The sequence below is a fragment of the Nycticebus coucang genome, chromosome 1 (assembly GCF_027406575.1).
Source record: "Nycticebus coucang isolate mNycCou1 chromosome 1, mNycCou1.pri, whole genome shotgun sequence".
NCBI lineage: Eukaryota > Metazoa > Chordata > Mammalia > Primates > Lorisidae > Nycticebus > Nycticebus coucang.
In genome coordinates, this window is record NC_069780.1 from 141,631,105 (window position 1) to 141,843,565 (window position 212,461).

The window sequence follows — 212,461 nt, forward strand, 5'->3', positions numbered from 1 at the left end:
TACTCTGATGAAACTGTGCATTCTACAAGAGCTGCCCAGTGAAAGGACACCTGAAAACAGGAAAATCCTTTTCTGTTGTAATGATTCTTTCGTGCCCTCTACTGACAGAGTTTAACATTGTGCCATGTGGCAAAGGAAAATACACAAATGGCCCAGATTCATTTTCACAGAACTGACAATCCAGGGTGAAATTTGGAGCCAAAGGGCAATAAACCAATACCTGAATCTATCTCCTTTGTGGTATGTGGCCATAAGGTCCCTGCTAAGTTTTTAAAAAGTTCTTTCTTTTATGTTTTAACTTGCTTCCTAGGTGTTGTTCTTCTGTCTACATAACCTGGTAATCAGCTACTGATTGGTCTGAGACTGTGCCAAAACCATCTCAAGCCAATAGGGTTTTCACACCTTGGTAATAGATTTTTATGTGGATTTTTTGAGTACACTTAAAAGGGAGGCAATTTTCAAGTCTATCCCAGGTTTTACTTCTTACCAGGGCCTCTGGGATCTCCCTGGCACATGTATGCAAACTGCCGGTCAGCCAGAGATGAGTGGACAGCTTGTCCAGCCTCCTTACTGTTCTCTTACTGTTGGATATATAAGTGAGTCTGGCACTTCCAACCAGAACCAGAATCTAAGATTAGCAGAATTGTGGACGTTCCCCACTCGTTTCCTATTTTCATTTTGGTTTTTTGTTTGGGTGTTTTTTTGCAGTTTTTGGCCAGGGCTGTGTTTGAACCTGCCATCTCCAGCATATGGGGCCAGCACCTTACTCCTTTGAGCCACAGGCACTGGCCTGTTTGTTTGTTTTTTGAGAGAGAATCTCACTCTGTCACTCTGGGTAGAGTGCAGTGGCATCATAGCTCACACAAACCTCAAACACTGGGGCTCAAGTAATTCTCCTGTCTTAGCCTCCTGAGTGGCTGGGACTACAGGTGCCCACCACCATGCCTGGCTAATTTTTCTATTTTTAGTAGAGATAGGGTCTCACTCTTGGTCAGGCTTGTCTTTAACTCCTGAGCTCAGGTGATCCACATTCCCTCAGCTTCCCAGAATGCTAGGATTACAGTTGTGAGCCACTGCACCCAGCCAAATTTGCTACTTTTATTGACCACATTCCTGGTTGTTATTTTCTGTCCTTTGCTCTAGATCAAGTCAACCCCTTTTGACAGTGAAGCTGCTAGTCTCCACAACCAGCCCTACCCTGGTAAAACCTCCATGCCATTGGGAATCCTGGGGAGAAATGAGAATGGGAGCTCCTACCTGAGGTTTAGCTGTTTTTCATAAATAAGCACTTCTCACTTTGTCTGCCTTTAGTCAATTTTCCAGAGCCCTTAAAGGGCTGGTTCTGACAATTTGTCCAGGTATTTGTGGGGATAGCATTTGTCAACTTCATTATTCTACCAGAAGTAGAATAAGTGGCCAAAAGTTCCTGCCAATAAACTTTTTTTTCTTTTTTCTTTTTTTTTGAGACAGAGTCTCACTCTGTCACCTTGGGTAAAGTGCTTTAGCATTATAGCTTACAGCAACCTCAAACTTTTGGGCTCAAGCCCCCCCTCTTGTGTCAGCCTCCTAAGTAGCTGTGACTATAGGCACCTGCCACCATGCCCAGCTAATTTTTCTATTTTTGGTAGAGATGAGGTCTCGCTCTTGCAGGCAGGTTTCAGACTCCTGACTCAACCAATCTACCCACCTCAACCTCCCAGAGTGTTAGGAATACAGGTGTAAGCCACCTCACCCAGCCCTGCAAGGAGGCTTTAAAAGGGACATTTATTCACCTCTGGAAATGGTTTCATGATACATACATACCATTTACATGAAACTCCTAAGGAGGCCCCAGCCATATGACCAAACCTGAATTGTGGATTTAAATAACACAAATTTCTCTCATTGCATATCAAATTTTCCATGACTTACAAATGAAGAAACTAAAACACAGGGAGGTCTACTCAATAAACGTGTTAAGCACTGACTATGTGTCAGGCACTATTCTAGGTCCTAGGCACACAATAGTGAGCAAAATAATTTCTGGTTTCATGGTAACATTCCAGAGTATTGGATTTCCAGAGCTAAGGTACTTGTCCAAGATCACATAACCAGTGAGTGATGACTCCAGTCTGATTCCCAAGCTCTTTTCACTTCTCCACATTGACCCTCAACAGCAACTTAGATGTGAAAGATGCTTTTCGAATAAAGTGAACTTTCAACAATTTTACCTTGTTTAATCCTCATAAGAAACACATGAAGTAGAAATTTTAAGATTTCAAAATGTATGGTTTAGGGGTAGTGCCTGGGTTTCAAAATTTATGTTTAAGGGGCAGCACCTATAGCTCAGCAGGTAGGGCACTGGCCACATATACCAAGGCTGGCAGGTTCAAACTCAACACAGGCCAGAAAAAGACAACTGCAAAAAAAAAAAAAAAAAAAATCGCCAGGCATTGTAGCAGGCACCAGTGTTTGGGAGGCTGAGGCAAGAGACTCACTTAAGCCCAAGAGTTTAAGGTTGCTGTGAGCTGTGATGCCACAGCACTCTACCCAGGGCAACAGCTTGAGACTCTATCTCAAAAAAAAAAAAAAAGGCTCTGTGCCCATAGCACAGTGGTTACGGTGCCAACCACTTACACCAAGGCTGGCAGGTTCAAACCTGGCCCGGGCCAGCTAAACAACAATGACAACTGCAACCAAAAAATAGCCAGGTGTTGTGGCGGGCACCTGTAGTTCCAGCTACTTGGGAGGCTGAGGCAAGAGAATCGCTTAAGCCCAGGAGTTGGAGGTTTCTGTGAGCTAAGATGCCATGGCACTCTACCCAGGGTGACAGCTTGAGGCTCTGTCTCAAAAAAAAAAAAAAAAAGAATTTGCAAAATAAATTTCATGTGGACTTTTCCCTTTATGCCCTAAGGGGAGGTAAACTATGTCATAAATCAGACTTAAATACCTCTACCTCTAGAGGAAAGAATGTATTTGTTTGAAGCAAAGAAAACCAAGTTAATCACTCTGGAAACAGAAATTGTGAGATTTTTAGTCCTGAATTTAATTAAGGCGTAATTATTTTAGCACTGAATTATCTAAGAGGTTTTTTTTTTTTTTTTTAGAGATGGTGTCTCACTTTGTCACCCTGGGTTTGAGTGCTATAGCATCATAGCTCACAGCAACCTCAGACTCAGACTGTGGCGCTCAAGCAGTCCGCCTGCCTCAGCCTCCCGAGTAGCTGGGTCTACAGACACCTGCCACAACACCAGGCTCATCTAAGAGTTTTTTGTTTTGTTTTGAGACATAGCCTCATTTTGTCAGCCTTGGTAGAGTGCTGTGGCGTCATAGCTCATAGCAACCTCAAACTCTTGGGCTTAAGTGATTCTCTTGTCTCAGCCTCCCAAGTAGCTGGGACTACAGATGCCCGCCACAACACTCAGCTACTTTTAGAGAAGAGGTCTTGCTCTGGCTCAGGCAGGTCTTGAACCAGTGAGCTCAGGCAATCCACCTACCTTGGACTCCCAGAGTGCTAGGATTATAGGCGTGAGCCACCACGCCCAGCCCTAAGAATTTTTATATAAGGCATTGAGATGACAAAGAGGGAAAAAGCAACAATATTTCTTCTCTAGAAGTAATATTTATAAAACAACTACAAAAATAATGTCTTTTAAGATTTGAAAATATACAGAAGCATAAAATAATCCACCTAATACCTTACTATTCAGAAGACTTAATATTTTGGTGTATGTAGTCCCTTTTTTTTTATTCAAAAATGACACTGTGCCAGTCCCTTGGATTGGGCTCCATCTTTACTAAATCTTCTGTCATCATTCTTGGCTCTCTCTCATTTTGCTGGATTATATCCCTAAATGGCTTCCTAAAACAACTTGTGTCACTAAAGTTCTTGAATCATCATATATCCAAAAATGATGTCTTTTATCGACAGCTTAGTACTTGATTGATTACCCAGGTGGGCATAGAAAATTATTAACAATGATTTTAGAATTATTGCCCCTTTATCTTCTAGTATATTGCTAAGTATTTGTCTGTTATCAGATACTTGCAGTGTTGTAGGTGACTAGTATTTTCTCTCAACAAGCTTTTAGAATTCACTAGAAAAGCTATCTGAAGCATTGTTTTCTTTTGGTGGGGGAAAGGGGTGGGAAGCCTTATAGTTACGGATTATTTTATGGTTTCGTAGTTATAGAAGTATCCTGGGTGGGTGCCGTGGCTCATGCCTGTAATCCTAGCACTGTAGGAGGCTGCAGTGAAAGGATTGCTTGAAGCCAGGGGTCTGAGAACATCCTGAGCGAGAGATAGACCCTCAACTCTACAAAAAAATAGAAAACATTAACCAGGCATAGCAGCATGTGCCTGTAGTCCGGCTACTAGGGAGACTGAGGCAAGGGGATCGCGTGCACCTTAAAAAAAAGTATCTAAGTTTTCCATTTCTTCTTGGGTCAGTATTGTTAAGTTTGTGTGTGTGTGTGTGTGTGTGTGTCTGTTTGTGTCTTAGGAATCAAACATTTATGAAGCTTTGCAAATTTTTTGGCATAAAGTTGTTCATAATATTCCTTTATGATCCTCTTAATATTTAAGAAATCTGCAATGGTAAGTTCAGGCATGGTGGCATATGCCTGTAATCCTAGCACTCTGGGAGGCCAAGGCAGGTGGATTGCCTAAGCTCACGGGTTCAAGACCTGCCTGAGCCAGAGCGAGACTCTGGTCTCTAAAAATAGTCAGGCATTGTGGGGCACACCTGTAGTCCCAGCTACTTGGAAGGCTGCAGCAAAAGAATCACTTGAGCCCAAGAGTTTGAGGTTGCTGTGAGCTATGATGCTACAGCACTCTACTGTGGCTGACAAAGCGAGACTGTCTCAAAAAAAAATCTGTAATGGTATCCCCCTTTCATTTTTATTAGTCTCACAAAGAATGTTATCAATTTTATTTTTCAAAATGTATTTGTTTTCTACTTATGCTTCTCTTATTTATTTATTTTTTTTTTGAGACAGAGCCTCAAGCTGTCACCCTGGGTAGAGTGCCGTAGCATCACAGCTCACAGCAACCTCCAACTCCTGGGCTTAAGCAATTCTCTTGCCTCAGCATCCCAAGTAGCTGGGACCACAGGTGCCTGCCACAATGCCCAGCTATTTTTGGTCATAGTTGTCGTTGTTGTTTGGTGGGCCAGGCTGGATTCAAACCCACCAGCTCTGTATGTGGCTGGCACCTTAGCTGCTTGAGCTACAGGCACCGAGCTAGCTTCTCTTACCTTAATTTCTTTTTTCTGTAGGTTTAATTTGCCATCCTTTTTCTAATTTCTTTACATGAATGTTTAAATTGATTTTTATCTCCTTTTCTTTTTAAAAATTGTTTTTATTTTACTTTTTTAGGAAGCAGGGTCTTGCTATGTTGCTCAGGTTGGTCTTGAACTCCTGGCCTTAAGCAATCCTTTCATGTTGCTGGGATTGCAGGAGTGAGCTACCACGCCCATCTTCTTTTTCTTATCAATTATGTAAATTCTTGTAACAATCTTTCAGAATAAAATATAAAATATGGATGGCCATAAAGTTCATGTGCAATTTAAAATAGTATGCAATTAAAAATTGCCCATGGGGCGGCACCTGTGGCTCAGTTGGTAAGGCGCCGGCCCCATATACCGAGGGTGGCGGGTTCAAACCCGCCCCGGCCAAACTGCAACCAAAAAATAGCCAGGTGTTGTAGCGGGCGCCTGTAGTCCCAGCTACTTGGGAGGCTGAGGCAAGAGAATCGCTTAAGCCCAGGAGTTGGAGGTTGCTGTGAGCTGTGTGAGGCCACGGCACTCTACAGAGGGCCATAAAGTGAAACTCTGTCTCTACAAAAAAAAAAAAAATTCGTTGGTTAAGGTTAAAACCATTAAATATCACATCTCTACAAAAAAAAAAAAAAACTGCCCATGAACTTTACGGTCACTCTGTATATTCAGCATCCTAAAAGGCTACCTCAAGTTAACAGATTCTTCTGTTAACTCCCCAGGGGTAACCATCATTTTAACCTTTTTCACCATAGATTAGTTTTTTCTGTTCTAGATAGTCACATAAATGAAGTCATACTCTTTTATGTACTGCTTCTTATGCCTCATATTATGCTTTTGACATATATGTATTTTGTTATGTGCCTTATATGACTGATATATATTTAGCTTTGGAAGAAACTACTGAAAAATTTCCCAATAGGTTGTACCATGTAACACTAACCAGTAATACTTGAGAACAATGTGTGGAAATGTTTTTATTTTCCTTGGATAAATGCCTATGGGTAGAATTTCTAGGTCATATGGTTAATTCTTTAATTTTATATGAAAGTTTCAGATTTGGAAATTGGACATGAGGATGAGTCCATGTTTCTTTATCTCTCTGCTGTTTCTGTTGACAAGCATGGTTATAGAGTTATAGGGTTCTTTGCTTTTGCAGCTGCATAAAAAGTCCTAGAACCAAGGGTTCTGAGACAAAGGACATAGGGCACTTATTTTTATCAGCACAGGCAGTCTCTGGGTTACAAATAAGATAGGTTCTATATGTTTGTTCTTAAGTTGAATGTGTACATAAGTTGGAACAGGTACATTTACCTATTACCTATATTACCTAAGTGCAAGCTGAACCTCAGTCAGATGTTTCTAACTCTGGTACTACCTGTATAGGCAAAGCAGGTATGGCATGGCTCCACAAAAGTTCTAGCCATAGATTGCTAGTCCCTGGAATTATGTAGTTTGTTCTGGATGTAATGGTTTTTGTGGCAGCTCCAATGACTGGATCACAGATTAAGCGGTGTATTTCTAGAGCCACGAGCTACAGGGACAGCGTCCAGATCCAATAGCTTATTACTTATTGCGGCAAAGGTATCACCTCCCCAAGTAATCTTGTAATATTTCTCTGAAAGTCATTCCAGGAGATACAGCTTAGAGCCCTGACAAAGATTTTATAAGTACTGTCGTAGGGGTTGTAGAGTTTTATAAGTACTGCAGAGATTTTATAAGAACTGCTGTAGTTATTGCCAGCAGAAAGGATTCAGGACAGGGATCTTATAAAATTTGTTACAGGGATCTTATAAAATCCCTGTCCTGAATCCTTTCTGCTGGCAATAACTACAGCAGTTCCTGGTATCTATTAGACACAGTAACTATGTACCGAATATAAAATAAAGTGATGCTGAATGTCTACAATGTCTCACTAAAGAAAAGATCATGATCTTTATATTGGTTCAGGTGGAATTCAGAGCAAGAAGCAGTAACTATGAAATAGAAGTATTGTATATTCCAAATATATAAAATCAGCCTTGTTCACAATTATACCTGAAATTACAAGCCACCAGTTTCCTTGGCACCTAATGATAATTCTTTTAGTGGAGAAGTTGTTGGCCTACATACCTTTGAAAATCTGAAGCACAGGATTTGCCTTCAAGCTATGAATAGAAGACAAAAGGTTAATTTAAAAAATATATATTTCATTCTAATTTTTGTAAATTTTAAGTTAAACCTATCTATAGTCTGTATTTGGCATCTTCATGTTGAGTCTCTAAATGATTTTATGAAAAAAAGTATGTGTACTAAGAGCTTTCCTATAATATTTGGAGGGTTGTGACAATAAGTATTTTCTAAAGACTAACTATAGTTGTTAGCATATTTGGTTAGCAAATGATCTTGTTCAATACAGTTCTAAGTTTATATAGCATAAAGTTGTTCATAATGTATCTTCATGATGTCTTTCATATTTGTAGTGTCTGTAATTATGTTCCATTTTTTAATTTATACTATTATGCTATCTCTCTTTTTCCTAGAATCAGACTCATCATACTCCAAGAATTTTTTTTAAAAACAAGCTCAATAAAAGAAAATCACTTTTTTGCACTAGGAATAAATTGAAATTTTCAACTTAAAAAAAAAAAAAGAAAATCACACTTAGTTACAGTGTAGTCAAATTACTGAAAAGGAATGATAAGGAGCAAAATAAAAACAGAAACAAAATACATCTCATATACAGAAGAACAGTAATTAAGAATAATGGCTGATTTCTCATCAGAATTAGTGCAAATCAGAGAGAATAAGGGAAAAATTATAATACTGAAAAAACAAATGACAACCTAGAATTATGTATCCTATGAAATACAACTGACTTACAGAGGCAGAGCCATTAGGATGACAGCAGACTTTTCAAATGAAACTTTTGAAGCCAAAAGAGCATGGTCATCTCCCTTCAACATTCTTAAACAAAACAATTTTAAGCCCAGAATTCTGTATCCTGCTAAACTAAGCTTCAAAACTGATGGAGAAATCAAATCTTTTGTGGATATACAAGCACTGAGGAAATTTGCCACAACAAGACCAGCTCTATAGGAAATACTTAAGTCTATTCTCAACATTGATGACCACAATGGACCACCAGCAAAGTAAACACCCAGAAGCTAAAGGTCAAAACATAGCTTCCACAGTGGCCCAAAGGATAAAACTATACAATGTACTTTCACAAAATAAGATGACTAGAACTCTATCACACTTATCAATTCTCTCAATAAATGTCAATGGACGGAACTCACCACTGAAGAGGCATAGGTTGGCTGATTGGAGAAAAAAGCACAAGCAATCCATATGCTGTCTCCAAGAGAATCACCTTGTCTTGAAGGACAAATCAAGACTCAGGGCTAAGGGATGGAAAAAAGTATTTCAAGCAAATGGAAATCAAAGAAAGTAGGGGTTGCAATTTTATTTTCAGTTGATTTAAAGCAACTAAAGAAACACAAAGATGGATACTTTATATCAGTCAAAGGAACAATTCAACAAGAAGACATTTCAATTTTAAATATTTATGCACCCAGCTTAAATGCTCCCAGATTTATGAATCAGACCTTGATGGGTCTCAGAAATATGATATCCCATAACACCATAAAGGTCGGGGACTTTAATACCCCTCTGACAGAAAAGTATAGATCCTCTAAACAGAAACTAAACAAAGATGCAAAGGACATAAATGTTACCCCAGAATAAATGGGATTACTAGACATACAGAACACACCATCCCAAAGTTAAGGAATATACATTTTTCTCATTAGCCCATGGTACATACTCCAAAATTGGCCACATCCTAGGATATAAATCAAACTTCAGCAAAATTAAAAGAATAGAAATTATACTTTGTATCATTTCAGACCACAAGGCAATAAAGGTGGAATTCAACTCCAACAAAAACGTTCATCCCCATACAAAGACTTGGAAATTAAACAATCTTATGTTGAATGATAGCTGTGTTCAGGAAGAGATAAAAGAGGAAATCATTAAATTCCTCAAACATAACAACAATGAAGACTTAAGTTATCAAAACCTGTGGGGTATAGCAAAAGCAGTCTTAAGGGGGAAATTTATCACATTAGATATCTACATTCACAAAACAGAAAGAGAGGGCATCACAAACTCATAAACCATCTCCTGACATTGGAAAAAGGAAAACAATCTAATACCAAACACAGCAGAAGAAAAATAATAACCAAATTAAATCAGAGATTAATGAAATTAAAAACAAAAGAATCATTCAGAAAATTAACAAAACAAAAAGTTGGGTTTTTTGATACATAAATAAAATCAATAAATCTTTGGCCAGATTAACTACGAACAGAAAAGGGAAATCTCTAATAACCTCAATCAGAAACGATAAAGGGGAAATAACAACAGATGCTACAGAGATACAGTAGATTATCTCTGATACTACAAGAGACAGTATGCCTAGAAATTTGACCATGTGGAGGAAATGGATCAATACCTGGAATCGCACCCTCTCCCTAGACTTAATCAAGAAGAAATAAAGCCCAAGATGGCAGCCACCATGAAGAAGGCGGCTGCAAAAGATGTCAACGTTACTTTCGAAGATCAACAAAAGATAAACAAATTTGCATGGAATACGAGTAGAATCACGGAGCTGAAGGAAGAAATAGAAGTAAAAGAGAAACAGCTCCAAAATTTAGAAGATGCTTGTGATGACATCATACTTGCAGATGAGGACTGTTTAATGATACCTTATCAAATTGGCGATGTTTTCATTAGCTCTTCTCAAGAAGAAACACAAGAAATGTTAGAAGAAGCAAAGAAAATTTTGCAAGAAGAAATTGATGCCTTCGAATCCAGAGTGGAATCAATTCAGCGGGTGTTAGCAGATTTGAAAGTTCAGTTATATGCAAAGTTTGGGAGCAATATAAATCTTGAAGCTGATGAAAGTTAAACATTTTATGATACTTTTTTCTAATTTGTTAATTTGTTTAATAAACTTGAATATTGTTTAAAGTGATAATTTCCCTTCTTCAAATGACATGGAAAGGAAAACTTTCTTTTTTTAAAACTTTTCATTTATTTAATGGAAACTTGCCTATTTTCACATGTCTTGCTTATTTATTTTATATTTTTAAAAGAAGACAGTATTCATCTGTGTATTTTGCATAATGATTATGTCAAGTCTAGGGGCTTTATGTCAGGTTATTAAGATCGGTTGAGCAATCTTTTATGTTTCTATATTATTTAGAATACTTGCTGCAATTTTCATATATCAGAAGATGTCACAGTTGTGTCACGTTTCCATGCCTGGAATTAAAGGCCATCCAGTGATGGGAAAGCCCTACAGAAAGGCAGGCAGTCCTGCCTCTGTCTATTTCACAACTAAAACTTTGTTACAGACTGAAAAAAAAAAGAATTACATCTCTTGAATAGACCGATTTCAAGAACTGAGATCGAAGAAACAATAAAAAGGTCTCCCAACAAAGAAAGGCCTTAGTCCAAATGTGTCACACCAGAATTCTAGCAAACCTTTAAAGAAAAGCTTACTTTTAAAGAAAAGCATACTGCAGAAATTATTCCAGAAAATTGGAAAGGAAGGAATCTTCCCCCAACATATTATATGAAGCAAACATCACCCTGACACCAAAACCAGGAAAAGACCCAACTAAAAAGGAGAATTTCAGACCAATTTAACAAATGAATATAGATACAAAAATTCTCAATAAAATTCAAGCCAATAGATTATAGCTACACATTAAAAAAATCATTCATCACGATTAAGGTTTCATCCCAGGGATGCAAGGCTGGTTTAACATAAGCAAGTTCATAAACATAATTCACCATATCAATAGAAGCAAAAACAAAGACCATATGATCCTCTCAATAGATGCAGAAAAAGCATTTGATAAAAGCATCTTTTCTAATTAGAACTCTGAAGAAAATAGGCATAGGGGGCCAGGCATGGTGGCTCATGCCTGTAATCTTAGCACTCTGGGAGGCTGAGGTGGGTGGATTGCCTGAGCTCACACATTTGAGACCAGCCTGAGCCACAGTGGCTCATCTCTAAAAATAGCTGGGCATTGTGGTTTTGATTAGCTGAGTTTTGATGCCATGACACTCTACCAAATAAGCCTCTGTTGCAAAAAAAAAAAAAAAAAAAAAAAAAGAAAAGAAAGAAAGGAAGAAAATAGGCATAGGTGGCACATTTCTTAAATGGATTGAAGCCATCTACAACAAACCCACAGCTAATATTATACTGAATTGAGTAAAACTAAAAGCTTTTTACTGAGAACTGGAACCAGACAAAGCTGTTCTCTATCACCTCTACTATTCTACATAGTGCTGGAAGTTCTAGTTAATACAATCAGGCAAGAGAAGGAAATAAAGGGCAATGCCAATGATATGATCTTATACTTGGAGAACCCCAAAGACTCAACCCCAAGGTTCCTAGAAGTGATCAAAAAATACAGTAATGTCTCAGGATGTGAAATCAATGTCCACAAATCAGTAGCCTTTGTATATGCCAATAACAACCAAAAAGAGAAGCTAATCAAGGACACAATTTCCTTCACAGTAGCTTCAAATAAAATGGAATATCTAAGAATATACTTAACAAAAGAGATAAAAGACTTCTATAAAGAAAAATTATGAAACTCTAGGAAAAGAAATAGCAAAAGATATTAACAAATGGAAGAACATATGCTCATGGTTGGGAAGAATCAACATTGTTAAAATGTCTATACTTCCCAAAGCAATCTACAGATTCAGTGCAATTGCCATTAAAATACCAACATCATGCTTTCAAGATTTGGAAAAAATAATTCTTCATTTTGTATGGAACCAGAAAAAATCCTGTATAGCCAAAGCAATTGTATACCATGGAATACTATACAGCCATAAAAAGTTGAAGACTTTACATCTTTTGTATTAACCTGGATGGAGTTGTAATACATTCTTCTTAATAAAGCGTCGCAAGAATGAAGAAGGAAGAATCCAATATACTCAATTTTGATATGAGGATGATTGATGACCTAGTACATGGTTGGGGGTGCAGGAAGGGGAGATCAGAGAGAGAAAAGGAGGGAAGGTGACACACCTATTGGGGGCATTATACAATTATAAGAGGGACTTTACCTAACAAATGCAATCAGTGTAACCTGGTTATTGTACTCTCAATGAATCTTCAAAAAAAAAACCTTTTTTCAAAAAAAAAAATTAATTAATTAAAAATAAATAAATAAACGTTTTTTCTTTTTTTTTTAGTCCTCTAAAGTGAATCATTGAACTTCAAATTTTTTTTTTTTAATTGTTGGGGGTTCATTGAGGGTACAAGAAACCAGGTTACACTGATAGCATTTGTTAGGCAAAGTCCCTCTTGCGAACTTCAAATATTTTTAAACTGTAACTTATAATTTTTTTTTTGCAACTTAGAATTCTTAAAGTTCACTTATTTTCCTTTTATTGATTTTTTTTTTTAATCTTGCTCTTTTCTTTCAAAGTGGTGGCATGTATCTTGTGATTCTTTGTTGTCAATTTATATGTATGAATGAAGGACTAGTGAGTAGTGTGGTTTTCTTCATGTGTCGTTCCTTCATGGGTCCTCCCCAGCTTAGAAAGTCAAATTAGAGTTCTTTGTGCGCAGAAAACATCACCCTGTAAGTTTCACCAGTGTGAAAAAGCATTAAGCCAACAATAAAAATGAACGCCAGAATGAAAAAACCTTTATGCCTAAAATAAAGCTACTGGCATTTGTGGCCCAGGAAGGCAATGGGGGTGAGACCAATTATTCATGCATAGACCTTGAGTTAATTTAGACCACCATGATGATCTGATAATGTGTTGTTGCCATGGTAACCCTGCTCAGGACTGCAAACTCAAACATTTGGTGTGTATGCATGGCTGAGGAGCCAATGGAGTGAAACTGCCATCTGGGAGATCATGATTCAGTGCCTCCAAGTCAGAATCCTGCCCAGGTAGTACAATAGTTTTTCCACAGACCAGACAAGGCAAGGAGTTGAGTCCCAAGGGAATCTGACTTCTCGCCTTCACGAATAACCTGGCTGAAGCAGCAGGGCATGACCTATTACAGAGACTGTGTTAGATGGGAAGTTTGACTAGGGTACTACCCCCATAAAACAAGGCAAGCTGGAGAGGGAAGACTGAAGCTTCCCTTGTTTCTACCAAAGAGGGTTGGATTTTTGTCAAATGTTCTTTTCTGGATCAATTGAGATAATCATATGGATTTTTCCTTTATTCTATTAATATTGTATACACAATTGATTACTTATTGTTGAACCACCCTTGCACTCCTGGGGTAAATTTCACTTTGTCATGGTGTAGCAACCTTTTACAATGCTGCTAGATTCAATTTGCTAGTGTTTTGTTGAGGATTTTTGCATATAATTTACAATATTGTTCTATATTTTTTTTAATGATGTCTTTGGCTTATGTTATCAGAGTAATATTGGCCTTATAGAATGAAATATGAAATATTCTCTATTTTTGGAAGAGACTGAGAAGTGATAGTATTAATTCTTCTTCAATCATTTGGTAGAATTCACTAGTGAAGCTATGTGGTTCTAGGCTGTTCTTTCTTGGAGTAACTTCAAACTCCTAGGTTCAAGTGATCTTTCTAATAGTCTCCCAAATAGCTGAGACTACAAAAGGGTGACACCACACCTGGCAATTTTCTATTTTTAGTAGAAAAATAGGGTCTCACTGCATTGTCAGGCTGGTTCCAAACCCCTAGCCTCACAAAGCCTGAGATTATAGGTGTTAAGCCACCATGCCCAACCTTGAAAATTTTTTGATTACTGATGCAAGCAATCTTTACTTCTTATAGGTCTCTTCAGATTTTCTAGTGACTCTGGTAACTTTCTATCACTATGAAAACTTGCTTTGATCACTTTTTAGTATCAAGAGGGTTTTTTTTTATATTTTTTATTTTCTACATAGACAATTGTGTAATGTACAAAGTTTTATTTCTTCCTTTCCAATCTATGTGCCTTTTATTTTTCTTACATGATTACGTTAGACATTGCAGTATGATGTTCAACAGCAATGGTGAGAGGGAACATCTTGCCTTCTTCCTGACAGTAGGAAAGCATTTAATTTTTCAATATTAAATATGATGTTACCTGTAGGTCTTTTGTAAATGTTCTTTTGAAAAAACATTTTATTGAGCAGCGCCTGTGACTCAAAGGGGTGGGGTGCTGGCCTCATATGCCGGAGGTAGTGGGTTCAAGCCCAGCCCCGGCCAAAAACTGCAAAAAAAAGAAAAAACATTTTATTGTGCAAAACTTCAGACATATACAAAGTAAACACAAAGTATATTTATCCTCCATTACTTCCTCTCAACCACCACCAATTATCTATATGCTGCCATTCTTGTTTCTCTTGTATGTCCACTCATGCCCCAGCCAACACTCAACTCAGGACTTTTCTAAAATTGTAGTTTATTATTTGTATTTTATTTATTTGTTTGTTTGTTTTTTGAGACAGAGTCTCACTATGTTGCCCTTGGTAGAATGCCGTGGCGTCACAGCTCACAGCAATCTCAAACTCTTGGGCTTAAGTGATTCTCTTCCCTCAGCCTCTTGAGCAGCTGGGAAAACAGGTGCCTGCCACAATGCCTGGCTATTTTTTGGTTGCAGTTGTCATTATTGTCCAGCAGGCCCAGGTGGGGCTCAAACCCGCCAGACTCAGTGTATGTGGCCAGTGGCCCACTAACTGAGCTACAGATGCTGAGCCCATTTTTTCACAAGTTTGTTGGCCATTAGTATATGTTCATTTGAGAAGTTTCTGTTCACATCTTTTGCCCACTTTTTTTTTTTTTTTTTTTTTTTTTTGACAAGAATCTCACTCTGTCACCCTGGGTAGAATGTCATGGCATCATCATAGCTCAAACTCAAACTCTTGGGTTCAAGTGATCCTTTGCCTCGGCTTCTAATGTAGTAGGGACCACAGGCATGTACCACCAGGCCTGGCAAGGTTTTCTTTTTTTTTTTTTTTGTTAATTGTTGGGGATTCATTGAGGGTACAAGAAACCAGGTTACACTGATTGCATTGTTAGGTAAAGTCCCTCTTACAATTGTGTCTTGCCCCCAAAAGGTGTGTCTCACACCGAGACCCCAGCCCCATGCCTTTTTCCCTCTCTCTGCTCTTCCCTTCCCCCACCTCCCACATGTACTAGGTCATAATTGTCCTCATATCAAAATTGAATACATAGAATTCGTGCTTCTCCATTCTCGTGATGCTTTACTAAGAATAATGTGTCCCAATTCCATCCAGGTTAATACAAAGGATATAAAGTATCCATTTTTTAATGGCTGAATAGTATTCCATGGTATACATATACCACAGCTTGTTAATCCATTCGTGGGTTGGTGGGTATTTAGGCTATTTCCACATTTTGGCGATTGTAATTGAGCTTCAATAAACAGTCTAGTGCAAGTGTTTCTATGATTAAAGGATTTTTTTTCTTCTGGGTAGATGCCCAGTAATGGGATTGCAGGATCAAATGGGAGGTCTAGCTTGAGTGCTTTGAGGATTCTCCATACTTCCTTCCAGAAAGGTTGTATTAGTTTGCGGTCCCACCAGCAGTGTAAAAGTGTTCCTTTCTCACCACATCTACACCAGCATCTGCAATTTTGAGACTTTGTGATGTGGGCCATACTCGCTGGGGTTAGATGATATCTCAGGGTGGTTTTGATTTGCATTTTTCTAATAATTAGGGATGATGAGCATTTTTTCATATGTTTGTTAGCCATTCTTCTGTCTTCTTTAGAGAAGGTTCTATTCATCTCTCTTGCCCATTGATATATGGGGTTGTTGGCTTTTTTCATATGGATTAATTTGAGTTCTCTATAGATCTTAGTTATCAAGCTTTTGTTTGATTCAAAATATGTAAATATTCTTTCCCATTGTGTAGGTTGTCTATTTGCTTTGGTTGTTGTGTCCTTAGCTATACAGAAGCTTCTCAATTTAATTAAGTTCCATTTGTTTATTTTTGTTGTTGTTTCAATTGCCACGAAAGTCTTCTTCATAAAGTCTTTTCCCAGGCCGATATATTCTAGTGTTTTTCCCATGCTTTCTTTGAGGATTTTTATCTTATGTCTTAAATTTAAGTCCTTTAGCCATCTTGAATCAATGTTTGTGAGGGGAGAAAGGCGCAGGTCCAGTTTCAGTCTGATATCCAGTTCTCCCAGCATTATTTATTGAATAGGGAGTCTTTCCCCCAGTGTATTTTCTTGTTTGGTTTATCAAAGATTAGGTGCTTGTAAGTTGTTGGTTTCATTTCCTGGTTTTCTATTCCATTCCAAATGTCTATGTCTCTATCTTTGTGCCAGTACCATTCTGTCTAGACCACTATGGCCTTGTAGTACACCCTAAAATCTGGTTTGCTGATGCCCCCCGCCCACCTCCCCTCCCTTTCCCCCTTCCAGCTTTGTTTTTATTACTAAGAACTGCCTTAGCTATACGGGTTTTTTCCTGGTTCCACACAAAATGAAGAATTGTTTTTTCCAAGTCTTGAGGGTAGAATGTTGGTATTTTAATGGGATGGCATTGAATCTGTAGATTGCTTTGGGAAGTATAGACATTTTAACAATGTTGATTCTTCCCAGCCATGAGCATGGTTATGTGCTTCCATTTGTTAATATCTTCTGCTATTTCTTTTCATAAGGTTTCATATTTTTATAGAGGTCATTCACCTCTTTTATTAGGTATATTCCTAGGTATTTCATTTTCCTTGAAGCTATGGTGAAGGGAGTTGTGTCCTTAATTAGATTCTCACCTGGGCTGTTATTGGCATATACAAAGGCTACTGACTTGTGAACATGATTTTCTATCCTGAGACATTACTGTATTTTTTGATGACGTCCAGGAGTCTTGTGGTTAAGTCTTTGGGGTTCTCTAATTATAAGATCATATCATCAGGCTCGGTGCCTTGTAGCTCAAGCATCTAAGGCGCCATCCATGTACTCCTGAGCTGGCGGGTTCAAATCCAGCCCGGGCCCACCAAACAACAACGATGGCTGCAAACAAAAAATAGCTGGGTGTTGTGGCAGGCACCTGTAATCCCAGCTACTTGGGAGGCGGAGGCAGGAGAATCACTTGAGCCCAGGAGTTGGAGGTTGCTGTGAGCTGTGATGCAACGGCACTCTACCCAGGGTGACAACTTGAGGCTCTGTCTCAAAAAAAAAAAATCATATCATCAACAAAGAGGGAGACTTTGACCTCCTCTGCTCCCAATTGGATGCCCTTTACTTCCTTGTCTTGCCTAATTGTATTGGCTAGAACTTCCAGCACTGCGTTGAATAGTAATGGCGACAGAGGACAACCTTGTCTGGTTCTAGTTCTAAGTGGAAAAGCTTTCAGTTTTACTCCAATCAGTAAAATATTAGCTGTGGGTTTGTCACAGATAGCTTCAATCAGTTTAAGAAATGTGCCACCTATGCCTATATTCTTTAGTGTTCTAATTACAAAAGGATGCTGGATTTTATCGAATGCTTTTTCTGCATCTATTGAGAGGATCATATGGTCTTTGTTTTTGCTTCTGTTGATACAGTGAATAAAGTTTATGTACTTGTGTATGTTAAACCAGCTTTGCATCCCTGGGATGAAACCTACCTGATCATGATGTATGACTGTTTTGATAAGCTGTAATCTATGGGTTTGAACCTGCCTCCTCCAGTATATGGAGCTGGCACCCTACTCCTTTGAGCCACAGGCACTGCCCACGTTGGGAGATTTTTTTATTGTTTCTTTGATCTCTGTGCTTGAAATGGGTCTGTTCAGGAGATCTATTTTTTCTGGCTAAGTCTAGGGAGAGGATGTGGTTCCAAATGTTGACCCATTTCCTTCACATTGTCAATTTCTGGGCAGAGTTTCTGGTAGTATTCAGAGATAATCTCTTATATCTCTGAGGCATCAGTTGTTATTACCCCTTTATCATTTCTGATTGAGGTTACTAGAGATTTTACTTTTCTATTTCTAGTCTAGCCAAAGTTTTATCTATTTTATTTTTTCAAAAAACCAATTCCTTTTTTTTTTTTTTGAGACAGAGTTTCACTTTATCACCCTCGGTAGAGTGCCATGGCATCACAGCTCACAGCAACCTCCAACTCCTGGGTTTTAGGTGATTCTCTTGCCTCAGCCTCCCAAGTAGCTGGGACTACAGGTGCCTGCCACAACGCCCGGCTATTTTTTTGTTGCAATTTGGCTGGGGCTGGGTTTGAACCCACCACCCTTGGTATATGGGGCCGGCACCCTACTCACTGAGCCACAGGTGCCGCCCAAAAAACCAATTCCTTGTTTCATTAATTTTCTGAATGATTCTTTTGTTTTCAATTTCATTATCTCTAATTTAATTTTGGATATTTCTTTTCTTCTGCTGGGTTAAAACTTAGATTGTTCTTCTTTTTCCAATTCCATAAGATGGCTTTTGAGTTTGTTGATGCATTCTCTTTCTGCTTTTCAAATGTAGGCATCTAAAGTGATAAATTTTCCTCTCAAAACTGCTTTTGCTGTATCCCATATGTTTTGGTACCTTGTGTCTTCATTGTTGTTATGCTCAAGGGAGTTAATGATTTCCTCTTTTATTTCTTCCTGTACCCAACTGTCATTCAGCATAAGGTTGTTTAATTTCCATGCCTTTGTGTGGGGTTGAATGTTTTTGCTGGAATTAAGTTCCACCTTTAGTGCCTTGTGGTGTGAGAAGATACAAGGTAAAATTTCAATTCTTTTGATACTGTTGAGGTTTGTTTTGTGTCCTAGGATATGATCCATTTTGGAGAATGTTCCATGGACCTGGGTAGCTTTTCTATTTTTAGTAGAGATGGGGTCTTGCTCTTGCCAGGCTGGTCTCAAACTCCTGAGCTCACGCAATCCACCTCCTTCAGCCTCTTAGAGTGCTAGGATTACAAGCAAGAGACACTGGGCCTGGCTTTTGCCGCCTTTTGGGGGGTGTTTGGTTGTTTCTTGCTAATTTCCTTGAGCTCTTTGTAGATTCTGGTTACCAGTCCTTTATGAGATATATAACTTGCAAACATTTTTTCATGTTCTGAGAATTGTCTGTTTGCTCTTTGTGTCCTTTACTGTGTAGAACCTTTTTTTTAAATTTTGAGTCAGAGCCTCAAGCTGTTGTTCTAGGTAGAGTGCCATGGCATCACAGCTCACAGCAACCTCCAACTCCTGGGCTTAAGCAATTCTCTTGCCTCAGCCTCCCAAATAGCTGGGACTACAGGCACCCACCACAACGCCCAGCTATTTTTTGGTTGTAGCTGTCATTGTTGTTTGGCAGGCCTGGGCTGGATTCAAATCTGTCAGCTCTGGTTTATGTGGCTGGCCCCTTAACCGCTTGAGCTACAGGCGCTGAGCCTGTGTAGAAGCTTTTTAATTTGATCAGCTGCCTTTTTTTGTTGTTGTTGTTACTTGATTGCTTTTGGGGTCTTCATGAATTCTTTGCCAGCTGATACCAATAAGAGGGCTTTGTTTGTTTTGTTTTGTTTCCTAATTCAGTTTTTAAAGTCTTTGCTTTCCCACTTTACATCTGTCATGCTTGTGTATACCTAAGGGACAGGGCTTGAAACTTGCTCCTTCATAGAATTAGGTGATCCCTTTTTCCAGCTCTGTTCTATGGTTTCCCCCCACTCTCTTTAGCCCCAGAGCTCCACTTCCCTGGTCCTCTGGTTAGAAAAATGGGGTTTCACTGGAGTTTTAACTGCATACATTGCCATGCAGAGCTGAATGACTGGAGTCACCCTGAGAGTAAAGGTGAGAGTGAAAGTGAAAAAACAATGTTGAGTCTCAACACTTTTTGGATTTAAGATCCTGTTTCCCCAGGTTCCCAGTTTCTCTGGCCATAAGATGGGTTTCTCTTATAGTTTTAAACACCTGCATCGCTAGAGTGCAACCCTGTGACATAAGCCACCCTGGGCAAACCTGGGAGAAAAAAGTAGGAAAAAACAGATTTTCTCACACACTCTCCAGCTCACAGGGGCTCCATTTTCTTTCCTCTGAACAATAGGGCTTCCTCCAGAGTTCTTACATCATGTCTGCTCTCAGGTGAAAACTGAAGATATGGAGAAAAGAACCCTAGATGACACAGATTCATTCTCTTTTGGATCATTCTTCACATTTTGTGTACTCTCTTAACTTCCTCTCATTTCGTTCTCCTGGGGAAGGCTTGCAGTGCTATACATTTCCTTCTTAGGACTGCCTTTGCGGTATCTCATAAGTTCTGATAATTTGTGTCTTCATTATCATTTTGTTCCAAAAAATTGGCAATTTCTTTCTTAATCTTGTCTATGACCCAGCTATCGTTCAGCATAAGGTTATTTAGCCTTCATGTTTTTGTATGAGTATGCAGATTCCTGTTGTTACTGAGTTCAAATTTTATTCCATGATGGTCCGAGAAGATGCAAGGAATAATTTCTATTCTTTTAAATTTGCTGAGGTTAGACTTGTGACCTAAGATGTGATCAATTTTGGAGTATGTTCCGTGGGCCGATGAGAAGAATGTGTATTCAGTTTTGTTAGGATGAAATGTTCTGTAAATGTCTGTTAAATCTAAATGTTGAATGGTTAGGTTTAAGTCTAAAATTTCTTTGCTTAGCTTCTTATTGGAGAATCTATCCAACACTGCCAAAGGGGTATTAAAATCTCTGACTATTATGGCTGCTGGAAATCAAGTTGTTCATGTCTGTTAGAGTCTCTCTTATAAATTGAGGCGCGTTCTGGTTGGGTGCATAAATGTGAATAATTGAAATCTCATCATGTTGAGTGTTACCCTTAACAAATATGAAGTGACCATCCTTATCTTTCCTTACTTTTGTTGGTTTAAAGCCTATTGTATCTGTGAATAAAATTGCAACACCTGCTTTTTTCTGATTTCCATTTGCCTAAAATATAGATGACCATCCCTTCACCCTGAGTCTATATTTATCTTTTAAGGTAAGATGAGATTCTTGTATGCAGCAGATATCTGGCATGAGTTTTTGCATCCAGTCAGCCAATCTGTGCCTCTTTAGAGGACAATTTAAACCATTCACATTAATAGAGAATATTGATAAGCCTGGTAGAATTTGGGGTATCAAATTTTTTGAAAGTCCAGTGGACAGTTTTAATCCTTTTGCCACTGTGGAAGATGAAATTTGATCAAAAGTTTCTGACTGAGTTTACTTTTGTGGTGGAGGATTGTGCTGGTCATTATGGAGGATAGGTTTGAGAATATCCTGGACAGCTGGTTTCATTATGGCAAGTTTCTTCAACACATGAATGTCATTAAAGTATTTAATTTCTCCATCATAAATGAAACTCGGTTTAGCTGGATACAGAATCCTGGGTTGAAAGTTATTTTGTTTTAGGAGAATAAAAGTCAATGACCACTCTCTTCTATTTTTTTTTTTGTAGAGACAGAGTCTCACTTTATGGCCCTCAGTAGAGTGCCGTGGCCTCACACAGCTCACAGCAAATGATGACCACCCTCTTCTAGCTTGAAAGGTTTAAGCAGAGAGATCTGCAGTCATTCTAATATTCTTCACCTTGTAGGTTATGGTTTTCTTACATCTGGCTGCTTTCAGAATTTTCTCCTTTGTATTAACTTTAGTGAAGTTAATTATGATGTGCCTGGGGGGATATCTTATTTGGGTTGAGTTGTGCTGGGGTTCTGAAACTGCTATCTGAATTTCAGAATCTCTTGGCATGTCTAGAAAGTTCTCCTTGCCTCTGTGCCTTGCAAAGCAATTTTGTCACCTTCAGGGATTCCCACAAGGTGAACACTAGTTTTCTTTGAATTATCCCACAGCTCTTTGAGAGAATGATCTGGTTTTGCTCTCCATTTCTCTTCCTCTTTGAGAGTTTGGGAGTGTGCAAAAGCTTTGTATTCATGTCAGAAATCCTTTCTTCTGCTTGCTCCATTCTGTTAATGAGAAATTTCACTGAATTTCTTAGATCTTTGAGGGCTGCAAATTCTTGTCTCAATGTGTCTAAATCTTTGGTGATTTTGTCTTTGAATTCATTGAATTCTTGAGACAAATTTTGAATTGCTCCTTGAATTTCTAATTCCAACTTTACCACCATTCTATTAATCCTATTTGCAATCCAAATTCTGAATTTGATTTCTAACATCTCAGCCATTTGTTTATGAATGTGTCTTCCATATCGTTCCTTGGAGGAGTTGATCTACTCTGGTTATTCATGTTACTGAATAACCCCATGTTACTGCAGTTTTTCTGCTGATTCTTCCCCATGATTATTTTATACTCTTTGGCTAGATGAGCAGATAAGGTGAAGTTGGGCTGGGGGGCTCCTGGAGTAGTGATTAACCAACTCTTTGCCCAAGAGCTGGGACTGGTGTCTGTACCTTTCCCCCCAGAGCTTTGCAAAGGACCTGTACAGTGCTACGGCCTGAGACACTGGGGACTTACTTGGTGTGGTGGGGCTAAGTGGCTCTGTCTTGTTTTCAGCTGGTCTATGTCCTACCCTAGTGAATCAGTTACTCTGGGTTGACGTCTCAGCTGTGGAGAAATACCAGCAATTAAGTCACCCTGCCCCCAACAGGCAACAACTGGAAAAGGAAAATCAAACCTTCCCACAACCACACACCCAGGGTACCACTTTGAATAGTCCTCAGGTGATTGGTCCAGTCTGAGAGATCCAAATCAATTGTCCCAGTCAGCACCTGGTCTCAAGTGGGAGAGTTCAAAAGGTCTCTGGCAACTAGATAGCAGGGGTCTGCTGGCAGCTAGAGTATGACTTGTTCTGGTGCTCTGTGGAGTCAGAAGGACACCTTCCCCACCCCAACCCCAGCAAATGAATTAGTCTGGGAAGGTTGATGCCTCCTTCCCCACCTTGTACCTCTGTCACACTCAGTCACTGGTAACCTAGCAGGGCTATGACCCAGTTCCCTCCAATGAGTAGATGCTCCTCCAGGGGTTTGCGCCTGCCTGAGTCACAGGCAGATCTTTATCTCCTTGGCCAGGCCTGGCAACCTTGCGTGGTTAATAGTAGCTAGGGCAATTCACTCAGTTCCAGACCCCACCCCTGATTGATGTTGCTGACACTTATATTTTCACAGAATTTGTGATTCTGTCCTGGCTATATTCCACTGTGGACCCGGTGCTGTTTGAGTTCACAGAACTGTGACTCAGCCCTGGTCTGTGTCGCTGCCTGGAGCTGGTATTTCTGTCTCCACTGCAGTCTGTGTTGGGGCGAGTGTGGTTAGAGCTCACACTTGGCTCTGAGTTCCAGCCTCTGCCCACCTGCCTTTGTCTCAGCTATGATCCCCTGAGGGCTGGGTGCTTCTTAGGCTCACTAAAGTAGTCCAGGCTCAGCCCCACCCTGGGAGTATGTCATCTGTGCCCACACGTCTTTAATTCTCTGTCTTCAAATACCAATCACCATCTTGCCTCTGCCTTGCCTACTCTCTTGTTCTGCCTGCTATTGCTGACTTTCCACAGGGTTCACATAGATGCTTTCTGTATTTTGCCCTCAGTTTTGTTTTTAAGACGAGAGTTTCACTACATCACCCTCGGTAGAGGACCATAGCATCATAGCTCACAGCAACCTCCAACTCTTGGGCTTAAGCAATTCTCTTGCTTCCACCTCCCAAGTAGCTGGGATTACAGGTGCCCACCTAACACTCAGCTATTTTTTGTTCAATTGCTGTTTAGCCAGGTTCAGCCTCAGTGTATGCTGGGGTGTGGCATACATCTCTATGCTGGGGTGTGGTTCTAGCTCCCCCAACTTGAATGGATGAAACCACATCTCCTGCCTTGTGAGGGTGTTGGAATTCCCCTCCTGTCATACCCAGAAGCCTATCATTTATTCACTAACACGGGAAACCATGGTGTCTGGCTTACCTATACCAGATTCCCCTTTCTTGGCTGGGTGTGGTGGCTCATGCCTGTAATCTTAGCACTGAGAGGCTGAGGCACGTGGATTGCCATGAGCTCACAGATTCAAGACAGCCTGAGCCAGAGAGAGAGAGAGAGAGAGAGAGAGAGAGAGAGAGAGAGAAACCTCATCTCTAAAAATAGCCGGGTGTTGTGGTGGGCGCGTGTAGTTCCAGCTACTTGGGAGGCTGAGGCAAGAGAATTGCTTGAGACCAAGTCTGAGGTTGCTGTGAGCTATGATGCCATAGCCTCTACCAAGACCGACAATATGAAACTCTGTCTCAGAAAAAAAAAAAGAAAGACAAGAAAAGAAAAAGAAAAGTAAAGTAAAAACTAGCCAGTACAGGTATAGAGGTGGGCACCTGTAGTCCTAGCTACTTGGGAGGCTGAAGCAAGAGAACTGCTTGAGCTCAAGAGTTGGAGGTTGCTGTGAACTATGAAGCCACAGCACTTTACACCAAGGGTGACAAAGTGAGACTGTCTCAAAACAAAACAAAACAGATTCCCTTTGTCTTCTATCCTGGAGGATTTCTTTTCTTCTTTGGTGTGTTTTTCATTCCTTTCTCCAACTTTGACCATACATTTGGGATTGTTTTCCTTGTGTTTGAAAAAAATAATTTTTAGAAAAAAAATTTTTTTTTTTTGAGATGGAGTCTTACTTTGTCACCCTTGGTAGAGTGCCATGATGTCTTAGCTCACAGCAACGTCAAACTGTTGGACTCAAGCAATCTCCTTGCCTTAGTCTCCTGATTAGCTGTGACTACAGGTTCCCACCACACTGCCTGGCTATTTTTACAAATGGCATCCCACTCTTTTTTTTTTTTTTTAATTAAGTCATATATACATAGATCATGAATATATTTATGCCTTTGTGGGATTCAATGTGTTGACTGTTGATTATTTGTACAAATTGGAGTGCTTACATCCTACTAATTAACATAGCTTTCACCTCATTTAATTAATCACAGTGTTAAGACATTTGTGTTCAATACTTGATAGATTTGACTTGTACCCTTGCAATACGCTCCATAGGTGTGGTCTCACCATAACCCTCCCTCTATCGAACCACCCTCCTCCCTTCTTATCCCCTTCTCCTTCCCTCCTTCATCCTGGGCTGCAGTTGTGATTCATCTCTCATATGAAAGTGTGAGTGATTACAAATTGGTTTTATAGTAGTACTGAGTACCTTGGATATTTTTTTTTCCATTCCTGAGATTCTTTACCAAGAAGAATATTTTCTAGCTCCATCCATGTAAATATAAAAGAGACAAAGTCTCTTTTCTTTAATGCTGCATAATATTCCATGGTATACATATACCATAATTTATTAATCCAGTCATGGATCGATGGTCACTTGGGCTTCTTCCAAGACTTGGCAATTATGAAATGAGCTGCAACGAACAATCTGGTGCAAATATCTTTGTTGCCAAGTGATTTTTGGACTTTTGGATATACACCTAGTAGAGGAATTGCAGGATCAAACGGCAGGTGTACATTTAGATCCCTGAGTGTTTTCTAAACTTCTTTCCAAAAGGAATGTACTAGCTTGCATTCGCACCAGCAGTGCAGAATTGTTCCCTTTTCTCCACATCCACCTCAGTATCTATAGTTTTATGATTTTGTGATGTGGGCTACTCTTACTGGAGTTAGATGATATCTCAAAGTGGTTTTGGTTTGCATTTCTCTGATGATTAAAGAAGATGAGCATTTTTTCATGAGTCTTTAGACCATGCATCTGGCATCTCACTCTTGCTCAGGCTGGTCTCGAACTCCTAAGCCCAGGCAATCCAACCACCTCAGCTTCTCAGTGTGCTAGGATTACAGGCGTGAGCCACCATACCTGGCCAGTCTTAGCTTTTAAGAGTAGAAAAACTTCTATGAGGAAATTTTCATATTCAGGCTGATGCTTTACTTTTTTCCTGCTAAGATTTGCAGGTTAGGTAATCACAAAACAGAAGTCTAATAAATAAAACATTTGAAGAACCATCCAAAGACAGGTAAATGCAACCTTACTGCACTACATCTTATACTAGTTAATTTTTTCCTATTATTTTTCTACTAGTTATGCTATTGTGCTACAAAAAGAAAATATGAAAGTTCTTATGGTATTAGTTATGATTTTGACATCATCCATGTTCAATTTTTGGAGCACTAGGAAAGAGTCTTCCCTAATACTACCTTTTTCTCCTTTTTAAGTTGACATTTTACAAGTCTTAAGATGCCTCAAACTCTAAATTTACAAGAAATAACTGACCTGTTAGAGACAAATGATAGCACAGAAGTGAATGCTATAGTAATACAACCACCTGAAAATGCTATAGCACCTGTTTCTGATGAGGACTCAGATGAAGAAAGTGGAACAATAAATCTGCCAGGTTCTTTGTTGTGCAACTTGAGTATCTTATTCAAGATGGCTATGATGCCATATGTTCAGCTGCATGATATATTAATAAACAATACCTGAGAAAAGTAACCAGTTAAGTCCAAGTCGTTTTTAGACCATATCATAAAAAGGGTAATTAGAGACTTTTTTGCCTTTGTTCCTAAAGATAATGAACATGCCATTGAATTGTGAAGAAACTGAGGATAGAGAGCAGATGGGATTTTTGGCAAAGTAGGCAAGTCTGACTGCTGGCAGCAGGAATTGGCTAATGTTCTAGCATACGGTGCTGATAATACCTCCATCAATTAAAGAAGTGCAGGCCAGGATTTGCCAGTCAGAAGACATCTTAACTACTTCACACCAAGAGCCGCCTTTTATAACCTCTCACAGGGCCAAGCAGCCAAGTTAGGATTCACTTTTGACAGTCTGCTGATGTCAGTTTTTCAGTGAATGTATGTGTATGCCTAGGAATAACACTAATGTGAAATGCTGTTTTGTATGACAGTATGTCACAATCTGAACAGTATGTGCACAATTTATTTATTCATCCACAAATATTTATTGATCTCTAAGGTTGAGTGCATTAATACATACACATCTTTTGTGTTTAAGCTGACTATCTTACAAATCAGCATGGGAGTTCCTATGAATGCCCACAGCTTTTCTTCCATCACCTCTTTTCAGGGCATTTATTACTTTCTTTTTCTATGTGCTGTCACTCAAAAGTCAAAGTCAAAGTTCTCCTTAAAATGGCTTAAAAGGGGCGGCACCTGTGGCTCAAAGGAGTAGGGCGCCAGCTCCATATGCCAGAGGTGGCAGGTTCAAACCCAGCCCTGGCCAAAAACTGCAAACAAACAAAAAAAAAATGTTGGGTGGCGCCTGTGGGTCAGTGAGTAAGGCGCTGGCCCCATGTGCCGAGGGTGGCGAGTTCAAACCCAGCCCAGGCCAAACTGCAACAACAAAAAAAATTGCCGGGCGTTGTGGCAGGCGCCTGTAGTCCCAGCTGCTCTGGAGGCTGAGGCAAGAGAATCGCGTAAGCCCAAGAGTTAAGAGGTTGCTGTGAGCCGTGTGACGCCACGGCACTCTACCTGAGGGCAGTACAGTGAGACTCTGTCTCTACAAAAAAAAAAAAAAAGGCTTAAAAGACCCCACACAAAGTTTTCTTGTATGTCTAACATCATGACCTTCCCCCTCTCCCTATCTCCTGCTCCACTGTGTGTGGGTTGGTGGGTGAAACAAAAAATTCCATTGTAGGGGAACAAATGGCAATTTTCACATGGTCAAGTATGAATTACCTACCCAGGACTCTTCCATTATGAGTTTTTAATAGCTTCAGAAATGAAACTAATATGAGAATAAATAAGTTGGTACTAAATTATGTAGTACAAATTTTAAATTCCAAAGAATGGGAAGGAATGGCATTCGGAAAAGTCATGATGAGGACTATTTTCTTGTATCCAGTTATCATCATGTTAATAATAAACTGAAGCCCTCCAAATCTTTATCTCTATCACACTCCTTTCTCTCTAGTACAGGTGGGCTTTCTATATCTTCCAAACTAAGCAAGTACAGGTCGGAATTTATTACTCCTAATTTCAATTACTGACACCACCACCATCTCAATGCCAGCCAGAACCTTGGAAATCATCCCTAACTCCTCCTCAACACTGTATGCATCTTATTTGCCTAACACTTCCTATATCCCAGATCCCTCCTCTAAATTCTTATTACTATTATCTTTTGGGGGCCAATATGCTCTCCAAATTAGTTGTTACAAAGCCTTCTAACTACGTCACTAATTGTAAGCTTTGTACGTCAGCTTCTGCTACCCTCGTCCATCTTAACATACTGCAGTGATCGTCCTAAAGTACAAATCATTTTTGCCATTCACTGTTATTCTCAGAAATTCTCGCATTAGGCAAAAGGTTGTGTTTTGTTTGCTACATACTCTTTTGAGATGGCATCCTGGATGCTTTCTCCCAGTTACTAAATCTACCAGGTTCCATTGGGGTCCATGTTAATCAAGTTCTTATCCAAGGGAGTGAAGAGGTTCTGGAAAAGGGACTTTGTCCAGGCCAGGGTTTCAGGCTGTTAGACAGGCTTTGAACTAGCCCTATTGAGTACTGCTGGAGAAATCAAGGACAGCACAAGCAGAAAATGAACCTTTCTACAGAAAACTGAACATTTTCTTTTTAGTGACTATACATTTATCAGTGAACAGATGTTTTTATCTCAGAGTTTCTGTGGGTCAGGAGTCTAGTCTGTGGCCGGGACCTCTACTAAAGGTAGAGGTAGTCAAGATACTGGCTTGTTAGGCCTAGGGGGCCTAGGCTAAGACAGAAAGGTATCAGGCCTAGGCTATCTGCAAGCTTTCAAAAAAAAAAAAAAAAAGAAGAAAAATAAGTCTAGTTCACTCCCAAGATAGATAGGACAGTACTAATTAATTTCTTGCGTCTACTTCACCCCAAGTTTCTTGGCTTGGCTAACTCCCTGGGAAATAGACTGGGAGGCACCAATTGTTCCCGGGCTGACTTTTAAACAATACCAGGTGGAGGAAAGTACTTAAACTAAGATGTATAGGGGGAAAATATTAAAACAAAGATGTATGACATATGGCTGACTGCAAAATTCTGCTTCTGTACAATGCTTGCTTGCTACCCTACCCGAATGCACCAGGACTGCCTGCATGCCAACCAGGATGCAGATCAAGCCTTAAAAACCTGACCCACTGAGGGCAGCGCCTGTGGCTCAGTCGGTAAGGCGCTGGCCCCATATACCGAGGGTGGCGGGTTCAAACCCAACCCCGGCTGAACTGTAACCAAAAAAAAAAAACCTGACCCCTTTAGCACTTGGGGCTGCTCTCAGAAATCCCATGTTGGGATACTGAGGCAGTCGCCGGCTGGCTCTTCAATAAAAGGCAACTCTTTAAATTTAACTCGTTTAACAGTGTGGTCTTTGTGGAACTCCTGGGCACAACAGGCGGGGCCACAATCTCATCTGGAGTTTAGAGTCCTCTTCCAAGCTGATTAGGGTTGTTGGCAGAATTTGTTGCAGTTGTACAACAGAGGCCATCAGTTCCATGATGTCTCCAGGTTCATCAATGTTTTGTTTTACAGACAGCAACTTATTTTGTCACCCCCTCGGTAGAGTACCGTGGCATCACAGCAACCTCCAGCTCTTGGGCTTAGGCGATTCTCTTGCCTCAGCCTCCTGAGTGGCTAGGACTGCAGGTGCCCACCACAATGCCTGGCTATTTTTTGTTGTGGTTTGGCCAGGGCCAGGTTTGAACCCACCACCCTTGGTATATGGGGCCAGTGCCCTACTCACTGAACCACAGGCGCTACCCTGGGTTTATCAATGTTGTAATGTGTGCTAAGATATCCTTATGTTTTAAGGCTGAATAAATTTCATTGTATGTAAATACCACTATTTATTCATTCACCTGTCCATGGACATTTGAGTCATTTCTACCTCTTAGCTATTGTGAGTTACGCTGTGAAGAACCTGGGATGTGCAAATATTTCTTTGAAATCCTGCTTTGAGGCCGGGCACAGTGGCTTATGCCTGTAATCCTAGCACTCTGGGAGGCCGAGGCGGGTGGACTGCTTGAGCTCAGGAGTCCAACACCAGCCTAAGCAAGAGTGAGACTACCATTTCTACGAAAAATAGAAAAACTGAGGCAAGAGGATCGCTTGAGCCCAGGAGTTTGAGGTTGCTGTGAGCTATGATGCCATGGTACTCTGTCAAAGATGACAAAATAAGACTGTTTAAAAAAAAAAAAAAAAAAGAAAAAAACGAAAAGAAATCCTGTTTTGAATTTTTTGTATATATATTTCCAATAGGATTGCTGGATCATATGGTAGTTCTATTTTTAATTTTTTTTTTTTGAGGAGGCTCCGTACTGTCTTCTGCAACAGTTGTACGTTATATTCTCATATGTAGTACTCAGGGTTCCAACTTCTCTGCATCCTTTTGCATGGGCCATGCTAATTTTCTCTGTATTGTTCCTATTTTAGTATATGTGCTGCCGAAGCGAGCACCCCAAGGCTTGTTATTTTTTCTTTTGATAGTGGCCTTCTGGATGGGTGTGAGGGGTATCTCATTGTGAACTTTTTTTTTTTCGGTTATAGTTGTCAGTGTTGTTTTGGCAGGCCCGGGCTGGTTTCGAACCCACCGGCTGGGGTGTATGTGGCTGGCACCCTAGCCGCTGAGCTACAGGCATTGAGCCCATTGTGACCTTAATATGTGCATTTCTCTAGTGATTAACAATGTTGAGCATCTTTCTTTTTGTTTTTGAAAGAGTGTCTCACTTTGTTGCCCTTGGTAGAGTGCTGTAACATCACAGCTCATAGCAACCTCCATCTCTTGGGCTTAAGTGATTCTCTTGCCTCAGCCTCCTAAGTAGCTGGGACTACAGGCGCCTGCTACAATGCCTGGCTATTTTTTGTTGCAGTTGTCATTGTTGTTTTAGCTGGCCTGGGCCAGGTTTGAACCCGCCAACCTTAGTGTATGTGGCTGGCACCATAACCACTGTGCTATGGGCGCCAAACCAATGTTAAGCATCTTTTAATGTGTTTATTAGCCATTTGTATATATTCTTTGGAGAAATGTCTATTCAAGCCCTTTGCCCATCTTTAGTTAGGGTATTTGTTATTTTGTTGTTGAGTTACAGAAGTTCTTTATATATTCTAAATATTAACCCCTTATCAGATATAGTTTACAAATATTTTCTCACATTTCATAGGTTGTCCTCTCATTCTGTCAATTATTCCCTTTGACCTGAAGTTTTTAAATTTGGTATAATCTGTTTCTGATCTTGCTGCCTGAGCTTTTGGTGTTATATTTAAGAAATCATTGCCAAATCCAATGTTTTGAAGCTTTTCTCCTGTTTTTTCCCCCAGGAGTTTTAAGTCTTTAATGCATTTTGAATTAACCTTTTTTTCTCTTTTTAAAAATTTTTACATATACATGTATTTATTAGGTTTCCATTCTTTTGCCTTCACAAAATTAAAAAGGCTTAAAATTTAATAACAACAATAATGTTTAAGATAAGGACTAGAAACAAAAACCTCATAAAGAACAAACATAAATACATTCAGAAAAAGAATCAATCGCTACATCAAAATATTAAGCAATAATAATAATGCAAAGAAAATAACATTCACATTGTCAAATAAGAGTATGTCTATTATAGAATGCTTTGACTCTGAGATTCAGTATGGTGTCATCAGTTAACTTCTTATTTTTTTTAAGTATCAAAAATAGACAACTTTTATAAATAAAAGATAATTTTGAAAAAAAGATCATACCAAATAGATTTTCTAGACAAAAGAAAAAGAAGAAATACTTCAAAATCATACTACTTGATCTGGGTACACCTGACATTAAAATTGGAGCAAATATACCATTATAAAGGGGAAATTACAAACGTATGTCACTTATAAAGGAGAATGCAATATCCTAAACAACATATTAACAAGTTGAATTAAAAATTAATGTTTAGGTAAAATTACTTTTTTACTTTGGTCAAAATTAAATCCAATTTATATGAGAATTAGTCACTTTGTTTTCTTCTTTTCCTTTCTCTCACCCCTTCTCTCCTTCTCTGTGTGCTCTCCCCTTCCCCCATGCCCCACTGTGTCATTATCATTGTCTGCATGTCAAAATTGAATACATATGATTCATACTTCTCTATTCCTGTGATGCTTCACTAAGAATAATGTGTTCTACCTACATCCAAGTTAGTACAAATGCTGCAAAATCTCCAGTTTTTTAATGGCTGAATAATATTCCATGGTATACATATACCACAGCTTACCGATCCATTCCTGGGTTGAAGGACATTTAGGTTGTTTCCACAATTTGGCAATTGTAAATTGGGCTACGATAAACAACCTAGTTACAAGTGTCTTTTATAATAAAAGGGTTTTTTTCCCTTCTGGATAGATGCCCAGTAATGGTATTGCAGGATCAAATGGGAGGTCTAAGTTGAGTTCTGGGCTACTCAATACTCCTCTCCATACTTCCTTCCAAAAAGGTTGTATTAGGTTGCAGTCCCACCAGCAGTGTAAAAGTGTTCCTTTCTCTCCACCATCTGTGTCAGCATCTGCAGTTTTGAGATTTTATGATACAGGCCATTCTCGCTGGGGTTAGATGATTAACCTCTTTTTTATGGTGGGAGGAAATGGTCCATTTTGCATGTCAATATTCAGTTTTTCCAATACCATTTGTTGACGAGAATATCCTTTCACCATTGTGCAGAACTAGAATCCTTTTCAAAAATTATTTGGCAATATATGCAAAGGTTTGTGTCCAGGCTCTCTACTCTATGCCCTAGGTCTATGTATTTGTCTTTATACCAACAATACCATGTCTTATTTACTTTCCTATGTAGTTATGTTTTGAAATCAGGAAGTATGAAATAGATACATTTCTTAAAATGTATAAGATCTGTATACTAAAATCTACTAATATTATTGAGAAATTAAGAAAGACCTCAAGCCATATCATGCTCATAGACTGGAAAAATCAAATTAACTAAGAAGTCAATACTCCCCAAATTAAAGAGTCAATATAACTGCAACTAAAATCCAAGTAAGGTTTTTGTGTTAAAATTAACAAATTCATTCTAAAATTTATTTGGAAATACAAAGGACTAGGAATAGCCAAAGTAATTTTTGAAAAAGAAAAAAAGGAATAGGGTGGCTCAAAGGGGTCGGGTGCCATCCCCATATGCTGGCCGTAGAGGTGGCGGGTTCAAACCCAGCCCCAGCCAAAAACTGCAAAAAAAAAAAAAAAAAGGGACTAGTTACAAAAATTACTCAACCTAATTTTAAGACTTACTGTAAATCTCGGTAATGAGGACAATGTGGTTGGTACTGGCATAAAGATAGGCACAAAGATCCATGGAACAGCATAGAGAATGCAGATACGTGTCTGCACATATACAGTCAACTGACAAAGCACCCGGGCAATTCAATAGGGAAAGGATAGTATTTACAACAAATGGTACCACAACAAATGGCTATGCATTTACCAAAAAATGAACGTCAGCCCATATCTCACTCTATATACCAAAATAAAGTAAAAATGGATTCTAGACCCAAATACAAGAGCTGAAACTATAAAATTATTTAGAATAGTGGTTCTCAACCTGTGGGTCATGACCCACAGGAACTGTATTAAAGGGCTGCAGCATTAGGAAGGTTGAGAACCACTGATTGAGCATGAAACATAGGGGAAATTCACAATGGCTTGGGATAAGCACTGATTTATAAAAATGGGGCACAAAGTGCAAAAAAAAATGAATATATTGAAATTCCCCCAAATTGAAACTTGTTTTTGACACCACTCAAAAACATGCAAACTACAGATTTGTAATACGTACCTAACAAAAGTCTTAAATCTAGAACACATTAAAAAAAAATATTAACAAGAAGACAAACCATTCAATTAAAAAATGAGCAGTTTGACAAGTAAGTTTGTGAACTTGTCCTAGAAGAAGTGCTACATACCTCATTGTCAAATATCACTATGGTCACCTTCCAATTACTCCTCTTGGGAAGCTATGTACTGATGCCAGCGCCTAGTCCATGCTTCAAAGCAGTTTTAGAACTCTTCTTCTGGAATGACCATCAGAACTGTTGTCATATAGCACACAAAAAACCACAATAATGAATGCAGCTAAGCAAGACACCACCACATGTGGACATGAGCACAACTATGAGACACTGATATACCAAGGTTATGAAACAACCAAAGGCTGTTCATTAATGTTCTTGATGAATCACACGTTTTAATGTCTTTTTCCATAAGAACGTATTTACTAAGCATTAAAAGAATATATTAAAAGGAATGCAACAGAATGGACCAACTACAGTGGCTCACACCTGTAATCCTAATTCTCTGGGAGGATGAAGCAGGAGATCCCTTGAATTTAGGAATTTGAAACCAGACAAAGAGTGAGACCCTGTATCTATTGAAAAATAGAAAAATGACCTGGGTGTTGAGGTGGGTACCTATGGTTCCCAGCCCAAGAGTTTGAGATTGCTGTGAGCTGTAATTATACCCCAACACTCTACCCAGGGCAACAGAGTAAGACTGTCTCAAAAAAAGGAGGTGAGGGGAGAATGCAACAGAATGAATGAAAAAATTCCCTTCCCAAATAGATGTGGGATATTGCCAATCTCCATCTGAAAAACATTATGCATCTCAGTGGATTCCTTTAGAAGTTAAAAACAAAAACAGGTTGAGTGTGGTAACTTACACACCTTACCAAAAGCCTGAAGGACTTTTGATGGCCAAGGCGGGAGGATCATTTGAAGTTTGACACCAACCTGAGCAACATAGTGAAACCTTATCTCTAAAAAGTATAAAATAAAATTTGAGATAAATTCCACTTTTTCTGTCTTCCATGTCCAGAATAAAGGACTTCAATTTAATGCTTAAAAAAAGAAAAAAACGAAAAAGTTGTATTTCTTCTCTGAGAATTCCTCTAGCCCTGAAATTCATAGAATAAACCACACAACTTTAAGTGACATTACTTTATTATCTATCCTCCATGTGTTACTTCAAGCCATCTAGATATATACAAAAATTTGGAATGTTGAATAAATGCTGATTGAAAAAAATATTACATGGCTGCTACTGGGAGTTTAAGTACAGCAAATTAATAATTAAACGTTTAGTTCTGTTTATGGCAATGCTTGTGTTCAAGTATATGCACAACTTCAAGTCTAGTCCAAAGAGGCCAGAAAAATATTTACAAAATAAATATGTAAGAAATTTTACAATTTCAATGATTCAGATGAACTGAAGACTCCTTAATGAAACAGCATAAAACTTTAGACTGTATCAATAACTATAAATTTAATAAATTCCTTCAATCACATCATGTTTACCGGTATTTTTACTGGTTAGGGTAAGAAATTTTAAACATTTACTAAAAATAAGGTGTTCTAGGGTGGCGCCTGTGGCTCAAGGAGTAGGACGCCAGTCCCATATGCCGGAGGTGGCTGGTTCAAACCCAGCCCTGGCCAAAAAAAAATAAAAATAAAAATAAAAATAAGGTGTTCTAGTTTTAATGATTTGGTACGTAATACTCATTAAAATAAAATCAGCACGGGTATAGGCCTACTTGCTCAAAAGATTCTATTCAGATTTTGAAACTTTATTACTACCGTAATAAAAATTCTCATTGGAATTAAAACTTCGGCTATTAAAGTCCAAATTATTTTGCTTTTTTCCCCCCACAACATATAATATTCCTTTTGATAAAAAACTTTATTACTCAACTTTTTGTGTTGCAAGAATGTTACAAAATTTTAATTAGAGTAGAATAATATATTAGTACATATGATCTTTGTTGCACTTGTAGTATTTCAGTATAATATGTAATGAACTTAAAGTCTGATCACAGATGAAGTCATTGTTCTATGGGGTTTAATTCCTTTTCTAAAATTATAGCTCTGTATCTGGTTAAAGGTAAAATAGTGGAAAACTCTGCAAATATGCCTATTTTATGTATTCCTGATTAAAAATAGAATGCGACTGTAAAAATTTGAAATAAAGAGAATTGTGACTATCATACAACACCAAAAATTTTAAAATAAACTGAGAATAAAGGGAACACCAAGACTTGTCATAAAGAAGCTGTTTGTCATTCTTTTCTTTAGAAATTATAACACACATACAATAAATGAATTGTATCAAAATACAGCATATTTCTTCTACTATATCCATAAAAATCAATTCCTATGTAAATAGTACTGAAAATCAACTAAAATGAGTTAAAATTTACAAAGAGTTGTTAAAGGGTTTCAATCAAAATTATTAAAACTATACAGTACAATAACCAATTGACAACATTTTAAAAGAAGTGCAATATTTGACTTCATATATTTTTAAAAGTGCTGCCTATTTACTCTGACTAGCAAGAATGGAAAGTGAGTCTAATTCACTTTTGCAAAAAGCAACGTACGTTGGTGTTTTAGCCAGTCTTATGAGTCTTAATTAAATCAAGGTTGAAGAACAAAGCATAATAGATTTAAAATACCCCAATTACATTCTTTAGTAATTAAAAATGAATTGCAATAACTGAATATTGCTGTAATGAAAGGTTTCAGACAAGCCTCAACTAAAAACAATTAGTCTTCTATGACACTTTTTTCCTGGTCCAAATTAACAATGCATTAATTCCTACCATTGCATGTTACTCAAATTTTATTTGATTACATAGCACAAAAACAAATAAAATTAATGGTTTGGGTAAACAAAATCAATAAACCTCTGTAAAATATTTGTTACAGTAACTAGGAACAAAGGCAGTTGGTGGTAAAACACTATGACACTGATACACTTAGAAACCCTTTAAAGACTCTGAAGTGTTGAGTTCACATTTAATATTACGTGTAGGAACAGCCCTTTATTTGAACACCTTTACACACTGGTAGGCCTCAAGGACCCCTCCCTTTGCTCTGTAACGCTCCACAGCAATTCTCTATCACTGGGCCAGTTTCACAAACTTGCTTTGGTTTCTTAGCTCCATCCGCACTGTTTCCTTTTACTTTACCAAGGCAAGGCAAGGCCAAATAAACCAAGAGGCTTTCCTAAACTGTTACACTTTGTGTTACAGGTAACACAATCTTAAAACTGGCCATTTTAGTTCATTTGCTGCTTAAAATAAAAATTATAAATTAGATTAAAATGGAGCACTGATTATAAAAACAGATCGCAAGTACCACCATTTGCAAAAAATAAAAATAAAAAATCCTAGGGGATTTCCATAGCACAGAAAATGCATGGACATGCATCTACAATAGAGTTTAAAATGTCCTGTAACTAAAACATTAAAAACTGAATCACCAGTAGCAAATGTCCATGGATATGACAAGAGATTTCTGTAGAGCTCAAAAAATGCAATTATTGTCTTTTCTACTTCTTTAAAGACATTATATATTTTATTGCATGATTCTACTAATAAAAACAAATTACCACATAGCTTTTTTCCATTCTTTGCTTCCAGATTTTTATAGGAAATAACTGTTTTAATCTGGCCTTGGAAAGTGAACCCACCAGCACCACCCTCACCTACTCACTCTTCAATTCAATATACACATAGCAAAAGCCAACACTTCAAATCTCTTGCCCACATTAAAAAAAAAAAAAAAAAGTAGTTTCAGGAGAAAAACATTAATACCAGTTGAATAAAAATAAGGGCAAAAAAGCTATGAGACAGATAGCTCTGCCATCTGTCTCTGGTCTAAAATCAAGGCTAACTATTGCCTTGCACACAGTTCAGTTATGTGTATGAAATCCAAAAATAAACCTACAATCTATACAAAAACAAGATAGATTTGTTTTTGTCACCTTGATTGGTATATTTAAAAACCTAACAAGTTTTACATGGTATGAATTCAACAGTCTCCTTTATATTCTGTACAGTGGTTCTTTCCCTCTAACCACAAGTTTCATTACTTCACTAATGTACAAATCTGAACAAAACTTTGAGTTCTTTATATATAAAAATAGTCAAAATATTAATTTCCCCTGCAAGAATCTTCCAATAAATCTTGCTGTCTTTCCCCTTTTTATTGTCCACAGTGCTTATGAGGAAACTTCTCGTACAATGATGAGTTCTACTGTATTCGGGAAAGTTTTTAGCAAGGATACAGCTTGTCCATGTTCAATATTGATAAAACTGTAGCCATTAGCCTAAAAGAAAGAGGAAAAATGTTACAGTAATCTATGTGCATTTCCGCACTTAAATTTCTACCAGATAATTCATAAATTTGGAAGAAAGTAAGATCACCTTGATAATTTGAAACATACAGACTTCCTACTCCATGCCTCTAAAGTCTCTGAACATGGGGCCCAGGTATTTTGTCCAAGTCTTCAGACAATTCTTATGTAGTGGCCCAATGTTAGGAACCACTTGCTTAAGATATAATGTCAGACATGGTATTGTGTGTGTATATATGCTAATGTGTATCTGAAGTGACCAAACTCAGATGGAGGTTGGGGGCAAGGGTGAGTCTCCCTATGGCCTTAGAGAAGAGCCATCAGATCAAAACCACCTTCTCTTTTTTTTTTTTTTGAAGACAGAGTCTTACTTTGTTGCTCTTGGTAGAGTGCTGTGGTATTATAGCTCACAGTAACCTCAAACTCTTGGGCCCAAGCAATCCTCTTGCCGCAGCCTTCAGAGTAGCTGGGACTACAGGCTCTTACCACAATGGACAGTTATTTTTTTGTTTTTTTAGAGACAGGGTCTTGCTTTTGCTCAGACTGGTCTCGAATTCATGAGCTCAAGCAATCCACCAGCCTTGGCCTCCCGGAGTGCTAAGATTGTAGGTGTGAGCCACTGCAAAACTGCCTTCTTTAATTAAAGTCTTACTGTATACCACACATTGCTCTAAGTGTATCACATGAATTAAATCCCTGGATTCTCTTAACAACACTCGAAGAAGATTTTTTTCATCATCTTGTTTTAAAGGTGAGGAAACCCAGGCATGGAGAGGTAAAGTAACTTCCTCAGTCACAAAATTGAAACAATAGATTCCCAAATGATTCAGAAAAATAAATCTGTATTACTTTGTGAGTGTGAGTTTGTGTGTGGAGAAAGGAGGAGGCTGGAAGGGAAAACAAAGAGGAGAATGAATGTTAAAGAATATGGCAAAACAAGAGCAACTAGTGATCAAGTAAGTGTATATAAGATGTTTGTTGTACTATTTTTGCAGCTTTCTCTAACCTTGAAATTAATTTGTTTGTTTGTTTATTTATTTATTTATTTTTGGAGACAGAGTCTCATTTTGTCACCCTTGGTATAGTACCGTGGTGTCACAGTTCACAGCAATCTCAAACTCTCGGGCTCAAGCAATTCTCTTGCTTCAGCCTCCCAAATAGCTGGGACTATAGGCGCCTGCCACAACGCCCGGCTGTTTTTAGATGGGGAGTCTCACTCTGGCTCAGGCTGTTCTTTTTTTTTTTTTTTTTTTTTGTAGAGACAGAGTCTCACTTTTATGGCCCTCGGTAGACTGCTGTGGCCTCACACAGCTCACAGCAACCTCTAACTCTTGGGCTTTACGCGATTCTCTTGCCTCAGCCTCCCGAGTAGCTGGGACTACAGGCGCCCACCACAACGCCCGGCTATTTTTTGGTTGCAGTTTGGCCGGGGCCGGGTTTGAACCCGCCGCCCTCGGTATATGGGGCCAGCGCCTTATCGACTGAGCCACAGGCGCCGCCCCTGGCTCAGGCTGTTCTTAAACCTGTGAGCTCAGGCAATCCACCTGCTTTGGTCTCCCAGAGTGTTAGGATTATAGGTGTGAGCCACACTGCCCAGCTCTGAAATTATTTAAAAATCATAAAAAAGTTTTAAATTGTATCTTAGAAAAGTGTTAGAATCAGGATTCAAACTCAGGCAGTCTAGCTTCAGAGTTTGTACTTTTGCTACTAAATGCTAGTGTGTTTAGTTATGGTTTGAGAGGTTTTTTTTAATTTTAAAAATTAACTTCTTTTCAATGGTTGGCTGCTGTGATAAAAAAAGAGATTAATTTCTGAACTGACAACAGTGAAAGTAGTGATAGAGAATGAGAGCTGTACTTGTTATCTTAGGTAAGGCTTCCTAAGACGAAGCTACACTGTAAGTGTTTAGGTAAAAGTGTTTTACGTAGCTGAAGGAACAAAGTAAAGAAGGGGGCACAGGAAAGTAAGATTTTGAAATTTTCTCTATTTCTGACATAACTCCTACTTCCAAGAAATGGTACACTCTGATCTCCCAAATTAATGAAAATTAATTGTTCTGAACTTAAATAAAATCCTAGTGATATATCAAACAAATAGGCATGATTTTCTTTTTTTTCTTTTTTGGTTTTTGGCCGGGGCTAGGTTTGAACCCGTCACCTCCAGCATATGGGACTGGCACCCTCCTTGAGCCACAGGCGCCGCCCCCACAAATAGGCATGATTTTCAACTACAGAAGCCCAGAGAATGTTATAAATGAAAGAAGATGATAAAAGGATTTATTTTAATTACCTGAATAATTTTATCACCTGGCTGTAGTAACTTAGATGCTGGTCCTTCAGGCTGTACCCTTGTTACAAATATACCCTTTAAAAACAACAAAAAAGATAATTATTTAACCAAAGACAGTATGCATAAATTAATAGAGTACCAAGAAGCAATCTTTCTTTTTTTAAACTTTATTTATTTTTCCAAGAAGCAATCTTTCTTTCATATCAGGCAAACATTTGAATCATGGAATATGTCTTCTCCCTGATTTCTCTGAGTAACACTATGACAAACCAAAGTTAGACTTCTGATTTTAGTACAGTGCTTTCTGTTAATGAAACTATTTCTATACATGTATAGAAAAGCAATACGAAAATTAAAAATCACTAGATAATATCATAAACATTGGAATCTTTTGTTAAAAATTTTCCTTCAAACAATTAACTTTAACTGACCAAATTTCAAAATAAACAGCTAAATAATACAGAGGGGAATAAAAAGTGATGGCTGCCTACATTTACATAATTATCTATTAGATTTTCACTTAAATATAAGAGGTATTGAATTAGTAAATAAAACTTTTTGGTGTTTCAAGGATTATAAACAAAACTTACATCATCATCGGGTCTGAATGGGTTTCCTCTACCCCCGACACCACCTGATATGCTAAATCCAAGTTCTGGATCCTTTTCAACTCTCACACAAATCTGAGTTTATACGAAAATAAAGGGAATTATTACTATTATTTCAGAAAAAGTTACAACACAACAAAATCCATGTTTAAATATTGATGAATTAAGTTCAAATAAACATAAATATGCAAAGATTCATCAAAAATAAACATTTTAGTCAGATGAAGTGAAGATACAACATAGAATGTTATGTTAATGAGTTAGTGAGTTAAAGGCACAGCTGGGATTATAAAGCATAGCTCCTAGTTTTACTGCATGTCTTATGAGGCTAGGGAATCAATTAATGTTGACCTAAACTATTTTAGTTTACTTTTTAGACATGGATTTTAATTATGATGCATAAACACAAAACATGTATTATTATTATCAGTTTCCACTTAGGGAACATCTGAATTACAACAGTATCTCTGTCCATTTGCTCGTTTTATAAGATATCTAAAAGATCCACTGGTGGTTTTATTTTATTTGATTTTATTTTTCTTTCTTTTTTTTCCACTGGTGGTTTTAAATTAAATTTCTCAAATCTGTGAAGGAGTTGGGATTTTAATATATGACTAATTGATAGTATTTGTAACTAAGCAAAAAAGATGCAAGAATTAAAACTTTTGTTACAGACACTCTCCTTTCCACCAGAGACTCGACCAAAATGAATAAAACATTTGATGTCTACCTAAGTTTCTAATATTACTGATCATCTTATCAATAAACTATCAAGATACATGAATGTATGGCTGATTTGAGTACTTTTTAAAATTAAATACTCAAAGTAATTTGGAATCTACAGTCAAATTTCAAAATCTAAAAGAATTAAGTAAGATTTTAAGTGTTACAAAACAATAGGCCATTTTAGCTGAATGGTCTACTTACTATTTCTATTCCTAAGGAATGTATCAACCAGTTTTGGGATAGCAACTTTCTTAGAATTAAAAAATCATGTCAAAGATACTAAGTTCTATATCATATGATCATAAAGTCAAATTAAAACTACCAAGTTTACACCTTATACACTTAACATAAAACTGTAAACAGAATAGAAAAACTATGTTAAAGTTCTATATAAGTTTATTGGTGATAGTAACCTTTAAAAATATATAAGAAGCTTAGTCTCATATTTCAAATAATCTTGATTATTCTTACCTCTTGCTTTGCCAGTTCATGGCCTTGTCTAGGAGAACAATGGGGCTGTGTATATGGAGGCTGGTGGGCCACTTTCAGCATCAAGTAATCAATTAGTTGTTCTCTAGAGGGATGCCTTGCCACAGATGCCTGAGGGGGGTGATGTATTTGACTATAATTTGCCTGAGGCCTGAGAGGCTGGCCCATCTGTCCATTACCCAAAGGCATCTAAGAAAAACATGAAGTATCTTAAAATGACCAATAATAATGCCTTATTACAAATATTTGGATTTTTTCTTGGAGCATTACAAGAGTACTAGAGTTTTCACATTCTAATAAATCACACAATACCATGCTACCTACTATTTTTCTCTAATTTAAAACCTTACAAGGAAAAAAAATCTATTAATGTCTTAATTCTAAACTTGCCTGAGTGCTTTCCGATAGATTCACTCTTTTAAGCTTTCAAGTGAAAGCACATCTTATCTATAATTTTAATAATTGTGCTTTTTTGGCAGATACACCAATCTTTGTTAAGAAGTACCTATCTTTCTTACCTCATCCACATGAAATCATGGGAAAACTGTGAAGGAAACTGTTGAGTTCCAGTGGCAAACCAACTGTTAAAATGGCAAATGCAATAGAACCTCCATAAGGTGATCTAATTTTCATAGACTGGAGATGCTGACCAGTTTGTTACAGTCCCTTAGGTGGTCCACTTACAGAGGTTCTACTGTACTATGTCTAAAGTCCAAAATTTAAGCAAGCCTGTTGGACATCTATCTTTTCCCATACTATACCCAATCATATATACATAAGTTACATTTGTCAATTTTTTCTTCAGTAAAAATGTAATTTTGTAGTACAACTTTTTCCAAATTTGAATTTGCTTTTATACCATTATTCCTTCTTCCCCAGAATTAATAAGTAAATTCAGCCATCTATATAGCAGGAAACTGATTACTTCTGTGTGTACATGTATGCTAGTAATTTTTAAACTCTCTAAATATTAACACCATAGAATGTTAACCATAGAATTACTAACAAAATTAAATGTTGACATTCCACTTTATTCTTCATGACTTAAAAAAAAGAGATTATTAGCTTATTGTTAACTTTGTTTTAATGACTCTCATTTTAAGAGACTGAACCTGACTTAAAATCACTTTCATAGAAATGTGGCTAATAGCTTATTCTGTTAGTGTGAGGAATCTATCTTAAAATACAAATATTTGCATATAAAAAGATTTTTGTGAAGGAAAGATAAATATGTTTAATCTAGTTAAACACTTCAAACTTCCTTGTTAGTTATTGGCAAAAAAGTAACCTCATCCACAGGAAATCATGGGAAAACTATGAAGGAAAACTGTTAAGTTCCATTTCCCTAAAATTATTTAAAAGGAGAAAAGTATAAATGTATGCTTTTCTTATGTAAATCTTGCAGCAAGATAAAAGAAGTGTAGCTTTGGTGAAGATTTGTACTTTTAAAAAAAGGTACTCCTTTTCACTGTTACACTGTTATTTTTGAGAACTCAGTTCTGAAGTCTGGGAATACACAGATTTTCTGTGATAAGACACAAGGATGATGATATTACTCTATGACAATCCTTACATTCCTAGAGAAGAGAAAGGAGGCACTATTATTATCTGTATATTATTGAAGGAAAAAAACCCCATGTATTATGTGACTCACTATTGATTGAATGTAACTGATTTCCCTAGGAGTAATAAACCGGTGTATTCTTTACAATTTATGCACAATTCTGCAGATGGCCCCTGCTTTTCTCTATGCTTGTATCATTTATTGTTATGAGCAGATTCTGTATTTTTCTCCTGAGGAAAATCCAGATGACAATTAACTATTGACTATTTCTTAAGACTCCCCGACACATGGACATTGGTCTTGTCTACATCAATGTTAGAGATACACGTGGAATATATTAAGCAATGATAGCACATGGCCAAAAAGATTAAGAAGCATAAAACAAACTCAGTAACCTAAACCATAAAATGTATAATAAAAAGAAAAGGAAACTGGATGACAAGAGCTTAATTCAAAGAAAAAAAGGGTAAAATAGATATCTATGAACTTACACTTTAGATGGCCAGGTGCCTACTTTCAAGAGCAATGTAAAAGTGTTTTTATGTGTGTGTCATGACTTGAATGGCAAATGTGAACGTTTTATATAATAAATAACTATGCTTTATAATTGTATCTGATTATACTGCAGGTATGAAATTAGTCAAGAAAATGAGAAAGAATAGCTGAGGGAGAATAGTAAAGAATTATCAGTCTGGCACTGGCCATAGACAATCTATTTCTAAATTAGCATGTATTCGACCATATACAAAAGTTTTCAAGATGATCATAAATTTGAAGTATTTTGAAAATGATTTTAGTAAAAGATCCTAGAATAAAGAATTTAAAACAAATTCCTCTTCAACTCTCCAAAAAGGTTTGCTTCAGGAATGTGAAAAAGCCCTTGATTCAAATGATAAGTAAGTGGTACCACAGAAATCCAAATACAATAAAATGATTTTCCAACATGGAAAAATCACAGAATAAATTGAGAAACAGCAGACAAAGTCAAATTGTATTTTGTATTTCTGATTTTTTTTTTTTGTAGAGACAGAGTCTCACTTTATGGCCCTCAGTAGAGTGCCGTGGCCTCACACAGCTCACAGCAACCTCCAACTCCTGGGCTTAAGTGATTCTCTTGCCTCAGCCTCCCGAGTAGCTGGGACTACAGGTGCCGGCCACAACGCCCAGCTATTTTTTGGTTGCAGTTTGGCCGGGGCCGGGTTTGAACCCGCCACCCTCGGTATATGGAGCTGGCACCTTACCAACTGAGCCACAGGCGCCGCCCTGTATTTCCGATTTTTTTTTTTTTTTTTTTTTTTGTGGTTTTGGGCCGGGGCTGGGTTTGAACCCGCCACCTCTGGCATATGGGACCGGTGCCCTACTCCTTGAGCCACAGGCACCGCCCTGTATTTCTGATTTTTAAAAAATCCTTACTAATTAAGGGGAGAAGCCTTCAAGAAAGTATTTTCAGTTAAAGCACATATGATACTTCTAGTTCAAAAGCCACAAAACATAGTGAAGTCACAGATGCTACTTTATTTCCTGAGCACCTACTTTCATCAAGCTGTCTGGAAGAACATCTTTGTTACTAAGTGTAGCTGGCGAGTAGTTCTGCTGTCCTGAAATGAATATATCATCTTGACCAGGATCTCCTGGACTGGATGTCTGGGGATGCTTCAAACGAGGGGAAAATAAAAAGTAAACAAATAATGCTCTTTAAAATGTGAAACCAAAATGATGACAACACTTGAAGATTAGGAAAAAATATTACTAGATAGTGAAAAGATGAAGACCCAATCAATTAATAACTCTAATCTTCTAAAGGTACATAGTAAGATGTCTGTTCTTGTGTGAAAAGTTCAATGATATATACTGTTAATCTATTTCTTTACCATGCACGTATGTAGAAGACAAGTTGTTTTACATTTTTTTTTTTTTTTTTGTAGAGACAGAGTCTTACTTTACTGGCCTCGGTAGAGTGCCATGGCATCACACGGCTCACAGCAACCTCCAGCTCTTGGGCTTACGTGATTCTCTTGCCTCAGCCTCCCAAGCAGCTGGGACTACAGGCGCCCGCCACAACACCCGGCTATTTTTTGTTGCAGTTTGGCCGGGGCTGGGTTTGAACCCACCACCCTCGGTATATGGGGCCGACGCCCTACTCACTGAGCCACAGGCGCCGCCCTTTACATTATTTTTAAGACGAAGTCTCACTCTGCTACTCAGGCTCAAGTGCAGTGGTGTGCAGTACTATCATGATAGCTCAGTGCAACCTCAAATTCCTGGACTTGAATAATAATCCTCCTGCCTCAAGCCTTCGGAGTAGCTGAGACTGTAGGCACGTCACCACAACCAGCTAACTTTTCTTTTGAGACGCAGTCTCTCACCCTGTTGTCCAGTCCAAAGTGCCATGGTGTCAGCCTACCTTACATCAAACTCAGACTCCTGGATTCCAGTGATCCTCCTGTTTCATCCACCCAAGTAGTTGGGGATACATGTACCTGCCATGACACCCTGCTAATTTTTCTGTTCAGTAGAGACAGGGGTCTCACTCTTGCTCAGGCTGGCTAGTTTCAAACTCCTGAGCTCAACTGATCCTCCTGCCTTGATCTCCCAAAGTGCTTGGATTATAGGCATGAGCCACCCCACCTGGGTGATAAATTCTTTTTTCCTTTTATTTATAGAAATACCTTGCTTTTTAATACCTTTTATTAATCAAAGAGTCTCAAATTGTAGGACCAATTAAAATATAGGGTTTGGAAATAAAGTTACATTTAGCTATAATTTCCCATTTCCCCCATGTATTGTGACTTCAGGGGTGATTTTGGGGGCACCCTGCATACTTCCATTGAGCATTACAAAAAGATTTTTGGTAAAAAAAATTAACTGATGTTCTTTTAAATAGCATGATACCATGAATTTTTCCCCTCTAAATTTTAATGATGAGAAGTATCGGGCGGCGCCTGTGGCTCAGTTGATAAGGCGCCGGCCCCATATTACCGAGGGTGGCGGGTTCAAGCCCGGCCCCAGCTGAACTGCAACAAAAAAAATAGCCAGGCGTTGTGGTGGGCGCCTGTAGTCCCAGCTACTCGGGAGGCTGAGGCAAGAGAATCGCTTAAGCCCAGGAGTTGGAGGTTGCTATACCGAGGGCCATAAAGTGAGACTCTGTCTCTACAAAAAAAAAAAAGAGAAGTATCAGTAAACTTACAGTCTTATAAAAGTAATATAGAATCTACTTTGTTATGACATACTACCAGATAAACGTACAAACTTAAGGATTTACATTTTGTTGTTGTTTTTGTTGTAGCTGTCATTGTTGTTTGGCAGGCCTGGGCTGGGTTCAAACCCGCCAGCCCCAGTGTATGTGGCTAGCGCCCTAAGTTGCTGAGCTACAGGCGCTGAGCCAAGGATTTACCTTTTAATTTTAGAAACTATATCTGCAACAGGTCTATTGCATGCAGTTAGTTGTTAGTTCAGACCATGGCTTAGAATTCTTGGAAATGGTTTAACTTTGTGTACATATAAAATGAATACTCCCTTTTTGAGATGAGCTTTTAGAACACATAATAATCAATTTAACTCACAATTAAAAATTTAATTCAAGACTATGCTTATCTACTTTTTAAGATGACAAGAGTAAAAAAGTAAAATTCAATGAATTCAAAGGCTCTGAATCTAAGAAAAATAAGCATAAAATGTTACCATAAAACAATTTAAAAAGAATAATTACTTCAGATGACTATGAATGGCAAAGATTCCCCCTGGAGTTAATAAAAGACACTGGTCTTTACCCCTCGGATTCTATTTAAATGAGGTCTTGAAGACACCACCTTTTTCTCTCTTTCAAAATGAAAATTTTCAAAATGGCTGCTGCCACTGTAACATCATATAAACCATGTGGTGACAGATGACAGAGGACAGGGTAAGGACATGTCAGCTGTAACCAGAGCAAAGTGAATCCAGGAAAACTGCTCCTATTCTAGAACATAACAGAGCAAAGCTAGAGATGTACTGAAATGGTGGGAAGGACTGGCTGGGTGTGGTGGCTCACACCTATAATCCTAGTACTTTGAGAGGCCAAGGCAAGTGGATTACTTGAGTTGGGGCCTGAGTAAGAGCGCAACCTTGTCTCTACTAAAAATAGAAAAACTAGGTAGGTGTTGTGGTAGGCACCTATAATCCCAGCTTCTTGGGAGGCTTAGGCAAGAGGATCTCTTTAGTCCAAGAGTTTGAGGTTGCTGTGAACTATGATGCCATGGCACTCTACCCAGGGCAAAAGAGTGAGACTCTGTCTCGGGGGAGTGGGGGCGCAAGAAAAAGTTATATCTAAGAACAAAGCAAAGAACCCAGAAATATGTAAAGGGTTAATATGGAAACTCTGGGGAAGAAATAAAATAGGGTTATGAGGGGGAAACATCTTTATAAGTTAGAAGGGCTTGGAGCCTATAATTTTAGCACTTTGGGAGGCTAAGGAGAGTGGATTGCTTGAGTTCAAGACTAGCCTCAGACAAGCCTGAGCAAGAGCCAGACCCCATTTCTATTAAAAACAGAAAAACCAAAAAAAAAAAAAAAAAAAACAGAAAAACTAGGGCAGCGCCTGTGACTTAGTTGGTAAGGTGCCAGCCCCATATACCGAGGGTGGCAAGTTCAAACCTGGCCCCGGCCGAACTGCAACAAAAAAATAGCCGGGCGTTGTGGTGGGCGCCTGTAGTCCCAGCTACTCTGGAGGCTGAGGCAAGAGAATCGCTTAAGCCCAGGAGTTGGAGGTTGCTGTGAGCTGTGTGATGCCATGGCACTCTACTGAGGGCCATAAAGTGAGACTCTGTCTCTACAAAAAAAAAAGAAAAAGAAAAACTAGCCACATGTCATGGTTGGACGCTTGTAGTCCCAGTTACTCAGGAGATGGAGGCAAGAGAAGAATTGCTCTCTTGAGCCCAAGAGACTGAGGTTGCTGTGAGCTATCAGGACACTCTACTCAAGGCAACAGAGTGTGAGACTCTGTCTCAAAACAAACAAAAACAAAAACAAAAAGATAGGTTAGAAGGAGAGGGATTGACGAAAATATACACCAAGAGGCAATGCTACCACATCAAGGTGTTACAGAGAAAAATCTTGAAACAGAGCCAGGCCAGAGGTTTATTTCCTTTTTTTATGCCTTTTATCCCCTACACTTAACTTTCCTTAAAATAATAAACTTGTATTCTTTACCACTAATGACTATGGTAAAATGTGGTTAATGGGGTTGCGCCTGTGGTACAAAGGAGTAGGGTGCCGGCCCCATATACGGGTGGCGGGTTCAAACCTGACCCTGGCGGGGAAGGGGGCGGGGGGGGTGTAGGAATGTGATTAATAAAAGATTTGGTGTTTGCATTTTTTTTTTTTAAAGAGATAGGATTTCAGTGTTGCCCAGGCTAAAGTGCCGTGACATGATCGCAACTCCTAGGTTCAAGTAATCTTCCTATTCCATGTGGATGGGACTACAAGGGCATGTCAACATGCCTGGCTAATTTTTTTATTTTTGGTGGTAATGAAGGCTTACTAGCTTGCCCAGGCTGGTCTGGAACTCTTAGCCTGAAGTGATCCTCTGCCTCAGCTGCTCAAAGTCCTAGAATTACAGGAATGAGCTGCTATGTCAGGCCTGGGTTTACCTTTTCACTGGTGTTTATTACAATTTCTTCAGCCTCACATTTAATTATATTCAGCAAATTATGATTAAATTTAGGCATAAGTAGTGCTTTTTATTGGCCAATTCTCAATCACTACAGTTAAAATTATTTCTCCCTCTAATAGCTCTGACCTACATATGGCATAAACTTAAAACCTTAAGACAAGCAAACTAAATTTAATGTTAAGAGAAAAATCCTATAAAGAATAATAATTTATAAAAAAACTCTCAGCTGGTTATTCCCACTGTTCATCCATTTTTGCATAAATATATAAGTGCTGACTACATCATTAGCTTATAACCAAAGAAACTTTAAGAGAGAAATAATAAGTCAAGTTTGATGAAAGTTTTAGAACTAATAAGCCATGTTAGAACTTATAGGTAATTAAGTTTTCTAACCTACAGTAAAATTTTTTTCTAGAAATGTTAAACATTTAAAATTTGTTTTTTTCTCTATATGCTAAAGTATTGGTCTACTGTAGGTACTCACTCGAAAAATGTGCCCACCAGAACCTCGTCCGTCTGCAACACTCAAGGCAAGACTGCCCTGGCTGCCATGCAGATCCCTAGAGCTGCCATAGTGAAAACTGCTTACAGCAGTAAAATTGGAATTAAAGGACCTTGACAGCATGCTCTGAATAAAGAGGGGACAGATTTAACAGAGATTAGTGTAGCATGCAAAATCCACAAGACATGTTATGTATAGAGACTTATTTACAAGTAACTCCAATACCACACAGAAATATCATGCAACAATGAATTGTCAGAGTCCCTGAAAGAAACTGGCACTATTTATTATATTTATATGACAATATACATATGTACAGATAAATTACGTGTAAATACAACCACTTACATGTTTAAGTATCAAGGAAGAAAGCAGATATAACTGCTTTTATAAAGGTATTTATTTTATTCCTAACATATATGTCAGAAAATAGGAATTGATGCCATACCCAGATGTATGTGTATCTATACAAAGTCATGCATAAAATAAAAATTAATTTCTGTATATAAAGATACATTTTACCATAGCTATTAATTCTAAGTCATATGAATTTCTAGAGAGACTACTTCATTTTATAGGAATTAATTCTATCTTATTAAATAAACTGAAAGTTTAAACATATATAACACAAAATATATTTGAAAAAATACTTAGCTCATTTCAATTTCTAAAAATATTATCTTCCACATTTAGAAAAATCTAAAGAAAAGTTTAACATACACACAGTTTTAGAATATCTTAGAAAATATTTTAGAAAAATATATATATTTTTTAGAGACAGAGTTTCACTTTGTTGCCCTCAGCAGAGTGCCATGGCATCACAGCTCACAGCAACCTCCAGCTCTTGGGGTCAGGCGATTCTCTTGCCTCAGCCTCCCAAGTAGCTGGGATTATAGGCACCTGCCCCAACACCTGGCTATTTTTTTGTTGCAGTTTGGCTGAGGCTGGGTTTGAACCACCACCCTCAGTATATGGGGCCAGCGCCCTACCCACTGAGCCACAGGCACCACCATATAAATGTATATATATATATATATATATATATATTTTTTTTTTTTTTTTTTTTCCTTAAGAGATAGGGTCTTATGTTGCCCAGGTTGGTCTTGAACTTCTAGGCTCAAGCAATTCTTGCCTCAGCTTCCTTTTTAAAAGCCTCCAGGCTGCTCTACAAATATCAGAAGAAAAAAACTGGTGAATGCATATGTCACAAATTTTCTCTATTCAAACAAATATTAAAGATCACTATATTAGGGTTAGTGGTGGCCTGTGATGCTTAACTATGAGCTCAAATGAATAATCTGCCTCTCATTGTTCCCACTGGTTTACCCCCACCATCTTTAACTGCTGTTCTTTCATGTGGATACTTCTAATCATGTCCCTGAATTTTGATGGTCTAACTGGAGAAACTAAATTTTGGGCATGGCTTGTTATTAAGAAATACAGAAATATCATCATTACAAGCATTCCTATATTATTTTATTTAATTATTTTGGCCTGGCTTTTAAACGTCTTCCCCTTTCATTCATGTAACATATGTATCATCTTGGGAACATAACTCAACATTTTGTATTTAAATTGCCTTTATGTAAAATAGGATAATAAAAAAACCTCATAGGATTCATGTGAAAACTGAGGAACATTTGCATAGAGCAGCGGTTCTCAACCTGTGGGACACAACCCCTTTGGACTATATTAAAGGTTCACGGCAATAGGAAGGTTGAGAACCACTGGCATAGAGAGATAACTATACAGTGACAGTTCTCGGCGCTTAGCACAAAATAAACTTAACTGTTATCGTGACTTTATAGTATCTATATTCTGGCTCAAATTTTATTACCAAAGTTTCTCAAAACCCCTAATTCAACCAAGCTTAAGTCCTTGTCTCCCTGCTCTTAGCAATCCTTCCTCATATGTTAATAACTTTTACCTTAGCATATTAATTTTAGTTCAATTTACCAATTGTTTGAAAAGTAACACTCTCCTTGAATAGTCTCATTTTCTGTGATTACTCTCACATTTATAATCTAGGTTTAATCTTCCAAAATGAAAACACTATAGAAATGTATCAGAAAGTCCTAAAATCTTATCACTGACAGTAATTACATTAAATTTTCATTCTCTGCACTGTAATTATTTCCGAAACTTCAGAATAATTTTCTGTACTATAATTTTGTTTTCTGAATGAGATGACTAATAATATTATGAACATACCAAACTTCTTCTAAAATTTCTATTTTTCCTAGTAGTTTAAAGTGTATATGTATATATATGTTACATATATATGAATATACAGCCCAGTTCTATTTATATTTTACTAGTATTTTTCCTATCAGATAAGTATATATGATTGAAATATTATTCAAGATCATCCTTGATAAATGGATATTGAAAACAAATTTTTATAAGCTAATCAACATACAGACACTACCTACATTTTTTGAAAAGGCCTTTATCATGACATAAGAAATTTGCTTATCGGGCGGCGCCTGTGGTTCAGTGAGTAGGGCGCCGGTCCCATATGCCAGAGGTGGCGGGTTCAAACCCAGCCCTGGCCAAAAACCACAAAAAAAAAAAGAAATTTGCTTATATTTGAAAATTAAACATATGAAAAAATGTTCATCATCCCTATATATTAGAGAAATGCAAATCAAAACCACCCTGAGATATCATCTAACCCCAGTGAGAATGACCCACATCACAAAATCTCAAAACTGCAGATGCTGGCGTGGATGTGGAAAGAAGGGAACACTGTTACACTGATGGTGTGACTGCAAACTAGTACAACCTTTCTGGAAGGAAGTATGGAGAAACCTCAAAGCACTCAAGCTAGATCTCCCATTTGATCCTGCAATCCCATTACTGGGCATCTACCCAGAAGGAAAAAAAATCCTTTTATCATAAGGACATTTGTACTAGACTGTTTATTGCAGCTCAATTTACAATCGCCAAAATGTGGAAACAGCCTAAATGCCCACCAACCCAGGAATGGATTAACAAGCTGTGGTATATGTATACCGTGGAATACTATTCAGCTATTAAAAAAAATGGAGACTTTACATCCTTCGTATTAACCTGGATGGAAGTGGAAGACATTATTCTTAGTAAAGCATCACAAGAATGGAGAAGCATGAATCCTATGTACTCAATTTTGATATGAAGACTATTAACGACAATTAAGGTCATGGTGGGGAAGGAAAAGCAGAGGGAAGGAGGGAGGGGGGTGGGGCCTTGGTGTGTGCCATACCTTCTGGGGGCAAGACATGATTGCAAGAGGGACTTTACCTAACAAATGCAATCAGTGTAACCTAGCTTATTGTACCCTCAATGAATCCCCAACAATAAAAAAAAAAAAAGGGCGGCGCCTGTGGCTCAGTGAGTAGGGCGCCAGCCCCGTATGCCGAGGGTGGCGGGTTCGGACCCAGCCCCGGCCAAACTGCAACAGAAAAATAGCCGGGCGTTGTGGCGGGCGCCTGTAGTCCCAGCTGCTTGGCAGGCTGAGGGAAGAGAATCGCGTAAATCCAGGAGTTAGAGGTTGCTGTGAGCCATGTGACGCCACGGCACTCTACCCAAGGACGGTACAGTGAGACTCTGTCTCTACAAAAAAAAAAAAAAAAAAAAAACATTAGAGGCAGCACCCATAGCTCAGTGGGTAGGGCTCTGGCCACATACACCGAGGCTGGCAGGTTCAAACCTGGCCTGGGCCAACTAAAAGAACAATGACAACTGTAACAACAACAACAAAATAGCCAGGCATTGTGGCAGGCGCCTATCATCCCAGCTACTTAAGAGGCTGAGGCAAGAGAATCACTTAAGCCCAAGAGTTGGAGGTTGCTGTGAGCTGTGACACCACAGCACCCTACTGAGGGCAAAAGCTTGAGACTCTGCCTCCAAAAAAAAAACATAGAAACTATATTAAGTGAGTGTTTTAATTTAAGAAAGACAACTATTGGGCGGTGCCTGTGGCTCAACTGAGTAGGGTACCAGCCCCATATACCGGAGGTGGTGGGTTCAAACCCAGCCCCAGCCAAAAACTGCAAAAAAAAAGAAAGACAACTATTTTACCACCATAATAACGTATTTTACAATAAAGTATTTTGGCATTCTTAATTAAAAAACACTAATTTTAATCAGCTATTTCAAAAATAAAAAAATAAATTTAAGAGATGATGAGGAGGAGGATGGCTAAACGTTTATTTAGCACTTAGTTATAGTTATATGTCAATACTTTTCTAAGCGCTAATAACTCATTTAACTTCTTTTTTGTTTGTTTTTTTGAGACATAGTCTCACTTTGTTGACCTCGGTAGAGTGCCATGGTGTCATAGCTCACAGCAACCTCAAACTCTTGGGCTCAAGCTATCCTCTTGCCTCAGCCTCCCAAGTAGCTGGGACTAGAAGGCCCACCACAATGCCTGTCTATTTTTAGAGATGGAGTCTCACTCTTACTCAGGCTGGTCTTGAACCTGTGAGCTCAAACAACCCACATACCTCAGCCTCCCCGAGTTGCTGGGATTACAGGTGTGAGCCACTGTGCCCGGCCCCATTTAATTTTTTAAACAATACTAGAGTAAGTCATTCTTTTCATTGCAGATTAGGTATACCATGTAAATTTAAAGATCATTAAGTAAATTATTTTGGAAAGAAGTTCAAAGCACAGTAAGTATATTCTTTTCTTTTTTTTTTTTGTAGAGACAGAGTCTCACTTTATGGCCCTCGGTAGAGTGCCGTGGCCTCACACAGCTCACAGCAACCTCCAACTCCTGGGCTTAAGCGATTCTCTTGCCTCAGCCTCCCGATTCTTTTCTTTTTTTAATCAACATAATTTAAGTGTACCGCAGAAGTTTAACTATAGGTTGAAAGGTGCAATGAGATTTAAAAAAAGGTTCAAAAACACTGAACTAAGGGAAGTTTAAGTTATTTATCCAATTAGCTAACTGTGTAGCAGAGCAAGGATCCTTAGCAGCTGTGTCCAACTTGTCAGGCCACATGCTGATTTTGTGAAGACTCTTTTTGTTTATCTGTGGTGCATAAAAACCCAGAAAAGTATTCACAGACAACTCTCATTCTTAAATGTGTGGCAGAAAAAAAGAAAGGTTGGACACTCCTGATAGAATAAAGCAACTAAATTTTTTTTTTACTTAAAAGGTCAAACTTTGAGAAGTAACATATTTACTTTCAGATAAATTATTTTAAAATGTGGTTTATCAAACATATGAATCCATTTAAGGTAAAACTTTTATATAAGATCAGGTAAAAGTACACTCATATGTGGGAAAAAATATATATATATTTTTTTTCTTTTCTTTTTAAAGATAGAGTCTCACTTTATTGCCCTTGGTAAAGTGCTGGGACATCACAGCTCACAGCCATCTCTAGCTCTTGGCTCAAGCAATTATCTTGCCTCAGTCTCCCAAGTAGCTGGGACTACAGGCACTCGCCACAATGTCCAGCTATATTTAGAGACAAGATCTCGCTTTGGCTCAGGCTAGTCTCAAACCTATAAGCTCAGGCAATCTACCCATCTCGGCCTCCCAGAGTGCTAGGATTACAGGTGTAAGCTGCCATGCCTGGCCACTTTTTCTTCACTTTGAAGAAATTCACAGTATTTCTTGAATACTTTTTAGAAATCAAAGTAGCAAACAGAATTTACTTAAGACAGACATGGAGAATAAAATACCCAAGAAGGTATACAGCAGAGCAGAATATGTACTCTGGCATTTGCTAGAAATACTTCCCAATCAATGAGCTGGAATATACTTCAGTATAGTGAACTAGTAGTTTGAGAGGTGGATGTCTTGGCAAGTATGAGAAAGAACACCTCTTAATTTCAAAGCATGCTCTATGTATTGTTGGAAATGGGAGTGATTCTGCTAGCTAAAAATCTGTGTGTTTAGACAAAGTCTGCCCTGTTTTTTTCCTCACGAGGCTTCTCTAGTTTTGTTGAACTAACGTGTACCTCTAATGACTAGTGGGCACAACCAGGAAAGTGATGTCACACACTCTCCAAGAAAATGTACAGCCAATTTTTAAATATGTTAATATTTTATGCAATAAAAGAAAAAAACTGAGAAGTACGTCAACAATGAGATGGCTGCTACTTGTTTCCCATTTAAAGTCTAGGTCCATCTCTGTCAGACAGAAGGGGGAGAACAGCCAAGTAAGAGGTAACCAACACAAAATAACCCAACTTATCTCTTTCTCCAAATCTCCCACTACTCCTATATGTCCAATAATATAGAATTTACAGGCATTCCCAACAAACAATTATTCAACGCACAAATCTCAAGCTTTCTCCCTTTTCCCCAATGACAGGTTATAGTAATCGACAGTAATCTTATTAAGTCTATTTCAGAACTGTCTCTTGAATTCTTCCTTGTCTCAACTCCACTGAAAATAGTCCACACTTTCTTATTTAGATTACTGAATAGCTTCATAATTCAATCTCTTTGACCACAGCCTCTTCCTCCAAAATCCAGTTCCATAACGTTACCAGAAGTGTACTCATACAACACTGATGTTACTCCTCTGCTTAAGAAATTTCTAAATTCCTTACAAAAAGCATGCAAGTTTACATAACCTCAACAGTGTATATAAAGTTGAAACAAAATGGATAGGTAAGAATGAAATAGGCTTACACTTACAGATGTTTAGCTATTTAAAGATGAAAGGACTTCACTAAAAAGAGCTATTATAGGGCTATTTAATGTGAACTGATATAAGGTACTGATCATATATTTTAGGTATTTATTTCATAGACATTTTATTTCAGGAATTTCTAAAAATAATGGCTAATTAAAATTATATATGTTGAGCTGTTTAAAAAACACATTTCATCTTTAATAAACAGAGAAAGGATAATTCTTGGGTAAAATACAGCGAGAGATATGGAGCTAAATCTTAATACATCTTACACATTTGGGCCACATTATGACTATGGAACTCATACCTATTTTATAAGGATAAATTAAAAAACATTTTAACTCCTATCAAAAGATGAATCTCTACCCATAAAGTTATAAATTCAACATAAGCATTGGTTATTTTACCAACTATTGTCAAGCTACACTAAAGCCACAGAAATATGCAACTGAGTTGCAAGTCAGAAATTCAGTTTAGAAAAGTCAAGAATGAATGCCATGCCAGAAAGCCATCTGTGTCAGTGACAGTGTTAGTTCATATAATATAGACTTGGAAAAAAATCTTAGCTGAAATATATACATTTGCAACATACATATTGTTATTCTGTTAACTATATCATAAATTGACATTTTCTTGTAATGTTTACATAATTAACAATTATTAATAGAGAGCAGGAGGGCCAGAAAATGCTAAACAGATAGAAATGTATTATTTCTAGTATGTGTGCACAATTAAAAAGAGATAATACACATAAAATAAAATGAATACATTCTTATTTAGGAACTCTGCAAAAAAAAAAAAAACAGAGGGGAAAGAAGCTAACACTATTATCAACTTTCCTGGCTAAGTTTAGACTTGAAATTCTATTTCTAGTACCAGAGAAAAAACTCCTAGAATGTAAGTAGATAATAATTCAGAGTTATCTCATTTTCACCTTGTTTAAAAAAACAAAAACAAAATGTCAAATACTTTAAAGGAAAATAAGCTTATCAAAAGAAGAATGAAAAACTCATGTTCAATTACCTTTTCTAATTTTTTGGCCTCAATGTGTCGAAGCACTTGTTCTCGCCAATCATGAGGAACTTTACTTTTTCCTGGAGGATCTAATAAAGAATGCTCAGAACCAACCCTTGCATTTGGTCTTTTTGAAGGACTAGTCCGTGAATAATTGAAATCACTGACTGACATAGTTCTCTCTGGTATTTCATTAGCAGAGGGTCGAGCACTCTGAGGCCTTGACACATTTGGACCATCAATGCTGTATGTTCGTGCAGAAAGAGGTCTCTGAGATCCTGACATCATTGGAGGAGTTCTTCCCACTGAATGTAACTCTCTGTATGATAAGTAATCGCCTTCAGGAATTTGGGCCCGCCTTGAGGAAGCTGGATCACCAAGATTTACAGAGGCTGTAGAGGACACACTGCTTTGCCGCTGAATTGTAGTTCGAGTTACAGCAGGAACGAGTCGGTCATTTGGTGAAATGGCCCACATTTCCCCGTGTCTTGCTGGGCCAGGTCTCTGATGTAAATGGTATGCACTGTTAGCTCGAACATTGTTATGGTTAGAAAAATTCATATTGGCAGAATGTTTAGGATAACTGTGATTTTCTGTGCTCTCTGATCTAGGAAGGCGCTGAGAAGAAAAACTGACATGATCTGTTTGGGAATTTTGTTTAGAGTGCCACAGACTATCTTTGACTGTAGCACTGCTACTATACTGGATATTATACTGGGGAGGACCATATATTTGGGGTATAAATTGTGGACCACTTGTTGTGGATCCTCTTATTATATTTGGTTCTTCAGGATTATGATTTGAATCAAACTTGAAAACTGCCTTTGTACCAGAGATTAAATCAGAAGATGAAGAAGAACCAGTAAACACCTGCAATGGTTGATCATACAACAGTGTGGCAGACTTGCTCCTGACTATGTTTTTTCCATCAACAGCAGATGGGATTTTGACTGCTGCATTTGACTGCTGAAGTCCATTATCACTAAGAATGTCATAGATTTTTAGCCTTCCAGTCTCCATATTAGTTATGCTATGAGATTTCACAACAGATCCAACCGGACCACTTCTCTCAGGAGAAAGATCTTCAGTGCTTTTGGAAATACCTAAATCAACAGAAGATTCAGTGTCCTGCAGTTCAGTCCTATTAAGAGACTGTGAAGTTTCCTCAGAATGTCCATTTACTTTATTTACAGATTCCAGATTAAGATACTTGTTTCCATTTTCTAAGTGCACATCTTCCCCTTTAGAATTAATGCTTAAGAAGCCTGTTTCAAGGTCTATATCCTCTGTCTTTGATCTTTCCAATATCTCTGGTTGAAATGTATTATTAGTTATAAGTTTATTAAGATTCATATTGATGTGATCTAATTTGTGAGATTCATCAGATGTCGCTGCTGATTCAACACCTTTTTCAATTAAAACTAGTTGCTCTTCAATATTCAAATCATATTCCGGTAAATTAAAATCTTTTTTATTGTGAACCTTGAACTTTTCCTCTGCTGAATTGTTTAAAATATCCCCATTTTGTAAAAGGCTGTTAAAATTTTCATCTTCTTGCCTAAAATAAAGATAATTTTATGAAAAACATAAAAAAGCAAAGTTTTCTTATTCACAGAAGACATTAATAACCAGTTAAACTGTAGGTAGGCAAGTTAAGAAAAGTTAATGGGAATCATAGAAAAAAGGAATTTATTATCAAGCATGGAAATGACTACTATCTTTTTTTTTTTTTTTGTAGAGACAGAGTCTCACTTTATGGCCCTCGGTAGAGTGCCGTGGCCTCACACAGCTCACACCAACCTCCAACTCCTGGGCTTAAGCGATTCTCTTGCCTCAGCCTCCCGAGTAGCTGGGACTACAGGCACCCGCCACAATGCCCGGCTATTTTTTGGTTGCAGTTTGGCCAGGGCCGGATTTGAACCCGCCACCCTCGGTATATGGGGCCGGCGCCTTACCGACTGAGCCACAGGCGCCGCCCGAAATGACTACTATCTTAATAGTCAAATAATAAATTGGAGACAAAACAATTAACATTCACAGTTAATAGTGAGATTAATTTTCATCAATATGCTCAATCTAATTTGTCACAAACTAATTTAATAGGGGATAAATTATAAATGAAAGTGTGATCTTCTGCTCCTGCTTTTCATGAATAGGCTGAAGTGTCAGTACCCAACCCAAGTGCAGCACAGTAAGGAGGTGAGCAGAGGGCCAGCAAACAAAGCTTCATCTGTATTTAACAGCTGCTGACCATTGCTCACATCACCACCTGAACTCTGCCTCTTGTCAGATCAGCAGTGGCATTAGATTCTCACAGCTCGAACTCTATTGTAAATTGCGCATGTGAGGGATCTAGGTTGTATGTTCCTTATGAGAGTCTAATGCCTGATGATCAGAGGTGCAGCAGTAATGTGCTTGAATCATCTCAAAACAATACTCCTCCATCTGTGGAAAAATTGTCTTCCATGAAACTGGTCTCTGGTGCCAAAAAGGTTGGGGATTGCAGTGCTAAGAATAAAATGCTTAAATGTGGACATATAATGGAGAAAAAGCTAATAACCTGAATAGTTAAGTAAGAACATAGGACACTTTTCTGGGTAATTTTGATGCCTTACTGTACTCAAGTCAAGGTGACAGAATGAGACTCTCTCAATAAATAAATAAATAAACAAACAAATAAAATTTTGGGGTTTTTTTGTTTGTTTGTTTTTGCAGTTTTTGGCCAGGGCTGGGTTTGAACCCATCACCTCCGGCATATGAGGCGGGTGCCCTACTCCTTTGAGCCACAGGCACCTCCATAAAATAAGTATTTTAAGACATTGGGTCACAGCCTTAAATTCAGAGAACAGATATAAATGATTAATTATAATTATAGCTACACAATATCTACACTCATTTTCAGGCATAAAATTCCTTTTAGAAATACAAATTTATGGGTGGCGCCTGTGGCTCAAGGAGTAGGGCGCCGGTCCCATATGCCAGAGGTGGTGGGTTCAAACCTAGCCCCGGCCAAAATAAAAAAAAAAAAAAAAAGAAATACAAATTTATATGTGAGTTTTACTTAAATGTGCCTGAAATTTAATAACAATTTAACTCTAAACGATACTTAAAAATATTTGTGTAGGCTGGACATAGTGGCTCACATCTGTAATCCTAGCACTCTGGGAAGCCCAGGTAGGACTGCTTGAGCTCAGGAGTTTGATACCAGCCTGACCAAGAATGAGACCCTGTCTCTACTAAAAACAGAAAAATTAGGGCGGTGCCTATGGCTCAGTGGGTAAGGTAGGCTCCATATACCGAAGGTAGTAGGTTCAAACCCGGCCCCAGTCAAACTGCAACAACAACAACAAAATAGCCAGGCGTAGCCATGGTTTGGCTAAGACTGCGGCAACTGTATTTAGTAAATCCTTTGAACAAGTCAGCGGTGTCACAGTCCCATACAATCCATCATCTGCTGTTGGTTGTGGGACTGGGATAGATGCCAATAGGTTTTCCGCTTGTAGCCTCCAAGAAGAAAAGCTTATTTATGTTTCAGAAAGAACGGAACTTCTAATGAAGCATCAATCAGGTCAGCAGAGACCTCCTAGTATTAGCATTACTCTATCCACAGATTAATTTGTAAACTATTTTTCTCCCATAACCAGTGAATCTGAAAATACGACTTTGCTTCTTTATGAAAGTTCCCTAAGTCTTTTTCATCCATGTCCCTGACTGGAGCTCTGATGTCTTAAATTCTGAAGGCTCCTCTGACTTTATGAAGGGAATAATGTCTAGGTTGCACTAAGTTAAAATATGGTTTTGTTATTTCTTTGGTTGTGATTTTTCCCCCCTTGGCTTGAGTTTTTTTCTTTTTTAATTGTTACTGTTGCCCTTAGATTATCAGTGTGACAATAAATTTTGGCAGGTTATCTAATCAAAAAAAAAAAAAAAAAAAAAATAGCCAGGTATTGTGGCGGGTGCCTGTAGTCCCAGCTACTCGGGAGGCTGAAGCAAGAGAATCACCTAAGCCCAGGAGCTGGAGGTTGCTCTAAGTTGTGTGACACCACGGCACTCTACCGAGGCCAATAAAGTGAAAATCTGTCTCTACAAAAAATAAAATAAAATAAAGAAAAGAAAAGAAAAATTAGCCAGATGCAGTGGCATGCTCCTGCAGTTCCAGATACTCAGGAGGCTAAGGCAGGAGGATCCGGAAAGCCCCAGAGTTTGAGGTTGCAGTGAGCTATGAAGATACTACTGTACTCTAGCCAAGGCAACAGACTGCAAATCATAACAATAATGAAAATGTTAAAATCTATATAATGAGCTTTTAGTTTAGTAGTAACACAAATCTTTCTCTTAAGCAGACTCTAGCTGACAGACTAACACCAAGGCAGAATGATGGCGTGGTCTCACTTTGGTAACTCTTTTTTTTTTTTTTTTTTTGAGACAGAGTCTTACTCAGTTGCCCTGGAGTTGAGTGCCACGGTATCACTGTTCACAGCAATCTCAAACTCTTGAGTTCAAGCGATCCTCTTGTCTCAGCCTCCTGAGTAGCCTGCCACAATGCCTAATTTTTCTACTTTTGGTAGAGACGGGCCCTTCCTTTGCTCATGGTCTTAAATTCCTGAGCTCAGGCAATTCGCCCACCTCAGCCTCCCAGAGGGCTAGGATTATAGGCATTAGCCATCATGCCCAGTTGGTAACAAATTTATTGAGAACCTAAATAATAAAATTTGTTTTAAATGTCTATTAAATTCTGGACCACAGAACTTAATATTTACATCTTTCTGAGAGTTCTTCTAAGCCAAATAGACAATACCAGTCAAAAATATTTAAAATAACCCTTCACTGGCATCCCTCCAAAATGATTCTGCATTTCTAACTATAAAATTACCCGAAATAGGGTGGCGCCTTTGGCTCAGTGAGTAGGGTGCAGGCCCCATATACTGAGGGTGGCAGGTTCAAACCCAGCCCTGGCCGAACTGCAAAAAAAAAAATAGCCGGGCATTGTGGTGGGTGCCTGTATTCCCAGCTACTCGGGAGGCTGAGGCAAGAGAATTGGAGGATTTGGATTTGGAGGTTGCTGTGAGTTGTGTGACGCCACGGCACTCTACTGAGGGCAATAAAGTGAGACTCTGTCTCTCCAAAATAGGCCATTTATGTTGTAACACCTAGAAATATTTATCATTTATTTTTACCTACAAATATTATACAAATGTTCAATCTTTCAATCAAGAGATTGAGAACCTATTTTGTTTATTCTTCTCCATTTAAAAAACTTAAAATGGAAGTATATAAAATTTAAAGACATTGTAATAAAATTGAGGAAATTATATACTGCCTGAACAACTTCCATAATACACATATTTATGAAACACTTTACATCTTAGCTATGCATATATTGTATGCCTATTTCCATTTATTATACAAATAAGAAAATGCATAATATATTCATACAAACCTGATTTTAGAGTTAATATCACTATGAGTTTGTTTCACTGGAGAGCAGAGTGAGGTGTCTTGACTACTATCAGTATTAAGAGAGACTGAATCAGACATCCGAGATGGAGAAGAACAATTGCTGTTATTCTGATTGCTATTATGTGTAACTTCATCTGATAAGGAATCTGTGTCCTTTGTATCATCTGAACAAAAAAGAAAAAATTAAGACCAACGATAAATTCACAAAGAATCATGCGAAAGGCTTTACATTGATGAGAAATGACATTAATTTTGTCCTGGTTCCATATATGAGGTAATAAATGACACGGATAAGACGACAACCAGAGGCACCTCTACAAATTCAGTCCTAATACATAAATATTAAATAATTTTTTTTTTTTTTTTTAGAGACAAGAGTCTTACTTTGTTGCCCTCCGTAAAGTGCTGTAGCGTCACAGCTCACAGCAACCTCCAGCTCTCAGGCTTAGGCGATTCTCCTGCCTCAGCCTGTCAAGTAGCTGGGACTACAGGCACCTGCCACAACACCCAGCTATTTTTTTGTTACAGTTTGGCTGGGGTTGGGTTTGAACCCGCCAGCCTCAGTATATGGGGCTGGTGCCCTACTCACTGAGCCGTGAGCACCACCCAATATTAAAGAATTTTTAAATTGGGAGACCATTACTTTTTTTTATATAACCAATGTTAGGGTTATTGAGAATTTAATTTAATTATTGACAAGATGATATTACGTAATGTTTTCTTTTTTTTTTTTTTTGTAGAGACAGAGTCTCACCTTACCGCCTTCAGTAGAGTGCCATGATGTACACAGGACTCACAGCAACCTCTAGCTCTTGGGCTTCCACGATTCTCCTGCCTCAGCCTCCCAAGCAGCTGGGATTACAGGCGCCTGCCACAACGCCCGGCTATTTTTTGGTTGCAGTTCAGCCGGGGCTGGGTTTGAACCCACCACCCTCGGTATATGGGGCTGGCGCCTTACTCACTGAGCCACAGGCACCACCCGATATTACGTAATGTTTTCTAAAGCCAATTAATTTTAATGAATATGCTTTCTACCCATGTATAATTTCATAATAAAAAGTACAATTATAGTTCACAATCTTTGTTGACTTGTCTGGGTAAGAAATTATTTCATACTTACGTGAAATATTTTCTCATCCATTCTGATAATAAAAATGAACAAGGCAGCCAATCCACAAACACAATTATTAAACAAAGCAAGAGGTCAGCTCTTTCATTTTTTTACATTTGTTAGACATTTCAGAGAACTGTTTACAAATGCTACACTCTTAATATGTGAGACGACTGTGTATGTAACAACTATATAACCAGATATAGACAGTATTCATATTCTATGATAGGCAGATAATATAAAAGTAGTATTTTTTAAAAGCAGTGATTAAAAAATCTGTTTTTAATAGTTCAAATCTAGCCAAATCATGGAAAATAGTGTATAAGACATATGATTATATGAATTAAGGTTGCTTTTGCTAGTCTGCTGTTCTGAGATCTTAGTAGTATAGTTCAAGTAATCTGGATTGAATTCACAATTGAAAACAGTAGCATACAGGGCTCTGGAACCTCAACCTCAAAGGTATATGAGTCTTGGATTCTTAATTTTTTTAATACTATTAAACTAGATGGCTACATGTTTTCCTAAATGTATTCCTTCATTGTGACAATTAGACAATAACATGTAAAATACTTAGCATAGTATCCTAGCAACTATTAAGTGCTCAAAAAATACTATACATCATTACTAAATTTATTATGAATCCAAGCTATCCAAGGGCTACCTTGATATAATTATCAGTGATGCCATAAAGGCAAGAGGCTACATAAACATTTGGTGAAGATAATGTAGGGATGGTCAGGTACTGGTGGAGAGGGGTGAGAGAAGAGACAGCCTTCAAGATTCACTTTATCTCAAAAATCTGACATTTTTGTCATATGAAAGTATGGCTGGCAGGAATTCAGGATAATATAAAAAGTGTTCTGGAATAGATAAGACTAAAATAACAACATCTACTATATATATGGTACTGTGCTTGATCTGAATGCTTTACACAAAAGCCTTTATTAGCCTCATTGTATGTAAAATTAGATATGTACATATGGATAAAATTAAGTAACTCAAGGATCACACACCAGGTAAGCAGTAGAAATGTTAATTGTAATGTAGGCTTAATAGCCTGTGAAGTTCATCTCCTTTTAAGTAAATATACATGAGGGGAGAGAAAAGATCTCTAAAGACCTTTCTTTAAAAATGAGAGATAAGGAAGAAGTTTTCATATAGGCATGCTTAAAATTTTATTTTTTATATAAACTTCAAATAACATTTCAATGAAACTTAATTAAAAAAAATTATAAATTTTATTCAGGCAGTTTCTATTCTTAGTGCTTTCCTTCAACATCTAACCTTTTTTGTTATTACTAAGTGCTACGACTTTGGGCTGGTTAATAGAAGTTTCAATTAATGGTGGTCGCATCTCAGCCATTTTCATCTCTTCATCAGAAGAAAGTTCTTCAGATTCCTAGTTTAAGGGGAAAAAGGAAAAATATATATGAAATTAAATTTTGGCTTCTTTAAATGAATAAATATTAAGTCATAAGAACTTCAGTAGGAAAACAAAGAATATTAAAAACTTGTATGAACATTTTATTTTATTTATTTATTTATTTTTTTTTTTTGTAGAGACAGAGTCTCACTTTATGGCCCTCGGTAGAATGCCATGGCTCACACAGCTCACAGCAACCTCCAACTCCTGGGCTTAAGCGATTCTCTTGCCTCAGCCTCCCAAGCAGCTGGGACTACAGGCGCCCGCCACAACGCCCGGCTATTTTTTGGTTGCAGTTGGGCGGGGGCCAGGTTTGAACCCGCCACCCTCGGTATATGGGGCCGGCGCCTTACTGACTAAGCCACAGGCGCCACCCTTGTATGAACAGTTTAATTGTAATAGTGACTAAAACTAACACATGCTTTAATTTATTCAAGATACGGCAACAAAACTATAGCAATTCTTAATATGTCAACATGCCTATGAGATAATTTTCTGTGGCAAGCCCTAATTCAACTATATCAATGATTACTATGTGCCTGATACTATGTGAAGTGCTAGACAAACAAAAATGAATAAAACCTTTAAAAACTCAATTTAGTGAAAGTACCTCAACAGAAAGGTTCTCCCTATTCCTCAAATGTATTTCTCTTAAGGATCACTGAGTTCAAGAGAATCAGATGGACTGAAGTGTTCTGCCATCCAAATGAACTAATTGGCAATTTTTACTCAATTTGAAGACAATCTTCTATAGGCTATAGCATTTCTGATTAACATTATGGAAATAACTATACTTAAAATAAGTCAAAGGTCCTTAAAAAAGATGTTCAGTTAAAGGTACTAAGATTTTCAAATATTCTTAAGAGCCATAATAAAGATATGGATTAGGATCAGCAAACTACTTCAGTAAAAGGCTAAACTAAGTATTTTAGGCTTTGTAGACCAAAAGATCTCTTTCAACTAAAGGTCTCTTCCAACTATTCAATTCTGCTACTGTGGCATAAAAACAGTCATAGACAACATGTAAACAAATGACCATCGCTGTGTTTCAATAAAACTTGAATTTTCATTTCCTAAAAAGTATTCTTTTACTGATTTTAATCAACCTTTTAATAAGGAAAAAGCTATCCTTAGCTTGCAAATGATTCAAAAACAAGGAATGTGCTAGATTTAGCCCAAGGGTTTAGGTTGCCAATCCTGCCCAAGAATACTACAGTAGAATGGGTTAAAGGCTGCTAGTTAGTAGAATAGGAAAAGGAGGTAAATTCAATGTAGTTCTGAAGAACAAGTTAAAAAGGAAAAGGACATTTTGAGGAGAGGGAAGCAAGGAAATAAGAAATGGTTCAGTAGGTCAGAACTGTGCAGCTGGAGCTCAGGTAAGTGGCAGGAGATATAAAAAATTAGCCTGGATTACATGATGAAAGAGTATTCTCTGAGAACAGATTCAGTTAAGTATGTATTGGTCATTATTAGAAGTTGCCAAATCGGGAATTCATAAGATCAGAATTATGTTTTAAAATGTTAACTCTGGTATTATGTATGTATAGGAAGAGAAAGACTGGCAGAAATAAATTTAGCTATCACCACAGTCCTGAAAGAAATGAGTTCACATCTGTCCTTAGGCAATGCCAGTGTTAGTGGCAAAAGAGCAAAAGAATTTCATAGGAACTCTGATACTATCAGGACTTAATGAGAGAGTAAATGTGAAGAATGAGAAAACAGCAAAAGAAAGGGCAAGCCGTCTACCATAATCTCTGATATCCATAGCATATATACTGCTGACCACTCTTTTCTTCTTCGAGAAATTGTATTACATCTGGGCTTTTTTTGTTGTTGTTGCCCTTGGATACTGCATTTTCTTCAATAATTATGTTTATTATGACAATTCTCCAATTTATAATTTAGCTTTGACTGCTCTTCTTGAGTTAAAGATTCACATTTTTTTAGGAAATGCCTAACTGATAGGTCTTGCCAATTGTTCAAATTCCACATACCCCAAAACAATCTGGTCCTTCCAAGCTGGTATGTTCTCTTAATACCCCATCCTGTTAATAGCATCTTCTCCCTAATCAGTCATGGTTAGGTAACTATTTGCTCCACTCCCTTCTTTATAGTCAGAGATATTTACATGTTATATTCCTCCCATAATATCTTCACAAATAACTTTTAGCCCAGGTTTTTTGCTATCTTTATTCAAAAAGCCAGATGGGTGCAAAGGCTTATGTCTGTAATCTCAGAACTTTGAGGCAACAGTATTATTTGTGGCCCGCAGTTCAAGAGCAGCCTGGTCAACACAATGAGTCCGTCTCTACAAAAAATTTTAAAAATTAGACAGGCATGGTGGAGTATGCCTATAGTTCCAGCTGCTTGGGAGGCTGAAGGTACAGGATTACTTGAGCCCAGGAGAGGGAGACTGCAGTGAGCTATGATGATGCTACTGTAACCCAAGCCTGGGCGAGACAGCAAGACAGATAAAAAACCATTGAGGCAGGTGGATTGCCTAAGCTCATGAGTTCGAGACCAGCCTGAGCTAGAGTGAGACCCCGTCTCTAAAAATAGCTGGGTGTTGCAGCAGGCACCTGTAGTCCCAGCTACTCTGGAGGCTGAGGCAAGACAATCACTTGAGCCCAGGAGTCTGAGGCTGCTATGAGGTATGATACCACAGCTCTCTACCGGGGACGACAAAGGGAGAGACCCTGTCTCAAAAAAACCCAAAAAAAACAAAAAACCCAGCTGCCAAACTGAGTTAATTCAGTAGCTATTGTAACACAACAGACAACTCTATCACTGTAATACTATACTAAAAAGTCTTAAGGACCTCCCAAGGACCACAGAACATTAAGCCCAAACTTCTTAGCATGGCTTTCAAGGGACTTCATAATCAGGACCCAATCTATTCTACAGATTTATTATTTTATAATATTTGCCCTGACATATTCAGTAAGATAAAAGTCTTTTCTACATTTTTACATGTTGTTCTTTTATTCTCATTCTTTCCACATTTCATTTAGTGCTTCTATTTCTGCCAACTGAATTATTCAAAATACAGATTAAATGCCTCTTTCTCCTTAAAGGATCCATGGATCTTCACAGACAGAAAAGATCTCTTTTCTAAATTTCTATATTATTCAATACTTTCCTTGTGGGGCACAGCTTACACTTGATTCTACACATTTGCATTAATTTTAGCCTATATATTCACTTACCCATTCTGTCACTATAGCTCCAAACACTATTATCTTAACATTAAATGAGTCATAAGTTCACTGGGACAAACCTAATAACTTTTATAGACTATATTATATTAGCTTCAATGCAGATAGTCATATTGAGCAATGTTAACCATCTAAAGCAGTGGTTCTCAACCTTCCTAATGCCACGGCCCTTTAACACAGTTCCTGTGGGTCGCGACCCACAGATTGAGAACTGCTGATCTAAAGTATATCCAAAAGCTATGAGGCTTCTTTCCCTTGCAGTAAATGCTAACACACAGGATAACTATGAAAATAAATGATGTGCTTTGAGTACATTTTAAAGATTGTACAATTAAAGATGCTATTACAGCCTACAACATTACTACTTCTTTATACTAATGCTGTTCAGGAGAACTTTCTACGGCAATGGTAATGATCTTTATCTGTGGGCAGTGCCTGTGGCTCAGTGGGTAGGGTGCCGGCCCCATATACCGAGGGTGGCAGGCTCGAACCCAATCCCAGCCAAACTGCAACAAAAAAATAGCCAGGCATTGTGGCAGGAACCTTTAGTCCTAGCTACTTGGGAGGATGAGGCAAGAGGATCACCTAAGCCCAAGAGCTGGAGGTTGCTGTGAGCTATGATGCCACAGCACTCTACCAAGGGCAACAAAGTGAGACTCTGTCTCAAAAAATAAATAAAATAAAATAAATGATCTTTATCTGTGCTAGTGCGCATTAGTGATAGCCCCTAACTAGTTAGATGTGGTTACTGACCGTTTGAAATGTAGCTCCTGTTGAGTAAGAAGCTCAATTTAAATTTTATTTATTTAATTTAAATCAACTTAAATAGCTACTACAGTAGACAATGCAACAAGTTACAGCTTTACCATTTTAACCAATACCAGTGTATGAGGACAATATAAAATGGTACAACAACTTTGGAAAAGTATTTAGCAGTTTCTCAAACAGTTAAACATAGAGATATGTGATCTAGCAATTCTACTCCTATATCCAAGAGAAATGAAAATATATATACACACAAAAACTTGCATTCAATTATTCACAGTAGCATTATTTTTTGTAGCCAAAAGGTGGAAAATAACTCAAATGCCCATCATTTGAAGAACGGATAAAGTATGGTATATGTGCACAACATAATATTACTCAGCCATAAAAATGGATGCAAAATTGATATTTACTATAACATGAAATAAATTTGAACACACTATGTTAAGTAAACGAAACCAGTCTCAAAAGACCACATATTGTGTGATTCCATTGATATGAAATGTCAAGACTGGGCAAATTTATGAAGGTACATAAAGATATTTAGGTTACTTAGGGCTGAGGGGAATGATGACATTGAGGAGTATAGTTAAGGATATAGGATTCCTTTCTAGCAAGATAAATGTAAATGTAATTGTAAACACATTGGTAAATTTACTAGAAGCCACTGAATTGTATACTTTAGATGGGTGAATTGTATACTGTATCAGTTATATTTCAATTAGCTACTTATTTATTTATTTTCTTGAGACAAGAGTCTCAAGCTGTCGCCCTGGGTAGGGTGTCATGGTGTCATAGCTCACAGCAACCTTCAACTCTTGGGCTCAAACGATCCTCTTGCTTCAGTTTTTCTATTTTTAGTAAAGATGGAGTCTTACTCTTGCTCAGACTGATCTCAAACTCAGTGATCTCAAGCAATCACCTGCCTCAGTCTCCCAGAGTGCTAGGATTACAGGTATGAACCACTGAGCCTGGTCTAAAGGTACTTTTATAAAATTATAGCTTTTATGTATCCACTATAAGAAACTCCTTGTCTCAAAAGTCTCAGACATGCAACAAAAAACTTCACATTCAATAATAAAAATGCTTAAATTAAGTTGAATAACTGAGTATACCAATAGCAGCCTTTTCATTTTTAAGTTACAGAAATAAAATCAATAGTGATTATATACTTTACAGTAGACCCTCCACAATCTAATTTACATAGTAGTTAAACATCTGAGCATAAAAGGTATTAAGGTGATAAATGAGGGACATTTTAGCAAATACTATGAAATTTCTCAGGGACAAATTCATTATCTTATTTTTTGCAAACAACATTAGGTCTTTCATTAGTTAGCAACAATGAAATATTCAATTGAAAGTTCTTAGAATTGCTTCAGAATAATCAAAAATATCATACCTCAAAAACATCATCATGGTTAACAATATGCTTCAAGTTCTCAGAGGTTTTCACATTTGTAGTCACTGGTAAATTCCCAGGACTGATCTCAGCTTCAGGTTCACTTATCTTCTGTATCGAGTTCCCTATCACATACTTTTCTCTTTCATCAACTTTGTCTTTTACTGGAGTAATACTTTCTGAAGTCTAAGTAAAAGAAAAGATGAAGAACTCATATTCTTTATGTTTTATACATACCTATTCTTGTATACCTTATACAACAGGCATTATATTCTTATAATACCTATTCTTGTATTAAAGTTCAAATAAAAATTTATAAGAAATTTACAAACTTCCAATTCTAGATAAATCTCAAATAAGGAAACCTGTTGCACTCAAGAGATTAAATGCCCATTTGCGGAACAGATTAATCAAGGTTATTTTTCCTCTTACCACTTGCATGGCTAGTGTGGATGAGTGAGTTACTAAGATCAAGCATTCTCAACTTAGGATGATTAAGATTGTTTTCTGCTCATGGTAGAATGTAGGATAACTCTAATGACATGATAAAACTTGTTTCTGTGATATATTATGTGTGGGGAGGAAAGTCCACTGAAAGCATACGCAACTTAGAAATTTGTGAATGTTTCTGAAATATCCCAAGGAAATGCCAAATGTCTGTCATAGTAATTACATTTAAAATCAAAATTGGGTAAACTAGACAAATATTATCCAGGGAAAAAAGAATTATTTGTATAATAATTATTTTTCTGACATTATCTTCTTTGTTCATGAAGTGATTGCTTATCTATCTTTTATTTTTCTGAGACAGAGTCTCACTCTGTCACCCTGGGTAGAGTACCATGGCCTCACGGTAGCTCATAGCAACCTCCTGAGCTCAGGTATCTGCATGCCTCAGCCTCTTCAGTAGCTGGGACTACAGGCACCAGGCAAAATGCCTGGCTAATTTTTCTATTTTTTTTTTAGTAGAGACAGGGTCTTAGTCTTGCTCAGCCTGGTCTCAAACTCTTGAGCTCAAGCAATCCACCGTCTTGGCCTCTCAGAGTGCTAGAATTACGGATGTGAGCCACCATACCCCGCCTTTTAAAGGTTTTGTTGATACTATCCTGGCAATCTGGCCATTCTAAAACCTAAGGTAGTAATTGCAGTTAGGGAGTTTACTGATTATTACAGCTTTCCAATTCAGGTAACTAAGAATAAAACCCATAAATTTGGAAGTACAGTTATACATCCGTTAACAATGAGTGTATGTTCTGAGAAATACATCATTAGGTGACATAATTAATTGTGTGAACATCACACAGCATACTTACACAAATCCAGATGATATACAAACCTAGATGGTACTACACACCTAAGATACAAACCTGTACAGCATGTTACTGTACTCAATACTATAGGCAATTCTAACACAGTAATAATACAAATATAATTTGTATTACATTTGTATTATATTTATATAATACAATACAATTATATTATATTTGTACAAATAATACAAATAAGTATTTGTATATCTAAATATATCTAGATACAGAACCGGTAAAGCATTACTACGATGTCACTAGATGAAAAGAATTTTTCAGCTCCGTTATAACCTTTTGGGACAACTACCCTATATGTAGTTCATTAACTAAAATATTCTTATGTGGTTGGTACATAACAGTATATCTATTGTATATCTAAAAGGTCATTACATCAATTGTCATTTAAAAATCTTAAAAAACTTGAAATAGGCTTTAATCAATCCTTTTAAATTGAGTGTTCTAACCTTTACTCCCACATCTTTATTCACAATTTGCTGATCTTCATGTGGTTTCAAATCTCTTCCAGAGTCTTCACTTGTCTCTTCATCTTTTAATCTATGTACAATGGTTTGAACAGTTTTGACCATATTCTTAAGCTCATCTGGGTATGGTGTTGGATATCTCTTTAAATTTCCCTCCTAAAGAAATAAATGAAATATAAACTAGAGATAAACACTTCTAATGTCAATCAAATGAAATTTAATCTATAATCTACATGAATTACATTTTGATGTCTAGTTCACAGAGATAACTGTGAAGACAGCTGATTATAATCACACCACAGGATGTGGCCCACGGGCCATAGTTTGAGGACCCCTGGTTAAAGGGTAAATAATTACATTTGTAAGTAACTTGGAAATATCTACTACAGTAACACATGTTTTCAATCCCACACAAAAAACAAAATGTTCATAACAAAGAACTCTTTAACTCTAGGATTTATATCAGTAAATCATTAAAGAAAAAGGGGGAAATAATCACTATAAATATGGTGGGGGGGGAATCAACTAAACTCTGGAGTTAAATAAAAGGACACTAGTTCAAGATAAAGTTCTGGTTAATTTCTCAAGCCTACGATAATTTGTTTTTCTCTTCTATTTATATAATATATACTATGAAATTTAGCTTTTAATCACATAATTTTATATTGTTCTCAAATTCTTTCATAAGTGACATATTTTGGATCAAAAAGATTTCACGTGCCTTGAGGACAAGGAATGAATTTAATACTTCTTCATATTCCCCAAACATCACAGTATAGGTATACAGTACCCACTTAAATATCAGCAAAACTATTTCAAATCTGAAGGAATAAAGAACAGACTCACCCTGGGAGGCGCCTCCCTTTCATCTTTGTCTTCATCACATTCAAATGCCACTTGAGCCCGCTGTTTCCTCTGTTCCTCCCACAATGAAGGATTAAAACTTTCATTATCTGATATGAACATAACTAAAGTAAAACAAAACAAAACATTTTACTATAATTATCAGAAACTACTGCTTACTCCTAATTTGTAAATTATGATACATTCATTACAGTTAAGTGTGAGAAAGTTAAGGCTGGTCAATGTCAGAAGTTAATAAATCCTAGGGTAATGACCAGGCTGGATTGTAAGATTTCTTTTTTTTTTTTTTTTTAGAGACAGAGTTTCACTTTATCACCCTCGGTAGAGTGCCATGGCATCACAGCTCACAGCAACCTCCAACACCTGGGTTTAGGCGATTCTCTTGCCTCAGCCTCCCAAGAGTAGCTGGGACTACAGGCGCCTGCCACAACGCCCCGCTATTTTTTTTGTTGCAATTTGGCCGGGGCTGCGTTTGAACCCACCACCCTCGGTAATGGGGCAGGCACCCTACTCACTGAGCCACAGGCACGGCCCGATTGTATGATTTCTTTTTCTTTCTTTCTTTTTTTTTTTTTTTAAGAGACAGCGTCTCATTTTGTCGCCCTTGGTAGAGTGCCATAGCGTCATAACTCACAGCAACCTCCAGTTCTTGGGCTTAGGTGATTCTCTTGCCTCAGCCTCCCAAGTAGCTGGGACTATAGGCGCCCACCATAACACCCGGCTATCCCTTTGTTGCAGTTTGGCCAGGGCCAGATTTGAACCCACCACCCTCGGTATATGGGGCCAGTGCCCTACTCACTGAGCCACAGGTGCCGCCCTTTCTTTTTCTTTTCTTTCTTTTTTTTTGAGACACAGTCTCACTATGTCGCCCTCAGTAGAGTGCTGTTGTGTGAAAGCTCACAGCAACCTCCAACTCCTGGGCTTAAGCGATTCTCTTGCCTCAGCCTCCTGAGTAGCTGGGACTACAGGTGCCCGCCACAATGCCCGGCTATTTTTTGGTTGCAGTTCAGCCAGGGCTGGGTTTGAACCCGCTACCCTTGGTATATGGGGCCGGCGCCTTACCGATTGAGCCACAGGCGCCGCCCAATGCCTGGCTATTTTTAAAGATGGGGTCTCAATCTTGCTCAGGCTCGTCTCAAACCTATAAGCTCAGGCAATCCACCCACCTCGGCCTCCCAGAGTGCTAGGATTATAGGTGTGAGCCATTGCACCCAGCCCCAGATCCAAAATTTTTGAACTCTGATATGACATTCAAGGGAAATAGGATAGCTGGAACACTTAATTTTGAATTAGAAATGCTCAGCTGGTATGTACTCTGCAAGTATTCCAAAATCTAAAAAAATAAAAAATCTGAAATACTTCTGGCCCCAAACATTTCCCCTGATAAGGGATCACTCTGTAATATTAAAAGTAAAAATTTAATGACTCTTACAATTTTTTGCTTCCTATTATTAGGCATCAAAATATATATTAGGTTTAAAAAAATTAACTCATTCAACCATTACATATAATTCCACAGAAATTGGGCAATACAAAAATCACCACATTTTTTCCAGTAAAAGAGAATGTCCCTACTCGCAAAGAGACTGAAAGTACCCCAAACTAGTAATGGTAAAACTGAAATTACTGAGATACCTATGACCAATTTGAATATTTATACAAAAATAAAATATAAAAACTTCTAATTATCATTTACATTAAGGTCTTATTTGGGGCTTCTTAACAATTCTAAAGCTCATATCCAAATTAAGGTTGCCTTGAAACCAAATACTAACAATGGAAATGTGGATATAAGCTAGTGTAGGCTGGCATTCCCTGGCCTCAGACCCCTAGGTGTGCAGGGGGCGCACGATGTCCAGCAGAGGAGATGAGAAGCTAGTCTGGATAGAAATCAACGGTATAGTAGGCACGGAATATAAACAAAGCTAAAAAGCAACTGACAACTATCCTCAAGCCATAACTATCTAACCTGTGGGCTCTAACTTTTCTTCATTAATACTCTACAATAGTGTCCTTTGATCTGTAGCTTGGTGCTCCCCTGTCCTTCACCCTAACAGCCCTCCTCCTTGAACAAAAGACTGCTGCCTATTTAATTGAAACATGACACTGGTACCCTCTCACTTTTTTACTTTGTATACCACACTGCTAAAACCCCAGTAAGGCCTATCGTGCTAAACGGCTGATACTGTTGCCTTTCCAGGTTAAGAAAAAGAAACTGTGCAAGTGTCTGGTCCTTCCCTCCCTGTGACTGCTGACCCAGGGCTGTTAGGTAAAGTTCCTGCTTGAGGAATTCTTGGTCCACTGTGGAGGAGCTCTATCACTACAAGGAACGGAATTTTATGATTTAGTCTGTCTTTGTTTTCATTACTCAGTTCAAGATTTTTTTTCATATAATTACTCTTTTGAATTGCTTAACATTTACTTAATGAATTAAGACTACTGGTTTTTATTCAAAACAAATGTGGAATGTGATTCAAATTCCTACTGACATACCTTTGTGATATTACTGGAAAAGCAAGCACAGTCAACCACTTTCCAACGGATTCTATTTCTAGTATTCACATAACTCCTCTCTCCTACCTTCGGCAGTGATTTCAATCACCAGACTAACCCAGAGATCACTAAGAATGTAAGACTGTATCAAAGCAATATTATACCAGAATTACCATGCCTTTCATTCTGGTCACCTACCTTTACTATTCTTTAGTATAAATCTCACATCTTTGAAGATTCAACACATCAGGTAATACTGCTGTCTATCCATTCTACACACTATGTGACCTGATCAAGGCATACTTACTAAGAACTAGTATTTGCCTACAGACTTTATTTGTACCTAAGACTTGCCAATATCCTCAATGTTTTCAATGTGTGATATGACTCCCTCCTGCAACATTACAATTTTACAATTTCTTCATGTTCTCAATCTCAGTATTCTTCTGCACATCAGCTAAGTGATTCATGACCATGGAGAATTCAAGATTTTTGTCTACTGTTAAGACTTTTCGACCACTGTGCCTGCACTTTCAAATCATTCAACTTCCTTGTTATTGCTGGCAAACTTTCAGTTCCTTAGACATTTTTCTTTTTCTCCCGTTAAAACTACTTCAGGTTTTACTTTTTTCTCCATGAAGGTTAGAGTCCATGACAAATTATTAACTACCATTTCTTTCATATGCCCTTTCCCCAACTTTCAGAGGTAAATTTCTTTCACTTCACTGTGAAAAGAAATGGAATAAAAACCCTCAGACTTACATTCCCCCTAATGCCCTGTTTCACTAGCTACAAATTTATTGTTATATGGATGCATACTTCTCCCTTTTTCTCCTTAAGGCTAATTTTTTTTTTTTTTTTTGTAGAGACAGAGTCTCACTTTATGGCCCTCGGTAGAGTGCCATGGCATCACACAGCTCACAGCAACCTCCAACTCCTGGGCTTAAGCAATTCTCTTGCCTCAGCCTCCCGAGTAGCTGGGACTACAGGCGCCTGCCACAACGCCCAGCTATTTTTTGGTTGCAATTCAGCCAGGGCTGGGTTTGAACCTGCCACCCTCAGTATATGGGGCTGGCGCCTTACGGACTGAGCCACAGGTGCTGCCCCTAATTTTTTTTTTTTTTAAGAGACAGAGTCTTACTTTATCACCCTCGGTAGAGTGCCATGGCGTCACACAGCTCACAGCAACCTCCAACTCCCGGGCTTAGACGATTCTCTTGCCTCAGCCTCCCGAGTAGCTAGGACTACAGGTGCCTGCCACAGTGCCCGGCTATTTTTTTGTTGCAGTTTGGCCGGGGCCAGTTTTGAACCCACCACCCTCGGTATATGGGGCCGGCACCCTACTCACTGAGCCACAGGCGCTGCCCTCTCCTTAAGGCTGATTTCACTAGTTAGGCTAAAAATCCCATCTCGACTCTTTCAGATTTATTCATCATCTACCTTTAGATTTTTGAAGTTAAGGACCTTCATTTGTAAATACTTAGCTCTAGCTCAATATGGCTGTCACATAAATGGGATGAAAATAAAAGAAATTGAGTGTGAATTATCTACATCTCTTAAATTTGTACAAAACCTTTATATAAGAAAATTATATTTTTTTTGATTCATCTATTTCTTTTAGAGATACTGGAATAAAGAGAAAACTCTTCTTGCAATTGGGAGAAAATTCACCTACCTTATTTAGTGCTGTTTATCATATATAATGAGCTATCACTAATCTCTTAAGTATAATATAATCTCTAAGAGAACTCAGATCATCACAATTGATACTTGTATTTCAAACTTTTTCGTTTTTTTTTTTTTTTTAATTGTTAAATCATAGCTGTGTACATTAGTGCAATCAAGGGGTACAATGTGCTGGTTTCATATACAATCTGAAATATTCTCATCAAACTGTTCAATGTAGCCTTCATGGCATTTTCTCAGTGTATTTCAAACTTTTTCATTAGAGACCCTTCTATTCTAAAACAAACCCCAAAAAACTAGCAGTGGCAAAAGCAAGATTTTACTATTTCTTTTCTTCCTGTCACAAGTAAATTTCTTATCTGAAGTATGACTTTGTAAGAAACATGAAGAAAATAAATTAAAATGGTGGGTGGCACCTGTGGCTCAGTGAGTAGGGCGCTAGCCCCATATACTGAGGGTGGGGGGTTCAAACCGGGCCCCAGCCAAACGGCAATAAAAAACAGCCAGGCATGGTGGCAGACACATGTAGTCCCAGCTACTCAGGAGGCTGAAGTAAGAGAATCGCTGAAGCCCAGGAGTTGGAGGTTGTGTGACCTGTGTAATGCCATGGCACTCTACCGAGGGCAATAAAATGAGATTCTGTCTCTACAATAAAAAAGAAAATAAATTAAAATGATAAAATGGAAAAAGGAGGCAAGAGGATTTGAATTACCAAAGTGGAAATAGGAGGGGGAAAAACTAAAGCATGTACATACGTATGATTGAGACAGTTTCGAGCAGGATATTAAATATTTTAAGTTTTGTGAGCCAAGAGGCAACTGATGACAGTAGTTATCTATTTTGGAGGATTGTTGTAAAAATGAGAAATTATGCACATAAAATGCTTAGCACTGTGTCTGACTCAAAACAAATTGGCTATTATACTTATACTGTTATGGCAGGTTTAGAAAACGGTATTGAAATACTTAAATATACCAAAACCAGAACTCATTTAACTTCTGGTCCAGAAAATTTCAGCTTCATTGAGGCTAATTATTGGTTGTTCTTTGCAAGAAAGAGCAAAAGATTTGACTTAATAAGTTATTTCATGGATATTTAAATGTCATTCTGATGACATTTATTTAGGGATAGCAAAAACTGTTCAGGTTTTGAATTAGAAGATTTGTGAGATGTCATGTAAACCTATCCTCAAAAGCTTTAATTACAGAGCCTCCAATGAATGAAACTATTTACATTTGACATCTATGTACAGTAGAACCTCTGTAAGTTGACCACCCAAGGAACTGTAACTAACTGGTCAACATAAGGAACTAGTCCTGCTGTACTGATATATACCTGGTGGCATGTCCAATCTATGAAAATTAGGTCAACTTAAGGAAGTGGTCAATGTAGGGAGACGGTCAACTATGGAGGTTAGACTATATGGAAATCTACCTATAATCTCCATATTTAGCAATATAATAAAATATGGAAATACATCTCCACACCAAAATAGAACATACTTAATTTTTCTTTTTTTTTTTTTTGAGACAGAGTCTGTGTCACCCTCGGTAGAGTGCTGTAGTGTCACAGCTCACAGCAACCTCAAACTCTTAGGTTTAAGGGATTCTCTTGCCTCAGCCTCCCAGGTAGCTGGGACTACAGGCACCCACCACAATGCCAGGCTATTTTTTGTTGCAGCTGTCTTTGTCGTTTAGATGGCCTGGGCTGGGTTCAAACCCGGCTTCCTTAGTGTATGTGGCTGGCGCCATAACCATTGTGCTACAGGCACCGAGCTGAGTATACTTAATTTTTAAACAGTCAATAGTAGACTCTTTTTGTTTTAAGGAGATGGAGTCTTGCTCTGTAGCTCAGGCTGATCAGAGCTGATCAGAGCTCACAATGAAACCTCAAAGTCCCAGGCTCAAACAACCCTCCCACCTCAGCCTTCCAAGTAGCTAGGCAAGCACACACCACAATGCCCAGTTAAGTTTTAAGTATTTTATAGAGACAGAAGTCTCAATGTGCAGCCCAGGCTGATCTCGATCTCCTAGCCTCAAGTGATACTCCTGCCTCAGCCTCCCAAAGCACTGAGATTACAGGCCCAAAGCACTGTACTCAGGCCGTTTTATGCAAATAATAATTTTATGCCTTAGAAATTAAGAAATTAAAAACTGACACACAGACTCTGCTTATGCTACTAATAATGCACTGTGGGGAAACAGCAAATACTTGGAAGCATCAATAGAAGTTGTTTTGTTTGTTTGCCTTATTCACTGGGACTCAAACCTTATAAATTTTCCCCTTTTTTCTCTCTGAATGAGATTTCTGAATAACAGGTAGTAGGGGCGAGCATCCTATAAATAATATTATAAAAAGCTATATAAGATATTCAAATAATATTGTTTTGTGCGGGAGACAAGAATGCTAATACAGATTGAGCATCGTTATTTAAATGTTTGGGATCAGAAGTGGTTTAGATTTTCGAGTATTTGTACATACAGCCTGACTGAGCATTCCTAATCCAAAAATCTCCAAATAAACTTTCTTGGAGCATTATGTTGATGCTCAGGCAGTTTCAGATTTTAGAGCATTTCAGATTAGGGATACTCAACCTTTCTTTTTCTTTTTTTTTTTTTTTTGAGACAAGAGTCTCATTATGTCACCTTCAGTAAAGTGAGCAACCTAAAACTCTTGGGCTTAAGCAATTCTCTTGCCCCAGCCTCCCGATTAGCTAGGATTATAGGTGCCTGCCACAATGCCCAGCTATTTTTAGAGACAAGGTCTTGCTCTTGCTCAGATGATCAAACCCATGAGTGCAGGCAATCCATTCTCCTCAGCATCCCAAGCGATAGGATTACAGGTGTGAGCCATTGCGCCCAGCCACTCAACCTTTACTTAAAATTATTTGTGAGGAAAAAAATTGAACAAATTCTTAGTTTAGAGTAAAGACTTTAATGTCATATTGCATAACTTGGTAAACTATTTCAGTAAAGAGCCATAAAATACATATTTTAGGCTTTATAGACCATAAAGTTTCTGTTGCAACTACTCAACTCTCACTATTGTAGCTTAAAAGCAGCTATAGATAAAACATAAATGAATAAAAGTGCCTGTGTTCCAGTGGAACTATTATCATTATTTCAAGATGATGAAGCTCAAAAACTTAATTTGCCTGTGGTATATTTTATAAATTAAGACTAATGATTAACTTTTTTCTTCAGTTATAATTAACAAAATCATAGACATTTTCACTGTTTTCAGAAGAAGATACATACATAAAAATTATATACTTTAAGTATAGGATAATAAACATTATAGACACCTAGACTCCTATTACAAACAAAGTACAACATGTATTAGAAACAATGTGCTCTTTTAGTCTAAAGGGCTTTCAGTGTTTAGATTCAATGGTAGCACTAAGTTTACAACAGAAGTGAATAAGATATTTCCTGGCTTAATAGCTCTAATCCCATAACACTTAACATGTGCTCCTAACATTTCAGCTAAATGTGATTTTAAAGTTAGCAGTTTAAAGGAATTATTTAAGAAAGCATATGCTACCCTGAAACCTCTGAATTCAACCATCTGTAACTCTTGAGTTGTTGCCCTCTTTTCCCATTATAAGAGAACTTTTTGATCAATTCTCCAAAGTCCCATCAAATTAGTAAAAATCTTTGAGATTTAAAATTCACTTCATACCTTTGCTTTGATTAGTCAGTATTTGTTTTTAAAAATAAAAGAGATTTTTAATTCCTACCATCCTCTGTCCTTGGCTGCTGAGGGAACATGTAGTTAGTAAGCACCATTTTCTGGGTCTCTGAATCGGTTTCTTTTTGAAGAGGTATCAGGGGTTTGGACTAGAAAGAAAATAAATATTTAATTTTCAATAACCCTAAAACACATACATATTTAACAGTTTCCTCTGAATAAGTATTCACCATTTTTCTATTAATTACCAATGTATAGATTATAAAAGCAAATTAAACTAAACATGATAACACTTTTAACATTGAAACCATTTAAAAATCTAGAACACAGTTTTTAGTATAAAGTGAATTCACACTGTAATTATCACTGAAATATCAATAGTTTTAATGATTTCGTATACTAAGCATATCCACAGTCCAATAATTACTTATTGTCACAGTGATTTATTTAATAAAGTGATAAAATTAGCTTTTTCATTTTATGTTATTTTGTTCTCTCTGGTATTCCACCACCCACTTTAGAAACACGCTTTTGTAAAATCATTTGGAAAGTTTAGTGTTCCAAATGTTTATTCCCCTTAGCAGCTGGAAAAGGTGTTTAAAACAACCATTATGTTATAAACTGCTTCTTTTTCCTCCTCTGTGTGTTTCCTGTCTCCATTAATGACACCAATAAGTCACTCAGTGTAAAGCCTGTAGGTATTTAGAACCTCATTTTTTTGAAGACTATTTTCCTAACTGCTTAACAAATATTACGGTTTATTTCTTAATATAACTAATTCTATTTGCTAAAATCAATTCACCTAAAATCTTACCAATAAAAGCCCTGGCTGGCTCTAGACAAGCACAGAATAACCCAACCCTTCCCTCACATGCCACCTTATCACTTCATCATGAAAACCTCCTAATCAGTTAATTCCATCCTGTAATCATACTCCCATTCAAATACTTGTTTTGTATCTCCTCCTTGTTCTGCAGCAAACTGCCCTACCGCCCTAAATATCAAACTTCTAAACATTTTCCTTGATTTCCTCAGATAATGAAAGCGGTAACTCTACTTTTCCCTGAAGCCTCAAATACAGATGACTTCTTTTCCCACAACTTCACCCACTGTAAGAGGTGGGGGGTAGCATTAGCAATGCTGTGAGATCATTACTTCTCTATTCTCAAATTTAAACTTCTCCTTGGAGGCAGAGAACCCCTGCCACTACATTAATCTCATTTCCTGTTACCCACTGACTTCCTGACTCGTTTACTCCAAATCATTCCACAGTCCTGGGTATTCAACATACATAAAACATAGATGACATAGTTATACTCTAATGCAGGGATCCTCAAACTACGGGCCCTGGGCCACACGCAGCAGTGTGAATTATATTTGTTCCCGTTTTGTTTTTTACTTCAAAATAAGGTATTTGCAGTGTGCATAGGAATTTGTTCATAGTTTTTTTTAAAACTATAGTCCAGCCCTCCAATGATCTGAGAGACAGTCAATTGGCCCCCTGTTTAAAAAGTTTGAGGACGCCTGCTCTAGTGGATGAGGAACTGAGGAACGTCTGGGAAAGAGAAAATCAATCACCTTAGAAGGGCATATCAAAATTATCTTGAAGGCTTTTAAAAACTAATCACCCTAAAAATGCTCTAAAATTTTAACTGTTATCATCACTGTACAACTCTGAATACAATAAAAACCACTGAACTATTTATATATTTTTAAAAGGTGAATGGTATGGCATGTTAATTATATTTCAATAAAAATGTTATAAGAAAACGAATCACCTATTGTTTAGGAGACATGAGGACCAAAAAGGTGTCAAGAACTACTTATCCAGTCTTTCAGTTTCCTGAACACCTAACTTCAGTGATCTTTAATTCCAGTCTTTCAGTTTCCTGAACACCTAACTTCAGTGATCTTTAATTCCCCAAACCATGTCCTTTCTCTGAAACCTAAAGCCGTTCATTCAACAAACATTTACTAAAATATTACAAATACTATGACAGGCACTTGGCACAGAGGGTGAGCTAAACATGTATCCTCACTGGCTTTGTAGAGTTTACAGTACTTTAGAGGAACAATACAGGTTATTGAAACAGTATAATTACAGGGTAGGCAGGGTACAGGGAACTAAATCACAATCTTGAAAGATTAGTCAAGCATTCCAGAAAGAAAAGTGAGGAAAAGAAGAGAAGAAGCCAGGTAAGAAAAGAGAAGGAAGACTGTCTCAAGAGAGCAGAACTCAACAGAGATGAAGCCACAGGATGAACAGAAGGCACATGATATAAAGAAAAAAGAAACCATGAAAAGGCTTTAAGTAGGTTAACACTAGGATCAGACTGAAGGATCTTTAGTTACAATGTGGTTCAGAATGGAATTAGGGTGATATGGGATTAAAGTGCTGGGAACACAAGAGGCAGAGAGAGAACTGTTAGGAAGCCATCTTAATAGTGTAAGTCAGCAGTGTTCCATAGAACTATGACGGAAGACAAAAATGAGAACCATAGATCATTTGCCATTTTCTAGTACCCACCTTGCTTAAAAGGCCCAAAAGATGAAATTTTGATTATGTATTTAACTTTACACATTCAAAATACATTATAATTTTAATATGTAAACCAAAATAAAAAATTTGAATGTGATAATTAATATTCTGTGTTCAGGCTCAGCTCCCGTAGCTCAGTGATTAGGGTGCCGGCCACATACACCAGGACTGGTGGGTTCGAACCCAGCCTGGGCTTGCTAGACAACAATGGCAACTCCAACAACAACAAAAAACTAGCCAGGCATTGTGGCAGGCACCTGTAGTCCCAGCTACTTGGGAGACTGAAGCAAGAGAATTACTAGAGCCCAAGAATGTGAGGTCACTGTTAGCGTGATGCCACAGCACTCTACTGAGGATGACAAAGTGAGACTGTCTCAAAAAAAAAAAAAAAAAAAAAAAAAAACAACCAAAAATGCTAAATCATTAGGTACAAGAGAGAGAAATGAGAGTCTCATTTTGTCATCCTCGGTAGAGTGCCATGGTGTCATGGTTCATAGCAACCTCCAACCCTTGGGCTCAAGCGATTGTGTTGCCTCAGCCTCCCAAGTAGCTGGGAGTAAATCAAAGCACACAAACATCTAAGATGTTTAAGTTAAGATTCAACAATGATCTTGGCAACGAATTGGTGTAAAGTGTAGAGAAAAAAAGTAGTTCAGGATGGGCGGCGCCTGTGGTTCAGCGGGTAGGGCACCGGCCCCATATGCCGAGGGTGGCGGGTTCAAACCCAGCCCCGGCCAAACTGCAACAACAACAAAAAATAGCCGGGCGCTGTGGCGGGCGCCTATAGTCCCAGCTACTCGGGAGGCTGAGGCAAGAGAATCGCCTAAGCCCAAGGATTTGGAGGTTGCTGTGAGCTGTGTGACGCCACGGCACTCTACCGAGGGCGATAAGGGGAGGCTCTGTCTCTACCAAAAAAAAAAAGTAGTTCAGGAAACTTTTTCTGAACTAAAGAAGGGGGGCAGGGCGGAATATTTGTAGCAGACAATTGTATACACAATTTTATGCTGGTTGAATTTGAAATATCTAAGTGACAATATTAAGTGGGCATTGAGCTATATGAATGAGAAGACACTGAGAAGATACTTCATCAAGCCAGAACTGGATGAAGATATTGTTAGGAATAAAGGGCATATAGACAGTAATTTCAAGAGAAAGTATAAAGCAATTAAAGCAAGCCTAGAGTACCACAAAGAACTCCAACGTATAAGGCACTGGCAGAAGAAATGTATCTGAAAAGGAGACTGAGGAGTAGTCAGTCAAAAGATAAACAGCAGAGTATAGTACATACATAGACACCATGCAGCTCTCCTACTCCACTGTTTCCACAGTATTTGCTGATCATCCTCACCAAGACTGTGAGTCCTCACTACTTGGTTGAGTTTATGGTAAAATAAACAAAAAAGACTGCTAGTCTTTTGACCTTTTTGACATTATTCCCATCATCTGCTCCTGTCTCTTCTTCCCTTTTTGGATCACATCATATCTCATTTCAACCACTGTCTTGCTAATAACCAAGACCTCCTTGCTTCATTGTCCTCTTCTTACACCTAGCTTGGGGAAACTGTAGCCTAGAATCATTCCAATTGTGTGGTTTTTCCCATATCACACAGCTGAGCAAAATATTATCATCACACAGCTGTGTAATAACACTAATAGTACTTCAGTTGGGCTCTCGGTGTTGCTGGAAAATTCATTATAGTTCCTAAATTGTACTCTCAAGATAGAATCTTTAATAAAATATTCTGAAAAATAAAACAAAAGAGATTCAAGAAGAACCACAAGTATGGAAAACACTACATTCTAAGAGCATCACAATGTACATTAGCCCTCCCCCTTTTACATTCAAACCCAAATTCCCTCCAAGAGGGTAAGAATTTCTATAATTTCTTTTAATTTCATCAGTTTTCACTCCAGTTATCCAATCCCTCTCATATTCTTAATGTTACTCTCCACACAGCTTCTTTCCAACAACCTGTAAACACACTGTCTAATATTAAAGGTACCACTTCTTTTCCTTCTCATTGGTTCTAAGAATGACCAAAATTATGTGGCTCTATCCTATCATTTATTTGTTCCTTAAATTGCTTCAGTCCGGCTTTTGACATATTCCTCTATAATTACTTTAGCTAGTCAATTTAAGTTGGCAGGTTAAACATAATTAGCCAAATATAATGAATATTTTTACATTTAACCTGAACTGACTTCAAAACAGCATTTATTTTATTAACAATTTCTTCCCTTAGGCCACTCTCTTCTCCCTTAACTCAAAACCACTACCATCCAATTCTTCTACCTCTATGGCTACTAATCCACCTGTCACTTAAATATCAGTGTTCCTCAGGATTCATCCATTCCTAACATTTAAAAAATTATTTTACATATTCTCTTTTGAGAAACAAAACTGCAAAAGCAGTCCCTAGGAAAAGTTAAGATACTTAACCAAACACAACAGTGTATCTCTTTTCATGTCAAAATAAAGGCAAGAAATCTTGTAACTAAGTAAGAAAAATAAATCCATAATAGTACTGGCAAAAAGGAAATGATACCTTCAGGAGCAATTCTGAGGTTAGAAATTAAAGGAACAGAAAAATCAGGAACACAGTAATGATAGCCTAAAACAGTCAGGGGGTGGGGGTGGGGGTCATGGTCACCTGCCTACTTCATATACATACTTACTTGGATTTACCAAAAGTACCTATAACTCAACATGCTTAACAAGAACTTAATGTCTTCCCATAAAGATATTTTATTAACTTTTAGTTCCCTTTCTTGGTTATGACAGCAACATCTACCTAGTCACTGAAGCCAATTTTCTGACACTCATTTTTGCTTTTAATTTTGTCTCATGGACATACATTCTTCTTATGTTTTAGTGATGTCACCTTTTAAATTGTTTCTTTCTTTTTTTTTTTTGAGACAGAGCCTCAAGCTGTCGTCCTGGGTAGAGTGCCGTAGTATCACAGCTCACAGCAACCTCCAACTCCTGGGCTCAAGTGATTCTCCTGTCTCCGCCTCCCAAGTAGCTGGAACTACAGGTGCTTGCCACAATGCCCGGCTATTTTTGGGATGCAGTTGTTTGGCGGGCCTGGGCTGGATTCAAACCTGCCAGCTCAGGTGTATGTGGCTGGCGCCTTAGCCACTAGAGCTACAGGCACCAAGCCTAAATTGTTTCTTAAAATTATCTGTTCTACCCCAGCCCTGTTATCATTACTTTAATTCAAAGCAACATTTTCTACTGCCTAAAGCATGGTAAGGTTCTCCAATTCAGTCTTCCCTATCTTCAGGTTTGGCATAAACCCTTGCTAAATCCATCTTTCACAATGCGACCAAAAAATTCCTTCAAAAATATCAATATCATCATTACTATTTGTCTGTTCAAATGTTATACTAGTCCCTGTATCCTATTTGTACCACAAGAATCACTTCCTTCTGGCTCGGTGCCTATAGCTCAGCGGCTAGGGCGCCAGCCACAAAAATTGAAGCTGGCAGGTTCAAACCTGGCCTGGACCTACCAAACAATGACAACTACAGCAACAAAATAGCCAGGTGTTGTGGCAGGTGCCTATAGTCCCAGCTACTTGGGAAGCTGAGGCAAGAGAATCACTTAAGCCCCAAGAGTTGGAAGTTGCTGTGAGCTGTGACAACACAGCACTCTACTGAGGGCAACATACATTGAGACTCTGTCTCAAATAAAAAAAAAAACAAAAACACTTCCTTCTCTTATACTTATGGCAGTAATAAATAATTGATCATGACTACAATGACAAAACGCCCAATTTTCCTAAGACAGACACATTTTACACATGCTGTTCTCAAATAGTTATCATTGGAAACTATTGGGCATTGCTTTGTGCTGGGGGTGGTGTCTAAGATGGGAAAAAATGATATTTGTGACGCTCTTTTAATTTCATTACTATATGTACTATTATCATTGGAAACTACTACGCACTGTCAAAATATTGTCAATATTTGTCAACTGGGCATTGACAAAACGCCCAATTTTACGCATGCTGTTCTCAAGTAATTATCAGTGGAGCCCTTTTTACTTCCCAAAGGTGTCCTATCAGACACCTTAATGACAACTTTTCACTGAGCTTGACTTTGGCTCCAGAATCTTCCACACAATTTTTTAGGAAGCTATTCTCATAATCGACCAGAGTAGACATGAAGATTAGAGAAAGTCTCACTCATCCTTAAAAGACAAATTCCTTTGCATAGCATACAGGCTCCTTTATGCACTGGTCTGTCTGCCTCTGTGACCTGCATTTCCTACCTCTTCCATCTCACAAGTTATTTGCTAGTAGTCACAATGATCTGCTTGTAGGGTTAAGATATATACTAGGCTGCTTCACACCTAAATGCTCATGTTCCTAATGTTCCTTTTAAACAGAACACAGTTCCCCTTTCTTTAACTTAAATTCTGTTCCTCTTTGAAAGTAATTCAGAAATTATAGGCATGTCCTCCTTTGGGAAACTTGCCATCCCCCTCAGTTAACCTCCCCATCTCTGATCCTAAAGTCTAGTCCTATTAAGTCTTTTATCACAATATATTAAAGTAACTTTTAAATATCATTTTCCCCACCTTAGACACCACCCCCAACACAAAACAATTGTTCAATAAATGGTTTTTGAGAATCACAAAGTGAATGAAGGAATAAAATGATACATAATTATTGCCCATGCTTTCAGAGACTCAGGAAAATTTTATTACTATATGTGCTGTTCCACATAGTAAGGGAATTTATTTTCATAATTCATAATCAAACTTCTCTGTATGCCTTTTCCCCTACACTTTGTTCTTTTATTGCTTCATATGTAGTAAGGGAAATTTTTTTGAGCTATATCTGTTTTACCATTTTTTTTTTTTTTTTTTTGGTAGAGACAGGGTCTCACTTTACGGCCCTCGGTAGAGTGCCGTGGCCTCACACAGCTCACAGCAACCTCCAACTCCTGGGCTTAAGCGATTCTCTTGCCTCAGCCTCCCGAGTAGCTGGGACTACAGGCGCCCGCAACAACGCCCGGCTATTTTTTGGTTGCAGTTTGGCTGGGGCCGGGTTTGAACCCGTCACCCTCGGTATATGGGGCCGGCGCCTTACCGCCTGAGCCACAGGCGCCGCCCTGTTTTACTAATTATTTGTTCAAACTTAAGACCCCCCATCATACAATTTGTTTTAAAATAATTAAGTGGGAAGTTGGGAGAAAATGAGAGAACACTGTAAATACAAAGAATTTTTTAGTAGGTATTTGATTAATTCATTAAAAATTCAGCATAATTTGCTGGCATTAATTTATCCACAGAAGTGCTATTGTACTAATAAACTTAGTCTAAAGAGTTTTGTAAGATCAGAACTATGTCTCATTCACTCTGTAGTTAATAACTGGCATAATGTTTTATGGGGCCCAGCAAATGTTTTTGAAATCTATTTGCAAAATTTCAAATGAAGTTTCAAACTTAAATTTTTAGTTAAAGGCTTGGCACCTGTAGCTCAGTGGTTACGGCAGTGGCCACATACAATGGGGCTGGCAGGTTCAAACCCGGCCAGGGCCTGCTAAACAACGACAACAATAACAAAAAAATGGCCAAGTGCTGTGTCAGGCACCTGTAGTCCCAGCTACTTGGGAGGCTGAGGCAAGAGAATCGCTTCAGTTTGAGGTTGTTGTGAGCTGTGACACTACGGCCTCTACCGAGGGTGACACAGTGAAACTCTGCCTCAAAAAAAACAAACAAAACTTTTTTTTAGTTAAAATAAATCAGTACTACAAATAAGAGGTACAGTTTGGGTGGACTGCTTTAGCTCAGGAGTTCAAGACCAGCCTGAGCAAGAGTGAGACCCTTTCTCTAAAAAAGTAGCCAGGCATTGTGGCAGGTGCCTTGTAGTCCCAGCTACTTGGGAGCTGAGGCAAGTAGATCGCTTGAGCCTAGGAGTTTGAGGTTGCTGTGAGCTATCCAGCCACGGCACTCTACCCAGGGTGACAAAGGAGACTCTGTCTCAAAATAAATAAATAAATACAATTAAAAAACCCCCCAGCAAATTGTACTGTTTACTTAAAAAAAATTACCAAGAACCCTTACACACTGTTGGTGGGAATCTAAATTAGTATAGTCATTATGGAAAACAGTATAGAGGGTCCTCAAAACATTAAAAATAGAACTGTCACATGATATGTCAAATTTTCACTACAGATATTTACCCAAAAGAAATAAAACTATTAAGTTCAAGAGACGTCTGTACTTCATGTTCACTGTAGCAGAATTTACAATAGCCAATATATGAAATCTGCCTAAGTATTCATCAACAGATAAATAGATAAAGGAGACACACACACTTACAACAGAATACTATTTAGCCTTACAAAAGGAAATTGTGTCATCTGCAACAACATGAATGAAACTGGAGGACATTATGTTAAGTGAAATAAAGCAGAAACAGACAATGTTGTATGATCTCACATTTTTTTGTGGCATCAAAATGACAAACTCAGGAACAGAGAAATATAATGATTAACAGAAACCGATGGGGAATTAGGCGGGGTCGGGTGTGTGTGAATTGGGATATATGGGTCCAAGGACAAAAATTTCAGTTAGATGAAATAAATTCAAAAGATTTATAGTATAGCATGGCAAATATAATTAATAACAATGTATTATATTATTGTAATTGCTGAAAAAGTAGGATTCAAGTGTTCTCACCACAAAAAATGACAAGTATATGAGATAATCTTGCGTAAGTTAGACTGTATTGAGTCTGGTTTCTTAATCTCTCTTTATTTTTATGAATTTAGGAGAAATTAGGCAAGTCAAATAGGATTATTTATGAATCTACACCTATTTTATAAAAATTACGTTTTTAAATATTTTAGACAATTTTCTTTATATACATACATACATACATACATGTATATATATATATTTTTTTTTTGGCTGGGGCTGGATTTGAACCCACCACCTGTGGCATATGGGGCCGGCGCCCTACTCCTTTGAGCCACAGGCACCACCCAATTTTCTTTATATATTATAATACATTTTTACACATGTGTACCAGTGTTTAACTGCTCTTAAATGACCCTGTGTAAATCAGAGTACACAATTATATAACATAAATTTATAACATATTAATTTATAAAATCAGAATGCCCACCTGATTATCTGAGAGCCACATAGCTGTCAATTGCTGCAGCTTTGTAAAACTAAAGGGCAAATTCTTTAATCTGTAGAAAAAAAAAACAAAAATTAAGCTTTAAAATGAGAATTAAGTCTATTGATCTCTTGAACAATGCTATATAATTACATATGAAAATAAAATAAAAAGAGAAAAAAGCCCAATATAGGTCTTTGAATAAAACATAGGCAAAATATCACCTATTTTAATAAGAATTTTGTATTTTATATTAAAATTAATTCTTATCAAACCAGGTGATATTTTGCCTTATGTTTTGGCTGGGCATGTTGACTCACACCTAAAATCCTAGCACTTTGGGAGGTCAAGGTAAGTGGATCACTTGAGCTCAGGAGTTCCAGACTAGCATGAGCAAGAGCTAGACCGTATCTCTACTAAAAATAGAAAAATTAGCTGGGTGTGATGGCACGTGCCTGTAGTTCCAGCTACTCTGGAAGCTAAGGCAGGAGGACCGCTTGAGCCCAAAAGTTTGAGGCTGCAGTGAGCTACAATAACACCACAGTACTCTAGCAGGGGCAACAGAGCTAGACTGTCTCCAAAAGAAAAAAAATCTATGTATGTATATAAAAATCTTAGATTGAATCAACTTAGCTGGTTAAAAAAAAAAACAAAACAGATAATCTAACAAACTCAAAAAAATCTGTTACAAGAGAACAAGTTAACCATCTCTGCCTTAGAGAAAAAGACAAGGATGCATTAAGCAAAGTCTTATAAAAAAATTGCTTTGGTGTTTTATTTGTATTTAGAGAGAATAAACTGATATAAGGAAGCACTCTTATGATGGTTTGTTATAAAAACTGTGCTGCTCAACAGTTTTGAGCCAGCACTTTCATAATCAGAAAGATTATTATAAGATGGCAATGAGTAAAAACAAAATACAATTGACCCTCAGTATCTGTGAGGGACTGGTTTTTAGGATTTCCCTTGGATATTAAAATGCACGGATGTTTAAGTCCTTGATATAAAATATCATAGTGCTTGCATATGACCTATGCATACCTTATATTTTAAATCATCTCTAGACCACTTATAATATCTAGCATAATGTAAACATTATGTAAATAGTTGTTCTACTGTATTGTTTAGGGAACAATGACAAGAAAACCATCTGTATAGGTTCAATACAGATGCAATATTTTTTCCAAATATTTTTGAGCCCAATTGTTGGAATCCACAAATGTAGAACCTATAGATATAGAGGGGTCAGCTATAATAAACATATTCATTATGTATATTAATGCTAAATTAAAACAGTATGTACTTCAGCCTTGCCACCTTATGCCCAATTAGTCTTCTGTATCTATCTTTCCAGGCAGTTTTTGACAATCGAGGGCTCTACTTTGGGGGTAGGAGGTATAGGCCAAAACAGGATTTAATAAGAAAGCAGTGGTTCTTTTTAAATAAAACGGAAGTTAGAATACAGTAACTAGTAAAATAACTGAGTTTAAATTAAAGCTTTACCTTACAAGCTATTACAAATCATCTTAAATCTGAGTCCTAAAAGTTTTTCTATACAAAACTATTTCAGAGGGTTGTTTTGATTTCATGTGATACTATGAAAGCAAAAGGTAAAAACACTCTACAAATGCTGCTTTATCATCAATCATATCTTTACTTCTGGAAAAAGTACAGACTTCCTGTTTTTAACTTAAACATTATTCCAACTTAGCAACTCTAGTGAACAATTTGCTCTGCACCTTGGTTTTGTTGCCCAAGCTATGTGAGTATCTAAATTACATTTCTATCCAACAAAATATAAACAAAAGATTAGAATCAGAAGTTGATTTGTTCAATGACAGTATTCAGTGATCTGACTTTAGGTATAAGAAATGTTACCATAAGGAGACAATAAAGGTTATACAGCTAAGTTGATCCAAAATGAACAGTAACAACCACAGTATGATAAATTAGCAACAGATAAAATTAGATTATTCTATTCAAAAAATAAATACATATAGTCAGCCTTTACTTAACAGGTTCATGAAAACTATCATTTTCTGTGACACAATATATAATGAAACCAATTATTTTTCTCATTTTTTCAAGTATCTGACACATGGAGCTTTGCTTAAAGTCGCCATTTCCAAGAACCTATTTGATGACATTATGTAAGAAATTCCTGTATACATGAAAAGAAATAATCACTAGCTATTCTATCACGTATCAAGTGAAACTTTTAATTTTATTTAAACAAACCAATTGGTGAATATAGTATTACAAACCTATTGTCACTTAAATTAATGACTTTTAATTTTTGCATATCACCCATTTCCTCTGGAAGTGTCTCAAGTTTATTAGAATGGAGAAACAGCACAGTTATATTTTTCCAGCCTCCAATCTGAAAGAGAAATATAAGTTGGGGCTCAAAAACTTTGGCGTATTGGTCAATCAACATATGAATAGTATCATTTTTTAAAGTTATCAAAAATAGTCTTCATGGGCAACGCTTGTGGCTCAAAGGGGTAGGGCGCAGGCCCAATATGCCAGAGGTGGCAGGTTCAAACCCAACCCTGGCCAAAAACTGCAAAAAAAAAAAAAAAAAAAAAAAGACAAGAGTATCTGATATATGCCCAGAATAAGAAATAATGAAGGAAAAAAAAAAAACAGTCTTCATATTTGTAAAAGAAATAATGATTTGACTTGCCACTTTTATTTATTAATTTTCATGGACAAAAGAAAGTATCTAGCAAGTTTTTATATTTTACAAATCAGCCTTACTTTCCTCAAAAGGAACCTCTTCCAAGTTAACGTAGCTAGTTACTATTCAGAAAATAATTAATAAATTACTTTAGAAAGAAAGTGAAGCCACACGGGACAGCTATAATAATGATAATCAGAAAAAGATAAAAATACAAATCCCAAACAATTTTAAAATACAGTACCTCTGGGGGTAACTGCTGTAAGTAATTATGATCTGCAGCAAAGGTTCTTATGTTAGTAAGCTGCCCAATAGATGAAGGCAAAGCTTCAACTTCATTGAAACTACAATCCAGTTCTTCTATTGATGATAACCTTAAATTAAAAAAGGAAATACACATTTTAAAAGTTTTCCTATATAATCCAAAATTTGAGAACATATGAATATTTGATCTTGACTTTGATAAACGTAGTGACAAAGCTAAACTACCAATAATAATAATAAATAGGTCTTACTATTATAAATACACCTAAACTGTATACTTATTTAAGTAGTTATGGAAACTCTTTTAGATGTCATTTGTGCAGATACCTGGCAATACATATGGCATGCTGGGGCAGCGCCTGTGGGTCACAGAGTAGGGTGACAGCCCCATATACTGAGGGTGGTGGGTTCAAACCTGGCCCTGGCCAAACTGCAACAAAAAAAATAGCCAGGTGTTGTGGTGGGTGCCTGTAGTCCCAGCTACCCCGGAGGCTGAGCAAGAGAAACACCTAAGCCCAAGAGCTGGAGGTTGCTGTGAGCTGTGATGCCAAAGCACTCTACTGAGGGTGACAAAGTGAGACTCTGTCAAAAGAGAGGAAGAGGTACAGGGAGAGGGAAGGAAAGATATATGGCATGCTGAACTAAAAGTAAAATCTTCAAGGCTATAAACATTCACAAAAATCTTACCCTCCTATAGAGTCTGGAAGATACATTAATTGGTTTTCATCTATTTTAAGTGTTGTTACATTCTTCAGTGAACCTGTTGAGAAAAGAAATAATATACAATTTCCAGCTTAAACAAGAAGCAAGTCCACTAAAATTCGATGTAAGACATACTACATTTGACAACTTATCTAAAGAGACACTGACACCATCCTAAATCCCAACTCTATTCCCTTACCATGTATTTTTGATTTTTACCCATACCACCATTTATACATTCAATGTATATTTATTGGAATGTAAGCTTCATGAGAATAGGACCCCCAACCTCCACCCCACTGGCAAATATGGAGAACAATAAGAATAGAAACTCTTTGTCTACATTGTTCACTACAGTAGCCCTGCTTCTAAAAACAAAGTCATGACACAGAGAAGACACATAAAACATACTTGAATAATCAAAGAAATGTAAATGAAGTACTTTATAATAGGTATATAACAAAGTATTCTATGTATATGAAATACTAAAACAATAAAATATTTAATTTTAAAACTAAATGTATTGATTAGAGTAGAATCATAATGAATTTTCAAAAATGTAGTCTTAGCTAAAATAATTCAATTGAGAAATGTTTTTGATTTTTATATTAAAATATCACAAAGATGCCGATCAAAATTTTTGATGCTTTCATCAAAATAATTCAATTACCTTGATACATCATCAAACAACTACACAGACTCAATAATAATTACAGATCTCTCAGGATTTTCTCAACTGGTCTGTTTTCTTATCTTTTTTTTTTTTTTGAGACAGAACCTCAAGCTGTCACCCAGGTAGAGTGCCATGGCATCATAGCTCACAGAAACCTCCAACTCCTGGGCTTAGTCAATTCTCTTGCCTCAACCTCCCAAGTAGCTGGGACTACAGGCGCCCATCACAATGCCCGGCTATTTTTTGGTTGCAGTTGTCACTGTTCTTTGGCAGGCCTGGGCCAGATTCAAACCCACCAGCTCTGGTGTATGTGACTGGCGCCTTAGCCACTTGAGCTACAGGCGCCAAGCCATGTTTTCTTGTCTTAATGTCCTTAATGAAGACAGACTGAAAAAACCTACTAAATAAGGGCTATAATCAAAGAATTAAACTAAATTCGGATAAATTAACTTTTTTTTGAGACAAGGTCTCACTGTGTCATACAGAGTGAGATGCAGGAATACAGGAATGCAGGAATACAGTGGGCCTTATCATACATAACCTCACAGCAACCTCAAACTCCTGGGTTCAAGCAATCCTCCTGCCATGGCCTCCCAAGCAGCTGAGATTACAAGCATGTACTACCCCTGCCAGGCTAATTTTTCTTTTTTTTTTGCAGTGTCTGGCTGGGGCTGGGTTTGAACCCACCACCTCCGGCATATGGGGCCTGCGCCCTACTCCTTTGAGCCACAGGCGCCGCCCTAACTTTTCTATTTTTTTATAGAGACAGGATCTTGCACTAGGTCAGGCTGCTCTCCAACTCTTGACTTCAGGCAACCCTCCTGCCTCTGCCTCCCAAAGTGCTAAGATTACAAGGGTGAGCCACTATGCCTAGCCTAATTCCTTGTTAAAGAATTTAAATGTATTAGTTATAAAAATGGGACTTCCTTATACTAAATAAAAACATAGGTAACATCAACAAGGAAGTAAACTGTATAACTGATCGCATCAACTGTATAACTGATCGCATCACAATATCTATTATTGTGGTAGTAAAATAAAATTACCTCATAACAAATAAAATTTGAGATTATACAGAAGCCTTGAATTTACTTTGAGCAAAGTTAATTACATGAATTTGAAAGTTATACAAACCAATAGTTTCAGGCAGTTGTTGAAGTGAATTGCTTGATAATAAGAGGTCTTGAAGGTTTTCACATGCTGAAATTCCTTCTTCAACCATTTCAATATTATTTTTAGAAACATCCAAATACATCAGGTGTTTCAAACTACCAATAAACTGTAAGTAAAAGAAAGAAAATCTAACTATAACATTAAAAAGAATTCCAGAGGTAAACTGAATTTTTAAATCTAACGACAATCTGTGAACATTAAGTAATGTGCAAAAATTAATAAACCTGATACCAAGTTTTAATTCAAAATTAAATACTAATAGCAGAAAGAGGACTCCCAAATTATTTTTTATTTTTATTTTTTTAGTGTTGCTCTGTCACCCAGGTTGGAATATAGGAGCATGATGAAAACTTACTGTAACCTCGTTCTCACAGGCTACTGGAATCCTCCTGCCTGAGTCTATCAAGTACCTAAGGACTACAGGCATGAATCATCACACCTGGCTAATTTTTGTTTTATACTTTTGTAGAGAAAGGCTGCTCTCAGCCTCCCAAAGTACTGGGATTACAGGTGTGAGCCACCACACCTGACCCAACCTGTTTTTAAAATGCCATTAGCAATGTACTCAGTAATAAGCAAAGAACTACTAATTTCAGCCTCGCAGAGTGATAAAGGACATATACTTTTCTCTGGGAATTCAGTTGTCTATCATGTCCTGGTGAGAAAGCATGCATGGGAATTCTTACAGCTTCTTTAGAAATGGGAATAAACAATTTGTCAGTCTTTAAAACAGAAAGCTTATGGAAAATGTCATAGTTTTTCCTTGGCAATCTGAATTAGGATATAGATTCAATTGGCACTGGAAAAGACACACTTCTATGGTATTAAAGAGACTTTTTTGCAAAAGTTTCTTATGAGAATTTTCAGAATTTAATCAAGAATATGCTCACAGTAAAAATAAAAATAAAATTTGCTTCTGTTTAGCTAACAGAAGAATTAAATAGTAATCCTTTTACTAAATTACTAATTAAAAGTAATTTAAAAATGTACCATTCACAAAACTGCAAAGGAGAGACAGCAGTAAGTGAAGCCACTAAAAATTTCATATACATACCCCTGGAATAAAAGTCAGTCTATTACCATCCATCCAAAATTCTTTCAATCCACTTAATTGTTCAAGTACTTCAGGCTATTTGGATAGAAGTGGGGAGAGGGGAGATATACAAATAAGTTATGTGAAGATAATTATCTGACAAAAGCAACTCTGGGAATTTCTAATAATAACTTTTAGTTTCGAAACTTTAAATAAAGAGGAAAAAATAGGAAAAATAAAAAAGCAGAGGTTCTGGAGGTGGGAATAAAAGTCACCAAAAAAAAAAAAAAAATTAAAAAGCAGATATGTAAGCCTTTCCACTGCATTACAGTTACCACAATAACATTATTAAAGAGAAATTAAAGAGACACTGAATAAAATTCATTTAAGCTTTGTACTACACAATAGTCAAGTATTTTTTTTTCTTGAGATAGAGTCTCACTCTGTCACCCTGAATAGAGTACCAAGGCATTATAGCTCACAGCAACCTCAAACTCTTGGGCTTGAGTAATCCTCTTGCCTCAGTCTCCAAAGTAACTGGGACTACAGGCACCTACCACATCTGACTAGTTTTTCTATTTTTAGTAGAGATAGGGTCTTGCTCTTACTCAGGCTGGTCTCAACTTCCTGAGCTCAAGCAATCCACCTGCCTCAGCCTCCCAGAGTGCTAGAGTGCTAGGATTATAGGCATGAACTACAGCACCCAGTCAGCACCTCTACTCAGTGGTGGTGTAAAATAAAAACATACTCTGGGCAGCACCTGTGGCTCAAAAAGGTAGGGCGCCAGCCCCATAGGCTGGAGGCTGGAGGTGGTGGTTTCAAACCCAGCCCCGGCCAGAAACTGAAAAAAAAAAAAAAGAAAAACCACTCTCATTCATTATCATTAAAAAGATACAGCATGGGGCAGCACCTGTGCCTCAGTGACTAGGGTGCCAGCCCCATATACTGAGGGTGGCAGGTTCAAACTTAGCCCCGGCCAAACTGCAACAACAGCAACAACAACAAAATAGCCCGGTGTTGTGGTGGGCACCTGTAATCCCAGCTACTTGACAGGCTGAGGCAAGAGAATCGCCTAAGCCCAGGAGCTGGAGGTTGCTGTGAGCTGTAATGCCACAGCACTCTACCAAGGGTGACAAAATAAGACCCTGTCTCAAAAAAAAAAAAAAAAAAAAAAAAAAAGAGCATGTTAAAAAAAATCTTCCCTGATAACAATTAAGAGGGAGAAAAAAGGGGAACATGAGTCTCACTTTTCCACAGTAGAGTGCTGCGGTGTCATAGCTCGCAACAACCTCAAACTCTTGGGCTCAAGCGATTCTCTTGCCTCAGCCTCCCAAGTAGCTGTGACTACAGGAACCTGCCACAACACCTAGCTATTTTTAGAGAGGAGATCTCACTCTGGCTCAGGCTGATCTTGAACCTGTGAGCTCAGAGCAATACACATATCTTATCCTCCCAGAGTGCTAGGATTATGGGCACAAGCCACCGCACCAGGCTAATTTAACAATTTTAATGATGATGATAGGTTGATGAATTTCTGTTTAAAAAATCTAGATTAAAAAAAAAATCTAGCTTATTTTCTGAATTCTCTTAGAAAACTCACTGAAGACAAAAGAGTAATAGTGCACTTACTTAGCATATAAAACATGAATAACAATGAATCACCAACAATAAGAAAAAAAAAACATCAATAAAGAAGAGGTCTTGTTACCACCTCTAAAGTAACAGTTGTTTCACTCAATGACTTTCTCCATAGTTATTAAATAAAATTATAGAGAAGTATCCTACCACTGAGTATCCAAGGTTATTTTTGACACTGAGTGACTTTACCTGCTGCATTCTAGACCTATGTTTCTTACTTATAATCATTCAAATTTTCTGCTTCCTGTGCTAAAAAATTTTTAGATATCTCTTCCATGGACCACTCATTAATTTTACATTTTTATATTCTTATGTGAGATTTTCAAATGTCTGTTATGATCATGTTTTTTATCTGGAAAGTTCTGGCTAAGAACTTTCATAGTTCATACTTCAAGAAATACATATCTCTCTAATTTTTTTTTTTTGTAGAGACAGAGTCTCACTTTATGGCCCTCGGTAGAGTGCCGTGGCCTCACACAGCTCACAGCAACCTCCAACTCCTGGGCTTAAGCGATTCTCTTGCCTCAGCCTCCCGAGTAGCTGGGACTACAGGCGCCCGCCACAACGCCCAGCTATTTTTTTTTTTTTTTTTTGGTTGCAGTTTGGCCGGGGCCGGGTTTGAACCCGCCACCCTCGGTATATGGGGCTGGCGCCCTATGGACTGAGCCACAGGCGCCGCCCTATCTCTCTAATTTTTAAGAGAAATCTTTATTTTCACATTTTGTTGTTGATCAAATTTAAGAATTACAGATAGTAAGACTGATGAGAACTTACCACTTCCGTGAATTCATTACTTCCCAAATCCAGTCTTTCTAGCTGGGTCAGTCTATTCATGGTTCTATTCATAATGGAATAATAAAGAATTAAGTATATAAAAAAATCTCAATTACATGGAAGCTTTCATGGCTAAAATATGCTTAGGCAACATGTAATGAACTATGGACTTTCACATGTTGACATAATAAAAATGTTAATTTTTTTTTTTTTTTTAAGAGACAGAGTCTCACTTTGTTGCCCGTGGTAGAGTGTCGTGGCATCACAGCTCACAGCAACCTCCAGCTCTTGGGCTTAGGCAATTCTCTTCCCTCACCCGGCTATTTTTTTGTTGCAGTTTTGTTGCTGGGGCCAGGTTTGAACCCGTCACCCTGGGTATATGGGGCCAGCACCCTATTCACACACGTGCCGCCCCAATATGCCATTCTTAATTTCTAACTTAATATCAACATGTCTTTGCAACTATAGAAACTTGAAAAATATACAAACTGGTGTTGTAATAAAATACGTTATATTCTTATCTCTCCCTTCACAAAGGTACCTTGTGAAACTAAACTAATTGCTAAGTAATTCAAATATTTATGCTCTTAAGTTGCTATTAGAAAAACTGATTACTTAATACATTGAGATATTATCAATTATCCACATAAGAAACTCCACATTAGCAAAATACAGTTATTACCATAGCACTAAAATATTACATTAATATGTTAATACTATGTACATTAACATCATTTCAAATCAACAGACACTGTACATTATGGCACAAAAACACAGACTAATTCCAGCTTCTCTGGAATTCTAACAAATAGAAATTAAGAAGTAAAACTCAGATAAAACATTTCTCCAGCTTTACATTTTAAACATATCATTCTCTTATGAACCCTGTAATTTAATTAATTTCCAAATGTCAATTTTTTTATGAAATTGCTTTAACTTAGATCTATTCACAAGTACTGTAATTCTTCTTCCCTTACTCATATCTGCCTTTGTCCAGAAAACCTGTAAGTTCTAGCTTCCTAGTTTATAACAAAGCAAAAGGTGTTTCCAGGATCTTTCTTTGGATATATAAAATCACATGCTGTAACAGTAAGCTCCTATGTTCAAATAAACAATACCAGGTGGATATTTGAAAAATGTAATTTTATAAAAAAATGAAGAAAATGAAGAGGGCGGAGGAAGGAACTGAAAGAACAAAACATAATCTTATAATCTTGTATTTGTTGATTCAATAGTTATAATGACAAGATGGAAGAAAATTCACAGACAGCAATGGGGGTGATTTGTAAAAGTAAAGCATAATAGTTTTAGAAGAGGTTACAAAAATAAAAGGTAATGCATTGGAAAAATTCAATTACAGGAGATGTCCTAGAAAAATTAACTTCTACAATAATTTTAGGAAAATGTGAATGATACACATATGTAATTAAAAAGAGGAAATATATTGTAATGTCAAAACAGTGTCCCCACCTCAACTTTCTATAGTTAATACCAGTAACTTTGGTGCTACTCATATACTTTAGAAATCTCAGCAACATATTTGCATCTTAGAAGATTCAGCTTCCTGGGCAGCGCCTGTGGCTCAAAGGGGTAGGGCGCTGGTCCCATATGCCGGAGGTGGCGGGTTCAAACCCAGCCCCGGCCAAAAACCACAAAAAAAAAAAAAAAAAAGAAGATTCAGCTTCCTACTTCAAGGAGAAAATAGAAAAAATATCCCTCAAATTTCCTCCAGTCTACCTCTAAAACTCATTCACATTTAACTCATTTTACCTTTCCTTTTCCTCACAGGAAGAGTAAATAATCCTTTATGTTCTCCGTACTGTGCCTCCAATATCATCATCTTATTAAGTTTCACTTAACTATGACTCTAAAACAATAGCTCCTTCCATTGTGCTAATCACTGATCATAAAAAAAAAAACAAAAAACAAAGAAACAAAGAAAATCTAGGCAGTTCCCCTAGCTCAGTGGGTAGGGTGCTAGCCACATACACCAAGACTGGCTAGTTCGAACCCAGCCTGGGCCTGCTAACCAACGACAACAACAAAAAAATAGCCGGGTGTTGTGGCAGTGCCTATAGTCCCAGCTACTTGGGAGCTTGAGGCAAGAGAATTGCTTGAGCCAAGAGTTTGAGGTTGCTGTGAACTGTGACGCCACAGCACTCTACTCAGAGCAATAGCTAGAGACTCTGTCTCCATAAAACAAAAACAAAAAAAACTCTACTCACATATCCTGAATGCACACAGCCTTGTAATATTTAACTATAGCCTCTTTATAGTTTGTGAGGCCTCAAAGGTTAAAACCACACCTTAAAAATAAAGGAGGAAAAAATTTTATCAGCAAATTCACTGACAGACCTAATTTAAAACTCTAAAAGGCATTAAAATCTTTGAATTGCCTGTAATATCAGATGCAACTGTAGACATAGTTATTACAGTAAACAACTGGCATTTTGGTTGTTCAAATCTCATAGAAACCAGTCAAGTTTTGAGGTAAGGAATTATCACTGCACATACTGGATTTGCAAAATATATAGACCTTTTTGAATTTTAATATGGATCATTAATTCCTATTTTAATTTATACTCACAACTAACACTATATGCTTCATTCATTCATGCACTGAACAATTACTCAGCTAAAATATACTGTCTTTTGGGTATAAAAACTAGACATGGTCTCGCCCTCAAAGACTTAATATTGTGTTTGTACACACGTGGGGTGGTGTGTACATTTGTGCATGTACATATGTTGGTCAGGGAAGAGAATGACATATATATAAACATACATTAAAATTATGTGACAAATATCATAAGAGATGTCAATATGATGTCATGGAAGCTGAGTAAACAAAAACAACTAACTATTTCTTGGGTAAATGAAGATGTTTTTCTCCTCAAGTGCTGACAAGTCTTGATGTAATTTCAACAAGAGTTGGCTAATCATAGACTATAGTATGCCAGCGCCTAACCTGTAAAACGTACATTGATGCATTCAAGGTATTTTAAGACATCTTCAATATATGGCTATAGGCTTCAGTATACTTTTGAGTTTGTAGAGCTGTTTCTTTTATAATTAAATGGATTGTCACCTCTTCTTGGTATTAGCTTACCAGTAGGGGACCAGTCATCCCATTTCTAGTTTTTTCTAGATCTATGAAATCATTACCAACAGAGTAGTACCAAGTTAAACACCAATAACAGATGCATACAGTTTTATATTTAACATCACTAATTCAAATAAGATGGTCACAAATGCTGGGTTTCAAAAATAACTGACACATTTTAAATAATAAAAATTTAACATTCTTAAAGAATCTAAGGTTTAAAAATTCTAAATTGAATTTTTTAAGTGATAGCACCTTTACTTACTTAGGCAACATTTTCAACTGGTTTTCTCTAAGTTCTAATATCTGGAGTTTAGTTAATCTGCAAAACAAATAACAAATATCTATAACAAAGATAAGAAATTTAATTAACAAATTAATTTCACATTTTAAAGTTTAAAAATAACCAATATAATTGTGTAATTACTATCTGCAGAGTAACACATTAAAAATTACACAGAAAATAAAATAAAATGAGGGTCAGCACCCATAGCACAGTGGTTATGGCACCAGACACGTGCACCGAGGCTGGTGGGTTTGAGTCTGGCCTGGGTCAGCTGAACAATGGTGACAACTACAACAAAAAATAGCCATGTGTTGTGGTGGGCACCTGTAGTCCCCAGCTACTTGGGACGCTGAGGCAAGAGAATCTCCTAAGCCCAAGAGTTTGAGGTTGCTGTGAGCTGTGACGCCACGGCATTCTACCAAGGGCAACACAGTGAGACTCTGCCTCCAAATAAATAAATAAATAAATAAAAATAAAATGCAAAGGAAGAAAAGACTTCGATACTCCTTTGATGGAAATTCCAGTAAAAATAAAGGGGAAATGCACAAATTAAGTGACACAGATGCCAGACGCAGAAGAATAACGTGACAAGTGCATTAATTATTTTCAGACAAAAATGACTACAAAGTTAATGTTTAGTTGGCTAAAATTTTCTCTAGTAATTAATTTCAATTCAATAATTACTTGATACTATTTATTCACCCGTTTGTTTAAAAAATTACTCAAGGACTTGAGGGGTAATGGAGCAATAATGAGGTAAACCCTAGAAACAGATTCTCTTTTCTCAAGAATTTTTATTCCAAGGGCCAGAGAAGTGGCTCACATCTATAATCCCAGCACTCTGAGAGGCAAAGGAGCAAGGATTGATTAAGGACAGGAGTTCAAGAAAAGCCTGGACAACACAGCAATACCCCATTTCTATAAAAAACAAGAAAAATTAGCCAGGCTTGGTGGCACATGCCCAAGCTACTCAGCTACTGAGTCCCAGATACTCAGAAGAAGGGAAGCCCAGGAGTTCAAAGCTGCAGTTAGTTATGATTGTACCATTGTACCCCAGCCTGGGTGACAGAGTGAGATCCTGCCTCTAGAAAACAAAAAAAATTTATGATTCCTGTAGGGAAAACAGATCAACCAATTATTAAGTCATTTAAGAATGTCATGCCAAGAACACAGCATTCAATATCTCAAATGAACAGAAATACCCCCATTAAAACTTTGTTTTTGCCACCTTATTTTTTTCCTTTCCAATTCTCATTGTTGGCCAGGTGCAGTGGCTCATGCCTATTAATTCATCACTTTGGGAGGCTGAGGAGGGAGGATTGCTTGAGGTCAGGAATTCGAGACCAACTTGGGCAACACAATGAGACCCATCTCTACAAAAAGTTTTAAACATAACTGAGTGTTGTGGTGCATAGTTATACTTCCAGCTCCCTGAGAGGCTAACACAGGAGGATCACATGAGTCAAGGAGTTCAAAGCTGCGATGAACTATGATTGCACTACCGTACCATTGCAGAGTGAGATGCTGTCTCAAAAAAAAACAAAAACAAAAACAAAAACAAAAAACAACTCATTGCTTATTGTTTACATGGGAAAATTATTTCAAAATAAAAAGATTCAAAGAAAACTATAAAAATGACAATGCCTGCATAATGCAAGGGTACTTGTCAGATTTATTAAGTATAGAGCATATATGTCTTAACACAGTAATTAAGTAAACGAGATGAAGTTTACATTAACCAGTGTGATGTAAATGCTCCTAATTCTATATGAAATCAGCACATTGTACCCCATACATGCATTAATGTATACGTGATCTATGGTTTAATAAAAAAGTAATATCAGAAAAAAAATAAAGCTTCTGATTTAATAGAAAAGTAAAATCAGAAAAAATAAATAAATAAAGCTTCTGTGATTAAAAAGATAAAATAAAAAACACATTTCTAATTTGAAGAAAAAAAAAGACAATGCCTAGAAAAAATAACAAAAGAGCTTATTCGAAACAGTAATTAACAGTATTACTAAAGCAGCTTACAGTTTTGTAAACTTTACAAGAGCTACTAATAAATGGTTTTCAAAGAAACTATAATTTACCTGCCAAAATTAGCTGGCAAAAACTCAAGGAAAGCATCATTCAGATATAGCTGGGTTAGGTTTAACAGCTGAGAAAATCCATCAGGGAGCCTATATAAAATATATCAGAATTTAAATTAAGTTCATACATAGAATTTTAGTTTCTTAGTAAAATCTAAAAATCTATATAATTATTTTCTCAAAAGATAATGGTCACCTTCTTACTTTTATTAGTAATCGTCAAATTAACTTACCTGTCTCAAGTTTGTATCTTCATTCTTTTGTTAAAAGTGAGGTCATATTTGTTTTAATAACATAAAATCTATGCAAAATAGTCAACTATGAATGAACCACAATACATAGAAATATATTTAGTACATTAACTATGAAATCCATAGGCACTCTTGAACAAGCCTTATCTAACATCAATTCAAAGGACTAGATGAGAATTTCTAAACCTTGGCAAAGACATTTTGGGCTGAATAATTCTTTGTTGTCTTGTGTACTGTCAGATATTTAGCTACAACTCTAATTTCTACCAACCAGATACCAGTAATGCACAAAAGCACCTACATCCCCTATGAGAACCAAAAATATCCCAGTAGTTGCCAAATGTTCCCTGGGCCACAACAGCCCCCTGCCGATAATTTTCAATATCACCATTTGCTCCCTAAACAATATTAGGATTGTAGAAGTTTATAATGAGCAAGAAGAAATAATACTAAAAGCTGAATGATATTTTACACACCCGTAACAATCTATCTGTATTAGCTTTACTTGTATTTCTTCTTGATTATGAAACAAGTTAAAAATCTAAAACTTGGGGCTCAGCGCCTGTAGCTCAGTGGCTAGGGAGTCAGCCACATACACCAGAGCTGGCAGGTTCGAATCCAGCCCTGGCCTGCCAAACAACAATGACAACTACAACCAAAAAATAAAAATAGCTGGGCATTGTGGTGGGCACCTATAGTCCCAGCTACTTGGGAGGCTGAGGCAAGAGAATCGCTTAAGTCCAAGAGTTGGAGGTTGCTGTGAGCTGTGATGTCACAGCACTCTACCGAGGGCAACAAACTGAAACTCTGTCTCAAAAAAAAAAAATCTAAAACTTGAGGCTAGAGTACTATTTTCTTTTTTTTTTTTTGTAGAGACAGTGTCTCACTTTATGGCCCTCGGTAGAGTGCCATGGCATCACACAGCTCACAGCAACCTCCAACTCCCGGGCCCAAGCTATTCTCTTGCCCCAGCCTCCCGAGCAGCTGGGACTACAGGCGCCCACCACAACACCCGGCCATTTCTCGGCTGCAGTTCAGCCGGGGCCAGGCTTGAACCCGCCACCCTTGGTATATGGGGCCAGCGCCCCACCAACTGAGCCACAGGCACCACCCTAGAGTACTATTTTCAAATGAAGAGAATAGATATTATCTTTACATGTTTGTCTAGGATTTTAACAAGTACAAAATCCTCATGCAGTAAGACATGTTGGACTTTGATCTATTTATCCTTCATCTCCATTCTTCCATCTTGGCAGCAAGTGAAACAACTGTCTCAAAAAACTCATCAAGAAATATGGTATTAGCCTGACATGGTGGCCCATGCCTGTAATTCTAGCACTCATGAGAATCACTTGAGCTCAAGAATTCAAGACCGGCCTGAGCAAGAGCAGACCCCCACCTCTATAAAAAAAAAAAAAAAAAAAAAAAAAAAAAAAAGAAGAAGAAGAAGAATAAAAGAAAAATAGAAAAATTACCTGGGCATAGTGGAGCATGCCTGTACTCTCAGCTACTCAAGAGGCTCCCTTGAGTTTAAGGTTGCCACCGTATGCTAGGTGGAATGACAGAGTCTCAAACAACAACAACAAAAAAAAAAAACAGGGCGGCACCTGTGGCTCAGTGAGCAGGGCGCCGGCCCCATATACCGAGGGTGGCGGGTTCAAACCCAGCCTCGGCCAAACTGCAACAAAAAAATAGCCGGGCGTTATGGCAGGGGCCTGTAGTCCCAGCTACTCGGGAGGCTGAGGCAGGAGAATCGCCTAAGCCCAGGAGTTGGAGGTTACTGTGAGCTGTGTGACGCCACGGCACTCTACCAAGGGCGATAAAGTGAAACTCTGTCTCTACAAAAAAAAAAAAAAAACAGCACAGTAATACATGTGCAAACTGGTTTCTCTCTTTTTTTAAAATTTCAGATTAATGTGAGGGTACAATTAGGTTACATTGTTTATGTCTGTCAGGGAAAGGCCAAGTTGCAGTTAAGCCCTTCACCCAGAGAGTGTGCTATATATACCCTTTCGTTGTGCACATTACCTGAGAGTTTACCAATCCCTCATTCTCATTCCCTCTCTCCCAACTTGAATTTAATTGTGTTTTTCATGAAAGCTGGTTTCAACTTTTGACTTATAGTAAGCTATGCTTCCCTCTATTCACTTTTTGCTCCACTATTCCATTTTTTAAATTTAACAGGTTTGGTGCCAGGAAACCTTCTATTTATAGCCATTACCATCAAAACGCATAAAGTCTGGTGTATGTTGCAACCAATCATGTTTTGCCTTTTGTTGTTTTACCTTCTTAACTTTTCAGTTTCTTTTATAATTTCCAAAAGTTTGAAGATGACTGATTCAAATGGAGACGTTCTGATATGTAAAAATAATACTGAGTGAGAAAACCTGGATTGTGGTCTCATTTCTGACATTATCTGTAAGACCTGGGGCAAAATACCTACGTTACCTCTTTTGGATCTCAATTTTACATTTATAATATATTGGGATAGAAAGATTGTCTAAAACTTTCTTTTATACTTCAAAATTGAAATTTTATATAGATTTAATACTGATAGAGTAGAACCTCTGTAAGTTGACCACCTAAGGGAATGTAACAAACTGGTGAACATTCAGAGGTGGTCAACCTAAGAACCTAGGCCTACTGTACTGATTCGTACATGTAGTGCATGTCCAGTCTATGAAAATTAGCTCAACTTCAGGAGGTAAAGTATGTAAGGAGGTGGTCAACTATGGAGGTTCCACTGTATCTTCCATTAAAATATGTATAGGGTGGTGCCTGTGGCTCAAAGGAGTAGGGCACCGGCCCCATATGCCAGAGGTGGCAGGTTCAAACCCAGCCCCAGCCAAAAACTGGAAGAAGAAGGAAAAAAAAGTATTATCTCCTACTGTTTTACAATTGTTTTATTCACATAAGTAACTTATAATTCAACTGAGAACTTACTTGGAAATAGGGTTTACACTGGCCTCCACAATTGTCAAAACTTTGCAATTTTTAATATTTTCTGGAAACTCCTGTATTCCTAGAAAATAATCAAATTAAAAGAATCTATTACAAAGGCCAAAATAATAATAATAAAAATAAGTACCTTAGAGATTCAAAAGTAATTTACCAACTAGGCAGGAATTAGATAAACTGACAGAACCAATATATACTGAACAATCATACCCATAACGATTTCTCTCTTCTCTTCATTTGCCTCTTTATAAGTGCTAATTATTTTGATTGGTTTACTTTCTTTTCCTTCTCTTAGCTCTTCTGAAAATTAGTGCCCTTTATGTGATGATGTAAAGGACATAAAATGTAGAATATTTAACATTCTTTCTGTTGCCTTCACTTAAAAAAAGGATTATTTTAAAAACTCTGTGCTCCACATCATTCCTAATTATATATAAACAAGGCTGAAAACAAAACTACAGATAAAAGGGGCAATCTATATCATAAACGCTAGCAGATGTGCCTTAAGGCATTACTGCCTATTCATAAAATATTTTCTCTATCCTGCATCTATCTTCCCATTTTTCCCACATCTGTATTTACATTCCCCTCTTTTCTGACCTTTACCCTTCACTTAACCCAGAGCCATGATCATAATATAACTAAAGAATGTCGTGATTTCTGATCACCATGATGTATATATTCAACAGATCTACTAAGCATTTCAGCTTTTGAGTATTCTTTAAGAACAGTGCTTTTTTGGGCGGCGCCTGTTGCTCAATGGGTAGGAGCCCAGCCCCATATACCGAGGGTGGCGTGTTCAAACCTAGCCCTGGTCAAACTGCAACAACAACAACAAAAAATAGCTAGGCATTGTGGCTGGCACCTGTAGTCCCAGCTACTGGGAAGGCTGAGACAAGAGAATCGCCTAAGTCCAGAAGTTGGAAGTTGCTGTGAGCTGTGACACCATAGCACTCTACTGAGGGCAATAAAGTGAGACTCTGTTTCTATTAAAAAAAAAAAAGACCAGTGCTTTTCAAGACAACTGAGGTAAAGGATTAAGTTTTTTAAATTTTTCACTCCACTGTAGACAAATACTTGTATAAAATACCCTCCAATTGTAACGATACTGTGAAATTTTGGTAACTCTATGCATTCACTCACTGCCTCAACTTATCACAGCAAAAATATAGTCAATATAATATGATTTTCCAACAGGACAGTCCCTGGACAATCATTTAAGACTCTTTCAATTTCATCACTACATGATTCTAAGTAAATAAGCTTACTATAATGTCATGTATAGAATATCAGGTGACAAAAAAATTAATGACACAAAATCACCAAATAGGAAATGTCACAATAACTGTTTTAGTCAAAATTCATTAATGGATGCTAAAATTAGTGAGTAAAAGCATGACAGTAAACAAGATAATATTACAGTCTCAAAGATGCTTCTTACAAGATGTCTATCAATTATAAAGGGGAAAAATTACCTTACTATGAAAAAAAATCTGACACCACTTTAACCTTACAAAACTGCTTCAAAGTTAGCACTGCCAGTTAACATCATCATCATGTGGCAACTAATCTGAGATGCAATGAAAACAATGCAGTACCACTTCTGACATACACTTGCCAAAAACACACAACCTGATTTTAATCACAAGCAATCATCAAACTGGTATTCTGTTAAACAAATGGCTAGCAATTTTCAAAACTATCACAAAGAAGACAGAAAACTGAGGAACTGCCCAGATAAGACCCAAGAGACCTGACAAACTCCATATGCAATGTATGAAAGTACAAGTGTTCACAAGAATGTGGAGAAATTATGAACTACATACACTGCTGTTAGGAATGCACAATATAGGCACAATGGAAAATGGTTTGAGGATTCTTCAAAAATGCTAAACATGTAGCTGCCTTATAACCCAGCAATTCCACTCCCAAGTATATACAGGCATATCTTGCTTTACTGAACTTTATTATATTTTGCAGATATTATGTCTTTTACAAATTGAAGATCTGTGGCAATCCTGTATCAAACAAGCCTGTCAACACTATTTTTCCTATAGTAAGTGCTCACTTCATGTCTCTGCCACATTTTGATCATTCTCGCAATATTTCAAACTTTTTCATTATTATTACGCCTGTTACGGTGACCTATAATCAGTGATCTTTGGTGTTACTATTGTAATTGTTTTGGGGTGCCACACACCATACCCACATAAGGCAGTGATCCTCAATGAAAAATGTGTTGTGACTGCTCCACCAGCTGGCTGATCCTGTCTCTCTCCTCCTCACCCAGTTCAATTCCTAAGCCTTGAACCTCCTACTCCCAGGGCTGCAATAATATTGAAATTATGCCAAATAACCCTACAGTGACCTCTACGTGTTCAAGCGAAAAGAACAATTCACATCATTCATTTTAAATCAAAGCTAGACATGATTAAAGCTTAGTAAGAAAGACATGTCAAAAGCAGAGGCAGGCCAAAAGGTAGGTCTCTTGGGTCAATTAGCCAAATAGTGCAAAAGAAAAGTTCTTAAAATTTAAAGTGCTATTCCAGACCGGGAGCATGATGGCTCACATCTATAATCCCAGCTCCTTGGGAGGCCTAGGTGAGAGTAGTGCTTGAGGTCAGGAGTTCAAGACTAGCCTGGGTGGCAGACAAATACTGCAGACAAATACTTGTGTAAAATACCCTCCAATTGTAATGATACTGTGAAATTTTGGTAAAAGACTCTAAGCATTCACTTATTGCCTCAACTTATCACAGCAAAAATATACTTAACATAATTTTCCAACAGGACAATGTATTTTTTTGTAGACCCCATTTCTACAAAAAATAAAAAATTAGCTGGGCATGGCAGCCCCTTGCCATACTGTTAGCTAGCTACTCAGAGGGACAAAGCAGACAGATGCTTGAGCCCAGGAGTTCAAAGTTACAGACAGCTATGATCCCACCACTGAATGACAGAAAGACAACTCTTCTCTAAGGAACAAATAAATAAATATGTAAATAGATAAAGTGCTACTCCAGGGAACATATGATTAATAAGAGAGCAAAACAGTCTTATTGCTGATACGAGGCAAGTTTTGGTGGCCAGGACAGAAGATCAAACCAGCCACAACATTCCATTAAACTAAAACCTAATCCACAACATGGCCCTAACTCTCATCAACTCTATGAAGACTGAGAGAGAGAAAGAAGAAAAGTTTGAAGGTAGCAGAGATTGCTTCATAATATTTAAAGAAAGAAACTATCTCAATTAACATAAAGTATAAGGTGAAGCAGAAAGAGCTAATGGAAATGAAGCAAGTCAGCCAGAACATCTAGTTAAAATAACTAATGGGGATGGGAAGGGAGAGGGGAGGTCAGAGGGAGGGTGAATGGTGGGATCACATCAATGGTACATAATGCAAGGGTACATGTCCGATCTATTAGTGTAGAGTATAAAGTCTTAACTAAGAAAACAAGACAAGTTATCTATTAACCAGTGTAATGTAAGCATTCCTAATGAAATCAGCACACTGTACCCCATAATTGCATTAATTGATCTATGTGTTTATGATTTAATAAAAATAAATTTTAAAAAATAACTAATGAAGGTGGCTATACCAAAACAACAGATTTTCCAGGCAAACAAACCAGCCTTCTATTGGAGTAAGATGCCACCAACGACTTTCAGTAGCTAGAGAGAAGTCAGTGCCTGGCTTGAAAGGATATACTAACTCTCTTGTTAGGGGGCAATAATATACCTGGTGACTTTAAGCAGAAGCCAATGTTCATTTACCATTCTTGAAATCCCAAAGCCCTAAATCTACTCTGCCATGCTCTATAAATGGAATAACAAAGCTTAGATGACCACACAACTATTTGCAGCATGGTTCACTGAATAATTTAAGCCCACTGTTGAGACCCACTGCTCAGAAAAACATTCCTTTCAAAATATTACTTCTCGGCTGGGCGTGGTGGCCCATGCCTATAATCCTTGCACTCTGGGAGGCTGAGGTAGGTGGATCATCTGAGCTCAGGAGTTGCAGACTACCTTGAGGAAGAGTGAGACCTCATCTATACTAAAAATAAAAAAACTAGCTGGGCATTGTGGCAGGCACCTATAGTCTCAGCTACTCAGGAGGCTGAAACAAGAGAATCCCTTGAGCCCAAGAGTTTGAGGTTGCTGTCAGCTATGATGCTGTGGCATTCTACCGAGGGCAACAAAGTAAGTTTCTTGTCTCAAAAAAAAGAAAAAAACATTACTTCTCATTGACAATGACAATCCATCTTGTCACTCAAGGGCTCTTGATGGAGATGTAGAAGGAAATTAATGTTGTTTTTATGCCTAACACAACATTGATTCTGCTGCCCATGGATCAAGTCTTATCACGTAAGAAATACATTTGTAAGGCTATAGCTGCCACAGATAGTAAATCCTCTGATGGATGTGGGTAAAATGCTGGATAAGACTGAAAATCTTCTGAAAAGGATTCCCTATTTTAGATGCCATTAATAACACCTGTGTGAGTGGCACCTGTGGCTCAGTGGGTAGGGCACCAGCCCCACATACCAAGGGTGGCGAGTTCAAACCCGATCCCGGCCAAACTGCAACAAAAAAATAGCCAGGCGTTGTGGTGGGTGCCTTTAGTCCCAGCTACTCAGGAGGCTGAGGCAAGAGATAGCCTAAGCCCAGGAGTTGGAGGTTGCTGTCAGATGTGTGATGCCATAGCACTCTACCGAGGGCGATAAAGTAAGACTCTGTCGCTACACAAACACACACACACACAAATTTGTGATTCATAGGAGGACATCAAAATATCAACATTAATAAAAAGTTTGGAATAAGTTGATTCCAACCCTTATGAATAACTTTGAGGAGTTCAAGATTTCAGTAGAGGAAATCACTACAGGTGGGCTATAAATAGTAACAGAAAAGAATTAGAAGTGGAACCTGAAGATGTGACTTATTACTACAATGTTATGATAAAATTAACTAATGAGGAGGTGCTTTTTATGGATGAGAAAAGAAAGTAGTTTTCTGAGATGGAATCTACTCTTGGTGAAGATGCTGCTAACACTGGTTTGTTGTGTTTTTTGTTCATTTTTAATAGAAACAGGGAGTGGCGTCTGTGGCTCAGTGGGTGGGGCACCGGCCCCAAATACCAAGGGGCCAGCCAAACTGCAACAACAACAACAAAAAAAAACATAGCCGGTGTTGTGGCAGGCACCTATCGTCCCAGCTACTTGGGAGGCTGAGGCAAGAGAATCGCCTAAGCCTAGGAGTTGGAGGTTGCTGTGACCTATGACGCCCCGGCACTCTACCAAGTGCAATTAAAAAAAAAAATTACTTTAAAATAAATAAATAGAAACAGGGTGTCACTCTGTTACCCAGGTCAGAGTGCAGCAGCATGATGAGAGCTTACTGCAGCCTTCAACTCCTGGGCTCAAGCAAATCTCACACCTCAGCCTCTCTAGTAGCTGGGACAAGTATACGCTACTACACCTGGCTTATTTTTTTATCTTTTGTAAAGATAGGGGACTTGCTATGTTGCCCAGGCTGGTCTCAAACTCCTAGACTTAAGTGATCTTCCTGCCTTAGCATCCCAAAGTGCTAGGATTACAGATAGAGCCACCACACCCAGCCTGTTAACATTGTTGAAATGACCACAAATAATTTAGAATATTACATAAATTTAGTTGATAAAGCCACAGTGGCAAGGTTTGAGGGACCTGATTTCAAGTTAAAAGTTAAAAGAGGTTCTATTTGTGGACAAAATACTATCAAACATCATTGCATGCTAAAGAGAGAAATCTTCCATGAAAGGAAACGTCAACCAATGTAGCAAATGTCACTGTTGTCTTGTTTTAAGAAATTGCCACAGACATTCCAACCTTCAGCATCCACAACCCCCATCAGTCAGCAGCCATCAATACTGAGGCAAGACCACCAGATTACAACTTGTTGAAGGCTTGGATGACTGTCAGTATTTTTTAGCAATCAAGAATTTTTTAATTATTCAATACATTGTTTTCTAGACAAAATGCTACTGCACACCTAACAGAATAAAGTATACTACAAACATAAATTTTATATGCTTACAAAACCAAAAACCTCTTGTGACTCAATGCAACATTGGCTTTATAGCAATATTCAGTTTATTGTGGCAGTTTAGCAGTGAAACTACAATACCGCTGAAGCATGCCTATACCCACGAAAATAAAAAACACATGTTTAAATAAAAACTTACACATGACTATTCCGAGCAGATCATTCAAAATAGCCAAAAGTAGAAACAATCCAACATCTATCAACAGATGAATGGATAAATAAAATGTAGTATATCCATACTATGGAACATTATCCAGCAAGGTAAGAAATGGAATATTGATAATATGGTGGACACGAATAAACCTTGAAAATATTATGCTAAGTGAGAAAAACAGCCTCAAAAGGCCACATGTTGTTTGATTCCATTTACATGAACTATCCGGAATAGACAAATTTAGACAGACAGGAAGCAGATAAGTAAGTGGTTACCAGGGGCTGGAATGAGGAATGACAGCTTAACAGGTATAGGGATCCTTGGGGATAATGAAAATATTCTAGAACTAGATAGTGGTGATGACAAAAGAAAATTACAAATGTACTAATACCTCTGAATGATACAATTTTAAAATTTTAAAATAATGAATTTTCTGCTATGTGACTGCTCCCACAGTAAAAATGAAAAAAAAACAAACAAACCTATCACATCAGACTGCTATGTTAAAAAAATGACTTTCAATTTGAGTTCAATATACAGTCATAATTTTACATATAGAATACAGCAATCTTAAGTGGAAAAAGTAACACTCTAAAAAGGAGAACAGCTAACAGTCTTTCTTGCACCCAAATAAAAGGTATATAATTCAAGATAGTATAAATAACTAAACATTTCAATCTCTCAAAAGCAACAAATTATAAATGTAATTTTTATTTTTTATCTTGCTCACCTCTTTTTTTTTTTTTTTTTTTTATTGTTGGGGATTCATTGAGGGTACAATAAGCCAGTTACACTGATTGCAATTGTTAGGTAAAGTCCCTCTTGCAATCATGTCTTGCCCCCATAAAGTGTGACGCACACTAAGGCCCCACCCCCCTCCCTCCATCCCTCTTTCTGCTTCCCCCCCCATAACCTTAAATTGTCATTAATTGTCCTCATATCAAAATTGTCTTGCTCACCTCTTGATTTCCATCTAGGATAGTGCCTATGATCATAGGTATTTGTTAAGGAATGAGTGAATGAAAAGCATCAAGAATTAAAAATTTCTATCTTCCTTGTTATTCACCATTTGCCTAACAAATGTTACACATTTTATCAATTTTACTACCATTGTTTTGATCTGGTTCTTTTCTAGCTGACTTAAAAATCAGTCAACTAGCTTAGCTGCTTAGCTGTGGCTCAAGGAGCTAAGGCACCAGCCACATACACCTGAGCTGGCGGGTTCGAATCCAGCCTGGGCCGGCCAAACAACGACAGCTGCAATCAAAAAATAGCTGGGTGTTGTGGCAGACACCTGTAGTCCCAGCTACTTGGGAGGTAGAGCAGGAGACCCAGGAGTTGGAGGTTGCTGTGAGCTGTAATCCTACCGCACTCTATCCAGGGCAACAGCTTGAGGCTCTGTCTCAAAAAAAAAAAAAGAATCAGGGGTGTCCAACCTACAGGCCACATGATGATTTTGTGAGGACATTTTTTGCTTATCTGTGGTGTCAAATATCACAAAAAGTATGCATGAACTTTCTCTCTCTTTTTTTTTTTTTTTTGCTTGTATTTATGTATTTACTGTGTGGCTCAAGACAACTCTTCATTCTTGCAATGTGTGACAGAGGGAAAAAAGCAAAAGTTGCATACCCCTGAATGTGATACAATCTCAGACCTCAAAGCAGCAAAGGTTTTCATATGAAGTACTAAGTTTGATCATGATAAAGTATAATTTTCTAGCCTCAGCAAGAGTGAGGTTGCATCTCTATAAAAAAATAGAAAAATGAGCCAGGCATGGTGGCAGGTGCCTGTAGTTCCAGCTACTGGGGAGGGTGAGGAAAAAGGATTGCTTGAGCCCAGAAGTTTGAGGCTGCAGTGAGCTATGATGACCCCACAGCAGACTGTCAAAAAAAAAAGTTCAATTTTTTTATATAACTTACTACAGATTAAAAATCCTATGCCATACTATTAATATATTGAAAAGCTGCAGCATACACTAAAAAGCTTTTTGGTAACTTATTTGAAGCAAAATGTGATAAATTATTTATATCATGCTATATATATATCAATTTCAAATGATAGAACTTGTATTTAAAATATTTTAAATCTTCACTGTATTAGAGCTAAGAATTTGAAAGCGTTTATATTGAAATAATACAAAAATAATTTAAACATTAGCTTACAGACAGTAACATTCTCTGTCACCTTTCAGTGTTGTATCATTGGAGACTCACTCGGAAAGCAGAGAAGTGAGTAAAAGGTAAACCTGATCTAAAAGTAAGCCAACCTAAGAAATAAATAGTGAGTCCAAAAAAATTTTTAATCCATCTCAAAATAGACTGACTTTCATTTGGACAGGAAAACTTAATTCTTTCTTTAGATTCCTGACAGTTAATCTCCTACATTAGGAACAGTTTGTATATAATAGCAGGCTGGCTAAAATGAATGTAATCACAAGTCAACAGATGCCTTCGTGAAATATCTATTCAGTAAATCATTTTGGAAACAAACTAAATAAAACATCACCAACTCAAGAATTAAGGAGGCCACATGTTAAAAGCATATAGGAGAGAGCAGAATAACAACATCTATTCGCGAACATAATTTAGTGGCATCTGTTACCTTTTAAAGCATTTTTAGAAAAGATTTTGAAGGTACTCAGATGAAATAGTGTTATTTACTGGTTCTTAAGTGGGAAGATTTTTAATTATAGATTCACTGTATAGCAGGAGGAAGTGCAACAATAGTGGGAGTTAGATAGGACAAAAGCATATACCAAAGGGCATAGGTCTCAAGCTATAGTGCATGGACTTAAATCTCAACTTTGTGTTTTACTACTCATCAAGATTAAGTGGGTTTTATGGGCGGCGCCTGTGGCTCAGTGGGTAGGGCGCAGGCCCCATATACCGAGGGTGGCAGGTTTGAAGCCGGCCCTGGCCAAACTGCAAACAAAAAAATATCTGGGCGTTGTGGCGTGCACCTGTAGTCCCAGCTACTCGGGAGGCTGAGGCAAAAGAATCACCTAAGACCAGGAGTTGGGAGGTTGTTGTGAGCTGTGATGCCACGGCACTCTACCGAGCACAACAAAGTGAGACTCTATCTCTTTAAAACAAACAACAAAAAAAAAGATTGGAGTTTTCAAGCTCTTTCTGCCTCAATTTTCTTATCTGTAACATAAAAATAATAAAAGCACCTACCTCACAGGCTTTGTATGATAATGAGTTAATACACACAGAGGGCTAAGAGAAGTAAGTTGTATGTTCTCTGTACCTGTTATTTATTATTATATAACAGGTAAATATATACCTGTTATTTATTTATTATATTATATTAAACGTTGCATTATATTATGTTTATTATTATAGTTCCTCAGGCAAATAGCCACAAACACTGAGAACTTTAAGATTACAAATATTTACAAAAAACTTGTGGGGTTTTACTAGTTATTAAACTTGATTTTGCAAAAAATATCAGTTGAAGCATTATAGAAATAGTAAAGACAAAGTCTTCCACCCCCGGCAAAGGAGACTCAGAGAAAAAAGGAAAATAAAATTCTCTGTAGACGCATTTCCTCATGCTATACAGTAAATCTATAATTTAAAACCTTACCACTAGACTTGGCACCTGTGGCTCAGCAGCTAAGGAGCCAGCCACATACACCACATACACCAGAGCTAGTGGGTTCGAACCCAGACCTGTCCTGCCAAACAATGACAACTACAACCAAAAAAAAAAAAAATAGCTGGGCATTGTGGCATGTGCCTGCAGTCCCAGCTACTTGGGAGGCTGAGGCAAGAGAATGGCTTAAGCCCAAGAGATGGAGGTTGCTGTGAGCTGTGACGCTACAGCACTCTACTGAGGGTGACATAGTGAGACTCTGTCTCAAAAACAAACAAAAAAAACCTTACCACTAAGAGCCATTAAATCCAGATAAGTATGGATATAAATATATTCACATATACATCAAATGACTCATTCACTCACTCACCGAACAACCATCTATCATTTATCTAGATCTATTTCTAGTCCCTAGTCCTCATCCAGGCACTAGAAATACAGCTTTGCACAGAACGCCTATTCTCAAAGACTGGTATGTCGGTGGGGGAAAAACAAACCAACCAAGTAAGACACTTTCAGATTACAATAAATACTATGAAGAAACTAAAACTAAAACAATGGGATAGAGGATTGGCATGAAGCCTGAGAAGGTCTTAAGTCATTTCGGGTAGTCAGAGAATACCTTTTAGAGGTGAGATTTGAACAAGTAGCTGAACAACAGCCAACCAGGGGATTGATTATCTGAGACAAGAGCATTCAAGATAGAAGGAACAACTAAAGTAGAATATACTCTAAAATGCACACCAGTTTGATATGTCTGAAAGACAGGAAGAGTAGTAAAGTGAATGAGAGAAAGTAAAACAACATGAAGTAATAGAAGTAATGCCCTGATTAGACACAATGAAAATCTTAGCAAAAACTTTGGAGTTAACAAAGGAGTTTAACAAATGTTAAATAGGTTAACATTAGTTTTGCTTTATCTACATTTCTAAGAGTATTAGTAAGTTTAGAAATCATTGTATATTTATAGGTCTCGTGCATTACTTCTGCTTTAAGTTTTTTTTTCTTTTTTTGTAGAGACAGAAATAGAGGGCCATCTCACTTTATGGCCCTCAGTAGAGTGCCATGGCATCACACAGCTCACAGCAACCTCCAACTCTTGGGCTTAAGCGATTCTCTTGCCTCAGCCTCCCGAGTAGCTGGGACTACAGGCACCCGCCACAACACCCAGCTCATGCATTACTTCTATGTACTGCCCACTTGTCCTCTTTCCTCGTTTTGCAACTGGACTATCTCATGCTTACTACTAATAAGGATTTGTAGTAATCCTTATTTATAGACAAATATTAGCCTATAGTCAAATGTAAGCATTATAAGTACTTCCTCTCATTTTAAAATTTTATTCATTTTTAAATTATTGATAGTCTTTTGCTATAGTGTTATGTTGTCAAACTTGTCCTTCTTGTCCTTTTGAGGAAACTTTTCAGTTTTTTAGTATTAACACAGAACACACGGTGATATAAATAAGCATCTCTGCCTTGTTCTTGAACATAAAGGTAAAGATTTCAACATTAGGTACATTTGCATTACATGTCGTATAAATACTAGTATTCGTAAGATTGAGTAGTTTTCCTACTTTTCAATTCCTACTTGCTAGAACTTATGGGTTTGTTTTTTATTTGGCATGTAAAGTATGGGCTGTAGGTTTCTTTTTTTTTTCTTTTCTCATTTTTTTGCCCTTGGTAGAGTGCCGTGGCGTCACACAGCTCACAGCAACCTCCAACTCCTGGACTTAGGTGATTCTCTTGCCTCAGCCTCCCAAGAAGCTGGGACTACAGGCACCCGCCACAACACCCAGCTATTTTTTTTGTTGTTGCAATTTGGCCGGGGCCGGGTTTGAACCCGCCACCCTCGTTTTACGGGGCCAGTGTCCTACCCAGTGAACCACAGGCACCACCCGGGTTTCATTTTTTTAAAAAAGACATCCAACTCCATCAAGAAATGCTGTTGATTATAACTGTAAGTATATCCAGAGTCTGTCCATATCTCACTACTTTTACCACTATGACCAGAGATAACTGAGATAGCATTTGAACCAGTTGTTTCTCACCCATGTAGTGACAGATCCTATCAATACATAGTCAAACTAAACTTAAACGCAAGTCAGATCATGCTCTAAATGATCTAATCAAAAATTTCCAAGTGATTCTATTTTATTAAAAGTAAATGTCAAAGTGCATACAAATGCCTCCCTACATTTTCTGCTCCTCCAAAATTACTACCTCTCTGACCTTTATTCATATCATATTTTTACCTTACTCTGTTTTAGCTACCCTGGGCCTTCTACTATTCCTCATATATGCTAGAGATACACACATTTTTAGAAACTTTACAATAGCTGTTTCCTCGTTCTGATACACCCTTTCCTCAGCTATCTATGTGGCTTCCTCAAAGCTCTTGCTCAAGGCCTACTCTCAACGGAACTGGATTTTATCCAACTTAATTCTTGAACAATTTCAACTATCTGTTCCATTTTCATTATCACTTGATTTTAACAGTGTTCCTTCTTTGTCATACACTTGTAAGAAGACTGCTAATAAACTTAAAATGAAGCATTATATATTATAAAACATAGCTATTTTTTTAGGTAAATTTCTTTTTTTTTTTTTTTATTGTTGGGGATTCATTGAGGGTACAATAAGCCAGGTTACATTGATTGCAATTGTTAAGCAAAGTTCCTCTTGCAGCTATTTTCTTTATATCACTCTCATTTAGTTATAGAAGCACTTTCCCTCTTTACTATTGAAAAAGAGAAATACCTCCTGACATCTAACAGTTGACCTGATACTATTAGCTACTCCTTGGTCTTACTATAAGCTGGCCTGGCATTCAGAGTGAGGTGTTGGTGTCCCCCTGCTTATTATAAACTACTTCATAGAATATCAATATCAAACTAGGCCTTCCTGTACCCATGACATGTCAAGACAACCTTGTAATCATGTCTAAACAAATACAAAACATAATCATTGTCCAGGTCAAGAAATGCCAAATATCCCTTTTCCCAGCTGATGACCGCTATATCTTTACAATTACAGCTTCACTCTAATCTGTTCTCTGTATAGATAAGATTAAGATATGCCATGATAGAATATTCTTGACAATATTCCCACCACAGTGAACTCACATTTTCTTTAATATTCCCCAATATTTCCAGACAAAAGCCAAAATCCTGTCTTTTTTTAACACCCTCTGAGACCCAGCACTTTGATTCCTTCATCCATGTACTATGGCCACTCCCTCCTTTTTATCTCTTTCTTGAATAAAATAAATTACACTTAAAAAAAAAATAAAACACCCTTTGGGACTCTCAGGAATCCCAGTAATGTGAGTTTCTGCTCACTGTAAAATAATAGACCCAAATTGTTCAACTACAGGTGAGTTCCTGGTAATTTTTGCCTGGAGGGCATCAACACCCCACTGTCTCAGATGTTGATTGTAAGTTAACAATAGTCCCTACTGTTTCTGTACTCTAGTGGTAAATACTACAAAATAATCAAAACAGTCTAAGCAGAAATCATAGAACTGGAGACAGGGTCTCAGTCTGTTACCTCAAACTCCTAGGCTCAAGTAATCCTTCTGCCACAACTTCCCAAGCAGCTGGGACTACCTGAGCGATTCACCAATCCTGGCTAAATTTTGTATTTTTTTTTCTTTTTTTTTTTGAGACAGAATCTCACTTTGTCGCCCTTGGTACAATGCCATGGCATCACAGCTCACAGCAACCTCTTTGGCTTAAGTGATTCTCTTGCCTCAAGCTCCCAAGTAGCTGAGACTACAGGCGCCTGCCACAATGCCTGGCTATTTTTTGGTTATAGTTGTCATTGCTGTTTTAGCAGACCCAGGCCGCCAGCCCCCGTGCATGTGGCCAGTGCCCTAACCACTGAGCTATGGACGCCAGGTCTAAATTTTGTTATTTCTTGTGCAGACAGGGTCTCATATGTTGCCCATGCTAGTTTGTAGCCCTTGGCCTCAAGGAATCCTTCTGCCTAAGCCTCCCATAGTGCTAGAATCACAGGCATGAACCACTGTGCCTGGCCTATAAAATATTTGATGAAAGAATAAATGGAAAGATATGCTGTGTTCATGGTTTGGAACAAAAAATCAGTATTGTTAAAATGTCCATATAATCCAACGTGGTCTACAGATTCAGTGGAATCCCTATCAAAATTCCAATGATATTTTTCATAGAAATAGAAAAAGCAATCCTGAAAGTCGTGGAATCACAGAAGACTCTGAATAGCCAAAGCAATGTTGAACAAATGGAACAAAGTTGCAGGCATTACACTACCTGACTTCAAACTACACTACAAAGCTATAGTAATCAAAGCTGTGTGATACTGGCCAAAAACAGACATAGACCAATAGAACAGATAAAACTATCCAGAAAAAAATCCATGCATTTTTGTCAGTTGATTTCAACAAATATACATGAGTAAAGGACAAAACAAAAATGGTATTGGGTCAACTGGCTATCTACATGCAAAAGAATAAAGTTAGACCCTCAACTTAAAGCATATACAAAAATCAACTCAAAATGGATTAAAAGACATAAAATCTAACACCTGGAACTAAAAAATAAAAAACTATTGGAAGAGGGCGGTGTCTGTGGCTCAAGGAGTAGGGAGCCAGCCCCATATGCTGGAGGTGACAGGTTCAAACCAGCCCAGGCCAAAAACTGCAAAAAAAAAAAATATCTACTGGAAGAAACAGGGGGAACACTCCATGACATTCTGAATCTTGGCAACGGCATGGGCAATGATTTTTTGGATATGACCCCAAAAGCTCAAGGCAATAAAAAGCAAAAATAGCTGAATAGAATTAATATCCGGCCGGTCGTGGAGGAGGCGGAAGCCGGCGGCTACGATGCCCACTGCGTGAGGCTGAGCGGGCCCAGGCACTGCTGGCTGATGCGGACACACTGCTGTTCGACTGTGACGGCTTGCTATTGCCAGATTGCAAGATGGCCATCCCGGCGCCATTCGAAGCTCTGAGAGTGCTGCGGACCCGTGGCAAGCGTCTGGGCTTCATCACCAACAACAGCAGAAAGACCCGTGAGGCCTATGCCGCTAAAAGCTGCGGCTCCTGGGATTCGGCAGCCAGGCAGGGCCCCGTGCCGGCCTGGAGGACTTCGGCAAGGCCCACTGCACGGCGCTCTACCTGCGCCAGCACTTGGCCGGCACCCAAGGACTATGTGCAGGGCAGCCTGGCCCTAGCCTCAGAGCTGGGGGCCGTAGGAGTTGCCAGCGTGGGCGTAGGACCTGAGCCTCTGCAGGGCAACAGCCCGGCAACTGGCTGGATGCGCCGCTTGAGCCCGACGTGAACGCGGTAGTGGTTGACTTAGACCCGCACTTCAGGTACGTGAAGCTCACGAAGTCCCTGCGCTACCTGCAGCAGCCTGGCTGCCTGCTCGTGGGGACCAACATGGACAGTCGGCTCCTGCTAGAGAAAGGCCACTTCATCCCGGGTACCGGCTGTCTGGTCCGAGCCGTGGAGATGGAGGCCCAGCGCCAGGTGGATATATAGGAAGCCCAGCCGCTTCATCTTCGACTGCGTGTCCCAGGAGTATGGAATCAACCCTGAAAGCACTGTCATGGTGGGAGACTGCCTGGACACAGACATCCTCCTGGGCGTCACCTGTAGCCTGAGGACGATCCTGACCCCTGAATAGCCACTCTAGGGGATGTGAAGAGCAATCAGGAAAGTGACTGCAAGTCTAAGAAGAAAATGGTCCCTGACTTCTATGTTGACAGCATAGTCAACCTTTTGCCCCCCTCCTCAAGGTTAAAGATCAGTTACCCAAATGTATAGGTGGGGCTTGAGCATATGCTCAGCTACCTGGCTTCAGAGGGTGTAACTGGAGTTAAGCAAAGGGACTGGTTAACCTTGTAAGTAAATGTTTTGGGGGTGATTTTGTTTACAGATGCTTCTATTCTAAAATGCACTTTTAAGCTTAGGGGCATTGAGGGGTTGGGTGTGTCTAGAGATGGTTGGCCATTTATTTTCCTGGGAAATTCATTCAGGTATCAAACCCCCTGAAGAACAGAGGAGATGGGCTGATTATTGTGATTGTTGTAAGAAGCTTGCACAGAAACCAAGGTTCCACCAGTGTCACTGTCCAGCAGCAGAGCCTTCTGCATCCTGGCCCTCACTGCAGGGAGTGAGTGGAGGAGGGGGACTGCTCCCAGGTGGTGTCTTCCTGCCCTTGCGGTTTGGGGTGCTGCCCATGCCACCCTTCTCCCTACCCTACTTCTTTGAAAACCACTCTGATGTCACACTTGAGTGTCTGTTCTGTTTCAGATACCCAGTGCTGCTGCTGCTCATACACTGTTACCCAGTTTGGCAAACTCAGCGCAGCTAAACCTCAGCTCTCTCAAGTTTTAACTTAGGCGATTTAGACTGAGTATATTGTTGGCTGAGTGGCCAAGAGGGGATGGATGCTTTCACTGAACTCTGGGCTTCTAAGCAGTGTCAGTACCAAAATTACTATTTTTTAAACTTTCGAGCAACACTGTCAAGTGGTGGGATTAAATCTTAAGCCTGTTGATTAAAAAAAAAAAAAAAAATCAAACTATAAATCTCCTACACATCCAAGGGAACAATCAGCAGAATTGAAGAAACAACCTATGGAATGAAAGAAAATGTTTGCAAACTACACTTCTGATAAAGAGTTAATATTCGAAATATACCAGGAACTAAAAATACTCAAAAGCAAAAAAAATCAAATAACTCCATTTAAAAATGAGCAAAGGACCTGAACAGACATTTCTCAAAAGAAGACACACAAAAGACCTACAGGCACATGAAAAAAATGTTCACCATTACTAACCAACAGAGAAATGCAATTAAAACCACAGTGAGATATACTTCACACTTGTTAGAACAAGTGTTATCAAAAAGACAAAAGATAAGTGCTGGTGACAAAGTGGAAACCCTTACACACTGATCGAGGGATGTAAATTACTGCAACCATTATGGAAAACAGTATGGAGATTCCTCAAAAAATTAAAAACAGAATTACCACAGGATCCAGCAATATCACTACTGGATAATGCATATCTCAAAGGAAATGAAATCAGTATGTTGAAGAGATATCTATACTTCTGTATTTATTGCAGCATTATTCACAATAGTCAAGATTCAGAATCAACCTATGTGACCATCACTAATAAATGAATAAAGAAAAGGCAGTATTTATACACAATGGAATACTATTCAGCCTTTAAAAAAGAAAAAATTCTTATATTTTGTAACAACATAGATGAACCTGGAGTATATTGTGTTAAGTGAAATAAAATAGGAACAGAAAGAAAAATACCACATAAACTCACTCATATATGAAATCCTAAAACAGCAAACTCACAGAAGCAGAGAGCAAAAAAATGGAGGTTACCAAAGGCTAGGGAGGTAGGGATGGAGGATTAAAACATGTTGTTCGTAGGGTACCAAAATCTAGTTAAGAAAAGAAGCACAAGAGATCTATTATAAAACATGGTGACTAGAGGTAGTAACAATATAGACTTAAACTTATCTTCTACCTACTTTAAGCTATCACACATTTTATATACATAAACAAATTCCAAGCCCAGACTATAATTTTAAATTTCACTGTATTTTATAATGAAACAAATTACAAAAACCAGAAAGTAGAAAAAAAATGGCCTTTACATTTATGTAAAATAGATAAATATGATAATACATTACAATTTGACTTATTTTTGTATTTTTATTTGTGAAATGTACTAAAATCTTAACAATGAAACATGTTTCTAAGCACAAAAAAGGGGGAAAAAATCTTACCATTCTTGCTGACATCCAGTTCCCTGAGATTAATAAGATTTGCAATGGATGCTGGTAATGTTGTTAAATCATTGTCAGGCAAACTCAGTTTGTGTAGAGACTGACAGTTAAAAAGTTGCTATTGGAAAAAATGAGGGAAGAATTTTGATTATGTATTTCCTTAAATATTTCATGTACTAACTTTTATACAAATAAATAATATTAGTTGCATTAAGTGTGAATGAGTTATACCTTCCCTAAATACCTGGAAAGATCTCTCATAATTCTGGTCATACTAATATGGACGTGAATACAACTGAACCACTCAGAATAATTTACATCTTTATATTTATACCTTAAATAAAACACACTTAAGAGTTAAGTATATGGTTGTATGTTCTCTTATGGTAATAAAAAAAAAGTGGCCATTAAATATGATAAACTCTGGGAGGCGCCTGTGGCTCAGTGGGTAGTGCACAGCCCCCATATACCAAGGGTGGCGGGTTCAAACCCGACTCCAGCCAAACTTCAACAACAAAAAAAATAGCCGGGCATTGTGGCGGGCATCTGTAGTCCCACCTACTCAGGAGGCTGCTGTGAGCTGTGATGCCACCACACTCTACCCAAGGCGATAAAATGAGACTCTCTCTCCACAAAATATGATAAACTCCAGAACTTGTCTTTCAAGCAAAATTAACATTCCAAAATGAAAGCCTTATTAAGAAGAGCATTTCTCAAAATAAAACAAAATAAAAAAGAAGAAGAGCATTTCTTCCAAAAATGTAAATTCGGGTCAGGCGCAGTGCCTCAGGTCTATAATCCTAGCACTATGGGAGGATGAGGTGGGTGGATTGCTCGAGCACATGAGTTTGAGACCAGCCTAAGCCAAAGTGAGACTTCATCTCTAAAAAATAAAATAGGCGGCCCCTGTGGCTCAGTGAGTAGGCCACTGGCCCCATATACCAAGGGTTGGCAGGTTCGAACCTGGCTCCAGCCAAACTGCAACAACAAAAAATAGCTGGGTGTTGTGCCGGGCGCCTCTACTCCCAGCTACTCGGGAGGCTGAGGCAAGAGAATCGCCTAAGCCCATTGCTGTGATGCCATAGCATTCTACTGAGGGCAACAAAGAGAGACTCTTGTCTCTAAAAATAAATAAATAAATAAATGAAATGAAATAAAATAGCCAGGTGTTGTGGCAGGCACCTGTAGTCCCCACTTGGGAGGCTGAGGCAAGAGAAATGCTAGAACCCAAGAATGTGAGGTCACTGTTAGCTGTGATGCCACAGCACTCTACTGAGGACGACAAAACAAGACTATGTCTCAAAAAAAAAAAAAATAAAAATATAAAATCATTAGGTACAAGAGAGAGAAATGAATCAGTTATTTGTTGAACCAAGACTCTCTATTTCAACACAGACCAGACTAAGACCACACAGATGGTGACCAAAGAAGAGGACTAATCTTAGTTTTCTGTCTTCTCTAAGAGAACTGAGAATTGGTTAAAGGGAGATAAATTACTTGCTGAAGAACATATAAGGAAGAACAGTAAATTACAAAGCAACCTACCACAACCAAGGCATGTAGTTCATAAGGATGCAAACAGCAACAGTTAATGTTTTATCCATAGCCATATACAGATTTCTCAGTAAAATAACCTACGATAGCAGTGGCTTTCAAATGTTTTTAATAGTAGCCACTAGAAAAAAAGCCTTTTACATACTACTATTCAGTGTATACACACACACTCAAATCTAAAACAATAAACAGCTATATGCAACACATCCATTCTATTTTATATTCTTTTATACTTTTATAGTTAAGATTGACGGATTAAATAAAGAATGTCCATTTAAATTTGAATTTCAGATAAACAAAAAATAACCATTTTGGTACAAAAATACCCTATATATTGTATGAAACATATTTATATATTTAAAAAGTATTCCTTATTTTACATTTTTTTTATTAAATCATAGCTGTGTACATTGATATATTCATGTACATTTCTAATGTAATTGAGTTTCCTATTTTTATTTTCTAATTCTTGCAATACAAATTTATAATTCACTTTTTTCACAATGCTGGCCACATATACAAAACTGATTTTTATGAGCCACCAAAAGATTTCCACCTAGATAAGAATTTCAGAAACACTGCTCCTTCGGTGGCAAAATATCCAAACAATTAAAAGCTATTGTAGCTTTTCTATAAACAGACCATTAGGTACAGGATAGCAAGGGACTGGGAATTAAAAAATACTGAAAAAATGGTTCAGCACCTATGGCTCAAGTGGCTGAGGCACCAGCCACATACATCTGGGCTGGCGGGTTCGAATCCCAGGCCCACCAAACAACAATGACGGCTGCAACCAAAAAAAATAGCCTGGCGTTGTGGCAGGCGCCTGTAATCCCAGCTACTTGGGAGGCGGAGGCAGAAGAATCACTTAAGCCCAGGAGTTGGAGGTTGCTGTGAGCTATGATGCCCCAGCACTCTACCCAGGGTGACAGCTTGAGGCTCTGTTTCAAAAAAAAATGAAAAAAAGGACAGGACAGTGGCGCATGCCTGTAATCCTAGCACCCTGTGAGGCAGAGGCAGGTGGATTGCCTGAGAGACTCTCAGGAGTTTGAGAACAGCCTGAGCTAGAGCAAGACCCTATCTCTAAAAATAGCTCTCTAAAAATAGCCAGGTGTGTGGCTGGCGCCAGTAGTCCCAGATACTAGAGAGGCTGAGGCAAGAAGATCACTTGAGCCCAAGAGTTTGATGTTGCTGTGAGCTATAACTCGAGGGCACTCTACGGAAGGCGACAAAGTGAGACTCTCAGAAAAAAAAAATTAAAAAGTACCACAAAAATTTTAATAAAGAAACAAGGAGAGGCTTGGCAACCATAGCACAATGGTTAGAGTGCCAGCCACATATACCAAGGCTGGTGGGTTCGAACCTGCCCAGGGCCTGCTAAACAACAACCACTACAACAAAAAAACAGCCAGGCATTTTGGTGGGTACCTGTAGTCCCAGTTACTTGGGAGCTAGAGGCAAGAGAATCCCTTAAGCCCAAGAGTGAGCTCAGCAACCACAGCCACGGCACTCTACCAAGGGTGACATAATGACACCCTGTTTCAAAAAAAAAAAGAAAAGAAAAAAGAAAGAAAAGAAACAAGATAATTTGAGAGTGTTTCAGAGCAATTAACTTCCTTGTTCTAGTTATTATTACATTTCAGAAACACAAATCCTTCAAATCCTTCCAAACAAATTATAAATGGAGGAAAACAGAATACCTGTACACTCTCTGCAAAGTTATTTAACAATAAATTATAATATGGTTGCAACTAAAAGGACAATCACCCTCAATCTCTTATGAAAAGTAGAACAAATAGCATTATGTGTTTGTCCAATTAAATTTATTGGCTCCAAAAACTGTAGTTTCATTATCTGCCTAATACTGAATAACTGAAATTAAATACACAAGTACTCAAGCAAATAACTTAAAGAGGTATAGACTTTATTTTTTTTTTTTTTTTTTGAGACTGAGTCTCACTTTGTTGCCCTCAGTAGAGTGACCTGGTGTCACAGCTCACAAAATCTTGGGCTTAAGCAATTCTCTGGCTATTTTTTTAGAGATGGGGTCTTGAACCCATGAGCTCAGGTGATCTGCCTGCCTTGGCCTCCGATAGTGTTGGGATTACAGGTGTGAGCAACTGCACGGCCTAAGAGGTACAGACTTTTTAAATCTATTTTTAAAAATCTGAATCATCTGCATATCTCAAGATAAACCCCAAAATTGAAACAGAACACACATAAATGTGGTCAAGGAGAATATCATATTTTTAGGTATAAAAATAACAAAAAGTAATTCCTGAAATATTTAGCATACCTTTGGAAGCTCTTCAATCTGATTAGCATCTAAATAGAGCTCCTCCAAAGTTTTTTCAAAAGTAAAAATCTCTTTGGGAACCTGTTCCAAACTGCAATGAGAATAATCAAGAGTAGTGACAGTCTCCTCTTCCCCTCGTAGGCAGCGACATGGTACCAACCGCACAAACAAACTTCGTTTTGTAGTCATTTTTACATACTGCAATATTCAAATAAAAATAAATTTAATTGAAACATATACATCATAACAATTTTTCAAAACAAATTATTCCAATTTATGTCACAGATAACACTTCCCCTGACATTAGGTGCACCTAATGGAACCCATTTAACATTGCTTTAATACCCACATTTGTACTTACAGAATTTCAAAGTAAACTTAACACTTCAATACTTTACAAAACAATCTGTAAAGTAACCATTTATATGCTTCTACAAAAAAAGTTCTCAACAAAAAAACCCTGTATGACAAAAGATTTTTCTTTAATTCCTGGCTCTAAGATTTCAATGTTTCTTAACTAAGAACTTAACTATTTAGTTAAGCACAAATTTAGTAGATAATAGGGATACAAAGATGTTTTCAGGTCTTCTTAACCGGCCTTCAGGTATTAATAATTGTTTTTAACTCTTCTATGGGCTTGATACCTTGTAGCTCAAGCGGCTAGGGTGCCAGTCATATACACTGCAGCTGGTGGGTTCGAATCCAGCCCGGGCCTGCCAAACAATGACAACTACAACCAAAATATAGCCGGACTTTGTGGCAGGCACCTATAGTCTCAGCTAGTCGGGAGGCTGAAGCAACAGAACCGCTTAAGCCCTAGAGTTTGAGGTTGCTGTGAGTTGTGACGTCACAGTATTCTACCCACTCTACTCCGTCTCAAGGAAAAAAAAACAAAAAACTTTTCTATGATTCTTCCACATGAAAATTCCCACCTGCCCCAAGTGTATTTTCTATCAGTTAAATATTGGCCTTACAGTTTTTTAAAAAAGCTACAGGCCTTAAAAGTGTTTAAGGTTACACACTGACTCATAAACCTCCTTAAATAAGGTACAGATCACAAATTAATTGAAGGCCAATTCCAAATTAGTAAAAATTCTCAAGAACAATTTTATTAAGTACATAATGTATGTACATAGGTTAATTCCAACTAGTCTAAGATAGGCTTAGCACCATAGCTCAATGGTTAGGGTATCCATAGCTCAATGGTTAGGGTATCGGCACATACACCAAGGCAGGCACCAGCCTGCTAAACAACAACAGCAACAACTTCAACAACAAGAAAAAATAGCGAGGCGTTGTGGTAGGTGCCTGTATTCCCAGCTACTAGGATACTGAGGCAAGAGAACTGCTTAAGCCCAAGAGTTGGAGGTTGCTGTGAGCTGTGACGTGACGCCACGGCACTCTACCGAGGCCATCGTAGTGAGACTCTCAAAAAAAAAAAAAAAACACCAACTAGGCTGAGACTATATGAGCACAGAGACCCACTTTAATAAATAAGAATGATGAGTAGTGTTATCAATTTATTATATGTAAAATGATCAGTTTGTATTCTAGGCTGAAGACTTTATTAATACAGTTATTAGGCCAGGTATAATGTCTTAGGCCTGTAATCCTAGCACTTTGAGAGCCTGAAGTGGGAAGATAACTTAAGGCCAAGAGTTCAGGTATGATGGTGCACACCCGTAGTGTCAGCTACAGGTGTAGGCAGGAGGATCACTTGAACCCAGGAGTTCAAGGGTGTAGTGAGCTGTGGTTGTACTCCAGCCTGGGTGACAGAGCAAGGCTCCAGTCTCAAAAAAAAAAAAAAAAAAGTATTAGATTACTTCTAATCAGGAAAAAAGACTAGGTTAAAGTCCATTGAAGTCTCAGGAACAAAATATAAAGAAATATCAAAAAACTCAGCAATTTAAACAAATACAACATTTTAATACAAAGTAAATACAAAGTAAACGAAATATTAAAAAATAATCCATGTGCTGACTCAAATAACTGATGCTTTCACCTCCTCAAAATCTTGGCTTAATAAACCATTATTGAGATTTTTGCCTCAGTTATTTGGGTCAACACATGGATAAATAATAAAACATCAAATGCTTAAATAAAAACGGAATTAGTACTAATGATTTTCCTTTTGCCTCAGCCTACAATGTGGATTCATAAAGCACTGCTTCTAACTCTTCTAACTCTAATACTTTGAGTTATATGATACTCTTAAAGTGTTTGACAATGAATAACTATTTACCTTGCAATCTTTTAAAAAATTTGTCTATTCTTGGGCCAGGCAAGGTGACTCATACCTATAATCCTAGCACTCTAGGAGGCCGAGGTGGGTGGATTGCCTGAGCTCACAGTTTGAGACCAGCCTGAGCAATAGCAAGACCCCTTCTCTAAAAATAGCCAGGCACTATGACGGGCACCTATAGTCCTAGCTACTCAGGAGGCTGAGGCAAGAGAATGGCTTGAGCCCTAGAGTTAGAGGTTGCCGTGGGCTATGATGCTAGGGCACTCTACCAAGGGTGACAAAGTAAGACTCTGTCTCAAAAAAAAAAAAAAAAAAGTTATCTATTCTTTTTTTTTAATTAAGTTTATTTATTTTTGTATTTTTGTTGTTGTTGTTGCAGTTTGGCCAGGGCTGGGCCTGAACTCGCCACCCTCGGTATATGGGGCCAGCACCCTACTCTCTAAGCCACAGGCACCACCCAAAAAATTATCTATTCTTATTCAAACACCCTGTGCCAGACAATATGCTAAGTTCTTTCTTTTTTTTTTTTGGAGACAAAGTCTTACACTTTGTCGACCGCAGTAAAGTGTCATGGCGTCACAGCTCATAGCAACCTCAAAATCTTGGGCTTAAGCAATTCTCTTGCCTCAGCCTCCCAAGTAGCTGGAACTACAGGCTCCTGCCACAATGCCCAGCTATTTTTTAGTTGTAGTTGTCATTATTTGGCAGGCTGGATTCGAACCTGCCAGCTCCAGTGTATGTGGCTGGCGCCCTAGGCGCCGAACTACAGGTGCCGACCCTATATGCTAAGTTCTTTCGATAATAAACTATATGCATATTCTTATTTCATCCTCACTCCAACTTTCTAAGATATATACTATTTTCCCCATTTTTCCATAAAGAAACTGAGTTTTAATTTTGTGCCCCCTTTTTTGTAAAGATATGGGGCATCTTACTGTGATGTCCAGACTGGTCTCAAACCACTGGGCTCAAGAAATCCTCCTGTCTAGGACTTCCAAGTAGTTAGAACTACTGCTTTTTTATACTGCTTCTCAACATAGAATGATATTTTAAACCAATACTTGAACTAAGGTTCTCAAAGCAATTCAGGTTATCAGTTGGTCTTTGCTGCATACTTTATACTTTTCCTTCGAGATTTACAGAAACAAACTATAGTGTCAGACATCAAATGTTTCCATCTAAAATCTGTCAACAAACATACAGAAAAGTTTACCAAATACTTACAAACATTATCTATGTTTACATAAAGGCATGTTTAACTGAAAAAAAAAAAAAAAAAAACAGTTCATCTAATAAATAAGATTTTAAATGCAAAAGGAGAATTTAGCTTATATTTACATGCTTATGAGATCATTTTTTAAATTCTAAAAATGAATACAACACTTCTTGTTCTAGATATTTTAGGAATACAACTGAGTTAGGAGGACACTTAAGAATAGGAAAGAATTCTATCCACTCTGTCCAATATGGTAGCCACCTCTAGACATGTAGCTATTTAAACTTAAAAGTTAAGTCAAAATCAAAAATCTGGTTTCACAGTCACACTAACCACATTTATTATAAATGCTCAATAGCCACCTATAACTAGTAGCTACCATATTGAACCAAAGAACTAAATTGGGAACAACTGAGGTATAAGGCAATTCACAAGACAGAGTAATTGGGGTTTGTTTTTGTTTCTGAAAACACCCTGGTTAGAGTGCTATGGTATCAACATAGCTCCAGCAAAATCAAACTCTTGGGTTTGAGCAATCCTCTTACCTCAGCCTCCAGATTGTCTGGGAACTACAGGCACCCGTAAGAGAGCAATCCTCTTATACCTCAGCCTCCAGATTGCTGGGACTACGGGCACCCGCCACAACACCCAGCTAGTTTTTCTTTAGTACAGCCGGGAGTCTCGCCCTTGCTTAGGCTGGTCTTGAACTCCTGAACCCAAGCAATCCACCCACCTCAACCTCCCAGAGTGCTAAGATTACAGGCATGAGCCACCATGCCCAACCTCCCATAGAGTAATTATTAATTAAGATAAAATTTTGAAGATTTTTCTACAGAGAGTAATTATTAATTAAGATAAAATTTTGAAGATTTTTCTACAGAGCTCATCATGCTACAGACACACAGAAATTGTAGAATTGCTCTGAAAGGACAGTAAATTCCGAAAAGGAAGATAAAATGCCTGGTTCTAGGGAGATACACAGAGTTTATATCTCAAAGGAAAACCTTCTGTGGGGCAGAGATTGTGAAAAGAACAGTTTTCACCTCAGATTAAATTCACTGGGAATCCAAAGCCAACAAAAAGACCCTAATTCAATACAAACCCACATGTAGAAGTAGTGTGTACTAAAAACTGCTGATTGCTAAATAAAGGAGGTAAACCTCAATCCCTGAGGGAAGAGGAAGAAAAGAACTATTATGAAAAAGATGTAAATGAGTAACATCCCCCCCACCCCCAAAGAAATCCTCCCATAATGATATAAGAAAATACTCCAGGGCGGCGCCTGTGGCTCAGTGAGTAAGGCGCCAGCCCCATATGCCGAGGGTGGCGGGTTCAAACCCAGCCCCGGCCAAACTGCAACAAAAAAAAAAAAAAAAAAAAAATAGCCGGGCGTTGTGGCGGGCGCCTGTAGTCCCAGCTGCTCGGGAGGCTGAGGCAAGAGAATCGCCTAAGCCCAAGAGTTAGAGGTTGCTGTGAGCCGTGTGACGCCACGGCACTCTACCCGAGGGCGGTACAGTGAGACTCTGTCTCTACAAAAAAAAAAAAAAGAAAGAAAAAAGAAAATACTCCAAAAAGTTTCTCCTAACGTGATCAACATGGCTGAAATTTAGAAATACGATGCTTTATAAACTACAAGTGACAAAGTAAATGTAAGAATCTTTTCATCACGGGCAGTGCCTGTGGCTCAGTGGGTAGGGTGCTAGCCCCATATATATACCAAGGGTGGTGGGTTTGAACCCAGCCCTAGCCAAACTGCAACAAAAAATAGCCGGCGATGTGGCAGGCACCTGTAGTCCCAGCTACTCTGGAGGCTGAGGCAAGAGAATCGCCTAAGCCCAAGAATTGGAGGTTGCTGTGAGCTGTGTGATGCCATGGCACTCTACCAAGGGCGACAAAGTAAGACTCTGTCTCAAAAAAAAAAAAAAAAAAGTAAGTCAAAAACTTTCTACCAAAAGAAATTAAAGCTACTTACCACTGGGTTGAATTTCTCTCCCTGATATTTCTTAATTGAGCCAACATTCTGTGGAAAACAAAGAGAACCAAACTTAACAATAAAAATGGATCTTTAAGACTGTAAGATAATTTCTAATTTCCATCAAAAACTAAATTAAACTTCTCAAAAACTGACCATAATAAACTGGAAATAGTGTAACAAAAGATTAGCTTCTTAAAAACACACATGGGTACACGTGCAGACACACAAATTTGCTAGCTTCTAAATAAATGGCTAGCTTTTTAACAAGTAGATTGTTCATACACTTGTAAACTACTCCATCATATCCAAAAATACCTTTCCAAAAAATTTTTTTTAAAAAATACCTTTCTATACACCACTAAAATGCCTGTTATTTGAATTTACTGAGAAGTAACAAAAAAATTTTCATGCAAATAAATGCTAATTATAATTAAATTTTGTAGTTTTTGATGGTTCTATGTGGCAGGCACTGTTAATTATTTATGGTATTTATTTTTTCTTTTAAGAATCTTAACTGTTCAGGATGGTAATAGCCCCGGCTCAATATTCACTTTTGTATTTTCCACATCTGGAGAGGTGGACAGGGTATAAGTGACACGGTGAAGATCAAAGATGTGTACTCTGAAGTTTGCTTTGGAGGTGGCATAGGGAATAATTCTGGGAAAGCATTTGCTTTCCTGATAAATGGGAACAAATGCATCTGACACACTACTCTCTCACTTTTCTGGCCTTAAATCTATACATGATGTCTACTGCTGAAAATCATCCTATTACTTAAATCAATAACCTTGAGGATTTAAAACTTACCAATAAATAAGGCCAACAGGAAAAAGAATGTGCTGGAAGTCTCGAACAGCATTGCTTAGCAGCTGTGCCAATGCTAATTACTATCTACTTCTGGATTTCTTGTTATGTAAGAAAACTATTACAAATCTCTTTGTTTGCTTAAGAAAACTGCTAGGTTTTCTGTACTTGCAGCCAATACGTTTCAAAGTGAAAACAGCCTAAAACCCAAAACAAGGGTCTTAATAAAAAGTACATAGGCTGGGTGCAGTGGCTCACATCTGTAATACCAGCACTCTAGGAGGCTGAGGCGGATGGATTGCCTTAGCTCATGAGTTGGAGAACAGCCTGAGCAAGAGCAAGACCCCGTCTCTAAAAATAGCTGGGTAGTAGTAATCCCTCCCTGTAGTCCCAGCTACTTGGGAGGCTGAGGCAAGAGGATCATTTGAGCCCACCACAGCACTCTACTAGGGGTGAAAAACTGAGATGCTGTCTCAAAAAAAAAAAAATTAAGAAGTACATTCATCATAAATAATCTTTTTATTTTTTTATTTTTTTATTTTGTTTTATTTTTTAATTTCAGTATGCTTGTTCATGTTTGTTTGAAGTACTCTTTTTTGTTGTTGTTGATTTTCTTCTTTCTCCTGCGGTGCTGGCTGTTTTTGATGTTGTTGGTAGAGACGGGGTCTTACTCCTGCTGACTGCTGCTCATATGGGTTTTGAACCTCTGAGCTCAGGCAATCCACCCGCTTCGGCCTCCCACAGCGCTGGGACTACAGGCATGAGCCAGCACGCCCAGCCAATAATCTTTTTCTTAAAAATTCAGAGTAGGCTTGGCACCCGTAGCACAGTGGTTACAGCGCCAGCCACATATATGGAGGCTGGAGGGCTTGAAACCGGCCCAGGCCAGCTAAGCAACAATGACAACTACAACAAAAAATAGCCAAGCGTGGCAGGTTCCTGTAGTCCCAGCTACTTGGGAAACTGAAACAAGAGAATCACTTAAGCCCAAGAGTTTGAGGATGCTGTGAACTATGACACTATAACCCTTTACCAAGGGCGACTATCTCAAAAAAATAAAGAAATATTCAAAGTAAAATCTGAAAATATGTTTCAGAATTTCAGAATTGCTGTAAACAGATGGAACTACTTGTCTCCATGCTAAAAGGTTTAGAACTACTGAGTTGTTTACCCTTCTTTAAGAATTCCACATATTGGCTCGGCACCTGTGGCTCAAGCAGCTAAGGCGTCAGCCACATACACCTGAGCTGGGGGGTTTGAATCCAGCCTGGGCCCGCCAAACAACAATGATGGCTGAAATCAAAAAAAAGCCGGGCATTGTGGGGGGCGCCTGTAGTCCCAGTTATTTGGGAGGCGGAGGCAAGAGAATCGTCTGAGCCCATGAGTTAGAGGTTGCTTGTGAGCTGTGATGCCACGGCACTCTACCCAGGGCGACAGCTTGAAGCTCTGTCTCAAAAAAAAAAAAAAAATTCCACATATTCTGTGTACCACAAAAAAAAAGGAAAAGAAAAAGAACCTTAGTATATACCAAACAAAAATGACCACTAAATCTTTTGTCATTTATACTACACCCTCCTCCTAAAGATTCTGATTTAGTAAGTTAGTATAAAACTCAATATTCTTTATCCTAAACAAAATGCCCATGTGATTCTTTAACATGTTTTCAACAATAATCATACAAAAATCAATCCTAATTCATCAATACCAAAGCTAACATCATTTAGTCCTCTCCATCCTCTGAGGATTATTTTAACTAAAGTCTCAGTTTGAAACTACTACTATAAAAACTGAAAAGTAAAACTACTATAAAGTTTTTTTTAAATACAGCACATTATATTCCCCTCTTTCTCTAAAGACATCACATTTGGCTAGATGTAAAAGAAATCTTACTTTGATGCAATATTTCACTTAATTAAAACAATAGCTCCTCAGGCATGCCCACACTTATTACTTTTTAAGAGGTTGTACAAGATCATGATTATCACAGTGTTACCAATGTGTAGTATTGATAAAGCTGTGCTTCCTTCTGAGGGATTTTATGGAGTAATTTATTAGCCCAATAGCTGGTAAGTACACAAATAATCAGTAATTAAGTATGAGCATAAAAAAAGAATAAGAATAGGAAGCTAAGAAGAGTAAACTTTTTAAACATATATAATGAAAAATCTATAAATATTATATAAGAGAAATTCTGAAGGACAACAGTCAAAACTAGAATATACATAATGCAATGTGCCTATAACACACACAAGAAATAAGGAAAGGATGCGGATGGCTAGATTACACTTTTGGCTTAAAGATCAACATCAACATGTGGCCCCATTAGCCTAATTCTAATCAAGCAGCAGTTAAGAATTTCTTCAATATGAACACTGTTTAAATTTTATATCAAGTGCTAAGTGGGTAGGGTACTGACCACATATACCAAGGCTGATGGGTTTGAACCCCACCCGGGCCAGCTAAAACCACAATGAAAACGCAACAACAAAAAATAGGCGTTGTGGCAAGCGCCTGTAGTCTCAGCTACTTGGGAGGCTGAGGTAAGAGAATCACTTGAGCCCAAGAGTCTAAGGTTGCTGTGAGCTATGACGCTATGGCACTCTACCCAGGCAACAGCTTGAGACTGTCTCAAAAAAAAAAAAAAAAACTTTACATCAAGCCTAAACTGTCTTTAAAAAATTGCAATGAAGTGGCAGACATATATACAATTTATGTATTTTTGGATAAAATTTACATAATGAAATAAATAGTCTCTAAGTATAGATGGCAAATGTATATGACTATGTCACCAACAGGAACCAAGACACACACTATTTCCATCACCCTGAAAGTTTCACACTTGCTCTTTTCCAGTCATCCCCTAATCAAGACAATCTTCCCTGAATAAAGATATTATAATATTTGTAGACAAATGTTATGAGAACACAGACTACAGTTCTAATGGATAAGAATATGGAAATGAAATCGGTGGGTCATAACATTTACATAAGTATGTTTAATACTATTAAAAACTACCATTTTACAAAGTGGTTTTATCCCATAACACTCCCAGCAATGAGAATTCCAATTACAACGTCATCAACACTTGGTTATTTTTAGTCTTCTTTACTTTTAGCCTTTGCAGTGCGTGTTGCAGCATTTCATTGTTTTTATTTTGCATTTCTCTAATTACAAATGGCAATGAGGATCCTCATCCTTACCTGGACCTCATTTTGTTGATGAGACAGACACATATTTTCAAATCTTACACTCTTAACGGTACAAAACTTTACCATTATACCATATGTCTTTGGAAAAAAGAGTGACCAAATTTTGTTTATGAGAGGGATGTAAATTATTGTAATAGAGAATACAGTGTATTCAGACAATTCTCTGTAATCATCTCACATTTCTGCATGGTGTGGGGGCCTTCTGAACAATGTTATTTATAGCCAACCTAAGATGTTTATAAAAGGAGACATGCCTGGTTAATAATGCTTAGCATGACTGAGACAATCCACCTTCCCCTCTCCAGAAAACATGTGTATAACTCCAGTGGTTCACAGTAAGATCAGGTTTCTTAATTTGAGGTTCTTCTCCTATAATACACACGACTGTAATACAGATACCATGTGACTCTTACAGTGTCACACTATGCAGATTAAGGTTTGGGGACTCACATAAGACACTGCTCTAGTTGCTACTTTTGTAGTAAACAATAATCTGTCTCTATTCTAGCAGTCTTGTGTTTTCTGGCAGGCTTAACTTTACGGTTTATAAACAGCATAAAATCTCAGACTCATCATTGTTTCTATCTTAAGCACTGTAAACTGAAAAACATGGCCACAATGTTTTAACACCACCAAAAATGAATGTGTATTTCTCTACCTCATGAATTTGGGCTGGCCTTGTGTATAGCTTATATCCACTCAATGTGACTGAAGTTTTGCTGGACAAGTGACAGTGTCACACAAAGTTTACTTTTAACTTCTTTGAATGCTTTTAAATTTGAATGCTGCTCTGACAACATGAGGTCATAAAGAAGTCTGGGTTTTTGCTAATTAAAAAACCTCAGAGAAGGGGCAGCACCTGTGGCTCAAGGAGTAGGGCGCCGGTCCCATATGCCGGAGGTGGCGGGTTCAAACCCAGCCCTGGCCAAAAACCACAAAAAAAAAAAAAAAAAAAAAACTCAGAGAAATAATAAAAACCTGTTGTTTTAAGCCATTAAATGTTGGAGAGATCCTTAACACAGCTATAGAAAACAACTGATTTTAGTTGTTTTAAAATAACTACAACACACTCTGGGAGGCCAAGGAGGTGGATTGTCTGAGATCACCAGTTTGAGACCAGCCTGAGCAAGAGAGAGACCCTGTCTCTAAAATAGTTGGGCATCGTGTCGGGTGCCTGTAGTCCCAGCTACTTGGGAGGCTGAGGCAAGAGAATCCCTTGAGCCCAAGAATTTGAGGTTGCTGTGAGCTATAAAGCAATAGCACTCTACCAAGGGTGACAAAGTAAAACTATCTCAAAAAATTAAAAAAAAAAAAAAAAAAGTTTTAAATAGTATTTCCCTTTTCGCCTTGCAATAATGATAGAAACTGTACCCCACCCTACTCCACATCTTTCCTGACAATGATGATCTGTTTTTTTCTGAAGTTTTGCTAGAGATTTATCAATTGTATTGATCAAAGAAGAAATGTTACATTTTGCTCACTTTCTTATGGTATGTTTTCTATTTCACTGATTTCTACTTTTTTCTCTATATCTGTTGCCTTTTGCGTATTTTAAATTTATCTCTTTTTCTATCCTCTTAGGATAAGATTTACGTAACTTTATGTAACTGATTTTTATTTCTTCATTAAAATTTAAAGCTATAAAAAAATTTAGAGCGGCACCTGTGGCTCAGTGAGTAGGGTGCCGGCCCCATATACCAAGGGTAGCAGGTTCAAACCCGGCCCCGGCCAAACTGCAACAAAAAAACAGCCAGGTGTTGTGTCAAACACCTATAGTCCTGGCTACTCAGGAGGCTGAGGCAAGAGAATTGCCTAAGCCCAAGAGCTGGAGGTTGCTTTGAGCTGTGACACCACAGCACTGTACCAAGGGTGACAAAGTGAGACTGTCTCTTAAAAAAAAAAAAAAAAAAAATTAAAGCTATAAATTCCTTCAGCACTACCTTAGCGGCACTTAATAATTTATGCATTGTCTATTGTTAAATTTGTTTAAAACATTTCTCAAAGAGGAAAAAAGAAATGAAAAAAATTTGTTTAAAATACTTTGTTATTTCTCATTTGATTTATTCATTTACCCATACATTATTCAGAATTTCTTCCTTAATTTCAAAATATTTGGTGAAGAAAAAGATTTGTGCGAAATCTCGTTACTGATTTCTAATTTAATTTCATTGTAGTCAAGAAGACAGTATTATCATTTCAAGCCTTTGAAATATGTGAGGCTTTCAATGACCCCAGATAATATCTTGGTGAGTACTCCATGTGCACTTTAATGTCATATTCTGTATCCCTTGGGTATAGTGTCTTATAAATGTGAATTAGGTAAAATTGGTTGACAGTTTTGTTCCTAAATCTCCTATCCTATTATCTAATTATGGCATTCTTTTCCAATAAAATTGCTTAAAGTATTGAAATCTCTAATAATAAATTTGTCTATTTCTCCTTTGGTCTGTCTTTACTTCAAGTATTTTGAAACTCTGTTATAAAGTGAATATATATTTAAAGTTCTAATATCTTCTTGCTATAATTCTTACTGTTATGAGATTTTTTTCCTGCTAATAATCATTGTCATTTATATTTTACCTAATACCACTATAGCAACCACTGTATCTTCTATAGCCATAGGAGCTTTTCTTTTGATTAGTATTAACAAGGTATATCTTTTTATACTACTTTCATTCAAATTTATCTTTATATTTAAAATATACATTTGTGGGAAACATATTTGAGTCTTGATTTTTCTTAATCCAACCTGAGGTAGGTTTACACCTTTTATATTTAATATAGTTACTGCTGTAGCAGAACTTAAGGCTGTATCACATTACCATTTATATTCTGTTTGTTCTTTGTTCCTCTTTTCCTACCCTTTTTTTTTTTTTTGAGACAGAGTCTCAAGCTGTCCCCCTGGGTAGAGTGCCAAGGTGTCACAGCTCACAGCAATCTCTAACTCTTGGGCTCAAGCAATGCTCTTGCTCAGTTTTTCTACTTTTAGTAGAGACAATGTCTAACTTTTGCTCAGGCTGGTCTACCTTCTAATGTATATATTTTTAAACTCTGTTCAATCTCCTTTTATGGACTTTTAACTATACTGCCTTTTTCTGGCTGCTCTAGAATTTATAATATGCATCCTTCATTCATCAATGCATTCTTCATCCATCATAGTCTACCTTCAAATGCTACCAGGCCACTTCACCTATAATTACTTTTATTACATACATTTACTCCTACTTTGTGCACTCCTGTTCTCATATTCTACATATTACTACATTATTTTTGCTTTATACTACCCACTGTCATTTATATAGATTGAATTAACTGTGAAAGACTGACATTACATCACCTATCATCTGAAGGAAAAGGTAGAGAATGAGGAAAGGAAACAATTTAATCTGGCTCATAACCAAACCTGACAAGGTAAAACAATACATAAAAGAAAGACTGGAGGTAGGTAAATTGCACTTGTGTGCCAGAAAGCATACAGTTAACTCAATTATTTTCCTTTTTTTTTTTTTTTTTTATGATTGCTACTTTAATGGCAAACATAAAAAGGAGCTTGTGTCTGGTAAGTAACATTAAAAGAAACTCACAATCTCAAGTTAAAGCTTCTACTCTCTTAAAAACATCAAGATAAACCTCTTCTAGCAGGCCCTAGCAAAGGAAGCAGTTTCTGCAGTAACGGGCAAAGTCAGGCGACGCTGACATTTAAAAAAATGGAGTTCACGTCCTTCCTGGAAACGGGATGCAGTCGAATGTAACAATCAGTCGCTTTGTTTTCCGTGCCTTGTATATGTTTGGAGAACAGAAATCATCCTAGTGACCATGTGGATGAATATGGGAAGTAATCAAATGTCCCCTAAAAGACACTCTTTCTTCTGAAGTGTTGTCTTTGGGAGCTGTCCATGATTGGTAAAATTACAGAGTGAAACGGAGGCCTACCTGTTCATCAGATTTCATAGCACAGTAAATTTAAAGGACATCCACATACATGATCCCATTCAATCCTGCATACCTGTAAGGAAAATATTAGCACGCTCATTTTGCTGGTGACAGTGAGACTAGATGTGCAGCTAATTAGTGAAAAAACAGAATTAACACTGAAATTATTCTTTCCAAAACACTCCGAGGTTCTTCCCATTACTTAAAACTTGTGACAAGGCTGGAGGAAGATGGCAATGGAAAGTAAAGACAAGGAAGATTTGGAACTATGCTAAATTCTATAACTAGTGTGTATGGGACTCAAGATACAAATAATTTCTAAAAAGGTTTGGATACACTTAAAATGTAAGTTTTACATTTTTATCCATGTAAGATGGGTAAGAAAGTTATTAAAGGCATCCAGAATGCTGTGAGGCCTGTACAGGGAATCTTTTAAGATTGACAAACAACAGAACTTACATGTTTTGGAGGCATTTGTCAGAGGCAGAATACTGCATGGATATCTGTAATATGTGGGAGGTCAATGTTGTTAACCTGCCTGTTTTGTTGAAAGGAAGGTTCAGAGGAGCTACATGACCTGAGCAGTCTCCCTCAGTCCTCTCTGCAGAGCTAGTGTGTTCATTCAGTTGGGGTCGTTCTCTTCCTGAGGGTGAGATGCCACTTTGGGCTGAGGGTCAAGGGGCCTTTGCTAAGGAGACTAAGGTCTAACAGGGGAGCTAGCCACATGCTCCCTGTGGTGATAAGTGTTATTATTAAAGGGAAGGAGGAGCGATGTCTGAGATACTGTCACTCAAGTGATATGAAGATGGTAAAGTAAATTCACTGGTTGCCTACAAAACTTCCATTCTTCTCTTCTTCTAACAGACTTCAGACTTTCCTTTTTAAGAGAAGCTCCCCTCCCTTCAATTATTAGACAGCTCTAGTGATGGGCTTTGAGGGTTAATTTCATCCTCCGTCTATGGACCACTCAGGGGTTGGTCTTATTAGAGCCCCAGGGATTGGAGCCTTTGTTCAACAGATGACTGGGTTTCTCCTCTACCCTTTCTGGAGGAGAATGAGGACATATGGGATGCATGTGAGCCAGTCTGAGACCTTAGTGAACCAGCCAGAGGAGACAGCCAGGGGATCACAGGGTTGACTGAATGACAGCTGAAGTTGAACTTCCCCCTTTTCAATCCTCTGCCCTATTAAATCCTTATTATAACTTACATCAGTTTCAGTTGCAATTTCTATGTCTTAAGAGCACCCTACAGAAGAGATACGGAGCGGTGAGTCCAGCAGTGACAAAGGCAACATGGCCCTGAACGGCGTCCAAGTCGACGATTTCTCCTGGGAGCCTCCAACTGAGGCAGAGACAAAGGTGCTGCAGGCGTGGCGGGAGCGGCAGGATCGCATCTCCAGGCTCATGGGCGACTATCTGCTGCGCGGTTACAGCATGCTGGGCGAGACGCGCGCGCTACGGGACAATCCTCCTTGCTGGAGGAACATCAATGTTGGAAGAAACAACTTTTCTTTTTTGCTCAAGGAGACAGATGGTACGAGTGTTTTCTTTTTCATGGTCAAGGACCCGGTTGGCTTTTTTGGTGTCTGCTGTTTTCACATCTTCCTCCATGGCCAAGGAGAACAAATGTTGAGACATTTTTCTGCTAGAGTCACGTTTTAAGTCCTCTGATTGAAACATGAAGGTCATTTCCCGCTTAATGCTCCCCACCTCTAATCAACAGAATATGGTAAAGATGCTGGAGAAGTCCTCTGTGATTACTGTATTATGCAAGACTCCACCCTGTCAGGCAGGCCTGGAGAGTCTCCTTGCTGGCTTGATGAAGTAAGAGGCCATGTTGAGGGAGCCCAGGTAACAAAGAACTGGGGGAAGTGGAGGTGGGGGGGCAAGGGCAACTCAATTATTTTCAACAACAGGTCAATGAAAACTGTGCAAAAAGACATTTGTGATAGTATTTCATACATCATACATGTCACAAACATATATTCCCAGGTTATTACTTAATATGGTAGGGAAATGAAATCATGGTGATATTTCATACCCGAAATAGCTTTCTGATACAGTCTTGACTGAATTCTAAATTCTTGGCCATAACACACAATCCTGTGGCAGAATTAATTTCCTTACAGTATTCCCTCACTTCTCTTTACTTCCTAGTGCTTATGACTAAACCAGAATAATAATTCCCAACCTCCTTTGTTTCTCCTAGTAACTTGTAACAACTTCTTTACCTTCATAAATTCATTACTTATGATTTGGAGAACCTTAATGGGATCAGATAGTCAAATGAACCACAGCGAACCCTAATTATCACAAGGAATATTAAAATTCTCCTTAGAAAGACAATCTAAAATACTCTAAGATGGCCAGGTGAGGTGGCCTGTAATCTCAGCACTCTTTGGAAAAGCCGCGGCAGGTGGATTGCCTGAGCTCACTGAGTTTGAGACCAGCCTGAGCAAGAGCAAGACCTCATCTCTAAAAATAGCCAGGCATTGTGGCAGACTCCAGTAGTCCCAGGTTCTGCAGAGGCTGAGGCAAAAGACTCACTGGAGCCCAAGAGTTTGAGGTTGCTGTGAGTTATGATGCCATAGACTCAACCAACATCAACAAAGTAAGACTCTGTCTCAAAAATAATTAATAATGGCTTGGCACCTGTAGCTCAGTGGTTAGGGCGCCAGCCACATACACCAGGGCTGGAGGGTTCAAACCCAGGCCGGGCCTGCTAAACAATGACAACTAAAAAAATAAATAAATAAAAAATAGCTAGGCATTGTGGCTGGTGCCTGAAGTCTCAGCTACTCTGGGAGCCTGAGGCAAGAGAATCGCTTAAAGCCCAAGAGTTTGAGGTTGGCTTGGCGCCCAGTGCTCAGTGAGTAGGATGCCGGCCACATACACCGAGGCTGATGGGTTCGAGCCCAGGCCTGCTAAACAATGACAACTGCAAACAAAAAAAAAAAAAAATAGCCGGGCGGCGCCTATGGCTCAGTCGGTAAGGCACCGGCCCCATATACCGAGGGTGGTGGGTTCAAACCCGGCCCCGGCCAAACTGCAACCAAAAAATAGCCGGGCGTTGTGGCAGGCTCCTGTAGTCCCAGCTACTCGGGAGGCTGAGGCAAGAGAATGGCCTTAAGCCCAGGAGTTGGAGGTTGCTGTGAGCTGTGTGAGGCCACGGCATTCTACCGAGGGCCATAAAGTGAGACTCTGTCTCTACAAAAAAAAAAAAAAAAAAAAAATAGCCGGGTGTTGTGGTGGGCACCTTAGTCCCAGCTACTTGGAAGGCTGAGACAAGAGAATCGCTTATGCCCAGGAGTTTTAGGTTACTGTCAGCTGTGATGCCAAGGCACTCTACCAAGGGCAACACAGTGAGACACTGTCTCTAAATGAATAATAGTGGCACCTGTAGCTCAATGGGTAGGGTGCCGGTCACATATACCAGATTCGGAGGGTTCGAACCTGGCCTGGGCCTGCTAAACAACGACAACTGCAACAAAAAAAAAAGAGCCGGGAGTTGTGGCAGGTGCCTGTAGTCCCAGCTATTTGGGACACTGAGGCAAGAGAATCACTTAAGCCCAAGAGTTTGAGGTTGCTATGAGCTGTGACGCCATGGCACTCTACCCAGGATGACAGCTTTAGATTCTGTCTCAAAAAATAATAAACATAATCATAAAAAAAATACTCTAAGAAATAAGTTATTCTGACTACATGCAGCAGTATACTATACCAAGCAGGTATATATTTTCTTCCATCTTAAAACCATCTCTCTCTACAGCTGCCAATCTATTGCTCTGCTCCCTTTTACAGCAAAATTCCTCAAACAAGTTGTCTATATTCACTGTCTTCAATTATTCTATCAATTGTTCTTAATCATACTTTCATCCGCATATTTCAATGAAAACTGTTCTTCAAAGGTCACCAGCAAGTCAGGCACACTGGCTCACGACTTGTAATCCTAGCACTCTGGGAGACTGAGGTCGGCAGATTACTTGACCAGCCTGAGCAAGAGCAAGACCCCTTTTCTACTAAAAACAGAAAAACTAGCTGAACATGGTGGTATACACCTCTAGTCCTAGCCACTCGGGAGGATCACTTGAGCCCAAGCATCTGAGGTCGCTATGATCTGTGATGCCATGGCCCTCCACCCAGAGCTACAGAGTTAAACACTATCTCAAACAAAACAAAATAAAAAAAAAAAAAAAAAACCTCCAAAACAAACAAACAAAACCCAGAAAGGTCACCAGCAGTCTGCACATTGCTAAATCCAAAAGACATTCTAATTCACCTCTCATTTGCCTTATCAGCAGCATCACATCCCTTTCACAACACAAATTTTCTTTACTTAGCTTCCGAAACACCATACATCCTTCTATAGTTTTGGACTTATACCACTGGTCATACTTCAGCCTCCTTTGCTAGTTGCTCCTCTTTATGTCACCTTTTTATTTTATTGTGGGCGGGAGGAACACACAGGGTCCTGTTCGGTTACCAGAGCTAGAATGCAACACTGCCATCATAGCTCAGTGCCACCTCCTCCAACTCCTGGGCTCATGCAATCCTCCTGCTTCAGTCTCCTGAGTAGCTGGGACTACAGGAACGTCACACCACACCTACCTAAATTCTTGTTTTTGGGGGATTTTTTTTGCAGAGATAAGGTCTCTATCATAATCAGGCTGGTCTCGAATTCCTGGCCTCAAGCAATCCTCCTATCTCAGCCTCCCAAACTGCCAAGAACACAGGCATAAGCTGCCACACTCAGCCCATGCCAACCTCTTAACACATTCTTTTGACACACAGCAAAGATCTTGGTCCTCTTTTCTATATATACTCATATCCTTGGTGACTATCCAGTATTAATTCTTATGTTTTGTTTGTTTTCTTATTGAGATAGAGCCTTACTTTGTTGCCCTCAGTACAGAATTTGTGGCATCACAGCTCACAAACTCTTGGGCTCAAGTGATCCTCTTGCCTCAGACTCCTGAGCAGATCTAAAGACACAAAACACACCAGTAGATATCAGAATGGAGCTTTAACAGTATAGATAAAAAAAATACTTTTAAAAGAATTTAAAATTCCTGGGTGGCGCCTGTGGCTCAGTAAGTAGGGCACCAGCCCCATATACCAAGGGTGGTGGGTTCAAACTTGGCCCCAGCCAAACTGCAACAACAACAAAAAAATAGCCAGGCATTGTGGTGGGCGCCAGTGGTCCCAGCCACTGCGGAGGCTGAGGCAAGAGAATCACTTAAACCCAGAAGTTTGAGGTTGCTGTGACTTGTTATGCCACAGCACTCTACTGAGGGTGACAAAGTGAGACTCTGTCTCAAAAAAAAAAAATTTTTTTTAAATCCTAAGTTCCATGGAATAAGTGATTTTTATTATGCATAACTTTCTACGAAACCATAAATTATAAAATTTTCTCAACAGGAAGTATGTAATTATATTAATTATGTTTGTCAAAATTACTTCTCCAGAAGACAATATGCACCCAAGTGCCTGTAAATTTTAAGAGTATGAAATTTGATCACAAGGTTTGAGGCTCACAAGAAACATGGAAAATTTCAAATTTAATGTAACTCCAATACCAAGACCTCTCAAAGTCAATACAGAGTGAACACATAACATTCAGAATCAAGAATACATCAAATTGGGCGGCGCCTGTGGCTCCGTGGGTAGGGCGCCAGCCCCATATACCGAGGGTGGCGGGTTAAAATCAGGTCCCAGCTGAACTGCAACAAAAAAATAGCCAGGCTTTGTGGCAGGTACCTGTAGTCCCCGCTACTTGGGAGGCCGAAGCAAGAGCATCGCTTGAGCCCAAGAGTTTGAGGTTGCTGTGAGTTATGATAAGGCCCTGGCACTCTACTCAGGGTGGCACTTTACCCAGGGTGACAGCGTAAGACTCATGTCTCAAAAAAAATCACTTATTTTACTATTACCCTTTTCCCTTTAAAAACTCATAATATATTATTTAATCCCCAAACCTCGATAATCCCCAATTTACCTTTATACAACTTTTCTACTAAATCAAATCACCTTTGCTCAGGTGAAGCCTTACCATAGACCCCTTCCCAGGTCAATATATTAATTACTTCTTTAGTTTTCTTTAAGTGGTATTTTAAATGAAGCTGACTATAAAATGTTTTTATGCAGTACACCGCATGCCCTAGAAACTGAGCCAGATCTGTTGAAAAGCATGACCTGATTTGAGAATACAAGATGTAAGAGGCCTAGTGCATGCAATCCCATCATTAATTATTTCTTATGGACCCCCTTTCAAATAACCTCTGTTAAAATACAAATATATCAAGAAAAACCCTAATTTCTTAAGGTGAATTTCTTTGCAAGTATTTTTCTCCTAAATTGAAGTGAAAAATAAAGGAACCAGAGCAAACAACAGAAAAAAGGTAGAAATTAGCAAAACAAAGAGGCCAGCTGGAAATCTTTATTCCTCTTCCTCCCCTCCTAAACTATTAGTAAGTGTTTGCTTCAGGGTTAATTTAGGCTTGGATTGAACAGAACATCACAAAACTTCCAAAGAAAGTTAGATCACTCTCAACACCTTACTACAGAAGTTTTTTTTTTTGTTTTTTTTTTGCAGTTTTTGGCTGGGGCCAGGTTTGAACCCACCACCTCTGGTTTATGGGGCCAGCACCCTACTCTTTTCAGCCACAGCCGCTGCCCACTACAGAAGAAATTTTAAAGGCTAATTATTAACACTTATAAGTAAAGCTTTAAAATACCACCACTTGCTGAAAATCTTATCTTTAAAAAGTTTCACTTTTAGGGCAGTGCCTGTTGCCCAAAGGAGTAGGGAGCCAGCCCCATATGCCGGAGATGGTGGGTTCAAACCCAGCCCCGGCCAAAAATAAATAAATAAATAAATTTTTTTTAAAGTTTCACTTTTAGTAAAAGTCAGATCTGTTTTAGGCACAAAAATCCATTACCTCATTAAATTATCACAAACATCCCTTAGGGCTGAAGACACAGTTGTGTTGTATTACAGATGTAGAGAGGAAAAGAAAAACAAAACTTTAAGCTTCTACTAATCAAACTTTATATTGAAATTACTTTTTTTCAAGAGAATTAAATCGTTTATTGATTACACATGATAATGGTAGAACACAAGCTTCATTCTCATCTGTAATTTTATCTGGTACCATTATTCAATTTAGATATATTGCATAGGATATGCCAATAATCACCTTTATAACCAGTAATTCCATGATTTTCCTTTGATGACCCCTTTAAATGGTGACCTTCAGGTCACAACAGTAACCCTCAGTTCAACTACATCAAGGTTTCTGAAGACAATGGCTTCTTCACCCAAGCAGGTTGTAAATGAATTTCAAATAGAACTTGGCATCACCCTGAAGGAATTCTAGCTTCACACTTTTGGAAAGTTTACCAAAATGGCTTCAGAATAGACTAACTTTACACAGCACATTTAAAAAAAAAAAAAAGACATTTATTCAGCGTCATGATCAGACTATTATTACATTTAGCAATCAACAGCATGGGTGCAAAAAAAAAAAATCTACATTAAAACCCTTTGTTGGAATGCTTTACACTTTCCACAGAACAGAAACTAAAATAACCTGTTATACAATTAGCCACAAACACAGTCCTCGAGTTTTTTGCCCATACACATGAGTATTGTCTAAAACATGTCTTCTTTGTAGCAGGTAGGCCCTGCCACCACTGTGCTTGGCTGAGTTCACAAATCTGTTGTAACCTGTAGCTTCCCTGTCACTTCTCTGGCTCTCCTCTCCTGCTAAGCTTTGTTTCCTGGGAATAATTAAAACCTTCTGCCACTGCCATAGCTACTGCTGCTACTGGAACCACCATAGCCACCTTGGTTTTGTGGTTCGGCAAAGTATTGGCCACCACCACCATAAGGGCCAGAGCTTCCGCCTCCAAAATCTCCTCCCTTTATAGGTCCAAAATTTGATGACTGATTGTTGTAAATTGCCAAAATCATTGTAACTTCCACCACCTCCAAAATTGCTTCCATCATTACCAAATCCATTGTAGCCATCCCCACTGCCACCATATCCACCACCACAACGGCTGCCACCAAAGCCACCACGACCACTGAAGTTTCCTCCACGGCCAAAGTTGTCATTTCCACCAAAACCACCTCCACGACCCCCACCAAAGTTTCCAGAACCACTTAGACCTCTTTGGCTGGACGAAGCACTAGCCATCTCTTGCTTTGACAGGGCTTTCCTTACTTCAAAGTTGTGGCCATTCACAGTATGGTATTTCTGAATGACAATCTTATCCACAGAATCATGGTCATCAAACGTAACAAAAGCAAAGCCCCTCTTCTTGCCACTGCCTCGGTCAGTCATGATTTCAATCACTTCAGTTTTCCCATACTGTTCAAAATAGTCTCTTAAGTGATGTCCTTCAGTATCTCCTTTAATGCCACCAACAAAGATCTTTTTCACAGTTAAATGGGCACCAGGTCTTTAAGAATCCTCTCTGGAAACAGCTCTCTTTGGTTCCACGACTCTTCCATCCACTTTGTGTGGCCTTGCATTCATTGCTGCATCCACCTCCTCCACAGTGGCGTATGTGACAAACCCAAAGCCCCTGGAGCGCTTGGTGTTTGGATCTCTCATTACCACGCAGTCTGTGAGCATTCCCCATTGCTCAAAATGGCTCCTCAGACTCTCATCAGTCGTTTCAAAGCTCAACTCTCCAATGAATAGCTTCCGCAGCTGTTCGGGCTCTTTAGGAGACTCTGACTTAGACATGAAGGCAGTGGGAAGAGAGACTTTAACGATGCTTCCTCGGCAGCATCCACAGGCAGAAAGGAGTAAGCTAACGAACGTATCCTGAAATTACTTTTAAATAGTAAGTATTCTTTAAATTTCCCCGTAGAAACTGCTGCATGATTAGTGTCGGATTCTTTTACATACGTTGAACTTTGACATTCCTTTAAGTTAGGTATTTTATGGGTGCTGAAATATAAACAAAAACCAGAGTGGTTCTGAATGAATGTTAGGACACCTTACTTAGGTAGGGAAATGTCAAGGACCCTCATAATAATAATAATAATTCTATCTTTGGGCGGCGCCTGGGGCTCAATCAATAAGGTGCTGGCCCCATATACTGAGGGTGGAGGGTTCAAACTCGTCCCCAGCCAAACTGCAACAAAAAAATAGCCGGGAGCTGGTAGTCCCAGCTACTCAGGAGGCTGAGGCAAGAGAATCCCCTAAGTCTAGGAGTTGGAGGTTGCTGTGTGCACTCTACCAAGGGCAATAAAGTGAGACTCTGTCTCTAAAATAATAATAATTCTATCTTCAACATTCCTGTTGAGAAAACTTGTATGTATGTGAACTTTTGGTTTTGCTGCAATAAAACTCCATGGCCCATGGGTGGGAAACATTCTAAAATTTCAACACTGAGACTATATCGAATGGACAATATATAACAAAAAAATGGCAGCAAACTCCTTTGAATAGCCTCCCAATTCACAATGACTACTCATTTCTGTGAGAAAAGGTCACCACAAATCCATAATGTATCTTTGTGGAAATTTTAAAACCACAGCCTTGTGGATATATGATTTGGCAAGCAGTGTGTGCAATAAGCAACCTGTACAATACAACAGCACTGCTCTGAGGATTATTCTCCCATTTGAAAAGGGTGGCCTGCTAAAATCTATTTTAATACCAGGTAACATTGCCCATTTAGTTATGTAGATTGGAAAAAGGGATGGGCACCTGATTCAAGCTAGTCTATCATTTTCTCTCTCCCTAGGATGTGTGAGACAGGAGGATAGCAAGTCTGTCTCCTTATTTAGAGGAATTGTATGTATATCTGAAGCCAGAATCTGTGGTGTTGCTGCCTTCTACCATGTGGACACAGAAACAGAACACTCATCTGAAGAAAAAAGAGTCACAGTCCTGAGTTCCTGAGGACTTACAGCCACTTGTTATAATTTCTTTCTGAGGCTAACTTCATTCTAGCTCTTGCATGGCCATAAAACACTGATTTATCCTTGTTATTACCCTATTTTTATGAGTTTCTGTTACTTTCATCCAAGAAGTCTTATTAATATACTTCACTTATGCTTCTGAGCTGAAAACTTGGAAGTTTAAATAAGAGAAAAATCAAATATAAATACTATCAACAATTATACTGCAAATCACCATCTCCATCTTCCCATCCATTCTCCAGGGCTCAATAACTTTTATTCTAAAAAGGGAACTTTTTGAAAAAATACATATATACATAAATAAATAAAAAAGGGAATGTTGTTCCAAAGTTGAGACCTAAACTTGAAGACTTGACACAACACAGACTTTAAACATTGAAAAAAAGTCAGACACACAAAAGATATTGTCTGCAATCATCACAGTCATTTCTAGACACCTGACTCTGATTTCTTCATTACACCTTAACTAGTTTAGAGCCATTGCCAAAGGTACTAGAGCTCATGGACATAAAAAAGTCACCACAAATGCGCAGGGCAAGGTGCACCTGCAATCCTAGCACTCTCAGAGATCAAGGCAGATGGACTGTTTGAGCTCGAGTTCAAAAACAGCCTGAGCAAGATCAAGACCCTGTCTCTGCTAAAAAAAAAAAAAAAAAAAATAGAAAAACTAACTGAGCATGGAACTGGGTGCCTTCCATGTACCACAGCTACTGGGGAGGCTGAGGCAAGTGGATCACTTAAGCCAAGTTTGAGGTTGCTGTGAACGAAGGCATTATCAGGCCACTGTACTCTAGGTGACAGAGTAAGACTGTCTCTCAAAAAATAAATAAATAAAATCACAAATGGAATCAAAGTAATGTTGAATGATTACATTTGGCTTTCTTGATGCTAAAGACAACAGTTACAATATAAATACTATAAACATGACAGAAAAAAAAAAAAACATTTGCTGAGTTACTAGGTGCTGAGCTCATATGTAGCACTTCCTGCTTCAAGGAGTTTCTAATTCTAGATGAAACATGATAGCAAATAATCATAATATATTAATAATATATCCATCAAAAATAACACAAAGTTACAAATTTGGAAAAAAGGAGACCAAATAGTCCGATGGTGAGGTAAAAGACTCTAGCAGGACAGAGCACTATATAAAAAGTAATTAGTGTTGCTCTAGCAGATCAAATTAGGTAAATGGGATAGATTTTGAAATACATAGGAAAAGAGGTAAGGATTGGTCAGCAGAAGGCCAGAACTTAAAAGCTTTGAATATCATGCTAAGTAATGTGAACTTTGTAAGCAGCAGTTTTTAAAAGACTTAAAAGCCAAAGAAGTCCAGGCCCAGTGGCTCACCCCTATAATCCTAGCACTCTGAGAGGCCAAAGTAGGTGGATTCTCTGAGCTCAGGAGTTTGACACCAGCCTGAGCTAGAGCAAGACCCCCATCTCTAAAAATAGCCAGGCTTTGTGGTGGATGCCTGTAGTCCCAGCTACTAGAAGGCTGAGGCAAAAGGACCACTTGAGCCCAACAGTTTGAGGTTGCTGTGAGCTATGATGCCATGGCAGGATGACAAAGAGACTCTGTCCCAAAAAAGAAAAAGCAAAGGAGTATCAGTCCAATTTTAGTTTAGGTAGATCATTTGGTTAGGGTTGTGGCACTAAAAACAACACTGTTATTATTTATAAAACATGAGGGGAACGTATGTTAGTATTTTACACTCATGCTTTTAAAATCATATACAAGTAGTAAGTCAAAAGCAAGAAAAAAAGAGATATTCGGCAAAAATTTATTCATTACCTATTGCATGCCAGACATGTTCAATTACTAAATCTTTATAACATCTCTGTAGTTAATCACACCTATACTCTACAGAAAAGTTAAAAACCAAAACAGGGGGCAGCGCCTGTGGCTCAAACGGGTAGGGCACCGGCCCCATATAGAGGTGGCGGGTTCAAACCCAGGCCTGGCCAAAAAAAACTGCAAAAAAAAAACCAAAACAGATTAATGTTGCCAAGATTATGATGACAGAATTCAGACTAGAATCTAATTTCCCTGACTTTAAAATTCACTGTTGTCTCCTTCTAACATCTCTCACTGCCTAGTTTAATAAACAAAATTCATTAATATTTTGGCTTGGAGCCCACAGCTCAGTGGTTAGGGTGCCAGCCACATACACAGGGGCTGGCAGGTTCAAACCAGGCCTGGGCCTGCTAAACAATGACAACTACAACAACAACAACAAAAAAAAAAAAAATAGCCGGGCATTGTGGCAGGCACCTATAGTCCCAGCTACTTGGGAGGCTGAGGCAAGAGAATCACTTAAACCCAAGAGTTTGAGGCTGCTGTAAGCTGTGACACCACCGCACTCTACCAAGTGAGACATAGTGAGACTCTGTCTCAAAAAAAAAAAATTCATTAATATTTTAATTTTAACAGTGTAGTCTTCATACTGCACTAGATTATGTAATTTGATGTGGACAATTAAAATGTCATCTTTTCTTCTATTGCTGATTTCAATACTTTGGGGCAAGGTAACTAAAGTGAAGCCAAGCAATATATAAGAACCAGGTCTTTAAAAAGAAGAATTTCTGAAGTTTACCATGCTTAGTATTATTAATTTAAAAAATTTTAATAGTAGGCTCGGCACCTGTAACTTAGCCTGTCGTTCAGTGGCTAGGGCGCCAGCCATATGCACCAGGGCTGGCAGGGTTTGAACCGGCCTGGGCCTGCTAAACAACAATGGCAATAACAACAACAACAAATTGTGGCAGGTGCCTGTAGTGCCAGCTACTTGGGAGGCTGAGGCAAGAGAATCACTTAAGCCCAAGAGTTGAGGTTGCTGTGAGCTGTGACGCCATGGCACTCTACCAAGGGCAACATAGTGAGACTCTTGTCTCCAAAAAAACCCAAAAACTTTTAATAGTAATTCCCTAAATGAAAATGGCAAAACAAATCTAATTATTGAAAAAATAATAATACATGACCACCTTTGAACAAACATAACTGAAAAGTTTAGGATATTTGAATAACTTAGGAAGCTGTACCTACAGCTATTGCTCCTAGAAGCTATGTTTCTATGTGGTTTTTGTTTTGTAGGATTTGTTTTTGCACCCCAAAGGAGCAAGGGGTGAGTTTGCAAGTGACACAAAATCTGTCGATGTAACTTGTTAAAAACCTGCATACTGGTGGCTTATGCCTGTGATCATAATACTCTGGGAGGCCTAAGCAGGAGTCAGAGACCAGCCTAGGCAACACAGGGAGTCCCTGTCTCTACCAAAAACAAAACAAAACAAAACAAAAAAACCTGTATACTCAACATTGTTGACAATATAATTTTAACAGAATTCCCAGATAACAGAAACCCTACCAATGAATCACTAAAATTCAAGGACCAGTATAGTTGAACAACAAAAAAAAATGGCTTTGGAAATAATATTGCTTTATATTTTAGCCTAGATTCCACCATTTACCTATTTTGTAATCCTGAACAAATTACCTCTTCAATCTCAATTTCTTTTTTTTTTTTTTTTTTGGCTGGGGCTGGGTTTGAACCTGCCACCTCCAGCATAAGGGACTGGTGCCCTACTCCTTTGAACCACAGGCACTGTCCAATCTCAATTGCTTAATATGAAAAAAAGAGCACAATACCTATATTTTAGTAGTTCTAAGAATACATGAACATCCAACAGTTATATTGAGTGACTTCACTTCCTTTTTATTACTTATTTATTTATTTATTTTGAAACAGAGTCTTACTCTGTTGCCCTGGGCAGAGTGCCTTGGCATTATCATAGCTCACAGCAACCTTAAAGGATTAAGTAATTCTCTTGCCTCAGCCTCCTGAGTGTCTGGGACTAGAGGTGTGTGCCACTATGCCCAGATAGTTTTTCTCTATTTTTAGTATAGACAGTGTCTCACTCCTCCTCAAGCTGCTTACTCCTGACTGAGCTCAAGCAATCCATCCACCTGGGCCTCCCAGAGTGCTAAGATTACAGGTGTGAGCCACCGAGCCCAGCCCCAAGTAGCTTCATTTTCATTACCTTTCCCCAAAGTAATGGAGGATCCACAACAGAACAACACATGACATAATAAAATAAACAGTTTTTCCTTGTTATTAAAGATATAAAAGAGTATGATCTTACTACTCAAAATAATTTATTCCTTTGAAAATATTTTATATGTATTATTCAATCTCACAGGTACACTGTTTTTACTTTTTTTTGTTTTATTTGGTGTTGGATGAGCGCGACTTTGCTGGAGTGCTTGTTCTCACATTAGCTTTTTTTTAAATTGACAATTTCACATTAGGTTGGCACTATTATTCATTTACTTATATTCTCTAAACACTATACTGCATTACTTTTAGTATAAGAAGGGATGAAACCTCTGAATAATATCTCCTCTCTTATTTGAAACAAAGATTTGAGAAAAGAAAAGGGTCACATCGTTCATTTTATAGGCATTGAGCTATATACAGTCTTTTCCCAAAATTAAATTAAACTTCAAAATAAAAGTAATAACACAAGTGTTTCTGCCTACCCTCCTTCACTCAGTAAATATAGGTCAAACACAGTTCAATGATGATATCACTTTTCTTTTCCACAAAGCCTCTCACAGTCTGATAACTGAGCCTTGCTGAATGCTACTCTAGTGCTTACATTTTTCACACAAGAAAGGCACTGAACACAAGCCAAACACACCTTATTTGATATTCAGTGGAAGAAACAATGACCTTTTCCAGAATCTAAAGAAAATCCTGGTTGCTGCTTAGAGAGAGTGTATGATGGTCTCCAGGGTAACATGTTCTATATACACTGACTTTAGAACTTAATCCCTAACTAATGAAATGCAACCATTTTGTAAGATGAGGTGTATGTAGTAGTTTTAATATTTCCACAAATTCTCTTACACTTCTCCCCTCAAGAGGGGAATTGCTTTTCTCCTCTAATGAATAGGGGCTGGTCTTAATGACCTTTTTTTTGCAAATGAAATACACACAACAGAAGAGATGCTATATGACATCGAAGTTTAGGCTAAAAAGGATAGTACCATTTCCACTTAGGCCTTTGCCCTTTTCCCTTCATCCACTTGCCCTTGGAACTCAGCCACCTGCTATAAGGAAACCCAAATATTAACTAAGAGGCCATATTTTGTAGATGCTCTGGCTCACAGTCTCTGACCAACAGGCAAATCAGCCAACAGACATGAAATAAGAGTAGCTCCAGCAACCACCTAACTGCAACCGTAAGAGAACTTGAGCAAGAATCAACTAAGTCCAGTCAAGCCCTAGAACCACGATAGGCAATAAAAAATGACTTTTCTCGATTTATATCATTAACATAATAGATAATTAAATATATAGTCAGATTAAGTTAAGGTATCCTTATTAGGAGAAACACAGTTGTGTGTTGCTTAATGATGGGATTATGTCAGGTGATTCTTTCATTGTGCAAATATTAAAGACTAAACTTACACAAACCTAGATGGGATAGCCTACTCTCCACTTGGGATATAAGCCTGTACAGCATGTTACTGTGCCGAATAATAGAGAGGATTGTAAACAATGGTTAAGTATTTGTGTATCTAAATGTAACTGAACACAGAAAAGGTACAGTAAAAATACAGATAAAAAATGGTACACACACACACACACACAAAGGTACACCAATATAGGGGACTAACCATGAATGGACCTTGCAGGACTGGAAACTGTGCTGGGTCCATCAGTGAGTGAGTGGTGAGTGGTGAGTTGAGTGAATATGAAGGCCTAGGACATTACTGTAACTACTGTAGACTTTATAAACACTGTACTCTTAGGCTACACTAATTTATGATTTATAAAGGGGATATTATTTCTTCAATAATACACCTTAGCTTACTGTAATCTTTTTATTTTATAAACTTTCTTTAACTCTTCTGTACCAACCCTTAGCTTAAAATACAAACACACTGTACTGCTAAACGAAAATTTTTTTCTTTTCCTTTTTTTTTTGTAAAGACAGGGTAATGCTATGCTGCCCAGGCTAAACTTGATCTGCTGGGCTCAGCAGACACTCCTGCCTCAGTCTTCCAAGAAGCTATGACTACAGGTGCACACCACCACACCAGTTCCTATATCCTTACTAAGTATGTTTTCTGTCATTAGAACTATTTTGCTTTTTAAACTTTTTGTTAAAAACTAAGACTCACAAATAAGCCTAGAGTCAGAATCATCAATATCACTGTCTTCCACTTCCATACCTTGTCCCACTGAAGTCTTTAAAAGGCAGTTAATAGGCATGGAGCTGTCATCTCTTATGATAAAAATGTCTTCTTCTAGAAAACCTCCTGAATAACCTACAGTTGATTTATATGACTGGCAACGCAGTCGTCTGTGTTTGAACAAACACATAAGTAACACACTGTACTACAAGGTTACAACCATTACATTACTAGGTGATGGGAACTTTTCAGTTCCAATATAATCTTCTAGAAACACGATTGTACATGTGGCCCATCACTGACCAAAACATCATTATGTGATATATGACTGTATATTAAACAATTTCACAGAAAATTTTCAACTTTACTATACAGGCTTGGTGCTGAAGCATAATGGTTCTGGCGCCGGCCACATACACTGAGGCTGGCAGGTTCAAACCCAGCCCAAGCCAGCTAAGCAACAATGACAAATGCAACAGAGGGCGACTTAGTGAGACTCTGTCTAACAAAAAAAAAAAAAAAAGAATACAGTCTTCCTTCCTCTGACAAATTACATATTCATTGAAGACTTTATTTCAGTAATCTTAATCAGATGAGTACTCTCATTCACAATTAACTTCAGTAATCAGAATTATCTAGGGATTATACTAGATAACCAAACTATATTGCCTGGCCTCCACCAGCAGCATTATGGATCAAAAAGACTGGGGTGTGGTTCAGATACATACATCTGTTACAAGCTCCCCAGGTGATTTCAATATTATGCCTTAAAACCACTACTTAGTGCCATTTCTCTTCTGTATCCTCCTCCTTTATTAAACATGGATATGATCACAAAATCCATGTTTAATAAATTTCTAGAATTAATGAACATGAGTTCAATCACTAAGTAGCTGCTTTAAAGCAAATGTAATGGAAATTCATTATTGCTCAGTTAAATTTCAGGCCTTAACCTACAACAGATTGTTACTCTTCATCCAAATCTGTCTAACATCAGAGTTTCATAGAACCTGACTTTCTTTCTTAAAACAAATAGTCACACCACAGGTGAAAATCAAATCTGTCTACATTCTGCAGCACAGTGGTATGGCGCCAGCCACATACAATGAGGCTGGTAGGTTCCAACCTGGCCCAGGCCTCCTAAATAACAATGATAACTGCAACAAAAAAATGGCCGGGAGCTGTGGCAGGTGCCTGTAGTCCCAGCTACTTGGGAGGCTGAGGCAAGAGGATCACTTCAGCCCAAGAGTTGGAGGTTACTGTGAGCTATGATGCCACAGCACTTTACCAAGGGTGACAAAGCAGACTGTCTCAAAAAAAAAAAAAAAAAAAAAATTTTTTTTTTCCACTACCAAGTACAACTTATTAAGAGCAAGATCTTCAATCCAAGCACAGCAGCTCACACCTATAATCCTAACACTTTGGGAGGTCCATGCAGGTACAGTGCTTGAGCTCACCAGTTCTAGACCAGTCTAAACAAGAGCTAGACCTCATCTCTACTAAAAAATAAAAAACAGAAAAACTAGCTGGGCATTTTGGCAGGTACCTGTAGTCCCAGCTACTTGGGAAGGATGAGGCAAGAGGATTACTTGAGCCTAAGAATTTGAGGTTCCTGTGAGCTGCCACACCACAGCACTCTATCCAGGGCAACAGAGTAAGACTCTGTTCCCAAAAAAATGAAAAGAAAAAGAGCAATGCCTTCATCTGTAAAGTTAACTCAGTACATTCCTCATTCATTTTCCCTAAAAATTTTATGTTAAGTTTTTGTTTGTTTTGAAACAAGATCTCACTCTATTGCCTGGGATAGAGTGCAATTGTGTCATCATAGCTCACTGCAACCTCAAACTCCTAGTCTTAGCAATCCTCCTACTACAGCCTCCAGAGTGGTTAAAGGCCTATGCCACCACACTTGGCTAATTTATTTTTTGACAGGGAGGGAGCAGAGATAAGGTCTCAATATTGACCAGGATGGTCTCAAACACGTGGCCTGAAGTAATCTCCAGCCTCAGCTTCCCATAGTGTAAGGGTTATAGGCATGAAATCACCATGCCCTACCTCATGCTAAGTTTTTTAAGGCTCAAAAAGTAAAACTCTAAAAATACTTGACTAAGAGTGATAACTTGAGAATTCCATTTGCACAATCATTACCCACTTCATAGTTGCCTGTTTTAATAGTCAATTAATAGTTTCCAAATAAAAATGTATACATAAAACTATGTTGGAAGACAGGAAAAGGATAAAGTGATTTCTTCACCTTTATTTGGCTGGACTGATATAAGAATTGTCAGGTAATAAAAGCCATTCTAAAATATTTCTAGATTAATTCTATCAAAAATGTAGCTTTTAACAAGTAATCAATCACATGATGGTATGTCTGTGTCTCTAAAAAAAGTGACATATTCAAGAACTTTAGTAATTACTCTAATAGGCATATATTGTGGATATTAATTTCAATATATATAACTTATAAGCTTACTTGGACTTAAAACTCCCTGATCAAATGCCAATTAGTTTTCTGCAGCACCAAAAAGATATTACAATATATCAGTCACCGTAGGAAATCTCATTAGTGGCTTCCCCACATAATGTCTCCTGCTACCAGCACAGAGACAGTGTCAAATTGGCTGCTCACTATCAAAATCAGAAAGCATCTTCCCCATCACAGACACTAGAAAGTCATCATCACACAATCTCTAACTTAAACTTAAGTAGGAGATGGCAGAATAAGAGAATTGACAAAAATGTCATTAAGAATCATCTTTAACATTAAAAGATAAAGTTATTATTTCCTAGTAGAAATAATTCTGGATACTCTAGGTTAGACAAAACAGCATCTTCATTAATGTCAACTGCTAACCACCTACCGGTAAGACAGATAAATTCATAATCTTTTCTCCAAACTTTTCAGGCCAGTAGGTATGTTCTGAATTTAGAATTTTTGGTTTAGTAGAATATCTATGCAGGAAAGTATAATGTACAAGTATTAATTCTAATGAGAAATTGATAAAAATAAATTCCAAAATCATCCTTACATTATAGTTCAGGGTAGGTCAGATTTTATCTATTAAATGAATTAGAAATAAAAGTTCACACCAGGGGTCAGGCTGCGTTGCCAGAGGACTTGTTTGCACATAGCTGGGGCCACCAGCTCTCTGCAGATATAAGCCACCCTATAGCACCACTTTTTAAAATGTATCCTTAGGAAATACAGATGCTCCTTAACATATGATGCAGTTACTTCCAATAAACCCATTATATGTCAAAAACTCTGACCTGAAATGCATTTAATATACCAAACATCATAGCCTAGTCTATCTTAAACATGCTCAAGAACACTTATATTAGCCTACAGTTAAGCAAAATCAACCAAGACCAAGTCTAGTTCATAATAAATGCTGAATATCTTGTGTAACTTAACTGAATATTGTACTGAAAGTGAAAAATACAATGTTTGCATGGGTACTCAAGTATGTGTTCTATAAAATGCACATTGCTTTCAGCGTTCTCATAAAGTCAAAACATCCGAACCTGAAACAGGCTAAGCCAGGGACCATTTATAATAGAAAGTGCACCCACATATATGTACCAGAGTTTCACAATGTTTAAATTATAATAACAAAAAATGGTGGAAAAAGGCGCTAAATACATCTTGGTAGTGGTTGGTTAAGTATATTCTGATTCGTCCAAACAACGACTATTAAGTGCCTAAAAAAGGGAGATGTATACGTAAAAATATACATAAATGATAAATGCCTCTGATAAATTACTGAGTAAAAAAAACTTTAAATAGTGTATAGAATGTAAGTGCACTTTCATAAATTACATTCATTCATAGAAAATCTGGAAAGAACATTCTGAAAGTTTTAAACATTAACTTTCCAAAGTACTAAATTAAACATTCTCACTGCCTACAGCTCAACATTGTGTGCAATTTTTTTTTTACAGTGGGCAGTTACCACTTTTAAATATTCAAAACAGTGAAGTATTTCCATTTTGAAAAAATACTATTATAGAGCAATATAATTTCTTTGTAGCTTCCAATGAGGTTTTTTTCTTTTAAGAAACAAAGAGCTTAGGTTTTTCTTTCCTGAGATGCAAATAAATAGTTCATTCAAGTTTACTTTGTGTCTCAGATAAAGATTCTTTGAAAAGCAACGTACTGATCTTACTCTGATGATGCAAAAAGTTTACAAATCATAAACTTATATAATACCATACTTCTTCATAAATATGCCAATGTCTATTGACTCTAGCGATTCAGAAAATTTTACTATTGCAATAGCTTACAACCAATATAATGACTAAAATCAATGTACTCACAGGCTAGAAAAAAATCTCTTCAAGCCTAAAAGGTGATACTCATATAACTTCTATGTAAATTTACTGGGCAGGGGGATTGATAATGATAATTCAAATAGCTACAACAGGGAATCCCTCAACTGCCACTGAGGATTACAATTCAAAGAAGCCTCAGTGTAAAACCATAAATCTTAAGCTGCTTGATTAATAGTATTACTACCACACACAAATAGTAGCATGGCTAAATCACCTTATAAAATGCTATAGAGAGGCCAGGTACAATGGCTCACATATATAATCCCAGAACTCTGGGACACTAAGGCAAGAGGATCTCTTGAGGCCAGGAATTCGAGACCACCTGGTCTGTACAAAAAAAAAAAAAACAACTTGCCAGTTGTGGTGATGGATACCTGTAGCCCTAGCTATTAGTTAAGCTAAGGTGACAAGATTCTTTTAGCGCAGGAGTTTGAGGCTACAGTGAGCTACACTTCCATCAACTGCACTCTACTCTGGGTGCCAGAGCCAGATTCTGTCTCCAAAATAAGGAAAAGGAAAAAAAGCTATATGACTACATGGACATTTTATTTATTGTTTGTTTGTTTGGGATTCATTGAGGGTACAAAGAACCAGGTTGCACTGATTGCATTTGTTAAAGTCCGTCTTATAATTGTGTCCTGTCCCCAAGAAGTGTGCCTCCCTCTCCCCCCCTCCTTCCCTCTCTCCGCTCACCCATTCCCCCACCCACTACTAGGTACTACATCATCAATTGTCCCCTTATCAAAATTGAGTACATTAGATTCTTGCTTCTCCATTCTTGTGATGCTTTTAATAAGGAGAATGTGTTCCACTGCCATCCAGGTTAATACAAAAGATGTAAAGTCTCCATCTTTTTAGTGGCTGAACAGTATTCCATTGTATACATACACTGCAGCTTGTTAATCCATTCCTGGACTGGTGGGCATTTAGGCTGTTTCCTCAATTTGGCAGTTGTAAAATGAGCTGAGATAAACAGTCTAGTGCAAATGTCCTTATGATAAAAGGACGTTTTTTCATCTGGGTAGATGCCTAGTAATGGGACTGCAAGATCAAATGGGAGGTCTAGCTTGAGTTCTCTTAGGATTCTCCATACTTACTTCCAAAAAGATTGTGTTAGTTTGTAGGCCCACCAAGTGTAAAAGTGTTCCCTTCTTTCCACATCCATGCAATCATCTGTAGCTTGGAGATTTTGTGATGTGGGCCATTCTCACTGGGGGTTAGGTGATGTCTCAGAGTAGTTTTGATTTGCATTTCTCTGACGATTAAGGACGATGCACATTTTTTCATATGTTTGTTAGCCATATGTCTGTCTTCCTTAGAGAAGGTTCTATTCATGTCTCTTGGCCAGTGGTATATGGGATTGTTGGGTCTTTTTTGTCGATGAATTTGAGTTGTCTACAGATTCTAGTTATCAAGTTTTTGTTCAATTCATGATATGCAAATATCTTTTCCCATTCCCATTCTGAAGGCTGTCAGTTTGATTTGGTTGTTCTTTCCTTAGCTGTACAGAAGCTTTTCAGTTTAATTAAGTCCCATTTGTTTATTTTTGTCATTGTTGCAATTTCCACAGACGTCTTCTTTATAAATCTTTACCCAGGTTGATATCTTCAAGTGCTTTCCCTATACTTTCTTGGAGGACTTTTATTGTTTTATGCTCTAGGTTTAAATCTTTTATCCATCTTGAATCAATTTTTTTAAGTGGTGAGAGGTATGGGTCCAGTTTCAGGTTTTTACTTGTGGTTATTCATTTATTGAATAGGGATTCTTTTCCCCAGTGTATGTTCTTGTTTCGTTTATCAAAGATCAGGTGGCTGTAAAGAGGTTAGTTTCATCTCATGGTTTTCTATTCCATTCCAAATGTCAGTGTCTCTAATTTTGTGCCAATACACCATGATGTTTTGATCACTATGGCCTTGTAGTACAGCCTAAAGCAGTGGTTCTCAACCTTCCTAATGACGCGACCCTTTAATACAGTTCCTCACGTTGTAGGGACCCCCCAACCATAAAATTATTTTCGTTGCTACTTCATAACTGTAATTTTGCTACTGTTATGAATTGTAATGTAAATATCTGACATGTAGGATATATTTAGGCAACCCCTGTGAAAGGGTCATTCAACCCCCAAAGGGATTGCAACCCACAGGTTGAGAACTACTGGCCTAAAGTCTGGTAGGTTCTGATGCCCCTAGGGGGCTTTGTTTTTATTACTAAGAATTGTCTTGGTTGTATGGGGTTTCCACAAAACAAAAAATTCTTTTTTCCAAATCTTGAAAGTATGATGGCATTTTAATGGGGATTGCATTGAACCTGTAGATTACTTTGGGTAGTATCAACCTTTTTACAATGTTGATTGTTCCCAGCCATGAGCGTGGTATGTTCTTCCATTTGTTAATATCTTCTGCTATTTCTTTTCTTAGGGTTTTGTAATCTTCTTTGTAGAGGTCCTTCATCTCTTTTGTTAGGTATATTCCTAGGTATTTCAATTTTTTGAAGGTACTGTAAAGGGAATGGTGTCCTTGATTAGCTTCTCATCTTAGCTGTTACTGGCATATACAAAGGCTACTGATTTATGGACATTGATTTTATATCCTGAGAAATTGCTGTGCTTTTTTTATCACTTGCAGGATTCTTGTGGTTGAGCCTTTTGGGCTCCCTAAGTATACGATCATATTGCTGGCAAAGAGGTAAAGTTTGATCTCCTCTGTCCCCATTTACATGTCCTTTAGTTCCTTCTCTTGCCTGATTATATTGGCTAGAACTTCCAGCACTATGTTGAATAGTAGTGGTGATAGAGGACAATCTTGTCTGGTTTATATGAGCATTTTAAAAGCATCACCACAATCAACACACCCACCCACCCACCCACCACGGCCTTCAGTTTCTGATTTCACATCACATTAGAATATGCCACAGTGAGTTCCTAATATCTAGCACCCATATTCTGACACACCAGACAAATGTGAACTCTTCTTCTCTACTTAGGTACCCACCCCCATCCAAGAGAGATATGTTCCCATACCTCTCGGAAGATACCTGAAACTGAAGACAGTACCAAACCCTATTTATACACTTTTTCCCTAAATACACTTTTTTTCCCTATATACATGTATACTACATTTTCCCCCCTCTAATAACCAAGACAGCTACTAACAAACAGACAGCATAGAAAGAATGGATATGCTAGACAAAGGGATGATTTACCTGTACCGCCCTGGATGGAGCAGGGTAGTGCAAGATTTTATCACTCTACTCAGAACAACAAGCAATTCAAAATTTATGAATCATTTTTGAATTTTCCATTTTACATTTTCAGACTGCATTGACCATGGATAACTGAAATGGTGGAAAGCTAAGTGGAAGAGACAGGGGGATTACTGTAATTGCCACTGAATTCTAACAACTTGCCTGATTTGAAATTATCCTTTGCCCCATCACCAAAATTACCTGGTACATGAGAAAATTTTCTCAAATGAAAATTTTAAAATATTAGCCTACATTCTTTTTTTATTCTTTTTTGTTGTTGTTGTTGCAGTTTGGCGGGGCCAAGTTCGAACCCACCACCCTCAGTATATGGGGCCAGCGCCCTACCCACTGAGCCACAGGCACGTGCCCTAGCCTACATTCTTAATTCCTACACACTTTCAGAGTCGATTTTCTTTTCCTTTCATTTTCATTAAACAGATAAGAGCAAATGAGAAGAAATGCCAAAAGCTGAGAAGTTCAATGTTTCCAGTTCAGTACATACTTTATAGACACAAAAATTCCTAAATATTCTTTAGTCCCCAAATTTCCTAGCACAATTTTATTCAGGAATTATACTTGGCACCTTTTCAAAACGCTTTTTTACATAAAAGTTTTCCTAAGAATTTACAGTGCACTTTTTTCAGTTCTGAAAACCCTCACTCTTTGAACAAAGATATTCCTGCTAAAACTATTTAATTTTTAACTGCTGTCTTTTGGAACACCAATCTAAATAAATAGTCACATTTGTGGTGTATTTATCAATACAAGTGCCTGTGACTATAAATGCAAATTAACACAGAAAAGAAACAGTATGAAGCAGTATTAAAACTATAAGAAAAATCAAATCCTCAAATTTGATGTACTTAAGGTCCTATGTAAACAAAACCAGACTGGAAAGATTAAGACTGAAAAGTAACAATGGAACTGCTCAGAAATTTGACACAGTGAAAGAAATGGATAATACCTAGAATCACACCATCTCCCTAGACTTAACCAAAAAGAAATGGATCTACTAAACAGACCACACTGACAAACACTGAAATCAATAAAACAATACAAAATCTTTCAACAACAAAAAAAAAACCCTGGACTAGATGGCTTAACACCAGAATTCTATCAAACCTTCAAAGAAGAGCTTGTACCTATACTGCAGAAACTATTCAAAAACATTGAGAAACATTCCCCAACACATTGTATGAAGCAAACATCACCCTGATACCAAAATCAGGAAAGAATCCAACTAAAAAGGAGAACTACAGGTTTGGGGCCCGTAGTACAATGGTTACGGCATCAGCCACATATATCTAGGGTGGCGGGGTCAAACCCAGCCCGGGCCAACTAAACAACAACAACTGCAACAAAAAAAATTGCCAGGCGTTGTGGTGGGCACCTGTAGCCCCAGGTACTAGGGACACTGAGGCAAGAGAATCACTTAATCCCAAGAGTTTGAGGTTGCTGTGAACTCTGATGCCACAGCACTCTACCAAGGGTGGCATAGTAAGACTGTCTCAACAACAAAAACAGCAGAACTACAGACCAATTTCACTAATGAATGCTGATGCAAAAACACTCAATAAGGCCAGGCACGGTAGATCACTCCTATAATCCTAGTACTCTGGGAGGCCAAAGCAAATGGACTGCCTGAGCTCAGCAGTTCAAGGCCAGCCTGTCTCTAAAAATAGCCAGGCATTGTGGTGGGCACCTATAGTCCCACCTACTCAGGAAGCTGAGGCAACAGGATTGCTTGAGCCCAAGAGTTTGAAGCTGCTGTGAGCTATGACATCACATCACTCTACCAAGGGCAATAAAGTGAACTCTGTCTCAAAAAATAATAATAATAAAAATCAATAAAATCTTAGCCAATAGATTACAGCTACACATTAAAAAAAAATAATACATCACGATCAAGTAGGCTTCATCCCAGGGATGCAAGGCTGGTTTAACATATCCAAATCCATAAAAAAAACAAAGACCATATAATCCTCTCAACAGATGTATAAAAGCGTTTCATAAAATTCAACATCCTTTTCTAACAAGAACACTTAAGAATAAGGGCATAGGCGTCACATTTCTTAAACTGACGGAAGCCACCTATTCTTCTTTGGGAAGAAGTATGGAAAATCCTCAAAGAACTCAAATTAGGTCTTCAATATGATCCTGCAATTCCACTACCAGGCAACTACCCAGAAAAAAAAAATCATTTTATCATAAGGACATTTGCACTAGACTGTTTATCACAGCTCAATTTACAATTGCCAAGATATATAAATGCCCATCAACCTATGAATGGATTAACAAACTGTGGTGTATATATATATACCACAGAATACTATTCAGCCAAAAAAAAAGATGGTGACTTTACATCTTTTGTATTAACCTGGATGGAGTTGAAAAGTAAATACCCAATGTACTCAATAACATGAAGCCAGTAGACCAGTGGTTCTCAACCTAATTACTGCATTGTTACAAATGGAAAAACTGGGTTGTGACCCACAGCTTAGGAACTGCTGCAGTAGACAATCTAGTTCACACCTACAGAGGAGAAAAACTCATTTCAATTCAAGTTGGGGAGAGGGGGAATAAGAAAGCAGGAAGGGGGAATAATGGGGGGGAAAGCAGAGGAGCGGTATTGGGGACGCTCCCACTTAATGGGCACAATGTAGGGGTATATGGCATACATTTAGGGTGTGGGACACAACTACGAGAGGGATTCTACCCAACAAATTTAAATACTGTGGCCTGGTTGTTTGTACCCTCACATTAACCTGAAATAAAAAATATTTTTTTTTAAAAAAGAAAAATACATAAGAGGAAAGCAGCCTTTATTTTTCTTATTTATTACTTTTGAGACAGACTCTCACTGTTGCCCCTGGTAGAATCCCATGATGTCATAGCTCACAGCAACCTCAAACTCTTAGGCTCAAGTGATTCTCTTGCCTCAGCCTCCTGCGTAGCTGGGACTACAGGCACCCACCACAACGTCCCACTGTTTTTTAGAGACAGAATCTCACTCTAGTTCAGGACGGTCTCCAAACCTGTAAGCTCCAGTGAACGGCCTGCCTCAGCCTACAGCCTTTAGAACAGTAATTTCTTTTTTTTTTTTTTTTTTTTTTTTTGTAGAGACAGAGTCTCATTCTATGGCCCTCGGTAGAGTACCGTGGCCTCACACAGCTCACAGCAACCTCCAACTCCTGGGCTAAAGGCGATTCTCTTGCCTTAGCCTCCCGAGTAGCTGGGACAACAGGCACCCGCCACAACGCCCGGCTATTTTCTTTGGTTGCAGTTTGGCTGGGGCCGGGTTTGAACCCGCCACCCTCGGTATATGGGGCCGGCGCCTTACCGACTGAGCCATAGGTGCCACCCCGAACAGTAATTTTCTTTTTTCTTCTTCTTTTTTTTTAGACAGAGCCTCAAGCTGTCACCCTAGGTAGAGTGCCGTAGCATCACAGCTCACAGCAACCTCCAACTCCTGGGCTTAAGCAATTCTCTTGCCTCAGCCTCCCAAGTAGCTGGGACTACAGGTGCCCACCACAATGCCCGGCTATTTTTTGATTGTAGTTGTCATTGTTGTTTGGCAGGTCCGGGCTGGATTTGAACCTGCCAGCTCTGTGTACGTGGCTGACACCTTAGCCGCTTGAGCTATAGGCACTGAGCCTAGAACAGTAATTTTCAACTGGTGTGTGTGAAAGGATCTTAGGTGTGCAATGAAATTTTTTAAAGATTAATTATTTTCAATAGAATTTCAAAGCATAGTAAAGATATTCTTTATTTTTACTCTTCTTTTTTTTTTCATCAATATAATTTAAGTACGCCACAAAATTTAACTACAGGTTTAAGTGTGCTGTGAGATAGAAAAGATTGAAAACCACTGCTGTGGAGAGAGCAAGATGGCAGCTGAATAACAGCTTCCTTGCATCTGGGCACCGTGAGTCTGGGGAGATAAGACTCCAGGCCTCTCTGGCTGGTGGGATCTGCCTATAATCATCCCTTTGAGGATTCAGGGAGTCAGCGAGAGACTTCTGGACCTCAAAAGGAGGACAAAAACAGTGGAAAACTGGCAAGTGGTCGCACGTGTTCAATCGGCCTAACCCCACCGACAGCTATAAGTACAGTAGCAGCGAGAACTGCAAACCAGAAAGGCCTTACCTGTGAACTGTTTTGGTGTTTTTGGACTTCAAACTCAGTTGAACTGCCTTGGGGAGAGCTTGAGCAGGAGTGCAGAGAACTTTGGGCATTGTCTAGGGCCCCAGACTGAGCCGGACGGAGCTAATAGTGTTTGGCTGAGGGCGGCAGGGAACCACTGGGAGAGAACTGCCCCAGCAAGGTCTGCCCTCAGGGTTGCAGAGCAAGGATCCGGCGGGAGCTATTAACCTAGTGACTGAGCAGCCTAAAGGCGGGGACTGAGCCACCTTACAGCCCTAACCCTCAGGGGCAGAATGAGATCAGTTTTGGCACACTGGGAAAGTGGATAGCCACTTCAGCAGTGATTCCAGCGACAAGCACTTTCCTGGGAAAGCTTCTGCTTAGCAAGTTTAGAAGCTTAAAGTGCCTTTTAAAAGGGCTGAAGAGAGACTTAGGGTGTCGACCCTGTGGGGGTTGAGAAATCAGCAGAGACCTCCAGTCGTATCAGCATTGTGATTAACATCCCAGAAGACCACTTGTTGCCCAGACAATATTCAACAAGATATATATACTGCTTTGTTTTTGGTTGGTTTTTTTCTTTTTGTTTGTTTGTTTTTTGTTTATTTTGATGTTGTTGTTTTGTTTTTTAATTTCAACCTTTTCCGTACAGATTTTTTCTTTCTCAATTTTTCTAGTTTAAATACCATTTCCCATTGCTGCCTTTATCAATAACTAGAACTTCATTTTTCCTAGTGTTTCTACCTCTATTATTTGGTTTTTCACCCAATTTTATCCTGTAAAGTTTTCTCTTTGCTTGCTTTGGTTGGATTTATAGTATTTTTGTCTTTCCTCTCTTCTTGGTGGAGGTGGGGTACTGTGTCTGATCAGGTTAGCAAAGAGCTGCAGACCTCAAGGGAACCACCCAAACAGGCACCCCCAGAGGTTGGGGATTTTTTAAGGTTGTGTCAAAGTACCCACTGTACACCTATATTGCTCTGTCTCCCTCTTTCTGTGACTCTCTTCTTTTTGTCAATATTCCTTTTATCCACCCCCTCTCCTTTCTCTATTTTCTTTTCGTTCTTTCCTTCTTTCTTTCATCCCTTCTTGCTCTTCAACCTTCTCATCCTTCTGGTCCTGTACCAAAAGGACTAATCGAAACCTTAGTCCACAGGCACAGGAACTTAAAGAGCAAGAGAAAGTGAAAGGAAAATTAGGGCAAGGAAACAGATAAAAGAAATCACTCCTGAGGAAGAATCAGCAGAAAACTCCTGGCAACATGAAGAACAAGTCCAGAGCAACCCCTCCAAGGGACCATGAGGTAGCTACTGCAGAGGATTCCACCTATAAAGAAATGTTAGGAATAACAGAAAGGGAATTTACAATACACATGATGAAAACAATGAAGGAAATGATGGAAACAATGAAGGAAACTGCTAATAGAGTGGAAAATAACCAAAAGAAAATCCAAAAACAGAATCAAATAAGAGATGAACAATATGAAGAATATGTAAGGATATAGCAGAGCTGAAGGAACTGAAACAGTCAACTAGGGAACTTAAAGATGCAATGGAAAGTATCAGCAACAGGTTAGACCATGCAGAAGAAAGAATTTCAGAGATAGAAGACAAAGTTCTTGAGATAACTCAGATAGTAAAAGAGGCAGAAAAGAAGAGAGAAAAAGCAGAACATTCACTGTCAGAATTATGGGACTTTATGAAGCGTTCCAACATACGAGTTATAGGAATCCCAGAAGGGGAAGAAGAATGTGGCAGAGGTATGGAAGCCACACTAGAGAATATTATAAAAGAAAATTTCCCAAATATCACCAAAGATTCTGACACACTGCTTTCAGAGGGATATTGGACCCAGGTCGCCTCAACTCTAATGGAGCTTCTCCAAGACACATTGTGATGAACCTGTCCAAAGTCAAGACAAAAGAAAAAGATTCTGCAAGCTGCCAGGAGTAAGCGCCAGTTGACCTGCAGCGGCAAATCCATCAGAGTGACTGCAGACTTCTCTAATGAAACTTTCCAAGCAAGAAGACAATGGTCATCTACCTTTAATCTACTTAAAAAGAACAATTTCTGGCCCAGAATTCTGTACCCTGCTAAGCTAAGCTTTAAAATTGACAGAAAAATCCAATCATTTACGGATATACAAACATTGAGGAAATTCACCACAAGACCAGCTCTACAGGAAATACTTCAACCTGTTCTACACACTGACCACCACAATGGATCAGCAGCAAAGTAAGAACTCAGAAATTAAAGGACAGAACCTAACCTCCACACTGATGCAAAAGATAAAACTAAGCAATGGACTCTCACAAAATAAGACGAATAGAATACTACCACACTTACCAATTATCTCAATAAATGTTAACGGCTTGAATTCCCCACTGAAGAGACATAGATTGGCTGACTGGATTAAAAAACACAAGCCATCCATTTCCTGTCTACAAGAAACACACCAGGCTTCAAAAGAGAAATTAAAACTCTGAGTCAAGGGTTTGGAAGACAATTTTTCAGGCAAATGGAATTCAGAAGAAAAGAGAAGTTGCAATCTTATTTTCAGATACATGTGGATTTAAAGCAACTAAAGTCAAAAAAGACAAAGATGGTCACTTTGTATTGGTCAAGGGAAAAATACAACAAGAAGACATTTCCATTCTAAATATTTATGCACCCAATTTAAATGCTCCCAGATTCTTGAAACAGACCTTACTCAGTCTGAGCAATACGATATCTGATAATACCATAATAACAGGGGACTTTAACACTCCTCTTACAGAGCTGGACAGATCCTCTAAACAGAAATTAAACAAAGATCTAAGAGATTTAAATGAGACCCTAGAACAACTGTGCTTGATAGACGCATATAGAACACTTCATCCCAAAGATAAAGAATACACAATCTTCTCATCACCCCATGGAACATTCTCCAAAATTGATCACATCCTGGGACACAAAACAAATATCAACAGAATCAAAAGAATGAAATTTTACCTTCTATCTTCTCAGACCATAAGGCACTAAAGGTGGAACTCAACTCTAACAAAAACGTTCGACCCCACACAAAGGCATGAAAATTAAACAATTATTTGTTAAATAACAGATGAGTGCAGGAAGAAACAAAACAGGAAATCATTAACTTCCTTGAGCATAACAACAATGAAGACACAAGCTACCAAAACCTGTGGGATACTGCAAAAGCAGTTATGAGAGGAAAATTCATCGCTTTAGATGCCTACATTCGAAAAACAGAAAAGAGAGTGCACCAACAAACTCACAAGCCATCTTATGGACTTGGAAAAAGAAGAACAATCTAAGCCTAAACTCAATAGAAGAAAAGAAATATCCAAAATCAAATCAGAGATCAATGAAATTGAAAACAAAAGAATCATTCAGAAAATTAATGAAACAAGGAGTTGGTTTTTTGAAAAAATAAATAAAATAGATAAACCACTGGCCAGACTAACGAGAAATAGAAAGGTAAAATCTTAAAAAAAAAAAAAAAAAAAGAAAGGTAAAATCTTTAGTAACCTCAATCAGAAATGATAAAGGGGAAATAACAACTGATCCCACAGAGATATAAGAGATCATCTCTGAATATTACCAGAAACTCTATGCCCAGAAATTTGACAATGTGAAGGAAATGGATCAATATTTGGAATCATACCCTCTCCCTAGACTTAGCCAGGAAGAAACAGAGCTCCTGAACAGACCAATTTCAAGCACTGAGATTAAACAAACAATAAAAAATCTTCCAACCAAAAAATGCCCTGGTCACATGATTGCAAGAGGGACTTTACCTAACAAATGCAATCAGTGTAACCTGGCTCATTGTACCCTCAATGAATCCCCAACAATAAAAAAAAAAAAAAAAGAAAAGAAAACCATTGCTGTATAACAAAGCATTCTCCTAATCATACCAATTTTAGGTATATAATTTGCTAAGAAGGTTAACAGAGGATTTCCACTGGCCTGTCACCAGCGTTCAGTCTCTACATAAAATCAAGCTACATTCCACATTGCAGCAAACACTTGATTTGTGGTTAGTTTAGGGGGTTTTTTGGAGACAGAGTCTCACTATCTTGCCCTCGATAGAGAGCTGTGGCATCACAGCTCATAGCAACCTCAAACTGTTGGGTTTAAGTGATTATCTTGCCTCAGCCTCCCACGTAGCTGGGACTACAGGCCTTCACCACAACACCTGGCTGTTTTTTGTTGGCAGTGGTCATTGTTGTTTAGCTGGCCCAGGCTGGGTTCAAACCCATCAGCCTCGGTGTATGTGGCTGACAGCATAACCACTGTGCTATGGGAGCTGAGCCTGTGGTTACTATCTTTTTTTTTTTTTTTTTGTAGAGACAGAGTCTCACTGTACCACCCTAGGGTAGGGTGCGGTGGCATCACACGGCTCACAGCAACCTCTAACTCTTGGGCTTACGCGATTCTCTTGCCTCAGCCTCCCGAGCAGCTGGGACTACAGGCGCCCGCCACAACGCCCGGCTATTTTTTTGTTGTTGCAGTTTGGCCGGGGCTGGGTTTGAACCCGCCACCCTCGGCATATGGGGCCGGCGCCTGTGGTTACTATCTTAAAAAAAAAAAAAAAAAAAAAGTCACATTCTAATGTAACAGCAGAGGGATGCAAGGATGGTTTAACATATGCAAGTCCATAAACGTTATCCACCATATTAACAGAGGCAAAAATAAAGATCACATGATCCTCTCAATAGATGCAGAAAAAGCATTTGATAAAATCCAGCATCCTTTTCTAATAAGAACACTGAAGAGTATAGGCATAGGTGGCACATTTCTAAAACTGACTGAAGCTATCTATGACAAACCCACAGCCAATATTTTACTGAATGGAGTAAAACTCAAAGCTTTTCCTCTTAGAACTGGAACCAGACAAGGTTGTCCTCTGTCACCTTTACTATTCAACGTAGTGCTGGAAGTTCTAGCCAATACAATTAGGCAAGCAAGGAAATAAAGGGAATCCAAATGGGAGCAGAGGAGGTCAAACTCTCCCTCTTTGCTGATGACATGATCTTATACTTAGAGAACCCCAAAGACTCAACCACAAGACTCCTAGAAGTCATCAAAAAATACAGTAATGTTTCAGGATATAAAATCAATGTCCACAAGTCAGTAGCCTTTGTGTACACCAATAACAGTCAAGATGAGAAGCTAATTAAGGACACAACTCCCTTCACCATAGTCTCAAAGAAAATGAAATACCTAGGAATATACCTAACGAAGGAGGTGAAGGACCTCTATAAAGAAAACTATGAAATCCTCAGAAAGGAAATAGCAGAGGATATTAACAAATGGAAGAACATACCATGCTCATGGATGGGAAGAATCAACATTGTTAAAATGTCTATACTTCCCAAAGCAATCTACCCATTCAATGCCATTCCTATCAAAATACCAACATCGTACTTTCAAGATTTGGAAAAAATGATTCTGTGTTTTGTATAGAACCGGAAAAAAACCCATATAGCTAAGACAGTTCTCTGTAACAAAAATAAAGCTGGGGGCATCAGCATACCAGATTTTAGTCTGTACTACAAAGCCATAGTGCTCAAGACAGCATGGTACTGGCACAAAAACAGAGACATAGACACTTGGAATCGAATTGAAAACCAAGAAATGAAACTAACATTTTACAACCACCTAATCTTTGATAAACCAAACAAGAACATACCTTGGGGGAAAGACTCCCTATTCAATAAATGGTGTTGGGAGAACTGGATGTCTACATGTAAAAGACTGAAACTGGACCCACACCTTTCCCCACTCACAAAAATTGATTCAAGATGGATAAAGGACTTAAACTTAAGGCATGAAACAATAAAAATCCTCCAAGAAAGCATAGGAAAAACACTGGAAGATATTGGCCTGGGGAAAGACTTCATGAAGAAGACTGCCATGGCAATTGCAACAACAACAAAAATAAACAAATGGGACTTCATTAAACTGAAAAGCTTCTGTACAGCTAAGGAGACAATAACCAAAGCAAAGAGACAACCTGCACAATGGGAAAGGATATTTGCATATTTTCAATCAGACAAAAGCTTGATAACTAGGATCTACAGAGAACTCAAATTAATCCACATGAAAAAAGCCAACAATCCCTTATATCAATGGGCAAGAGACATGAATAGAACTTTCTCTAAAGACGACAGACGAATGGCTAACAAACACATGAAAAAGTGTTCATCATCTCTATATATTAGAGAAATGCAAATCAAAACAACCCTGAGATATCATCTAACCCCAGTGAGAATGGCCCACATCACAAAATCTCAAAACTGCAGATGCTGGCGTGGATGTGGAGAGAAGGGAACACTTTTACACTGCTAGTGGGACTGCAAACTAGTACAACCTTTCTGGAAGGAAGTATGGAGAAACCTCAAAGCACTCAAGCTAGACCTCCCATTTGATCCTGCAATCCCATTACTGGCATCTACCTAATGTAACACCAGGATGAGGAATATCAGTTTCAAATGAATTACAAGAGTGTAAACTGATTGTATTTTGATCGCCCCTTTTTACTAAAGCATTCTTTACTGGTGTAAGTTTTTAGATTAACTAGATTGGCTTTTGCTCCCCTGCTATGCCAGTCTCTTTTATATGCCAAGGATATACTCCTTAAAAGACTACTGGTCCTACGTGAAAAGAATTATGACAAATGCTGAAATTACCATGTAAACCTTTAAGGAGAAACAAGGTATCTACAGAGTGTCACAGTATCTCGCCTAAAACATCTATGCAGTGGTTTAAATGTATGCCTACAAATTCTTTGATACTTCCTCTCTCAAGGAGGTCTGGTGGCCAGCTCCCTTGAAGTTGGGTTGGGCTTCTAACAAATGGGTTATAGAAAGGTAAAAATAGTAATGGTAGGGACACTGGTATTTTTTAAGACAGGAATTTACCAGCCCCCTCATATGCTGGCAAATTAATAAACTACTCTTTCCTTCTCCTCAAACTGCTTGCCCCCATCTTTCTGATGTGGCTTCGGAGAACAAGGGCCAAACTTACAGCAATAACCTGGCCTTGATTTTCCAACTGTCTTGATTTGAACTTGGGTTACATTAATTTATTAAAAAAAAAAAAAGTATAAATCATTCCACAAGCAATTTTAAGCTAATATTGTTTCTTTTCTTAATATTGAAGTAATCCCTGCTCATTGAGGACTACTTAGAAAACAGAATTAAGTTTTAAAAAAAGAAATAGGGCAAATTGCTAGGTAAATTCGCATCAGAACATCTGACCTGAACAACCAAATTTTCTTCTAAAATTTATGCCAACTTCATGTGGCTAGAGTCTGCAAAGGTGTTACTGGCAACAGCCTCACAGATCAATCCTTTTTACAGATGGGCAAACTGAGATCCCACCACCCAAGAGACTTCTACAAATGTTGTGCAGGAAGAAGAAATGTAATGGTTGCTTTTCCTCTTGAGAAGAAAAATCTTAAGATACTGAATTGGTGGGCAGCGCCTGAGGCTCAGAGGGTAGGGTGCCAACCCCATATACCGAGGGTGGCGGGTTCAAACCCGGCCCCAGCCAAACTGCAACAAAAAGAAAAACAGCCAGGTGCTATAGCGGACGCCTGTTGTCCCAGCTACTCGGGAGGCTGAGGCAAGAGAGAAGCACCTAAGTCCAGCAGTTGGAGGTTGCTGTGAGCTGTGTAACGCCATGGCACTCTACGAGGGCAATAAAGTGAGACTCTGTCTCTATTTAAAAAAAAAAAAAAAAGATGCTGAATTGGTATTTGAGGGCCCCTCCAGGATCACACAGTGCATGGATAGTGAAATTTCAGGCAGAGATAGGGAAAAGTTACAGAGACATTGATCTTCCTTATGCTTAAATAAAATCATTAAACCTCTCAAAAAAAAAACACACAATAACTTTACAGTGGAGAAACCTGGTAGACATCATCTGAATCAAGTGATCAAAGTTCACATAACCAGTAATAAATCATGTTAACATCATATGCTCTTCTAGGTATGTTAAGAGCTCATCCTTTGGTAATTCTTCCTAAAAATTCATAATCCAGTCTAATAATGAAAAAAAACAACAACAAACCCAAATTTTGGAACATCCTACACAATACCCAAAAATCAAGGTTATGACCTATCGCAGATTCACAGCATAGTGCCTCTTGACAAAAGCACAATACATGGGCGGCGCCTGTGGCTCAGTGAGTAGGGCGTTGGCCCCATATACTGAGGGTGGTGGGTTCAAACCCAGCCCCCGGCCAAAATGCAACAAAAAAATAGCCGGGTGTTGTGGTGGGCGCCTGTAGTCCCAGCTACTCGGGAGGCTGAGGCAGGAGAATCGCCTAAGCCCAGGAGTTGGAGGTTGCTGTGAGCTGTGTGACGCCACGGCACTCTACCGAGGGCCATAAAAGTGAGACTCTGTCTCTACAAAAAAAAAAAAGCACAATACACGTGGACAAGGATACTATACAAGATCAAGAAGGTATTGGCCAGCTTCCCCCAGGTAGAAAGGGGTGTCTCCAAAATCATAGGCAGCAACCATAAAGTCAACAATTTTCTGTACACCAACGGAAAGTGTGTCATCCTAAGGAACACAACGACAACCTAGCCTTTGCTAACATCTACACGAAGCATGACCATTAGGTGGTAGTGCCCAAATACAAGCCCAGCAGACTCTACATCACCTCAAGAGATGTGTCGGAGAAGCTAAGGATCTGGCACGCCATGCACAAGGCACCTGTTTTAATATAAGTATCAGCCTTTCACTGGAAAAATCAATGTCATTGACTGGACTGAAGATGGCACCATGACTGAAGAAGAAGGGGAGAAGTTTTAGAGCTGTCTTCCTTAGGGTGGTAGTTCTTCTGTGGGGGAGATCATAAGACATAATAAAGTTATCAACAGTATTGACATCAAGCAGAGCAGGCCATACCGGCTAGTGGTGCAAAACAACAACAAATGCACACTGTGTTGAGGGGACCTTGAGAGATTCTCTCCTAGTAAGAATAGATTTACCACAGCCAGTATTATAGCCAGGTGTACATCTGTAGCTGGAAGATACAAAGAAAGTGTGCGCACTGGAGAAAGCAAGAACCATGTTTACGCCATTAGCTGGAGTCCTGATAACACCCTTTGCCTTCTGCTTCCAAGATTTGGGAGGTCAATGTGAACTCTGTAATCAGCAAGTTTCCCATGAGCTCTACTGTGCTAGACAAGCACCTATACTACCTATGGCAGAAAGACCACCCACTCAGCGTCTCCTCAGCATGGTAATCAACTACCTAGACAAGAACTACCCCAGTAAGCCCCTGAAGGTTATCAAAGATCACAGCAAATCAGTGCATAAAAACAGCAGCAAGATCCTACATCTACTCCAGCAGCCACAATGGACACAATAATTACTGTGAGAATGACTCCTTCAACCAGGAAAGGCCATATGAATCAGGTATCCAGAGTGATCATGAACAAGTCTGAGCAGCTTGTCAACTACAACATAGATACTACTTTCTGGTACACTAACCTCATGCTGTGGGACTACAGAAGATAAGGAGTTGTGAAACTGGATGTTCAAAGTGCACAGCTGTGGGCCCTGGGGGATATGCCATGGTTGTACACATAGCGGATCATCCTACTGAAGAATAAGAAAAAGTACTTCAGCATCAACAACCCCATCTACAAGCCTTAAGTTTGGTGGTGCACCCAGGCAGGGACACAGTGGCTACCAGGGCTGCAGATGGTTAACATCTGTCTGTACTCCATCCCAAGCACGACACTGAAGGATGAGGAAAGCTCATGTCGGCCCAAATGCCACGTGACAGACGTGTCCTACTTCTACAATAGTGCCTTTCTTGGCATGTGCACTGCCAGCAAGGTAGTCACGACGCTCAACATTGCAAATGGTTACTCAAGAGAACTGTATTTTATATGGACACCATACAAAAACTGTCTGCCTGGTCACGAAACAAGGAACACTTGCCTCTGGTGAAATGAACATAATGGTGTATGTCTGCACTATTAGTAAGCATAAGCCAGAGTCAAGATCCAAGATGCACATCAGCTACAGCATGTCAGGAGCCTAGCATGGCTGGTCAAGCACTTGCTGGTCATGACTTCCCACGACTCCTCCATTAAGGAGCTAATAATAATCACCTAATAAGGAGATACATCCTCCCTCTGCATGGACCAAATCAGGGACTAGAATGTTAACTGCAAATAAACATGTCATTTCTTTATTTCAGTAACACATCCTCTTGCACCTGCCCCATCACAGGTGGGAAGAGGACCTTAACATTACCCTATCTCTCTACAAGATGTCTATATATGTACACGTCCTTTTAAAAGCTTAGATAATAACAGCCTGCACATGAAAAATAAAGCAAGCTTAAAAACCAGTCATGAAAACCAAGGAAAAACTGAGAAACTGTCACAGACTGAAGGAGACTAAAGAAGACATGAACACTAAATATAATGTTGTATCGTTGATTAAACCCTACACAGAGAAAGGACATTAGTAGAAAACCTACTAAAATTCAAATAATGGTGTGATGAAAATGTGTCAAACGGTCTATGAACCAAGTGTATGGTGCCCCATGATCATACTAATGTACACAGCTATGATTTAATAAAAAATAAATAAAAAATAAAAAATAATAAAATTCAAATAATGTCTACAATTTAATTAACAGTATTGCACCAAGATAAACTTATTTTGATAAACATACCATGGCCACATGAGATTTTGGTATATAGAAACCTTCTGAATTATCTCAGCTGTTCTTTACATACAAAATTACTTAAGAATAAATGGGTTTTCTTTTATTTTTTTAGTGAACTCTGTCTTACTTTATCGGCCTCGGTAGAGTGCCATGGAGTCACAGCTCACAGCAACCTCCAACTCCTGGACTTAGGCAATTCTCTTGCCTCAGCCTCCCGAGTAGCTAGGACTACAGGTGCCCACCACAACACCCAGCTATTTTTTTGTTGCAATTTGGCCGGGGCTGGGTTTGAACCTGCCACCCTTGTATATGGGGCTGGCACCCTACCCACTGAACCAAGTACCACCCAAAGTTTGGGTTTTTTAAAAGATAACTAGCCAGGTGTGGTAGCACATGCCTACAGTCTCAGCAACTCCAGAGGCTAAGGCAGGAGGATCACCTGGGTCCAGAAATTTGAAATCAGCCTAAAAAACCTAACAGCTTTTCAGCTCTTAAAAAAATTAAAAAAAGAAAGCTTAAAACAATAAGGCAACTAATCCCCTTATTTATCATGGAGGGAAAAAGGCTGAATGTTAACTGAAGGAATTACAATCTGTCAGTAGCACACATATTTCAACATTCAACCATTCAGTGTTAAATAACAATTTACTTCAATTCACCTCCTTTAGTTACCGGGAAGTGTTTTTTCGGTTTTCTAGGTAACTCAGTAAAGCAAAGGGGAACACTATCCTGCCCAAAATTAAATATTTTCTAGAACAATGACTACTTTTTAACAACACAGACATGATTGATAACTATTGGAAAGCATGAAAATCTCCTAAACCAAAAACATCTGTCACATTTTCTCTGGTATAGTCAGTGATCTCAGTAAAGCACCTGCATTAAGTGCCAAAAGCAGCAAAATCTGACTCCTGAGTAAACTACAAGAATAGCAAATAGCTATTGTAGAGAAGTAATGGATTTCCACTCAGACATAACTACTCAGAGTTCTTCCTATTACATTAAACATAGCGTTTCCTCAACTGATTTTGCATCAGTAAGCAAAACAGAATTCAAGTATGCCATCCTTTTATTAGAATGTAAAGCTCTGGCCAGGCATGGTGGCTCATTCCTAGAATCCCAGCACTCTGGGAGGCCAAGACAGGAGGTTTACTTGAGCTCAGGAGTTCAAGACCAGCCTGAGCAATGAAAGACCCTGTCTCTACTAACAATAGAAAACCTAGCCAGTCATGGTGGGACTCACTTGTAGTCTTAGCTACTTGGGAGGCTGAGGCAGGAAGGTCGCTTGAGTCCAGGAGTTTGAGGTTGCCATGAGCTAGGCTGAGGCCATGGCACTTTAATGTGGGCAACAGAATGAAACTCTGCCTTTGTTTGTTGATTTGTTTGTTTGTTTTTGCAGTTTTTGGCCGGGACTGGGTGTTTTGAACCCGCCACCTCTGGTATATGGGGCTGGCACCCTACTCCTTTGAGCCACAGACACTGCCCTGAAACTCTGTCTTTAAAAAATAATGAAAAGAAAAAAAAAATGGAAATAAATAAAAGGACAGAATGTAAAGTCCTAAAATTGTATGCTGCTCAGCTAGCAAAAACCCAGTTACAACAATGATGTTTGGGGAACTGTAAAAAATAATTTATCCATTCATGTCTATTTTACCTTTTTTTCTTTAAACATTTTTCTTATAATTATTCCCTTCATTTTTTAGTACTTCATTGACCCATCACTATTTCATATTCTTGCCATTATTGTAGGTCACTGTCATATTTTATCTTTAAATTAGAACACACAAAAAATCCATACTTGTGAAATACATTAACCTACTCAAAAGTATAATCCATCATCCATGAGTCTTTTTATTTAAAACAACAACAAAAAAAAATCAAACTGGGGGAAGGGTTGAGGGGACAGAGCAAGAAGGTGGGCCAGAAGGATCATGAAGGTGCTCTTCTAGACAAGACTGGGGAAAAAGAGAGAATCAAGCCATATCGGGCACAGGGACCTTACCCAAAGTCAAAGCTCAGGGAGCACAGCAAGGAGGTGGTAAGCTGAATACAGCATATGATCAGAAGCAGTGGAAATCTGATCAATTAGGCAAGTGATTACAATTGGATGAGATCAGCTGGCCACTCACAGAGGTCTGGGACGGGAGAAAGCCTTTCCAAAGTTTTCAGTTGTTAGGGGCAGCTGCACAGTTGAGTGGAAAGCTTGGAAGAGTGAGCAGACTTCAACAGTATACAACCAGATTAGAATGCCAGTTGGAATGGATTTGCCACAGGTTTCAAGGCTGGTGAGGCAGCCATACTGAGAAGGTCTCAGTGGCCAGAGGGCTACCATTGTGAGAAGGTCTTAGCAGGACCCTAAAGCACAACCATCTTAATTCGCTTGCAGAATCAGAACTCCACTCTTGGGACAGGCTGAGGGACTCTCACATCCCATGGGAACTAGAGTCAGGGAGCACTGAGAGACCTGCCCCTGAAGGATTCTTGTGAGCTTTCAATGCTGAGGAAATACTCAGGTGATAACCAAAGGCAACTAAGTTTAAAATAAGGACCATACAGGTGCTGGCTGTGTTCTGTCTCCTAAAAATCCCACAGCACCACCTGGTGTCCTGGCAACATATTCCAACATATAGTCATCAAGAGCAAGGACCTTTGTTTGAAGAAAAAGAGGCAGTGAGAAGGAAAAAGGAGTACAAGGAGGTAAACAAGAAAAAAGAACACATGAGGAGGAACAAACAGAAAAACTTGGACAACATGAAAAACCAATACAGAGGAACTCCTCCAAGAGACCATGAGGCAGTTACTGCAGAAGACTCCACCTATAAAGAATTAATAGACTTGACAGAAAGAGAATTTAAAATATGGATGATAAAGACAACAAAGAAAATGGAAAGACAAACAAAAGTCAGATGAGAGATATGTAGAATATAGGAAGGATACGGTGGAGCATAAGGAAATGAAGCACACACAATCGGGGAAAGTAAAGATGCAGAGCAAAGTATCAAAAATAGGTTAGACCATGGAGAAGAAAGAACCTCAGAGCTAGAGGATAACGTTTTTGAGGTCACCCAAGTAGTTAAAGAGGCAGAAAAGAAGAGAGAGAAAACAGAACAGCCACTTAGAGAACTATGAGACTCCATGAAGCATTCAAACATACAAATAATAGGGATTCCTGAAAGGGAAGAAGATCGCCCCAAAGGAATGGGAACCCCACTGGAGACCATCATAAATGAAAACTTCCCAAGTTTACTACAAATTCCCACACACTCCTTTCAGATGGATATTGAACTCCCAGTCATCTCAACTCAAACAGAGCCTCTTCAAGACACACTGTAATAAACCTGTACAAAGTCAAGATGAAAGAAAAACTTCTGCAAGCAGCCAGGAGTAAGCGCCAACTGACCTACAAAAGCAGTCATTAGGATAAGAGCAGACTTTTTTTTTTTTTTTTTTTTTTTGAGACAGAGTCTCACTATCTCACCCTTGGTAGAGTGCCATAGCAACACAGCTCACAGCAACCAGAAATTCTTGGGCTCAGTGATTCTCGTGCCTCAGGCTCCCAAGTAGCTGGGATTGCAGGTGCCCACCACAACACCTGACTATTTTTTTGCTCCCATTGTTGTTTTAGCTGGCCAGGGTTGGGTTAGAACCCATCAGCCATGGTGAATATGGCTGATGCCCTACCCACTGACCTACAGGCACCACCCAACAGCAGACTTTTCAATTGAAACCAGAAAAGCATGGTATTCCACCTTCACATTACTAAACAATTTTCAGCCCAGGATTCTGTATCTTGCTAAATTAAGCTTCAAAATTGAGGAGAAAACAAATCTATTGTAAATATACAAGCACTGAGGAAATATGCCACAAGACCAGCTCTACAGGAAATGCTTAGACCTATTCTCAACACTGACCACCACAATGGACCAGCAAAGTAAACAACCAGAAGCTAAAGGTCAAAACAAAGCTTCCACAACAAACTTTCACAAAAGATGAACAGAACTCCACCACATTTAACAATTCTTTCAAATAAATGTCAATGGATTGAATTCACCACTGAAGAGGCACAGGCTGGCTGATTGGAGAAAAAAGCACAAGCAATCCATATGCTGTCTACAAGAGAATCACCTTGCCTTGAAGGACAAATCAAGACTCAGAGTTAAGGGATGGAAAAAAGTATTTCAAGCAAATGGAAATCAAAACAAAGGCGGGGTTGCAATTTTATTTTTCAGATACAAGCTGATTTAAAGCAACTAAAGTTAAGAAACACAAAGAAGTACACTTTATACTAGTCAAAGGAACAGTTCAACAAAAAGACATTTCGATTTTAAATATTTATGCACCCAATTTACATGATCCAGATTTATGAAACAGACCTTGACTGGTCTCAGCAATATGATATCCCATTAACACCGTAACAGTCAAGGACTTTAACACAATCTGACAGAACTGGACAGGTACTCTAAACAGAAACTTAATAAAGATACAAAAGACTTAAATGTAACCACAGAACAAATGGAATTAATAGACATACACAGAACACACCATCCCAAGGAACATACATTTTTCTCGTCAGCCCATGTATATACTCAAAATCAACCACATCACAGAATACAAATCAAACCTCAGCAAAATTAAAATAGAAATTATACCTTGTATATTCTCAGACCACAGGCAACAAAGGTAGAACTCAACTCCAACAAAAAAGTTCATTCCCATGCAAAGACTAAGAAATTAAATAACCTTACGTTGAATGATAGTTGGGTTCAGGAAGAGACAAAAGAGGAAATTGTTAAATTCCTCAAACATAACAACAATGAAGACACAAGTTACCAAAACCTGTGGGTTTCAGCAAAAGCAGTCTATAAAAGGGAAATTTATACCATTAGAAGCCTACATTAGAAAAACAGAAAGACAGCGCATCAACAAACTCATGAACCATGTAATGGAAATGGAAAAAGAAGAAGAACACAATCCCAAACCCAGCAGAAGAAAAAAATAACCAAAATTAAATCAGACATTAATGAAATTGAAAACAAAAGAATCATTCAGAAAATTAACAAAACAAAAATTTGTTTTTCAAAAAAATAAATAAAATCGACAAACCTGAGTGGTGCCCACAGCTCAAGGGGTAGGGTGCTACAGACACTGAGGCTGGCGGGTTCAAACCTGACCCAGACCAGCTAAACAACAATGACAACTGCAACAACAACAAAAAATAGCCGGGCATTGTGGCAGGCGCCTATACTCTCATCTACTTGGGAGGCTGAGGCAAGAGAATCACCTGAGCCCAGGAGTCTGAGGTTGCTGTGAGCTGTGATGCCACTGCACTCTACGGAGGGTGACACAGTAAAACTCTGTCTCAAAAAAAAAAAAAAAAATCATTATGATCAAGTAGGTTTCATCCCAGGAATGGAAGGCTGGTTTAACATACACATGCCCGGGCAGCGCCTGTGGCTCAAGGAGTAGGGCGCCGGTCCCATATGCCGGAGGTGGCGGGTTCAAACCCAGCCCCGGCCAAAAAAAAAAACATACACATGCCCATGAACATAATTCACTATATCAACAGAAACAAAATCCAAGACAATATGATCCTCTCAACAGATGCAGAAAAAGCATTCAATAAAATTCAACATCCTTTTCTTTCTTTTTCAGAGACAGAGTCTCACTTTATCACCTTCAGTAGAGTACGGTGGCATCACACAGCTCACAGCAACTGCCAACTCCTGGGGTTAGGCGATTCTCTTGCCTCAGCCTCCAGAGTACCTGAGACTACAGGCGCCTGCCACAACACCAGGCTATTTTTTTGTCTCAGTTTGGCTGGGAGCCAGGTTTGAACCTGCCACCCTTGGTATATGGGGCCAGCACCCTACCCACTGAGCCACAGGTGCCACCCTCAAAATTCTTTTCTAAATAGAACACTTAAGAATACAGGCATAGGTGGCACATTTCTGAATCTGATCAAAGTGATCTATGACAAACCTACAGCTAATATTATACTGTAGCAAAACCAAAAGCTTTTCGACTTAGAACTGGAACCAGGCAAGTTTGTCCTCTATCACCACTAGTATTCAACATAGTGCTGGAAGTTCTCATCAACACAATCAGGCAAGACAACGAAATAAAGGGCATCCAGATGGGTGCAAAGGAGGTTAAACTTTCCCTCTTTGGTGACAATATGATCTTATATTTAAAGAACCAGGAAGACTCAACCACAAGACTCCTGGAAGTGATTAAAAAATATAGCAGTGTCTCAGGATATAAAATCAATGTCCACAATCAGTAGCCTTTGTATATGCCAGTAACAACCAAGATTAGAAGCTAATCAAGGACACCATTCCCTTCACAGTAGCTACAAAAAAAAAAAAAAAAATGAAATACCTAACAACATACACAACAATAGAAGATTACAAAACCCTAAGAAAAGAAATACCTGGCTTGGCGCTTGTGGCTCAAGTGGCTAAGGCGCCAGCCACATACACCTGAGCTCATGGGTTCAAATCCAGCCGGGCCCGCCAAACAATGACAGCTGCAACCAAAAAATAGCCAGGTGTTGTGGCAGGCACCTGGAGTCCCAGCTACTTGGGAGGCGGAGGCAGGAGAACAGCTTAAGCCCAGTTGGAGGTTGCTGTGAGCTGTGATGGCACAGCACTCTACGCAGGGTGACAGCTTGAGACTCTGTCTCAAAAAAAAAAAAAAAAAGAGAGAGAAAGAAAAGAAATAGCAGAAGATATTAGCAAATGGAAGAACATACCATGCTAATGTCTGGGAAGAATCAACATTGTGAAAATGTCAATACTACCCAAAGTAATCTATAGATTAAATGGAATCCCCATTAAAATGCCATCATCATACTTTCAAGATTTGGAAAAAAATATTTCTTTGTTTTGTATGGAACCAGAAGAAACCCCATACAACCAAGACAATTCTTAGTAATAAAAACAAAGCCCCCTAGAAGCATCAGCCTACCAGACTTTAGATTGTACTATAAGGCATAGTGATCAAAACAGCATGGTGTATTGGCACAAAATTAGAAACACTGACATTTGGAATGGAATAGAAAACCATGAGATGAAACTAACCTCTTTACAGCCAAACCAAACAAGAACATACACTGGGGAAAAGAATCCCTTTGATCTTTGATAAACCAAACAAGAACATACACTGGGGAAAAGAATCCCTATTCAGTAAATGGATAACCACAAGTAAAAACCTGAAACTGGACCCATACCTCTCACCACTTAAAAAAATTGATTCAAGGTGGATAAAAGATTTAAACCTAGAGCATAAAACAATAAAAGTCCTCCAAGAAAGTATAGGGAAAGCACTTGAAGATATCAACCTGGGTAAAGATTTTATGAAGAAGACTTCTGTGGAAATTGTAACAATGACAAAAATAAACAAATGGGACTTAAACTGAAAAGCTCCTGTACAGCTAAGGAAACAACAACCAAACCAAACCGACAACCTTCAGAATGGGAAAAGATATTTGCATATCATGAATTGAACAAAAACTTGATAACTAGGATCTGTAGACAACTCAAATTCATCAACAAAAAAGACCCAACAATCCCATATACCACTGGCCAAGAGACATGAATAGAACCTTCTCTAAGGAAGACAGACATATGGCTAACAAACATATGAAAAAATGTGCATCGGGCGGCGCCTGTGGCTCAGTGAGTAGGGCGCCGGCCCCATATGCCAAGGGTGGTGGGTTCAAACCCGGCCCCGGCCAAACTGCAACAAAAAAATAGCCGGGCGTTGTGGTGGGCGCCTGTGGTCCCAGCTGCTCGGGAGGCTGAGGCAAGAGAATCACATAAGCCCAAGAGCTGGAGGTTGCTGTGAGCCGTGTGACGCCACGGCACTCTACCGAGGGCGGTAAAGTGAGACTCTGTCTCTACAAAAAAAAAAAAAAAAAAGAAAAAATGTGCATCGTCCTTAATCATCAGAGAAATGCAAATCAAAACTACTCTGAGACAACACCTAACCCCCAGTGAGAATGGCCCACATCACAAAATCTCCAAGCTACAGATGATTGCATGGATGTGGAGAGAAGGGAACGCTTTTACACTTGGTGGGCCTACAAACTAACACAATCTTTTTGGAAGCAAGTATGGAGAATCCTCAGAGAACTCAAGCTAGACCTCCCATTTGATCTTGCAGTCCCATTACTAGGCATCTACCCAGATGAAAAAACGTCCTTTTATCATAAGGACATTTGCACTAGACTTACAACTGCCAAATTGAGGAAATAGCCTAAATGCCCACCAGTCCAGGAATGGATTAACAAACTGCAGTATATGTATACCATGGAATACTGTTCAGCCACTAAAAAGATGGAGACTTTACATCTTTTGTATTAACCTGGATGGAGGTGGAAGACATTCTCCTTAGTAAATCATCACAAGAAAGGAGAAGCAAGAATCCAATGTACTCTATTTTAAAATGGAGGCATTAGATTAGCTAATACAAGGGTGGGGGTAGGGGAATGAGCAAGTGGGGAGGGGGGAAGACTTGGGGGGTCACAGTGTAGGGCACACTTCTTGGGGATAGGACACAATTATAAGATGGATTTTATCTAACAAATGCAATCAGTATAAGCTAATTCTTTATATCCTTAATGAATCCCAAACAATTAAAAAAAATCATCAGAAAAGAACCTGAGAACTATATAATACATGCTGTAAAACCGTCAACACTGTCTGTTAATTATTCAATACCTCTTACGTATGAAAATTAACAATTTAGAAATTATTTAGAAGTTAACACAGGAAAATCTTTTGGTCTCCTCTAAAGAATTTGTATTTTTTTATTTAGGGTAATGAAAATTTTGGCTTCCAGGAAGCTTGGCTAAATTTGATTTTCTATTACAACAACTATGCTAAATTATTTTAAAATTATATTATTTCTTCACTCCTTTCCTTGGATCTGATTTTCTATTTCTATTAACTATATACCTACATCCTACTAAAAGTTACCTTAAATCTTATCTGTAAAGAGAGAATATTAAAAATAAGCAATTTGAAAACAGAGGTCCTATTTTTAAAAATTGCAACAGGGCAGCACCTGTGGCTCAAAGGAGTAGGTTGCCGGCCCCATATGGCGCAAGTGGCGGGTTCAAACCCAGCCCTGGCCAAAAACTGCAAAAAAAAAAAAACCCAAAAAGTTTAAATCGGCTTGGTGCCTGTGGCTCAAACAGCTAAGGTGCCAGCCACATACACCTGAGCTGGTGGGTTCGAATCCAGCCCAGGGCCTGCCCCCAAAAAATGACAGCTGCAACCAAGAAATAGGCGGGCGTTGTGGCGGATGCCTATAGTCTCAGCTACTTGGGAGGCAGAGGCAGGAAAATCACTTGAGCCCAGGAGTTGGAGGTTGCTATGAGCTGTGATGCCGCACTCTACCCAGGGTGACAGCTTGAGGCTCTGTCTCAAAAAAAATAAATAAATAAAATAGAAATAAAATTTAAATCAAAAAAGGCCTTCCTAGCCAGGTGCAGTGTTCACGTCTGTAACCCCAGCACTGTGGGAAGCTGAGGAGGGAAAATTGCTTGAGCTCACATATTTGAGACTTGCCTGAGAGTGAGACCCTAACTCATTAAAAAAAAAAAACAACCTGGCTGGGCGCTACAGTGAGCACCTGTAATCCCAGCAGCTTACAGAGGCTGAGGCAGCTGGATGCCCACAGCTTGAGTCTGAGGATGCAGTGAGCTGCACTCTGCTCAGGGCATATGGTGGGAATCTGTCTCAACAACAACAACAACAACAAAAAAGCAAAGAAATAAAAAAATAAGCAAGGAAATGAAAATAAAAACTTAAAAAAAAAAGGCCTTCCTGGACAGATAGGATGGCTCACGCCTGTAATCCTAACACTATGGAAGGCTGAAGGGGGTAGACTGCTTAAGCTCATGATTTTGAGACCAGCCTAGGCAAAAGTGAGACCCTGTCTCTATAAAAATAGAAAAATTTGACCCAGCGCCTATAGCTCAAGCGGCTGAGGCGCCAGCCACATACATCAGAGCTGTCAGGTTCGAATCTAGCCCAGGCGTGCCAAACAACGACAACTACAACCAAAAAAAAAGGCCGGGCACTGTGGCAGGCGCCTGTAGTCCCAGATACTTGGGAGGCTGAGGCAAGAGAATCGCTTAAGTCCAGGAGTTGGAGGTTGCTGTGAGCTGTGACACCACAGCACTCTACCCAGGGTGACAGCTTGAGGGTCTGTCTCTAAAAATAAATAAATAAATAAAAATAAAAATAGAAATAGAAAAACAAGCTCAGCGCCTGTAGCACAGTGGTTACAGCGCCAGCAACATACACCAAGGCTGATGGGTTCGAACCTAGCTGGGCCAGCTAAGCAACAATGACAACTGCAACAGAAAAATGGCCAGGCGTTGTGGCAGGCACCTGTAGTCCCAGCTACTTGGGAGGCTGAGGCAAGAGAATCGCTTGGGCCCAGAAGTTTGAGGTTGCTGTGAGCTGTAATGCCACAGCACTCTATCCAGGGCGAAGCTTAAAACTCTGTCTCAAAAACAAAAAAGGCCGGGGCGGTGCGCCTGTGGCTCAGTCGGTAAGGCGCCAGCCCCATATACCAAGGGTGGCGGGTTCAAACCCGGCCCTGGCTGAACTGCAAACCAAAAAATAGCTGGGCGTTGTGGCGGGCGCCTGTAGTCCCAGCTACTCGGGAGGCTGAGGAAAGAGAATCGCTTGAGCCCAGGAGTTGGAGTTTGCTGTGAGCTGTATGACGCCACAGCACTCTACCAAGGGCCATAAAGCGAGACTCTATCTCTACAAAAAAAAAAAAAAAAAGGCCTTCCTTGATATATCATTTGAAAAGATCTTCAAATAGACAAAAAATATATACTGGAAAAAGTTAACATAGCAAACTAGCCACTTAAGTAAAAACCAGAATGGCACAGTAGATCCTGGTAAAAACTGAGGTGCATACACCTGAGTTTCTTCATTTCCTAGACTAAAATTAGGCTAATTATACAGCAGAAATAGAATCAGGTAAGACTTCTGGTATTTATTCCCTGTTCTCTCCCCTAGGCCTAGAACAATTCTTAGCACAAAATAGGAGCTTAAATACTACTACTGCTTTATATATTAGTCCTAAAGCTAGGAGAAACTACAATCTATATTCTGTATTACCCTCCAGAAATACTACTCAAATCCTTGCTCTTACATGAGAGGTGAATAGATAGGTAAGACTGATAGAAACTGTGCTCTGTAAGCTGATGCAGTGAAACCCTTTCCACCTTGCACATGTTCACAAATAAACAAACACTCTGAGAACCTAATTCTATTATACAGTTGAATGAAAGATAAAGATTATAGGCTAAAAAATGAATCAGAAAGTAAAGTACACTGTAATTTCAGCAGTTTGAGAAGGTGAGATTGGAGATCACTTGAGGCCAGGAATTTGAGATCAGCTTGGGCAACACAGACCCTGTCTCTATAAAAAATTAGCTGGACATGGTGGTGGCATTCACCTGTGGTCCTAGCTACTTAGGAGGTTAAGACTAGCAGGATCCCTTCAGCCTAAGAGATAAACGTTGCAATGAACTACAGTCAGACCACAGCACTCTAGCCTTGATGACAGAACAAGACTCTGTCTTAATAAAAAAGTTATAAATCCAAACTGTAAAACTCAAAGAAAATACAGGACAAATGCTTCACAACATTGATTTGGTGATGACTTCTTGTATATGAATCAAAGAAACAAATGACAACAAAAATAAAGTAGAACCTCTGTAAGTGGATCACCCAAGGGACTGTAACAAACTAGTAAACATATGGAGGTGGTCAACATAAGGAACTAAGCCTATGTGGTACATGTCCAATCTATGAAACTTAGGTCACCTTAAGGAGGAGGTCAATTACAGAGGTTCTACTGTAGACAAATTGGATTTCACAAAAAGCCTATGTTCTTACATATAATACTAAATTACCTCTCTCCGATTTGCACAGATACTATGAGCGGGCTAAAGTGGAATGGTCAAAAATGCACACAGAAAGGTAACCTTATCTACTATTGGTGGAAGTAGAAATTGATACAAAATCTTCACAGGGTATTTGATTCTACCTATCAATTTTAATCACACACACAGGAATATATGTGGGAGATAGAATTAAGTAGAATTTTCATTTTCTGTGTTATATATTTCCACATTTGAATTGTTACAGCAAGATTATTTTTATAATCTGAAAAAAAGAATAAGGTAATTATTTTAGCCCTTTGCCTGTCAAAAGCCCTTCACCTTATCCAGCCTTCCTATCCTAGGCTAAAAGATCTCACTCTGGAGACAGTGAAAAGACAGAACTGAGGGTGGCGCCTGTGGCTCAGTGAGCAGGGCGCCGGCCCCATATACCGAGGGTGGGGGATTCAAACCCAGCCCCGGCCAAACTGCAACAAAAAAATAGCCGGGCGTTGTGGTGGGCGCCTGTAATCCCAGCTACTAGGGAGGCTGAGGCAGGAGAATCGCCTAAGCCCAGGAGTTGGAGGTTGCTGTGAGCTGTGTGACGCCACGGCACTCTACCGAGGGCAATAAAGTAAAACTCTGTCTCTACGAAAAAAAAAAAAAAAAAAAAAATAGAAAGAACTGATAGGAATTTCTTTTTTTTTTTTTTTTTTTTTTTTTTTGTGGTTTTTGGCTGGGGCTGGGTTTGAACCCACCACCTCCGGCATATGGGACCGGCGCCCTACTCCTTGAGCCACAGGCGCTGCCCAAACTGATAGGAATTTCAATTACTAAGGTCAGCAAAATAAGGAAGATGACTCCTAGGGTCCCTGACTTGAGAATGGCTTTCAAAAGAAAGTGCATACAGGACACTATGTTGATATCAGATATTTATGACAAATCTAACAGCATCTACTAGATACAGTCCCCGCTACCCTACAGTTAGCACCCAATTAACTAAATCTTCTGAAGTCCCCTGAGATTAACGGGTACCCAAAGAATCCATTTGATACTGCCAGGATCCTTACCTTTTCCTAGAAGACTGAGAGTATATACATTCTAGTCACAAAAGGATATTCTAGAATCTCTCTTAAATTACTACCCAAATCTCTAGATTAGAAGTCCAATTAACTTAATATAGGCTGGATGATAGCTTTGGCAGGAGATTCATTTTTAGATTACAGGTTTCTTACACTTGTTCTAATAAAAACACACCCTCTATCACCCCACACCCCATCCCCTGTTCCCTACAAAGAAAACTATAAGTGACCTAAGGCTTCATCCAAGGATATTATTATCTGAAAAATAGATAACATGTCCAAAAGTCAGGATCATTCAAACAATTTAACCTCAATATGAAAACCAAAGTCCCATCAAAATCATTGCAATCATACTGAAACCGAGCAATTATTTCCATAAGGAACTTGTCCAATGTAGATAATGAAAGTACTGGATTTTTCCCATCCACCTTTCACATAATAGCCTCAGGAATTACTGGAGAATTAAATATTTTTCCTAAGTATATTTTATCATAGAATTGAAGCTTGCCTTTTTACATTTTAGAATTTCACTCCTTTAAAAATACTTTGGGAATTAATTTGGCACTTCTGGCTCAAAATATCTGAACAAACATTTACCTTAACTTCTACACATACACAGTAAGTACAAAGACAAAACTAGTTTTCTCACTCTCGAAGGTAAGACACAAATATGGAAAGAAATTTTTTAAAACCTAGAGTAAGCCCTGTGTTGCTGGGTTAGAACTGCAGTTAACATGTGAAAATACACAGACATTCTTCATTTACAATGATTGGTTGATGTCTGTATAAACCCATCCTAAGTTGAAATACATTTAATACCCCAATAAACCCAGGGAAAGTCAAAAAATTGTAAGTTGAACCATTACAAATCAGGGACTATATGTATATATTTCATAGATACAGAAATAAATATGGATAAGCTTGGCGCCTGTGGCTCAAGCGACTAATGCCCCCGCCACATACACCTGAGCTGGCGGGTTCGAATCCAGCCTGGGCCCGCCAAACAACAATGACAGCTGCAACCAAAAAATGGCCGGGTGTTGTGGCAGGCGCCTGTAGTCCCAGCTACTTGGGAGGCGGAGGCAGGAGAATCACTTGAGTCCAGGATTTGGAGGTTGCTGTGAGCTGTGATGCCATGCACTCTACCTAGAGTGACAGAGTCAGACTGGGTCTCAAAAAAAAAAAAGAAAGAAAGAGGGGTGGGGAGAGAAAAAGAGAGAGAGAGGAAGGAAGGAAGGAAAAGGGAGGGAGGGAGTAAATGCAATACGGGATTTTGAACTGGATCTTTTTGTTGTTGTTTGTGCCAAACTTTCACTATGTTGCTCAGGCTGCTCTGGAACTCATGTGTTCAATCCATCATTCTATCTCAACCTCCCAGAGTGCACTGGATCCTTTTGCTCTAAAAGATACTATTTAGACAACTAATGAGGTTTATATGTTGGAATAGATACATGTAAACTTTCTGATTTTGCTGGTTATAATGGCATTATGTAGGAGGATGTCATTGCTTGTAGGACATAAACATTAAAATATTTAGGGGTGATGGACACCATCAGCAACTTACTGACAAATGGTTCAGGGAAAAAAAGTTCCAATTTCTCTGTATGCCACTGTTCCAAAAATTAAACTAAGAAAAACGTTACAAAAAAATCTATAGCAGTGGCAGAAAACCTGTGGGTTACATTTACAAATAAGAACAGAAAGGGATTTACAGAGAACAAAGTAGACTGGAGTATGGGAGAATGACAATAAAATGCAATACATATGCGAGATCAGATACCCAAAACAAGTATAATCTTCTATCTCCAAAAATGGTCACTTTTTCAGCAAGAAGGATTAAAAGAGATGTCTCCTAGGGAGTCAGCCAAGTAACAAAACCATACTAAGATGCTTTAGAGATAAAACATCTACCCTGTTTCCCAGAAAATAAGACAGTGTCTTATATTAATTTTTGCTCCCAAAGATGCACTAGGTCTTATTTTCAAGGGATGTCTTATTTTTCCATGAAGAAGAATACGGTACACATTTGTTGTTCGCCAGACCGGTCCACTCTGATCCTCCTGTTCTTCTACACGCATCTACCAAAGTCTCCTCCTCTCTCTCGCCCCCGCGCTCACCGCTCACTCAGACCTCTGCTCTGACTCCACACAGCAATGATGTCAGGACTCCTCATAATGTCACTGGTTGCTAGACGCCAGTCAGGGTGGCCATAGCAACCAGTTTACGGCACATTAATTTTCATTCTGAGACAGAGCCTGGGGGGGCCTTATTTTCGGGGAGATGCCTTATATTTCACCCAGAAGGAAACCTTTAAGTAGGTCTTATTTTCGGATGATGTCTTATTTTCGGGGAAACACGGTAGTACAGCTCTCTGTAATAGGACAGATTTGACTTAGTATAACCATGGAACTATTTAACAGTAAATTATTTCCTAAAAGACAGGAAACATCTGTGACAAAAAGTAAGGTTACCAACATACCCTAAAGGAGAAACCTATTAAATACCCTCCCCCCTTTCCTCTTCCAAGCAATTGCCAAAGCCAGAACCCTTGGACTGAGAAAATAAATTTAAATGGCCAACACAGAATAGGCTGGACTGGGGCATAATATAAAATTCTGACCACAGTGAAAAATCTAACATTTAAGGAAGATCCAAAGCATGACAGATACACCAAGAATAATAAGATCAAACTTTCTGTGTATTAATAGAGGTAACAGCAAACAATGTGAAAATAGTAATATCTCAGAGATTCAAAATTACATGTAGACCAAAAATTAAGCTTAAAAAATAAAAACCAACTGCTGGCTCAGTGCCTATGGCTCGAGCGGCTAAGGCACCAGTCACATACACCTGAGCTGGCGGGTTCGAATCCAGCCCAGGCCTGCCAAACAACAATGATGGCTGCAACCAAAAATAAATAAATATAGCCAGGCGTTGTGGCGGGCGCCTGTAGTCCCAGCTACTTGGGAGGCTGAGGCAAGAGAATCGCTTAAGCCCAGGAGTTGGAGATTGCTGTGAGCTGCGTGAGGCCACGGCACTCTACGAGGGCCACAAAGTAAGACTCTGTCTCTACAAAAAAAAAAAAAAAAAAAAAAAAAAAAACCAAAAATAAATAAATTTCTAAAATAAAATAAAATAAAATAAAATAAAAACCAACTGCTATGAAAAAAGTCCTTAGAAACTCTATCCCCAAAACAAGTAACAACATAACTGAAAAGAACTGAAGATCAAATAAGTAAGCTAAAAGATCAAGCCTTGAGATTCTTCCAGAATTCAATTTCAAAATACAAAAATAAAAAAATTATTTCTCATGATGAACTTCTCTAAAAAAATGAAAATAGGCTGGGTGCAGTGGTTCACGCCTATAATCCCAGCACTTTGGGAGGCCAAGTCAGGTAGACTGCCTCAGCTCACAGGTTCAAGACCAGCCTGAGCAAGAGCAAGACCCTGTATCTAAAACAAAAATAGCCGGGCATTGTGGTGGGCGGCTATAGTCCCAGCTACTCTGGAGGCTAAGGCAAGAGAATCGCTTGTGCCCAAGAGTTTGAGGTTGATGCAAGCAGCAACAAAGTGAGATTCTGTCTCAAAAAGAAAAAATGAAAAATAAATTAAAGGAAGTAAGGAAAGCTCCATAAATCCCAACATTCACCTAAATTCTCTAAGTGTGATTCCCACAGTCCCTGGGAGTCCCTGAAACACTTTCAAGGAGTCTTCAAGGTAAAAACTATTTTCTTTTTTTTGTTTGTTTGTTTTTTTTCTTCAAAACTATTTTCATAATAACACTGAAATGTCATTTTTTCCCTTTTCCACTCTGTTAATGTTTTACACTAATGATGCAAAAGCAATGATGGGTAAAATTGCTAGTACCCTAGCAAGAAAAAAAGGTAGTACCATCAAGCACCACTATATATTCCCAGATTTATTTATTTATTTTGAGACAGAGCCTCAAGCTGTTGCCCTGGGTAGAGTGCGCGGCATCACAGCTCACAGCAACCTCCAACTCTTGGGCTCAAGCGATTCTCCTGCCTCCACCTCCCAAGTGGCTGGGACTACAGGCGCCTGCCACAACGCCCGGAGATTTTTTGGTTGCAGCCGTCATTGTTTGGCGGGCCCAGGCTGGATTCGAACCCGCCAGCTCAGGTGAATGTGGCTGGCGCCTTAGTCTCTTGAGCCACAGGCACCAAGCCCCCAGATTTATTTTTAAATGCCATTTTCACTTGAGTATCTTTGGCTCGGCGCCAAACTCTCCGGGCATTGTGGCAGGCACCTGTAGTCCCAGCTACTTGGGAGGCGGAGGCAGGAGAATCACTTGAGCCCAGGAGTTGGAGGTTGCTATGAGCTGTGATGTCATAGCACTCTACCCAGGGCAACAGCTTGAGGCTCTGTCTCAAAAAAAAAAGTATCTTTAACACAGCAATAAGAAACAATGCATAGGCCATGTGTGGTGGCTCACGCTCGTAATCCTAGGAGGCCAAGGCAGGTTCAAGACCAGCCTGAGCAAGAGTGAGACCCTGTCTCTAAAAATAGCCAGGCATTGTGGTGGGCACCTGTAGTCCCAGCTATTTGGGAGGCTGAGGCAAGAGAATCACTTCAGCCCAGGAGTTTGAGGTTGTTGTAAAGTAAGAGGCCAGGGCACTCTGAGGTCAACAGTGTGAGACACTGTCTCACAAAAAAAAAAAAAAAAAAATATATATATATATATATATATATATATATGTTACAAAATCATAAACATGTAAAAAATTTATCCAAAGTACAAGATAAACCAACAGTTGTTTTTTTTTTCTTTTAGAGGCAGAGTCTCACTTTATCACCCTTGGTAGAGTACTGTGATATCACAGCTCACAGCAACCTCCAACCCTTGGGCTCAGGCAATTCTCTTGCTTCAGCCTCCCGAGTAGCTGGGACTATAGGCATCTGTCACAACGCCCGGCTACTTTTTGTTGCAGTTTGGCAGAGGCCGGGTTCAAACCCACCAACCTCGGTATATGGGCCCAGTGCCCTATCCCTGAGCCACAGGTGCCGCCCAAACCCATAGATTTTACAGTAACATTAAGAAATGAAAAATTGGACTCAGTGCCTCTGGCTCAAGCAGCTAAGGAGCCAGCCACATACACCTGAGCTGGCAGGTTCGAATCCAGCCCGGGCCGCCAAACAACAATGATGGCTGCAACCGAAAAATAGCCAGACGTTGTGGCGGGCGCTTACAGTCCCAGCTACTTGGGAGGAGGAGGCAGGAGAATCGCTTGAGCACAGGAGTTAGAGATTGCTGTGAGTTGTAATGCCACAGCACTCTACCCAGGGAGACAGCTTGAGGCTCTGTCTCAAAAAAAAAAAAAGAAAAAGAAATGAAAAATTGGGTCAGGCACAGTGACTCTCAGCTGTATTCCCAGCGTTCTGAGAGGTTAAGCTGAGTGGATAGCCTGAACTCACGGGTTCGAGACCAGCCTGAGCAAGAGGGAGACACCATCTCTAAAAATAGCTGGGCGCTGTGGTGGGCACCTATAGTCCCAGCTACTTGGGAGGCTGAGGCAAGAGGATCACTTAAGCCCAAGAGTTTGAGGTTGCTGTGAGCTATGACGCCATGGCACTCTACCAAGGGTGACAAAGTAAGACTCTGTCTCAAAAAAAAATAAGAAGAAATGAAAAATTCACTGTCACAGTTCCAGATTCAATATTGCCACTAATTTTATAAAAAACTACTACTTGTTGGGGTTTTGCCTGCGGCTCAGTGAGTAGTGCGTCGGCCCCATATACCAAGGGTGGAGTGTTCAAACCCAGCCCAGCCAAACTGCAACAAAAAAAAAATAGCTGAGTGTTGTGGCTAGCGCCTGTAGTCCCAGCTACTCGGAAGGCTGAGGCAAGAGAATCGCCTAAGCCCAAGAGCTGGAGGTTGCTGTGAGCTGTGACGCCATGGCATTCTACCGAGAGCGACAAAGTAAATTATATTAAAAAAAAAAAAAAAAAAACTACAACTTGTCAAATTTTGGTGTATCAAATACATCAAATCGTTGTATAAAAGAGTATCCAAAATTATCTAAAAGGTCTATGAGGGTGGTGCCTGTGGTTCAGTGGGTAGGGCCCCAGCCCCATATACCCAAAGTGGCAGGTTCGAACCTGGTCCTGGCCAAACTGCAACAAAAAATTAAAAAAATTAAAAATAAAATAAAATAAGACAAAAATAAAAGGTCTATGAAAATATTCCTCCCTACCCTAACCATATATCTATATAAAGGTGGATTTTATTCATATACTTCAACCAAAACAACATACTGCAACAGATGGAATGAAGCATTGAAGTGTTTTCTATTAAGCCAAACACAAGAGACTTGCAACAATATAAAACATTGCCACTCTTTTTGCTAAGTATTTGCTTTGGAAAATAGTTGTATTTTTATTAAAACAATGTTTTTAACATGAAATCATTATTGTTTTTATTGTTTTAAATTTAGTTTGTTTTAATTTCTAACAGGAAAAATATAATAGATAATCCACAAACCCCAATTGGGATTGGGGATTTCTTTTTTTTTTTTTTAAGACAGAGTCCTACTCCATCACCCTAGATAGAGTGATATGGCGTTACAGCTCACAGCTAGTTTTTTCTGTTTTTAGTAGAGATGGGGGTCTCACTCCTGCTCAAGCTGGTCTCAAACTCCTGAGCTCAACCAATTCACCCACCTCAGCCTCCCAGAATGCCAAGATTACAGATGTGGGCCATCACACCTGGCCTCTTTGAAATTCTCAATAATTCATAGGAGTGTAAGAGTCTGTAAAACTAAAAAGTCTGAAAACCTTAGGGCTTTTACTATTAATACTTTTTGTAATTCCATGCTATAATAGAGTAAATCTTCCTACAGAAAGATGAAAAGTACAAGACACTCTACACAAAGTAAGTTGTCCCAAACTATTTTCTAAGTTAGTCTTCTTTTCATTTTTCTAATCCCTCACTGTAATACCATAGGTAACAACTTTATAATGATGATATTGTCAATCTGCCTTTCTCCCCCCTTCTAGGACACCAAAAAGCTAAGAAACAGCTCACTATGTACTATGTAAATGGCTCTGAATAAGAATGTTGCTGTGTATAAAGTCCCCAGACTTTTTATGCCTGTTTTGATTACTTAGATGTCATTTTTTATTATTTTCTAGTCTTTTTTAACTTCATTTTATATACCTAAAGTCACAGATAAATAACCAGATAAACAGAGAATTATTAAGTACATTTTAGACATTCTTCTTTTCTACTATCGTACACGTTGCCACTTACAAAGGTTGGAAAGGCCTGCATCCAATGGTGTCTGGAACAAAATTTGAAGTGAAAAGAATAAAATGAAATAACAGAGTTCCACTGTGCTTATTTCATGAAAGCAAAGGAAAACAATTTAAAAATTGGGGGGCTACTGTGACAGAGAAGACATCCAATTTGAAAGGCAGGACAGAAGAATAAGGTACAAAGAAAGAAGGTACAGAGAAATGAGTCTATATCTTTTACAAGGACAAAAATATAATAAAATAAGAAAGTAAACGGGGTTGTAGAGAGTTTTAAAACATAATAAGTACCACCTGGGCGGCGCTTATGGCTCAAAGTAGTAGGGTGCTGGCCCCATATGCCGGAGGTGGCGGGTTCAAACCCAGCCCCAGCCAAAAGCTGCAAAAGAAAAAAAAAAAAAGGAATAAGTACCACCTACTATTATCTTTTTTTTGGAGAATCTCACTTAGTTGCCCTGGGGTTAAGTGCCATGGCACCATAGCTCACAGCAACCTCAAACTCTTGAGCTCAAGTGATCCTCTTGCCTCAGCTTCCCAAGTAGCTGGGACTACACGCACCTGCCACAACACTGGGCTATTTTTTAGAGACAAGATCTCACTCTTCTTCAGGCTGGTCTCAAATCCTAAACTCAAGCAATCTGCCAGCCTCGGCCTCCCAGAGTGGTGGGATTACAGGTGTGAGCCACCACTCTGAGCTACCTACTATCATCTTAACAGTTCACTCTGAGGACATTAACAAGGAAAAAGAACTGAGAAAACAAATATATTAGTGAATATCAAGTACAATGAATTGAAATACAAAGAGAACATTCAGAATTAAATAGGTCGATTAAATTTTTTCTGCTGCACGTTTTGTAGTTTTTTGAGGACAGAATAAACATGAACTAATAAAGTATAGAAAAGAGAAAAAGGACAAAAAAGTATAAGAAACAACATATGAATGACTTGGCCCCCATAGCACAGTGGTTACCGTGTCAGGCACACACACTGAGGGTGGCGGGTTTGAACCTAGCCTGGGCCAGCTAAACAACAGTGATAACTGCAACAAAAAATAGCCGGGTGTTGTGGCGGTTGCCTGTAGTTCCAGCTACTTGGGAGGCTGAGGCAAGAGAATCGCTTAAGCCCAAGAGTTGGAGGTTGCTGTGAGCTGTGATGCTCTGCCACTCTACCCAGGGTAACAAAGTAAGACTCTTTCTCAAAAAAAAAAAAAGAAAGAAAAAAAGAAACAACAGATGAACATAGAGAAAATCAGGTAAGTAAATGAAGTTAACTATAAAAATAGGAAGCTAAAAGGAGAAAAAGGTGAACAATAGCTAGATTTCTTTAATACAACTAGGAAACGTAACAAAGGAAAATGCTCAAAGGTAAATCTGGAAAATGGGAGTAGTACAGTTTAAAAGTTAGCAATGATAGCCACCCACAAAGAAAAAAAATGTAATAATGTAGGAAAAGGTGGCCCCTGTAGCTCAAGCGGCTAAGGCACCAGCTACATACACCAGAGCTGGAGGGTTCCAATCTGGCCCAGGCCTGCCAAACAATGACAACCACAACCAAAAAATAGCTGGGCATTGTGGCCGGCACCTGTAGTCCCAGCTACTCGGGAGGCTGAGGCAAAAGAATGGCTTAAGCCCAGGAGTTGGAGGTTGCTGTGAGCTGTGATGTCACAGCACTCTACCCAGGGCTATAGTTTAAGGCTGTCTCAAAAAAAAAGGTAGGAAAAAACAAAGAGTACACTGCAGAAATGCTGAATTTATTTCCTCAGAAAACTCAAAAGCAGATATTACAGAGCATAATTCATGTATACACAGTATATTCTATGGCAACAGAAAGACAAATAATGTGCACTGACAAGCTGAATAGTCAATCTAATGTGAACAGTTAAACATAGGTACAGTATATGTTGCCAGAAAAGAAAAAGAGACACTTCTAGGAGTTTAAAATACAAGTGCTTCCTCAAGAAAAGTAAACACATGACAGATTAGAGAAATGAATGAGCAAGGTAGAGTCAAAATGAAAATGCAAGCAACAAAGTAATGCATTTAAGGAAAATCTGAATAAGTACCAATTACAAAAAAGAAAATTACTTTGCTATCCAACATCACTAAAATTCCATATCCCATATACATTTTTAATACTGTCTTAAACAAAAACAAAAGTAGCTTAAAATCTAAATTTTATTATCTATAAGCAATTATTTCAATTAAATGCCTAAATACACACAAACAATTATGTTTCTTAGGTAGTCAACACTCAGTATCAATAATGTCTACAATAACTGAATTTTAAAGATTTAACCAGTTATTTATGCAAACAGCACTTAAGAAAACAGCATATGATAAAAATTTGATTTCCACATTTGTACTTCTTTTGAGATTTTTATACATGAAGTTTGCAATAGCTTCAACTCAAATGACAAGGAGACTTCATAACTTAATCCAACTTGAATTAGTTCTATAAACTCATAACCTTCAATAAACAGAGCAGTTTGTGCAGTATTTTAGCAAACACTTTGGGAGTACTCTATATTTGCCAATTTGATCAAAGAAAACCCACAAAGTACCAAAAACATCCAAATTTTTAAGCTATTTTAAAATATTTTAACTTTTTTTTTAAATCTTTTCAAACTTGGATGGCACCTGTGACTCAGTGAGTAGGGCACCAGCCCCATATACTGAGGGTAGCTGGTTCAAACCTGGCCCTGGCCAAATTGCAACAACAACAACAAAAACAAAAGCCAGGCGTTGTGTCCCAGCTACTTGGGAGGCTGAGACAAGAGAATCGCCTAAGCCCAAGAGCTGGAGGTTGCTGTGAGCGCGCCACAGCACTCTACAGAGGGCATCAAACTGAGAGACTCTGTCTCAAAAAAAAAAAAACTTTACTAACTTTGTTACATTTTAAATAAGCGTCAAAAATATAATTTGACCTTGTATAAAACTTAAAATTTGTTAATAATTCAGTGCCAAATTAACAGAATTCTAAGTAAACCACGAATTACGCCTTGTTGAGAGAAAACAGAACGAAAGACAACTGCACAGGTGAACACCTCATTTTAAAAATGTTGTCTGCATCTAAATATATTCTTGCCCAAGAAAAAAACTGAAGAGCTATATCTTAAAACAGGTTTAATCATCATTTTCAAGTGCTATAATATTTTCTTGTATAAAATTTACTAACAAAGAGAACCATCTTTGCCAAGTGATAATTCTCTGTAAAACACTTGCTCTATTAAGGCTTTGCTGCTTTGAGGCCAAGTATAAACCTTATAAGGAAAGTGAAGTTCAGTGCCATTTATTTTGTTCCGTTCTTTCAGATGCCCAAGAATAACCTCTTTCCCTGACTAATGATACGTTCCAAAATCATAAAGTACATCAGTTATGCATTTTAAATCCCTTGATAAAGCTCGTTCGACTTAACAGGAATTTCTTTATGGTTCACAAATCTTACCAAGGATGGGGGGAAAAATCTCCAGAGACCATGCTGGGAGGGTGGGGGTTGGGGGTTGGTGTCAAAACAACACATGTAATAAATAAGTAATAGTTTAAATACTCCCTTTTTCAAAAGTACTTGAGATAAAAGTCTTAAAGAACTTATTTACTTGTGAAATAATTTGATGTTGATCTTTAAAACCTACCTTTTCCTCTTTGAACTAAAGAAAGTCAACTCTTTCCTCAGGTTTCCGGTAATTACTTGAGGTAGCATAGGCAAACTAAACATTAAAGTCTGTACTTAAGTAAGATACATCTACTAACAGGATACCATATTTCTTTAATATTTTAATCAAAAGTACAGTCTTCCTTTTCACCTACCTCTACCACGAAAGTACTGGAGTAAAACTAAACTTTTTAAAAAGAATAAAACACTGAAAAAACAGCTTGGGTTTGCTACAACCCAAACTAGGTTTCATCTACGAAGCCTACCCATTGGTCCAGAAGTGTTTGTACCTCTGACTGGTGGAATGTCTGCCATGCTTCACGAATTCCTATCCCCATATGAGGAACCTATCACTTATTAAGAAGAACAGACCAAAAACACTTGGGCCAACGCAAAAATGTAAACACCATACTATTCAAAAAGCACAGCCAAATTCAATATGATTCCCATGAAAATCGTTTTAGGCATTTTACTTTTCTTAGTCTGCTCAGAACTGCACAGAGGTCCTAACAAACTACTTACTACAGGTATGTTTTTTAATTGCACTTTTCTTTTTACCCAAAATTCTTACTCCCTTTTTCTTCCCAATACATTAGTTACGAGACAAGTCTAGCAGATAACATGCTTTCAATTAATTAACCAAACAAGTATAAAGTTCTAAACGTCTGCCAAGAACACATTACTACACAATTAAAGAAACATATTACCCACTCTGAAAAACAACTAAGAACGGGTAAGTTTTTGCTTCTGAAGTCCAACGAAATATCCAATCCAATAAGGGTTGGAAATAAAAAAAAATCCCTATATACGAGTAACACAAAAGCCAAAATAATCGGTATCCATATACACAAATGTGGCAGCCATCTCAATTAATAGCAAAATAATTACCCGCCGCGGCGACCTTTCTTCCAAAACAAAAGTGGCCAAATTCAGTAACTAAATACACAACGTGTATGTTAGGAAAGCTAAAACTTCAGTACTTTGTGTCAAACAAAGGCACTCCTTCTTCGGATTGCTGAAAACTTTTGATCCCACCGCATTCTAAAAACCTCTTCCCAAACAACCACGGTGCAGACGGTAAAAGGGGGAGGGAAAAAAGTTCTATTTAGCACCCCAAATACTGTCCACTTAGGAAAAAAGGAGAATTTAGAGCAACTTCGGGAAAAACGAAAGACACTAAAGTATCACCCTTTTCCGGCCCATGAACTTCGTAACTAACTTCTAGACACTTTCCGTGAAAATTACCTTTCGGTCAGACAGTGTCTCGGGGCAGCTTTTTCAAAGCTTCGTTTGACATGATTTCCTCGCCGTCATTAGTCACTCAGGGTCCAGCCGAATCTCTCTCCCGTGAGAGCGGATGTGGAGTGGCCTCCCGCAGCAGACGAGTAGGTGGCTTCGGTGGGGGGCTGGGATGCGGACTGGCTTCCAGGTCTCGAGTTGTGCAGGAGTTTCCCAGTCCCAACTAGGATCTCCGCCGAAAAAAAAAACTTTTCACTCGTGACACCGCCCGGAATCGCCGTGCGAAACTCACTTCCTGCCTTGAGGAGAAGCAGGATCCAGCTCCGTCCAGGGGAACCCGGAAAACCAGCTCCGCGCGCGCCGGGAAGGGAAGAGGGAGGGGTGTCCGCCGAGAGCCTCCGGCTGCGGGCGAGCAGCGCGCCCCGCACACCGGCCGGCGGGGACCAAGACGCCGCCGAAGCGCTCGGCAAGCCTCGGCCGCGCTAGGCCGCCACCTCCTCCTCCTCCTCTCCGCCGCCCCCAGAGCTGGGCGGCGGGGTTATTGTCTCGATAGCGCCTGCCGCGCCCTTCGCCCGCGTCTGCGCCGCCGCAGCCGCCCGGAGCCAAGGGGCCGGGCAGGCTCGATGGCGGCCCCCTCCCCGGGCCGTCCGTCGGGCCGTCCGTTCTTCCGTCCGTCCCTCTCCGCCTTCCCTACTCGCCCTCGAACCCTCTTCTCCTCCCTCTCCCGTTTTCCCGCCGCCGTCCCTCCGCTGTCTCCCTCGTTCCTCCCCAGCGGCGGCGACTCTCCCGAGAACTGCAGGGGGTGGGGGGGTCAGTCGGCCGCTTGGTCTCCTCAGGAGCTCGCGGGGCCGCGGCAGGGGCCGAGGCTGCGTCCCGCGCCGCCGCGCCACATTCACTCGAGCGAGAGGCTGCGAGGGGAGGGGAGGGAGAGAGAATAGAGAAAGGAGGAGGAACGGGGCTGGGGCGGAGGGAAACTACAGCCTCACAGGCCGCGGCAGCCACAGCGCCACCGCCCCGCCGGCGAGGGGGGAAGAGGCTGCGCGCCGCGGCTCCACGGCGGGGGCGGGGGCGGGGCAGCCTCCTGCCTGCTTCGCCCCAACCGCCAACAGCCGGGCTGGAGGCCGGCGCGAGCCAGTCAGCGCGCGGGGGCGGCACGGGCCGACGTCGGCGGCTGCGGCTGGGGGTGGCGGGGGGCGACGCGCCGAGGGCCGTGGGGGAAGGGCCGGCGGCGGCGGCGGGTTCGCGTGCGAGGCGCTGCGTGAGGCCGGCTCTGGCCCAGGCTCCCCGAGGCCTGCCTGCCGGGCCCCAGCCCGCTCCTCGACCCCGCACACACCCTCTCCTGAGCACCCGAGGTGGGGATGCCGACCCTCTCGGCCCCGCGCCCGGCCCAGGAGACGTAGAGCCCACGGGCCTCCGCCGCCCCGGCCGATTGAGTTTCTTCGTACGACAGTAATCGGTGCAAAGGAGTTCAAGTCCAGCCCCGATTTTAAGGCAGCAGGTATCTCTTTCAGCTGCGGCACCCCAACTTCCTCTAATGGCACGCTCAGGTTGCAGGAAACCGCTGCGGCAGCTCGGCTGAGCTTCCCACGCCGGCCCTTTGAGCTTGCTCGCACAGCAGTGCAGCTCCGAGTCTCAGCCTCGCACCGGTGGGGAGACAAAGCTGGCGCTGAGAAGGCGAAAATGGCCCGCGAAATTGCCTCAAGATAGTGCCTTTGTTAGAGAAAATATTGGATACCCTCCGAGTGCAACGCAGGCTTCCAACCCCTTAGGTTTCTGTGGTGCAGCCGCTGCTTTGCGTCGGTCCTAATAATTCAGCCTGGCAGGGTTTGCGTTTATTGAGGAGAAAGACTCAAGCATTCTGTCAACACATATGGCATAGAAAGTCTCAACCATAACATTGCACAGTTTTTTGCAGTTACTACTTTAAATATGTTCACAGACAAGATGACAGCCTTGCTTTACCCAGAAAAGGAATATAGCAAAGCATCCTCCACCCTCATTCTGTGTTGTATTTAACTGTGTACAGTGGTGATAATTAGCCTTTGGGTCCCTGAAGTCACTGCTTCATTTATTCCATCTGTATTCCAGAGATAACTATTTATTACCAAGTTTAAATAAAGTGCTTTGTGCCCTACAGATAATGTTGGGCTGACACCCAAAGGAAAGTCCGGCAAAGAATTACTTACCAAAGTGAGTTGTACACTAGTAACACACTTGAAAAACACCTCCAAAGATATTCGAGTCATTTCGTTAGGGTTGGAGCTTTTTTTTTTTGTAGAGACAGAGTCTTACTGTACCGCCCTCAGGTAGAGTGCTGTGGCGTCACACGGCTCACAGCAACCTCTAACTCTTGGGCTTATGCGATTCTCCTCCCTCAGCCTCCCGAGCAGCTGGGACTACAGGCGCCCACCACAACGCCCGGCCATTTTTTTTGTTGCAGTTTGGCCGGGGCTGGGTTTGAACCCGCCACCCTTGCCATATGGGGCCGGCGCCCTACTCACTGAGCCACAGGCGCTGCCCAGGGTTGGAGCATTTTAACTATTTTTAGAACTGCTGGAATTAGTACAAGCACTAACTAGTTACCTAGCATAGAGCAGAAGTTGAAGATTTACAGATAGTACCAAAGTGTTCAGGTATATTCAGTGCTGAATTAGAGGTAAGAGCATTGACTTTAAGCTAGGAAACAGCAAGCAGGTATACTAGTAAAAGCTGGCTATCTATTTAATGTGACTATGAAACTTAACTGTTACATGAAAAGGTAAAGTTAGATCATATCATACAAGCTGTTCTTAATCATCCCACAAAAAATGTCTTCCACTTTTAAAAACTGGTTTGAATATGTTCAGAATTTAGTGGCATAGCTCTGAACCGAAAGGATCTCTCTCCTAAATCATCTGAAAATGGAGTATCTCCTGCACCAGTGGGAAGCCATCTGGATTTTTTTTTTTTTTTTTTAAGAGACAGTCTCACTTTGTCTCCCTGGGTAGAATGCCATAGCATCACAGCTCACAGCAACCTCCAGCTCTTGGGCTTAGGCGATTCTCCGAAGTAACTGGGACTACTGGTGCCCACCACAACACCTGGCTATTTTTGTTGCGGTTTGGTCAGGGCTGGGTTCTAACCCACCACCCTCAGTATATGGGGCTTGCGCCCGACTCACTGACCCACAGGTGCTTCCCAACCTTCTGTTTTCTGTGTTGCATCTTGTCTCAGTTTGATTCAAGACTCTTTTAAATGTGGTACCCTAGATTCCAGAAAACCTACCCCTCCAAGCCTAAATAGGTAGGACGAAACCACTTCTTGTAGGCTAAGACTTGGCCTTGGTCCCATCCTTTATTTATTTAAACTCATACTCAGGACCAATTCAGGCTAGAAAAGTTCCTATGACCAAAACCCCTTCTTCAACTAAACTGAAATTCTGCCATTAGAGTTTTATCCCTTTAAGTCGTTTATTTCTCTAGCACAAAACCATAATCCTGGGAATGGAAATATTTTAAGCCTTATTAGTCATTTATACCTAATTCATCAGATTGTTTCCCTAAAACAGCTTTAGACAGAAGGGAAAAATGGAACTAACATTTGCTGAGGCTGAGTAGATAGGTGAGGGAAATGTGTTCTCATTCCTTAGAGCAATATATAGAGAGTAGAAGAGTATAGGCAATAAATACTATTTATCATAGGATTATATAAGTCCTGCTTACTCATACTATGAGAACGAGCCCCCCTAACACTGGCCTTAAGAGGATAGAAGCCAGGATGCACTAGTCAATGTAGTTGACCCTTGAACAACATGAGGGATAGGTGTGCTGACCTCCCCAGGTGTATAACTTTTGGCTCCCCAAAAACTGAATTACTAATAAGACTACTATTGACTAGAAGCTTTACCAAAAATAGTCAATTAATGCGTATTTTGTGTTATAGGTATTGTCATCTTAAAGTAAGCTAGAAAAAAGAGTTACTAAGAAAATCATAACGGGGAGTGGGGGGCACGGTGGATTGCGCCTAGCACTCTGGGAGGCCAAGACAGGTAGATTGCCTGAGCTCACAGGTTCCAGGCCAGCCTGAGCCAAAGTGAGACCTCATCTCTAAAAATAGCCGGGCGTTGTGGCAGGTGCCTGTAGCCCCAGCTACTCGGGAGGCTGAGTTAAGAGAATCCCTTGAGTCCAAGAGTTTGAGGTTGCTGTGAGCTATGACACCACAGTACCCTACCAAGGGCGACAAAGTGAGACTCTGTCTCAAGAAAAAAAAAAAGAAATCATAAGAGGCCTAGTGTGGTGGCTCACACCTGTAATCCTAACACTCTGGGAGGCCAAGGCAGGTGGATCACCTGAGCTTGGGAGTTTAAGACCAGCCTGAGCAAGAGTGAGATCTCATCTCTACTTAAAATAGAAAAAAAATAGTTGGGCTTTGTGGCAGGTGCCTGTGGTCCCAGCTACTTGGGAGTTTGAGGCAAGAGGATTGTTTGAGCCTGAGTGTTTGAGGTTGCTGTGAGCTATGATGATGCCCTGGCACTCTACCCAGGGCTATCCATTGAGACTCTGTCTCCAAAAAAAGAAAAGAAAGAAAGAAAATCATAAGGAAGAGAATATATTATACATTCACAGCACTATACTATATTTTTCAGTATAGTAAGTTTAGTATGTTTACAAGATGAATCATCTATCTAAAATGGCAGGCAACTGCAGCTGTAAATCTCAAACCATAGTACAAGTCAAGCAATTCAACTTTTCCTTGTAATGTCCCAACTTCTCTGTGCTTCTTGGAAGTACTTCCAGCATCACTAGTGGCACTTTGAGTGGGTCCTATGGTGTTATTTAGAGTTTACAGTATTGGACTTAAACACAATGAAAAATATGCAAGAACTGTGAGAGATCACTTTTTACTATAATACAAAATTTACTGAGAGATGAACTGCTCATGTGGAGATG

At 38.8% G+C, this 212,461-nt stretch overlaps 2 protein-coding genes, 1 non-coding gene and 2 pseudogenes across 12 annotated transcripts; 2 read left to right on the forward strand and 3 right to left on the reverse strand.

The window, feature by feature from the left end:
- Positions 1–9,800: 9,800 nt before the first annotated feature.
- On the forward strand, positions 9,801–10,205 carry LOC128590008 (prefoldin subunit 4-like). The gene has a single exon (XM_053597055.1). It carries the CDS (start codon positions 9,801–9,803, stop codon positions 10,203–10,205), a length of 405 nt encoding a protein of 134 aa, XP_053453030.1.
- A 20,260-nt stretch (positions 10,206–30,465) lies between these two features.
- On the reverse strand, positions 30,466–30,573 carry LOC128592679 (U6 spliceosomal RNA). The gene has a single exon (XR_008381971.1). It is a non-coding gene; the product is annotated as a U6 spliceosomal RNA (small nuclear RNA).
- Positions 30,574–36,176: 5,603 nt separating this feature from the next.
- On the reverse strand, positions 36,177–208,522 carry ERBIN (erbb2 interacting protein). Of its 9 annotated transcripts, none has more exons than XM_053589605.1 (27): positions 207,540–208,522; positions 135,875–135,922; positions 130,445–130,642; positions 126,595–126,712; positions 108,942–109,020; positions 105,748–105,837; positions 103,634–103,690; positions 100,266–100,329; positions 97,875–97,949; positions 96,782–96,926; positions 94,960–95,032; positions 94,253–94,382; positions 93,593–93,708; positions 91,332–91,401; positions 81,703–81,802; positions 73,767–73,888; positions 72,903–73,076; positions 71,132–71,317; positions 65,611–65,725; positions 63,193–63,376; positions 57,762–59,310; positions 50,083–50,226; positions 45,482–45,601; positions 42,367–42,495; positions 41,152–41,244; positions 40,562–40,636; positions 36,177–38,245 (listed from the first exon to the last, which is right to left on the reverse strand). In XM_053589605.1, exons 3-27 carry the CDS (start codon positions 130,631–130,633, stop codon positions 38,138–38,140), a joined length of 4,305 nt encoding a protein of 1,434 aa, XP_053445580.1. In that variant the 5' UTR covers positions 130,634–130,642; positions 135,875–135,922; positions 207,540–208,522; the 3' UTR covers positions 36,177–38,137. The 9 variants fall into 9 exon arrangements, with proteins under 9 accessions (XP_053445580.1, XP_053445571.1, XP_053445591.1 ...); XM_053589596.1 differs by having other exon boundaries at positions 42,367–42,573; XM_053589616.1 differs by lacking the exon at positions 105,748–105,837 and having other exon boundaries at positions 42,367–42,573.
- Positions 112,102–124,605, forward strand: LOC128587830 (glycerol-3-phosphate phosphatase-like; annotated as a pseudogene).
- LOC128584614 (heterogeneous nuclear ribonucleoprotein A1-like) lies at positions 151,269–152,646 on the reverse strand (annotated as a pseudogene). Its single transcript, XR_008379699.1, has one exon. The product of XR_008379699.1 is annotated as a heterogeneous nuclear ribonucleoprotein A1-like (transcript).
- Positions 208,523–212,461: the final 3,939 nt, after the last annotated feature.

What these genes read in the sequence shown, in the direction of transcription:
- LOC128590008 (XM_053597055.1), top strand. Translation starts at nt 9,801, where the DNA reads ATGGCAGCCACCATGAAGAAGGCGGCTGCAAAAGATGTCAACGTTACT.
- ERBIN (XM_053589596.1), bottom strand. Translation starts at nt 130,633, where the DNA reads ATGACTACAAAACGAAGTTTGTTTGTGCGGTTGGTACCATGTCGCTGC. An exon ending in GTAATGAATTCACGGAAGTG is followed by an intron (nt 97,950 to 100,265) that starts GTAAGTTCTCAT and finishes CTATCCAAATAG; the next exon opens with CCTGAAGTACTTGAACAATT. An exon ending in GACTGACTTTTATTCCAGGG is followed by an intron (nt 96,927 to 97,874) that starts GTATGTATATGA and finishes TTTTACTTACAG; the next exon opens with TTTATTGGTAGTTTGAAACA.